The sequence below is a fragment of the Mesocricetus auratus genome, unplaced genomic scaffold (assembly GCF_017639785.1).
Source record: "Mesocricetus auratus isolate SY011 unplaced genomic scaffold, BCM_Maur_2.0 Super-Scaffold_100001, whole genome shotgun sequence".
NCBI classification, from domain to species: domain Eukaryota; kingdom Metazoa; phylum Chordata; class Mammalia; order Rodentia; family Cricetidae; genus Mesocricetus; species Mesocricetus auratus.
Genome location: NW_024429187.1, coordinates 17,487,646 through 17,776,003, shown reverse-complemented (window position 1 = coordinate 17,776,003; position 288,358 = coordinate 17,487,646). Strand labels below are relative to the sequence as shown.

Sequence of the window (288,358 nt, the reverse complement as noted above, 5' to 3'; positions counted from 1 at the left end):
TATGCTCAAGTATATTCCTGTTATCCCTGATCTCTCCAAGACTTTTATCATAGAGGGGTGTTGGATTTTGTCAAAGAATTTTTCATCACTGAGTGAGATGCTCATGTGCTTTTTTTCTCTGCAGTTTGTTTATATAATGAATTACATTGATAGATTTTCATATGTTGAACCATCCCTGCATCCTTGGGATGAAGCCTACTTGATCATGGTGGATGTGTTCTTGGATTTAATTTACTAGTATTTTATTGAGTATTTTTGCATCAACGTTCATGAGGGAAATTGGTCTGTAATTCTTTTTCTTAGTTGTATCTTTGTGTGGCTTGGGTACCAAGGTAATTGTAGCCTCATAAAAAGAGTTTGGCAATGAACTTCCTGCTTCTATTGTGTGGGTCACTTTGAGGAGTATTGGAATTAGGTCCTCTTAGAATTCCTGGTAGAATTCTGCACTGAAGATATCTGGGCCTGGGTTTTTGTTGGTTGGGAGACTTTTGATAACTGCTTCTATTTCATTAGGGATCATAGGACTGTTTAGATTGCTTATCTGTTCTTGATTTAGTTTTGGCAAGTGATATCTATCCAGAAAATTGTCAATTTCCTTTAAATTTTTTAATTTTGTGGAGTACAGGTTTTCAAAATATGACCTGATGATTCTCTGGATTTCCTCAGCGTCTGTTGTTATGTCCCCCTTTTCCTTTCTGACTTTGTTAATTAGCATGCTCTCTCTCTTCCTTTTGGTTAGTTTGGATAAGAGTTTGTCTATCTTGTTGACTTTCTCAAAGGACCAACTCTTTGTTACATTGAATCTTTGTATCGTTTCCCTAGTTTCTACTTTATTGATTTCAGCCCTCAGTTTAATTATTCCTTGGCATCTGCTCCTCTGGGGTGAGTTTGCTTGCTTTTGTTCTAGAGCTTTCGGTTGTGCTGTTAATTCTCTAGTGTGACTATTCTCCAGTTTCATGTGGGCACTTAGTGCTATGAACTTTTCTCTCAGTACTTCTTTCAAAGTGTCTCATAAGTTTGGGTATGTTGTATCTTCCTTCTCATTGAATCCCAGGAAGTCTTTAATTTCTTTTTTTTTATTTCTTCCTTCACAATGGTGCAATTGTGCATTGTTCAATTTCAATGAGTCTGTAGGGTTTCTGAGATTTGTGTGGTTGTTGAATTCTAATTTTAAAGCATGGTGGTCTGATAAGATACAGAGGATTATTACATTTTTTTTGTATCTGTGGAGGTTTGCTATGTTTCCAATAATGTGGTCAATTTTAGAGAAGGTTCCATGTGAAGCTGAGAAGAAGGTATATTATTTTGTATTTGGATGGAATGTTATATAGATGTCTGTTAATCCCAGTTGGGTCATAACTTCTGTCAGTTCTTTCCTTTGTTAAGTTTCTGTCTGGAGGTCCTGTCTAGTGGTGAGAGAGGAGTGTTGAAGACTCCTACTAGAAGTGTGGGAGATTTTATGTGTGATTTGAGCTTTAGTAATATTTCTTTTATGAATGTGGGTGCCTTTGTATTTGGGGCATAGATATTCAGAATTGAGACTTCATCTTGATGGACTTTTCCTGTGATGAATATGAAATGTACATCTGTTTTGATTGATTTTAGTTTGAAGTCTAATTTGTTGGATATTACGATTGCTACACCAGCTTATTTCTTGGGTCGGTTTGATAGGAAAATCTTTTCCCAACCCTTTACTCTGAGGTAACATCTGTCTTTGATGTTGAGATGTGTTTCTTGTATGCAGCAGAAGGGTGGGTTCTGTCTTCATATCCATTCTGTTGGCCTGTGTCTTTTTATAGGCAGGTTGAGACCACTGACATTGAAGGCTATTAATGACCATTGATTGTTGATTTGTGTTTGTTTCTGATTTATTGGTGGTATTATTGTGTGTGTATGCCCCCTTTTTCTTTTGGAGTTTGGTGAAGTGGGATTATCTATTGCCTATGTTTTTGTGAGTGTTGTTATCTTCGTTGGATTGAAGTTTCCCTTCTAGCATTTTCTGTAGGGCTGGATTTGTGGATACATATTGTTAAATATAGTTTTGTCATGGATTATCTTGTTTTCTCCCTCTATGGTAATTGAAAGCTTTTCTGGGTACAGTAGTCTGGGCTAGCATCCTTGTTCCCTTAGCATTTGTAGGACACCTATCCAGGACCTTCTGGCTTTCATAGTTTCCATTGAGAAGTCGGGTATAATTAGGATAGATCTGCCTTTATATGTTATTTGGCTTTTTGCCTTAGCTGCTCTTAATATTTTCTCTTTATTCTGTTGGTTTGATGTTTTGATTATTATGTGGCAAGGTGACTTCTTTTTCTTGTTCAGTCTATTCGGTGTTCTGTAAGTTTCTTGTATTTTCATAGGCATATCCTTCTTTAAGTTAGGGAAGTTTTCCTCTGTGATTTTGTTGAATATGTTTTCTGTACCGTTGAGCTGTATTTCTTCATTTTCTTCTATACCTATTATTCTCAGCTTTGGCCTCTTCATGGTGTCTCATATTTCCTGTATATTTTGTGTTAGGGATTTGTTGGACTTGGGATTTTGTTTGGTCGATGACTGTATATCCTCTAATGAGTCTTCAACACCTGAGATTCTCTCTTCCATCTCTTGTAATCTATTGGTTATATTTATGTCTGTAGTTCTTGATCATTTACCCAGATTTTCTATTTCCAGCATCCGCGCATTCTGTGTTTTCTTTATTGTTTCAATTTCTGTTTTCAAGGCTAGGACTGTTTGAGTTGTTTCCTTCACTTGCTTGTTTTTTTCTTGACTCTCTTTAGATTCATTAAGAGATTTGCTTATTTCTTTAATTTTTTAGTTTGTTTTTTTCTTCTATTTCCTTAAAGGATTTTCTTGTTTCTTCTTTGAGGGTCTCTATCATCTTCATAAAATACTTTTAAGGTCTGTCTCTTCTGCTTTGTCTGTGTTGTGCTTTTCAGGTCTTGTTGGCGTGGGGTCTCTAGATTCCGATGGAGTCATATTGGTCTTTCTATTGCCGAGTGTATTCTTATACTGTCATCTTCCCATCCCTTCTTCAAGTGGGCACAGGTGGGGTCTCTCTGTCTCCAATGGTTTCCCTGTGATATGGGCTAAGGCTTCAGTGTCTGCAACTCTAGATGGTCTGGTTTCTCCTGCTATTCTCCACACTCATTCAGAGCTCGGTGGGTGGAGGGAGAAACAAGAGTGGGGTATGGCAGAAATCTCCTTCCTGAAGCCTGAAGCTGGGCACATTGAAGCCAGGCATGTGGGGTCTGGCAGGACTCAAGTCCTACTTGACTGGGAGGATCCACTCGATGCCAGGAGCAGGTACAGGGAGATCGAGGGAGGGGGTGTTGGGCGGGGTGGGATCCACAGGAGGACCCAAGCTCACCTGAAGCCAGGTGCATTGGTGTGGGGAGAGCTGAGGGTGGGGTCTCCTTTATGTGTTCTTTTTTGACATTGAAAACTACAGCATTATGCAAAGGCTTTACCACACTGATTACATTCATAAGGTTTCTCTACAGTGTAGGTTCTTTTATGTAGTTGGAGACTACTGTTGACATGTCCTTTCATGTAATTGCAAGTGACTGGGGCATGTAAAGGCTTTACCACATGGTTTACATTCCTAGGGTGTAATGTGAGGTTTTCTCTGGCCCAGCTAGGTCCCCCTGCTCTTCTCTGCCCCCAAAGAAACATGCAGACACTATATTTAGTTATAATCTGTTGGCTGGCAACTGGGCCTTCTTATCCTTAAACCATCCTCGTAGCCTTATCTTACCAGAGAAAAGGTCTGGGCCTCTTACTCCCTTGGGGTCTACATTGCATTTGCTCAGCATCTCCACAAAGAAGAGAGAGATTTCCTGCTTGTATCTGCTTATATACTGATTCTACTCTGCTATATCACTTCCTGCCTGGATCATATGGAACATTTCCCAGAATCCTCTTTAACTCCTAGTCCCACCTATCTTGCTTCTCTATTGGACAACAATGCTTTATTCATCAACCAATAAGACAAACACATACACAGAACATTCCTCATCACTAGGGGTTCCTTCCAGTATGGGTTATTTTATGCCTTTGAAGAGTACTGTGATGAGTAAAGACTTTACCGCACTGATTACATTCATAGGGTTTCTCTCCAGTATGGGTTATTTTATGCCTTTGAAGAGTACCATGGCGAGCAAAAGCTTTACCACACCGATCACAATCATAGGGTTTCTCTCCAGTATGGGTTATTTTATGCCTTCGAAGAGTATCATGGCGAGCAAAGGCTTTTCCACACTGATCACATTCATAGGGTTTCTCTCCAGTATGTGTCTCTTCATGCATTTGCAGATTACTACGCTGCCCAAAGGTTTTACCACACTGTTTACATTCATAGGGTTTCTCTCCAGTATGGGTAATTTTATGCCTTCGAAGAGCACTGTGATGAGCAAAGGCTTTACCACACTGATTACATTTATAGGGTTTCTCTCCAGTATGGATTATTCTATGCCTTTGAAGAACACTGTGATAAGCAAAGGCTTTACCACACTGATCACATTCATAGGGTTCCTCTCCAGCATGTGTCCTTTCATGCATTTGCAGACAACTATGACATGCAAAGGCTTTACCACACCGATTACATTCATAGGGTTTCTCTCCAGCATCTGTTGTTTCACGCATTTGCAGATAACCAGGATGTGTAAAGGCTTTACCACACTGATTACATTCATAGGGTTTCTCTCCAGTATGTGTCCTTTCATGCATTTGCAGATGACTGCGTTGTCCAAAGGCTTTACCACACTGATTACATTCATAGGGTTTCTCTCCAGTATGGGTTATTTCATGTCTTCGAAGAGTACTGTGATGAGCAAAAGCTTTACCACACTGATTACAATCATAGGGTTTCTCCCCAGTATGGGTTATTTTATGCCTTTGAAGAGTACTGTGACGAGCAAAGACTTTACCACACAGATTACATTCATAGGATTTTTCTCCAGTATGGGTTATTTTATGCCTTCGAAGAGTACTGTGATGAGCAAAGACTTTACCACACATATTACATTCATAGGTTTTCTCTCCAGTATGTGTCCTTTCATGTCTTTGCAGGTGTCCACATCGTGCAAAGGCTTTACCACACTGATTACATTCATAGGGTTTCTCTCCAGTATGAGTTGTTTCATGCCTTTGAAGATGGGTGTCATGTGTAAAGGCTTTCACACATTGAGTATTCACTGAAGGTTTCTCTGCAGTTTGACTTTTTTCATTCCTGCAAGGATGATTGGCACATGTAAAAGCTTTACCATATTCAATGCATTGTTGAATGTTTATATCTATATGAATTAATTTCATAGTTTGGTCCAATTGTAAAGAAGAATCAGATCTTATAGTTCTATCACTGTGTTTACATTCATGTTGTTCCCCTTCATTTAGGGTTGTTTTGCATCTTTGATGATACCTGTGGTGGCAAGGTACTTTACTACATGCTCACATTTACAGAATCTTTTTTCTATATGAGATTTTTCACATATTTAAAGAGAACTGGAAAAACTCAGAGCTTTACCAACCTTATTGTATTCATAAGTTTTCCTATGATATGTGAGTCATACTACATCTGCTAAATGAACTAGGACAAACAGAAGTGTTCACGCAGTTCTAGTAACTCATAGGGCTTTCTGCAGTATGACTTTGTTGATGTATTAATAATGAAGCTAGAAAACCAATTACTTCTACACTTGAATCAAGTTAAACAAGTATACTCAATGTGGGGACTGACACATATCTTCTAATTGTTCTGAGGGAGACATGTTATATTTTTCCATATCCTATGCTCATATGGTTTGCATTCACAGTGACATATGATATACATAGTAAGGGAAGATAACAAATAAACATTTTCTACTCTGAATTCACATTGTGACTTTCTGTTCTTCATAGACTTGTTGTATAGGGATTAAGGTTTCTCCACAACTGCCCCTTGACTTTTATTTCTAACTACCCCTACACTAAGCTTAGTGCACTCACAACATGGATATTAGTTATACTAGCTTATGGACTATTTGCTTATTAGAAGGTTTTGAAGATTTATTTATCACCTCTTCAATGCATATACCTTTTGTAATATGAGTGGTATGAAATATATGGATTGAAAGTTCTACAGCATAGTTCGTATGCTACTATGATTCAAATTATATCAGTTAAGGCATTGTTTCCTTGTCTTCTTTCTTAAAAGAATGCTATGCAAATGCAATTCACCTACCTGAAATTGAGGTATATTGTTTTGTGAGAATTTAACAATCATCAATGCACTTTAAGTTGTGCTTATTTATACTGTTGCTTTTGTTTAAAACTTTCAGGACACATTACAATTACATCAGAGACACACTTGTGTCATCTTGCACATGAAAATTACCTTGCATTTCTTCTAGAACTTTGATAATATTCTTCAACATGATGGTTCTCCCAATTGTATCCTACAATATAGTATCAGAAATGGATGTTATATTATTGAGATTGTGCAAAATTTAAGTTATTATCTTCAGTGAACCTTAGAACCATGCCTAATTTATTCACCTCATTTTTCTTCTTTCTCAATAATATTACAGAAGAGCATCAATAACTAAGGAATAGATGCCACTTATTTTAAAATGTGAAGGATAATTCAGTCTTACCTATAGCAGTGAGATTCCTGTAGGTCTCTAGCATCACATCTTTATAGAGTTTCTTCTGAGAGGGATCCAGTAAAGTCCACTCTTCCCAAGTGAAGTCGATACACACATCATCATAGGTCACTGCATTCTAAAATATCCCATACATGTGTACAACAGAAAACATGATACTGACAACATTGTAAATGTATAATTCACTTCTTTGACAGTATAGTCATATAATTCTGGTGCTCGCCACACTTATTTGATGACATAGACATTATAATGCAATCACCAAATCAATTTAGAAGGAAACTGTATAGGAGGTTCATCTCTGTCATTTCCGTACCCTTTTGATCGAATATCACCTTGGAAGAGATTAACTACCAAAAAGAAAAATAAGACGGACAAACTGCGTGTATTGGCTCACACCTTTAACCCCAGGACTCAGAAAGCAGAGGCAGCTGTATTTACTACTGAGTAAAATGTCAGACTAGTCTATGCAAGCAGGTCCAGGACAACCAGAAGAATATATTGAGACCCTGTTTTCTATGCAAAAAATTGGTCAAACAAATAAAAAAGGATAGAAAGCACTCAGAGGTTATATATTGAAATTCCTACAAAGAATTATATATTCATTCCAGTTCTATATTCATTTTTCAGAAACCTGAAGTGCCCTAATTTAAATTGTAACATCAGCAACAGAGAAACTGCAGGCCTTAGAACAACTGGTACAGGAGCAGTTGTTCTTGGAATTCTCCTGTATTTGTTATTAAAAAGAAATCTGGAAAATGGAGAGTGGTAACACATCTAAGACCTGTTAATAAGGTGATTCAGCCAATGAGCTTTCTACAGCCTGGAACTCCTTTGCATTCTTTATTACCTAAATGATAGCTTCATATAGTTATTGATTTCAAAGATTGTTTTTTCACTATACCTTTACAAGAAAAAGACAGAAAAATTTGACCTCATGGTGCCAATTTATAATAATTCTAAGCAAGTTAAGAGATATAATTGGAAGATTCTCCCATAGGGAATGTTAAATAGCCTCACCCTGTGCCAATATTTTGTGCATCGGCCATTGGAAATGATACATAAGCAATTTCCTCAATCTATAGTTTACCATCAGATGGATGACATTGTACTATCTCATTCAAATGTAGGTGTTCTCGAAAGAATGTTTGAAGAAGTTTTAAAAAGTTTGCCTGTGGGGATTACAAATTTCTCCTGAAAAAAAAAATACAAAGAGGAGCTTCTATCAATTACTTAGGATATAAAATAGTTCCACAAAAAATTAGACTGCAAAAGCTGCAAATTAGGAGAAATCAATTGCTGACTCTTAATGACTGTCAAAGATGGCTAGGAGACATTTCCTATCTTTGGCCCATTATTGGGGTACACTGTGATGAACTGGGTTATTTTCTCAAAGCCTTAGACAATGAAAAGGACTTAAATAGTCCCAGGAAATCACAAGCGGAAACTGAGAGAGAATTGGCTTTGGTGTATAAGAAACTACAGGATGTACATGTGAGTCCAAAGCTTGATTACACTTTGGTTATGTTAGCTTCTAAGCATTTTCCTACAGTAATATTAATGCAGAGGGAAGATATTATCTTAGAATGGATCTTTTATCACATAAACAGAGTAAAAAATTTAAAACTTATGTGGAAAAGGTCTCTGAGTTGATTCTAAAAGGAAAATTATGACCTCATCAATTAGCAGGCACAGACACAGCAGAAATGGTAATATCTTTTACTAATGATGAAACTGACAAATTATGGGCAGAAAGTGAACCTTGGCAAAGAGCTTGCAGTATTTTTTGGGGAGAGATTAACCAAAAGCAAGATGATTAAATTTATAAAGCAAACTAACTGGATCTTTCCTCACATTGTATGGGGAACATCAATATCTGGAGCCTCTACATTCTACACTAATAATCGGAAAACTTAAATAAAGTGGCTCAAGCCCTTATGATTCTGTCCAAAAGTTAGAATTATGTGCCATTCTCATGATATTAATGGATTTTACAGAACTTCTCAACATAGTTACTGATTTGTAATATGCAGAAAGAGTTGTTTTGCATATTGTAACTGCTGAATTTATATCAGATGATACAGAGTTTACTGTATTATTTATTCTTATTTATTCAGTTACAAGACATAATCAGGAATACACACACACACACACACACACACACACACACACACAACCTGATCCCATATGGATCTGTCAGGCCATCTAGCACAAGGCAATGATGAGAAATTGATCAAGTATTGATAGGAAATGTGCTGGAGGCCTCAGAATTTTATTTTAAAAATATCATTTCAGTAGCAAATGTTTGAGAAATGATTTTTCCATCACTTGGAAACAAACCAAGGAAATTATAAGGAAATGTCCTACTTGTTCATTGTATAACCAAATTCAACTACCTTCAGGAAGTAACCCAAAGTGTACTTAAGGGAATGAAATATGGATGTGTCCCAATTTGGAAAATTTGGAAAATTAAAATATATACACCACACCATTGATACCTATTCAGTTTTTAATGGGCTACAAGTTTGAATTCAGGAAAGGCTGATTCTGTAGTCATATATTCATTAGAAGTTATGGCCATCATGGGAATACCTGTAAAAATTAACATGGACAATGCCCACCATATGTAAAATGGAACAGGATTTTTGCTTATTACAATATAAAGTATGTTATAGGTATACCACACAATCCTATAGGGCAAGTGGTTATAGGTAGATTAAATTGAACTCTAAAGAATATTCCAAATAAACAGAAAGGGGTAATAAAGAACCCCCAGAAACAGAATACATAATGTTTTATTAACTTTGAATTTTCTAAATACTAAAGAGAAAGGAATGCTAGCTGTAGAGAGACATTGGATAATAGAAAAAAACTATGGAATTAAATTAGCCTATGTACTTTAAAGATGTGTTGACCTCAGAATGGAGACCAGGATGTGTTACATTAGGGAAGGTGCTTTGCTTGTGTTTTCACAGGTGAAGAAAAGCTATGCATACCATCACCATGGATGAAGATTAGATTTGAAAAAGAGATATCCCTTATTAAAAGAGGTGATTGTTCATCAAACAGCATGGCCGCTCAATCTAAACTAACTTTAAAAATAACAAATGCTTTTCATTTATGTCAGACATAACTTGCCATTAGGGAGACTCCACAAATTTAGGGTAGGACAAGGGTTTTGCTTTTCTTCTTTCAGAAGAATGAAGGCATCAAGGCAAGGAATCTGAGGACCACTGTGGGAACACCAGACCTTGAGCAGAGACCCACTTCCCCTTCTGCCTGGGAGTAGGCAGCTGTAAGAACATGTTTACTAAAAACAATACAATGCCTGGGGGCATTAAGTTCCTGGAAAAGGCCTGCCCGCAGAAACCACCCTGAGCTCGACCTTGTCCAAAGACTAACTGCCTCTTCTGCCACGCCCAGATCAGTTTCTGGGGGGAGAGCAGAACCAGCCAGGGGAGAAGAGAGAGCAGAAGCTTCTCTGGTGGGAGCCTTTCTTAGGAAGTTTTCTTGAACCTTTTTGGAGCCTGCTTAAAGTTTTCTTTACATCGTTGAACGAGTCTCTGTGTTGTCAATCCCCGACACCCTCCGCACGTTCTCGGACACAGGCCGCGCAGCAGACGCGACAATTGGAGGTCCTACCGAGATCATGAAAGCGAGGTACGTGGACTGGGTCGTCCCTTTTGCCAGCCAGGGACAGATGGAGGAAAATAGGAAAAGAAACAATGGGAAATAGTCCCTGGAAGTTTAAATTACAGTATCCCGTAAAAAAGTTGCTTGAAGAACAGGGGACTACAACCATGGCAGGCTTTTTAAAATGGATTGAACGAGGGAGCCCATGGTTCATTACTGGGGAAGGCTTAAATGTCCCAGATTGGGAGGATGTTTGCTATGATATTCAGAGAGCCGGGTGTTGGCGGCATACGCCTTTAATCCCAACACTCAGGAGGCAGAGATAGGAAGGAATGAGGCCATCCTGGTCTATAGAGCAAGTTCCAGGACAGCCTCCAAAAGGATAGAGAGAAACCCAGTCTCAAAAAAAAAAAAAAGAAATGAAAAAGAAAAAGGGTAAAATAAGAAATATAAAAAATCTCCAGTCTTTCGCCTGATCCACTGAGGTCAGGAAAGTAAAGGGGAACTGAGAGATCTAAAAGGCTAGCCAGTAAGGCTATGTGGATGTGTTAAAAAGGGGTACCAAGATAGGGGTACCGGAGTAAATCTCCAGGCCTTCGCCTGACAAAGGTCAGGAAAGTAAGGGGACCCTGAGAGATGGCCCTCAGTTGGAGGGGGGGGATTGGATTAAATCTCTAGGCCTTAGCCTGACACTAAGGGGAACCCAGAGATTGCCCTCAATTGGAGGGTGGATTGTGTAAATCTTAAGGCTTTTTGCATGAGGGAATATCCTGGGTCGAAGAGTGGATTGAAAATGGGTGAATAGCCGGGCGTTGGCAGCACGCGCCTTTAATCCCAGTACTCGGGAGACACAGGCAGGCAGATCTCTTGAGTTCAAGGCCAGCCTGGTTTACAGAGCAAGTTCCAAGACATCCTCCAAATAATACAGAAAAAAAATTGGTAACAAGCTGGGCAATGGTGGCACACGCCTTTAATCCCAGCACTTGGGGAGGCAGAGGCAGGCGTATCTCTGTGAGTTCGAGGCCAGGCTGGACTGACAGCCTCAAACAATACAGAGAAACCCTGACTTAAAAAAAAATGGGAAAAAAATTTGTAACAGTAAAAAGGTACTGGTATTAAGTAAAGAAAAAGAAAAAGACAAAGGTATATAGAATGGAAAATTTTGTTTACCTTTAAGTTCTATTTTGTGAGTCATCTCTAAAAACTTATGGCCAAAAGCTTGGCCTCTCCACCTCACATCTACAGAGTTACAAGGAGTAGGTACAGCTGTACCCCATGACTGTAGCTCAAATGGAGGAATGATAGAGAACATACAGGACTTTTTAACCTCTTAGTTCAAGGATTGGCTGGAGTTGTTCTTTTACATAGATTTCAATTAAGGAAGCTTCATTGCAACAGACTAATCATGACCTAGGGAAAAAGGATGACTGAAAGATGCATGTATGTTCTGAATGTATGGTGTGGCCACACCGGTATGTATGAAATGTGATTGTGAATGCGTGAGTGTGAACTGCTTATATGATTAAAAGGATACTTAAATCCCTTCAAAAATAGTTAAAAAGCTACCTAGATTGCTTTAAATATAGCCAAAAGGAACATCCAGCCAGTCTGTTAATGTTTTAACAGAAAAATTTAAGATGCAAATGAGGCCTTGTCAGCTAGTGAGAGCTCTACAGGTTAGATTGGGAAAGACTGCTCACAGACTTCAAATAATTTTCAAAAGTTATTTGGACACAGTATAGTTTACAATCTTTGAGTGATTTTCAGAAGTTTTTGGGAAATATTTAATGGATGTGTCCTTTTTAATGGGCATCTACAAGTAATCTAAGTAGTAATCCCAATTTACCTAGATAGTCAACCAAGGAGGGTAGACAAATCCTTCTACTGTTATGGTCCAGCTTCAACAGTTCAAAAAAATTTTTTTAGAAAATAAAAAAGGGGGAATAATGTCCCCAGTCCCCATATGACTCATCAAATAATACACTCCTCATTTAAAAATTTTATAATGTGAATGCCAGTGAGCTTCAGACAGATTCTGGCATGATGGAACTTGAGCAACCATTGCTCAGGTCAAATGGAGACACCCATGCACTAAACAGTGGAGAAGACCCTAATTTGGGGTCGAGGGCATGTTTGTGTTTTCTTGTAGGAAAAGAATAAAAGCTTCGGCATGGAGCAGAGAAAAACTGGACCTGAGACCATGGGAGCCTACCTAAGCCAGTTTGAGTGAGATCTCCTAAATCAGTGTTCCTGACCCTTGCTGTCATCGAATCTAGAGCCCAAGAAAGAAAGAAAACAGTCGGTTCGAGATTTCCAGTTTCTCAACAGACCTGCTGCATCAACCTTCCGGACCCATGAGTTTTCATCGTGAAGCCAATAGAGAAAAAAGGACCCATTTAAAACATTTGGACATTCGTATGGACTGTGATGAGGGGCAAAAGCCTCTTTTCAGTAATTGAACAGGACATGGTCACTTGAAATATCAGACTTGATGGTTCCTGTTTCTGGAATCACGACTAGGCCAGTGTATTTTTCTAGAGAGATGCAACTTGTCCTAATGCGACAAAAAGGAGACTTTGACTCAAGTCGCATAATCAGCTGACGTTGAATCAACAAACTGCATCACCACAGGAACAAATTGGTGCTCTGTGGATAGTGCAACAAGCCTATTGTTCATATTTTTCATAATGCTACATGTGTAACATCAATGATTGTACCTAATGTATCTGTGCAAGTGCACTTTCTAAATGCTTTCCTGAGCAGATCTTGGAACAATTGTAAACTTCATCAAATTGTAAATGTAAATCACATGCGGGTTACCCTTGTAACAGAATGTAAATCACGTGTGGGTTACCCTTGTAACAGACAAAGGCTGGTAGAATGTTATGGCCCAGATCTGGTGATGGGTACAGTGATGGAGAGGCGCTATGTCAATGGGGGTCCTGGAAATGGTGGCAGTGGCGGTAGGCATTCTGGCTTTATGCCGGGCTCAAACGTGCCTTGTTCCAGAGGCAAGAGATCCGTAACCAAGTATTGCTTAGCCTAGCCCATGGCAATCCCGATAGCCATGAAGGTTGGTTACAGATGATTTAAAGTTGGGGTGCTCTGATGACGGGCCACCTGTGGGGAAGACCCCTCCCGCCTAAGACAGGGGTTCAAGGTCCCCCAAGGACGGGAAAGGGAGGGTGACCCTACTTGACCTAAGCCAGGAGTGCCTCATTTAAAAATAAAAAGGGGTGAATTGTGGGAACACCAGACCTTGAGCAGAGACCCACTTCCCCTTCTGCCTGGGAGTAGGCAGCTGTAAGAACATGTTTACTAAAAACAATACAATGCCTGGGGGCATTAAGTTCCTGGAAAAGGCCTGCCCGCAGAAACCACCCTGAGCTCGACCTTGTCCAAAGACTAACTGCCTCTTCTGCCACGCCCAGATCAGTTTCTGGGGGGGAGAGCAGAACCAGCCAGGGGAGAAGAGAGCAGAAGCTTCTCTGGTGGGAGCCTTTCTTAGGAAGTTTTCTTGAACCTTTTTGGAGCCTGCTTAAAGTTTTCTTTACATCGTTGAACGAGTCTCTGTGTTGTCAATCCCCGACACCCTCCACACGTTCTCGGACACAGGCCGCGCAGCAGACGCGACAGACCACTGCATAAGTGAGACATCAGAAGGAAAAGGACAAGTCATCCAGAAAAAAAAACATTCCAAGAAAATGAGTAAATTGGTCTATTAGTATATCATATTTCCAACAGGATAAAATTTCATAAAATTTCCCAAATGTTTCTTTCTTCTCTTCCCTACAGACATATAGTGCAAATGGTCTTTCTGTAGTCCCAGTTCAATTAAAAATTAAAGCTGGCTTTGGAGTTGGGAACATGGCTTTCTCCTTCTCTAAACCCAAGCATGCTTGTTAAAGCAAAATCCAAAATCTCTGTCTCATATAAGAAGAACCACCTGATATAGGACAGAAGAAAAGTAAAAATTAAGGGACTATTGTACTGCCACTAATCTCATACTCCTTTGGTTTTAACTGTTTAAAAGATTTTCTTGCAGCATAAATATTATCTCTAAATTTATTATATATATATGTATATATATATAAGTTCTCATGATATTAATGGCCATATAGAGTAATAATTGAAGGAAAAGGCTTCAGTTAGCTTCCTGTGCATGACTTCAGGTTTGAGTTTCTATTGGGTAATTAGGAATTAAGTTTTTGTACTCTGGATGTATATAACAAAAATTGATCCTTTAACTTCTTTGAGATCTGCTGCATATGACATTTAAAATGTTTAAGATTTTGCAGTGAACCAAGACTGTCTAACAGTGACCTTTGATTTCTCCAAAAGGATGATGGGGCCCCACAATGACAATCCCACCAGGACTATGATAATATGACTAAGCTGGAAAAAAAATCACCTAAAAATTGGCCTTGGACTACAAACTGCTCAGGACAATTTAGAGGTGGCTAGATGAGATGATCGAGCTTCACAGACTACTATAGCCAGGACTTGAGAAAAGTCCTGTACTTTCCCATTATGCAAAGAGTGATACAAATGATACAGCCACCTCTCCCAGGACTTGAAAATTAACCCAAATTTTTCTTTTCAGGATTCCCTTAAGATGACATCATCCCAAAAAAGCAGGAAGTAAATTTAGGAATATGATGCCCACATTCCCAAGAGGTGGGGTGGGTGGTTTTTGGTCATTCAGTGGGTTATGGATACTTGTCATTGTCTAGGGAGGTTGGTTAAAAGTTGTTATTGGTAATGGTCAGGATAAAGCTGAAAAAGGGGGATTAGATTCTGGTTCTTGTTTTGAAAAAAAAAGTTGTGTGTCTGTGTCTGTGTGTGTGTGTGTGTGTGTGTGAGAGAGAGAGAGAGAGAGAGAGAGAGAGAAAGAGAGAGAGATCTAAAGGTAGGTTACTGAATCTATTTTGAAAAGAAATAAGGGAGATACAGAAATAGGATAGAAAGGTGGATTATTAAATCTCATTTCAAACCAATAAAAGCAACTACTAGCTTTAAATATTTTATATTGACCTGGATTTTTTTCTGTAATGATACAAAGTAGATATTATTTTTGTTAGAACATACTGTACATACATTATTAATCTTGCTTAAGGTATGGTACCTATGCAATTCATTTAACAATGTAATGCAAATTTTAGCAATTGAAAGTTATTAACAACTATTTAGGATAATAGGGAAATGCAGGTTAGCAACTAGTCACCTACTACAACCAAACTTATCACATTAGGTATGTTTTCAGGGTCAGACAGAGATAAATTTTAGATAGGTCATCTTCAGAAATCTATAGAGTATAGCAGGTAATATGTTTTAATAACATAGGTTCTCCTTTTTCTTATGATAATGTGACATGTCTGCTCCTGGCAGCACCAATCTACATTGGTGAAGATGATGGGCATTGAAGAAACTCCACATGGAGTTTAATTTATTTGTGGCAAAAGTAAGCCACTGGGTAAGAAAGTGTCTTTGTCTCCACTGCTGACAGTATGCTGTCCAAATTGGACAAGCAGGACACAAAGGACTGCTAGACTTTGACAAGACAAGGCAGGACAGCCCTTGCAAACATCCTGCTTCAGAGAAAAGTCTGTCAGACATGCTAGGCCAAAGATGATTCCACAACATTGTAGAGGAACCTTGGGTGACTGTTCAGGCTGCCAGTTGTTTCTATTATTTCTCACTTTTTTTTTTTTTTTGGAAGTCACTTGCTTGTACTTCCTGTTTGCTCAAGTAACATTTCCTTGTCCAATCTCTGATGGAATTGAAGACTATATTTATAGTTAGAGTTTTCCTTGTTACCAGATTCAGAAAAAAAACCCCACTAAAGTCCTGTGAAGCGTACAAAACTGAGAGACATCAAAGGGTAATTTGGGGTTGGTAATTCACATTAGCATAGAAAGTGAATTAACTACATTTTGAACTTACCAAGATAGGAGAGATATGGAGTATTTTCTCTGAATTTGTCAATCGCTATGGACTAGACATTATTGATGTATTTATTCCCTGTATATATTGCGTATTGTTATTGTAGTTATTTCTACAGTCTTTTTCTGATATTAATTATAACATTCTTTTTTTTTTACTTTTAGACAAAAAGGGGGGAATATTTTGTTTGTTCTCTAACAAATATAGTTTGCTTGAAGGCCGAGGGTGGAGCTAGCCACTAGTTAACCAGAGAGGTCTGGAGTTCTCTACAGACAGAGAAGAAGTGATATGGTTGGTCAGAGGAAGGAAACGATGAGGTGGGAGGAGCTCAGTTTCCTTTTGACTGGGAAGTTGGGAAGGTAAAGTGTGGCTGTGGCTTGCTCCTTTGTCTCTTTGATATTTGACTCTGGGCTTTTATTATTAAAACCTATTAGAAATCATACTACACAGGTCCTCTGCATACCTGCTATGGTTGCTTACTTTGGAGTGTTTGTTGACCTCCCAACTGTAGAAATCATGATATCTCTCACTCTTTTGTCTATCCTTGGGACCCTTTTCCTCCTATTGGGCTACCTTGTTCATCCTTCATATGAGTGTTTGTGCCTAGTCATAATTACACCTTGTTATGCTGTGTTTTGTTGATATCCCTGGGATGCCTATTCTTCCTGAAGGGGAACAGAGTAGCAATGGATCTGGGAGAATGGGAATTAGTGGGTACTGGAAGGAATGGAAGAATGGGAGGCTGAAGTTGGGTTATACTGTATGAAAGAAGAATAAATACAAAGAAAAACATTAAAATGTATTTAGTCTAATGATCCTCATAACATATAACAGTCCAAACAGTGCAAATGTCCAATGTCTCTTCTGATACTCAAGACAATCTCTTGACTGTCACTTCTTGTAAAATCAAGAAAAAAATTAAGCATTTCCAACACAGGATATATTCCCATTCAGAAAAAGAAGAATATGGCTATGTTCCAGCCCCTAACTAAGGCAGACCTCCCCTGCTCATATGCATGTCACTCCAGCCAGAAGAACAGGTAGGCAGGCCAGCAGCCCATGAAACTTATATACTCCTACATTCCCACAGGCACATTCCCCCCCAACCCTACAGCTACCACCCCCAAAGCCATGTCCCAATCCCCAAATCAGATGACTATTCCCAATCCTTCTTCCTTCACCAGTGTGTTGCAGCTTCCAACTTGGGTGGAGACCCCTTGATCAAACAAAGGACACAACTTTGACAGAAGTAATATAGGCCACCTGCCTACAGACTTCCCCCCACTCTCTTGGTGCCCCTCCCCCTCTCATTTTTTCAATCCCAAACCTGGGGAGATACTCCCTGCTGGAACAAAGGCAACATCTACTGCAAGATTTCCAGGCCCACAGATCAGAAAACCAGAGAGCAAAAAGAAGCCAAGTAACAGAACATCCATCCAAAAAAGGCAAACTGAGAAATCAGCACCTAGATCCACAATCACTTCAAACCCAGATAACTGGATACCAACATAAGAACACAATCAACAATGCATCACTACCATATTCCAGCTAATCTACTACTGCAGAAAGCCCTGAATATTCCAACACACTTGAAGCACAATTAATTTAAGACCAACTTTATAAAGAAATGATAGAGGTCCTTAAAGAGTAAGTGAATGAATTCCTTCAAGAAGTGAGGGAAAGGATGAATGAAATATTGGAGAAAATTAGTAAACCTCTTAAAGAAAGCAAACAGTTGATGGAAATGAATGAATCTGTTCAAGACCTAAAAATGGAAATAGAAGCAATGTAAAAGAATGCAAGCTGAAGGAATTCTGGAAGTGAAAATCTAGGTAATTGAACAGGATATAGAGAGGTAAGCTTCACCAAAAGAATATAAGAAATGGAAAGAGAATTTCAGGCTTTGAAGGTATGATAGAAGAAATGGATATATGAATCAGAAAATGTTAAATTTAAAATTTCCTGAAGCATAAGCATAACATCCAAGAAATCTGGAACACTACAAAATTACCAAATCTAAGAATAATAGAATAATAAGAATAGGAGAAGAATTTCAGCTCAAGAGCCCAGAAAATATTTTTTAAAAAACCATAGTCAAAAGTTTTCCTAACTTAAAGGACACAGAACACAGTGTACATTATCAACTAAGCAGGGCTCATAGGGGCCCAGAGACTGAAATAGCAATCATGGAGCCTACAGGGGTCTGCACCTGATTTTATGCATATGGTTGTGTAGTTTGGTGGTTTTTGTTGTTGTTGTTGTTGTTTGTGAATCCTAAGAGTGGGAGCGAGGCTGCCTCTGACTCTTCTGGCTGCTCTTAGAACTCTCTTCTTCCTACTAGGTTGCCATGTCCAGCCTTGATAATTTGGGTTGTGCCTAGTCTTATTGCAATTTGTTCTTCAGAGATCTGTTGCAATCTGGGATGTCTGCTCTATTCTGAAGGGAACTGGAGGAGAAGCAGATCTGGTAGAGAGGAGCAGTGGAGAGGATTGGGAGGAGTGGAGGGAGGAGAGACTACAGTTGGGATATATTGTATGTATGGAGAGAAGAATAAAATTTTTTAAATGAAAGAAAGGAATGTGAATGTAGGGAAGGAAGATTGGACCAACACAAGACTAAAATTTGGTAGGGCAAATAACAAATCCTGTAGCTCTGTCTCAAGCAGGTGGTACGTCATTCTCAAAAGGCTTAAACAGCTCTATCCCTGAAAATTTTCATTCATGTCTCTCCTTGGCTACTTCCACTCCCTGTATGCGGCACTCCATGGCAGATGTCTCATAGCTTAGGTATCTCAACATCCTATCATCTCAAATACAACACTGGCTTCATCTTCATAGCTCCATGCAATGAACTCTCACAGTATCCTCACTGGGCTTTTGATTCTGCCAAACACATACGGCTGCAACAGTGCTTAACTGAAACCACAGAGGAAGAATCTATGATCTATAAATTTTACATTTTTCTTGCTTCCAGAACCAGTACAACATTGGTTAGCCCCAAAATTTGGCTTCTAAGTTGTCATGGATGCTACCACACTTAGACCAGAGTTGCTTCATGCAGATTAAGAATCAAGTTGCCTATTCCTCCCATAAATTGAAGGCTTAGATGGATTCAGTCTTACCCTTAGGGTATCTTCCTAGATTTTAAATGCCAAGAAGGGTTTTCTATTTAATGGTGCTGACATTCTTGAAATGTCCTGCCTCTGCTTCACCTCAGGACTGACATTTGAAACTACCTCATGCTGTTTTCCTCTACAAAACTGATTCTTCATTTCTGCACCACTTTTTTCTTTTCCACTGTGGACCTGAATGAGTCATCAGTAACAAACACCCAACAGAATCAATACTTTGTCAAAAAAATTCAGTCAATTACTTTTTATTCTGTCCTGCTCAATTTTTCAGGGAATGGAGAAAATAAGAATGATTGAGGAACCAAACAGTATACAAATGACCTCTAGCTAAACTTTTCAAGGAGTCTATTTCCCACTTAAACCCTGTGGCCTCAAGCTTCACTTACTGCATTTCTTACAACACTCCTGTATTCCTAGTCCCACAAGAACAGTCAATTAAGCTCTGTGAGTAGCTTTCTGTGACTTTTGCCATTTAAAATTCTAATATATTCCATATTCCTCCGAAAGACACATTCTCACATTCTACCCAGCAACAAAATCTCTTTTTGTTGTTCCACGTTGTGATGTAACTCACTTGTTTTTTGGTGTGATTAAATTCTGTAATCAAAAGCATCTCAGTTTATCTGGCTGATATTGCCAGATCACCACCCATACTTGTGGGAACTCAGGATAGAATCTCAAGCAAGAAACTGAAGGCAAAACCCACAAGGAAACTTTGTTTACTGGCTTTCTCTCTTGCTTAGTCACAGCCTTGTGCTCAGCTAGCTCTCTCATCCACCTCAGGCCCACTTTCTTGCGGGTATTGCAACCACAGTGGAAGAGTCTTTCCACATCAATCATCAATCAAGACAATTACTCACAAACATAGTAACTAGCGATTCTGATCTGGGAAAGCCTCAGTTGATGTTCCCTCAGATGATTCTAGCCTACATTATATTGTCAGCTGAAGCTAATAAAAACAGAGACAATAATATAGGAGAAAAATTTTAAATCAGAAAAAGAATACATTAACCATATCAATCACTTATGCAGAAAAAACCTGAAACATGAAGCTAGCATGGAAAACACAGATATATCAATAAATGAGGATAAGCAAGCCTGTAAGATCAAAATGAGAAAATTAAAACTGTCTCTCCACAGACTCTTCCCAACAACAACAACAACAACAAAGTAAGGTAACTTATAACAAACTAAATTTTCTGGAAAAAAAATGGGGAAGATCAATCATTTTCAAGATAAACAATACATTTAAATGACAATAAAAAGAACAACATAGATGGCACCATTGACCTAACAAGACAAAAAGATATACCTACAAATATATATATCATGGTCCCTTAAACAAGAATGGCAAAATATTAGTGAAAATTGAGCCTTTGGAAATCACTGCCCAGAACTCATTCTATGCACTCCAGTTCTGTCCTTTGCCGATTATAGAAAATGGAGTGGTCGAAGAGAGCTGTTCTGCCAAAGCTGGAGAGATTCACGTGAGGCTTTCTGATGCTTAACTTTGTAGACTATAGTTTTGACTACTAAAAGGATCTCATTCTCTTATGGTAAAGAAATGGATGTCTGTTAGAGGATCACTTAGGCACCATTTTGTTTCCTGTGAATGATGAGTGCCTTAAGTCTGCATCAGACTGAGGAAATGAAAACTTTCCCAGACCAAATGCTACATAGCAGATTTTTAAAGAAACAGTGCATGGCTTGTATTATACACCTAGAGAAAATTGGTTTGCTCTAATTACTTTAGGAGTCACAAGAACTTTTGAAAACAAGTTTATTCCCACATTTTGTATATGTTTGTGTGTAAGAGAGAATACCTTTCATGAGTATACAGGTAACATAAGAGAAAAGAGGGTGTCAGATCCCCTGGACCTGGAACAGCAGGTGGTTATGTGTGGTGATATATTTTTTATGATTTATTAAAGCTTGCCTGAAGATTCAGGCAAGCCAATCACAAGCTATAGAGGTGAGACAGTGATGATACACACCTTCAGTCCCAACAGCCATATTAGATAGCCATAGAGCCAGGCAGTGGTAGCACACACCTTTAATCCGAGGACTCAGAAGACAAGCAGACAGATCTCTGTTAGTATAAGGCCACCCTGAGCTAATGAAATTGATCCAGCCCTAAAGAGAAACAGCTCATACAAAGGTGAGATCTCTCAGAAATTGAGAAGTATAAAAGGAAGAAACAAAGCATCTCATGAAAGATCTATTCTCCAGACATGATGAGGCTCTTTCAGCCTGAGGAAGAAGTAAGAGCTGGTGGCAGCTGCTTTGTTTCTCTGATCTTCAGGTTGAAGTTTAAACCCTAATATCAATCTCTGGGTTGTAATTTTCATGTTACAGCTAGCTCCTATCTCTGACTCCAGACAAGATTTATTATCAGAATACAATAAAAAATCACACATTTCCCCCTTTGTGTCTGAATAAAAAGGTGATGTTTTAACTAACAGTAAAATTATATACAATAGGTATAATAACTATATACAAATATATACAGGTATAAATGAATTATACAACAATGTCAAGTTCATATCTACTTGGTAAATTTAGAGAAAATATTTTATTATCTATCCTATCTTGGTGAGTCCAAGGTGATGTACCTAAATTATTTTCTACCCTAACACACACTCCAAACACCCAACCCAGCTGCCAGTCACCTAGAGTCAATCCATACTTGAAACTCCCCTCACAACCCAATTTTCTGTTCTTCTAAGAGGCTCAGAGGCATCTCCAGCATAATGCTCAGTCATAGGCCAGGACTCAGATTACCCCTATCACTGGAACTGGTTGCAGAATCCTCAATCACCAGACTTGGGCTTGCTGCAACCTCCACCCCCTCCTCACCTCCACTCCACCTGGCTCTAGGGCCAATGTGGGGGGGGGGTTCTCTGCTCAGGAGTCTGTGGGGGGAGAGTAGTGAGTCAAGCAATGGTTTCACACCTCTACCTGCTGTGGTCTCTCCCTCCTCTACTGCTGTAAAGTTCTCCTAGCCCTCAAGTGTATTTTCCCTAGTTTTATTTTTTTTTTTTCTGTTGACCCCAAACTCTGGTAAAATTAAGGGAAATGTAATTATGGTGCTTTGGGTCTGTTTACCCTTAAACCCTCTCTGTAATTTTTCTAAGATGCTTTTGCATTTAGTTAAGCAGGCTTTGGAAGACTTCTAAATGAATGTTTCATTGCATTCTTTTTGAAAAGGCTCTGCTCCCTCCAAACCCACATGACTAGCTTTCTTGCCAAGAATAAACAAGTTTTATCTCTACAAACTCCTACAAAACTAGGAATCTAGGCTCTAGGGGCCACAAGCCCTTGCCACACCAGAATCATGTACCCAGGTATCCCTATTCCTGTGCATTCATATAGAGTTCACTGGTCCCTCCGGGAAACAGCTATGGCAGTCTTGCTCTGTCCCCAGCAAACCCAAAGCAGGGGAGCAGCAACTGACACTTCCTATCTCTACATTTCCTTCACCCAAAAGGGCCAAAATTTTCTCTTCAAGCTGCCTTACCACTTCCTGTCTCCTATCTGTCTTTAGGCCTCCAAGGCTCTATGGTCAGTTAGTGGCTGGCCCCACCTTCTGACTCCAGGCAAGGTTTATTCATCAGAATACAATAAAAATATTACACATTTCCCCTCCTTTTCTCTAAATAAAAAGAAAAGGTTTTAACTAACATAGTAAAACTATATACAGGAAGTACAATAACTATAAACAGAGATATATAGGCAATAATTACATTAACAATGTCTAGTCCATTAGCATTTGATAAATTCCAAGAAAATACTCCATTATCTATCCTATATTGATAAGTCTAAAGTGTTGTACCTAATTCACATTCTATCCTTGTATTAGCAACCCAAAACTATCTTATTTATGTCTCTCAACCTTATACATTTCACAGTTCTTTTGTTAGTATCTTTTCTGAATTTAGTAACTAGGAAAATCATAACTAAAACTACATAGTCTATCAGAGAGCTGAGAAGGAAATAATATTACCTGAGTAAACAGGAAGTGCAGAGCAAACAACTCCAAAACTAAGAAATGACAGAAACATTTGGCTCCTTCTATAATTTAAGGGTTTGGCTGCATGGAGTCTTATACTTGGGACAACATTCCTAGGTTTCCAACGCAGAGCAAGGACCTTCCCTTTAATGGTGCTTAAATCCTTGAAAATCCCTGTCTCTTTTCACCACTGGACTGTCATCTGAAACTTTCTGATGCGGTTTTTCTCAAGAAAACAGACTTTTCCTTTCTTTCTACTTGTTTCTTTTTCACTGTAGAGCTGAATGAGTAATAACCATTGACCATAAGCAATATTTTGTCTAAAGAACCAGGCCATTACTTTTTAATTCTGCCTTACCCCCTTTTTTTTTTTTTTTTTTTTTTTTTTTTTTTGGTTTTTCGAGACAGGTTTTCTCTGTGGCTTTGAAGGCTGGAACCAGCTCTTATAGACCAGGCTGGTCTCAAACTGACAGCAGTCTGCATGCTTCTGCCTCCCGAGTGCTGGGATTAAAGGCACGTGCCACCACCTTCCAGCTGCTACCCACTTTCTTAGGACATGGAGAGAATAAGAAAAATCTGAGGCCAAAATATCACACAAATGAACTCTAGCTAAATTTTTCATAAAATCTTCTGAGCATCTGTGCTTACTTACCAGGCCAAGATCACCTGATAGGACCACAAGGAACAAAACCAGGCTTAGGCTGGAGAGGTTACAGAAAGAAGAGGCTGTGACTGTCTTATTGAGAGCAATCAGACTTTTTATATCTTTATCAGAAACAGAAGACATGTTCATTTCCAGGACCAATAATGTTGTAGTTGCCAAGATACAAAGAAGTTTCCAAGCTATACAGGGTACACAAGATTAATGTCTAAGACCAATTGTCCTGTTAAGTTTCCATGCTTCCTTGACTATAAGGGATCATATAGAGAAAGCTGCCAGAATGTTTCACTGCTTGAGGGAATGTAATAGTCTGTCAGGAACTAGAAGGCACATTGTGCCCCAGGAGCATGGACTTCAACCTGAAAAACCTATGATACATGTCTCCCTAGGCATGTAGGCCAGGCAAACTCCATGGTTCCCATCAGAGCCTATTGCCCACTAAAATCTTATAACCTTAACATCCAATGTCTGTCATTACTCTTAACATTCTTCTCTTTGAGGTCCTTCTAGAACAGCCGATTAAGCTCTGTGAACAACTTTCTATGACTTCTGCCATCTATGTTCTGATATCTTCAACATTTTTTCAAAAGTCAACATTCCCCAGTCATTTGCGGCAACAAAACTCCTTTTGTTCCCTGGAACTAAACTTCACTGAATCACACCATTATGGCTGGTGGTAACTGGAATGTAAAAGCAATCTAATCATGTGTTGCTGAAAGTTGATACACATCCTCATCTTTCTACCACCCTCTAAACTATTTGTAACATTTATAAGACAAACTTGAAAGTGGAATGGTGTAGGGAGAGATCTTACATACCTGTGACCTTTGGGTGTGGTCACAGGTATGTAGAACACACAGGGGATGAAAGAGCTGGGGGGAAGGAGACATTCTATTTTGGGTTCTGGTCAAGTCTCAGAAAGCAGCAAGCGGACCTTTGGTTCCCAACTTTCTTGGTTTCTCATGTAAGTGACTTCTCCCTCAATAAACTATCATAGGACATCCCTACTTTTTGTAGCTTAATATTTCCATGATAGAATGCAATATTCAGAACTTCTAGAAACCAGGCTGTCAGTTTTCCAATCTGTCTTCCCATTGAGCACCAAAAGTAGTGCCCGTGTGTGCACACTGGACAGTAATGTTACAAACATATCCTACCATGCCTGGGCTGCAGAGTCTCCCCCTCCCCAGGAAACCCACACACAGGGAGGTTCAGAGAGCATGGAACACTGCCCAGGACACTATATGGATGAACCACACCACAGTCTGGCTCATGGTCCATACAAATATCAGCAGAAATGACAACTCAGCAGACCTGCTCTGCACCCCCCACACTCACTATGGCATGACTTGTAGTCTTCCTTTCAACTTGCTACAGCAGAGGCAGAGGATAATTCTGGGAAGAACCTGCAAGCTACTTGTCACCAGTACTCCAGATTGTTAACCCTCCCCAGGGTCCCTCATTGGCTAGGGCCATCCAGATGGCCTCAGAATATTAGCAGCTTCCCTTCTGGGTGATCAGAGATGAAATGACTCAGACAGCACAGCCTCCCAGCTCTGCCCTTCCCGCCCAGCAGCAAGGCCTTAGCCTAGACAGTTTGCATTTTAGTAGACATTCTTCACTCTCCTAGAGTACTATCTGTTCCTCATCCAAAGAACAGGGACCTTTGTGTGCACACTCCATCACACACTCAATGTCCAGTGCAGCCAACCCATTACCTCACAGCTGGGAAATCCTAAAGATACAGGTCACATTCGCACAGTGACTACTGTTTAAAAAAACAAAAAACAGGCCACGAATTAGAAAACAATGAGGGCTCATTGTAGGGCTTGGATGCAGGAAAGAAAATGTAGATATGATGTAGCTATAATCTCAAAAAGTATTCAAAATTTGAAACAGTGCTCCAGAGACTAGGGATTTGTATTAGAGCACATCAGAGATTTCTCACACCTTTTCTCTAAGGATGAACATCTTAAACCAAAAAAAGAACAGTTCTGTTATGCAGGGCCACACCACTTTACCCAGATTTCTATTTTGGTTGAACTACTATAACTATAGCAATTTGGATTCAGGATAAGGTCAGACCTTTACCCAGATTCTTTATTGCCTGGGTCTGTGAACCCCAAGAAATGGGCAGTCAGGACATTTATGGATCATCTAAAATTAGTTACATAATCCCACATTGTTAATCTCAACTCTTGCCCTCCTTCTCCCTTTCTGCACTGTGACTTCACCAGTTTGATAGTTGGTCAATGAACTCAATTCTTGCCCAGGTCCCTCTTCACTTACAAGTTTCCAATGAAACCCAGAGAAATTGGAGGTTGTCACTCCTTAACCGATCTATTTTTCCTTTTCACTGACCAGTCAAGGCCCAGACTGGAAAGAGTTGGAGAACTGTCTTCACAACAATGGGCAGTAAAGGCAGTGTTAGGTGTTCAAGGCTATTCTCAATTACATGGCATGAGGCAAGCCTGAGCTACAGTAGACATTTCTCTACACAGAAATCAATAATCAACCTCATTTGAGAGGAAAGGAATGAAACTACTAATGTCCTAGAAACATTTGAGAAGAGAAGCAGAGATAAGGGCAGCAATGTACTTAAAGAAAATATTTTAAAATAATACCAATGAATGATTTTTTAAAAAGATAAAAATGTATTTTAAAATAAATATTGACTTTGAAAAAGTGTAGGTTGTTCCCTAGTAGCAGGAATGTCATTTAATAAGAGACAGGTTGACCCTGACCATATGCATATGTTGGATGCTGGGCTCTGTAAACTGACAGAGTTACAGTCAATGGCCTATTTCTCTGAGCTGACATAACTGTGTCAAGCAGGATAGAATATACCTGTATAGGAGAGTTGCCCAATTGCAAATTCAATATTCATTGGCTCAAGATAAACTTCCAAACTGTATACCCACACAATCTGGTCTGTTATCATTCATGTGATAACAGCATTTAAAATGCTGGAAAATTACAAAAATTACAAAATCATTCCCCCCTACCACAATCAGGTCCTTTTTCATAATGGTAACTCCAGCAGCTGATTACCTACCCTGTTTCCCCTGCAGTATACACAATAAACTATTCCTCCTATTTTGGTCCAAAGGCAGAAGCCATGCTCCACATGCTCCACATTTTCCTATGACTGCATTGGATAGTCTACTACATGACTCAGATGGACAATTTTAAATCTCTGAAGTGGTATAGTCATTTAATTTTTGAAGGCCTAATATAGAAGACAGCAAGGACATTTACCTGGAGATCAACAGACTGGAATCAAAGCCACCCCAGTCAACATAAGATAGCTTGTCTCAGAAACATTTTTTCAAAGAGGATAGAAATGCAGCTGTTCACACTTGAGAGATTAATAAAGAATAATCTCTTTAATGATAGTATGTATTCATCTCTGGCAAATGCTCAAAGAGGACTCAACTTAGAGTTTGCATTTCACAAATGCCATCATCCTTAAGTGTCTTTTAGGTTCACGTCCCAGGTTACACTTTGAACAAATTAGAGACTTAGGCAGATAGGAGAGTTACACAGCAAAGATATTCCCAGAATAAATTCTTAAGTAAACCAGTGAATTGAAAGAGCAGGTCATTCTTCACTGACAGGCAGTGCTGAGGTGAAGGTGGTGGGGGATAAGAAAGATAGGACAAACAGAAGGTAGAAAAGATAAATCTGGAATGGGGAGGTCTTGCACAAGCTATGTCCCATATCAAGTAAGCTTCTTTTTTAAATTTTTATATTTTACTTGTTTTGTTTTGTTTGTTTTATTTAAATTAGAAACAACCTTGCTTCACATGTCAATCCCAGCCAAGACAGCTTCCCATGCCAAGTAAGTTTCTTAAGAAAAATAGCATCTTAGTCAGAAGGTGGTGGCATACACCTTTAATCTCAGGGTACGGGAGTCAGAGGCAGGCAGATCTCTGTGAGTTCAAGGCCAACCTGGTCTACAGAGGGAGTTCCAGGACAGCCAGGGCTGCTACACAGAGAAACCCTGTCTCAAAAAACAAACAAAAAAAAAAAGAAAGAAAGAAAAAGAAACATAGTATCTTATATACTACTTCAAGGGATAAATGGGGAAAAAATGGGGAACTTCTATGAATCGAAAAGAAACTATCATGCAATGGGACAAACTCAGGGAATAGGCTAATTGAACAATGTTGCACAAGGGTAACACAGGCTATCTCAAGATCATTATGGACTAAACACACAGAGGCCTTGGGACTGGTAACCACAGCTCCATATGGTGGGAAAGGTTAAGTTCTCAAGATCTGAAGCAGCCCTCCACTAAGGCTCTGACCCAGAGCATTACTATTGTTCTCCTGGTTTTAGACAAGGCTTTCTGTTTTGCTGTCAATTTACCAGGCACTTAGGGAAATCTCCCAAGTCCTGAGACCCAGACTGTAACTAGTTCTCCCAAGAATGCTCCTCCTCCATGCCTGAGGGCTTAAATGAAAGCCTTGAATGATTAGGTCAGCCCTTAACACAACAGTGTTTAACTTTTCAAATAGTGGTCACCTGATGTCATATTGCCCATCTGGCAGAACTATGCTTTTCTTAAGAAGAAAACTGGAACTTTATTGCTCACCAGACCCTAAATTGGTTGTGATCCTGCAATGTCTGCCTCCTTGAGCAGCTTGTTAGATGCCTTTTCTTTGATATAGGTTTGGGCCTACAGGCTGGTTATAAATTAGGGGTGGCTCCTTTGTAATGGTTTGGAGCCAAATGTCTGGACAGTCCTGGTGTACAATTGTCTATCCTAATCTCTAACAGGTCTCGTTAGCATCTACTTGTCTTTTGGATATCTTAGAGGCAGTTCTCCCTCACCTAAATTCTGCTTTGTGAGATTCACTATCTCCTAAGCATTGATAAATCCTTTATATCACATCATGGCATAGTGCTGGAGTGCTACACAACATATGAGATGCTTTTTACAACCTCCTCAAAATTAACTATAAATGGATCTTTACACAAAAAGGTAAAATGCAAAGTTCTGACCATCTAGAAAGATATTAGGGAAACTAGACCTCTCTGAGTTTAGCGACCTGGTTTTCATGTTGAAATTGACTAGAAAGATGTTTCTACACACAGCTCCCTGCTCCCAGTGCTCTGAGCAGATTCAGCCCACAGAGAAAATTATTCAGAGGTCTGCCCTTGGTTCCAGGGAGTTTCAAAGACCACATAGGACCTCACAGGACAGAAAATCTGGCTGCAGGTTTCCAACCAGATCTTTGTATAACCCACTGCACCAACTCCTGCACTTCACCACTTTCTCCTCCCCATCTGGGAACAGCAGCTGCTCTCAGTGCTCTGAGCAGATTCAGCCCACAGAGCAAAGTTATTCTGAGGCCTGCCGCTGGGTGCAGGGAACTGGATGGTGCAGGACATCACAAGCTGTCACAGGACAGGGAATCTGGCTGCTGGTTCCCACCCAGATCTGGGGAGGACCCACGACACCAGCCCCAGCTCCTTACCTTCTGTTCCTCCCCATCTGGAGACATCAGCCCCTTGTTCACCATATCGTGGTTTCCCAGGTTGCCCAAGCTCTTTGTTCAGTTTCCAGCAGCACAGCACACAAAACCGCTGGCTCCAGCTCCACTACAAAGCCGGTCCTGAAGCCCCCCTGGCAGGAAGGACCCTGCACCACTTCTGACTGGCAGGTCGTCTGGAGGCCCTGATTGGCTAGTCAGGCTTAAGTGACAAGATCACTCCTTTAGGGTTATAGGGTGCTTAAAGACACAGAACAATGTTTCCTGGCCATGCATTTCCCCAGACACAGACCTTTTCCGGATCTGCAGAGATATGCATTTCAATATCACTTGCCCCTGGATCCAATAGCTGACCCTGCTGTCTTTCTGCACTCCATAGGCACCTCCCCTTCTTTCTCCTGGACACAATGTAGCTAGCTAGCTTGCACAGTCCACTATACTATGTGGGGTGGAGTGATTGCTGTCACATGGGTGGATGGATGACCAGAATATTAAAAATTAAAGACAGCTTTTAGGCCACAAAAGATATTTGTTCTGTGACCTCATGGTGAGGTCAGGTAAACTGCATGTAATTTTTAACCTTGTAGCCACAGGGACTTCAGACAACCATGAGAGAAAAGAAGGAACCAGATCACAAACAAGATGACAGGTCTCACAAGACGGCTGGGTGATGGTTTAGACTTTTGATTCCTGAAATTCTTTTCTTTTCAAGGTAAACAAATAGCTTAAGTAGTTATTTGTTTGCAAGTAAGCTTGTTAACACTGTTATGCCCAAGTCACAAAGACCCCCAGAGACCACCCCAGGAGACAGATTCATGAAACTGCAAATGCAAGGCTTTATTATTCAATCCTACCAGTAGGGACTCTATCCAGCAGTTTCCAGAGGGAGTGGCCACCCAGTTCATTGCAGGAGTTTTAAAGACAAAAATCACAGGATTATATAAGTAGGTAGGGAGAGGCATGGGTTGAATCCTGATTGGTTGACTCTTGGGGAACAATTAGGGGAATTTCTCAGTCATAGTTTTGGCAAGGCAACTAGTCTGTCAATGCTTTTGATGGGTTGGCTCTAGGTGGGAGCATACAGTGGTTTCTATGACTTTGTCTATTGGTTTGTTCTCATTGGTTGGTAATAGGAGGGAACATCTGTGGTTTCTGTGGCTTTGTCAGTCTCTTGGAGGTGGTCTGTTGTATATAACTTCCAGGGACCAAGATCCTGGATTTTCTTTGTGTCTAAACATAGTTTTCAAGAAATATCTATGTCTCCGGACTATGTCTCCTGGGGACTAAGGAATGTTGTCTTGTAGTTTCTTTGTGTTTACTTTTGGCCTGTTTCTTGCAGGTGGCCTGTTGCTCACATCACAGTCTTCAAGAACTAAGTTTCTTGAGGTTAGGGGAAAGGGTGGACTGGTTTTGTTCTGAAGGCTTGAAGCCTTTTTGAGTTTAGTTTACCCCTTTCAAACACTATATAATGAACATGTACAAAGAATTATGACATGGGTTTTTGGTTATATTTAAGTCAGAGACTTTCATTAATAAGGAATCTTCCAATGTGAATATCCCAGAAATGTCCATAAGCCATAGGGTCTCCACAGCTTGTGTATGGTTATCACCTTACCTGGGAAGGCATAGGCAAACATTTTAATTAAAACTCAGGAGTTTTACAATAGTAAGATAAACGAGGCCTTATGTAAAATGTGATGCTGAAAAGTCACAGTAAAAATAAATGTGCACATAATTCCCATATCCTCAAAACAGAAGCTGCTTTCTGCTCACAGCCTGGGGACCAAGGCAAAGAACAGTCAATATGCAACTCCAAGCAGGGAGTGCCAAATCCAAGCTCTAACAGTTGAACACTGTAAGGAGCATGTAAATAGACAGGCAGAAGCCTGGCTGGAAGGAAATTAGGAAAGTGAATGTATGCCTGACTACTAGAGATAAGAATGAATCAAAGTGTGTGTGTGTGTGTGTGTGTGTGTGTGTGTGTGTGTGTGTGTGTGTGTGTGTGTGTGTATGAGCTTGAGGCATGGATTTCTTTAAGTGCTCTTTCTGTGGGGTTAGCGGATCTGGTAAGAAGAGCAAGGAATTTCTCCCATGGTTCTTTGTATTTGTAATTGTTCCCCCAATAAACACCTATTTATCATTTATATTGGGTCTAATAATATCATTACATACTCATCTTCATGAAAGTGTGCATGTGTAGTAGAGTGTGATAAGCTAGGTGTTTAAGGACCAACTCAGGACCGAGAAGCAGAGCATGAAGGACATGCCCTGGAACTCTCCTCTGCCTGAGAAGCCAGTTCACTAAGCTGAGAACCACTGGATCCAGTAACAGACATCGAAAACTAGAAACCTTGGTGTACTCACTGCCTGAATCCAAAGAAATCTCGAGATGTCACAAGCTGTGACCCTGTGCCGGACAGGTACCCCAGTTGTGAGCCTAGTGGATATGGTCCCTAGTACTTTACTTCTGCTTGTGTGAATTGCTCTGATATAAGTGTGAAGTAAAATATATACTGAAAACCAACTTACTGAGTCTGTCATCATTCCTCACAGTTTAAACCCCAGTAAGTGCTCATGACAGTCCCCAAAACAAGGCCACTCTGTAATTAGTGGGGCAGTGGGTCCACTCCTAGCATAGCAGATGGACCCAATCATGGGTAGGTAGATCCTCAAACTCAGTATCACAGCAGTCATTCACAGACCAACACGCTAACCCAATCACAGCTCCTGTGCTAGCACTTAGGAGGCAGTCAGATCATTAAGAGGTCAGTGGACCTGCACATTACTGACTAGGAAGTGCACACACAGTGTCTATGAACAGTAGTTGTCCACTCTATGTCAGGGTGTCATCAGACTGGCCCATTACAGTTCAGAAGGTCCCTGATCCTAACCCTAACCCTGACCCTGACTCTGACATTGATCCTGAACCTAACCCTAAGTCTAACCCTAACCCTAGTTGTTCAAAGTCAAAATCACATTTGTGTTACTTTGCCTTTTTGACATCATTTCTCCTCTTCAAGAGTTACATCTTAGAAGAGGTCACTGCAGAGGAAGGGATCAGGGCACTCTAATCCTAACCCTAAACCTAGCCCTAACCCTTACCCTCTCATAATTCTAACTCTAACTGCTTAACCAGCTAACTCTAACCCCAAACCCTAACCCTGCCAGAAATCATATTTTAAAGTTAATTAAACTCTTCCAGCATAAATAGACTTTGATAAAAATATCTTCCAACAGTTTTGTTAATAAGACAAACAACATTTGTAATTTTTTAAGAGTGGACCTGGGTTGCATCCCATTCTTTTTTTTTTTTTTTTTTTGGTGTTTCGAGACAGGGTTTCTCCGTGGCTTTGGAGGCTGTCCTGGAACTCACTTTGTAGACCTGGCTGGCCTCGAACTCACAGAGATCCGCCTGCCTCTGCCTCCCAAGTGCTGAGATTAAAGGCGTGCGCCACCAACACCCGGCGCATCCCATTCTTATTCATGAGAAGAACTTCCTTTCCTTGCCCTGTTAAATTTAGAACTTGATCACATCAAAAGACTTCCAAGAACATTTAAAACACATTCTTGTTTTTTCTTATAGTCCTTTTGACATTAGAAAATACGATTGCTTAATAAATTAAGTATCTAATAATTGCAAAGTTCTTGGTTTGATCTCATGTACTACACCTACTGCTGTCATGATATTGGGGCTTCCTAATGCACTTGTCCTGCTATAGCAAAAATACTCAGCACTGCATCATTTATAAGCAATGACAATTTCTTCTCACGATTATGGAAGTTGGGAGTAGAAGAAAAACACTCTGAAGTATTTACTTTCTTGTAAGGACGTAGCTTTAGCTTCTGGGATGGCTCTTTATTGGCTGGTCTTTGTGATGAATATCACTGTGTCCACTGTGGCAGAAGACAGAAAGGTACAAAGGATAGAATGTTTTTCCCAAGAGTCTCATGAAGTAATCACCTCTGATACAGTTCCTTCTTAACAGAAGAATTTTAGATATGGCATAATATTGTAAACAGGGAAAGTGCAAATTTTAAAGTGAAAATTTTAACACTTTCAACTTTTAAAAATATTTTTTAATCTTTGTGAATTTATGTGTATGTGTGTACACTTATTTGTTAGTACATACACATGTGTGCAGGGGTCTGAGAGTGACAGAGGGCACTAGATCACCTAGAGCTGTTGGAATATCAGGTCACATCATCCCAGGAAGGGCCCAGGTTCTTCCCCATGTGTCCAGGCTGAGAGATCATCCCTCCACATGGTATGGGTTCCCAGAGTCCCTCGGTATGCCAGGAATAAATACTGCTACACTCTCCAAGTTCCCACAGATTGCCAAGGCCTCCTCCTCTCTGTCACCCAGGTTCGGTGGAAGGGTGTCTGGATCAGTCCCATGCTGACCCCTCAGTCATCAGTCTGGGGTCCATGTGTTCCCCCCTTGTTTAGGTCAGCTGCCTCTGTGGGTTTCACCAAGCCCAATCTTGATTCCTTTGGTCATCACTCTTCTTTGCAACTGGGCTCCAGGAGTTCAATTCAGTTCACAGCTGTGGGTGTCTGCCTCTGCCCTCCGTCAGCCACTGGATGAGAGTTAAGGTAGTCATCATTCTCATTATCATGGGAGGGCATTTAAGGTAGCCTTAATGCCAGTTGGTGTCATTCTTGTAGATCTGTGATGATCTCACTAGTGCCAGATCTCTCCTCCAACTTATAATGAATTCCTCTTTTATGGTATCTCCCATCCTTTTCTCCTCTATTCTTACCCTGGCTCAACCTTCCTGCTCTCCCATGTCCTCCTCTCCCCTCCTCTTTTCTCCCTCTCTTTCTCCCATCTCCTTCTACCCTTCCCTTCTCCCCCCCCAATCCAATTAGGAGATCACATCCCCTAACCCTTCTCCGGGTTACCATGCATATCTCTCTTAGGGTCCTCCCTGCACCCCAGACTCTCTGGCGGTGGGATTGTGGGCTGGGAATGAGTACATACCATGCTTGTCTTTTTGTGACTGGGTTACCTCACTCAGGATGGTTTCTTCCAGTGCTATCCATTTGCCTGTGAATTTCAAGATTCCATTTTTTTTCCTGCTAAGTAGTACTCCATTGTGTAAATGTACCACATTTTCTGTTTCTACTCTTCAGTTGAGGGGCATCTAGGCTCTTTCCAGGTTCTGGCTATTACAACTAATGCTGCTATGAACATAGTTGAGTAGATGTCCTTATTGTATGAGGGTACATCTTTTGGGTATATGCCTAAGAGTGGAATTGATGGATCTTGTGGTAAACTGATTTCCATTTTTCTGGGGAATCTCCACACTGATCTCCAAAGTGGCTGCACAAGTTGACATTCCGACCAGCAGTGGAGGAGTATACCCCTTTTTCCACATCCTCTCCAGCATAAATTGTCATTAGTGTTTTTGATTTTAGCCATTCTGACTGGAGTGAGACGGTATCTCAGAGTTGTTTTGCTTTGCATTTCCCTAATAGCTAAAGATATTGAGCACTTTCTCAAGTGTCTCTTGGCCATTTTGGACTCCTCTATTGAGAATTCTCTGCTTAGTTCTATACCCCCATTTTTTAATTGGACCCTTTGGTGTTCTGGAGACTTGTTTCTTGAGTTCTTTATAAAGTTTAGAGATCAGTCCTCTGCTAGATGTGGGGCTTGTGAATATCTTTTCCCATTCTGTGGACTGTTGTTTTGACTTGTTGATTGTGTCCTTTGCCCTGCAGAAGCTCCTCAGTTTCAGGAGGTCCGATTTATTAATTGTTGATCTCAGTGTATATGCTACTGCTGTTATGTTCAGGAAGCTGTCTCCTGTACCAGTTCGTTCAAGGGTACTTCCCACTTTCTCCTCTAAGAGATTCAGTGTGACTGGATTGATGTTGATCCATTTGGACATAAGTTTTGTGCATGGTGATAGATATGGATCTATCTGTTGTGTTTTACATGCCAGCATCCAGTCACTTCAGCACCATTTGTTGAAGATGCTTTCTTTTTTCCATTGTATAGTTTTAGCTTCTTTGTCAAAGATCCGGTGTTCAAAGGTGTGTAGGTTGATACCAGGGTCTTCAATTCGATTCCATTGGTCTACCTGTCTGCTTTTGTACCAATACCAAGCTGTTTTCAGGACTATAGCTCTATAATAGAGCTTGAAGTCAGGGATGGTGATGCCTCCGGAGGTACCTTTATTGTACAGGGTTGCCTTGGCTATCCTGGGCCTTTTGTTTTTCATATAAGGTTGAGGATTGTCCTTTTGAGGTCGGTGAAAAGTTGTGCTGGTATTTTGATAGGTATTGCATTGAATCTGTAGATTGATTTTGGTAAGATTGCCATTTTTACTATGTTGATCCTACCTATGCAAGAGCATGGGAGATCTTCCCATTTTCTGGTATCTTCTTTAATTTCTTTCTTTAAAGATTCAAAGTTCTTGTTATACAGGTCTTTCACCTGTTTGGTTAGAGTTACCCTAAGATATTTTATGGTGTTTGTGGCTATTGTAAAAGGTGATGCTTCTCTGATTTCTTTCTCATCCCCTTTATTGTCTATATATTGAAGGGCCATTGATTTTTTTGAGTTAATATTGTATCCTGCCACTTTGCTGAAGGTGTTTATCAGCTGTAGGAGTTTCCTGGTAGAATTCTTTGGGTTGCTTATGTAGACTATCATATTGTCTGCAAATAGTGAAAGTCTGACTTCCTGCTTTCCAATTCATATCCCCTTGATCTCCTTTTGTTGTCTTATTGCTCTAGCTAGAACTTCAAGTACAATGTTGAAGAGATACTGAGTGGACAGCATTTTCTTGTTCCTGATTTTAGAGGAATCAACTTAGTTTCTCTCCATTTAGTTTGATGCTGGCTGTTGGTTTGCTGTATATAGCTTTTATTATGTTTAGGTACTTTCCTGTTATCCCTGATCTCTCCAAGACCTTTATCATGAAGGGGTGTTGGATTTTGTCAAAGGCTTTTTCAGCATCTAGTGTGATGATCATGTGGTTTTTCTTTTTCAGATTGTTTATATGGTGGATTACATTGATGGATTTTCGTATGTTGAACCATCCCTGCATCCCTGGGATGAAGCCTACTTAATCATGATATATGATTTTTCTGATGTGTTCTTGGATTCGATTTGCCAATTTTTATTGAGTATTTTTGCATCAATGTTCATGAGGGAGATTGGTCTGTAATTCCCTGTCTTGCTTGTGTCTTTGTGTGGCTTGGCTACTAATGTAATTGTAGCCTCATAAAAAGAATTTGGCAGTGATCCTTCTGCTTCTATTGTGTGGAACAATTTGAAGAGTATTGGTATTAGCTCTTCCTTGAATTTTTGGTAGCATTCCGCACTGAAACCATCTGGCCCTGGACTTTACTTGGTTGGAAGACTTTTTATGACTGCTTCTATTTCTTTAGGGGATATAGATCTGATTAAATCATTTATCTCTTCTTGATTTAATTTTGGTAAGTGATATCTATCCAGAAAATCATCCATTTCCTTTAGATTTTCCAATTTAGTGGAGTATAGATTTTCAAAGTATGACCTTGGATTTCCCCAGTGTCTGTTGTTATGTGCCCTTTTTCATTTCTGATTTTGTTAATTAGCATGTTCTCTCTCTGTGTTTTAGTTAGGTTTGATAAAGGTTTGTCTATCTTGTAGATTTTCTCAAAGAACCAAGTCTTTGTTTCATTGATTCTTTGCATTGTTTTCTTTGTTTCTACTTTATTGATTTCAGCTCTCAATTTGATTATTTCCTGGCATGTACTCCTCCTGGGTGAGTTTGCTTCTTTTTGTTCTAGAGCTTTCAGGTATTCTGTTAATTCTCTAATGTTGGCAATTCTCCAGTTTCTTCATGTGGGCACTTAGTGCTATGAATTTTCCTCTTAGAACTGCTTTCAAAGTATCCCAAAGGTTTGGGTATGTTGTGCCTTCATTTTCATTGAATTCTAGGAAGTCTTTTATTTCTTTCTTTATTTCTTCCTTTACTCAGGGATGATGCAATTGAGCATTGTTCAATTTCCATGAGTTTGTGAGGTTTCTGCAATTTGTGTTAATGCTGAATTCTAATTTTAAGCCATGGTGTTCCTACAGAATACAGGGGGTTATTCAGTTTTTTTTTGTATCTGTTGAGGTTTGCTTTACTGACAAGTATGTGGTGCTGAGGAGAAGGTATATTCTTTTTTGATTGGGTGGAATGTTCTATAGATGTCTGTTAAACCCAATTGGTTCATAACTTCTGTTAGTTCCATTGTTTCTTTGTTAAGTTTCTCTCTGGTGGACCTGTCCTGTGGTGTGAGTGGGGTGTTGAAGTCTACCACTATAAGTGTGTGGGATTTAATGCGTGATTTGAGTTGTAGTAATGTTTCTTTTATGAGCATGGTTTCCTTTATATTTGGGGCATATATGTTCAGAATTGAGACTTCTTCCTGATGGATTTTTCCTATGATGAATATGAAATGACCTTCTTCATCTCTTTTGATTAATTTTAGTTTAAAGTCTATTTTGTTAGATATTAGGATAGCTACACCCGCTTGCTTCTTACATCCATTTGGTTGGAAAGTCTTTTCCCAACCCTTAACCTTGAGGTAGTGTCTGTCTATGAAATTGAGGTGTGTTTCTTGTATGTAGCAGAAGGATGGATTCTGTCTTCGTATCCATTCTGTTAGCCTGTGTCTTTTTATAGGTGAATTAAGACCATTGATATTCAGGGATATTAATGACCATTGATTGTTGATTCTTGTTTGCTTTGGATCCGTTTTTGGTAGTGGTTTTATGTGTGAGTTTTTCTCCTATTTCTGATTTCTGGTAAAGTTAGACTATCTATTGCTCTTGTTATTTTGAGTGTAGTTAACTTCCTTGGGTTGGAGTTTTCCTTCAAGAAGTTTCTGGAGGGCTGGATTTGTGGATACATATTGCATAAATCTAGTTTTGTCATGTAATATCTTGTTTTCTCCATCTATATTGATTAAGAGTTTTGCTAGGAATAGTTGTCTGTGCTGGAATCTGTGGTCTCTTAGTGTTTGTAGAACATCTATCCAGGACCTTCTGGCTTTCATAGTTTCCATGGAGAAGTCAGGTATAATTCTGATAGGTTTGTCTTTATATGTTACTTGTCCTTTTTCCTTTGCTTCTTTTAATATTCATTCTTTATTCTGTATGTTTGGTGTTTTAATTATTACGTGGCGAGGGGACTTTTTTTTTTGGTCCAGTCTATTTGGTGTTCAGTAAAGCTTCTTGTAGTTTCATAGACATCTCCTTCTTCAGGTTGGGAAAATTTTCTTCTATTATTTTGTTGAATATGTTTTCTGTACCATTGAGCTGGGCTTCTTTGCCTTCTTCTATACCTATTATTCTTATAATTTGTTTTTTTCACAGTCTCCCATATTTCCTGGATATTTTGTGTTAAGGATTTGTTGGATTTAAGACTTTCTTTTGTCAATGAATCTATTTCCTCTAGTTTATCTTCAGTGCACAAGATTCTGTCTTCCATCTCTTGTATTCTGTTAGTTATGCTTGCATCTGTAGTTCCTGATTGTTTTTTCAGCCTTTTGATTTCCACATTACCTCAGTTTGTGTTTTTCTTATTGTCTTCATTTTGGTTTTCAGGTCTTGAACTGTTCGAATTGTTTCCTTCATCTGTTTGATTGTTTTTTCTTGGCTTTCCTTTCTTTCTTTAAGAGATTTGTTCATTTCTTGCATTTTTGGTTTGTGTTTTCTTCCATTTCTTTAAGGGATTTTCTAATATCCTCTTTGAGGGCCTCTATCACTTTCAGGAGATTGTTTTGAAGGTCATTCTTTTCTGTTTCATCTGTGTTGATATATTCAGGTCTAGCTGGTATAGGGTTTCTAGATTCTGGTAGTGTCATACTGGTTCCTCTGTTGTTGGCTGCGTTTTTATATTGCCTTCTTTCCATCCTTTCTTTCAGTGGGAGCTTGCGGGGTCTCTTCCTCTCCTTGTGGGTTTGGGTCTAAGGATCCGTTCTAGTGTGTTCAAGCAGGTCCAATACTTCAATGGGTGTGGGTGGGTCTGGGACACTCTCAAGCACAGGGCAGAGACCACAGGGGACTAAAGACTTAAGCTCCAGGAAATGACCAGAAGACACAGGTGTAGGCAGACTCAGGGTGATCCTTCTGGGAGGGGCAGGTACTCTCTAGGTGCAGAAAATGCCTAAGGAGATGGAGCCAGGGATGTAGGGGTTGGGGCTCAGAGCAGGGCCCCCACTCACCTTAAGCACTGGGAAAGGACTGCTGTATTAGTTTTTTAATTGGTATTTTAATTTTATATATTCAGGAAAGAAATATGTAATTGAATATTGTTAATTATACCATAATGTGTTTAGAACAGTATGCAGCACTCAGTTTCATGTCAGTAACCATCTAAGAAGTTTTGTTCAGTGCAATAAACATATGTTTTAGCAGTGTTGGCTGTATTTTCCCACTTGGATTATTTCAGTGAGTCATTGTCAACAGTTCCCTTTAAATTCAAATAAATAAATTCTTTAAAAAAGTTGAATGGACACCTGGGGAAATGTTAGATATAAGGACATTCAAGGAAGCAATAGTCTCATATAGCATGCATTCACCTTTTGTGAAGCAGATATTAAACTCATAGCCATTTTGTAATAGAATTATCACTAGAGACTGGAGAGACTTGTTTACAGTGGTCTTGGAGCCTGGTCCTCAATTATCTCATAGAAAGATGAAGTTGAGACCATTGAAAAATGGTGTAAGGTTGAAGGTACGGAAATTTCCCAAGACTAACTTCTTGGATAGAAAAATTATGCTAATGTACAAAGGCAATCTCTATATGTTGACCATGTCCTGGTTTTATGCTGCATAGTAGCTTTGAATGCTTGCAATAGGATTGTAGAGGTAGGAAAGAAAATTGAGTAATTTGCAAATGTTATACAGGATCCAAAGGATACCTTCATGGATTTTCTTATCAAAGATTAACTTCAGCAGTAAGTAGAATGATACCAAAATCAGGAGCTAGACAAATAATAATTGAATCTCTGACTTTTGAAAGTGCCAATGAAAAATGCAAAAAAGGATAATAAATAAGGCCTCTAAAGGCAAGATCAGCACCCTTGAAGGAATGGGTCTGAGTGAGATATAAATAACACAACTAATATTGAATCTCATGACCATGATGATACTTGGGTAGGAGAGGGGATTTCAAGAGGTTTGAGAAACAATAGAAATGTCCAGTGCTTCAATTGTGACAAACAAGGTCACTTAAAAGGAACTGTAGCCAGGGCATTCCCAGAAACAATGCTTTTTCTAAGCAAAATTCAAAAAGAATGTTGCATCCTTCTGGATTATGCAGAAGGTGTAGCAAAGGCAAGCATAGGACTAATGAATGTAGGTCAACAAGGGACAGTAACCTTTTGCCATTGGGAAACACATTGACTGGCCTCTTACAAGCCCCCATGCCAAATTTGGTTCAGTCAGTTCCTGTAACCTTGGAGGAAACTCTTTCTCAGAGCAATTAAAGAACCTAATGCCTATGAAAAGAAACCATAATGCTCTGGAGAAGGAACAACTATAGAAGAGAGAATAAAAAATTCAGGAGAAACCTTAAAGCAAATATTTTGGCAAACTTCTATAAATAAACAAAGACCAAAATAAAAATAGGAACAAATGACATTATCATTGAAGGCCTTGTAGACACAGGTCTGGATGTCACAATAATTGCACCAGAATCATGGTATCTAAACTGGCCTCTTCAGGCACAATGGAAAAAGAAAGTAAGGTGGTGTGTTAGTTCTTTTTCTGCTTTCCCTCACTTTGTCAGCACATACATTCTTTCATTTGCAGTGAAGCCTACTTCTTTGGGATTCCAGTGTATATAAAAAAACAGCTGAAACACCCAGTCTCATGGGACTGAGCAACTACTAGATTCTTGGTCTTTTCACTCACAGCTAGCCATTTTTGAACTGCAGCCTGTAAGTCATTCCAATAAATTCGCATAGATAGATAGATAGATAAATTTCTATACTATTAGGTCTTGATTTTTGATTGATACTCTAACTACACATCTGAAACACTTTTAGCAAACACCTCAGTACCACCTTACATACATTTGCAGACAATAGCCTTTCTTATTGTACAAAGCTAAAGAATACGGGAGACAGTGAAGCACAGGGTGAAGCAAAGGGTTGGGTGTTGTTTCTGATGAAAAATTTATAAAACAGTATGAACCATTAGATCCTTGGCAAGATTTGGTTGTTTTGATCAAGTTGATAGGTACTCGCTACTCAGTGGAAAGCAACTTATTTATTAATTTAATCTTGTAGGCATTTGCTCTTTGAATCTACTGAAATTCAAAAATTAAGTAAATTGATGCTTAAAAAGGAAACACCATCAACACAGTTCCAATCAGCAAGGAAGGAGAAAGAAATCTGTCTCCAGTTCTCAAGCCATCACTTAGAATTGTCTTTAAAGAACTGAATGATGGGGATGGAGAAATGACTCGGTGGTTAAGAGCACTAGTTGCTCTTTCAGAGGGCTTGGGTTCAATTCTCAGCACCCACATGGTGGCTCACAACTGTCTGTAGCTCTAGTTCTAGGGGACCTGACATCCTCACACAGACATACATGCAGACAAAACACTAATGAACATAAAACAAGAATAAAAAATGTAAAGTACTGAATGAAACTTAGCATCACTTTCTAAATGGAGGTATCTTATTCTAGTATCATCCTGACTTAAAAACTTTCTCAGAGATATGTATGTGTATGCTTCAGTCACTAAATCTGAAGGTATAAAATTGGAATGTTAAAGCTTTGAAAGTATGGGTTAATAATGAAGTTAGACTTTACAAAACAATATGCAAAAGAAAGTTATGGGAGTCTTTTGTGAGTGAATTTAAATGAAATTTACTTCACACATCATTTTACTTTGGAAATATAAAGGAACTTAGAGATCTTCAACACACAATCTCTACTATGCTCTCTCTCACACACAAAGCTTGTTATTTAATGGGTATTCACTGACATTTGCTTTTGTTTTGTGTTTGAAATATTTGCTGTTTCTGAGATTTTTTTGAGTGTGCATTCTTTCTTTCTCTTTCTTTTTTCTTTTTTCCCTCTTTGGGGACCTACCACTCAGCTCCCAAATAAATTACACAGAGAATTATTCTTAATTATGAATGTCCAGCCTTTACTTGGCTTGTTACTAGCCAACTTTTCTAACTTAAATTATCCCGGTTCTCTTTAACCACATTTTGCCTCTGGGCTTTTTACCTTTCTTTATTCTATATATCTTTCTTTCCTTCTTACTCTATAGTTGTTTGGGTGACTGGATGTCTGGCTGCTGGCATCTTTCTTTCTTCCTTTTCTCATTCCTCTCCTTTTTAAAGATTTCTCCTCCTCTTTATTCTCTTTGCCCACCAGCCCCATCTATTTCTCTCTCCTGCCTAGCTATTGGCCATTTTGCTTTTTATTAGACCAATCAGGTATTTAAGGCAGACAAAGCAACACAGATTTTCAGATTTAAACAAATGCAACATAAAAGAATGCAACACATCTTTGTATCATAGCATAAACACAAAGTAACATATCTTCTAATATTCCACAGCATAAATTGGTCCAAAATGTACTACAGACAAGACCTGTGGTTTATGTGAAATTTACAGTGACTGGGCTAGGCCTATGTTAAGATACATGTTATTGTGTGAGTTGTAAATCACAGTCTCGGGAAGAGCTATCTCTAACTGAATACTGATTGATAAACCATAATTGAACTTAAAAAAGATAATTTAATGGCATGCTGCCTTTTGCTGTTGAGTCAAATGAATCTTGCAAACTGTTGATATGTGTTCTAAGTGGAATTTTAATGGCTTGCAGCAACGGGTAGTAAGTTTTACAGAAGTGCTGATTTGAGGGCCTAGGATCAGCAGATGGAATGGTACTGGCTCCCAGACTGTGTGCTAATTCAACCTGTGAGGGGCTCCAGATTGTCTCTGCAGTTGTTTAATTAAAATAACTTAAAGTATCTGGTATGTTCTTGCTAATAAGTGTAGCACTTGATGCGATAACTAATATTGTATCTTTTAATAAAATGTAAGCACTCATGAGTGAAACCTTTTCCCATGACTTACATATCAAGGATTAGTTTGGGAGTTCATATTTAATTAACCATGACTCCTTCATCTATTGCCTATGTTTTGTAATCGAAGTGTAATTTACATCAGTTTGAAAAAATATTAAGTAGACAAATGAGAAATATATTTACAATTATAGTATGCTTGCTTACTATAATTACTGCTTAATTCTTTTTTTTTTGATTCCTTATTTTTCTGAGCTTATGACAAAAATAAAACAAGGCCAGGTAAACACCCCTGACTTTTTATATTGAATATGTCAAATTTACTTTCTGAAATTCTTTTCTGAGATACATTTTACTCATGTCAATTTCTCAATGTTCTGGTTAGTATATCATTGTGTATTTAATAAAAAAGAATTCAATAGTTTTTTAAAAAATATTGTTTATTTAAATTAAAATGATCTTGTTTTACATACCAATCCAGTTTCCTCTCCCTTGCATCCTCCCATTTCCCCCACCATCTCCCCATCCCACCCTCCATCCACTCCTCAGAGAGGGTGAGGCCTCCTATGGGAGATCATCAAAGTCTCTCACATCATTTGGGGCAGGACTGAGGTTCTTCCCCTTGTATCTAGGATGAGAGAGTATTACTCCCTAGGGAATGGGCTCCAAATGCCACTTCATGCACTAGGGATAAATACTGGTCCCATCGCCAGTGACCCCATAGACTGCCCAAGGTCCCCAACTGACACTCACATTCAGGAGGCCTAGTTCAGTCTTAAACAGGTTCCCCAGCTGTCAGTCTGGAGCCCATGAGCTCCCACTTACTCGGGTCAGATGTTTCTGTGGGTTTCCCCAGCATGGTCTTGATCCCTTTGCTCATCATTCCTCCCTCTCTACAACTGAACTTTAGGAGTTTGGCTCAGTGCTTAGCTGTGAATCTCTGTTTCTGCTTCCATCAGCTACTGGAGGAAGGCTCTATGATGGCATTTAAGGTAGTCATCAATCTCTTTATAGGGGAAGGGCATTTAAGGTAGCCTCTCCACTATTGCTTACATTCTTAGTTGGGTCATTCTTGTAGACCCCTAATGTCAGGTTTCTCATTAACCCCACAATTGCTCCCTCTATCTAGGTATCTCTTTCCTTGCTCTCTTTCTTTGTCCTTCCCACAACTCAACCTTCCTGATCCTTCATGTTCTTTTCTCCTCTCTCCTTCTCCCCTCCTCTTTCTACTCCCTCCCTACTCTTCCCCCTATGATCTCATTTTCCTCAGGAGATCTAGTCACTGTCCTCTTCTCCAGGGGTCCATGTATGTCTCTCTTAGGGCCCTCCTTGTTCCCTAGCTTCTCTGGGGTTGTGGATTGTAGGTTGGTTATCCTTTGCTCTATGTCTAATATCCACTTATGAGAGAGTACAAAAAGAATTCAATAGTTTTTTTAACAGTGTTGCAGGAGATTCTTGTCCTGCCAGGTCCCGCCATTCTTCTCAGCCCCAAATAAACACACAGATGCTATATTAATTATGAAGCTGTTGGCCAATGGCTAAGGTTTCTTATTGGCTACCTCTGTCTTACTTATTAACCCATTTATATCAATATATGTATTTCCATGAGGCTGTGGCTTACCAGGTAATGCCTTGGCACGTTGTTACTCCTTCAGCAGCATGGAAACTCTGTGGTGGGTTCTCTCTGCCTACCTTTCCCAGAATTCTTCTTGTCTCCTAGTCTCACCTGTCCTCCTGCCTCATTGGCCAAACAGTGTTTTATTCATCAACCAATAAGAGAAACATATGTACAAAAGGACATCCCCCATCATAGCAGGCCAACTTTTAAAAAGCATAAAAAATACTCAGATTAAATTTCTCCCCTTGAGGATTCTGGAGTTAGAATCTAAGGTAAACACTAATCAGTGCTCCTTTTTTACATTAGGTATTGGGTTCAGCATTCCCAAGATAATGGGGGGACATTTGTTCGGTTTCCAATGTGAATAATTTGGGGAAGGGGAATTTTTTGACATAGGGTCTCACAGGATACCTTGGTCTGGTTTGTAGCTAGTGGTGATTCTCATGCATCAGGTTGATAAGCACTAAGATCTAAGGTGTGAACCATCAAAATGGACAAGTATGATGTTTGTCTATTTGTTTTGCTTTGAGTCAGGTTCTTGCTATGTAAACTAACCTGAACTGAAACTCAAAATCCCCCTGTCTCCATATTCAATGTATTAGGATTATTGGTGTGGAACACTGCCCAGCTGAAATCTGGCTCCTTTGTCAACCTCTGATGGATTTCAAAGCCCTCAGCCTTGAGCTGGGAAGATTTCTCAGAGGATAAAATCACTTGCTAAAGAAATAACCTCAGTTAAATCTTCTGTAACAATGTGCTTGAAATGAGAGAATCAACTCCAGCAAGTTGTGTTCTGACCTTCACATGTGCTTGTTTTATCCTTATATCCATAAGCACAGATATATAGACACACATACAAATCGAACATGCACACACACAGGGGGGTGAGTAGGAGTACTAAATAAGAATTTAACAAATCTAAACAACACCAGTAAATCCTGCCAACATTTAGACCTGATCTTACATATCAGAAACACAAGAAAGGTGCAGGAGACTCTGCATGCACTTTCATTTCAGATATCCCTAAGCCTGGGAAAAGAGCTGCATTGGTGAATGGTGAGATATAAAGGGAGAGGAGACAAGTGGAAGAGACAAGCTGTAGGAAGTCAAGCAGGCCTCCTAGGGCTGAAGTCCTAGTCAAGGTAAGGTGTAGCCTCAGCTATTTTCCCCCACATATGCCCCAGGAAATACTTTGAACATCAGTATATCAGAAGAACCCAAGTAGACTGGACATCTAGGATCCTGTTGCTTGCTAAGAGGCTGGGAGCCTCTGGATTTATGAAGTGGTGTGTCCATTTAATTAACACAGAAGCAAGGAATTTAATGGAGGTCACATTTTTGAGATTTAGTCAGGAAACAGTAGTGAGGCATGGACAGGACATTTCCTTGGAAACCTAACTGTCCTCCCACCACTGGCTCCTTCTACAAGAGATCTTTGCTCTCAGCACCATTCAACAAATGCACTCCCTTCAAGGGGACACTGGACAGGAGCTGACTGCTCTCCTGTTCCTACCTAAGCTAACATTGCCTCAGCACATTCCTTCCAAACCTGAGGAATCTAGATTTCCATGATGCTAAAAGTCCATCCTCTGACTATCAATTAAGAACCATAACACAATCTGAAGTCAGTGCTGGGCTCACAAAGAATTTTGACTTTCTCCTGGTTTCACCTTCTCTCTTCCTTCATTGCTTTGTCTTTAGCTCCATAGTGATCTTCTCCCCAGCACTATATTTGATCTTTTAGAAGTCCATGGATTGAGTCACAGCTGTGGCCTTCTCCAGGCCTTATCACTTCTAATAAAACAGACCACATTTTCTGAAAGAACTCTAAGACGTATAAAAACTGCCTCATGTCCTAACCCTCCTCTTATCCACAGATTTTACTACGAAGGATTCAACTATTTATGGTTCAAAAGGAAAAAAGTGTATGCACATATACAGAGTTATGATGTAAAGATGTAAAATCATATGATTTTAATTTTTAATGATGAACTACCCACATATATTTTACCCTTTTTGTTTCCTTGTATTTGTTTTGTGATAATCTAGAGGTGCTATATATTTACCAGTAATCTGAGGTATTTAGACAGTCAAGTCAGAAAATCACAAATTTGAGGCATGCCTGGATAATAGAGTAGTTTATCTTGTTTCAAAACAGCAAACTCTGCTATGGCTCTATTCTTTCCCATCTTGGTCTGGGGTGTGCTGGTAAACTGCTTCTCTCTTATAGTATCTAAGTTTGAGTTTCCACTGACTCTATTGGACATACTGAGATAATTACTTATATATGACTTATCTGAAAACAATTTTCCCAATCTAAAGAAAGTGATGCCTATTAAAGAACAAGAGGCATGCAGAACACCAAATACGACCAGAGAAGAAACCACACATGACACATAAATAATCAAAACTCTAAATGTGCAGAGGAAAGAAAATACTAAAAGCTGCAAAGAAAAGAGACCATGCTAAATATAAAGGCTGACCCATTTGACTAATACCTGACTTTTCAATGGATACTCTAAAATACAGATGTACCTGGGTGGACAGTCTACAAGTTGTCACAGACCACAGATGCCAGTGTAGACTACTACACCCAGCAATTAAAGGGAGATTTAAAGATAAAAAAGGAGATGTTTATTCTGTGGCTTCATGCTGAGGTCAGATGAACTGAAGCCACTTTTTACCTGGTTGTCACTGTTATGCCCAAGTCGGGAAGATACCCAAAGACCTCCAGGGAGACAGACTCACCGATGCAAAGGCACAAGGTTTATTGGGGGAAGGAGGTAGAAGAGGAGGAGGAGGAGGAGGAGGAGGAGGAGAAATTGGAGGAGGAGGGGGAGGAGGAAGAAGAAGAGGGAGGGAGGGAGGCAGGGAGGGAGGGAAGAATCTTGTTGTGGAAGCTGTAGTGTGTCCCATATTGATACACACAGTTTACCCTAAAGGTAAACCCATTCATCTTTACTTGCAAGTGTTCATTTCTACAACTCTTTGGTCTGGCTCAAGGCCTCTGGTTTCTGCTACACCACTAATAATGGGGTCTCACTGGGGCTCTTCTTGGCTATCCTCTTGTCCTGTGTCTTGAAGATCCTGCAGTTCTGGATCTTTAGGTTCATCCCCTTCATATGCTCCAGCAGTTCATAGATTAGGTGGATGTTGGGGTGGGCTGATAGCTGATTTGATCAGTTTGCTAGCTTTCCCTCATCATCACTTCCTGGATGAGCTCCCCAGTACTACCTCAGCTAGTGCAACCAATGTAGCCTACAGCAAGGAGCAGGCCCAGTTCTTCTGTTCTTGGACCCTCAGATCTTGGTCTCCTTCACTCATATTGTCAGGGCTAACTCTACTGTTTTTCCCAGACAAGGTGCAGGGTCCTCTTTCCTGATTGCTGTAGGGGGTATAAGAGGGTGTTAGCATGTCACGTCTGCAGCGTGGCCTGTGTCCGAGAACGTGCGGAGGGTGTTGGGGATTGACAACACAGAGACTCGTTCAATGATATAAAGAGAACTTTAAGCAGGCTCCAAAAAGGTTCAAGAAAAACTTCCTAAGAAAAGCTCCCACCAGAGAAACTTCTGCTCTCTCCTCTCCCCTGGCTGGTTCTGCTCTGACACCAGAGGTGGATGTGTGTGGGTTTTTGAAGGTGCGGTTAGTCTTTGGACAAGGTCGAGGTCAGGGCGGTTTCCGTGGGAAGGCCTTTCCCAGGAACTTATTGTATCGTTTTTAGTAAACATGTTTTTACTAAACATTGTCTTACAGCTGCCTACTCCCAGGCAGAAGGGGAAGTGGCCAGGAACTTATTGTATCGTTTTTAGTAAACATGTTTTTACTAAACATTGTCTTACAGCTGCCTACTCCCAGGCAGAAGGGGAAGTGGGTCTCTGCTCAAGGTCTGGTGTTCCCACAATTCACCCCTTTTTATTTTCAAATGAGGCACTCCTGGCTTAGGTCAAGTAGGGTCACCCTCCCTTTCCCGTCTTTGGGGGACCTTGAACCCCTGTTTTAGGTGGGAGGGGTCTTCCCCACAGGTTGCCCGTCATCGGAGATACCCCAACCTTAAATCATCTGTAACCAACCTTCATGGCTATCGGGATTGCCATGGGCTAGGCTAAGCAATACTTGGTTACGGATCTCTTGCCTCTGGAACAAGGCACGTTTGAGCCCGGCATAAAGCCAGAATGCCTACCGCCACTGCCACCATTTCCAGGACCCCCATTGACATAGCACCTCTCCATCACCGTACCCATCACCAGATCTGGGCCATAACATTCTACCAGCCTTCGTCTGTTACAAGGGTAACCTGCATGTGATTTACATTTACAATTTGATAAAGTTTACAATCGTTCCAAGATCTGCTCAGGAAAGCATTTAGAAAGTGCACTTGCACAGATACATTAGGTACAATCATTGATGTTACACATGTAGCATTACGAAAAATATGAACAATAGTTGTCGCATTAGGACAAGTTGCATTTCTCCAGAAAAATACACTGGCCTAGTCGTGATTCCAGAAACAGGAACCATCAAGTCTGATATTTCAAGTGACCATGTCCTGTTCAAATACTGAAAAGAGGCTTTTGCCACTCATAGTCCATATCAATGTCCAAATATTTTAAATGGGTCCTTTTTTCCCCTAAAGGGAAGACTGGCAAAATGAATTCTGTTGTTTCAAGGTGTGTCAAGGGCAGACAGTTAGTCTTTCCAGTTCTCTGTTGGCTTCGGGATGAAAACTCACGGGTCCGGAAGGTTAATGCAGCAGGTCTGTTGAGAAACTGGAAATCTCGAACCGACTGTTTTCTTTCTTTCTTGGGCTCTAGATTCGATGACATCAAGGGTCAGGAACACTGATTTAGGACATCTCACTCAAACTGGCTTAGGTAGGCTCCCATGGTCTCAGGTCCAGTTTTTCTCTGCTCCATGCATCTCACTAATTGGTCTGACAGCTGCTGAAGCTTTATTCTTTTCCTACAAGAAAACACAAACATGCCCTCGACCCCAAATTAGGGTCTTCTCCACTGTCTAGTGCATGGATGTCTCCATTTGACCTGAGCAATGGTTGCTCAAGTTCCATCATGCCAGAATCTGTCTGAAGCTCACTGGCATTCACATTATAAAATTTTTAAATGAGGAGTGTATTATTTGATGAGTCATGTGGGGACTGGGGGCATTATTCCCCCTTTTTTATTTCTAAAAAAATTTTTTTGAACTGTTGAAGCTGGACCATAACAGTAGAAGGATTTGTCTACCCTCCTTGGTTAACTATCTATGTAAATTGGGATTACTACTTAGATTATTTGTAGATGCCCATTAAAAAGGACATATCCATTAAATATTTCCCAAAAACTTCTGAAAATCACTCAAAGATTGTAAACTATACTGTTTACAGTATAGTTGAAAATTATTTGAAGTCTGTGAGTAGTCTTTTCCAATCTAACCTGTAGAGCTCTCACTAGCTGACAAGGCCTCATTTGCATCTTAAATTTTTCTGTTAAAACATTAACAGACTGGCTGGATGTTCCTTTTGGCTATATATAAAGCAATCTAGGTAGCTTCTGAACTATTTTTGAAGGGATTTAAGTATCCTTTTAATCATATTAGCAGTTCACACTCACACATTCACAATCACATTTCATACATACCGGTGTGGCCACACCATACATTCAGAACATACATGCATCTTTCAGTCATCCTTTTTCCCTAGGTCATGATTAGTCTGTTGCAATGAAGCTTCCTTAATTGAAATCTATGTAAAAGAACAACTCCAGCCAATCCTTGAACTAAAAAGGTTAAAAAGTCCTGTATGTTCTTTATCATTCCTCCATTTGAGCTACAGTCATGGGGTACAGCCGTACCTACTCCTTGTAACTCTGTAGATGCAAGGTAGAGAGGCCAGGCTTTTGGCCAAAAGTTTTTAGAGATGACTCACAAAATAGAACTTAAATGTAAACAAAATTTTCCATTCCATATACCTTTGTCTTTGTCTTTTTCTTTAATTAATACCAGTACCAATTTTTTTTTGAGTCAGGGTTTCTCTGTATTGTTTGGAGGCTGTCCTGGGACTTGCATAAAGGTGTGTTGGGATTAAAAGCGTATGCCGCTGGGAATCTCTTGGATTCCCCTACTTCCTGACCCTGGTATCAGGCTTAGGAGGGGGAAACTCAGAAGGTCTAGTTTCTGACTTTTTAATCTCATTGGCGGCAGCCGCTCCCAATGTATTATTGGTGTTATAAAAATTGATGAACAGGGAGCTGGAATGACTAACTGGCATTAACATGGGGGGGAATCCTCACCAACGCCCATATTTCCCTTACCTGAGTGTTCAGCAATGGTTGGATCTTTATCATGGTGAGCATTCCTAGTATCCGGAGTAGTATTGGGGTCGACATGCCTGATGCACAGTTCGGGGACCCAAATGGGCTTCTCACTTCCTGGAGGGAAAACACAAACAGCCCCTCGGACCCTAGCTAGTAGGGGAGTGGGTGGCTGCCATTTTCCTGTAATCAAATCCTTCCATCTGACCCATCCCAAGGACTGGGAGGGTTTGTTCCAATGTCTCTCCATAGCAGACAAATTATTATGGTCTACAGTCAAAAAATTTAAAATGTAAAGTATGGTGGATAACTGAATATTGGGGGAGGTAACATACTCCCCCTTTTTTATTTTCTTAAAATACTGTTTGAGAGTGGCATGGGTGCGCTCCACAATAGCCTGTCCCGTGGGGTTGTGAGGAATACCAAAAGAATGGACAATGTGATGTTCCCTGCAAAAGGCAGCAAAGCGATTGCTGGCATAGGCAGGGCCATTGTCCGTTTTTAGGGCATCTGGAACACCCATGTAGGCAAAGGCCTGCAGGCAATGAGAAATAACATCTTTAATCTTCTCTCCTGAGTGGAGAGAGGCAAAAATCAGTTTAGAATACGTATCCACCGAGACATGCATGTATTTTAATTTCCTGCCTGTGGCAGGTGAGTGACATCCATTTGCCAGAGATGGTTGGCCCTGAGGCCCCGGGGATTTACCCCCTCATTGGGAGAATTATGATAAGGGGCACAATCAGGGCACTGAGAGGTAATCTGTGTAGCTATGGATAAGGGGCACCCAGTGTGAAATTTAATGGAGCGGGCATTTAGATGATACCTCTCATGGAGCTGGTGGGCCAGCTGCTCCTGAGTAAATAAGACCCTAGGGCGGGTCAAGGAGTCAGCAATTTGATTGCCCTGGGCAAGGGGTCCTGGAAGGTTAGTATGTGCACGAATAAATCCCACATAAGCAGGGTGGATGCGCTGCCAAATAAGATGTTGGAGCTGAACTAATAAGGAACGAACCTGGGAGGTTGGAAGAACTTATGGAGAAGTTTCTAAAGGTCTAACAATGTTGGCAACATAAACACTATCAGTATATAAATTAAAGGGCTCTCCCTCAAACATTTGGAAAGCCATCAAGCAAGCAAACAACTCGGCGGCTTGTGCTGACATCTGTCCTGTGGGTACCCTCTTCTGCACCTGAGAAGAAACCACCACCGCGAAACTCTTGGAGGAGCCGTCTGTAAAGACTGAGCGAGCTCCAACTAGAGGGTTCTCCTTTAAAATCTTGGGAAAGATCACAGGGTGTTGTTTGAAAAAAGACATCAAGGGGCTGTTGGGATATTGGTTATCAAACTGTGCGCCTGTAGATGTAATAAACAGGGTCCACCCATCATGGAAGATCTGTAGATGTTCCACCTCCTCCTTACCATAAGGAAGGATAATTTTATCAGGACTCTTTCCAAAGGTTTGAATGCTAAACTTGTGTGCCTTCCACAACAATTGTAAAATGAGATCATAGTAAGGGGTCACTACCTTCTTAGGGAGGCTGACAAATGTACCCAATAAATAGGACCAGTCTGCCAAAACACGGCAGTGGGCGAAAAGCTAGATGAAAGTACAACCAGAACAAGGGGCTGCCCATAATCTATACGCCAAAGGTGGGCTTGCTCTATACTTCTTAACAACAATTGTAGGGCTTCCCTGGCCTCTGGGGTAATCTGTCTAGGGGAAGTTGGAGCAGGATCTCCAGGAAGAATATCATAAAGCGCTTTAAGAGCCCCTGTTTTAATAGAAAGAGAAGGGCGAAACCATTGCACCTCTCCCAAGAATCTCTGCCAATCATGAAGTGTTTTTAAATTTGAACAATCAATTTGGAGTCTTTGTGGCCGGAGGCCAGTTTCTTGAATTTGATGACCCAAATAAGTATAAGGGGGTCTCTTTTGGATCTTTTCAGGAGCCAAAATAAATCCGGGGGCCTCCAGAAGCTCCTGTAGCTCTGCAAAGGCTATGTAACATTGTCTTTCTTCGGCCGCAGCCAAAAGAATATCATCCATGTAGTGGATAATGTAAAGATCAGGGAACTTACGTCTGAGGGGATCTAAACAGGCAGCTACATAAATCTGGCATATAGTTGGACTATTAGCCATCCCTTGGGGGAGCACTACCCATTGGAAGCGAAGGGCAGGCTCCCTAAAGTTAATCGCAGGAAGGCTAAATGCAAACCGAGGACTATCTTGAGAATGCAAGGGAATAGAAAAGAAGCAGTCCTTTAAATCAATGACAATCAAATGCCAGTCTCTAGGAATGGCCACAGGCACGGGCAAGCCAGGCTGCAGAGCCCCCATAGGCTGCATGGTCGCATTCACGGCCCTCAAGTCTTGTAGTAACCTCCATTTCCCTGAAGATTTTTTTATTACAAATATAGGGGTATTCCAAGGGGACGTGGAAGGAACCAAATGACCTGCCTCCAATTGTTCTTGAACTAGCTGGTGAGCCGCCCTTAGTTTCTCCGCTGGTAAGGGCCACTGTTCCACCCATACCGGATCGTCTGATAGCCATGTGATGGGTATGGGGGCTGGCGGCGCAACAGTGACCCTCATCAAAAATGGCCAAAACCCTTCCTATCCCCTGGGGCCCTGGTCTCCAAAGGGAGGGATGCCACAGGGCAAACCTCTCCCTGTTCTAGTTTACCTAGTTCCCTCCCCGGGCTCCAGCCCCTCCCTTGCATCATCTGGGGGCCCCTGCTTTTGGACTTGGGTGCCTGAGTGGTGAGGACCACTCCCATTTCTTGCATGAGGTCCCGTCCCCAGAGGTTAATAGGGAGGCCAGGCAAAACATATGGCTGGAAAAGCCCTGTGTGGCCTTCAGAGTCTTGCCACTTTAAGATTCTGAGGCTTTTTGGGGCACAGCCTGTCCTATTCCCTGGAGGGTCACTGTCCCTTCCTCTTTCGGCCAGGCGGGGGCCAGAATTTATCTGAGAGGACAGAGAAATCTGCCCCAGAATCTAAGACGCCCCTAAAGGACTTGCCTTCTATCTTTAATGTAAGCTGGGGGCGGTTCTCCATAGTGGCTACCCAAAATGCTGCCGGGCCGGTACTTCCATAACCTTGGTTGCCCCTTTTCTCTTTAATTTTTCTAGCCTCACAAGGAGCTGTAGGGAGAAGGAGTAACTGAGCAATCCGTTCTCCTGCAGGGATGGCAACAACCCCTCTGCCCACTGATGTCATTATTTTAATCTCCCCCTCACTATCCTGGTCTATAACACCGGGGTGTACCTGGATGCCTCGAAGAATAGTACTGGACCGTCCCAAAAGTAGTCCGACCGTGCCTGGGGGCAATGGCCCATGCAGCCCAGTAGGGAGGGCCTGGATCCCCATTTCTGGTGTTAGGATTGCCTGGGCAGAGGGAGCGAGGTCCAATCCTGCACTCCCCGAGGTGGCTCTAAGGAGGTCTGAGATATGAAGGGGTTGCTCTGGGGAGAAAATGAGTCCTGCCACTGCCCAGAGCAGGGGTCATTGCCCCGTACACATTGGTTTTGGGGCCCTGGGGCGGGGCCCTCCTCCCGTTTCCCTGATTATTATTAGCAGAAAGGAAATTTCCCTCCCTGTCAGTTTTAGAGTAGCAGTTATTGGCCCAATGATATCCCCTTCGACAACGGGGCATAAACCAGGTCTCTTGAGACCCGTAGTACTATTTTGAGGGCACTCTCTACGGAAGTGTCCCTCCCTACCGCAGCTAAAACATGTTTTTCTCCCTCCCAGAGTAGGTCTTTCTTTCCCCACTTGGGGCCGAATAGCAGCAGCTAACACTTGGCCCTGGATGAAGTTCCCATCAATGTCCCTACAGATCCGGATATAGTCATTTAGACTTTTATCGCGATAGGGGCGAAGGGCTTCCTTACAATATTTATTTGCATTTTCAAATGCCATCTGCTTTATGACTGGCATCGCAGGCCCAATGCCCCCAAATATTCTTTCTGCTACCTGACTGAGACGGTCTACGAAGTCTTGAAAAGGTTCAGAAGGTCCTTGAAGGATTTTGGACAGATGATCCCCTCCTTCCTTGGAAGGCAATGCTTTCCAAGCCCCTTGGGCCGCTGCTGCCACTTGGGCATAGACTGCGATGTCATATTGCATTTGTTGCTGAATGGTGGCGTATTGACCACTCCCGGTAAGCATCTCCACATTTCTCTGGGGCTGTCCGGCCTGTGCATTCCTTTGGGCTGTCTGGCTGCATCTTTCCTGAAACTCACCTCTCCAAATCAAATAATCTCCCCCCAACAGAGCTGCTCTGCAAAGCTGCTGCCAATCGCCAGGTGTCAAATTAAGAGACGCAAAAGATTCCATTAAGGAAAGTGTAAAGGGAGCCTGTGCTCCATAATTTAAAGTTGCCTCTTTAAGTTGTTTTATATCCTTAAAATTTAAAGGGTTATGACGCCTAATGACCTGTCCAGAATTGTTCGGATCTGGAACTTCCATTACTGGGGCCACCACCGGGCAGCATTGGACCCCTCCCCTGGGTCTTCCCTCCAGGTCCGAGAAGGACTGGGTTATCTCATAGGAGGAGTCCCTTTTTTCAGAGTATGGGGAAGGGTTTCTCTCCCTGTCCTGTCTTTCCTTAATTAGAATCTTTTTAGTTCTTTTTAAGGGCCGCGATCTCAGCAAGTAACCGTTCCTTTTCAGACTGTGACGAGTCTGAGTCTGAGCTACTTCCATTTTCTAGGTCTGATAGAGAAGGATATAACCGATTCTGACCGGAGTCCTTCTTTTTGGGTCACGCCCGGAGATGTCTACCCGTTTTTTTTTGTTGTTACTAAGAGACTCCTCCTCATCCTCACTAACAATGGAGCCTCTAGTTTCAATCACGGTCTCTTCATCATCACTCTCTGCCCCTGAACTCAAGGAGGCTTGAGTCTCAGTCTCTTGTAACTCTAAAAAAGCCTCTTTTGTGTCCTGAACTACCTGGCGGTGACGAACCTTATCTGTCAAAAGTGCTCCCCTCACTAATCTCCATAAGAAGAATGTCGTAGGGGGCAAGGACTCAGATCCCTCTTTTCGTAAAAGTCTATGAAGATCATGGCGAACCTCCTCCCAATCTGGAATATTTAAGCTTCCCCCAGTAATGAACCATGGACTGGCTCGTTCGATCGATTTTAGAAAGCCTTCTAGGGTTTTAGACTTGACTGCAGTCCCATGTTCTTTAAGTAACTTTTTTAGTTGATACTGCAATGATTCTAGCTTCCCGGAACTATTCCCCATAGTTTCTTAACCCCATCCACTTACCTCGCTTTCACGATCTCGGTGGGACCTCCAATTGTCACGTCTGCAGCGTGGCCTGTGTCCGAGAACGTGCGGAGGGTGTCGGGGATTGACAACACAGAGACTCGTTCAACGATATAAAGAGAACTTTAAACAGGCTCCAAAAAGGTTCAAGAAAAACTTCCTAAGAAAAGCTCCCACCAGAGAAACTTCTGCTCTCTCCTCTCCCCTGGCTGGTTCTGCTCTGACACCAGAGGTGGATGTGTGTGGGTTTTTGAAGGTGCGGTTAGTCTTTGGACAAGGTCGAGGTCAGGGCGGTTTCCGTGGGAAGGCCTTTCCCAGGAACTTATTGTATCGTTTTTAGTAAACATGTTTTTACTAAACATTGTCTTACAGCTGCCTACTCCCAGGCAGAAGGGGAAGTGGGTCTCTGCTCAAGGTCTGGTGTTCCCACATTAGCACTCCTGCTCTCATGTCCTCAGGACTGGCTCACCTGCAACCCCTACAACAGCTCTAGTGTGCTGCCTTAGGTGGGGTGCAGGGCCTGCTCTCCTATGTGCTGTAGCTACTGTTCTCTAACTCTCACGACCCCGGGGGGCAGCTCTCTTACCTGTCACAGGTAGCAAGGTGCAGAGGTGGGAGGGAATCTTTCCCTCCCCCAGCCACCACACAGGCAGATGGGCTATGGAGGATGTCAATTCTGTTGCTCTTACCCTCAGGGATGACTCAACTGTGTCCCCAACCATCGTGTCAACGCTAGGGTGCTGCCCAGGTGGGTCCTGCTCTTCTGTGTGCTGCAGCTAGTGGTACATGTCTATAGTGAGGAGTGGGCCATTTTCCTGAGTATGAGTGCAGGAAAGAATTCTCTATCCCCTGATGGGTAGGGCCAGCCTGCCTGCTGTAGTATCCATCGAGGGGTGAAACAAGCCATCCCAGGGTCGGTGAAGGGTGGGGCCAGCCCAGCACAGCATGGTTCCAGTGACCCCGTGATAACATGGGGCATATATGTCACCACAGACCCCAACTGCCGCAGGACCATGGACCCAGACATGACCCTTGGCAGCAGCTCAGGGCCTGATGTCATTATGGCTTGGTGGCAGCACAGGTACTCAGATTAGCATACCCCTGGTGGCAGCATGGCTCCCGGTGTACCAACGTGGTTCCAGGTGGCTGGCTAGACCCTGGACATCTCTAGAGCCCTTGGTGACCACAGGAGCAGTAGACTCCACCTGGCCTCGACAGGGCTGTACACCCAGACATGGTTCTAAGCAGTGGTATGTAGTTGGATGTCTCCATGGCTCCAGGTGGCAGCACCAGCCACTCCCACCCCGATCAGCATCGACCCAGGTGCAGCACAGTCCTCAGATACTGACATGGTCCAAAGTGGACGGCCAGATCCTGGTCATCCACATGACCCTTGGTGACAACAGGATATGGAGACAGCAACTCAAATCCTAGCTATTGTAGGGCCATGGATCCAGATATAGCCCTCTGTATTAGCCCTGGCCTGGAAGACACCATGGCCAGGAACTGGCAGTCTGTCTGGGCCTGAATTAGTGGTAGACACAGATAGCACTCCACCCTCCCAGACTTTTGGGTCTTTGTGATTTTTTAATGGAGGCATTAGGAGCTGTAAATCTCCCTTGTACTGTTTTCAATGTGTCCTAGAGGTTTAGTTATGTTGTGTTTTCATTTTAATTTCGTTCCAGGAATTTTTAAAATTTCTTACCTGATATCTTTTTTGGCCCATTCATTATTCAGAAATGAATTGTTTAGTTTCAGTGAGTTTTTGTAAATAGACATTTGATTGCCGTCAATCTTAAGTTTTACTGCATTGTGTTCAGATAGGATACAAGGAGGGATTTCCATCTTTTTTTGAATTTCTAAAAATTTGGTTTGTGTCCCAGCATGTGGTCTATTTAAGAATAACTTTCCCGAGGATCTAGTCTCCAGAGTGAGTTCCAGGACAGGCTCCAAAGCTACACAGAGAAACCCTGTCTCAACACCCACCCACTAAAAAAGAATAACTTTCATGCCCTGCTGAGGAGAATGTGTTCTTTGTTGTTTGAGTAGAATATTCTGTCAATATCTGCCACATCAGCTTGATGTATGATGTCAATTAATTGTGATTTCTATTTTTTGTTCAGATGACCTGTCTATTATAAAAAGTGGTATATGAAAATTACCTACTATTAATGGATTGATGTTAATCTATGTCTTTAAATCCAGTGATAGATTTTTTTTATTAAATTGGGCACCTCAGTGTTTGATACGTACATGTTAGGATAGCAATGTCCTCTTGGTTAGCTGTTCACTTGATTGGGATGAAATGTCTCTTATCTTTTCTGATTACTTTTAGTTTGATGTCTATCTTGTCAAATATAAGTATAATGACTCCTGCTTCATTCATGGTTCATTTGAATACTTTAGTCCATTCTCTTACTTTAAGACAGTGCCTATATTTAAAACTAAAATGTGTGTGTGTGTGTGTGTGTGTGTGTGTGTGTGTTTTAGAAAACTGATTAAGGGATTTCTGTCTCTTGATCCATTCAGTGAGCCTTTTAGTTAGAGAATTGAGGCTACAGATACCTAAATTTACTATGAAAATTTATGTGTCAATTGTGCATATCATGTTGTTGATTTTGGGTGGTGTTGTTTGTGTTCTCATGGTATTTTGTGTTTTAATAATTGTGGCTTCTCATTTCTTTCAATAGCCTCTCTTCTAAGCTCATTTCCCTGTAAGCCTGAAATAATGTTTCCTGTATTTTCTTTAGGCTTGTTGGAGATATCTATCTATCTATCTATCTATCTATCTATCTATCATCTATCTATCTATCGTCTATCTATACACACAGACAGACAGACAGACAGACAGACAGACGGAGAGTTTCTTTCTGCTTCAATCATGGCACATAAATGCCTTGAATATATTAGTCTAGGTTGGTCTCATGTTTTGGTGTTCTGTGGGTTTCTTGTTTTTGTATGAGTATGTCTTTCCTTAGTTTGGGGAAGTTTTATCCTATGATCTTATTGAAGATTTTATATACATCAAACCGAGTTATATGAATACTTATTCTCTTCAAGGAAACTTTATACACTATCTCCACATTGAATACCATGCGAAGTATTCTCCAATATTTGTGATACAGTTACAGTGACTTTTCCTAGGGGGGTCTGTCAATAAATGTCTGTTTACTTAGATAATCATGAACATACAAAAGTAAAGATTCCTAACCCTAACCCCTAGCCCCGACCCCCTAAACCAAACTTTAGCCCTATAACCCTAATCCCTAAACCTAACCCTAACCCCTAATCTTTCACTTTCATTTCAATTCACTTTCATTTCAATTAGAAGTTGATGGGCATACTTTTAATAGATGGTATTTTTCCATAACTTATAAAGCAAAGCAATAAAAGATATTCACCTATTACAGAGCCAGGCTTCAAGTTAGACCCCTTTCCATTGTATCCTTTGCTCTTTAACAGATACACATTTCTCTATGTTTGTTTCAAAAGTGAGAAAAAGTTTACATCTTTTAAATTTTGTGCCCTTCTTTGCCATACATGAGATCACAGCACACTCAGTGTAAATACTTTTTTCTTCCCCTTAAAACTTTATGGTATAAACTCCTCATCAATCTTCAGCTAATAGTTTAAGTCAATTTTCTGTGACAATACTAATAACCAGAAAAAAATGAAGAAGTCACAATACAAAAATTTCAACAGTTATTAAAATGTGTACTGACTCTGAAGATTGCTATTATCTTTCAGAATTTCGATAGTTTCAGCATACTATGGTACATGTATCAGAATTTATAAACTATTGATTTGAAATGTTACACCTGTATGGAAAATGAAGTATTATAAGATGGGATCTTAAACTTTTTTGCTGTAAGCAGGCTGGGACTCAGGGACTTTACATGACAGACCAAGAGGTTGATGGGCTATTACATTTTCTCTAGAATATTTTCTTCAACTGCAGAAATTGAAAAGCAGTGTTGCATTTCAAAGTCACTATTTCAGCATGCTCTGGACACTGTCATACAGAAGTCTGGGTTCATTAGGTCTTCTTGCTTGCCTTAATGACCTGCTGTCATTGCCCTGAAATTCTTTATCTTTGAACAAGAAATTCCACATTTTCTTTTCATACTTGCTTTCCCATATTATATTGACAGTCCTATTGTGGAATGTGAGGCAGACTTCTGTGTGGATGTTTATAGTCACTCCCAACTGACTTTTGTACTCACAGAGGTGAGATTATAGAAGTGTCCTTCTTGTATGCCCTACAAACATGGGTATTAAAGAAAATTACTTTTGTTGCAACTTTTATTACAACAATCTTCTATCATGGTTGATTTATTTTATTTTTATATTGTCCACTACAATTCAGTTCTATTAAATATCATGTTAATTTTGATACTTAAACTTCTGCCAGTGAGATTTAGCTTTTTCAGCGGTTATATTGTGAATTAAATATCTGAGGTTCTAATAGCCATTCAAGTATGATTGGTCCATAAATTATTTAAGAGGCAATTCTATCAGAGAAATTCATGTACACATGAAAGAAAAGTATAATATGATGTTTGAGATCTAGTATTTTTTTGTTTTTTGTTTTTTTGAAACAGGGTTTCTCTGTATTGTTTTGGAGCCTGTCCTGGAACTCTCTCAGTAGACCAGGCTTGGTCTCGAACTCACAGAGATCCATCTGCCTCTGCCTCTCGAGTGCTGGGATTAAAGGCGTGCACCACCACCACCCGGCTCGAGATCTAGCATTTTGACTCACCAGGAATGTATGATAACAATAACTACTCATTAAATTCTTAGTGTCTGGCAATTATAACTGTGGGACATGAGTATCTATTAAGTCCTGTAAGACAAGATGGAAAGTATAGAGGCAAAGAACTCATTTCTCAGATGATAAACACTGTAATTCCTACAGTGCATGTGTAGCACCAAATATTAAGAAACGTGTGTCCAAGTTCCAGTACATTGTGAAATTTCCTAAGCATTTGGGATTCCAGGGATACTCCATATTACAAGCTGTCTGTAAAATGCAGAAGTGAAAAAAATGACTTCTTTTCTTTTGTCTTCTTGAGGCAAGGTCTTCCTGGCCTACACTCATGAACTCAAGTGATCTTCCTGCTCCTCCTGCCTCCAACCCTCCAAATAACTGTGACAGGGATGTGTCAATGTACCTGGATTAAAAGAGACTTTCTTGATGTTTATGGAGGCTGGTCCAATTATTTAAACTTTAGGAATGTGACAAACTATTGGTGTTACTACATAAGAAAAGGCTAAGTATCAAATATACTTGTAGGTCCAACCTCCTAAAACAAAAGCAAAAACAGTAATTTTTAGAAGAGGGAGAGATTTTTTTAAAGACATCTGTTTCTAATGTTTTCTGTTCCAAATGTGAAGAGGCAACCTCAGCCAGGCCCATAAATTGATCAGTTATATGAAGAATTTTATTTTTTACTCATTAGTACCTCACATAGACCCATGCTTGCCTGTTTTCCCCCTGTACCCTGTAAAATGAAGCAGAATCAAAACAGATGATTCCCAGAGCAGCTAGTTTACTATCACTTATAGTGTACCCAGTAAAAGTGACCTCCCTCAAGTTTGATAACTGAGCTATTTCCTATGTAAAAGAAAAAAGGATTACCTCCAAAAATGAAGCTTCATTATCCTTTCATTAAAACAGTGCTTCCTGAATCAATACATTTCCACTTGAATTCAGCCAAGTGCATCTTCCTGCCAAGATACACTTTAAGGAAATATTATGAGTAGGAAAGGGGGAAAATAAAGTTGATACACATCACATAACAGGAGTATGCAGAAACCATTCCATTTTATGTTTAAATAAGGTCATATAGTGGGTAAAAATATATATCATATAGAAGTTCCTATACTTTTTATTTGTTATAAGTATAAATGAGAATTGCATACAGAAAAATTTTAAACTAATAAAAATTTAGCATTGATGAAATGAACAAAAGACAATCAGTTTATTTACTGTAAAAGTTTTGCATTACAATATGGTCAAGATAACAATTATTAGTATCTGGTTATTTCCTTAGCAATGGAGTGCCTTCCACAACTACTGAGTGCATGATCAGATCACAGAAACAAGCATATGCCATATGGAGTCTCCTTTGTGAATTCACTTGGGATTATCTACAGTAAAAAAGTAAAAAGAACATCAAACAATAAGTTCATAAGAACATTCTAAACTCAACACAAATGCATGTTGTTTAATAATGTCTCTGATTTTTGGATTTTTAAATAGCAGAAAGGCATTTCTTAAATTAGTCTTTTAGTCATGTTTTCACATGGTATTATTATTACTAGATAGAAACACTGCATGTCATTGAAGCCCCAAAGGCATAATAATAATGGTAGGAATAACTGAAACATTACAAGAATAATCATACAGTGTAGAAATTAGGTTTGACCACACGCAACACAAACTTTAACATGGGAAGGAAACACAACATCAGAATCATGTCTTCATATGTGAATAGCCATGCAAATAAAAACACTGAATATAATACAAAATGTCATAAAATATTTTCAAAAAATGCCAGGCGTTGGTGGCTCATGGCTTTAATCTCAGTGCTCAGGAGGCAGAGGCAGGCGGATCTCTGTGAGTTTGAGGCCAGCCTACTCTACAGAGCAAGTTCCAGGACAACCTCCAAAGCAATACAGAGAAACCCTGTTTCAAAAAACCAAATTTCTTTTCAAAAAATTGTTTTGATTGACTCTAACAGTCAAACCATTGAGCTTAAAAGTTCTGTGCCAGTAACATTAAAAAGTATGCCCTCTAATTTGTTACACAATAATAGCTAGGAACCCAATGATTCCTTCTGTAGACTGAGATCTGTTTGCCTCTGCTTCCCAAGTACTTGGACTAAAGGTGTGTACCACCACTCCCCCAATAATTCCTTCTGTTTCTCCATTACAGATAAATATTGGTCAACACTGGTGTCATTGCCTTCTGATACTTAAAATTACTTTTCATTTTACATACCAACCCCAGTCCCCCCTCCCTCTTAAATTGGATTTTTAAATAAAAAGCATACATTTACTCCAAGAAGTATCAAATTTGCTTCTCAGTGGTCTCACAGTTATGAGCAGTGACTGATAATGAAAGGTAGTTAAACATAAATTCCCAGCAAGCATTGTAAAGCAATTAAACTCCAATCTCAGAAATCATCTGGTTCATCAAGTCATTAAAGCTTCAGTTCATATGTGGCAGATTATTAAACAACTCCAGCTGAGGGTATAAAAATACACTTAAGGGATAAAGCCATGCATTTCAGTATGGAAAAGAGACCCAATGCATGTAACAGCCTCCTTGCATTCCTAATGAAGAGATCACAATAGGAGTAAAGTTTCTATGTAGAATCCATGTTATGGATATGGGAAAGCTTATATGATGTGTAATATTTCATGCAAACATACTCTTGCCTACAATAACAGAGGTTAATTGCTTGTGCCTTCTCATAAACAGATTGTCAGTTCTGAAAAGGTTCAAAATCAAAGAGCATATTTTAATACAAATTATCTCTTTAATTAAAACCTTGAGTAACAAGATGAAAGAGGTGTCTCAGTTGAAGCTGTTCAGGTATTTAAATAAAAGAATAAGGCTACAATATATCAGGGACTTTGGTAGCTAAATGGCATTTACATAAAGATGAATTTAATTTCAGACAACTCATCTTGGGTTATTATTACAGAAAATGGAAATGACCACTTAGGAGCTAGGACACTGATTTTGAAGTACGTACTTATTTCTCAGCATTGGCACTGGCCATACTGACCAGCATGACTTCAGTTCGGCAGCTTTTTGCTTTATTTGAAAACATAAATTTTGCAGCTTTCATGCAAGCTATTATTTTAAATCAATCTGATTTATTAAAAAACAAAAGTTTTAAACATTGTGGACTTTACAAATGTACTTATATGTACAGTATCAGTTCATTTGTGACATCCTTGGATTGAATGAACAGGATTCTATGTGGGGAAATCCATCACTTTTTTTTTTTAGGGTTTGTTTGTTTTGCAGTACAGTAGATGCTACCCATGGTCTCACACAGGTCCAGCAAGCTCCCCATTGCTGAGTCACACCCTGTGATTGCCCACTGATTTCTTCATAAGAAAGATTACATCTTTTGATTGACTAATACAATAAAAGTTGACATTTATCACAGTAGAAAATATATTTGATTTATTCATACCATTATTTGTAATCTGTGCTTGGTTAATGGAGAGGATTTTATTCAATATAGTGTATAAGGGAATATCCACATTCTTAGCTAGTTTAATAGACCAATTGTTCATGCGTATTAATAGAGAAGGACTTATCGGTATTAGAACACGTTCTACATCATAGATAAAGCAAATGTTAAAGATAGAAAATCTTTATAAGTAAATAAAATTTAAGAAGTAGTTGCCTCCTCTAAGAGACAGCATACCTTCTACTTATGAAGCTTTTTTAAGGATATTTGCTTTTTAGACTCTGACACTGAAGTTCTCTAAAGTGAAATTGCTATAATCCAGACAACTTTGAAGAACTCCTTTTATAAAAGAACAAATACCTTAGAAAATCAAGGTTGTTATCCTAGTTCAAAAGTAAAAATATTTCATGACCAATCAGTAAAAATAAATATATTTTAGATTTTAAAACAAAAAAATCATAGAATTGTGGGCTCCTAGAATAACATATTATTGCAAATTGGCTATACTTACAAGACCACCATTTTAAAACACAAATCCTTATAATCCAATGATTAATTTTCCACTATTAAAAATCTCTTTCCTACAGGTAATACTAACCCTTTAAATTTAGTCTTATGGGATATGTAGCTGCGCTCTGTCATTTGTTAAGTTCTGTCATTTGTTGGACCGCATTATTGTACCTCCTCTCCTTTAAGCATATATAAAGTATATCTTCCAAATAAGTCTTTTCTTCATTCCTTAATAGATTTATATTTTCTAGAAGTTTTCAAAATTCCTTTTACCTCCTCCTCTTTTTCATACAGAATTAGATATGCAAAAGGTTCATGTATCCAAATGTTTTTTATGTTCCTAAACACTTAGGTCAAATACAATTTATTGCTTCTTTTTATTTTACTATTATGTGTTAATGAAAATCCCAAGTGGGAAACCATTTCTGCACTAATTCTTCTATTTAGTTTTGTATTGTAATTGTGCTTACATTAAAAAAATGTGGAAACCAGTAAGATGGTTCAGCAGATAAAGATGCCTTGCACTAGGCCTGATAATCTGAATTCAATCCTTGGGACCCAAATAGTTGTGGGAGAGAAGCAACTCCTGCAGGTTTTCCTCCAACTTTCCCACACATGCTGTGGACATGCATGTGTGTAAGTGCATGCATGTGCACATACACACACATACACACAGTAAAACGTAATGAAAAATTTTACAATAGTTGGTTATTTTGCTAACTAATCTTGAACATAACCTCTCACCTTTGTTCAAAATGTTTACAACAATTAGCATTTGTAGTGTTTCTATAGTTTGTATTTTAATATCGAATGCACCTTCAATTATTCTTACTGAGATTCATAGTTTTTGTTTCATTAGTTTTTACTTTTTCTGTTTCTTTTTACATCCCAATATTATCTTTACAGGTATTCATTTTTATCAGCACTATGCATTTATTCATTGAACATGTCTGTAAGTAAATAAATATCAATATGGCTCAGTTTAAACTATACTAAAAGATGTGTTACAACATAAATAAAACTCTTACTGCTTAGAGATTACCACCTACTTTTGTGCTGAAAATGAGAAATTCATTTCAAAGTTCATATATCTTCTGGGCAAAGTTCTTTTAACATTAATATTTCATAGAATTAATATCTCAAAACAAACATAAACTCAATGCAGTTATGTCAACAGTGGCTACACAGAGAAGAGATCCATTGTTGAGTTCCCAATCCAAAGACACAAACTCATTCTGGGGTATTTATTTAAAAGGCATGTTATCCCTTAGGTCAAAGTCAGCTTAGCAACTATGACACATCTTCGGTTTCAACTCATGCTTCAGAAAAGGTAAAAAGAAAAAAAAAAACAGAGGAAATTGTCTTTAATTAAACTCTAATGAAAATCCATACTGTCTCACTAATATTAGCACAAGGCATATTTAACAACAATAAATGAGGAGAATGTACAGGAACAACAAAGCAATACAGGCAGGAGCAACTATGTAGAGATTCTGATTGATTAGAACTCCAATCAGGGTCTGTTTTGTGTGTTAATGTACTTTACTTGCATCCCTAAATTTTGGCAACTATTTCAACTTTTACTCCAAGTTGCATAAGAAATGACACAAAAACATAATTCAGATAAGGAACACAAAATTTCTGGGTTGCTTTGGTAACCATGACTGCTACTCAACAGGAACATAACATAAAAACAAAGTTCCTGCAATGTGCTTTGTGACTGACTGATGACCTTTGATGGAGTGCTTCATAAATGTGCCACCCCTTCCGCTCCACAAGCTAGGCAGCTCCGAAATCTGTTGTTGTCTTCCTACAGTGCTAGTCATCTTTTTTGCTAACAGTGAGGGCCAGTTTTGTTTGGAAGAGAAGTTAAAGATACTGTTACATGAAAAAGTAAAACCTTTATGGTTTTATGTAAGTTAAGGCTACCTGACAAGGACAAGGAGTCAGGGTTAGGCGCAATTATGTGGGCAGCACTTGAAAACTGAGGAATCAAAGTTAGACCTTACAGCTCAAATAGCTGTTGTCCTTGTTTTCTCAATAATGCAAAACCTAATTTTTTCTATGAAATTCTATTGCCTTAAATAAAGTCATAAAAATTACCTAACAGAATCCGTAAATTAAATAAGAATATGTCTTATCTCAATATAATATGACTGTAGGCACCTGAGTGTTTGTTAAAAATAGACAATGAGCTAAGGTTTATTATTTCTTTTTTGGCAAGAAAGATTCATTGTGAAAGAAACAAACAACAAAAGCATACACTTTCTGCATAAATTAACAAGCCAAGGCTACCTTACAACTATATATGTGTATATTTTTGCATTTATTGTGATCCCTTTTAGTGGGAAACACATAGTAAGACCCTAAATTTGGAAAAAGTTTAAAAAAATTTGTGGTCATTAAATAAACACACCATTCATTTCCTTCAAGTAATTTGCCCTTCTTTAATACGACCACATATACACACATACACACACTCACACAGGAGCAGCACCAATATATCTACTCAATTGCAATTTTGAAAAATTAAATATACCATCAAAACTTGATTAAGTCAATGAATCATATCTTTGCCTCTTTCTTAGATATACTTAATAAATGTCCAGTGAAGAACTCTAGTTTAAAAAACTAGCAATTAATGAGTTACTAATTAGAAAATAACTGCATAAAGAGTATCCATGTAGCAGCAAAACAGTTATTGTTAACATTCTGATGCACCTCATTTGTAATTTTCTGCAAGAAGAAGGACCATAATCTTGCCAGTTCCAAATTTTAAACTAAATTAAACTGAGCAAACTATGATTACTTAAAATAAATGAATTCCGCTTACAGAAATTATCTTTATAAACACAAACCATATAGCAAAGAAAATAAACAATAAATATTAATGAAAATATTGGAATAAACTCCTATGGCTGACTTTGAAGTATAGGGAAAGATGATTTTATAACATATTTATTTTACATTGTCTTGGATCTCTTTTATGCTGTGGAGGTAAAGCCAGATATCTGAGATACATGTTTCATTTAAATTTCAAGTGAACAGTTGCCATTTGATTGCAGGTGATCTGGGACTCAGAGAAGCCATAAATTGATCACACCAGATTCAATACATCATTTTATTCTTCTGAACTCTCTCCTCTTCAAAAATGATGGACTGTAATACATATGTACATCTACTCTCCAAGAAGACAACACCTGCTAGATCTCAAGCAGTGTCCTCAGTGTGGCTAGAAAACCTTCAGCCCAGACAGTCATCCATGAGAGATGAAGACTAGGGGTAAGGAGGCTTGGTGAGACAATGGAGAGGAGCACACTGTGAGCTGGAATGTGGCTGCTCCTCAGGGAGGGCAATGTTCGGACTGAAAATGAGAAAGAAGGCAGTTAGTGAAAAACACACTGGTAAACAGTCATATACACTGTGATGGTCAGACAAATTATTGCACTATACATTGTAAACACATAAACAGAAATTTTGTGAAGAAAAAATTTTAAATTCAAAGCATGCCAAGAAAAACTCGGGTTTTAAAGCAAAGCATGAAAAAAAGAAAAGTAAAGAGAAACTTAACTTTAGGAATTGATAAACTAAGTTGTCCTCCAAGCCAAGTATTCAGTCTTTGCAGTCTCCAACTACTAGATCTCTGGGTTGGTAGTACAGTGTTATTGGGTGAGTCCCTCTCAAACTTATTATGGGTACAAGTCACCCAAAGATCTTGGTAAAGAAGGTTTTGAGTTAGTAGGGCCTGTAACTGACTCTAGAGTCTGCATTTGCAACATGCTCTCTGTGGTTCAGATGGCCGTAGCCAATGGACTAAGACATTAACATTTATAAGTATCTAGAGTTTACTAAGGAGACTCAGAAAGATCCATTTGCTTGTGAAGCCTAGTTTGCTCTTAGGGTTCCTCCACTTTGTTTTGGTAGTGTGAAAAAAAACTGATGACTTTTATGCCATTTTACATTTGTTAAGTAAATGATGTGGTCTTCTAACAGGCCACCTCAGAGAATCTCCAGTTGTAATGAACCGGGTCTCAGACTCGTCAATGTCTTGATAAATAATCTCAAAGAATAAAGTAGCAAAACCATTAGGTTTCCAAGGGTAAAACTACAATATATGTTTGAGTTGATATCCTTTAAAATGTAATTATTAACAGGGAAAGGGCACCATGGGAATTTTAAAATTGGAAAACATGTTCTAGTTCCCATTTTTATGAATTTAGTATCATAACTCGTTTCCATTGGAAGTGTTTGTCATAACTATTCAAAGTTTATTATTTATTTATTTTAAAAACAATATTATCAATGGATTAATTAAAAATTGGATTAAACAAATACTTTTGAAGCTTTGGCATTGAAACTGTCAATCAGATGTATCTATTGAACATTCATATAAAGTCATAATTAGGAAATATTTAGTGAGAAGTTACTTCCTTCCTGAGCTCTTTGAACCACTGTAAATTTAGTTTAAAGGAAACTGATGTCCTATAATGATTAGGATGACCAAAAATAAGAATTATTTTTCTTATTTTTTTCTTTTTGGTGATTCTTGATAAGAAACACAAGACTTCATACAGTTTAGGCAAGCAGTCTGTGACTAAGCCACAGCTCTAACTCATGTGTATAAAATGTAACAAATGCAAAATGGTAGAATAAGGACCAAGAAGGTAGTGTAGGGTTTAATCAGTTAAAGGAAAAAAATCAGTGCTGGGCAAGGTTATCCTTAACTTCCCAATAGTCAATGGTTAAGGAAATAACAGATAACAACAAATCAGAGAGGCTTTCTCAGACTTTGTAGTCTTTTGTAAGTTAGAAATAATTTCTTTCTATGGAAATAAACATAAAGTACAACATAAGATATAGCAAGTAGTATTATGGTAATCATATTCTTCCTAGAATGTTTTTCCATGGCTAAGGATAGCATAGCCCAAGTAGGGGTTATAGTTCAGTTGGCCCAATAATTTGATGTGTTATTCATGATGATTTAAAATTATTTTCATTATTTCAAATTCCTTATAAAGTGAAAGTTAGAATGTTTTACACCATAGTATTGCATAAAATGTAGTAACATCATATATAATACACACAAAATTATATATATATATATAACATATTCTTGACTGACAGGTTAATAAATTATTTTAACATAAGCATTTGACACATTATCACTTAGGGAATAACATGAATTCAGTTTCCATTTTGACTGCTAAATGTCTTTAGAAGACCACTTCTTATCCACCCTTTACCATAAATACCCTTTCACTGGAAGAACAAGGTAACAGAAAGCCTAAAAATTCATTACTAAGATTTTTAAGGTATTAAGTTGGACATATCTTCAGGAAGTTTGACATATCTTCAAAAAGGTTATTATTTTTCTTTGTCTTTTTCCAGGTAAGTATAACTTAATAAACATGATAAATATTACATGTTTTATATATTTAAATATTACGCCCAAGGCTATGACATTATTTCCCATTGCAGCATTACATATAAAATTTTTAATAACTTAGAATAGAATCATCCTGAAAATAGTATAAAAATTGAATTATATTTATTGAAAAATGACATACTGTGCTCTTACCTTATATTTAAATATTATTTTGTGATGTTTTCTATTTTCATGACTTGTATAGATTGTGGATGAGACTCCAAATAAAAACTTTAATTAATACCAAAACCCAAAGTATATAGCTGTTGGGCATGGTGGCATAAACCTGGAATTAAAGTTTTTTGGGAGGCTGGGGCAGGAGGATCACTTGAAGCCCAGGAGTTCATGGAACTCATGATAAGCCTAGACAGCATAGCAAGACTGTCTTAAAACTAAACAACAAAACTATATATAGGAAAGTTCTACATTTTCAGTGTAAGAACATTATTAAGAAATCATATACCTTAAAAGTTATGTGAGTAGTACATGTGTACAACCCTGAATTTGACTCCCACAACAAAAAAGTTACAGTTATATAAATATATACATATAAACTGGAGGTAAATTTAAAAAAACTTTAAAAACAAAGAGGACACTTGATTTGAAATCACTCAACATTCCTAGAAATTTTTTCATGTTTCACCGAATATCCACTTTTCAGTTCAAGGCAATTGAGTCAGCACAGGTAATTTAAACAATCTTTCTTTGTTCTGCCAACTGCAGGTAAAGTGTCTGGCTCCTTATCTGAGGTGCAGCTATGCTTCATGTTGGACAGGGATGAGTGTTAAACCACTTGGCTCAGTTGTTCTGTCTGCCTAACCCTGATTTCTTCATTTAGAAGAGTATAATTGCTGCTTAGCCTATAGGGGAATCACAATGACTAACACACATGAAGAACTTACCCTTGTCTGGCACCCAGTATGAGTTCTAATGTTGGTTGTGTATTGCCTCTCTTACCTAGAAGGAGTTAGAGGGTAGTGCAGTACTGACTCAGATCCTCCTATAGCAGAAGCCACTCTGAAGAGGAGCCCTTCCAATTCTCTATACATTAATCATTTCTCTGTGTGTACTATAGTAAGAGAAGAAACTAGGAATCCCTGCAAATATCACTAAAGTGCTTTTATTTCAATAAATAACCACCAAGGAGACAGGAAGAACCAAAATTCTTTAACCTCAGAAGAGAAGAAATATATTTGCATTCCTGTTTCATGGAAATTCTTAAAGCCGTGGCATTCTAGTCACAAAATAAGCAAGATTTTCATCAGGGATGATAGCACACAGAAGTGTGAATTCTAATAGCAGACTGAGCAGACATGCCAGACCCTTCATAACATAATTCCCCCAATGTCTGTTTTCCCCCATATCTCATAAGAAAGAATATAGCCAGCAGAAACAGCTTTCCACGATTACATACATATGTAGGCATGTAAGAGGTAGGATGACAATCCAAAGCTCATCCACTCATTTATAGAGCATCTGTACTGTGTTGGCACTACCCTGGAGCCCCAAATGAAGGAGGCTGATTTGTAGAGTCTAGAGTATATGTTCAGACCCCAATTTCCCAATCACTACACTATAGAATCCTTCTCAGATCAACTTGAACATTCATGCTAATATGAATATTAGTAACTGAAGTTACTTATGTCATTGAAATTACCCATAAGTGGCTATTATTATAAATTCCATCAATACATTAGTAAAGAACTGTTCTGAAGAGCTGGAGAGACGGTTCAGTTATTCTTGTAGAGGACCTGGGTTCAATTCCTGACACTCACATAGTGTTCACAGCCATCTGTAACTCTGCTTCCAGGAAATTTAATGCCCTCTTCAAACATCTCCAAGCACCAAGCATGCATGCGGTGCACATACATACATACATGCAGCAAAACATTCACATATAAAATAAATAAATCTAAAAAATAGAGAACATTTCTGAGATAAATGTATGATCAGTCTTCCAAGACTGGAAACTACTTAACAATGTTCTTCGGGGGCTGGCAATGCAGCTCAGTCATAGAGCCCTTAGCATAGCATATGTGAGATCCTAGGTTCAACCCACAATACCGGGGGCAGTGTTCCACTTACATAGTCAATAGACCACATCACACACTAGCTTTGGTTGTATAGATTCTGTATCATTGGCTATTCAACTACCCTATGGTATGGCCACATTTGTCTGCTGACAGTTACTCATCTCAGACACATATATGGACCTATGTTTGGGCTGATCCTTGCTTGATACAAGCCTACTTCTGGTAGGAGAACAAGAAATGCATTATGTATATTAATAAGCTGACTCTAAAACCCATATCCAGCCTCCAAAAGCTTAGTCTCAGCAGAAGCCAGATAAGTAAGAATGAAGGATACTATGGAGATGAGGAGGTTCTGAAAAGATGCTGCTAGGTTGTGGGGAGTCACTCAGGATAGAGGTAACTCACAACTATTTTGGAATACTTTAAACTGGAATATGAATAGTCAGTAAACTCTTAATTTCAGTGTCTAGGGAATCTACAAACATACCTTTAAAAAACTTCATTTCAGATTTGAATTTTTGTCTACCCCTTTCCCTCCTTTTCCCCCTTTTCTTTGCTGTAGTGGCATCTTGCCTTGCCGGTGAACTTATTGTAGTGGCCTCACCCTTTGGGCATGGTTTCAGGTGTAGACATGACCCTTTTAAGGTAGAGGAGCTGCGGGCGCATGCTTTCTTAGGTTGTGGAGAACACTGGAAGAGCAGAGACTGAATCTTCTGGAGCAGGGCAACTTCGGCGGTCATTTACTCTTATCTGTGTAAGTTCTTCCCTAATAAAACACCTATTTATCATTTATCTTGGGTCTGGTGAACTCATTTAAAACCCTACCCTCACTTTCTTTTATAGATTTTGGAAACAGTGTTATTCTTTATCATAAGCTAGCATTGAACTCAATATATAACTCATGCTGGTCTCAAATTCAGCTTCTTACCACAGCCTACAAAGTGTTGGGGTTACAGATATGTACAATATATCACAAATAGCATTCTATATCTTTCCAATTCAGTTTTAACAATGGGACTAAGTAGACAGAAAATGAAAACTCTTATAAAATGTCCTAGAATGGAATTAGACATTTTCATATCTAATTGCATATATTTTTGTTGTTTGTCCAAGATGAATATTTGAGGTACAAAAAATAAAAGTGGGTCAAATAGCTTAACAATTACAGGTTTGAGACTGGAGGCAATGAAACACTGGAATAACCCAAGTATTTGTTCGCAAGGGAGAAATGAAGCAGCCTTTATTCTACCAGCTAGTGGTTGGTATCATAGCACTAACTCCTGTGCATGCTCATAGGGAATAGGGACTTCAAGTAACAAGGGTATAGTAATGTAACCAATTCATGATAAAACATGCAATAACATATAAAGATGCATAGGTAGTTATAGTCTTGGGAAGGGGAGCTGACATGCAGCTGGTGGGAGAAGGAAGGACCTGTGAATTTACCTGACAGCTGGGTAGTCTTGCCTCCCAGCTAGTTGTGAGCACTGTGGCGGTACGGAGGCAGCAGGCTGCTGACAATCTACAAGAAACTAATAAATTAGACATGTATACAAAGAGATGACATAAAGGTGTTAGCAACAGTAATTAAATCAGCTGCCTGAGATTTAGTGAGGAATGTGCACTCAAAAACATCTAGATTAAGTGTGGGGTTTTTTGTGTGTCTGTGTTTTCCTTGACTAATGCCAATAGAAAAGAAAGAATTTTTCTTAACTAAATACAATATTAGAAAAACTAATTTATAAAGTACATTATGTCCTTTGTTGCTTGGTGTTTTGATGCCTCTAAAGTCAAAGAGTCTATTAATATAAAAATCTTCAACTTCTGAACTTGAACATGATGCTGACTACTTGGTTAGCATATAGATCTGCTGTTCTAAAATGGAATACATTCATGTAACAGATTTTATTGTCAGGGTATATAGTAATGTTGTCAAATCACAGATATTTTGAGAAAGTCAAATAATACTTTATTAATAAGATATTGAACAAGAAAATAATTTTTACAGTTTTCTGAAACTTGATTTTATGTGTTAAAAATAATTGTTAGTAGAAATCTTAGATGGTTTATTATATAAGAAAAATTTAGGAACTTGGACTGATGAAGGAAGCCAACCTTATTAATGGAACTCACTTTGTTTTTTTATTACTTTAAAACCACATATCATAACTCAGATTAACTTCATAAGTTGTCATTATGTTATTCATAACCCCAAGAAAATAGGTATCTAAACCATCAAAAAGCAGTCTGCTCTCAGGCACTGGGTTCACAATATTAGAAATATGCAAAAGACTAGTTGGAAATGCATATATAATATTTTTGCAAAAAATCTGAAAAAAGCAAAAATGGGAGTTCGACTTCAAAATTATTCTTGAAGCATTTTCTTTGGTGAACAGTTTAGACATGTAGAAAATATTAAGCCAACTCACCTCAAATTCTGGATTTACAAGGATAAGTTAAGACTATTGGAATTTGTGTTTAAAAGTTCATATTTAAGTTATTACTATTCTAAAACCACTACAGATGTATAACCATCTGGTAAGTCTAGAATATTAAAATTCATAAAAATGGTTTTACATAAGACATTAGAAACACACAAACTTTCTAATGCAATGTAGAAAGCAACACAAGCTTTATATGAGTTCTCTATAGCGTAACTATTAAAGGGACTCTTTTTCACAGTGATCTTTGTTTCAGCTTAACTATTTCTTATTAATAGGGATGAGGAAATCTGAATCTGTGTTAACTGGTATTTATACTGTCATGGTTTAACTTTCTACCCCCGTTTTCTCAGAACTTGAGGAGCCCCCCCCTTTTCGTTGTTTTACCCCTTTTCAGTTTGACTGGCTCCAATGATTCTCTTTTATAAAAATTCAAGTCTTTAGATATTAATTTATTTTCTATTTAAAACCTCCATCTGCTCCTTTTGTCTCTTCCAAAAACTTTTCTGTGTTACAATTTGAGCAAATTTAGAGAGCTAACTGAATTTAATTGAACCACCAGATATGCAATTTTAAGTTAACTAGGTAAATGCCGCCCTCCATTAAGTAAGTACAATGGATGTAAAAATGACCTGGATATGTATTCTGTAATTTTTATGCTTTATATTGTCAGCAAGGGATAAATGAAACACTTCTAAAGCAAAGCCTTAGCTTCTGTTGAATAGCAATCCTTAGAATCAACTGGAGCATCAAAATTCTTACTTTTCAGATCTCCTATATATCAGAAATAATTGATCTGCAATGCAGTCATGGCTTATCATGCATTGAAAATACCCTTTCTGATAGTATTCAGAAACGGATGATCAAGACCACAATGCATTCCCTTAATAAGCTGCCTGATTTGGTAGCTCTATACATTCATAGTGAACATCATGTTCTCTTTCTTTTTAAAAGATGTATGTATTTTTATTATATGTGCATGAGTGTTAGTCTACAAGTATGCTAATGTAAAATGTGCGTGCTTGGTGACAACAGAGGTCAGAAGAGGATGTCAGATAATCTGGAACTTTAGTTACAGGCAGTTGTAAACCATACGGGTACAACTGAATCTATGTCCTTTCCAAGAGCAGCAAATTAAAAAAACCACTGAACCATCTCTCAAGTCCTATATTCTCTTTCAAAAAGAAATCATTTTGCTGGGCATGGTGCTATGTCTTTAATCCCAGCACTTAAGAGGCAGAGGAAGGCAGATCTCTGAGTTTAAGGTCAGCCTGTTCTACATATTGAGTTCCAGGCCATCCAAGGCTATATAATGAGATTTTGTCTAAAATATAATAAGAAACTAAAAATAAGGATAGACCTCACCTCTGGTTATTGTTAATATTTTATATTTTAACTAAGTGCTACTCTTAAGAGCAAAAACAGTAGATTCCAAATGTACAAACATAATGCATTGATGGGAATAAAACCTTAAAGGCTACATTTCTGATTCAACTGTCTCTAAAATCTCCCCTGAGTTCCCTGGGTCCACACACCTCTAGTTATGCCCACTTAGAGTCAAACCGAAACACAGTATTTTAGCATACACTCTGCAAAGCAAATCAGGTATGCTGGGAGATAGAAAAGGTACCTCGTAGGCTTTAGTTCCTGATTTTTCCAGCTCTGACTATGATCTTGTAGCCCAGAGAGACTCTTTTACTACTTTTAAAGCATGAAAGATGACAATTATGTGGTTTGCAGAGCAACCACAGCTGATGTTGTCATCTATTAACCAAGATAGTCTCAATTATTAAATCCTCAAATTTACTACCTTTATGTTGGAGACTGTTGGACAATAGGGACAAAAACACAAAGAAGATAATATCTCTGCTAGGTTGAGGAAAAACACATATAGTGAGCACTTACAGTAACATGGCATGGAGATGGTGAGGGCGAGGGAGATGCTGCAGCATCTGGAACTCATCCATTGCTCACCGTGTGTCAGGCACTGTGCTCTCTGGCTACTCTTACATGTCTATCAGCTACCTCCAGTGAGTATTAGGGTTATATAGTAAAAGAATACCATCATACAGTTGAGACACTGATTTGAAGAAACAAATACATCAAAAACACAAAGCAAGATGCAGCATCCAAGAACAGGAATAATGTTTTGTGTTGTTGCTATTCTTGGTTTGGTTTGCTTGTTGTTTGTTTTTATTTGTTTGTTTTGGTGGCTGCAAACATATTTCCCTGGCAGAGAAGAAGTTTTGCTCAACAAAGTTTTCTTCAACCTTCTATCAGTTTTAACATCTTTGATATAGTTTAGAAAATTCATCAATATCCTAAAAGCCAGTGCCTTAGGGAGTTCAAAAGCCCAGTGAAGGCTGCATGGGATAGGTGAGTGTGCTCTGAGTGGAACAAATTGAAAAACTAGGTTTTGGCTCATCCCTCAGAATACATGAGAGCAGTGGGTGTGATATGGGATTATATGAGTAAAATCTGAGCTGTAGAGTACACAATCTGCCAGAATGAGGCTCTAAGAGAAGTTTCCTTGGTTATCAGATAGTCTGTGAAAAGTACAGAGCTATTCTCAATGGTACAGTCTCCTATAGCATAGTTTGTTGTAGCCTGCTCAAAGTGGAAGATCTAATGCACCCCTGGATCCTAATGAAAATGTATCTTCAATATATATCTCCTTCCTTCAGCATCATGAGCCACATCCAGTGCTGCTCAGTTTTCTATGAAAACTGTTTATGTCCTCAATACCCAATAATTCAAGCTCTTCCTATGAGATATGGTGGCAACTTCTCTTACTTTCCTCTCATGTACCTCCCTCACCCTACTCCAGAGGACATGGTCTAGTTTAGAAACATCTTTCTAAGCCTGAAGTATTTGAAAATTAAATCATATGTAGTCAGGTATGGCAAGAGAAAAACAGGACACAGGCCTGTCTCATCTTAAATATCAAAATTCTACAAAAATAACAAAATTTGTATGACATTTAAAGCAACCACATTCCACTGCTATTTCATGCCAATCTTTTTTATAAACGGTGCTAACAAGTCATGTTTCTTCTATTCCATGCCTATGGATATATGTTTAGAATTCCAATGAAATACGGATATATGTTATGAATAAAAGTAAGTATACATATAAAATTTTAATCCCAATGAAATAGTTTATATAATTTATTTGTAGTTTGAGATTTGAACCCAGGGCCCTGTATATGCAAGGCATGCTTTCTACCACTGAGTTATAACTCCAGCTCCTACTTTTTAATGTTTTATGTTTATCCCTAATACAACTCACCTTTTCCTACTCAAAGCATATTTTGTGTTCTACCCTGTCATTTAATATATTAGTTCCTCTTCTATTTTTATGCATCAAGTAAGAATTGTGGTAATTTAACTTTGATATCTTCATTTCATATTGGCAACAATAGGGCTAGGTAGAGACAGATTTCATATTTTTTTCTTTGCATTTTGAGACAAGTTTCTCTGTAGCTTTGGAGGCTGTCCTGGAATTCACTCAGTAGACCAGGCCTCGAACTCACAGAGATCTGCCTGTCTCTGCCTCCCAAGTGCTGGGATTAAAGGTGTGTGCCACCATTGCCTGGATAGATTTCATAAACTTTGATGAATGATTTTTGACACTTTTCAACCAATTATGAACACAAAAACTATTGTATGACTAATTCTCTACTTGCTTTATTTTTTTAGAACAGCTGGTTGTTTGTCAAGATTCGGACACACCACTTACCCTGGTTTTATGCATGAGAATGAAGAAGCTTAGTCTAGCAGAAGTCATTCTTAATGAGCTAGCCTTTAGCGGTCACTTTTGAAACTAAGCAGATGAACCCATCCATGTCCCAAAATTTGCCAAAGACCAGGATCAAGTTTGTGGATTGAATTTAGAAAAACTTGTTTCCTCTGCATGAAAACTGTATTTCCACATTCTCTCTGACACATTTAGGTGCCTATCCTATTATTTTCACATTCTCTATCTCCCTGGCACCTCTTTATTTATGATGTATATGCTCATGACTTTTTAGTGTCTTTCCTTCAGCAATGAAATTTAGAAAGAAAAAAGATAGGCATCCTTCTTTTCACTATTCTTCTCACTCCTTTCACTGCTCTCATTCATTCCACTGCTCTGTGGCCCAACTGACTTCAACTCATGATTCATCTGTCTCAGCATTCTGAAAGATGGAATTACAGATACTGCCTCTACATCTGGCTTCTCTTTTCATGTTTTGAAAATAGCAGTTCATATTCTCAAAAATAGGAATGATAGAAAAATAGGTAAGAGAAATGGACATCCATGATTCAAAGAGCATACAATGCCATTTAGTAAGACACTTGGTTATTATCTTTGTTAAACTGGTATAATATTTTAAAGACTTTAGTAACTTTAGTAAGTACATCTGAACAATTCATATCATAGAATGACATAGCTGTAATTTTCAAATAAATACAACTTTGTATCAAAATAATATGAACTTTCAGCAAATAGTCAATATTCAGTAATAGAGAACTAAATTATAGTATAAAAACAAGAATATCTATGAGAGCTACTTGATAAAAAGTTGATAGAGTTAGGAATTATTTTGATATTCCACAGTCAATAATCAAATTATAGAGACAGCCTCTTTTTGTTTTCTTTTTCTGCAAACATGGACCTGACAGAAAAGAAACAAACACACAGAATGAAAGTAGAAAAAAAGAAAGATGAGACATACTGATGAGTTGTAATGTTTAGAAAGTGCTCTATAAACACAAACATGTACTAAATACCTTGCATACAAGGATATCTTATCCTCATAAAAAGTCAATCAAATAGTTTTTATTTCTTTTCATTTAATTTTTGAAACAGAGTACCATGATGGTCTTAAGCTGGTATTTTCCTGCTTCAGCCTCCCAACTAATAGGATTACAAGTATGTACCACCACACTCAGATAGATATAATTTTATTTAGAATAAGAAAGTGAGGCATGGGAAAGTAGAGGAGTTTATGCCTGGTCACTTTCTGTGTGACTTTTTATAAAGAACAAAAGATTGTTTTTTTCTTTTTTGTTTTCGTTTTTTGTTTTGTTTTGGTTTGTTGTTGTTTTGTGTTCAGAAAACTGAGTATCAAAAAATTAAGTGATTTTCTTAGGGTCTGTCTCAACATTTCTATTGCTGTGATAAAAGACCATGGCCAAATGCAAATTTGGGGAGGAAAGTGTTTATTTCACTTTACAGCATGTAACCCATCATCCAAGGCTGTCAGGGCAGAAACCTGTGGCTTACTGACTTGCTCTCCATGGCTTTCTTATTCAGCCCATTTTCTAATATACCCCAAAACCACCTACCCAGGAGTGGTATCACACACCATGAGATGAGCTTTCCCATTACTAATTAAGAAAATGTCACAAAGGTTTGCCCACAGGCCAATCTGTTGGGATCATTTTCTCAATTAAGCCTCCATCTTCCCAAATGACTCTAGTCTATGTCAAGTTGACATAAAACTAGTCAGCACAGAGCCCAAGTAAGTGACAGAGTTACTTAAGCCCAAGTTTCTGATTGACTAAATAAGTTCTTTCAGTGTAATGCCCATGGAGCCTGCTATGGAATGAATTGTGTTCTCCTGAATTTAAAGCCTTAACCCAGCACCTCCACATAAGGTCATAATTGGAGATGAGATCTTCAAAGGGGTCATTCAGTTAAAATGATGCTATTGAGTTTTGCCCTACTTCCTAGCTGATGTGTATCCTGTGCTGGGTAGAGATCAGATAGACTCAAGAATATAACTCAGATGAAGGACCAGATGAAAATGCAGTAGATTCCTGTAGGCACCTTGACCTAGAATTTGAGTATTTTCTATGGAAAATTAAATTTAAACACCAAATTAAATTAGGTATTTAAGTTAGTTGCCCGGCCTGTGTAACCACAACCCCTCCCCCCCAAACTAAAACAGAGCCTTTAATATGTGTTCTAACGTAAATGCAATGGTAACACCCACTTTCTGTCTTGAGTACTTCTTCAGTTCAATAAAACCCCAAACAGCACGTGTGTGCGTGTGTGCGTGTTAAATGCAAAATCTACCAAACCAGCATTAATGGGGACAACTGAACTGAGGAAAAGTTGTAAAATGTGGGTAATTAAATTTTTAATTACAAATCTGAGTAATAATTACATTATTAAAAATGAATTTCTATATACTATGCATGGAGATAAGAAAGCTGAATCATTATAGCCACTGCTACAAACGCAGAAGTTTGCTGTTTGTGGATAGTAGCACAAAAGCAATCTCCATGGACTCAGTACAGATACTCTTCTGGACACATTCAAGTCCTCAGGGATGGTCATGCAGATCTACCATGACAGGCGATGAGCATTCTACAAGGTATTTCCTGCTTTGATCAAGTGAAGCATCTACCACCATTTCCTGGCAGTCTCTTTATAGTGCCTCCTCTCTCTTATGCTGCTCGAGTCTCATTTTCAGCCTGGTATTCAGAGTCTATCAGAAAGAACTAAACATTTGTTGTGGTATGGATGACAATATATCCCATAATCTTACATATTTAAACTCTTCATCCCCCATTGTGGTGCTGATTGGGGAATTATGGAAGTTTTTTGGAAGTATGTTGCTGTGGGCAGGCTTTGAAACTTTATATCTTAACCTTACTTCCTGTTGCCTGTTTCTGATTCCTGTGTTCTATTGAAAAATGATCAGCAAACTTTCTGATCCAGTCACCTCCTGCCATGCCGTTCTTATTATGATGGACACTCCCTCTGGAATTGTAAACTTAAATAAACTCTTCTATATGTTGCTTATGGTCATGGAATTGCATCACAGCAACTAATACAGTATACATTTATCTCTGGTGGGCCAAGGGTTAAACCTAGTTCTCGAACATGCTAACCCTGGACTCTACCATGGAGCCACACACTTAAAGAGACATTGTGTTTGGCTCCATGCTCTGTGGACCAGTAGCTAAGTGGCAAAAGAAGTAATTTAACTATTCTGAGCACCAAATTTTAAGCCTTATTTACTCGATAAGTAGAGACATTAAACAATAATCTTGCATGATTTCCATGAAGATCAGATAACAGAATGTTTGTGAAAACATGCAACCCACAGCCCATTGATTAGACAACAGGACTGAGATTTGCCATTTCAAGAAAGAAGGAAAGGGACTAACCATAGTGAAGCAAGAAAGGTTAAAATAAACAATATAACAAATCTATTTTCAAAAGCCTTTGTCCTATCTATGTTCATCTGAAATGCTTCTTCTCTCTCAGACTGTTCAGAGCCACCCAGTTTGTGACAGCATTCCCAGCATCCAAGAAGGAAATGTCTGACTTCTTTAAGCTCCATCAATACTCACCTCCATCAGTCTTTGTTGGCAACTTTCCTTGCAGAATGTCTAATCCCCTTCCAACCAGAGGACACTGCCTTGGGTTACTTATTTCCCACAGCAGTTTACAGAGGGAATTTTTCAATGTGATGCAAAACATTTGCTAATGTACTGACTCCACTTCCCTTAAAGAATCTGTGAATTTTTTTCCTTATGAGTACTTTGTAAATATTTGACAGATTTACTTGAGGAAGAGTTTGTGAACCAAGCATTCTTGCCATCTAAATGTGTTTCTAGCAAAAGGAATAAGAAAGTGGAAATACTAACTAATAGAGATTTTAAAATTAATGTAGTATTATTAATTTTTCTTTTGATAATTGGAAATTTTAAATAAGAAAAATAATTTTAAAGTATCATTTAAGATGTATCAATAACAACACTAAATTATTCCTCACTAAATCTACAAAGTTATTCATAGTGTATTCATGAACTAACAGAAAGAAGCAACAAGTACACTCCTTAAGTAGTCTTATGGACTCCCAATACATCAACTGAAATAACAGGCAAACATGAAAAAACTTGAGATGGAAATATTATAGAAGGAAAAATAAGATGACATGATAGAAACACATAAATACTAATTGTAGTCAGTAAAATAGTTTCAAAAATACAGTAATGAATTAATGGTACATCAACACTAATAAAAACAGGTAGCTGTGACCAACATCTGATGTTTTATAATCAAACACATAGAGTTGGCTATCTCACCCCTTTTTTGCCAATTGTATCACATGTCCTAGAAACACTTCAGTTTCTCTGAAAGTAGTCACTGATAAAAATGATAGCAAAATTTCCAACTTCTCTGGGGTATAATCTGCTAATTTAGAGCACCAGACATTCAGTGTTCAACATGGCAAACTCCATTATATCTTTATATTCTTGATAGTCCAAAAGTTATTGTGCATTATAATTCTTCAAAGAACAAAACTATAGAACTGTTGAAATATCCAAAAATTCTCATATAATTCAGGCAAAAATAACGAACTTTTTAAAAAGCAACTGGTTCTGCCTTCCCTAAATGACAATGGCATACAAGTGTATTACACTCTGACAAGTATTAAAATTGCTTGCTAAGTATAGAAGAAAGTTTTCTGTTTACAGATTAGACAAAACTTTCATGAGACTTGCCATATGATATGATGTCATAGGGCTAGTCCATAAAACAATATCTATAGAAAAATCCATTTTATGCAAATCTTACAAAAGAGAAATAAATAAATCATCTCCACCTTTTTGCTTCTGAACAATTTAGGAATAAATCATGAGCATGACAGCAATGGATGATAGAGGGAGAGAGAGTAATTATTTACAGTGGCACCAAGAGGTAAAAGTACAGTGTGTTGCCAGATTCTCATACCAATTAAGGACCTTCTCAAACATGACCCTTTGTTTAGAAATAACTTTCTAAAGAGAAATGCAAGCTAGCACAGTTAACTCAAGATAATAAGGCAGGTAATCATTGGTAAGCAAAGTTAATTGTCATGTATCAAATCCAGATCATCATTTCATGTCCCAATTCATCATTAATGACACAGAGAGAAATATGTTAAACAAATTATACCCAGGAATTTACTAAAAATTATAGTTATAAAGATAGATCTCACATGAGAAAAATTCATGAGATACCACTCAATGAAATGTGTTTGATTTTCTTATTTAATGATTGCCTTCACTTTTAAATCATTGCAGAAAAATCACACTGGAGAACATTCTGAGAAGTTAGGATATCCTCTTCAGCAATTCATTGTATCTCAAAATTAAAGACTTTCCCAGTATCAGCTGTTTCTTGGTTTGGTTTGTTGTGATGTTCTTTAGTTCTGTTTTTCTTATAATAAAAAAGGAGTTCTTATAATGGGTAATACACATAATCAGACAAACAATAATCCAAACTAAAGAAAATGTTTACAAATGTCCTAAGACTTAAGCTAAACCAAAATTTATAGAACAGCAGTATGCTTACAAAATATTTTACACTTACATATTTTTAAAAGGATTTACAATGATAAGCTTTTTGGTGTAAAAGTATTGATTTGTGGAAATTTAAGTCAGGCAAGGGTAGTCAGGAATAAATCTATTAAGGGAAATAGAATTCACCTACATGTTTATAACCAACTTACCTCTTTTTGCTTTTGATGTCAAGTAGTGCATAAAAAGAGAAAAAAATTATGTTTAACTGATTCTAATGTCAATGTGTATGGCTTATTCCATAAATATCTACCCAGAGTAAAGGACTATAATGTTTTTCAAAGAATCCTATGAATGGAGATAAAAAACAGACTGCTCAAACAGTCAAAAACAGGTATATAAGACGAACTAAACAGTGTACTCATTGGATACCTATACCAAAGCCCTGGGTAACACAGGACTACAAGAACATGGTACCTGCTCCTATTCTATAGCTCTAGTTTCAATCCTCAAGACCAACCTGGCCAGAAACTGAGTGTATTAGTAGTAAGACATAATCTTAAATGAGACTTTAAACTGGGGATCAGTTTAAAATTTAAAAACTGAAAAATGGTGAGCAATAGAGGCAAACAAGTCCTTAGAATGGGAAAAGCCTCTTTCAACTAAAAAAGCTAACAAAATCCCTTCAATTTTATATTCACTAAAAATGAATTCAGTTAAAATGGCAGTCCTTTTCTAGGTCACTATCCTACAAAATATATTTTGTACATATTTTCCATACATATTTAAATGAAAATTTGTAATTACTGTTTAAGAGCAACAGAGAATCTAGCCCATTTAAAAAGATATTTGCTAAGTGATGTGATTACATGAGAACAACTCTAGAGGCAGCCCATGGGAAGCTGATTTATGGACTGGATTACTGAAGTGACATAAATAACATAGATTCAAAATGAATAGGAAAATTTCTGGACTCCAGGAACAACTAAAGCCAAGACAAACTTGACATTTATGAGTACTTTTCACAAGATCATTACATTAGAAATCTGTATCACTGACATTATTTTTAGCTAAAAGGTGATTACTAAAGGACAATGACTTGACTATATCCCATCTTTATGACTTTGTGCATTTGTATGTTGGAGGGTACAGTTTCTCTCACTGGATCTGAAGTTTATGGATTTGGCTAGGCAGCTGAACAATTAGTGCCAGGAGTTGAGCTACCTGTCTCTACCCCTCTCCCATTCTGAGGCTAAAATTAAAGGTATATATGCACATACCCTGTTCCAGGGGTCAAAATTCAGATCCTCATGCTTGCATGACAGATACTTTCCCAACTGAGCAATTTCCCAAAACCAAAGGAATAAAATCTATCAGTTGAGGTGTACTTTCACTTTTCATCTTATACCTTTTAGTCATAACATATTAGACTACAAAAATCTAAACAAGATCAATAGATGATTAAAGATATAGCATATGGAAGAGAAACATACTATGCCAGAGGAATCCCACAGGGTTGCAGGAATGCTACAAAGTCCTACAATGATTATTAACTATAGTACACTATAAATCTTTTCTAGTTGATTAGGTATACAAGTTGAAATCCTAGGTCACCTTAAGTAGTCTAGCTAAAATGTTATATAGCCATATTTTCACTATATCATTGAAAATTAAAGAATATAAAGTCGCCAGAGTAGGCCTTCCATGGGCATTACAACTATACACAATTTGTACCATGTTCATACAAGAGCTCAGACTGTTCCTGTAGCCCCCACCAAACTCATTCTGAACTCAGAAGGGACTGTAAATCTAGAATTAGTATATAGAAAGGTCTATTACTCACTATAATGGTTCAGAAGACTTTGGGTACCTGCTGTGTTGATGAACACTAAAAAGCATTAATGAACTAGATTGTAAGCCTTTTCATACTATTTAAAATATAGTTACATTTTAAAATAAATGTCTTGAGAAAAATAAAAATCTAACACACTGTAAGTATTCCTAATGAACTCAGGAGAACTGTTCTTTTTGACTATGTATCCAGCTCAAAATAAGCTAGTTTTTTGAAACGGTGACTTGCTATAACCCAGGCTTCATTCTAACATACTATGTAGTCAAGGTTAGCCTTGAACTTGAATCCTCCCACCTTTTACCTTGGCATATATCTTAAACTTTCAAAAAAAGTTTGTTTTATATACTAGGAAATGGATGTTTTCCTTTTTCTGTTAAAATAAAGATTTCTGTTAAAACCTTTTCTTGGAATCTATGCTATAAAGTACTAAAATACTGAAGTATTTTACATATATTTTTATAAACATGATGTAGCTTAATTGGTAGATAGCTTGTCTAATATATACAAAGTCTTGAATTTGATCCCCAGCACAGCATAAATGAGGCCTGGTGGCGTACAGCTGTAATTCCATAACTAAAGAGTTAGAGGCAGGAGGATCAGAAGTTCGAGATCATTCTTATTGTCTTTTATAGCAATTTTGGGGCCAACCTGGGCTATGTAAAGAGAGGAGAGGGGAGAGAAATTAAGAAAAGAAAAATATAGTTTTTTATAATGATCCCCAGATCCAATAGTGGAGAAAATAACATAAATTTACATAATGACAGCCTCAACACTGGTAGAGGATCTCTTTTATGTATATGGGCCTAAATGGACAAAAGAAACAGACTGGCTTCCTTTGGTACCAACTATGGCTTTATCTTAATATGTTGTCTCAGACAGAGAAGGACTCTTTGCAAGGTACATGTTGGGTATAAAATCTCAGTTAAAGTCATACGCCTAAAGATTTGTTTCAATAAATAGTGTTACAACATGACATAAGAACAAAGAGCAGACCACAAATGACAAGTACCATCAAACTAAATTGAATAGTATAATATTAATATAATAGCATGGAAGATAGTTATAGACATTTTCCTATGAAATATAGTAGGGAATGGTACAGTTGGTCATCAGAACTCTTCTTTGCTTGCAGGCATTTGGAATGAAAACTATACCAGGGCAAGTCATTGTAGTATCAACGCCCTCACCCCACCCCAGCCCAAAAGATACCAAAAAAACTAAAGGTAAGCAATTAACTGCAGTTTAGAGCAAAGACTGTTCTCTGACTTGAAGTTGATGAGCACAAACAGGAAAAAGGCAGTCGTATAAAATGTTTAATAGTTTCAAACTGTATTTGGACTAGTTTATTATTATTAGATGGAGGTGGTGACTTCAGTAAATTTAAAAAAGAATCTGTGACCTGGAACAAACTCTAGAAGAGTCTCTTTGGTGCTTTGTGTCTCCTGGTTGATAGTTTTTTTTGGTGAACCAGGAAGTGGAGATGACAAGAGTTATTGCCTGAGCTTTCCTGAGCCTTATATATGTCACAGGATATATATTCTTCTAGATAGTGCCCCTCCAGACACAGTCTCATTCTAGGTGCCTTGTTTTTCAGCACCATGTGGGTAGATTTTGGTGAATATAAGTATATCCTAATCACTTATTTGCTCTCTAAAATAAAGCAATTAAGAATATTAAAAATGTGTTTTCTTTCATTTTTAGTAGATAAATTTTACTTTTTTCTTTAAATAAGGAAAGTTAAAATTTCATGGTTTATTAAAGTTCTAATACAATTTAAAATTATATGGTAATATTAAATAGCATAGACCCTTGATGTGGAGTTAATTATCACATTGGTATCTTAGTAATTAAGGAATTACATCTTTCTGTCATAGTCTATTTCACTTATAAAGCTCATGTTCTGAATATGGAATACTTAAGAAAATGCAAGTTCTGGACAGGGATATCTGACACAAGTAGTAGTATACCAAAATAAAATAAAATAAAATATCAAGAGCGATAGAACTGTGGCCATCAGATGTTCCATGATTGCCTTATTTGTTCACTGGATACACTTCATGATAAAAAATTGTTTACTCGGTATTATCCTTAACTTTTTTTTCATTCTAGGAAAAAGGAACACACTATGAACTCACCTTGAAAGAACTTGGTATGCTTCCAGGCTATCTCTAGTGACATTTAAAAATGACAAGATGTATTTTGAACATTTTCAAGTTGTTTCCTGACTAAAATAAGAAATACAGCCTTCCCGCAATTTGATTATTATAACAATTTTTAAAAAGCTATTTTAGTATTATAAAAATCGTCAAATAGCACATCTTTTTAGCATTTACATAAACATCAGGAATTAAGTTCCTATAATGCCCATGAGATTTGGTATCAAAAAGTAGAAAAGAATGTGCAAACATTTAACATACATAGCAGAGCAACACTAAAAACTAGAGAAAAACTCAATATGCAGCAGCAAATAACTAACCCAATAGTTCAATTGTAAAGAAAATTATATACTGCCTTAATTCTTATTTTAAAAATTAGATATTAAGTCAGGCAGTGGTGATGCACACCTTTAATCCCAGCACTCAGAGGCAGAGGCAGGTAGATCTCTGTGAGTTTAAGGCCAGCCTGGTTTCCAAAGTGAATTCCAGAACAGCTAAAGCGGTTAGAGAAACTATGTCTTGAAAACACACACACACACACACACACACACACACACACACACACACACACACACACCAGATAGATATTCATTATCAAATGCTACAATTAGCTGAGCTTGGTGTTTCTGGCACTCTGGAGGCACAGGTAGGTGTTTATGGGTTTGAAGCTAGCCTGGTATACATAGTAAGTTCTAAGCAAGTCAAGAAAATGCATTGAAAAACAAAAGTTATATTTACAGACTAGGAGTTCTATTAATCAAAACTACTGGAAATAAAGTCTCAAACTGTACACAATGCTACTAGAAAGTTGGCACACGACTGGTTCAAACCAAGATATGTTGTAAGCACATAGTAGTCACTAAATTTGAAAGACTGAGAAACAAAAACAGTGGAATCTCCTATTAAGATACTACTATGAATATGGAAAATAAAAATACTGTTAAAGTTAAGATTACTTTTTATTTTTTCTAATGTGCCTACTAAAGAATTTAAAAGTATATGTGGTGCTAATATTGGTAGCTCTAATCTAAAGGTTGCACAGTCTGACAGTTATAATTTTTGTCATTTGGGAAGAAATATCCAGCATTACACAGGGAAATATTTAAAGCTTTCTTCAAGATTTTTCCCTTTGATATTTTTCTATAGTTAAGAATAAACAAAAAAGATGAGTTGATATGAAAGAGGGAGATATAATATAAAAACAGCATGAATAACCACGTTTATGGTTGTACCAATGCTGTTAATAATATAAATATGTTTATATATGTATATGTATATATATACCCATTTGCCTATGTATAGAATGCTTCTAGAAAGACACAAAAGTTGGGTGGGTACATTTAGAGGACTACTTCCCATATAAAGAAATAAAATTGGAAAATTGCCAAATAGCTATTAATTAATCATCTATAGTATGCCACATCTGAAATATACTGTATTATATACAAGGAGAACGATATGTATAGCTAACAAACAGTAATAAACTGATTATCTTGAGATACTGTACACAATTAATACCCATATTATTCAACACAGTGAGTACCTACTGCGCGACCCAGGGTACATGTGTGATCCTGAGTTTCAGGTACTTCAGGTAGTCTCAGTACCTGTGCAATCCTGAGATTCAAAGACCAAAGAGATAAGGACACACAAGGAGTAAAGAAGGGAAATCAGGCTGTTATGGGCATAAATGACAAAGCTGATGGTTCTCACCAGTGATGATATCAGAAAAAGACGTCATAATGTTTCTTCTTAAGTATATGATGGCAAACTGATACAAATGATACACCTAGCTTATACCCTTTATAAGAAAATAAAGGGATAGAAATCTTAGAATTCAAAATATTCTTAATTTATTGTGTATGTGTGTGGTATTCATATATGTGTGTGTGTGTGGTATCCATATATGTGCGGGGGTACAATGCCCTTCCCCACAGCACTAAGGATGCAGATGTGCATTACGATGCCTGCTTTTTACATGTGCTCTGGGGAAACCCAACTCAGGTCCTCATTCTTGCACTGTTAAGCACTTTGCCCAGCGAATCATTTTCCCAGCCCCAAAGTTTGAAAATATTCTTATGAAGTGAATTGTGGGCTAAATCTGAGGATATTTGATATTCATCTAAATATGGAAAATGCATAAATACCTAGAAAAACAAATTACTGTATTTGTCAGTATTCAGTTAGTTGTCTGCCATTAGAATGAGAAATAGATAGTATTTCTATTTCTGTCAGATAGTAATCTTACTTAATATTTTATATTACAATTCAAGGTCATTCTATACTAAAAGAATTCCTGCAGAAGCAAAATTTCCAAAGAAATACTTAAAGAGACATTTGAAAGTATTATACTCTACTACAATGAAATTTCTCATCATTAGCCCTCAAATTGGAAGACAATATCATATGCACCATTCATGATTCACTACAATTTGAAATCTGAATTGATTTTTAATTGTGTACTATGTAGTAGAAAATGGAAAGTAATTTATGGAGATAAAATCTGAAGCCTTGAGAATTTTAGGGAAGTTTTCTACAACTGTGCTATACCATGAGTGATCTAGTATTTTGAATTAACTTTTGTGTTGGTAGATGCCAAACCATAGACATGTGATGTCTAAGCCATCACCTACAGGAAGAACTGTGCAAGCTAAAGGAAAACACAACCTAAAAGATTACAACTTTGCCGAGGGCATAGTTCAATTATAGAGTATACATTTAACGTGCACTAGTTGACTGGGCCCAGAGTTCTCTCCTCCAGAAAGAAGATGGGGAACAGACCACAAATTTAAATAGAATATTGTTCAAAGAAATGCAGGACAGTGATATGAGAAGAGGAATACACATAAATAGAAAATAATAATACACACAAATAGGAAAGGCTCTATAAAAAATGTGCAGAGAAGAACAAATTCCTGAGACTGTTAGTGGAGGAATAAGAAGTGCATACAGCCTGTTTTTATTGCCTCTGCCCCTTCATCCTTCTTATTCTGCACGTGGAAAGACCTTGGTGAACATTACTTAAATCTATATCCCTCGGCAAAGTTGTAATCTTTTAGGTTGTGTTTTCCTTTAGCTTGCACCCCACATTTGAGAGAGAGGACTTATTTCTAAAACATATCAAGAACTCAAGGAAATAGCAATAAATCAAATAACCTAAGGAATCTCAAACAGCCAAGTCACACTTAAAGAAATGTTCAGTATCCTTAGCCATCAGGGAAATGCAAATCAAAATGACTCTAAGATTCCTTCTTACACCTGACAGAATGGTTAAGATGCACAATGTATCAAAAGCACAAGTGGTGAGGATGTGGAATAAGGGGAACACTCTTCTATTGCTGGTGGGAGTACAAACTTGTGCAGCCACTTTGGAAATCTATAAGGCTGTTTCTCAGAAAATAGGGAATCAACCTACCTCAACACTCAGCTATACCACTCCTGGGCATATACCCAAAGGATACTCTACCATACCACCAGGACCCAACTTTATTAATAGCAGCTTTATTCACAGTAGCCAGAAAACTGGAAACAACCTAGATGTCCATCAACTGAAGAATGTATAAAGAAAGTGCGGTACATTTAAACAACGGAGTATTACTCAGTTGTTAAAAACAATAACATCATGAAATTTGCCAGCAAATATATGGAACTAGAAAAGATCATCCTCAGTGAGGTAACCCAGGCCCAGAAAAATACACATGGTATGTACTTTACTATGGGTGGATGTTAGCTGTAAAGTATAGGATAATCATGCTACAATTCAAAGACCCAAAGAAGCCAAGTAACAAGGAGGGCTCAATGGGCGACACATGGATCCCACTGTGAAGGATAAATAGAATAGACATCACAGGTGGATGGGAGGGGTCTGGATGCAGGGGTGGGCATGGGAACAGGAGGGATCTGTTGAGGGGAGAATGGAGGGAGAGAGTACTGGGAAAGACAATTGGAACCTGGGGAATCTCTGGGATGAGCTAGAAACCTAGGGCAATGGAAACTCCTCAGAATCTATGAGGATGACCCTAGGTAAGACTTCTAGCAATGAAGGATATGGAGTCTCCTGTAACCAGGCAAGACTTCCATCGGAGGGAATGAGACCCCCAGCCCAGTCACATAATCTTTAACCTACAATTTACCCTGCCTACAAGATGTATTATGGTAAAGGTGGCACATAAATTAAGGGAGTGGCCAACCAATGTCTGGTCCACCTTGAGACCATTTCTGACACTGTCTGGGGGGCTAGGACCCAGAGACTGGACAGTCCAGAGACCTAGGATAGAATCAAACATGAATGGCAAAAAAAAGTCAATGAGATGATTTCTAGTGATATTCTGTTATATGAAGATCAGTGCCTAGTCCAATTGTCATCAGAGAGGCTTCACCCTGGAACTGATGGAAACATAAAGAGACCCACAGCCAAATATTAGGCATACTTCAGGGAATCCTATGGAAGAGAGGAGGAAGAATTGTGGAAGCCAGAGGGGCCAAGGACACTACAAGAAAACCCACAGAACCAACTAGCTTGGGCTCATAGGGGATCACAGAGACTGAACTGTCAACCAGAGAGTTTGCATGGGTCTGAACTAGGCCCTCTGCATATGTTGTAGTTGTACATCTTGGTTTCCTTATGGGACTTCTAACAGTGTGGAACAGGGACTGTCTCTGACTGTTACCTGCTTTTGGGTCCTTTCCCCTACTGGATTGCCTTGTTAGGAGAGAAGGTGCCTCATCTAAAAGCACCCTGATATGCCATGACTGGTTGCTATACATGGGAGACCTACCATTTTCTGAATAGAAAAGGGGAAGAGTGAATTGGGGGTGGGGGAAGAGGAGAGGTTAGAAGAGGGACTTGGGGAAGAGGAAGAAGGAAGGGGAAACTGTGATGGGCTGGAAAAATTAATAATAAAAAATAAGGTGGGATTGTATGCTGACAATCTCATAAAATGAACCTACTTAAGTGTGTTTTTATTTATTTATTATAGAAGGCAAAAACATTTCATGTTCTCTATCTTAAATATTTAAGTGAGATCTATCAATCAATCCCTCCACCTAAGGATAAAAAAGATTAATTTCATTTTTATTGACATAATTACATCAAGAATCCACAATGGAAAAATAAATGTCCTTATCTGTTTATTACAATAAAATGTTATATATGTATTTTACAAAATGATTATCAAAAAATTCTAAAATAGGCAACTAACCCTTACAAATAATATATATTGTTATCTGTCAGAAATTTTTAGAGTAGTCAATAACTTATGCTACAACTATGATTAAAAGCTAAATAAATATGTCTCAAACAATATTTCACATTAATAAAATTTATATTGTCAATAAAGTAGATATTTTTAGAAACTATGCTTGGTGTGTACAATTAGTCAATTTCTATAGTAGTTCCATTACTAGAATCCTTTAGAAAATATTTATTTGATAAGAATTTATTAAGGCTTAAACTGGCTGATTTAGGGGATAGGTAGATGGCTAACCTAACCTAGGACTAAGTTTTGATCCCCTGCATCCACATGGCAGCTCACAAATATCTGTAACTCTATTAACAGGGAATCTGACCCTCTCTTCTAGCTCCAAGCCTATATTAGATATGCATGTAGTTAGTACACAGATACATATGCAGGTGAAACACTCATACATATAAATAAGAAATTATTAATAAATAAGCTGGTTGGTGAAATTATCCCTCTAGTTATAACACTTTGCTTTCTTTGCTCTATTATTATTTTCACTACAAATAAATGCCTAGATATACAAAGTTGATCAACATTCTAGGTTTTCATGGAAGCAACTTTTAGATCCGTAGATTCTGAATTCCATAGTATTTATAGTTTTGATCTTGTATATAGTACTCATATCTAATGATTTTTTCTAGTTTTTCAAATTAAAGAATTTAAGACAATGTAATGGTACTCTCACCCAAGTATGCTAATTACCTTAAAGATAAAGATATTATAGAGTATGTAAAGAATTAGAAATATTTAGAATGTGTGAAAAGTTTTGTAGGAAAGATATTATAATAATACAACTATTCTAAAACAGACCAAAAACCATAAAGATAGCTAACTTTTAACCCATCATCTTCTGAGCCCAAGAACAAAAAGATGAGAAGTTGAAAATATGAAGCTATGCCAAGTAGCTTCCTACTTATATACAAAATAATGGATAAGAATGGAAAGAATGGTTTATGTGATGATAGCATATGAAATAAAAATAAAATACAAAGGAATGGAGAGATGGCTCAGCAGTTAGGAGTTCATACTGCTCTTTTAGAGTACCTAAGTTCAGTTCCCAGCACCCTTGTTGAAAGGTTCACAACCATCAGAAACTACAGCTCCAGGGGATCCAATGCCCTCTTCTGACCTCCAAGGGCACCTACACCCATGTGCACACATACATATACACATAATTTTAAAATAATAACAATAAATCTTCAAAGATACAATAATCTTAAAAGTAAAACTAGCAACATGAAAAAGTTTATGATATGATATTAATAGCTTCTATAATGTAATGATAATGATATACATACATATTCATGGACATAAGGACCAAACAGCCATACAATAATGAAAATAGTTACTGATAATATTCATTAACATTTAATCTTATTAATGTTACCTTATATTTAAATACAAAAGAGTTACTTATTAATTATACCAGTTATTTTCTAAGAAGGCTGTACAACTAAATTCTTTCAAAAAGCTAGAAATATTTAATGAGTTTTACCTACATTAGGTACCCTGATAAGTCATCACCTCTTTGGTGGCTCACAGAATACTTCAGGTGCTTTCTTTCTTTTTTTTTTTTTTTAGGTACTTTCTTAAAGGGTATAAAACAGTAGGAAGTTGGTTATGAAAGCAAAAATACCCAGGAGATTAATTACTTATGTGTGTGTATATATACATGAGAATAGGTATGTGCTTGTTCATAGGTGTGTATATATGTACATATGTGTGTATAGATATATATTTGTGCATAGGTATGTATATGTGTTTATGCATGAGTGCACAAATTCTAGCTATTATGCCATTTTAAATTATTAGTATTACTGACTTCCTCAAAAATTCTCAGAACAGTAAACATGTACTGTACATTGTAAGATTACATTTTTTAAAATGTTGTATTACATTTATTTATTTTATTTTTATGTATGATTTGCCTTCTTATATGTATGTGAACTATATGTATGCCTGGTGACCATGAAAGTCAGAAGAGGATGTCTGATCCCATGAATGTGGAGTTACAGATGGTTATAAACCACCAACTATGTGGGTACTGGGAAACGAACCCAGGTTCTCTGCAAGACCAACAAGTGCTCTTGCCCACTAAGCCATGTCTGCAGCATCCTCTAACATATATTTTAATCTCAATCTGTATGCTGATAGTACAAGTCAAATAAAGTTCCCAAAAAGGAATTAAGATCAATTTGAAGTTTAAAATTTTAAAAAAGTAAAATTTGGCAAAGGTAGCACTCTCAGAGGCTAAGTGGAGGAAAGAAGATACAGAAACAAGTACAGAAAGCTGAGTACTATCAGTAGGCAGTGCTAAAAGTGTAGAACCTACTCCATTTAACAGCACAGCTGAGTCATGAATACCGACCTAACTAGAGCTGCCACACACCCAAAAATCTTTCAAAAGGCCAAAAATACAGATGATAATGTGGAATTCCTGTTCTTGTAACTGCTAACAATATTTTAGCTCATTTTAATTTTATATTCCCTGCAATAGAGAGTTAATGGCTGCCCTTGTGCTTACTTTGTTCCATGGACTTATTTTCTACCTTTGAACCATGCAGGGACTTCACAAGCGATAGTCTGTATTTACTGGATGAGGCATAAACCACATTTTTATTTAGACCTTTTCATAGGGGGCAGAAAGGTACAAAACAATGAAGTTAAAGTAAACTGTGGAACACTGGTAATCATCAACCAAGTGTCACTATAAGGACTTGATACGAAAACCTGAATGATCCTAAGGAGTAGAACTGTCAAGGATTTAGAAATTCTGAGTCACTACAAAAGGAAATTACCCTTAAAAGCTTGTTACAAATATGGCTCCTTTTGCTGAAATTACATTGACAATGTTAAGAAAAAAACAAAAACTAATCAAGATGGGACAGCCATGAACTACAGAACTGTAGACAGGATGCACATATGTCCTGTGTTGTACCTGCTGCTCACTTCTCTTTGCCTATCCCATTCCTGCAATCCTCTTCTTTCCCTAGGCTAATAGAAAGAAATTCCTGGAGAATCCTAAGATAATGCCTGGTATCTAGCTGTGGAAAGAGAAAGCAGGAAGCTAACTGTAAATGAGCTTTCACTTCAGTGATGAAAGTCCCATGTTATCACAGTTCAACTTGCAAGGTGGGCTAAGTAAGGAGAGCTGTGTACTTAACTGTCATTTGCATCACATGCACCCAAGGAAAAAGTGTTTACCTGGTGGAGCCACGGTTAACCTTTTTTCCTTGCTGAGCCGATGCCCTTGGATGAGTTCACTCATGGAAGGGGAACCCTTCAGAAGAAATGATTCTGTGGAGGTGGGATCAGGGGGAACTCTTAATAAATTCTGTAGGTAGGAAGCCCCTGAAGTCCTGGGACGGCTCTGATCACAAAGGGAAGGTGAAAATTGTCTTGCAGGAGATCCAAGAAAAATACATATAGGAAACAAAAAAGTTTTACTTTAATTACCTTTCAACACCTCACCAGTGACAACATTATTCATATTGGCATTTAATTATCTTTTAAATATGAAAGCCAAATTTTTTTGTAATTTTTTAGTTTCCATATCAGGATACAACTCTTTGTGAAAACTACTCTGAATACTGGAATAGAAATTTATTATAGTTAGACAGTTTGAACTACAAATAGAAAATATATGTTATTATTTTTGATTCTTAAACAAAAGCTCCTCAAACAAAAAAACTTTAACTATATTAACTTAAAACAGGGCAAGTAACTCAACAACCAGAATTTGGTAAAATGTTACAAAAGTACATCACTACAATCCTTTAAAGTGGTTTCTCAGCAATATTATCATGACTAATAAAAAAGTCACAAAAATGTGCTTTTAAGAAAGGATTATACATATTCTATTCCATCTTATAAAATATAGCAATGACCTTTCAATTAGTCGTCAGTTTTAGTCTTATGGACAAGTTTTTCTCTTAGAGAACCAACTCATATCTTTGCCCCATGATAGAAACAAATGGCATCATTTCCAGAAACATGACATTTAAAATTATAGCCCATGTTCACAGAGCTTCACTTTTAATATTCACCTTTATCTACCCATTTTTAGGTTGGAGGCTAGGGAAAGACATATTTATGTACACAAACAGCAGCAAAAACATTAACAGACACTTGAAAATCAGGTTATGATTAATCAGTATGTGTGGGTGGGGTCGCAGAAAGACCAGCATTAGCAAGGCCCATTAGTAGCTTTCACTTTTTTCTTTTCTTTCCCTTTCTCCATCTTACACAACAAAAGTACATAAATTTTTGCAGTACTAAAACCTGTCACTGTACCACACTATGACAATAGCTGCATGCATACCTTTTCCTCTGAGTGCCACTGCTGACCCGAATGGTGGGTGTCTGTGGGCCCTGACTATGCAGGAGGTAAGTGTCTATGGTAGGCACAGCGGCTGGCGCCTCCCCACTTACTTTAGGGCTGCCGATCTTGCTCTTTCCAAGTTTGCCTTTGCTGCGTCGGGACTGCTCATGGTCAAACTCTAAGTCCTCCAGCCGCTGTGTCAGGGCGAGCTTTTGCTGGATAGCCATTCGCAATAAAGTATTTAGAGTCTTCTTCTCATCTTCTGCAGCTGCTAACTGTCTCTGCATCTCGTCCAACTGTGTGACATATTCATCACATCTGGAACCCAAGCAAAAAAGAGTGAGGAAGCAATCCTGGTGAAGCTAAACTGAAACTTAATTAGAAAGGTATTCCATTGATGTCCACTGTAGTATCAAAACTTTTATTATGCAATACTGTTAGAATGATTATATACCAATATTATATTTATATTATTATATTTAAGAGTACAATTTAAGCTTCATTAGATGCATCTACATATAAGGGAAACAAAGTAATATATAGGGCTTTATTCCCCCATAGATAATGGGAACTAATATAGTAAATTTAATTGCAATTTAGAGCACTAAACTTCCTATCAATAAAATAGGAATAGTAATATGTTGCAGGATATTTGTTTATATTGTGTGAAAACGCAGGGGGGCAGGAGGAGGGATGGGGAGAATTGTGGTTGGACTATAAAATGAAATTAAAATAAATAAATTTTTAAAAGATTACTAACAAACCAGGAACTATGGTTAAAATGCATTAGATCCAGGAGGTAACCTTTAATATCAAGACTATGGAGCTATGTAGATCATGAGAAAAATCGGGGTTTAATGAAAAACAAAAGGAATTCCAGGACCTTGGGTTAATTTTTTGGTAACTTGAAAATATTTTAAAAATATAACCTAAGGCAATTACCATACCTGAAAGAAACAAATGTCTGTGAAATGGACATCAAGAGGGTAATAATAAAATATGAGCCAAATTGAGCATTTGAATATCCCTTTAAATTTTTAAAATTTCTTTCTCAAAGAGGTAATATGTGTTCTCTTAATTCTGAATGTTATCCTGATTTCTTTCATCAAGAAGTTGACCTTGTCTCCCTTTCCATTCTTTGTCCTGCCCCCACAGTTACCAGAAATACACATATTCTAATACTGTTGTCCTTTTATTATTATTATTATTTCTGTCTTTTACACCATGTCTGTCCAAACCAAACTGCAATTCCACCACTATTAGCAGCGGTCAGGCCTCAAGAGCAGCAACCTGAGGGAATTCTGTTCCCTCAGGCACCAACTCTTTCACAGCTAAAACAGGAACTTATCTAAATCTCTGTCCTTCCAAAGAACTCAAGATTCAAAGGTTGAGGTGGAATTTTGCTCCTCAAAGAGGCTGACTAGCAAGTAGCTCCCCTACTCTTGCTGATTTTCTCTAGAAGCTCTTGAACTTATAACCCTTTTCCACCTGGCTCCTCCCTATCACCTTCTGTCAGCTAGTTGCTGACCTAGCCTCCTGACCACACACAGGTGAATTTTATTTAACCAAGCACATATTTGCATCACTAAACAAATGTTCCACAGCATAAACAAAAGTAACACATCTTAAAATAATATTCTACAACAACAACAACAAAAAAAAACATTGAATTTTGTGAGAAATCCAGAAGCCAATTCCTGCCAGAGCCTCTGCAGCCCCGGTCAAAGATTTCTTTGCTGTCTCCATGAAATTCAGTCACATGTAACCTTGAGTTCTATAAACACATGTCTAATCTTAAATATGTCAGTGTGGTATCTCATAATTTTCTTCATGAAAACCAAATGCATTCATTCATGAGTATTGACAGTGTTCTTCTCAAGTGAAATACTCAATTTTAGGTAGAAAAAAGTTACCTTGTTGCAAACATTGCTCTTAGGGATGAGAAGGTTGCAGCATCTTCTTTCAAAGCCTTCAGTTCATTCCTCAGTTTTGTCATTGTTTCAGTCACCATTGCCTTTTCATTTTCATATTTGTTCTTCAGATTAGCTAGAGCCACTTCAGCTGTCTGAAGCATAAAATCACAGTGCTTACCAATTCACACCAGAAAAACCTGCCCCGCACATTTCTTTATGCCAAATCTACTCTTTGCTCTTATAAATGGAAATAGAAATGGATTAGTTTGGATTTTTGCAAAAGCACACACCACACACACACACACACACACACACTCACACTGAACACAGATATTTTTCTTTAATGTCAAATCATGTCATAATTCTATAATGTTAAAGTGTCCTTAAAGCCTGCTATGAGTCAGTCAGTATTAGAAGCCAAGGTGATGATAGTAGTTCAGTAAATATTACATGCTGGTTGTTGAAGGTGTATGATTTTCAGAAGTCTTAAACTTGAAGGATGTTAACAAGAAGTTATTTTAAAAACCCACTGATTCCAAATGAAATAATGTGAGAAATCAAATACTTTGTGTCACTGTGTTCTGTGGTTCTAAAACAGAATAAAAGGTGTAAGCCACTGTAACTTATGACATAAATAAATAAAGAACTCTATGTTCAAGTCAAAGAAGTGACAAAATATCAAGCATTTCCTAAATTTTTAAATAAAACTTCCTCAAAACAATGAATTATCATCAAATTATTTGTGTATCCCTCTGTGTGTGACAGAGAGTGTGTATAAAATATTGAATGAATTAAAACAGTCTGTATTTGGAGTTGGGAGAATCTCTGAAGTTCTTTGAATGAACAGTGTTTTAAATCAACAGCTAGCCTACCACAGGAGGAGATAAAAACCACATCAGCTGAATCAATGGGTGCCTCTGGCAAATGTTTAAAAACTGCCTGTTTGATGCACAGCACAAGACAGGCACACTGAAACCAAGCAGGAAGCACTCTAGCTTTGTAAACTTTAAACTATAGCCTTTCAGTACAAAAATATCTAATACTAATAAAAATTACTAATGGTATTTCCAGAACACTATAATGTCTTTTAAAAATTTTTTTAAATTAGAAACAATCTTATTTTACATATCAATCCCAGTTTCCTCTCCCTCCCACCCTCCCATTCTACCCACTGGCACCCCCATCTGATCCCCCATCCACTCCCCGAGGAGGGTTAGGCCTTCCATGAGGGATTATCAAAATCTGTCAAGTCATTTGGGACAGGGCCTAGGCCCTCCCCTGTGTATCTAGGCCGAGAGAGTATCCCTCCATGGGAAATGGGCTCCCCGAAGTCCGTTTGTGCACTAGGTATGCATCCTGGTTCCACTGCCAGAGGCCCCATAGACTGCTCAGTCCTCCTAGCTGATACCCACATTCAGGGGGCCTGGTTTGGTCCTATGTTGGATCCCCAGCTGTCAGACTGAGGTCCATGAGTTGCCAATTGCTGGGGAAACAGAACCTTCATCCAGCGACTGATGAAAGCAGAGGCAGATACCCACAAACACTGAACTGAACTAGAATCCAGTGTCAGAAAGAGAGAACTGATGGGCAAAAGAGTTAAGAGTGGGCTGGTTTAACCCACAGAAACAGTTGACCTGAACAAGGGGGAGCTCTTGGACCCCAGATTAATGACTGTGTGGAAAGAATGGGACTGACCCAGACCCCCTGAATGTGGGTTTCAGTGAGGAGGCCTAGGTAATCCATGGGGCTTTGGGTAGTATTTATCCCTGGCGTACAAATAGACTTTGAGTGTCCATGCCACAATATGGGAGGCTCTCTCAGCCGAGACTCTTGGGGGAAGGCCTAGGCCCTGCCCTGGATGAAATGACAGTTACTGGAGTTCCACCATGGAGTGCCTCACCCTCCTTGGGGATCAGAGTGGAGATTGAGTGGGGGACTGGGGGACCTGGTGGGGAAGTCGGGGGAGGAGGGAAGGGAGAGGGAGCTGGGATAACATGTGAAACAAGATTGTTTCTAACCTAAATAAAAAAATACTTTAAAAATTTTATTCATCTTTAGACTGAACAAAGTTTTTAAAAATATTAAACATCTAAAAACCATTAGGTTTATTAACATCTTTATTCACCACACTCCCCAAACACTCCAGGATTTACTTTCAAAAAAGAAAAAAGAGAGCAAGAGACAACAAAAATCCTACTAACCCTTATTTTCAACTACAGAGACCTTTGCAAGCATTTCTTAAATATAACATCCTGTCTCTACACTTTTGTCCATCTTTACATATGGTTCTTTTGTTTGAAATCATTTCTTCTTCCCATGGGAGAATAACTTCTTATCCCTTAAGGACAATTTCAATTATATTTGCTCTGGAAAGTTTTTGTTAATTCCTATATGAGATGTTAGTTGTTCCACGGCAATATCCCCATGACTTGAATATAAAATATGCAACATTACACTATGTATCTGTGGGTCCCAAAGTTTGTGAAAGATACAGACCATGTATTTGTTGTTGAATATTCACATCTGACACAAGTAAGTACATAGCTGGTACTTTATAACAACTATTTTATTCTATCAGAAGACATCATGCTTATGGAGGAAAATTCCAAATTATAAAACAAGATTCATAGAGAAAAATAATATTTATATACTCCCCTTTTTCTCTTAAACCACAGAATTTTCACATTAGCCTTAATAATTAACATTCTACAATGTCTATGTCTAACTGATATTATCTATTGATACTTGAAACTATTAATGGCACATAAGTACTATAATAATCTACAGCAATTGTTCAACATTATTTAAATGAGTACCAAATACATATCAAGAAATGTTTTCACATAATTTACCATGCCATTACAAGTCAAGGCTCTAATATAGTACACTGTGAAAATATAAACTCAGCTAGGAATGCTCTGTTCTCTTTTTAATTCTTATGGCTTTGTATATAACAATCTAAAATACTTTATATAGTCTGTCTTGTAAGAACTTAAAGGCATGTATTAAATTCACAATAGATTACTAGTAACTTATTTTTGTGTCCTATTTTGTACCCCACATGAATGCTTATTCACAAGTTAAGCCTTACCTTTTCAATTATGCATCTTAACTTTTAAAAAACTATATTTCTATGTTGCTGATATTTAACCTTCAGAAAGTGATTAGGAAAGCTATCTGAATGTCTAGGCTGAGAATACTCCAAAAAATTATGCCCTTGAAGGAAGTTATATGAGTCAGGCTTAACATATAAGTTACTCATGACTATTCTATGGTATAGGGTTTTTGAAACACAGCAGTTACATCAATAATCTTTTTACTAATTTCAAAGTGAAGTCAGATTTCTCTTAATTTCTTCATGCACCTAAAAACATTTTCTACTTCTGTAAAGTGATGATGCTAAATAAAGTCTTATTTTGAGGGGGAAGACCAAACTATCCAGTTTCTGCTGCCATTGGAGTCTTGGACCCACCTGCATCCACCAGGAGAGGTGAGTGCTGGGCCTTCTCCTGCCCACATCCCACCTCCTTGGAGTCCCCCGACCCAGGCACATAGTCCAGTCCACTGAATCCCCCAGAGACCTGGGGGCAGAACAAGCCATCTAGATCCTGCTGCCATCAGAGCCCTGGACCTGTACCCACCTTCACCCACTGGAAGAAGAGATGAAAAGACAACAGTATAAGAACACACTCAACAACAGTAAGACCACTATGACACCACCAGAGTCTAGGGATTCTACACCAGCAAGATCTGAACATCCCAACACAGATGAAGCAGAAGAAAATGGCCTTAAAAACAACTCTATGAAGATAATAGAGGCCCTGAAAGAGGATGAGAAAATTCCTTAAAGAAATGGAAGAAAAAATGCAAGAAATGGGGGAAAAGACAAACAAAAAAATGCAAGAAATAAACAAGCCCCTTAAAGACAGCAAAGAAAGCAAAGAAAAAATCAAACAGACGAAGGGAACAATTCAAACAGTTCAAGACTTGAAAGTTGAAATAAATACAATAGAGCAAACATTGACGAAATGCTGGAAATAGAAAATCTGGGTAAACGATCAGGAACTACAGATGCAAGCATAACCAACAGAATACAAGAGATGGAGGAAAGAATCTTAGGTATTGAAGATACACTAGAGGAAATAGATTCATCAACCAAAGAAATCTTAAGTCCAACAAATCCCTAATAGTCAGAACCTGGAAGCAACCCAGATGCCCCTCAACCAAAGAATGGATAAAGAAAATGTGGTACTACTCAGTGGGGAAAAAATAAATCTTGAAATTTGCAGGCAAATGGATGGAACTAGAAGAAACCATCATGAGTGAGGCAATCCAGTCACAGAAAGACAAGATTGGTATGTACTCACTTATATATGGATAGTAGACATACAGCATAGGATTGCCCTAAGAGAGACATACAAGGTCTCCTGGAGAAGGAGAAAGGGTCAAGAACTCCTGAGAAAATTGGGAGGGAGGGTGGTGTTAGGAGGAAGAGGAGGGGAGAAGGGGATGGGGAAGGAAAACATGAGGGATCAGAAAGATTGAGTAGGGGGAGAATACAGGAGAGCAAGAAAAGAGATACCTTAATAGAGGGAGCCATTATAGGTTTAAAGAAAAATCTGGCACTAGGAAAATGTCCAGGGATCCACAAGGATGACCCTAACTTAGAATCTAAGCAATAGTGGAGAGGCTACTTTAAATGTCCTTCCCCTATAATGAGATTGATGACTACCTTAAATGTCATCATAGAGCCTTCATCCAGTAGCTCTGCACTGAGCTGAACTCCTGGAATACAGTTGTAGAGAGGGAGGAATGAACAAAGGGGTCAAGACCATGCTGGGGAAACCCATAGAAACAGTTATCCTGAGTAAGTGGGAACTCATGGACCTCAGTCTGACAGCTGGGGTACCAGCACAGGACTGAACCAGGCCCTCTGAACATGGGTGTCAGCTAGAAGGAGTGGGCAGTCTATGGGGCCTCTGGCAGTGGAACCAGTATTTATCCCTAGTACGAGAATGCTTTGGGAACCCATTCCCTATGGAGGGATACTCTCTTAGCCTAGATACATGGGTGAGGGCCTAGGTCCTGCCCCAAAGGATTTGACAGACTTTGATGATCCCCTATGGGAGGCCTCACCCTCCCTGGGGAGTGGATGGGGGGTGGGATGGGGGATTGGTGGGGGGCATGTGAGGATAGGAGGGAAATGGAAATGGGATTGGTATGTAAAACAAGATAGTTTTTTAATTTAAATAAGAATTTATTTAAAAAATAAAGTCCTATTTTTCCCTTAAGTTTATATAAAGTTTGTTTATATTGTGAACAGTATTCCTGCCTGTGGTATAGATATCCTTTTTGTATCTGTGGATTCATTGAAACAGATGAAGAATATAAAGTAGATGACACAACGGTGTTGTTTTACTCAGATTTAAGTAAAAGAAGAAGATACTCTGAAAAGGAAATAAATCTCCATTCTCTAAATAGCATGTACCCCCATAATCTAATATTCACTAGCATTGTCTGTGTTTGCAAAATAGGATTTCATATGTTGCTGCTGCTTTTCATCAACACCAATATTTATTCAGCACTCCTCTCAAATATGTATCTTTTGAGGCTATCATTTCAGATAAATAGTATTATTTTCCAGTCTATATATCAGGACACCCAGGTAAAACTCAATAACAGAAAACAAATCAGTCATTAAAGAATTTGTCTGGTAGGTTCATGTTGAAACACCCTACTTATTCCAGAGGGATATGATCTATATTTAGGGAAAATTCCCTAATGCTTCATTTCTCACACAACTAAACAATTAACTATACAAAAAGTTCAAATATGTGATCAGCAATTCAGCTAGGCTTTAGGATTTAGTGGTGTTTCTCTCTCTCTCTCTCTCTCTCTCTCTCTCTCTCTCTCTCTCTCTTTCTCATTCTCCCTCCCTATCTTCCTTCTTCTATCCCTCCATTCCCCACTCATAGTTCCAAACTATTTCGTTTGTTGGAAGAAGTCTGCTTCTGCTATTCATATCCCCACAGCTGTATGGTCCTTCATCCTGATGCCACTACTTGATCATTTGGTTACTAAGTCTTATTTGTTAAAGCCTGAAATGAAAGACAAGACACCAGATTTCTATCTTGTGATAGCCCTAGAAATTGAGTTGAATCTCCATATCTAAAGTTGGGTTTAGCTTTGCCTGTCAGACCATTTTCATCATGTCTGTGCTCACCTCCCATTTTCAACCTCCCTGTCTCCTTAGTTGACATAAGCTGCTAGGCAAGCCTCTCCTATGGCCCTCCATGGGCCGTTTCCATACTTACTGGCCACCAGGCTTCTGCTTATCACAGCCTGTGTTTCTGGGCTTTATCTGCAGCTGGGTCTCTGTTACTGCTTTGCCTTCCTCACCACCTGCACTGCCTAGCTGTGCACAACTGCTCTTCTATCCCACCCACTTCAAACAGTTGTTTTGTTTTATGTTATTTTATTTATATATTTATTTTCTGAGGGAGAGATTCAACAAAATTAAGGGAATAAATTGGTTAAGAAAACTTTTATTAGTATGTTTTCATCATCAAAAGTGTATTACCTGCTTATTGGCTTTCAATACTGCCCTCAGTGTGGCAATCTGCTCCCGTTTGGTGCTTAGCAAGGACTTCAGCTTGAGAATCTCTTCCATTAAGGCTTCTTTGTCCTTATCAATCATGGGAGCCAACTCTCGGGCTGCTGCTCTTTGACGAGATAGCTGTAAAGATCTGTCCACTGCTTTCTGCAGATGTTTGATTTGGTCCCTGATTATGGCATTGAGGTTGTAGATATTCATTGGCTCTTTGCGGATATCACTTGTATCCAAAACTGGAGATGATGGTGGGGCAGTAATAACAGGAGAGATTGTAGGAGTCTTAGTTGGACTTGGCTCTTTAATAGTCTCTGTGTTTTCTTTTGAAACTGGTTCAGATGATGGCCTTGATTCTACTGGGGATGACGTACCCCTCCTGGATAATCTTGGAGACAAAAGCCCCCTGGGATCATCAGGCCCCTTGAGGCTGCCACTCCGGGTAACTCTGCTTTGCCTATAGTAGTCCAACATGACCCTGTTGGGAGTTTCATTATTACATAGACATACATGGTGGTAAAGCTGTGCTAGTTCCTCACTAAATGTCACCAACTCATCCTGAGCTGTATTGAGGGTGTTGTGGTTTTCATTGGCTATGCCAGTCATTTTTTGCAACTCCTTCTCCATGTGGGCCATCTTTTCACCACTCTCTTTAGATGTCTTCTCAAGGTTTGTTACTTGCTCATCATACATTTGGATCTTACTCTCATATTTTGTCTTTTCTTCTGTATAATTTTCCACAGATTTATTATATTTCTCTTTTAAGGCCTTAATTTCTGCTTTCAAATCAATAACCTCAGTGACAGCCACTCTATATTTGCACTCAAGGATCTCTAAGCCATTGATATCCACCTCATAGTCGTGGGCCTCCTCTGCTGAGTTCCTGCCCTTCTCACACTCTAGCTCAGTCTTGAGCTCCTTGCCATTCTGCAGACCCCTCATGGCATTGACATGCTCTGTGAGTCGGTGCACTCGCTCATGCTGCTCGGTCAGTGCCCCCTTGGTGTGTTCTAGCTGGGTTTGTGACTCTTGGAGGTTGGCCAGAAGAATGGCTTTTTCTCGTTCTACCTGCAGTGGTAGAAGACAATGTCTGAGTAACTTCAACGCAAAGCCAATAATGAACTCAATGCAGTTGGGCAGATATGTATACATTTGTAAATGCCCACAGAAGAGCCAATGCTCCCAATATTTCAAATTAAATTCAAATGTTTCCTTATTGGAGATTCTGGTAATCAATATAAAAAGACCTAATTCATAATATAAAATTTGATGTATGTCAAGCCATTTGAATTTTTCAGAAAGGAAACTGAAAAATCTTCTAAATATTCTATTGTTGGCATTATGATCTCAGTTTAAAAAATGAATTTGGAGAACTCTATGTTCTTTTTTCTTTGAAAATGAAAAAAATTCCCTCTAAAATTGAAAAATTATCTAAATAAAATGAAGCTTTTCCCAAATAGCCTTTCCTTCTGGAAAAGCCTATTCATAAAACTTAATCAAAATAATATGTACTGGATATGTCTCAAGTTTATTTAGGGATAAAATGTCTTGATAAATGAGGTAACGTATTTAGAACAATTTTGGTTCTGCTCTGTATTTAATATAATATTTTCTAAAATCTACCATTGCTTCATTATAGCAACTACAGGAAACATTCAACAGAGCATGGGCTTTCTCCTATGTGTTCTGTGTAGTTCTAAATCAATTCAATAAGGAATAATGCCCAAGTTTTACTACCCTTGTGGGGTAGTTTTATTTCTATTGAAAATAGATACTTCTCTCATACAATACATCCTAATCACAGTTTCCCCTCCACTTCTCTCAGTTCCCTCCCCACACTTCCCCTCTCCCCCAGATCCATGTGAAACTTTTTCAAAACAGAAATGTTTTCTATCAACCTAGTTGTATTGATAGAAAGCAAGCAATAATATATAGAAAAGTGCCAGGCAGTGGTTGCACACGCCTTTAATCCCAGCACTCGGGAGGCAGAGGCAAGTGGATCTCTGTGAGTTCGAGACCAAGCCTGGTCTACCAAGCGAGTTCCAGGACAGGCCCCAAAACAATACAGAGAAACCCTGTCTCGAAAAAAACAAAACAACAACAACAACAACAACAAAAAGATATAGAAAAGTATTACTCACTCAGAACTGGATATTGTGATCATGTTAAAATCTACATGAAGCTATTTTCTCTCCAATCTTGATTCAAATTAAATATTGCAAAAACAAATTTTCTTTTAGCAGCCACAAACAATGAGCCAGTAAAAAATACTGGCTATGTTAACTCTTGATTTATTAGAAGCAAATTTCCTAACAAAGTAACTTCATTGACTCTCTATCCTCCTAGTTATTTATGATATTTTTCAATCACTAGTTCCGTTCCAGAAAAATTCATTTTTCTATAAAAATAAGTCATTTACAGAGTGTTAGCAACCTTTAACTACTAATTATGCATGAAGAACTATGGGAGGATGAGAACGACTGAAGATCAAGTCTCAAATTTAACACCTAATAAGTTTATTAAACAAGATTTCTGGCTCTGTAGACCTACTATAGCCCAGCAATATATAGTGTGAATAACCCTTGAAGCAAAGGTGATGCTGCTATTGACCAGATAGCATTTCCATTGGCATTTTATTAAGGTGTGTTAGGAAGGCAAAGTTCTCAATTAAGAAAAACATAGCAAGGTCAGATAACACTAAAAACACAGACTCTTTCACGGGACATTTGCTTGGAAGATTTTAAAATTTTAAGGACTGGATCATGTTGGAACACTTCGTTTTCATATTTATACTTGTTTTGTGTTTATAACCATGTGGAATCTTGGCTACTTTCTATTTAAGAAGGCCTTTGTGGTTTTAAAGCTAAAAATGTTCTTGGGGAATGTAACCATTAACCTAAAAGCTATATTTTCTGTCATTTTACTTGCATATAGTACTTTTGAATTTTTTTATCATTCAGAAATATATGAATGATTTTTCTTTTCATAGACCACACTATAATCTAATTTGTAAATTAAAGAATCTTTTCTTATGGTGCTGCAGATTGAATCCAGGATCTGCAGATTGCTAAGCAAGTTCTCTATTATTGAGCTACCCCCAACTCATTTCTCAAGTGATGTGATTGAGAAACTTCTTTTCAACATCCCTTCTGTCATGTCTTTCTAAAATACCATGCTTCCAAATTTTCAAGCTGAAGAATCAATATGTGAAAAAAATTAGTAAGAAAAATCTGAGAATCAGAAGTCCCACAGCACACAGCAAACCATCAACATGAAATTCATTCTTGTAGATTTAAATGAAGCTCTTACCTGCATGAGTTGCTGCTTCAATTTCTGAATTTCTGAAATGTTTAGCTCACTGAATAAGTCAGACACGGGGTGCAGGGATTCTCCTTTCCTTGACGCAGGAGCACGATAGTCTCCGTTCAGTTTCCCAAGAGGCCCATGGATATGTCCATTCATCTTGTCATCATTGTTTGGCTCACTCCCATCTTCAGCAAACTTGAGCCCGTCTACCGAGATGCTGATGTGGTTATCACTAAGGTTGATGTACTGGGACAGCTCCTTCCTCAGGTTGTTTTTTTGCTCTCTTTCATTTTTCAATGTCTCAAGGGCTTCTTCCAGCTGATGTTCAGCAATTTCTTTCAGTCGGATGGCATCTTCCAGTTGGCTGTTCAATAGCACTGTTTCTTCTTCAAATCGCTTAATTTCATGCTTTAAGCCTTCATATTCAACCTAAATTAGATAGGTTAAAGAAGATTAATAAAATTAAATTTTTGGCCTTATAAACACTCCCACTAAACATTCTAATAGACTTAAATCATTTAAGTAACAGCTACAAAATAAATAATAAAAATTACATATTACATTCTTATGGTAGCACACAATAGTTACACAGATACACATACATATATGTATATATGCATACATATGACTATATTTTAAAGAATAAAATAAATAATTTAACACCTAGCAGAGATGAAAAGGTATCTACTATACTAGGACATTTTTTAGAATCTAGTGGTCAAAAGGATTCATTATTTATTAAGATCAATTGTTTTACTAATAAACACAATAAAATATTTTGGTAATATTTTTCAAATTTTTGAATATGTAGCACCCAATAAAAACTTTTTTCCACCACTGTTTTATTTCATTAATAAAAATGAAGTTTTAGTATGCAGACAAACACTTATTTGGTCACAAATAAGACCAAAATATCAATAAAATATTTTGAGGATAAAGTAAAAAATTAACACCAAATAATGAATATCTATACTGTTAGTAATGCAATATTCTTTTGAATTATAATAAAGAGCCTGCTCAAACAATCTTTAGTCATAGAAACCATAAATGACAGTCTCTCTGAGCTGGTATGCCTTCCTGGAGAGTCTTCCATGGAACCATACCACCCTTTAAAAAGCATGTTATCTGTGGCGCACATGGTGCTATATATCTTTAATCCCAGAACTCTGGAGGCAGAGGTAAGCAGATCTCTGTGATTTTGAGGCCAGCATAGACTACATAGTAAGTTTCCAGGCCAGTCAGGGTTACATATTGAGATCCCATTTCAATAAAAAAAATCTTTAAGAACCTTTTTATTCTCCTGGGTATCTCTTAGTATATCAATGCTCCTCCACAATGTTTAAAACCAAATTCTACACTTCAATAAGCATTTGCTTAATAAGTAACTACTCTAAAAAACTACAACATACTCTAAAAAACTAGAACAAGGCTGGGCATTGGTGGTGCAAACCTTTAATCCCAGCACTTGGGAGACAGAGGCAGGTGGATCTCTGTGAGTTCCAGGACAGCCTGGTCTACAGAGCAAGTTCCAGGACAGCCTCCAAAGCAATACAGAGAAACTCTGTCTCAAAAAAAACTAGAACAAGTAATAAATATTATCCTACTAAATACTAATATAAACTGTATATTTAGTTTTATTTGTATTTTTATTGTTTAAATTGAAACAGGGATTGCAGACTATTATCACTTTCATATATATTTTATTTCTCCTCCATTTTCATAATCCTAATGCAATTGTTTATTTTGAAAATGTTGAGGTACCAGTTTAGTTGGGATGTAGATTTGGGTTAAATAAACAAGACCTAATTGAAAATGCCGTAGATAGAACTTTAACCTGTGTAGCAGAATGAGAATAGATAGCTAAGGCAAGCTTGGAATCTCAGCTTTGTGAGATACTCTGTGAACCAAGCTTCTCTCTTGCTACATAACCTGCTACTACTGTTTGCACAATTGAGGAGGGCTCTGTCATCTTGATTGTGTCCCCAGAAGAACAAAGGAAAGGATACATCCTCTCCCCTTAAGAACATCTCAATTTTTCCCATATTTCTTTTCCTCATACACATATAACATCTTGCTGTAAGGGGAGTGAAAATTGTAATCTCTAGTAAGATCCGACTTGTACAGTTGAAAATTGTTAATACAATGGAAGAAAGCAACAATAGCATTCAGTGTTATAGAAGGTCACTAGACCAATGGTACATGGAACACATTATAGAAGATTCATGAATAAAAGCTGTTCCTAAGGTTATTAGTTACGTATGGGAATGAGGAAAGTATTAATTCTTTATAGAATGTTCACCACCCTACAGCTTGTAATAAACTCTGTAAGGCACATGAATAAAAGATGTTTTTTAAATAAATTTTATTTAAATTAGAAACAATCTTATTTTACATATCAATCCCAGTTCCCTCTCCCTCCCATCCTCCCATGCCCCCACGACCCCCACATCCCATTCTCCATCCACTCCCCAGGGAGGGTGAGGCCTTCCATGAGGGATCATCAAAATCTGTCAAGTCATTTGGGATAGTCATCACCCTCCCCCCAGTGTGTCTAGGCTGAGAGAGTATCCTTCCTTGGAAAATGGGCTCCTGAAGTCCGTTCGTGAACTAGGTATGCATCCTGGTTCCACTGCCAGAGGCCTCATAGACTGCCCAGTCCTCCTAGCTGACACCCATATTCAGGGGGCCTGGTTTGGTCCTATGTTGTTTCCCCAGATGTCAGACTGGGGTTCATGAGTTCCCACTTGCTCAGGTCAACTGTTTCTGTGGGTTTTCCCAGCGTGATCTTGACCCCTTTGCTCTACATTCCTCCCTCTCTGAAACTGGATTCCAGGAGTTTGGCTCAGTGTTTAGCTGTGGATCTCTGCTTCTGCTTCCATCAGCTAATGAGTGAAGGCTCATGTTTGTCTTTCTGTGACTGTGTTACCTCACTTAGTATGGTTTCTTCTAATTCCATCCATTTGCCTGCAAATTTCAAGAGTCCATTGTTTTTTTTTTTTTCTTCTGAGTAGTACTCTATTGTGTAAATGTACCACATTTTTTGTATCCATTCTTTGGTTGAGGGGCAGCTAGGTTGATTCCAGGTTCTGGCTATTACAAATAATGCTGCTATGAACATAGTTGAACAAATGTCCTTGTTGTACAAATGTGCATCCTTTAGGTATATGCCTAAGAGTGGAATTGCTGGATCTAAATTAAAGAAGATACCAGAAAATGGAAAGATCGCCCATGGTCTTGGATAGGTAGGCTCAACATAGTAAAAATGGCAATCTTATCAAAAGCAATCTACAGATTCAGTGCAATCCCCATCAAAATCCCAGTACAATTCTTCAAAGATCTTGAAATGACAATACTTAACTTTATGTGGAAAAACAAAAAACCCAGGATAGCCAAAACAACTCTTTAACCCCAATACTTGGGAATCACATGCTTTAATCCCAGAACTAGGGAGGTAATGACAGGAGTGATTTGACTAGGTGGAGAAAGGAATATAAGGAGGAGGAGACAGAAACTGAGAGCTTTTGCCTCTGAGGATTTGTGGAGACAGGATTGCTATTTCAGCTTGGTAGAGGTAAGATTTACTGACTTGGCTGCTTTGCTTATCTGATCTTCAGCTTGAAGCTTGAACTCCAATATCTGTCTCTGGGTCTTTTATTTGCCAAATTCTTCCACATAGGGGATATCTAGAGTCTGGGTAGGGTCCAGGCACTCCCCTAAGAGTCCAGGCTGAGAGAGCATCCCTCTTTGTGCTATAGGCACACGAAGACTGTTTGTATACCAGGGATAGACACTGATCCACAGCTCAGGGCCCCATAGGTTGCCCAGGCCTTCTCGCTGACACTCACATTTGGGGGGGTCCAGATCAGTCCCATGCTGGCCTCCCCACTGTCGGTCTGGGGTCCAAGAGCTCTCCCCTGTTCAGATCAGCTGTCTCTGCTGGTTTTGCCAGCCCATTCTTTGCCAATTTGCTCATCACTCCTCTCTCTCTGTCACTGGGTGCCTTGGGTTCAGTTCAGTGATTGTGTGTTTGCCTCTGCTTCCATCAGTCACAGGATGAAGGCTCCCGGATGGTTATAGACATCAAGTTCATTATCAGGAATGGGCTTTCGAGGTGGTCTCTCCACTATTGCTTAGCTTGCCAATTGGTGTTATCCCTTTAGATCACTCGAGGTCGCTCTGGTGCCTGATCTGTATTCGATCCTATGATTCCCTCTTCCCCCTATTCTACCCCCACCCCCTCAACTTCCTGTTCCCCCATGACCAACTCTCTTCCTCTTCACCCCCCCCGATGGGTTGGATCAACCCCTCCCCACAACATTCCTATTTGACATCTTGTTCCTGCAACACTCCAAAACTGGAGGCAGGGAGAAAGGGCAAGGGGTAGAGGCCATGATCAGAAATCAATTTTCAGGCTTTCTCAATCTGTGAATTTACTTTCCCATTTTAGTTTTTCTATCCCCTCTTACCCTTAACCCTTATTTCTATAAAAGTCAACAACATTTTAGACCTAGATACCAACCTGATAACAGGGGAAAGAAGAAACGTGCATTGTTGGTTATTTCCAAATTTGCTAAAGTGAAAAGTAATACCCTATAGATTCCCATGTCTCTACAGCTTAATATAGTGTTTGGTATACAACTGATGAACCTGATCAAGTGATTATAATAAAATTAAACCTTGTTTTAGAGCAAGCCCTTCTGAAAGAATTTGAACTTTCAGTTCACCTTTGCTGAATTACTTTGCACAAATAATTGATTCATAAGTGAATTATCATATTACAGATTCATGAATACAACTAGCAATAACTGTGAAGACTCAAAATGTAAACTAGTTAGGAAAACTAAACCATCTATTGTGGTTTGAATGTAAAATATTCCCAATAGGCTCATAAGCTTGAACACTTAGTTACCAGCTGGTGGTGCTATTTGGTAAGGTTATGGAACCTTTGGAAGATGGAGGTCTCACTGGAAAAAGTGAGTTATGAAAGACAGACCTTCTTTATAACCTGACTAGTTTCATTTTCCTTCCTCTATGCCTTCTCGATCTGCAACAATGCCTTTCCTAATATGAGGGGTTGTTACATCCAAGCACTAAAAGACAAAATGAACCTTTTCTCCATTAAGTTGTGCTTTTTTTCAGAGTATTTTAGTCACAGAGATAAGAAAGTAGCTAAGACAAAAATTGGTACTGAGAAATAAAATCATTGTTATGACAAACCTGACCATGAGGTTCTTGAGCATTGGGAACTAGCTTATGGGGATAATGTGAAAGAATTTGGAACTTTGGGCTAGAAAAGATCTTGCATGGTGAAAAAAACAAAGTTTGATGGGTTGTTCCAATGCCCATGCGATTTCCACCTCCTGGAAAGCAATTACCTAGGGAATTTCCCTAGATTCAGCACACAGAATCTGATAACAACTGTGATATGGGGGAACCAGGCTCCAACACAAGGTGTCTGCTAGAATCATGTGGGACTGGTTTTACAGGCATGAGAGTTGTAATACTGAAAGGATCATGAAGTCTTCTTCCACAGTTTCAAAGACTTTTGAGACCAAGCAGCTTGTGGCATGGATAAAGTTCCTGAAAGAATACCCTAAGAAACCATTGAGTGTGGTGATATATTATTTGTTATTTGTTAAAGTTTGCCTGAGAATTCAGAAAGCAAAGTCAGCCACAAACCACAGAAGTCAGGCACACACTTTCAATCCGAAGACTCGGTATTAAGAGGTAGACAGATCTCTCTGCTAGTTCAAGGCCACACTGACTACATGAAATTGATTCAGTGCTAAGAGAAACAGCTCACACAAAGATGATCTCAGCACTTGGTATCCACACCTTTAATCCCAGCACTAGAGAGGGAGCAGGATCTTCAGTATGTTCAGTCTCAGGATTCTCTCCAGCCATACTGAGGAGAGGCAACAGTCTGAGGTCTGGGAGAGACTGTGGATCAGCCCTTTCAGCCTGAGGTAAAGGTAAGAGCTACTGGCCAGCTGCTTTGCTTTTCTGATCTTCATCTTGAAGCTTGAACCCCATATCAGTCTCTGGGTCTTTTTATTTTTCATTCTACAATTGAGTGAAGCTATGAAGGTGAACGCTAAATTGTAGTGGAGACCCAAAATATTGGAGACACCAGATCATGAGACCTCTGCCAAGGAAAGCTGTAGGTATGGTATGAAGCCCACTTAAACACAGAGGTTATATATACTGCAGGAGGCAGAGCTAGAAGAATAGGGCTCAGCCACTTTCATCACAAGCTCCAGATGGCAAATATGATTATGTAGGATTTAGACTAAATATTTTTGCACCAAGTAACGGATGAGCCTAGAGAGGCTAGAGGCAGAACGTTGTGGTTTCAATGCAAAATACCCCTGTAGGCTCACATGTTTGAATACATGACTGTTACCTAGTGGTGGTGTTTGAAAAGGCTGTGGAAATTTTAGGAGGTAGAGTCATGCTGGTGGAAGTTGATAAGTGGGGGTAGGCCTAACTTATAGCCTGGATCATTACCTGATCACTTTCTGCTTCCCAGGGGCAAATATAATATGACCATCTAAGTTCTTGTTCCTGTTGCCATGTCTTTCCTGCTTGCTACCATGAAATAAATGGTAAGAAAACAAAGAACAAGAGGGAAAGAAAGGGAGGAGAGGAGAGATGAAAAGAGATAGGGGAAAGGGACAGAAAAGGGTAGATAGGAAAGAAAGAGAAGAGAGAGGAAAGAGGATGGAAAGAAGAAATTGGGTAAAGGAAGGGCAATTTAGAATGGAGAAGGGAAAGAAAGGAAAGGGAATGGAGAGGAATGGAGGGGAGAGGATAGGAGGGGAGAGAGCTAAAGAAGGAAATGGGAGGGAAGGGAAGGAAAGAAGACAAGTTTTTTATAGGAAGATCTTAGGGATGCTATATAAAATAAGTTAGTACACCCAGAAACAACAGGAAGTTAAAGTTATTATAATTTATTATATTTGACTTACTACTAAAACAAATTATCACAGAGCTAAAACAAACTTTCTTCTTACTTAATTTAACTGCACTGTAAACTATACTACTTACATTTTTTTCTTATATATTTTAGCTGACATAGGAAGATCGAGAAATTCCAGGGTACAAATTAAAGAAGTATAAAAAAATCTGACAAGTTCTTTCTTAAGAGATCAAGTAAAAAAAAAAAAAAAAAAGAAAGAAAGAAAGAAAGAAAAGAAAAAAGCCGGGCGTTGGTGGTGCATGCCTTTAATCCCAGCACTCGGGAGGCAGAGGCAGGCGGATCTCTGTGAGTTCGAGACCAAGCCTGGTCTACTGAAGGAATTCCAGGATAGGCTCCAAAACAATACAGAGAAACCCTGTCTCAAAAACCAAAAACAAAAACAAAAAAGAGATAAAGTATAGGACTCATCCAGAGAACCTGGTGTCAATGCCAGCATCCGTGTCAGGTGTCTCACAAGTGCCTCTAACTCAGGCTCCAGGGGAATTTGAGGCCTGTGGCCCCTGCAAGCACCTGCACTCCTGTATGTGCTCTTACACGTGCATAAAATAGTAAAATTAAACATTTTGGAAAAAAAGAAAGGGAACAGTGAATCTCATTTATTAGAAAACATAGATACATCTGTGGTATAACTTTTTAAGAATATTTTCTTAAGCCCTACCTGGTTCTGTTTTAATGTGGACACTAGCTTCTGCAATGTAATATTTTCTTCTTCCAGTTCTGTATAGTCCTGAAGGAGTCTGGTCTCCCGGAATTTATATTCTCGTATTTCATCTTTCATTCGTATTCTCTGTAGTTCCACCATCTCATTGTTCTGAAACAACAATATAAACAATCAGTATAAAACTTCCCTAGTCTGGTTTTAGAAAATGTAGGGAAAAAAACTAGTTGTTAAACAACAGAAAAGATTTCCTGGATTTAAATTGGCACTGCCTTTTTAAATGACAATTTAATGATATCTATCGAAATTTCTAAAATACAAATACCTTACCCAGAAATATGACATTTAAAAATCATTCTTAAATATATTTTCAAAGAAATAAGTAAAAAGCTAAGCAAGTTCATACTTATTCACACACAGAGTGGAAAATAGACTAAATTTTTGCTATTTGAAGTCGCATTGAAATAAACTATTTTACTCTTTGAATTATAAAATTATCTAAAATGATGAGAAATAAAATCAGAGGGAACATTAATGTGCTAAAATGGAAATATAGCTACAATGTATTATCAAATATAAAAATAAGCTGTAGACTAGTTTGCACAGTAGGATCTCATATGTGTTAAAATTAAAAGTGGGCTAGAGAGAAGGCTCACTGCACTTGTTATTCCTGCAGAGAACCTGGAATGGATTCCAGGAACACTCACGGCAGCTTACAACCACCTATAATTCCAGTTCAACATATCCATGTCTTCTTACATCTACACAGGCACCAGGCATGCACTCAGTGTACTTACAATACATACAGAGAAAATACTCACATAAAATAACAAATTAATATTTTAAAGTACAGATTTCAGCCGGGCGTTGGTGGTGCACGACTTTAATCCCAGCACTAGGGAGTCAGAGGCAGGTGGATTTCTGTGAGTTCGAGGCCAGCCTGGTCTACAGAGTGAGTTCCAGGACAGCCTCCAAAACAATACAGAGAAACCCTGTCTCGAAAAACCAAAAAATAAAAAATAAAAAATAAAGTACAGATTTCTATTTAAATAAATAAATAAGGGGGACCTGGTATTGTAAAGCACATCTGGGTTTCCAGAACTTGGAGTGTAGAGGAAGGAGGATCAGGGGCTCATGGACAGCTTAGGCTATACAAGACCAAAACAATAAAATTAAAGAATGCATGCATGTGTACATGTTCACACAAACAAACTTCACTTTCATGTTATAAATATATTTGTGAAAATTCTCCCCAAAATGTCAATAGTGATTATTTATCAGGGTAGGGTTAGGCAAATCATCATGATAGGTAGAGGACCTATTACTTTAATTTTATAACATATAGGTAACTACAAAGCAGGTCCTCTATAAAATTATCCACCTTAAAAACCTGTATTGATGACTTCCACTCCATGTATATTTATACTTTATTCCCTTTCCATCTCTGTAGAGAAAATACACTAACTGCTCACCCATGCTAATTTATGGCTGATATGACATCACTCATAAGTATGAATATAGATGGTGAGTGGGGGAGAAACACATCTTTATGTTCACAGTTTGAGACATAAACAGGAGTCCTCAGATAAAAAGAGGTCTAGGAAATGTTATGTTAAAATACAGCATCTTTTTTTTTCTCCTAGGCCTTCTCAAAACTTTTAAAATGTCAATGTACATTGAGCTGGTTAGAGCAAAATACAATATGTACCACTTCCTAAATGTATTTGACCATAGGATCGTTACATTTTTCAAGGAATAGTTTAAACAATTTATAGACCAAATCATTGAAAATGAGAATATCACATAGGCAGAGAAGCATGACTCCTAGCTAGTGGGCCCCTAAACAGAGGGGGGCTGATAAGAACACACAGTTTCCTCCTACAACCCAGGAGTCAGAGGCAGTCAGATTATTATCACATTCCACAGGTCAATATTAACTAGTTCCACAAATGACACACATCACATTTCACAGGTAACATATTAACCAGGCCCACTCCTCCATGAAATTCTCCATCTGAACATTTTTCTATAAGTATACTCTGGACTTTCCAAGCACCTGTCTCCCAGCCCAAATCACAGGGCAAATAATCTTTCAAACAAACTTAGTAATGCAAAGGAACCTTTTCTTATCCCCTTGTGGTGTAGCACCTTCCTGCCCATCCTCTAAGTAACCCTAATAGAAAAAAAAAAAAAAACCTTGTTTCCTGGGGAGTGGAGTGTTGTTGGTGAGGCACTGAGGCTTAACTACAGACCTCTGCCATGATGTTGGTGTTGTGAAGGAGAATTCCTGGAAAGAAGTTGGCTAGTTAAAACTGCACTGATGTTGAGAGTTTCAAATGTTGCAGGTTCAGAGATTTAACTACCTCATCTTGGGCTATATTTAAGACCATCAGTAGTCATTCCTTGTCCACCTGTAGAGTGGTAGAACTAATATCCTGTGACTAATAAATTAAAAAGAAGAAAATAGCCAGGCGTTGGTGGCGCACGCCTTTAATCCCAGCACTCGGGAGGCAGAGGCAGGCGGATCTCTGTGAGTTCGAGGTCAGCCTGGTCTACAAAGCGAGTTCCAGGACAGCCTCCAAGACAATACAGAGAAACCTTGTCTCGAAAAACCAAAAAAAAAAAAAAAAAAAAAAAAAAAAGAAGAAGAAGAAAATAAAAACCTTCTTAAATCTATTAACTTATCAGACCACTACCTTCCACCAACCCAAAAGCTAAGATTGTCTGTCACCAGACATCACCTGAGGCCTATACAAAAGCTTCCTCCATCTTGATGTAACCACCGCTCTGATATCCCCACCGTTTTTAAACATGTCTTGATTTATAACTTTCTTTGGTCTGTAAAAACTATAAAACCACTTCCACATTGGAAATTGGAATTTGTAATAACCTAAGTCTATATTCCTAGGCCATGGTCATTCACAATGGCTCCAGAATAAACTACCTCTTATTCCCTTTAAGTTGAGAGCTGTGTTTAGTACTTCAAAAGTGTCTGATGCCACAATGTGGGACTCTGACATTGATTTATTTTCCACCAGAGAAATGATCTGAATGAAAGCCAGTTACCTGCCTGGAAGCATTGAGTCCAGGCTTCTTGGTGTTACTTCCTCAAGGTGGGTTGTGAGTTCTTTTATGGCTCTTAGGCCTCTTGTTTTGGTCAATAGTCTACTTGTTTATTCTGAGTTAGTAAATTAGAGATCCTAACAGGATATATACTTTTAAAGTCTACTTTCAAAGTTCTTGGTTTAAAAGTGTTTAGTTCATTTGCACTGAAAGCATTTTGATCTAGAAACTTTGGTTTGGTTTGGTTTGTTTGCTTCTTTCAGATCTCTAAAGACATTTTGGGTTTTGTTCAAAATTGGAACTTTAAAGGCTGTTTGTTTTCTGTTTTGTTTGTCTTGGTTTTCTTTGTCTTTGAAATATTTTTATTATCTTTTGGGATTTGTCTCCTGACACTCCTACTCAATGTAAAATTTGGGGTAACCTTTTGAGGTGATATATTATTTATGATTTAATAAAGCTTGCCTGAGGGTTCAGAAAGCAAAGCTATCCACACTAGTTACTATAGAAGCTAGGCAGTGGAAGTACACACTTTTCATCCCAAGACTCAGGATTAAGAGGCAGATGGATCTCTCTGAGTTCAAAGCTACCCAGGGCTACACGAGATTGAATCTGTCTAAACGATTAACAGAGCTCCTTTTAATTTCAGGACTCATGAGAGATATTAAAGACAAGAACAGGGTCTCAGAGATGGCATTCATTCTCCAGCCACATTGAGGATAGGGCAGCATTGAGTCTTCAGCCACGTTGAAGAGAGGAGCAGTCTGGGATTGCAGTCTGAGGATTGGTGGAGCCAGGATCACCATTTTGGTCTGAGGTACAGAAAGAGCTAGTGGCTGGCTGCTTTGCTTTTCTGAACTTCAGATTGAAGCTTGAACCCCAATATCAGTCTCTGAATCTTTTCTTTATTGTGCTACAACCTTTATCTGTGTTACCAGGTCATGGCCACTCAAAATGGCTCTCACCTTGGGCTTTATATCCCAGTCACCCAGAATTCAGGTGACATAATCATGAGGCTCAAGAATTCAAGCTATTTAGCCAGTTTAAGGCCAGTCCAAGCTAACATGAGACTCCATCTCCAAAAACAACAATGCCACTGTATATTTGCCAAGTAAGTAACTACAAAAATTATAAAGCTTAATAGATGTCAGGTACCTTATTTGAACCTTATATGGCCCCCAATAGCTCCTGTCTTGAGCGCTTTGGGAAGTGATTGAAGAAGTTAGTTCACTTGGGTAAGTCCTTTAGGAGATACTGGATTCTAGCCCCACTTCCTCTATTTTTCTTAGCCTCCCAGCTATCAAGTATTGAATTTTTTGTTTTGCCATAGATCCCTGATATTAGGCTAAACAGGGCTTGGTAAAGTGGTAATTTTTTTTTTAAAAAAACAGTTTCATGTACTCAGAATAGCCTCAAACTCACTATATGGTAAAGATAACATTCAGTGTCTTATCTCCTTCTTCTACTTCCTAAACTGTGGGATCACCATGGCCAACTTTCTTTATATAGATTTTCCTTTTCTTTTTTTTAAAGACAGGATCTCACTATGTAGCCCAGGCTGGCCTCAAACTTGTCATTCTGCCTCAGCATCCCAAGAGCTAGGATTGTACTCATGAACATGGAAAATTTTCCCTCTTACTAATAGGAACAAAGTGGTTTATTTAGAAAAGCAATATAGCTTTCTATAGGTCTTCTTTTAAAAGTCTTTGTTCTGATACATTAACTCTACTTCCACAGTGATATCTTGAATAAAATTCTAAATATATCTAATAAATGTGCATAAATAGCATTGAAATAGTAACATAATAATTGTTAGCTCTGTGATAGTTACTGTTCCAAGTGCTTCACATGGAGTTATTTACTCAATATTCAACAACAATACCATGAATTATGTGCTGTCATTAGTCCCATATACTGAGGCTCAAGAGGATAAAACATCTTGAGGTTATTCGGCTAATATGTGATGATTAATGTTAATATGGAGATGAACATACTTGTAAAATTTGCACTAAGCTTCTCATTTAAATTATTTGTAAAGTTTTAAATAGGAAACTTACAAACAAGTTGTACTTAATATATTATTTTTATTTAATATGAAATGGTATTTTTCTAGATTCAATAAAACTTCCTTGTGGGAACACCAGACCTTGAGCAGAGACCCACTTCCCCTTCTGCCTGGGAGTAGGCAGCTGTAAGACAATGTTTACTAAAAACATGTTTACTAAAAACAATACAATGCCCGGGGGCAATAAGTCCCTGGGAAAGGCCTGCCCACAGAAACCACCCTCGACCTTGTCCAAAGACTAACCGCCTCTTCTGCCACGCCCAGATCAGTTTTTGGTGTCAGAGCGGAACCAGCCAGGGGAGAGGAGAGAGCAGAAGCTTCTCTGGTGGGAGCCTTTCTTAGGAAGTTTTCTTGAACCTTTTTGGGGCCTGCTTAAAGTTTTCTTTACATCGTTGAACAAGTCTCTGTGTTGTCAATCCCCGACACCCTCCGCACGTTCTCGGACACAGGCCGCGCAGCAGACGTGATACTTCCTGATATTTTAGTTTAAGATAAATTATGGGTACCCTAGGCCAAGAATAGAACATATAAGATTGGCTTTAGCTTGCACCTTGGTAGAGGATATTCAACAAAACTCAAGTCTAACAGTAATTAAAGCAGAACACCAACAGTCTACTTTTAATGCACAAACTCCTTGTTGAATTTAACTTCTATAAGGATTGTCATCCCTGAGACTAGGTACTCTATAACAGAAGGGAATGTATTCTTTACAGTTCTAGAAGCTATAAAATCCAAGTACATGACATAAACATTTGGTGAGGGTCTGAGAATGCACCGTCATATGGTAGGCGGAAGGTATGACATGCAAGTTTTGGTGTCTCTTACTAATATAATGCAACTTAATCCATATGGGGGCCTCTACCCTCAAGATCTCATCTAGCCATAATTATTTCCCAAAAACCCTACCTCCAACAGTATTCAACATACAAACATGAGGATTAAATTTCCAAGATATGAGCCTTGGGAGAATCCATTCAAACCACAGTAAAAATCCTGAACTCTACTCATTTTGGACTGGAATACAATAAAGAATTGTATTGATCAATTGGTTGTTAATAGAAAACTGATCAACTTCAAGGCCATCTAAGATGTGCATTAGCATAAACAAAACGAATCAAAGCAAGGCTTAGTGATAGATACCTATAATAACAGCAATTAAAAGACCAAAGCATGAGTATTGTAAGTTCCAGGACAAGCTGGCCTATGTATTAAGTTCAAAGTCTGTTTAGGTTGAATACTGAGGCCCTGTCACCAAATAACTTATATTCAGCTGGGGAAGTAAATGGTTTATGTCTGGTATTTCCTAGAGATCCTCCCATTATGCTGTGACTTTAGAGTAGCCAAGCCATGTGTTTTCTGCTCTGAATCAGGCACCTACACTGGAAGGAGCAGCCCATGAGGACAGAAGTGCCTTCTAGTATTAAAATTATTGATGTACATAGTTATGCTCTTCCCACAAACCATATTGCAGTATTTAATTTTGTTACAACTAGGAAAACTTAGAATAGCCAAAGGGTACTTAAAGAGAGATTTCAAAACATTTCATTGAAAGTACTACCAATGAAAGATTGATTCAAATATGATGCAACTGTATTTTATCCTATGAGCAGTGTAATAAAGAAAGACATTGCCTTACATATGATGTCTCAGCATTTTCACAGAGTAGAAAGATAAATGAAAAGGTCACTGAAAGATAATTCTAGAAGGAGACAAGCAGTAAATTAAAGTACAGCAGTGTTCCATTTCTCTTTGCCACAGAGAGACTGGAAAGTTGTGGTTACATATGACTCTCTGCACGTACACATCAAAAGCATTTGCCAACTCAATGGTATTTCTCTCAATCTGAAGCTTAATAGTGGATTTGCCCATCACAATAAGAGAGTAATAACTCTGTCTGACCTTGGAGTGACTCATTGCCCTTCTATGCTGACTGGTCCAGGCAGAAAATTGGGTAAATGACAATGAGATGGACATCACCAGCTCTACTTTCATTCTGTCAGTTTTAAGCATATCTTTGCTCTTGTCTAATAGATATTATAGACTGAGATATGAAAAATAATTGGCTAGTAACCAAAGTTATATATTTATTACCTTTTATTCTTTCTATTTCACTTTGTTATTTGGATCTAACATGCAGTTATAATGGAAGAGATAGTGGTGACATAACCCTGTGGTAGGCTAAATGACAGCCCCCAAATGTACAGGCCTCAATCCCTAGAACCTGTGACTGCTGCCTTACATGGTGAGACAAATGGTGAGACAATGGAATTAAGTTCAGGAATTAAAATGGAATGCTACTCTGGATAAGTTGGACAAACCCTAAGTGCAAATCACATTGCCATATTAAAAAGAAGGCAGACACAAAGAGGAGAGGAAGTGAGACACTGAAACCAGATGCCATGCTACTGTAGGCTTAGAAAGATGTAAGGGACCAAGTACCAATGAGTGCAAAGAAGGCTGCTCTGGTATCTGAAAAAGAGCATGTGCATGTTCCTATCACCTCCAGAGGTGGGTTTACTGGTGATAGCTTGACTTTCACCAAGTAACTCATAGACTTCTGTACTCCCCAACTATAAGGAAATTGTTTGTGGTTTAAATTAATGCAGTCATACAAAATTAATACATTTTTCAAGCATGGGGTGCAAAAAATTGTCCTTGAAGTGAAAAAAAATCTTACAAGCTGGGCAGTAGTAGCTTTAATCCCAGCACTTGGGAGGCAGAGGCAAGTGGGTCTCATGAGTTCAAGGCCAGCCTGGTCTACAGAGCTCCTGGACAACCAGGGCTACAAACAGAGAAGCCCTGTCTTGGGAAAAAAAAAGAATCTTACATATTGCAATGATTTATCATCTTCTCAAGCTATATCTCAGTGTTTAATTTTGTGACAATTAGGAAAAGTTATAAAAAAAAGAGCCTCAAGAAAGATATATTACAAAAAAAGAAAAAAGAAATAGTTGTAAAACATTTCAATGACAAGCATAGTTTTATTACTTGCAATGCCCAGTTTCATTATCATGAATTTCTAGGGACAAGAGATGAATTGCTATTCTGATAAGCTTTTTTATAGTCTACATTCTAACTACTGAAACAGTTATCCAGAAAAAGTTCTCTGGCTTCCACTTTGTACATGTAGGAAATCTCCACCTCATTTTAAACAGACACTCTCTTGTGTCTACATTGAAACAAGAACATTGTGCCTAGAAATACTGCCAATCTATTAATATGCATGCCTCAAAACAGTTGTAGAGTTATATATACAGTATATCAAAAGAGAGGAAATATATTTGGCATGTATTTCTATACTCTGATACTCTCGTTTATATTTTTGAAGTGTTTGTGTACTATGGAAGTCTCAAAAGGAAGCTTAGCTACAATTCTGCTTTTAGTAAAACTAAAACTGTATCAGAAAACTTAAGTTTTCCTCCAAAAAAAAACTGTGGTTAAAAATATACAACTCCCTATTGTCTTTCAGTAATAACCTCAAAACTCCTAAAGATACATAGACATATACATTATTATATTATATATTATATATTTTGCATATTGAGACAGGATCTCACAATGTAACCCTGGCTGTCCTGAAACTTTTTATATAGATCAGCCTGGCCTCCAACTCACACATATCTACCTCTCTCTGCCTACCAAATGCTGGGATTAGAGGTATGTATCATCAGGGATGCCACTTAAGATATTTTTGAATAAAGATCAATTGATATTTTGAGAATTATTTTAAAGTTGTTTCAGTGTTTCTCAATGTCAAATATAGTAAACCAACTTTTAAAATAGGGGAAAACATGCTTAACAATCCTTATATAGAAAAACCAAATGTATATGCTTCTAATAATGCATGCATTTTATGGTCAATTGATAATCACTGACTCTTTGAGCACTGAAATTACAGTAGGTATCATGATGAACCCACAAATGTATGTAACTCACGCCTCACTCAACTCTCTCTTGAGTACAGTTTCCTCTGCAATCTGCTGAGGCGCTATTATATTCCCATAGTGCCCTTTGCTTCATGGCTGTTCATAGACATTCTTCTTAATAACCTTGGGTTTTATATCTCAGTCACCAGATCATATAGCTCATATCTATTCTGTCACTATTACCTACAAAATACCAACTGTTTCTCTAAGACCTTTAGCTTATCACTCTTTGTCATCATCTCCAGTCAATCATTAGAACCTCCAAAACTGTAAGACAAAATAAATTTTCTTTCTTTTTCTGGGGAAGAGGGGTTCAAGACAGGGCTTCTTTGTGTAACAGCCCTCGATATCCTATAATTCACTCTGTAGTCCAGGGTGGACTTGAACTCACAGAGATCTTCCTGCCTCTGCCTCCCAAGTGCTGGGATTAAAGACGTATGCCACCACCATCCAGTGAACTTTCTCTCTTTATAAAATGATTACTGAAGGCATTTCAAGTCCTGCAATCTTTCTTGATACGTTTTCTCCTAACATAGCCACTAGCTTCCCTATTCATACTTCAGTGATCTACTTTTCTAGGTCACTATCTCCAAATCCCTCATTTTTTCTCTCAGTCCTGAACTGACTTCCCATTCTGAGGAACCCGAGGTAAAATGAAGATTCACACACTTTCTTACTCATATCTACCCAAGGCATAGGATTGATATATACACAATCTTCTTTGCAGGCATAACCATGGATGAAAGCCCACTTTTGTTCTAGTTTCAATCCCTTTCTTGTACATCCAAGGAAATCAATTGCCCATGTATTCTTCCCTTTTCCTCTTATCTCATTCAAATTTCCTTCTCTGCTATATCACAACCATCAGCATCCACAGATGGTGCTGTGTTCTTCTGTAGAATAAGAACAAACTCACATGTGAACCCATTTCATCCCCCTCATGTCTTGGATGCTCTTCAGAAACTAACTCCATGAAAATAACACCTCAATTTTATTTCATTATCCTCTCCTGTATTGTCCCTTAAATCAACTCTTGCCAGGGTTTTATTATTGTTTTGTACCATCCTATATTAATCCTCCCATTATGGTAACCAATAATAACATGTTGCTAAATGCAATGGTTAATTCATTTTCTTCATCTTTCATCCCATTAGTATCACTTGCACTGTTAATCACACTCTTCCTAAAAACCACTTTCTTCATTTGGCTCCAAGGAGCTAGTCTCCTTTTGTTTTCTTTATATTCCACTATTATTAAATTTTTTGGTTTTTCGAGACAGAGTTTCTCTGTATTATTTTGGGGATGTCCTGGAACTCGCTCTGTAGACCAGGCTGGCCTGGAGCTCACAGAGATCCACCTGCCTCTGCCTCCCGAGTGCTGGATTAAAGGCGTGTGCCACCAACGCCCAGCTTCCACTATTATTTTTAGTTTATTTCTCTGGTTCCCCTTCTCTTATCCAATCTCTCAATATAAAGTATACTTCTGTTTTCTATGTACACTTTTGTGCTAAATGAGATCATCAATACCTTTAAAAAACAACCATTATCCAATAATGCCAAATTTATTTCTCTACCACAGGCTCCTTTCCCTGATTCTAGCCTCTTATCTTACTACCCACTCGGTGTCTATATTTGGAGATCTAGTGGCAATTTAAATTTAATGCTTTTAAATTGAATTTCTTATGGAATACAACTTTGCCACAATTGACGCTTATCCTATTTTCAAAGTTGTCAAACTAAAGATACTGAATTACAGATATTTTATTTTTTCCTATCTCTCAGTGGTGATGTAGATTAGTGGTAGAATACTTGTTTAGTCACTGAACTGAACTCCTGGAATCCAGTGAGAGAGAGGGAGGACTGATGAGCAAAGGGGTCAAGACTGGGCTTGTTTAACCCACAGAAACAACTGACCTGAACAAGGGGTAGCTCATGGACCCCAAAACTGATGGCTGGGAGACCAGCATGGAACTGATCCAGACTCCCTGAATGTGGGTGTCAGTGAGGAGGCCTAAGCAATCTATGAGGTCTTGGGTAGTAGATCAATATTTATCCCTGGCATACAAATGTAATTTGGGTGCCCATCCCACAGTGAGGGATGCTCTCTCAGCCTGGACTCTTGGGGGAGGGCCTAGGCCCTACCCTGAATGAAATGACAGGATATCCCCCATGGAGGGCCTTACCCTCCCTGGGGAGCAGAGTGGGAATTAGGTGGAGGGCTGAGGGGGCTGGTGGGGCTGGTGGGGGCAAGTCTGGGAGGAAGGGAGGGAGAGGGAGCTGGGATTGACATGTGAATCTAAAAAAATCTAAAAAAAATACTTATTTAGCATGTGCAGGGCCTTAGGTTCAATCCCAGTACCACACACACACACATACACACACACTAAGGAGGGGGGAGAAAGGGAAGAATAAAAGTTATGTAGCTCCAACTTCAATATATAGACACTTTCACTACTTCACTTGTCATCCTGATCTTAACCACCATCTTCTCACTTCTGGATAAGTTATTTATACCTTTAAACTCGAGGATTCACCACAACAAATTTATGTCACTCCTTTGCTCAGTGCATCCCAGTGACTCCCCAGCTAATGCAAACACCTGTGACTCCAGCTCCATAGCATACAACACTCTCTTCTAGACTCTACAGGTACCTGCACATACATAATTCACATAACTCATGCAGACATACACACAATTTAATAAAATAAACCTTTGAAAATGTTCTTAAACCTGATACCAAAAGCATTTTTCCTCTCTCTATCTCTGTCTCTGTGTCTCTGTCATCTCTCTGTGTCTCTCCCTTCCTTTCCTCCTCTTCCTCTGAAGTGAATCTAAGGTACTGTACATGCTAAACAAGTGTTGTACCACTGAGCTATACCCCCATACCTCATAGTAAATTGTATTTTATACATTAGACTTCATCACAATGAGAAGTATTTTACTTCGTGCTGTAGTTTAGATATGGTTTGTTTCTCAAGGACATGTGTTGGGAGATTGGCCCTCCATGTGACAGTTTCAAGAAGTGAGACAGTTAAGAGGTAGGCATACTGAGAGGTCCTTAGGTTAGCTGGAGGTATGCCCTCAGAAGGGATTGTGGGACCAAAACACCTCTGGCTTCTTGTTTGATGATGTGACCACACTCTCTTGTGTTATCACCACAGGGTCCTTACCAGAAATGAGCTGACATGCCCTTGAATCTCCAGAACTGTATACTAAATAATTTTCTTTTCTTTACAAAATAACCTAAGGTGTTTCATCATAGTATTGAAAAACACAGTATCTCATGCTGCCAAATAATTTTTATTTAATTTTTATACTCATGCATATTTTGCCTGTGTGAATTATGTATAAGTATCACTTATATGCCTGGTGTCACAGAGACCAGAAGAGAGCACTGGAACTGAAGTTACAGATGCTTGCTAATTACCGTGTGGGTGCTAGGAATCAAAGCCAGGTCCTCTAGAAGGGCAGCTGAGCTATCAAACTCTAAGCCATCTCCCCAGCCACCCAAGAGATTTTTTTAAGTAAATGAAAAGACAAGTTGCATAGTGGGTGAAAATATTTGCAAGTCATATATCTGATAAAGATTATATCCAAAATACATAAATCAGTTTCAATATTAAAGAAAAAATCAAACAAACCAGGTTAAAATATTGAACAGACACTAAGTATTATACATGAAAGGAAAATAAGCACAACAAAAATATTCAATATTATATTATCCACTAGAAAAATTAAAACGAAAATCACAAACACTATTATATCACTACCTATTAGAATACTTAGAATGAAAAAATACTGACAATACCAAATACTGGAAAGGATACAGGGTAACAGAATCTCTTATAAATCTATAATAGTAATATAAAATGGAATCACCATTACTCTGATGATATCTTACTTTCCTAAGAGAAATAAAACCATGTACTGACTTCTTTTCTTTTCCTACTGCTGTGACAAAATACCCTTATAAAAGGGACATAAGGGAAGAAAAGTTCATTTTTACTTATAGTTCAAGGGTACAATCCATCAATGTGTCAGCAGCTTGAAGCAGCTAGTCACATCACACCCACAATCAGGAAGCAGAGATGAATCCTTGTGTTCAGCTCATTTTCTTCTTTTTATACAGCAGACTTCCCATCTAAAAAACGATGCTACCCTTATGGATGAGCCTTCTCATCTCAATGAACTCAGTCAAGATAATCTGCTATATGTGTGCTCATATGCCCAATCAACTATAGAGATCAAGCTGACAATTAAGATTAGATATCATACATGTTCACAGAAAAATATAAATGTACATGAATATGTACAGTAGCTCTATTCATAGCCACCAAAATCTGGAGGAACAAAAAGCTCTCAAATAGGATAATCAGTTAAACAAACTGCAATATGTCAATATAATAGAATAATGCCATTATTAAAAGGAACAAACTTGATGTTGATATATACAACTACTTAGATGAATCTCAAAGGCATTATGATAAGAAAAAGGATTCAATCTCAAAATGTACAAACTAAATGATTCCACTTTTGTGACCTTCTTGAAAAGAAAAAAAATGTAGTCTGTGGTGATATCTTGTTTGTACAAATAAAATGTGTCTGAAGATCAAAGGGTAGAACTTGCCACTAGCTAACAGACAAGGAGTGAGATGGCTGGGCAAGGACAGGAGGTGAGATGGCTAGACAGAAAAAGGAATACAGGCAGGAAGAAACAGGAACTCACTCTCTTGTCAGTTGGGAAGTTAGCAAGGTAAGGTGTGGCTGTGGCTTTCTCCCTCACCCCTTGATCTTTCAGCTTTTACCCCTATATCTGACTCCAGGCTCTTATTAAGACCTATTAGAACTTGCATTACAACAGTCAAAGAGGACAGATTATTTGTTTTTTAAGGTATCTGCCTAGCTTACTACAGGCATTAGAGATACTGAATGAACAAACAAATGAAAAATTGAAACCAAAGAATTAAACTGAGTTGAACATATAAGGAGAATTCATAGGTCCAATGGTTTGTATTTTTAAGGATCTCCAACAAAGGTAAATATAGTCTGTGTAAACTTCTTTTTTTAACACATTGTAAACAGATGTCACCAATCAATTCGAAAAAGAATGGCCAGGGTGCTGACCTAAGACCACATCATGTAGGTGAGTTCCAATGGCTCTAGATATACTCATTCTGAGAAGGAGATGGCAAGACAATTTTGTCCAAGAATTAAAGCTCCTGGGAATAGGCTAAACCTGCCTAGACAAAGAGGAAACTAAATAAGTTATTCTCTTTAGACTCAGAAGCTAGAAATACAGCTGGTAAAACACAGGGAATCCATTGATCATTTAATCACAGAGTAACAATTAGAGTGGCCAAACACTAGCAAGGGAGCCTTGGGAGGGAGGCAAGATATATAAAATGAGAACTACTTTCAGAACTTTTTTGTACCAGGCATTTAAACAGGGCTTATTTGTTAATATTATCATCTCCATGCTGAAAATAAGGAAGCTTACTCAATACTGTGACCCATGTGTCTAGACTTGGTCTATAGCTTGGCACTTTGGGAGGCAGCCAAAACTTTAAGAAGTAGGGTACTGTGAGATGTTTCCAGTTTGGGAGACCTGTCCTTGAATTACAGTGGTGTCCCAGCCTCTTCCTCTTTTGTTCTTTTTTTAAATAAAGATTCTAGTTTGTTCTGTCATACATTCTCTGCCATAATGTGCTGTCTTACCCAAAAGCAGCAGGATCACTTGATCATGGACTGAAATCCCCAAAACTGTGAGCTAAAATAAATCTTTTATCTTTATAAATTGACTATGTCAAGTATTTATTAAAACAATGAAAAGCTGACTAACAAAGGAAACAAATGTAACTTGTCCAGATTACATTGTTGGTAAGCAGCACAGCAGATATTTGAGTCCAGGGATGGTCAACTTTGAAAACATGTTATTTTAATTTAATTTTATATGATTCAATAAAATTATTTCTAAAATAATCTGTTTTGTCAAGCACTGTTCTGAAGCTGTAAATAGCAAAATAAGTAACAAATAAAACATACTCTTTTACTTGAAAAGAATTTGTTAATTTATTATATATTCTTCAGAATGCTATAAGTATCTGATAAAGATGCGTCCTTTGGGGATGTCAAAGAATTACTGTCTTGGAGAGAGTCATTACCAAATAATCACTAAGATGCCTTCTAAACCTATGGATCTATGGGTATAGACTCCCTGCATTGGAACAGATGTAGATATAATAGATTTTTGGCAGCTGACTCACTGATATATTATGAAACGTAATTATATATTCTAGAGAAGGGGAAATGAAATTTTAATGTGGCAGCATTTTAAATTCAACTCTGTCATATCCTATTAAAATTATAATAATGTCACAACAAGTTACAAATTTAGTTATTATTGTAGGCATTTTGGATGGATTGGATGGGGCAGGTATTCTGGCACTCGGGAGTCACAGAATACAAAGTGTTACACAGCTCAGATGGAAAGGTATCCTGAAGCTCGGGAGCCAAGGACTACCACAGGCTGCAGTAAGCATAGCAGCTTACAGCCCTGCTTCAGGGAAAGGCGTCCCTAGTGTTTTGGCTCTGCTACAGCAGGAGAGGGTCTTCTAGCTGGGGATGTTTGCTCCAGCAGTTTTGCTCTGGCAGGAGAGGGTTTCCCAGACGAAGTTGCTAAGTTCAGCTCTGCTCCTGAGAGAGGGGAGAGCGGAGTGTAACAACTCCGCTCTGCCAGGGGAAGGTTTCCCCAGCAGAAATGTTACAGCCTTGCTGGCTCTGCTCTGCTGCAAAAGAAGGTCTTCACCCAAAGCTCATCCAAAGGGTTTACTGGGAGGGAAGAATCTAGGAGAGTAGATGCCCTCCTCTGTCAGAGTGACAGAGAAGGAACAGCCACAAGTAGAACAGACACAGGGTTTATATAAGGATTGATATGTACATGTGAGAACGGATGCCCTCAGAGAGGGTTGGATTTGGAGTTGGAGACATTTGCAAGCCGCCTGAAATGGGTGCTGGGGATCAAACGTGGGTCATCTCCAAGGCTGATGTGTGCTCTTGACCATGAAGTTATTTCTCCAGCTCGAGAGACAACCTTCTTGCTGTGTTGTTTAGAAGGAAGGGAAGGTGCTTTAATATGGATAAGGAGATTAAAAAGTCTCATCAAGTTCCCTTTATCCCATTTTTGAGCTCTTTTTACTCAAAACTTCATCTCTTCAAGGACCCTCCTCTTAATACAAGGATTAAGTTTTAACATGAATTTGAGGGAGACATTCAGATCATAACAGCCATGGTATTGTAATGGTTCATCTTGAATGTCAACTTATAAGAATTCTGAGTATCTTAGGAGAAAAAAAAATCATGATGTTACAGAGAAGGCATTTCCACAGAAATTAAACTAAAGTGGAAAGACCACCCTGAGTGTGGGTAACAGGATTCACAAGTCAATAACACCAGACCCCCTCCTTCCTTACTATAGATACAATGTGGCCAGGCACATGCTCATGATGGACTGAACCTTCAAGCTCTGAGCCAAAATAAAGCCTCCCTTCCTTAAATTGACTTTGACAAGTATTTTGCTACAGCAACAAGACAAGTAACTAATACAGGAAATTAGTACAAAGTAGTGGGGCTGTTGTTGTGCTAAATCAGACCATGTGGTCAGAAGTGGAAATGGTTTGTGAAAGAAATGTGGGAGAGTTTGAAGAGGTAGCCTAGAGAAGCTGCGACACTCATGCAGAGGTCAGAGGACAACTTTTTAGCCAGTTCTCTCCTATCTTCACATGGTCCCAGAGACTGAACTTAGGTTGTCAGGCCTGTGCAGTAAGCACTTTTACACACTGAGACATCTTACCAGCCCTGCAGTTTCATTATCTAATCTTATAGTTTAAGCAATGTAGAGTTGGGGTTAATTTAGTATGCAACAACATAAACAAATGTTAAATATCAATAAAAATTAAAACTTATTTAAAATGTAAAAGGAATCTCAGGTCATTTTTTACAGTTAAGCATAAGACAAAGGCTTCTTAAAGACCAAAGCAGAAATGGAAACATACTGTTGATTCCTTCTGTCTACTTTAAATCACAACCAAAAGGATTTCAAGATGACAAACTGAAGATATATATCTAATATTTTTCTTATTCTCTTGACTTTTTATTTATTTGTAATGTTTTATTTGGGTTTGTGTTTGAGGCAAAGTCTTGCAACATAGCCCAGGCTAGACACAGCTATCATGGAGGCACACCATCACATCTGGCTAGCTAATACTTTTTAATGTAAGAATACAGACCACTATAATGATAATAGCTTCAACAATATTTTATGAAGGATGCACAAAGCTACTAATGATAACAGCACTTGTTTATTATGGACCAGGAGTATAGCAATATAACTTTTTAAAAAAATCTTACACATACCATGAATATAATACTAAAACTAGTAGAAGAGTTGAGACCAGAATACTGTTTTCCTAATACTTAATTCAACAATTTTCCCACTATGCTACCCTAGAATTATCATATATAAATGAGATTTTCAGCACACATGCATGTATATATAAAGTCACATCTCACATACAACACCTAAGTATATATACATCTTTGCCAGTACCAGCAATACTATGGAAATAAGATTAATCATTTTATTGAATAAATATGATAATATTAATTAAATTGTTACATTCACACAGCATCTGTCAAACTAAGGACTTGCCAAACTTTGCTTATCATTATCTATGATGGTTAATTTTGATTGTTAACCTAATTGGATTAAAAACACCTAGTGGAATTTCTCTGTGGTGGAATTTTTAAAGACAACCAGATCCTGAACGATGAATTGGCTTGTTTACCTCCTTCAGTTCCTGTACAACAGCTATGAGCCTCTCATTTTCTGCCTGGACATTTGTGACCACAGCCCGGCTCTGCTTCAGTTCATTCTGCATCTCCAAGATCTTGTTTAGATAGTAAGCTTCCTTGGATGCAGACTCCTGTAGAAGTGTTTCCTCCCGAGTCTCTCCATCCTCAGCCACTTTACGGTGGATAGAGAAGGACTGTCCAAATGCCTGCAAAGAATTTGGAAAGAGAAAGAGTACACAATGAAAAACACCTAAAAATTGTTTAACAAACTTAAGCAGATGTTTTATTTGGTTTTATGTACAAGAAAAACTACTCTGAAATACTAGTAGATGCAAAAAATAAAAAAATAAATATACACACACAAACGTGCAACTGTCTGTTACTTCTAGTGCTTGAAGTAACTAATACCCTGTCTGGGGAATGCTGGGGATTGAACTCAGGCCCTAATTTGCACTAAGTACATGTTAAAGCACTGTTACAACTCCAAACTCTTCATGTGAAGCCATAAGGGTAAAGAAAAAGTTTAAATATTTTGTAAAAATATACTAGTCAAAGAAAACTTAAAAACATTGCTAGGTGCTTTATGTTACATTCTTCAGACACATTCTACAACACAGTTTTAATGAAACCACCAAATATTATATTGTTGATTTTATTCTAGAAAACATCCACAAATATTTTCCAAGAAAGAAAATATAATTGCATCAGTTCTTTAGCACACTGGCAATAATACCAGGCCAATTATAACTAATATCCTTAAGAGAAAAGAAAATACACCAATCAGCTTTCAAATTTCCCAGTACCACAAGAAGACATTTAATGTCATCTCTTATAATAAATGTTTGCTTATTTTGTACAAATTCAGTTACAGAAATAATAAATCAAGTTAACAGAGAATAGCAGAATTGTATGGAAAGAATGAGAATGAAATCTGATAGAAGAGGTAGGGAAAGTGATACTTAGTTTTGAGTGTGTTTTTTCATGTCACTCTGACACTTAAAATCAAAATAATATTTCATATTCACCCCAAATAAATATCACTAAAAATAAATGCACATTGAATACAAACAAGAACAAATGAATTAATCAGTTCAACCACTGAGAAAGGGGTGGGAAATAAAAGACCAACCTGAATAATTTTGAAAACAGAATTTTTACTAAGTAGCATTCAATACATTAGAATTCTAACATAAAATGTGGTAGAAATGAATTATTTTATGAAAACACCAGGAAATAACTATTACAGGGGGAAAAAATCATCCACATAGCCTAATCTTCATGAACAAAAGTATAGCAAGAAACAGGGTATTTGCACAATCTTTTGCTGTGGTTAGGGTTTTGTTTTTTTGTTTGTTTGCTTTTCTTTTAAGACACACCAAGTGGGCCTTGAACTCACAATGATCTGTTTGGGTCTGCCTCCCAAGTGCCGGCTACTTGCACAATCTTAAAGAATCTTCTATTCAAGTATTCACTCCCTGGGAAATAAACAGTGAAGAAACCTGGGAGATACCACCATATCTAAGTAACCAAATTAGCTTACAAAAACTCAGCAGCAATGAGACACAGGTACCATGTGTCACAGCCTTACTTCAGTAGCATTCTTGTCAATAGTATAGAAGTCAGCTCTTGTAAGACTAGAAGAACATTTCTAAAAGTTATCCAGAATCCTAAGTATGAAGTTTATGAAAAAAATAAAGGTTTCTGCCGGGCGGTGGTGGCGCACGCCTTTAATCCCAGCACTCGGGAGGCAGAGGCAGGCGGATCTCTGTGAGTTCGAGGCCAGGCTAGAACAACAGCCTCCAAAACAATACAGAAAACCCTGTCTCGTAAAAAAAATAAATAAATAAAGGTTTCTAAGATTAGGTAAGATCAAGAAGACATGTCAGTTGAGTGCTGTGTGGAATCCTGGGCTGGTCCCTAAAACTATGGGGGAAATGGAATCATAGGATACCACTATTGGATACATGAAAATCAGTGTAGTACTTTAACAGGTTTCTCTGTATTTTAAAAAAGAAACTAATAAACAAGTGAATACAGTCTCTTCACTAAAAGGAGTTGACAGATCTGATAAAGTCCTAGCATACAGTTACTAAAGATGTGAGCATAAACACCCAAGAGATACTATATTCAATAAGAGGCCTGGCATGACTTTCTAACATTTTAAATTTAAAAAATACAGTATAGTGCTTCTGGATCATGCAAAGATGGGGCTACAATCAGTCTGTGAAACTCAGTTCCATAAATATGGTCTGAGAGTATATATCAGTCACTCTAAGGGGCATCTGAAAATGTTTCAAAACAAAGTATGTTTTAGCAATTTTAAAGATTTATTATTATTATTATTATTACATGTGTGTGTGAGTGTGTGTGTGTGTGTGTGTGTGTGTGTGTGTGTGTGTGTGTGGTGTGTGCCATGTGTGTAAGTGCCTACAGACACAATGAGAAGGTGTCACAACCACTGGAGCTGGAGTTATAGGCAAATGTGAGCTGCTCAACTTTGGTGCTGTAAACTGAATTTGGGTGCTCTAGAAGAACAGCCCTGAAATCTGTGTCATAGCAAATGTTTTTAGAACCCCATCATTCCAGAGGCAGAGACAGGTGGATCTCTGTGAGTTCAAGACCTGCCTGGTCTACAGAGTGAGTTCCAGAGCAGCCTCCAAAGCCACAGAGAAACACTGTCTCGAAAAAAAAAAAAAAAGAATATACTAGCTCTTATTATGTGTAGCTACAATTATACAATATTACTCATAATGTGTAACACTGCAGTGAATCAAATTTCTCTACTTTTCAGTATAAGCCCGACTAGATTAAGTACTTTTCCCCCTTTTACTTATATAACCATCACCACCACCACCAACAACAACAACAAAACCCACAAAAAACAAAAAACAAAAAAGGAGGCAGATGATACATGTCATTTTTCTGTCATCCCCAATGTGTCATTACAGACAATTAGGAATTAGAAAATAGGATTGTTGTCTCCTTCATTCTCTCTCTCTCTCTCTCTCTCTCTCTCTCTCTCTCTCTCTCTCTCTCTCTTTCTCTCTCTGTTTCTTGGGACAGAATGTCACTATGTAGCTCTGGATGTCCTAGAACTTACTATGTAGACCAGGCTGGCCTTAAACACACAGAGGTCCACCTGTCTCTGCCTCTGGAATGATGGGGTGAAAGGCTGTGCCACCATTCCTAGCTTCCTTCCTTCACTCTTAAAAACAAATATATTCTTAGAACTTTAATTTTAATGGCTACTAGTAGCTACTGTCTTAGACCATACAGGGACAAAGAAGAACACAGATGTGACAGAGGAAGAGTGGTTTAGTCAACATAGAGAAGGAATAAAGCAAAGAAGTGAACTAGAACTATCTCTCCCCAGAGGAATAAACCTAAATTTACGTCTAAACAGTGATATGTCATTAAGGTCACCAATGGCTGTTCTTCAAGGCCTCCCCATCAGTACTTCTATATCTGAATGTTCTATCAAGTATACAGACAGGAGTCAACATGCAGGACAGAAAGGCTGGCAAGCAGTCCTGTCCCTGAAGCCCATCCTCCCAAATGAGCTAGATTACCTTCTTTGAACACAAAAGAAAATTACTTTACCAGTTATATTTCTGTTGCCTTGGCAACCAAAATGTTCAGTATTAATTGTGAAACAGCAATCATTAAATCACCTTATTTTTGGCATTAACTATCACCTATTTTTCTCTGTAGCATTTTAAAGTTTTATTCCAGTTTATTGATTTCTTTTTCCCTTTTTAATGAAAATAGATTCTTTTTTCATACAGTATATCCTGATTACAGTTCCCCTCCCTCTACTCATCCTATTTCCTCCCTATTTCTCCTCCCCTAACCCAAACAAATCCATTCCCTTTCACTAGAAAAGAATAAGCTTTGACGAGATAACAACTGAACATAACAATATAAACATAATAAAACAAAAGTCATCATATACAAGTTGGGCAAGGCAAACCAACAAAGGAAAAGAACCTAAGAAAAGGCACAAGAGTCTGAGACCCACTTGTTCACACACACTCAGAAATCCCATAAAAACACTAATCTGGAAGCCATAACATACACAAAGGACCTGGTGCAGACTTGTATAGACCCTGTGCATGCCACCTCAGTCTCTGTGAGTTCATATGAGCTTTGCTCGAATTGGTTTAGAGGGCTTTGTTCTGCTGGTGCCTGCCATCCTCTCCTATCGCCTCTTCAGTGAGGTTCTCAGAGCCCTGAAGGGAGGGATTTGATGAAGACATCCTATTTAGGACTGAGTATTTCAAGCTCTCTCTCTCTCTCTCTCTCTCTCTCTCTCTCTCTCTCTCTCTCTCTCTCTCTCTCTCACTCTGTGTGTGTGTGTGTGCGCGTGTGCACGTGCGCACACATGTGCGCGCATGTGCTCTCTGTATTTATTCCCATATGTTGGAGTAGCAAATAAGGCACTGATCTTTGAGTATAGCAGAATATCCTTAGGAGTCATTTCATCACTACCTTCTTTTGAAATATCAGTAGTATTTGGTTTTACCCTAGATCTCTGGGATACCTAGTCTCTGGTTCTTGGTCACTCAAGCAGGTATGGGTTCCATTATGTGGAGTGGGCTTTAAGTCAAATCAGATATTGGTTAGTTACTCACACAAGCTTTGTGCCACCATTGAACTAGCATATCTTGCAGGGGGGACAGCACTGTAGATCAAAGGTTTTGTGTCTGGGTTGATGTATAGGTTCCTCTTGTGGTAGCCTGAAAAGTAGCTTCCCATACCACTACCATACCAAAGGCACTAGAACATAGGGGTAAAGGTTCTATGTAGGCACCAGCTCGCCCTCTCCATGTTCAGAGAGTTAAGTGGGTGTTGCCTTTAGGAATAGGGCCTTCGTGTCAGTTTGTGGAAAGCAACCTATTGTCTTGTCAACAGCCTGAGTTGTTTGGGGATTCCCATGGGACCCTTTTGGCCAACAACTCAATTAGATATAACCCAATCATGATACTGAATGCTTCATTGGATGACAAGAGATGGCAAGCTGGGACTCAGTCTCCTTCATTGTTTGGAGACTTCATTAAGATCACCTTCATAAATTTTGGGAAGTTTCCACTGCACAATTTTCCATACCACCCCTCAATTCTAGCTGTCTCTTCCCTGTAAACCCTCATCCTCCCTACCTGATCCCCCTGTACCAGTCCCTACCCCCAGCCCCAGTTGACCCATAAAATCTATTCTTTTTAACTCTCACAGGGAGATCCATGTGTCCTGTCCTGTTCTATCCTCCCACCATATCCCTACCACCACCCACCACCAACCAACCCACCAATACCCTCCAGCTAAAGCCCTCTTTGTTTCTTAGCTTTTCTGGGTCTGTGGATTACAATATGATTATCTTTTGCACCCTCCATCCTTGTGCACTGCCCCCCAAAAAACACCATGTCCAATTCATGTTGCCCATATACTCATTAGAGCATGGTCAAGCTCACTTTAAGTGAGGCTTAATGGACCATCCTAGTAGAAACATGGAAGACAGTGGTGCTGAGGGTGATCTGAACTGTGGGAGCCTGGCTGAAGATGTTTCAAAGGAGAAGGATGCTAGGATGTGGCCTAGAGACTGTTCTTAGGATATTTTGGTGAAGAATGTGGCTGCTTTCTGCCCTTGTCCAAAAAAATCTGCCTGAGGCTTAATTGAAGAGTTTTAGATTAATTGAGCTGGCAGAGGAAATATCAAAACAGCCTGATATTGACACTATTAAGTGATTTTTTTAGTGCTCACTCTTAGAAGATTTATAATGAAAAGGAGTAAGTTGAGCAAAGACAAATACAAAATGTGCAGTTCAAAGCAAAAGAGGGCACCAGGAAATGGAATTAAAGCTAAATTCTGTGTTCAAGGAGATAAACAGATTAAAGAAAATTCTGATATTAAATGGAATAAAGGGAGTGGTGACTTCAGGGGTAAGATCCCACAAGCTAAACTTCCAACTTGGGAAAGGAACTAAAGAAAAAATTAAAGCCTAGTGCGGTGGTATACCCCCTTAATCCTAGCACTCCAAAGGCAGGGGCAGGTAGATATCTGAGTTTGAGGCTAGCCTGGTCTACAGGGTGAGTTTCAGCATATCCAAGCTTTGATAATGAAAGAAATCATCTAAAACAGAAGGCTGGTGAGAATGTAATTGGACAAGAGGCTATGTTCCAGCCCCAGTAAGCAGCAGAACTTAGCGGCTTCAATCATATAGTTCTGACTTTAGTGTCAAGGACAGAAGAAAGGGATTGTGGAATCCTCCTCTACAGCTAAGCAAATCTTCGGGAGCCAGGCAAGTGTCAGGGGTGTCTAGAGAGGCCATTCCATGAAGCTACGATAGTAAAGCTTGGATTGTGTTAGAGACCCCAAGGTGTTGGAGATGCCAGAGTCAAGGGATATCTGCTCAGGAAAGCTATTAACAGAGAGTGGAACCAGCCAGATGGAGAGAAAGAAATGTGCAGCAGTCAACAAAGCTGAAAGGAGTTGGATATCTGAAGACAGTTTTGACATCAGATAAAGAAATGCAGAGTTTAGAATTTGTCCAGCTGGTTTTGGCCCAGCATTTCCTCACTATGTTCCATTTCCTACATTTTGGGATGGTAATGTATATCCTATGTCATTGTACATTAGAAGTATATGACCTGCTTTTTCATTTTGATTTTATAGGGTATTATGGTAAAGAGATTACATGAGTCTCAGAAGAGACTTCAGACTTTAAAACATGGTTGAGATTGTGATAGACCATGGAGACTTTTAAAGTTGTACTAAATGCATTTTACATTGTGATAAGGCTATAGGCCTATGGGATCCAGAGAGTGGAATGTGGTAGTTTGAAAGAAAATGTTCCCAAATGCCCACAGAGAGTGGTACTATTAGAATATGTGGCCTTGATGGAGCAGGTGTGGCTTTGTTGAAGGAAGTGTGTCACTAGTGGGTAGGCTTTGAGGTCTTAGAAGATCAAGCCATGCCCGGTGCAGCTATCATTTCCTGCTGCCTGCAGATTCAGATGTAGAACTCTCAGCTACCTCTCTGTGTGCATGCCACCATGCTTCACACCATTATGATAATGGACTAAACTCCTGAAGTGTAAGCCAGCACAATTAAATGTTTTCCTTTGTAAGAGTTGCCATGGTCATGGTGTCTAATCACAGCAATAAAAATCCTAAGATAATAAGCTATTGGGGGGGGCTTGTCCAATAATATCTTAGTTATTAAATGCCGATTAAAAACATATTTCTCCTTAGATCATTGTTTATTTCCTGATGCCACAAGTATAAAAGCGATACTACATATTCCTTTTCCCAATTAAAAATCAAATGTTTACCCCCCAGTTAATTTTTCCCTAGTTTTCCTGCTCTTTCTTTCTGCCATCCTTCTTGCTAATAGATATTCATTCAATGCCTATGCACCAGAGCACAAAATTGCTGGCTTAATTGACTGTATGAAGAAATCTAGAGGTTTATTTATATGCAAATTTCGTATCAAAGCAAGCCTGTCTCTTTGGAGAACAATTCATACCATTCAGCTCAGAAAAATAGACTGGAATCAACTGAGGCTATTCCATCACTACAGTCTGCCTAGATAGAAGACTGTCCCAGAAGAAATTATTCTAGCTTAAGTTTCAGAAAATGAAAGCCTTGTGTTGGAAGAAAGAACCATAGAAAAGAGATTTTTGATATGTTTTGTTTTGTTTCTGAAAAATAGCTATGTCATACTACTCTGGGGGTGGGGGTAGTGGCTTTTGTGAAAGCAAAAAGGAAATGAGGGAATTTTTTTATCTTGCCTTATTAGCAGGAATTAGTATTGATGTTGAATTATCAAGGCAAAGTTTATTTTCTTAAAATTCACTTTTGACAAAAATGAGGAACAGATAAAGAGATTTTTTGTCAAATAAGAAATAGAGGGCTACAGAGATATCTCAGTGGGTAAATGCTTTCCACACATGCATTAGAACTTGAATTCAATCCACAGTACCTGTGTAAAAAAACTCAGGCAGGACAGCACACATCTGCATTTCCAGTAATGGGGAGGCAGAAATGGAAGAATTCCTGGGGTTAGTTGGATAGCCAATCTGTCTAAATCTGTAAGATCCAGGCTCACTGAGAGACTCTTCCTCAAAAATAGAGATTAACTAAGGAAGACACCCATTGTCAACCTCAGACCTCAGCATGTACACTCATGTACACACAATACACCTGTACACAAACACATGTACACATCACACACACACACACACACACACACACACATCCATTTGAAAATGAAGAAGGGGAGATGGAGTAGGAGGAAGAAGGAGTTGGAGGAAAAAGAAAAGAAACATTCTTGACTTTATTGTCTCCTTTGTTCTGTATTTGGGCACTTGCATTCTTATCAGCTAATAATATGCATTAGCTATGTTTTAAGTGTATCTTCTTATTCTCATATAATACGATCTTTTACTTGAAATTTTAATATGCTGCCTTGGCCCAAAATAATGACTTATAATAAATATATCATTATTTTTAATTTACTATTTAAGGTTCAGTTACCTACTAATGAACAAAGTAGCTCAGACGAAAGTCAGGTGGCAGAATCTATCCATCAACTACACATATTGTCTATTGGAGACCTATGACAAGAAACTAGAAAAGGAACTCAGTAAATGAGTAAGGTAGTCAAGTGTCGGACACATGTCTCTAACCCTGATACTCAGGAGACTGAGGCAAGTTCCAAGCTAGCCTAGGCTTCATAGTAAGAATCTCTATGAAGAACAAAAGCTAGTCAAACAAAATATGTACATGAAACTTTTTCTCAGTGCATAGGAAAAGTAGAAACAAGCAAACAAAAACCACCTAGTTTAAGCAATATACAAAATGGGCTTGTTACTAAATTACAGTTAGCCCTCTAGTTCTGTAAGTCATGGTGAATAGAACTTTGAGTTTCTGACACATTATCCTCCCACTGATAATTCAGTAATGTTGATGTTCTTTGGAATAACAATCTCCAAAGCTATTGCCCCACTCTTTTCTTCTAGGAGTGAACAGAGGTTAGTGGGTAAAAGGCAGAGAAGTTGTGTAAAATGAGTTAATTCATTTGAGGTAGCCTCTACTTTCTCCCAATGTAGAACACAGACATGACTGGAGCACAGAAGCATTTATAGCCATATTTTTTTGTCATGTAAGCTAGCACTACAGATGGAAGGGAAAAAAATCTGAAAACTTGTGATCACGGAGTTGCCACAGAAAACTATCTTGAATTTGTGTGTGTGTGATTTGTGTGTGTGTGATTTGTGTGTGTGTGTAAGAGAGAGATATTTTAATGTATATTGTTTAGTCAGATTTAGACAAGACGAACTAAGTCTATAATTTATACTGAGATGTGCCATTCCTGTCCTATCACTGATCTGTATGTTGTCACCAAAAAAAAGTTTGACATAAAAGTGTCCTATCTAGGTCCTGTTAGGCATCTAGATTTCAGAGGCTTAATCCTATTTCTTGTAGAATAGAAACATTAACCTTAAAGCTATACCTAATTGATTGTCAAGGGAAATGTCTTCCATTCTTTGAATTTAGCACATCTGTTAAAGAACCTAAATTCCTTTATTCTATTTGTTTGTTTTGTTTTTTGAAACAGGGTTTCTGTGTGTAATAGCCCTGGTTGTCCTTGAACTCACTCTGAAGACCAGGCTAGCCTTGAACTCACAGAGATACACTTGCTTCTGCTGGGATTAAAGATATGTGCCACAACCCTGGGTTCCATTGTTCTTTCTTTTCTTTCTTCTTCTTTCTTTCTTTTTATTATTCTTTGTGTCTTTCACATCATGCCTCCCCATCCCACCCATCCCTCCCACAATAAAACAAAATAAAATTTAAGAGAGAAAAGGAAAAAAAAGTCTTTGTTCCTTCTTAATCTAAATATTTATGGCTATAATTATTAGTCAAAACTATGCCCCGACCCTCACCATGAAAGAATTCCATATCCCCACTGCATTAATGCCAACCCTGGCTATGCAATATATGAAATTATACTCTGGTAAAATTACATATCCCCAGACACCCCTCTGACTTAGATTATAAAATGTGGGAGACATGATATATGCCACTGTCAACAGAAGCTTTAAGAGCCATTTCACATTTCCACTGTGTACTCTTTCCTTCTGCTAAAGACCAGCCAGGCCTTAGACAAGGATTGCTGCTTCATCATATCTCAGAATGATGACATGTTATGGTTTCCTACAATCAGTGGACATCATGAGAGTCCTTGAAATTTAGGAACTGTTTGGGGCTTGGGAGATGACTTAGTGAGTGAGTTAAGTGATTAGTGCAAAACCTGAAAACCTAAATTTGATCTCCAACATCCATGTGAAAGTTAAGGGTAGTGGTGCAGGTCTGAAGCAAAAGCAGTGTGAGACAGAGACAGGAGGATCCCCAGAGTTCATTGGCCAACCAGCTTGGCAGCAATAGTAATCTTCAGGTTCAGTAAAAAGATCCTACCACACAATATAATATGGATAGCATTTGAGGTAGTCATTACAGCTTCAACCTCTAACCTCCATAGGTGTGTGCATGAGCATGTACTTCAGTACATAATATGAGAGCCTGGTGTGGTTGTTCACACTTGCAATCCAACACCCAGTAGATTGTGACAGACTAATATGACTTTGAGCCCAGGCTGGATCACATAGCCAGACAAAAAAATTATAAACAGCAACAAAACCATACCAGACACTGTAGCTCTAAGAAGCATATAGATCAAGAAAGGGTTGGGGGGCAGCATGATAGCTCAGTGGGTAAAGGTGGTAGCCACTGAGCCTGACAACTTAGATTTAATCCTCAGAACCCACATAACCAAATAACTAAATGTAATTTTTAAAATTAAAAGTAAGTAACTTTTTTAAAGGTAGAGGAAAACTGCATGCAAACTATTTCTGTTTTTGGTTGTGAGCCTAGCCTTTAATGGCTGAGCCATCTCTCCAACCCAACAAACTATTTCTAAAAGCACATAACTGTGTAAAGGTACCTGCCACCAAGCCTGATCACCTGAGTTCAATCCCTGTGCCTACAAGGTAAAGAGAGAGAACTGATTCCTCCAAGTTGTCCTCTGACCTCCACACACGTTGTTGTTGAAGAGAACCCTAATGAATAGACTAGAATGTCTGGTTTGGTGGGTACCTAGGACTGAAGTTAGACTGATCCAAGGGCTCACCTTAAGCCATCTAAAGAGATAGACAAAACAATTACTTACTTGATGAGATACTTTTCTTCTTCTTCTCAGAATCCCCACCCTGTTAGAGCAACAGCTTGCATGGCTACAGGGGACTTCTTATTTCCTTACTTAGAAAATCATAACTTTTCTTTTTCTTTATTTTAGCTCTTCTCTAGTGTACTTTTCTCTACACTTTGGGCTTTCCCTTCAACATTTTGAGCTTTATTTTCTCTCTAAAGCCTCCCTCCTTGGCGTGTGGCTGCTTGTGTGCCACAGGTCTGACTTCCATTCCAACTTGTGCACTTTTTTCTTCTCTCCTTTCTTCTCCTCCTCTGAGCAGCTGCTAAAATTGTATGGCCCTGAAGTTTCTCTTTTAAACTCTAGTAAAATTGTCCTTGAGTTTGAATTTGAGTCCCCTATCAAATTGTTTTATTAATGAGACTAAGAACCCAAAAAGGAGATTCTAATTTTCCCTCTATCATTGACACGAGTACACACGCACACACCACACACACACACACACACACACACACACACACACACACACACTCCTAAATACAAAAGTACAACCTGCTCAGCCCATACAGTGTTACTTGTAGGTATGTTTTCAGAGCTGACCATTTGATACCAGATAACCAAATGATATGCTCTTCCCCACAGAGGACTATGTATCCCACTGTAGCATTCCTTGACTGCCTATAGTTTTTTGTAATAGGGTTGGAACACTCTGGCCTTTCCCCTGTCTACATTAGCAAGTCTGTTGTAGTTGTCCATGTTCACCATGATGATCAGTGTCATTCATGGGCATCATAATAGGGTGGCACTGCTGGTTGCTTTCTGCCTTTGGAAAATTGCATGATGCCTTCTGGTACCACGAAATCTAGTCCTCAAGGAAGGGGATTTCAAATCAGTTCCAACTCAGAGGTCTCTGCGTTGGAATCTCTGTGTCTGAAGTGTATTGAGTCTTGGAGAAAGTATTGTCAGTCCAGATGGGATATTTTTATTTAAACTACATGTGTATATTTATACAAAGACTTAGGTATATCATAGGAACTTTGAGTTAGCTAGTTAATAGTATGATTCCTTATGACTTTTTCAGCAAGTCTTACTGTTGTTTTACCCTCCTTCTTCTATATTTATCTTCCTTCCCCTGCCTAATTAGAGCCTTCCATTTTTCCCATTTCCTCCATCTGATCACTTGTCCTCTCTCTATGTTCCCCCACTCCATACCTTGGTCTCTTTTTACTTTTCTGATTTCTACAGTTACTCCAAGATATGCACTCACATCTGAAGATTTTGGGCTAGGGGCCTTAGGTAAGAAAGAATATGTGACATTTGTCTTTCTGAGTCTGGGTTACCTCTCACAATATACTCTTTCCTAGCTCCATTCATTTACCTAAAAAGTTCATGGTTTCATTTTTCTTTATATCTGAATAATATTCCATAGTGTATATGTAACATCTTTTCATTGTTCACTCTTCAGTTGAAGGATATTTAAGTTGTTTCCATTTTCTAGTTATTGTCAATAAAACATGACTGAACAAGTATCTGTGAAGTAGGATGCCAAGTCCTTTGGACATAAACCAAGAGAGGTATAGGTGATTCAAAAGGTAAATTTATTTTTTAGCTTTTTGATAATGCTCCAGAGTGGCTGGGTTGTTATGGGAACAATAAAGATTTTATTTATGTGTGTGTGTGTGTGTGTGTGTGTGTGTGTGTATGTTTCACACCACCTGACCAAGTCTTCACAACCCAAGAGATATAGCCTGACCTCTGTCTTTCTCCTTTTAAGAAAGCAAACCTGAAGACAAGAAGCCATGCCCTAAGGCCAGTAACCCAACAACACTGGGCCAGCTTGGAATTCCAGGAAGAGGGAATGAGGGTTCTCTTTTCTCTAGACCCCCTGCAGCATCTGTTGGCCATTCTTTTGTTGATCTTTGTTACTCTGACTGGGGTAAAATGAAATCTTAAAGTTGTTTTGATTTGCATTTCACCAATTGTTAGAGATGGACAATTTCTGAGGCATTTCTTAGCCTTTATTTTCCTTTTTCTTTTTCGAACCCTCTATTCAGGTCTCAAGCCCATTTGTTTTCTTCATTTAAAGGTGGTTTTTGTTTGATTGTTTTGTTATTGTCATTTAACCCGTTGGGGTTTTTTTTGTTCTTTGTATATTCTGTATATTCTCTGTCAGATTTATAGCTGACAAAGATTATCTCGAATTATTGAGCTTCCTCTTCACTCCTGACTGTTTCTTTAGCTGTGCAGATGTTGTGGGTAAATGGACTCCTATTCAGAAAGTCTTTCCTATACCTATATCATGTAGGGTATCGTCTATATTTTATTATATATTTTATTACAGTTGTTTCAGTGTTGGGGTTTCTCAATGTGTCTGTTTTAATCTCCCACCACTCCTAGTTGGGTTTCCAGTATATAGTCACATGGGCCACAAGCATGTAGCTAACAAAAACTTGTCTTTGTTTAGAGCTTTCCGTTAAAATAATTTTATGGTTTAAATACAGAATGTTCCCAATTGACTGATGTGTTTGAAAACTTGGTTTCTAGTCACTGGAATTGTTTTGGAAAGTTATGGAATTTTTAGCAGGTGGGATCTAACTAGTGCAAGTGTATCTCTGAGGGAACAAGCTTTCTCGGGTATTGTCCAGCCCATGTTCTTGCCTGATTCTGCTGAAATTTAACAAGCAGTGGCTTCAAGCTCTGGTCACCACCAAAAATACACCACCATGCCTTCTTTCACTTGAAACTGCATCTCTTCAAACTGCAGCTAGAATAAATAACCCTTTCCTTCCTTAAGTTGTTTCCCTTGGGTATTTTGTCACATCTATGAAAAAAGTAACTATTACAAACATTAAACACTTTTCACAAGTTGAAATGGTGCCTAAACTTTATATATAGCAATGAAAATCAAAAATTGAAAGAGAATTTTCCCTAATTCACCTATTTCTGAAATTTCACACAAAAAAGTCCTAGCTTCTTCACCTTGCTCCTCTGGAAGGTCTCAGTTCCTTTGCTATTGTGAAATAAATTGTCACTAGGTCTTTAGAAAGGATGGAAGGTAATCACCTTCCATATGGCATCTTAGTTATCATCAATTCTTCACTGTTTAAAGTCATACAGTAGCAAGAAATCAGTGTGCCATGAACTAAAATTAATACATGTTTTCTCCTTGCAGAACACTGTAGTAAAGTTCACCACAGACACACATTTCACAGCATACCAAAATGTCAGCTTTCTCCAGCAGTCATGCAACAGCATCAATACTATGATTTTTAAACTAATATCAAAATGCTGTAGGACATATAGAAACAGAAAAATACAATTAACAAGCATGAAACATTAATGTAGAAGAATTGTTACCAAGTTTGAGTTCAGCTTGGGCCATAGAGCAAAACCTTGTATCATTAGTTAACTAATTTCCAATTCACTAGGCAAATTAAATTAAAAGAATAAATAATGACCAAAAGTTATGGTTAATTATAAAAATGCCTTTAATTCTGTAGTTCCAGCTTTTTTATTTCCACAAAGCAATTTCCAAGACTTTTATGCATCTACATACTACAAGTCTCCTATGTCAGTAAAATTTTTTGGTACCAGACAGTGAGGACTTCTTGCAAAGAGTCTCAGCCTTACAAAAGAATCATCTGCTCAGAATATAAACTTATTTACACATAATAACATAGACCTAGAGTTCCACCTACTCAAAAATTGAGGCAGGAAAATTCCTTGAGCCCAAGAGTGTAGCCAAGAATGAGCATCATAGTAAGATCTATAAAATTTTAATCTTACAAAAGGATTCATATCAAGTGTGACCCATACACACACACACACACACACACACACACACACACACACACACACAATCAAAAGGACACATCCAGCATTTACCACTACTTTCCTTTTTGATATTTGACATAAATTCAGTTTTCACATTGGTAAATAATTAAAATCATCTGCAATGTGAGTAGGTAAATAGAATGCATCTTGGATCAATTACATCACACATTAAAGTCAGCAGATTACTTCCCTGTGATCAGATGTACAGAGACTCCTCATTCTTGTTTTTCTACTGGATTTATGAGGTGCACATCAATATGGAGAAAATTAACTGCACTAAAATCACATAGATATCAGTTTTTTCTGTAGAATAAGTAAATTCTACTTAAAAACAATAGTTGCTAAGAAAATCTAATTATATTTTAAAAGCTAGGGATGAAAAATTATATTTTGACAGAATTTGTAGCTTAGTTAAATTTTACAATGTACTGAAAATGTAATCTTTCATATATACTCTTATGATAATCAGCTGCCTTGTTGCATTAATACACATGAAAATAAATGCATTTTGATAACTTTCAATGGTTATATATGTTAATAAGACAAAAATAAATATTAAAATTAAGTTATTTATATTTTGTCAAAATTAGTATACAACATGATGTTAAACATGACAAATTAGTACAAAGTAAAATTTTATTTGAAGTATATTGCTTCCTGTAATCAAAATCATATGCATCAAACCTTAAATATTTAATAGAACATGTTACCCTACACAAATGGAAAATTTTAGTTTAGCATTCTATAATAATAAAATTGTTAATTTTTGCATAAAAATAGGAGAGGAGCTAGAGACTAGAGAGATGACTCAGCAGTTGAGGACATTTGCTCTTACAGAGGACTCAGGTTTGATTCCTGTCAGTGGCCATGTCAGAGGAGTTGCAGTCAGCAATGGAGCTCATGGATCCCAGTTCACCAAATAGCATGGCTACAGCAAATGAGCAAAGCCCCAGGAGGATAGTCTCTAGAGCACCTTGCTTCTGCTGTGCTCCCTTCTGCTTGCTACTTCCATGCTCCTGCTGCATTGAGCATAGTGAGAGTACTATATGAAAGGATTCCATTGTATCTAATATAGTGTAGCTGCTTCTCGGGAAAAGCCCACCCCTCGCTGGGCAATTTACTTGAAGATCATAATGAAGATGACTCTTATAAGAGCGATAATGATTAATTCAATCTGTGATTTTGTTGGACTTTCTGAGTTAGCCTAAAAGACACAGGTGGTTAAAACAGTTAGTGAAGATTAGGGAAATGGTATAGATTATTCTGCCAATTACTCCAATAAGAGATACAAATAAGGCAAAATTAGGCTAGAAGTCACCTTCCCCTTTGTGAGCTCTGAGATTTACAAAGGATTGAAAACAAGAACAAGGAAGTTTCATACATTATAGACCCACAAATTTTGCCTGTGGAAAAACGAGCTAATGATTAAAGAAAGCCATTCTGTCTCTACACCCAAGGGATTGAGTTCCTTTGTCAAGTAGCTTACAGAATTAATCACAGGTTTCAGTATGCACCTCGAAAAAAACAAAATTGTGAAAGGAAATTAAATGGCCCTATTGTGTGTAAAGAAAAAGTGATGTTAGCTAGACCACTTGAGTAAAGTTGTAGGAATCTACTACACTGAAACCCCAAACAGTGGCCTGCCAGTACAAAAATAACTGGCTAAAATATACTTAGCTTGCTTAAAACTTTGTTAATCAATCATAAAAGAATCATTGCTTTGCGGTGAAAATATTAAGGTGGGAAAATTAGTACAAAGGAAAATATTTAATTACTTGTGGCTCCTAATTAAAACATTTAATGTTTGATCATAATGTAGTGTCTTCTGTGTAAAGATTTTAATTTGTTTTTTGGGAAATATGTAACTTGTGGTTGTGAGGTAATCTTTTCTTGCATAGAAATTTTTATCTTAGGAGGTATAAAAGGGATAAGAGAAAAATAAGAAGAATGAGAAGAAAACAACAGGGTAAGATGCACCATGATTTTTCCCGCCAGCCTGGTCCCTGAGCCTCATCAGTCCCAAATGAACACACAGGACACTATATTAATTGTGAAGCTGTTGGCCATTTGCTGTGGTTTCTTAACGGCTAGCTCTGAGTTAATTATTAACCCATAATTACTAATACATATTTTTATAAGGTCTTACCTTACCAAGGACGAAGCCTCATGTGTCCTCTCTTCCCGGGATCACATGGCAACTCCCTACTCTTGACTACATTTCCCAGAATCCTCCTCCACTCCTAGTCCCACCTATCTTGCCTCCCTATTGGCCAATAGTGCTTCATTCATTAACCAATAAGACAGACATATTTACAGAATGACATCTCCCATCAGTAAGAGAACAGAACAGAGTAGAACAAGCAGCAGAAAGAGAATAATAAAATGAAGAATCAAAATTTTCCCCTCAGATAAAGTTTCTATGTATGTATGTCTGCCCAGTAGTTCATTGACTCCATGCCTCCTCTCCAGTTTCTCTGACCTGCTGAAAGCTGGTTCTCTTGGCAGATTCCCAACACCCACAGGGTGGCTCACAACTATCCATAGCTCCAGTTCCAGGGAATCCAATACCATGAGCATCAGATAAGCACATTGTGCACAGGCATACATGCAAGTAAAACATCACACACATAAAACAAAATAAACAAATCTAAAAATTTTTAAGTAGAATGCTTTTTAAATACTTCTTTAGTATCTTTGTACATTTCTTAAAATGATAAAAGTATTCCTAAGTTCATTTCTGGTTGTACTGTAAAAAATAGTAGTCTAACTTATGGGTAAAATATGTTGAAAATATCTTTATTTTTACTCTCTCCTCTAAAGCTATAGAAAAACTGAGAAAGAAAACTTTAATGCCAATAAGAGACTATAGAGACCAATTGCAACAAACATTTAAAAGTCAGGACAGAGTGTAGCCTGAGAAAGTAAAGTTCCTTACTTAATTATACCACTGCAAAATAGAATGAAATAATATTATAAATTCATTAGCAATTAATGTTTGTTTTTGTTATTGATAAAATACTTTCAAATGGGTAATCTTTGAATGATGGACAACACCTAAAGGAAAAGGGCAGGCTCTATTTCAGACTCTTACAGGGAGCCGTATACTTCCAGAACTAGGATCACTTGCCTAGAAAATCCTCTGTAGAAGACATGAAGACACCCAAGGAAGAGCATTCTTAGAAATCTAACAAAGTAGAAACATGAAGAAAAGGCATAACTGTAAGTAGGTTGTATAGCTGGTACCTATTGTAGGCATCTGTCACCCTTTAGCTATAAGGCTGTATGCAGCTAAGATTTCTCAGAGATCTAAGAGAGGAAGACATCCATCATGAGCATGGCAGAAAAGCAGAATCAAGGAAAACACCTTGTATATTTGACTTCAAGGTCCAGACAGGAAATCCACTCAGTTCCTGGAGGGGGCAATAAATCTGGACACCAAAGTTTTATACACAGAAGTCTGCAGCTACACTTAACAGAACTTGCCACCTCATAAAAGGCATAAATGAATAAATGAAACTCAAATCTGGGTTTAGGCAGTAATTAAGTAAAGCTGTGCTGCTTTACCTAGTGTAAGAAGAAGTTCTCCACTTTGAAAGCTCCTCAGAACCAGGTGTGGAAGCATATACCTGTTACCTCAGCACTTGGGAAGCTGAGGTAGGAAGATAAAGAGTTGAGAGCATAGTGAGACTGTCTCAAAAATAAAAGTAAAATAAATACTCTCAACCATATTGCAGAGATATTAATTACTAAATACTAGGCATATGGCTATGGTGGTTCCCTGCAGGCTTTACAGAAGGCAGGGAAAACATCCACAAAGGGACAAGAATGAAACTCAGCTCAGGCCAATTTTATGGGAACCATCTCTGGACCAGAATTTCTAGAGCCTGGCCCAGATCGTTTTACTTCAGCCATATTAAAGCACAGCACAATTTTTTTTGGGGGGGGGAGTGTTTCTGAAAATAATTAACAATTTAAGACATGTTTACATTGAAATTCTTTACAAGGTACATCTAGCTTCCTTCACAAAGATGGCTACTGTTGACTCAGAGATAGTGCCCAAGATTTTGGGTCTAGGGAGACTGAGGTAAACATAAAGCCTGTGGATATCAGGATTTGCCTGGCCCTAAGACAACATTAAAGTCACTTAGTCTATTGTAAAGTACAAGTGACATCACTCATAAGGATTTATGGTCTGGAAACAATGCTCAAGATTTAGGTGGAAATGGTCTGAGATAAGTAAAAGCAAATGTTGGGAGATATGGGCAGTGCCTGTCTCACCAGACAGCAGAGGATTACCAAGTTGTAAAACTATACCAGGAAGAACAAGGGCTATGCACCTCATTTCGTTAAAGAAATAAGCTGTGTGTTTAACTTTGCTGGCTTCTGCAGTGTTTACTTATGTGCACAAGGCGTTTTTGCTTTCTACAGATAGATTTACACAGAAAACTGCTAAGCAAAGTCTTTTCATTGCAGGGAACAAGCCTTCTAAAGAGAGTATATTCTTACAGACTTACATTTCAATGACCTTTATAAAATTATGGAAATCACTGTGTCCTTTTTGTTAATATTTTACATCTCCCAAATATGTCCTACTTTATATAGAAAAAAAGCCAGGTGTGATGGTGCAGACCTTTAATCCTAGCACTCAGGAGCCAAAGCAGGTGGATCTTTGTGAGTTCAATGTCAGGCATGGTCTACATATCAAGTCCCAGACCAGCCAGGGCTACACAGTGAAACTCTGTCTAAGAGAGAGGTGGGGGGACAGAGGAAAAAAGAAAAGAATCTACCCTCTGTTAAAACAGAGAGTGAGAGGGAGATATCTAACACTAGAGAAGTTTAAAAGCCATATAGAAATCTACTATAAAATAACTTATTTGGAGTTACCTTATAGACTACAATGCTTCTCCAAATCATAGATTTCCAGATAAAAACCCCAGTGCTGAATGTTGGATATCTCCCCCTCAAGTAGTTTGGGGAAGACCCCCAAAACAATATAGACTATTCCTTCCCCCCAAAAAACTTTTAAGGCCCTATTGGTGAAAACACCACATACTTTGGTCACAGGACATGTAGAAATCAAGTTGGTATTGACCAAAAAAAAAAACTTTCCTTTGCTGGCTAGCTTTCATAGTACCAGAAAATGCTATGCAAGCTACTGGGTGAGAAAAATCATCAAATTCTTACCCAGTTGTGAACTCTGTGAGATACAATAACAACCAGAGTGGCAAGATTCGAGCAAGAGTGGCATAAACATTTTGGCTTATCCCAAACATCTAGGTTTAAGGCCCACTCCACAGAAGAAAACACACCTGGTACTGTAAATCTGCCCAAGAACCCTGACTGGTGTGCTCATAGGCCCCATGGGTAAGCAAAGTGCTATTATTTTACTAAATGGACATAATATCAAACTATCACTTAAATTTATAAGAGAAGTTTATTTGTATAGTGGAGAGTGGTTACTGCAGAAACTCACACTAGACTAAGTAAATAATTGTCTACGGCATGTTCAGCCACAAATGGTACATCTATAAACAACACACACACACACACACACACACACACACACACACACACACACACACACACCCCCTAAGGCTTAGGGATCATCAAGGAAGAGGGAACAGAAAGATCATAAGAGCCAGAGGTTCTGAAGGACTAGAATGAAACAGTATCTCTAAACATGACAGAACCACCACAAGTACAAGAAAAAGCATGGAAGGAATAGGTGCTCACAAGTCCCAATCCCTAGTTAAGGAACTATTAATAGTTGATAGCTCCTAGCAGAGGGAGAGTCAGTTTTCTTGAAGGGTATGACTTCTAGTCAACCATGCTCCAGTGGATGGCCCAGCAGTCATGAATACATGGGCAACACAAATCAAACTTGGTGAGTATGTTTTTAAAGGACACAAAGCTGGGGGAGGAAGTAGGAGGTAGGTCCAGAAGAAATTAGGGGGAGGACTGGCTGGGAAATATGATTAAAATGTATTATATACAAATATGAGATTTTCAAAAAACAATTTTTTTCAAAACTGATCAAACTTGGAAGGAGGGGGATAAGTAAGAGCAAATAAAATATATATGAAAATGTAAAAAAAAATGGGGGGGGGTGAGTGTAACAGATCCTCAGATCATAGTAGGCCCCAGGCTTTAGCACAACTGACACCCTGATGGAAATACCATTCAAGACATAAAACACAGCACATAGTACCACACCTGCCAAAATAAAAACAAAGACCTAATCCATCAAAGTTCATAGTTCTGGTGAAGTCTCTAAATGTACTAACCTTGCCTTTTAGTTTCTGCAGTTTCACTTCTGACTAACTCTTCTTATTAACTGAAGTATATCAACCCTACCTTTTAAGAATCAGTGCTACACTGGGATCCCAAACACCCAGTTTAGTTGCCGGCCAGCTAATAAAAAACTTTCTATTGCCTTAAACCCATGTCCAAGCAGTGTATATCCCATAAAAGGAAGTACTACACACATGGTGGTACATGCCTGCAATCCTAGCAGAAGGTGGAAGGGTGGAACAGGAGGATCACAAGTTCTAGGCCAGCCTGGGCCTCATAGTGAGACTCAGTCTCATTAAAGAAGAAAACAGAATGCTGTTTGAATCACTAAACAGCTTATTGGGATGGGGAGGCAGGAGACAGGAGAAGGGAAGGGAGGGGGAATTTTATTTAAAAATTTTTAAATAAAAAGAAAAGAAACAGCTTATTCTCCTCAATGAAATGTGAATCCCCTTCCACGAATATAGTAGCAGAAGGTACTGGGCTGAGTAACCCTTTTAGAAGATTTCTGGCCTGCAATAGTAATGGAAGAACCCCCTTCATCATCCCTGGAAGAGCAGCTATTTTTATTTAACTGTCCATCCAGCTACCAGGTTCCTGTCTAAATTTGAAAACGGGCTCAGAACCAGCAAGCAGCATCCTGCCAGAGTTATTGCTTCATTTTGTATTGTGTTGTTTTTTATTTTTTTGTTTTGTTGTTGATGGTGGTGATGGTTTTCTGAGACAGGGTCTCCCTGACTGGCCTTGTAACTTGTTGGTAAACCAGGCTGGACTTGAACTCAAAGAGATCCACCTACCTCTGCTTCCTGAGTGCTGGGATTAAATGCAGAGCACCTAACTCTGCTGTCATAAGAGTCCTACATCTTTACTACAAGATGTCCTATCTGATAGATGAACCAAAGTTCTCTCCCTGGATCAAACAAAGGAAACTAATCTCATCAAGTCAAAGCTTAAATCAAGCATGTAAATTAGAAACTAATGTTCTGATCTAATAAATAAGTTGGCCCTCTTCAACATTGTTCGGCCCTCCTAGGTTTTAAGCACTTTCCTTGAAACTAGCTTAGACCCTAGCAACAATTGTGGTCATGTCTGCTTAGCTGCCACCAAGGAAGAACTGGTCTAGTAAGGAGACTCTGACTAGGGCTTTCTCTTTTTGTACACTCATGCCCTATTTCCTTAATGTTCTATATCTCTCATCCATGCCATGTGTAATGTGATCTCTGGATATTATGAATCAGTACTATTCTGTGTTCTAAAAGTGGCACATAGAATCTGAAGAAGGAACTGCTATCCTTAGTTATTCTTCCATCTAATTAAAAAGATAACCAAAGCTCATAAAATTATAGCTATCCCAAGAAAAATAGTTTATTTGAAGGAATGTAACTATGTTGCTTTATACTGGTAGAAATAATTTCTTCTCTTTCCTCCCTTATGGTCATAAAACAAAAATAAAACAGCCTATAATCATAAAATCATATTAATATAAAAAATCCACTTTGAAGTATAAAGACTTGCTATCTAATTTTCAGCTAAACACATCCTAATTATGTATATCATTACCTTTAACAGCTGCAAATACTTCCATTAAACTCATCTTTATGCTGTTTCCAAATATTTCATCATTATAAATTTTTCAATAACTTTTTATGCAAATATCTATATAATTTTTGTTATATATGTTTCTTTACTCTTGCGTCTTTTTTTTTTCAATCTTAACTCTTCTGTATCTCCATAGCCAGTCCCAAGCCACCAAACCGAAAAATAATGTTTCAAATGGTCATCTTAGAGATGGGGATATACCTCAATGGTACAGCTTTTATCCAACTACATGTAATAAACGCAGTATAATAAAATGTTAGAAAAAATGTATTTTTCTTATACTAATAACAAGTAGAAAGAAAATGTCTTCAATTCCATTGTCATAAAAACACAAAATGTTTAGGAAATATGTATCTTTTATGTGAAAAAAACATAAAATTCATATTAAAAAACAAAACAAGAGGCTGGAGAGATGACTCAGAGGTTAAGAGCACTGAATGCTCTTCCAGAGGTCCTGAGTTCAATTCCCAGCAATCACATGGTGGCCTCACAAGCAAATGTAATGAGATCTGGAGCCCTCTTCTGGCAGAACACTGTATACACAATAAATAAACAAATCTTTAAAGAAAAAAAAAAAAACCTAAGAGCCAGCATGCCTTAATCTGACAGAAGAAGGTAGACAGATCTCTGTGAGTTCAAGGCCATCCTGATCTATACAGTGAGTTTCAGACTAGCCAGGTCTTTAAAAAAAAAAAGGAATATATGGAGAGTTAGATTCCATACTTTTGAATCAGAATATTTTATTCCATTTAAACTTTCAATAACAAATGATTCATAATTTCACACATTAAAAACAAAAATTGGAGGGGGGATCTAGAGAGTTAGCTCAATGGTTAAGAGCATTTGTTTCTCTTGCAAAAAACTTGTGTTCAATTCCCAGCACCCACATGGTGCCTCATAGCCCCCTATAACTCTAGTCCCAAGGTATCTGACACCCTCCTCTGACCTCAGCAGGCACCAGGCATACATGCAATGCGCATACATACATGCAAGCAACACACTCATAGAATAATAAGTGAAAAATTAAAAACAAAAATTGAAAATATTACAGTCAATGCTTTGAAACATAATACTGTGCTGTGAAAAAGTCAGCACAGCAGAATAGAAAGTCTAGGAAAAGATATGAATATAGACAGACATGGTAAATCATCAGATTTTTAAAGGTTAGGATACTTTCATGATATAGTTGGTTATCCAACCAAAAGAAAATAAAGAATAATTTACAGTAAATTTAACTAGAAAATATAATTCAAGAGCTAACATTTAGTTTAGCTTAATTCCTGTTATAAAACAGAAGTAGACTGAAAAACAAAAATTAAATATATTTGACTATATAAGCATCACATATTTTATATAAAAATTTAGAAGTACAGAAGGCAAAGTTATTTTCATGACAGACAAAGGATAGCAGTCTCTTGTGAGATAATTTATGAAATAAATAATTCCTGAAGAATTCTCATTCATTTATCCAATCAATACTTATTGCAAGTAAATGTAAAGCTACACAAGTTCTCAGGAAATTTTAGGTAACTATATCTGGTAACTATATACATTTAAATAATTTTTCTGAGAGGAAAACTACAGTGAAGTCCATAACAGACAAAGAACTTCTATGAAGGCATAGGGGAAACAATGAACAACCAAAAGAAAAAATGTGATGATGCACTTTCTTTTACACCATAAACAAGATTAAACTATGTTCAGAATGTGAAGGCTCTGTGGGGATAAGTAGACTGGACTTCTGTTTTCATATGAAAATATTCTCTGGAAGTCTTGCTTAAGAGACCATTTGTAGAATAAATAATCCCTAAAGAATTCACATTCATTTATCTAGTCAATATTTATTGCAAGTCAGTATGTAAAACTATGCAAGTTCTTAGGAAGATTTAGATAAATTCACCTGATAACTATATACATTTGAATTTTTTTCCAAGAGGAAAATTACAGTGTAGTCCAAGTCTGACACTCCCTAAAAAGAGAAAGAAAAACAAGTCTGTGGTAAAGCTGTGCTATCTTTGGATATATTATCATCTGTCTTTGAGCTACTATATTTGTGGGAAAACAAGCAAAATTCTGGAAAAGTCAAGCCTTATGTGAGCATAACTAGCAGGGATTTTTTTTCTTTATTCTGTCTTCCCTGTCTTAGTTCATGTTTTTATTGCTGTGAGGAGACACCATGATCATGGCAACTCTTATAAAAGAAACATTTGATTGAGGTGACTCACTTATAGTTTCAGAGGGTTAGTCAATTATCATCATGGTGGGGAGCATGATGGCACGCAGGCAGATGTGGTGCTGGAGCCGAGAGTGCTTACATCTTGACTCAGAGGCAACAGGAAGTCAACTGACTCACTGGACAGTCTCCTGAGTATATGAAACCTCAAAGCCCACCTCCACAGTGGCACACTTCCTCCATATAGGTGTGGCCCAGATTAAAGGTATGTCCTCCAGACTCAAAGTCTGGATTAAAGGCATGTGTCATCCAGCCTCCTCCAAGACCATACTTCCTGCAACAAGGCCACCCCTCATAATAGTACTACTCCCTGAGCTTATGGAGGCCAAATTCTCACATTCCCTAAGAGACCATGTATGAGGTTACTCAAGAAAATTGAAACTATAGCTATCAGTTGAGAGCTAAGCAGACAAAAGATTAGCTCCACCTCAGCAGTACAAACAGAGATGGTCTACCAGGTTGTCTAGGAAAAGTTTTAAGGAATCCAAGTAGACCTTTATTTGTAACTAGGAGTCAGATAACAGTCAACTAAAGCTTAATCCATCCAGAGCAGGACCCCTGAGAACTGCACAGGTTGAACTCAAGAATTTCATATTGTTATTTTTTTTTTACTTTTAGAAACACTCTTACTTACATATCCATCCCCCCATTCCCTTACCCTCTCACTCTCCCATGCTTCCTACCGACCCCCTACCCACTCCCCAGGGATAATGAGATCTTCCATGGGGGATCATCAAAGTCCATCACATCACATACTGTTATTATTTGTAACATATGTTGTCAACATGGGAATGGTTTAACAACCTGGCAATACCTACTCAAAGATGAGAAACTGAAGAGAAAATGAATTGGCCTAAGGCACAGTATGGATATAAATCAATGTAATTTATGTTGAGAATATAAGTACCTCAAGAGCAACGATGTCTTCTAGCCTATTTATAAGTAAATCCTGGTCCTGAAGTAAGCACAGAGTAAGCACAAAATAAGAAAAATGAATGGGTCCTATCCAGAGTCTTCTTCAAACACCACCAATCATTAACCAAAGCCTTGGAGAATGAATAGGTCAGATTTCCCAGCAAGAATAAGAGGAATTTTTACACCTTTAGAAGAAGAAGTGGTATAAGAAAGGATGGAATAAAATAAAACTAGTCACTCCCTCTCACAAATCCAATTGTTATAACTTCAGTTAACTAGGATACCTCACTAGCCATATGTTTCCTCCTTTTTGGATAACTGATCATTCTAAACTTACTACATATATGGAGATAAAATCCAGCCAGCAATGTGTACTTTAGTTAACAGTCCTGAGTAGTAACTGAGAAATAACATAAAGAAGGGAAAGGGGAAAGAAAACAATGTCTTTCTGTCTAGTGCTCAATTTCAGAAGTATTAATATTATAAAATTTAAAATAAAAACACTTAAGTCACAAATTTAAAACTGTTCATATTGCTATCCCAGTCAGAGGAAAACTTTGTGTAAGGCTTATTGTGCACTCCCATGATGGTAGCACCATAAAAGAAGAAAGTACTGAAGACTGTGTACGTAACCCTGAAGTGACAAAGAAAAGCATCAAAATATTGCTCTTCATGGAAATGATGTATAAATCACTGCTTAAGATGCGAGTCTATAATACGATTACAGTTACAAGACAACAGCAATGGCATAGTCCAGTTCCTACCACATGCTCACCATGGTACAGCTCTATCTCTGAGACCCAACTCGACAAGGCTGCATCTACCTAAAACACTGCTGACCATACTCACCCAAGAAGACAACAGCACATTATATATGTGCTACTAAAGCTTCTACCTGAGAGGCATATGTTGATTTTGCTCACATTTCAGAGGCCCAAACAAGTAGCCATACCTGACTTCAACAGAATTGCAGTGTATTCAAGTACCCCCTACCCAGGGATGACACTAAATTTTGGGCATCAGTAAGCAGAAATCTTTATCTTGTTTTTTTCTTTTGCATTAAAGGGAAATTTCCTATCATTTAACTATTTTAGGAATAAATATTGATATTGATAGAAAGGTGAGAGATATTATATCCCAAGCTAGCCTGAATTACTTAAACCTCCCAAAATCTAGGATTATAGGTATGTACCACCATCTAGGTAATTATATTTTATAACTTAACTCTCTTGGCTCCCGTTTGTCTGAAAAACTATTGAATTTTCTAGGTCAGAACTTCTTGATATTGTTGACGTGGGGACCACCTGTAGGTAGGTATAGCATCAAACCTGGACTCCACCCCTGAAGGCAAGTTGTGACAAACAAAAGTGTCTCCAGATATTAACAACTATTTTTCTGGTTAATAATCTCTGAACTAGCTCTGGAAACCCACAGGCCACTCTGTCCAGGGAAGCAGGTAGCCTATCTGCAGTTCTTTACCTCTCCCTCCATCCTCCAAATCCAATCCCACAGTCTCACCCCCAACTTGGTAGCAGACCTTCTGCTGTGTCCTCTCCTCATCTCTGACCCCATTCCCAGGGGACTAAACAAACCCTAGTGGAATACTCTGCTTTCCTCTCTCCCGTGGATCCCTTAAATCCCCCATCCCAGCCAATCTCTATTCCTAAATATCAGTTCCCACTACCCAGACACATTTTACCTGGAGCCCCCAGTGGCCACAATTAGCAGGACCCCAGAAGAATGTCCTACCAGGCAATACACAGCCACCACACTTTCCTAAGAACTAGAAAAGAAACAGAAACCAAGGAATAAAATACTTGCCCAACAAAGACAAGACCAGATATTAGCACCTAGAATTACAATTTTCCCAATCCCAGATGCCTATGTAAAAATACAATCACTAACAACCAGGACAATATCTCTAGAATAAAGCCCAGCAACCCTTCTACATCAAGCCTTGAGTATTTCAACACAGCTGAAGCACAAGAAAAAGAGTTTAAAAGAGCCTTTTGGATATGATAGAGATCCTTAGAGAGGAAAGTATAGAGAGCTTTTAAAATCTATAAAAAAACAGTGGAAGGAAATGAATAAAATTATTCAAGACCTGAAACTGGAAATAGAATCAATAAAGAAAACACAAACTGGGGGAATTCTGGAGATAAAAAAAAATAGGAATTGGAACAGGAATCACAGAGGCAAGCTTCACCAACAAAATACAAGAAATGGAAGAGAGACTATCAAGCACTGAAGACATGATAGAGGAAATGGATACATTTGCCAAAAAAAAATGCTAAACATAAAAAACTCCTGGCACAAAACATGCAGGAAATCTTGGGCACTATGAAAAGACCAAATCTAAGAATAACAGGAATATAGGAAGGAGAAGAAACCCAAGTCAAAGGCACAGAAATATTTTCAATAAAATCATAGAAAATTCCCATAATCTAAAGAAGATACCTATCAAAGTACAAGAAGCATACAGAATACCAAACAGACTAACCCATAAAAAATGTCCTCTCAGTACATAATAATGAAAGCAGTAAAGTACAGAACAAAGAAAGAATATCAAAAGCTGCAAGAGACAGAGACCAAATGACATACAAAGACAAACTATTAGAATTACACCTCACTTCACAATGGAAACTCTAAAAACCCTAAGAACCTAGACAGATGTGCTTCAGACTCTAAGAGACCACAGATGCCAGCCCAGACTACTATATCCAGCAAAACTTTCAATTATCATAGATGGAAAAAAATAAGACATCCCATGATAAAACCAAATTTAAGCAGTATCTCTCTATAAATCCAGTCCTATAGAAGATACTAGACCTAAAGATGTTAACTACACCAAAGGAAATACAGGGAATAATTAATCCCAGACCAGAAAAACCAAAGCATGCAAATACATACAGAGAGAGAGAGAGAGAGAGAGAGAGAGAGAGAGAGAGAGAGAGAGAGACAGAGAGAGAGAGACAGAGAGGGGGGGGAGAGAGGGAGAGAGGAAAAAGACAGACAGACAGACAGACAGACAGACAGAGACAGAGAGACAGAAATATCTCTCAACACCAATGGTCTCTATTCCCCAATAAAAAGACACAGACTAACAGAATGGGTGCAAAAATAAGATCCATCCTTCTACTGCATTTAAGAAACACACCTTACAGGGCGTTGGTGAAGCACTCAGGAGGCAGAGGTAGGCGGATCTCTGTGAGTTCGAGGCCAGCCTGGTCTACAGAGCAAGTTCCAGGACAGCCTCCAAAACAATACAGAGAAACCCTGTCTTGAAAAACCAAAAAAAAAGAAAAGAAAAGAAAAGAAAAGAAAGAAACACACCTTAACATCAAGGATAGATATCTCCTCAGCATAAAATAATGGAAAAAGATATTTCAAGCAAATGAACCTAAGAAGCAAGCTGATGTAGCCATTTTAACAACTAAAAATAATAGACTTCAAACCAAAACTAATCAGAAAAGATAGGGATTGGTCCTCCATACTCAAAGGGAAAGTTCATCAAAAGAACACTGAAATTCATAACATCTACTCATTACACACGAAGGTACCCAAGTTTGTAAAAGAAACACTACAGCTTAAATCACACATTGACTCTCACACAGTAGAAGGAAGACTTTATCATTCCATTCTAATCAATAGACAGGTCACCCAGACAAAACTTAACACAGAAATACTGGAGCTAACTGACATTATAAATCAAATGGACCTAACCCACACTTACAGGATATTTCATTCAAACACAAAAGAATATAATTTCTTCTCAGCACCTCTTGGAACTTTCTCCAAAATTGATCACAAAGTTAGACACAAAGCAAGTCTCAACAGATACAAGAAAATTGAAATAACTCCCTATGGGACCACCACGAATTAAAGTTGGATATCAACAATAAGAGAAAGAACAGAAAACTCTCAAACTCATGGAAACTGAACAACTCTCTATTGGATGAAAAGTGGGTCAAGACACAAATTAAAGACTATCTATAATTGAATGAAAAGGAATATGCAACATACCCAAATTTATGGGACACAATGAAGGTGTTTCTAAGGGGCAAGTTCATAGCATTAAGTGCCTACATAAAAAATAAAAATAAATAAATAGAGAGATGTCATACTATTAACAAAACACCTGAAAGCTCTAGAACAAAAAGAAGAAATAACACTCAAAAGGAGTAGATGGCAAGAAATTATCAAACTCAGTGCTGAAATCTATGAAAATACAAAGAATCAATGAAATGAAGAGTTGAACACAAACCTTTATCCAAATTAAATAAAAGACAAAGAGACAAGATCTAAATTAGCAAAATTAGAAACAAAAAAGGGACATAACAACAGACACTGAGCAAATCCAGAGAATAAGGATATACTTATTGCTCCAACAAATTGGAAAATCTAAAGGAAATGAATAATTTTCTTGATACATACCATTTACCAAAGTTAAATCATAATCAGATAAGCAATTTAAACAGATATGTATCCCTTAATGAAATAGACAGTCATTAAAGTCTCCCAACCAAAAAAAAGTTCAGGGACAGGTAGTTTTAGCAAAAAATTCTACCAGACTTTCAAAGAAGAGTTAATGCCAATACTCAAATTATTCCACAAAATAGTGAAGGAACATCGCCCAATTCATTTAATGATGTCACAATTACCCTGATACCCAAAACACATAAAAGCCCAACAAATAGAATTACAGACCAATTTCCCACACAAACATAGATGTAAAAATACTCAATAAAATATTTGCAAACTCAATGCAAGAACACATCAAAAAGACTATCATGATCAAGCAAGTTTCATCTCAGAAGCGGGGCATAATCCACCATATAAACAAACTAAAAGACAATGGACACATGATCATCTCATTAGAAGCATAAAAGACCTTTGACAAAAATGCAACACTTGTAACACAAAAACTAAAGACCCAAAGACAAATATTGGGATTCAGGCTTCAAGCTGAAGATCAGAGAAGCAAAGCAGCCACTAGTAGTTCTTACCTCTACCCAGCTGAAATGGCAATCCTGTCCCCACAAATCCTCAGAGGCAAATGGCTCTCAATTCCTGTCTCCTCCTCATTTTAATGCTTTCTCTGCCCAGCCATAAAGGTGTGTGATCCCAGGTGCTAAAATCAACTTTGTATAAGCTGTTTCTTTTAGGACTGGATCAAATTTGTGTAGTCAGTGTGGCCTTGAAGTAACACAGATCTACCTCTTAACTCTGAATCCTGGGATTAAAAGTATGTACCACCACTGCCTAGCTTCTATAGCTAACTATTATGACTGCTTTGCTATTTTGATCCCCATTGGCTTTAATAAATCATAAACAATATATCACCATAAACACTCTTTTATAATAAAAGTCTGGAGAGATAAGGGATTCAAGGGACATACTTAAACATAATAAAGGCAGTTTACAGGAAGCCCATGGCCAATATCAATTTAAATAGAGAGGAACTCAAAGTAACTCCACTAAAATCAGGAACAAGACAAGGTTTTCCACTCTCTCCATACCTATTCAATGTAGTACTTAAATCTTAACAAGAGCAATAAGACAACTGAATAAGATCAAGGGGTTACAAATTGGAAAGGAAGAAGTTAAAGTATCTTTATTTGTAGATGATATGGAATACATAAGTGAACTGGAAAATTTCACCAGGAAACTCCCCACAGCTGATAAACATTTTTAGCAAAGTGATGGATACAAGATTAACTAACAGGGCTGGAGAGATGGTTTAGAACTTGCTGCTTTTCCAGAGGACCTGGGTTCAATTCCCAGCACCCACATTACAGCTCACAGCTGATTGTAACTCCTGTTTCAGGGAATCTGATTCCCATATACAGACATACTTTCAGACAAAACACCAATGTATATAAAATAAAAATAAATTATTTTTTAAAATATTAACTCACAAAAATCAGTAGCCTATACACAAATGATAAATGGTCTGAGAAAGAAATCATAATAGCCTCAAATAGTATAAAATATCTTGGGGTAACTCTAACCAAACAAGTGAAATATCTGTATGATGAAACTTTGAGTCATTGAAGAAAGAAATTGAAGAAGACAGACACCAGAAGAATGAAAGGTCTCCCATGCTCATGGATCATTAGGATTAATATAGTGAAAATTCATCCTACCAAAAGCAATCTACAAATTCAATGTAATACCCATCAGAATTCCAACACAATTCTTCACAGACATTAAAAGAACAATTTTAAGCTTCATATTGAAACACAAAAAAACCAAGGATAGCAAAAACAATCCTATATTACAAAAGAACTGCAGGAGGTACCACTATTCTAGACCTCAAATTATACCACAGAGCTATAGTAATAAAAACAGCATGGCATTGACACAAAAATGGACATGTTGATCAATGAAATCAACCAGATATAATGCTGTACAATAATCTTTCTGTATTATTATATGTATGAATATATGTCATTATAGTAGGTTTAATTAACAAGCTGACTGGCCAATAGCTGAACAGGATAAAGTTAGGCAGGAAAGCCAAACTGAGAATGATGGGAAGAAGAAAGGCAGAGACAGGAGTTAAAAACCAAATGCAGAGGGAGCAGGAGATGAACTTGCCATGCTAACAAAGGTACCATCACATGGCAGATCATAAATAAGGAATATGGGTTAACCTAAAATGTAAGAGCTAGTTAGTAAGAAGCCTGAGCTATTAGCCCAAGAACTTATAATTTATAATAACCCTGTGTGTTTATTGGGAGCATGTAGTCAGGACAGAAAAACTCTGCCTACAACATAAATCTACACACCTATGGATACCTGGTTTTTGATAAAGAAGCCAGAAATATATACTGGATAAAAGACAGCATCTTCAACAAATGGTGCTAGTAAAACTGGATGGCTGAAGGAAGAGGGATGGAAATAGATCCATATTTATCACTCTGCCCAAAATTCAACTCCATATAGATAAAGGACCTCAGCATAAAACTAGGTACACAGAACCTGATAGAAGAGAAAGTGGGGGATATCCTTGAATTTACCGACACAAGAAAAGACTTTCTGAATAGAGCACCATTAGCACAGGCACTAAGATCAGCAATTAATAAATGGGGCCTCATAAAACTGAGAAGCTTCTACACAGCAAAGAACACCTTCATTCAGACAAAGCAGCAGCCTAAAGAATGGGAAAAGATGTATACCAACTACACATCCTATAGAGAGCTAATATCCAAAATGAAGAACTCAAGAAACTAGATATCAATAAAACAAATAATCCAATTAAAAATAAAAAGCAATTCTCAATAGAGGAAATTCAAATGGCTGAGGAACGCTTAAAGAAATGTTCAACATCCTTAGCCATCAGGGAAGCACAAATCAAAAATACTTTGATGTTTCATCTTAGACCCATCAGAATGGCTAAGATCAATAAAACAAGTGATAGCTCATGCTAGCGAGGATGTGGAACAAGGGGAACACTCCTTGTTTGCTGTTAGAAGTGAAAACTTATACAGCCACTATGAAAATCAGGACATCTATTTCCCAGGAAAATAGGAATAGATCTGCATCAAGATCCAATTATACCACTCTTTGGCATGTACCCAAAGGACGCTTCATCCTACCATAGAGACACTTGCTCAACCATGTTCATTGCTGCTCTCTTCATAACAGCCACAGACTGGAAACAACCTAGATGTCCCTCAACAGAAGAATGGATAAAAAAGTGGTACATTTACACAATAGAGTATTATATTACTCATCCATTAAAAAATAACATCATGAAATTTGCAGGCAAATGAATGGAACTTAAAAATTATTCTGAGTGAAGTATCTCAAACCCAGAAAGACAAATATGGTATGTGTTTGCTTATATGGATAAGTTAAGTCAATGATAACCAAGCTACCACAGACCATATTACCACAGAGGGTAGGTACAAAGTAAGGGACTAAAGGGTACAGATAAATCTTGTTAGGAAAGGGGAATAGAATAGATATTTATGGATGGATGGATGGATGGATGGATGGATGGATGGATGGATGGATGGGTGGGTGGGTGAATGGATGAGGCTGGAACAGGAGGATCAAGTGGGGAAGAGGAAAGAGGTGTGAGGGAGGGAATATGGAAAGAGGCAACTAAAGTTAAGGACCACATGAAGGGTAGTATGGAAACCTAATCAGTAGAAGTGTCCAAAAAAATATATATATATATGAAGGTGATCTAAATGAAATTGCCACAAAATGGGGGAGGCAGAGTCCTAATTGGGTCTCTCTTGCCACCAAACAAAGCTTCAAGTATCAGAACTGGGTTACATCTAACTGGGTTGGTCAGAGTCCTGTGGGAATCTCCAAACAACCCAGGCTGTGGCTGATCTCCACAAACTGATAGCAAGGTCCCATTGCTGAAGAGAGCACCTAAACATCTCAGTGAACATACAGAAGTCAAGCTGGTACCTACAGAGAGCCCTCACCCCTACATTCTAGCCTCTTTAGGGCAGGAAGGTACTCAGCACACTGCTAAAAGCACATAAACAAAAACCTTTTATCCGCAATGCTGCCCCCCCTACAGAATATGCTAGTGCAACAGGTGCAAAGCTTGTGGGAGTAACTAAGCAATATCTGATTTGACTTAAGGCTCTCTCCACAAAATGGAACCCATATCCAACACTACTCAGGTAACCAAGAATCAGAGATCTAGGATAAAATCAAATGCTACTGACTTTGCTGCAGTGACAAAATGACTCCAAAATGATTCATAGATCAGTGCCTTATTCAATCACCATCAGAGAAGCTTCCTCCTACAACAGCTGGGAACAAAAACAGAAACCCACAGCCTGACACTTTGCTGAAAGAGAGACAGAGACACAGAGACAATGGTAGACAGAGAGAGACAGAGAAACAGAGAGAGACCTTGGGACACTCAATCCTAAATGGGATGTCTCCATCAAATCTCTCCCTTCAGGGCTCTGAGAACCCCACCAAAGAGGAGGCAGAAAGAGTTTAAGAACCAGAGAGGATGGTGAACACCAGGAGAACAAGGCCTTCTAAATCAACATAAGCAAAGCTCATATGGGCTCACAGAGACTGACAGCATGCACAGGGCCTGCATGATTCTACACTAGGTCCTCTATGTATATAGTGTGGCTTCCAGATTAATGTTTTCATGGGTTTCCTGAGAGATTAGACAAGTGGGTCTCTGATTCTTGCACTTTCTCTTGGACTCTTTTTCTTCTGTTTGTTTGTCTTGTCTAACTCAGATGTGATAGTTTTTGTTTTATCTTATTATATTTTAACTTGTTATACTAAAAATAAATGAAAAGCAGAAAAAGGAGAAAGAGTCACTGGTTTGGATGATCTCTATTGTCACATCAAAATTTAAATTCCAGCGATCCCTGCTCAAATTGATAAGACTCTATGCAGAACTTTACTCACACATTATTAAGACAGCCCAAGTGAGTAATAACTCTATAATTCACAAAATGGTCCTTTGTAAATAAGACTTCATCTCCTATTAATACAAATCCATGTGTTGCATAAAAATTCTGTAACCTCTAAAGAACACGAAAATGAGCAAATGATATTCCTATAGAAAGTAAAGAATCAAATCTCTTTCTGTAAGAAATATTTAAGCTCTGTCCCAAGAAGATTTTATTCGTAAGTGGTTTAGACATTTTTATTTACTAAATTTATATCCTGCACTATTCCAGAAGCATTTGCAGCAGCTTAAAAAGAGGCATATATAATGAAATGGAAAAGAAATAACAGAATAAGAGAAACAAAAACAGGAAAGCTTCCAATATTAAAAATTAAAACTATTTTTTGTGATGAACATATTAACAATTGGCTCCTGTGACCTAAAATTCATTTTGCTTCTTGGATTTTCCTCCTGAAGTCAGATTGTTTCCTAGAGTGTTAATGGATTCATTTTGTCTTTGGTGGTCCTTAAAGAACCATTTGTCTTTCTCTTTAATTATTGACAATGTTAGTAAAAGGATTTTCTGAATCCAGGCTGAAAAATTCCCCTTTAATCTTCATCACTAAAGAAAGGACAGAGGGACAGGTTCTATTTGATTTTTTTCTAATCATTCCAATTTTGTCTCTATAACAAATACCATAATTTTGGGGGGAGGAGGGTCTCTCCAGGCAGGGTTTCTCTGTGGCTTTGGAGGCTGTCCTGGAACTAGCTCTTGTAAACCAGGCTGGTCTCAAATTCACAGAGATCCGCCTGCCTCTGCCTCCCTAGTTCTGGGATTAAAGGCATGCACCACCACCACCCAGCCAACAAATACCACTATTAAGTGAGTGTAACATGTAGTCTTCCCGCCAGCTGCCTGGGTCCCGTTGAAGATATTGAACATTTCTTTAAGTGTTTCTCAGCCATTTGAGAATTCTCTGTTTAGATCTGCAACCCAGTTTTTTAATTAGATTATTTGTTTCACAGGTTATTTATATGTTTTGGATATTATCTCCCTATCAGATGTGGAGTTGGTAAAAATCTTTTCCTGTAGGCTGCCAAAGGGTAACCACACTACAATCCACAGAATCAAAGAAGTTAAATAACAAGGAGGGCTCTAGGGGAAACACATGGATCTCCCTAGGAAGAAGAAATAGATTTTGTGGGTGATCTGGAGATTGGTGGGGATGGGAACAGAAGGCATCAATTGGGAGAGAGTACAGGAAACAACTGGAATAGGCATTTAGGGGGCAATGAGGAAACTTAGTACAGTGGAAATCTCCTGAAACCTATGAGGGTGATCCTAGCAAGATTCCTAGTAATGAAGGCTATGGAGCCTGAACCAGTCATCTTCTGTAGCTAGGCAAGGCTCCCAGTAGTGGGACTGTGACAGCAACCCAGGGGCAATACTGGCTCAGAGCTTATGGAAGTGGCCGATCAATGACTATTCTAACTTGAGACCCAAGCCACAAGAGGGAACCCATGCCCAACACTGCTTGGATGGCTCAGAGACCTAGGGTACAACCAAGCATTGCTGACCAATAAATAAATAAATATGACAACGAAATGATTCCTAAAGATATTCTCCTATGCTCATAAATAGGCCTATAGCCCTAGCACATCTGACAGACTTTTCTGTGAAGCAGGATATTCTGAAGGACTGTCAATGATGGATGCCCCAACGTTGCAAAGGAACCTTGGTGACTGGCCAGGCAGCCAGCCGTTTTTGTCATTTCTCACATTTTTTGAAAGTCACTTGCTTCTACTTCCTGTTTACTCAGTTAATAACAATTATTTCTTGGGTCTCTGAGGGAGTTGAAAACTAAATAGTTGCAGACACCCACAGCTAAACACTGAACTGAACTCCTGAATCCAGTAACAGAAAGGGAGAACTGATGAGCAAAGGGGTTAAGACCGGGCTGGTTTAACCCACAGAAACAGTTGACCTGAACAAGGGGGAGCTCTTGGGCTCCAGATTGATGGCTGTATGGAAAGCATGGGACTGATCCAGACCCCCTGAATATAGGTGTCATTGAGGAGACCTAGGTAATCTATGGGGCTTTGGGTAGTATTTATCTCTGACATACAAATAGCCTTTGGCTGCCCATCCCACAGTGAGGGAGGCTCTCTCAACCTGGACTCGTGGGGGAAGGCCTAGGCCCTACCCTGGATGAAATGACAGACTCTGGAGATCCTCCATGGAGGGCCTCACCCTCCCTGGGGATCGGAGTAGAGATTGGATGGAGGACTGGGGGATCAGGGAGGGCAGGGGAGAAGGGGAGGGAGAGGGAGCTGGGATTGACATGTGAAACAAGCTTGTTTCTAACTTAAATTTAAAAAAAAGGAAGGAAAGAAAAAACTAAATAGTTATAGTTTTCACTGTTTACCAGACTCAGAAAAAAAACTCATTAAAGATATTTAAAGTGTAAAAGGTTGAGAGGCACTAAAAGATAATTTGATAATGCAAATTAAAATAGAAAGTATATTAGGTATGAGACTTTGGACTCACCAAGACAGGATAGATAATGGAGTATTTTCTCTGAATTTGTCAAATGCAAATGGACTAGACATTGCTGATGTAATTATTGCCAATATATATTGTATATACACTTACTGTACTTATTGCATATAGTTTTTATGATAGTTGTAGCCTTCTTTTTATGTTAGACAAAAAAGGGGAAATGTGGTGATAAATTATTTATGATTTATTAAAGCTTGCCTGAGGATTGAGAACACAAAGCTAGCTACAAGCCATAGAGCCAGGCAGTGGTGGCACACACTTTTAATCCCAGGACTCAGAAGACAGGCAGATGGATCTCTCTGAGTTCAAGGTCACCCTGGTCTATACAGAAATAAAGAATAACAAAGCTCACACCTTTGATTGAAACACATGGGATCACATGCCTATAGTCCCAGCACTAGGGAAGTATAAAAGGAAGAAGCAAAGGTCTCATGTGGAGATTTAGTTTCCAGATAGGGACAGCATTTGTCTCTGAGGATTCGTGGAGAGCACTGGATTCTGAGGATTTGTGGAGCTAGCAGAATCACCCTTTCAGTCTGAGGTAGACACAAGAGCTAGTGGCTGGCTGGCTGCTTTGCTTATCTGACCCTCAGCTTGAACTCCAATATTTATCTCTGGATTTTTATTTGTGTGTGTGTGTGTGTGTGTGTGTGTGTGTGTGTGTTATAGAAATTAACAAATTAACTATAAATATTAGATTTACTACTACATTTACATCTCCAGTTTCTCTTAAATTTCTGACAGCTTTCATTGTCACCTTATTCCATGAGCAGAAGAAACTATTCAAATTTTCTATAATTCATTCTTTACTGAATTGTTAGTACAGTATATTGACTTTCTTCCTCAAACTAAAGTAACTTAGTATCAGAAGTTTAAGACATCAAATAAATGTACATTAAGACCAGTAATGATGACAATGCAAAATATCAAGAAGATCTCTGACCAATTATCAGCCAACGGTTACGGTAAGCACAACTCTAAAGGAAAACAATACAGTCATTATGTCAGTGTTGAAAATAATTAATCATACTGACATACCATTGGAGCCTGTGTCTCTGGTTGAAACATATTGATTTCACTAATGTTCTTTCTAGTGTCAACTCCCTTTTATTTGTTATTACATTATGTCATATTCTGGCTAGGTGGGGTTACTGCTCAGCATTACAATATGTAAAGATTTGGAAAGGGGGTTTTCAGATTTAAATCTTTTACATGGGGTGAAAGATACACTAAAGATGGTAACTACGTGAGTCTGATCACATAAATGACTCTTAAATTGCATTTTCTAGATAAGGTAATTGTATTAGTTTTTTCTGATATTACAGCTGCCACATGGAAAATAGGGGTACTACATACCATTAACCTACCCCATAAAAATACTTTCTAAAGGTGATATCAAAGGGAGATAGTTCAGTGGGTAAGTGTGTTTGATATGTGAACAATAGGACCAGAGTTCAAATTCTCAGCACCCACATATTAGCAGGGTATGGCCACACATATTTATAATATAGCATTGGGTGGGGAGAGAGGGGGAGGGTATTAAAGACAGGAAGATCCCAAGAGCTCTTTGGCCAGTCAGACAGCCTAGCCAAATCAGTGAGCTTCTGAGTCAGTAAGAGATCCTGTCTCAAAAAAAATTTACATACTAAACCATTCATGTTACATATTTATATGTTGGTTCTTACTAGGTAGATTGACTAGGAAAATAGAAAATAGGATCCTCAAAATAAGTTTAAAGTTGTTTTTAAAAAACAAAAACAGGGTCTCACTATGTAGTCCTGGCTGGCCTTGAACTTGCTATGTAGACCAAGCTGATCTTGAATTCATAGACATCCACTAGCTCTGCCTCCTAAATTCTGGGATTAAAGATGTGTACCACTATGCCTAGTGTTAAAGGAATCTTTTTGAAATGTTAATTTATCCCTTCCCTAATTCTTAATTTCATCTACCTGAACAATATTGACAAGTAAGAATGTGTATATATACACATGGTTATGGCAATTACTTTAAGTTGATTTACTCTATATACAGCAATATTCTTTTCTATAAAGTATAAAAAAGAATTTTGAAGTTCTTGAAAACATTCTATCTTTTTAAAATTTTTTTAGTCATTTTACATACCAACCACAGTTCTCCTTCCCTCCCCTCCCCCATCCACTCCTCAGAAAGGGTAAGGCCTCCCATGGTGAGTCAACAAAACCTGTCCCCATCAAGTTGAGGCAGGACCAAGCCCCTCCCCCATGCATCAAGGCTGAGCTAGGCATCCTACTATAGGAAACATTCCAAAAAGCTATGTCATACACCAGGATAGATCCTGGTCCCACTGCTAGGGTCCCACAAACAAACCAAGCCACACAACTGTCACCCACATGGACCTAGTTCAGTCCCATGCAGGCTGCCCAGCTGTTGGTCCAGAGTCCATAAACTCCCACAAGCTTGGGTCAGGGGTCTCTGTGGGTTTCCTGTCATGATCTTGATCGCCTCCCCCACTTATGCATATAATCCCTCCTCCCTCTCTTCAACTGAACTCCAGAAGCATGGCCCAGTGCTTGATGTGGGTCTCTGCATCTGCTTCCATCAGTTATTGGATGAAGGTTCTATGATGACAATAGAGTGGTCATCAGTGATTGATTACAGGGGAAGGCCAGTTCAGGCTCCCTCTCCACTATTGCTAGTTTTAGCTGGGGTCATCCTTGTGGATTCCTGGGAATTTTCTTAGCACCAGGTTTCTCCCTAACCTCATAATGGCTCCCTCACTCCTGGGCATATACCCAAAGGATGCTCAAGCATACCACAAGGACACTTGTTCAACTATGTTCATAGAAGCTTTATTTATAATAGCCAGAACCTGAAACAACCTAGATGCCCCTCAACTGAAAAATGAAAACAGAAAAATATTTACACAGTGGAGTATTACTCAGCTGTAAAAAAAAAAAAAAAACAAAAAACAATAACATCATGAAATTTGCAGGCAAATGGATGGAACTAGAAAAAAAAATGATCCTGAGTGAGGTAACCCAGGGCCAGGGGCCAGAAAGACAAACACAGTATGTACTCACTCATAAGTGGATACAAGATGTAAAGCAAAGGATAAGCAGGCTAAAATCCACAGCTCAGAGAAGCAAGGATGACACTAAGAGGGAGGCATGGATAACCCTAGGAAGGGAAAATAGATGAGACCTCCTGGGTAAACTGGGGGTGGGGGATGAGAACATGAGAAAACATTTCATCTTATCTATACGTGATATAGTCACCCCATTCTCCTATTGACATTCAGACTCCATTTTCTCTTTGTCCCATAGATAACGGTGTTTAAATATCATCTCATACTGTGCTTGGATTATGTATAACAACTTTCCCAGAGTACATATATATTTTTTAAGTTTTAAGAAGGCCAGATGACATTCAGTGTGATCAGCAATATACCAAAGTGCCACTTTCTCCTGCATTTTTGTTAGAACTGAAGATAACATTGTAAATCTAACTGACAAAAAAAAATACTATGTCATATTCTGATGTAAAATTGAATAAATTCTTCTCAATATGAATGCTTTAAAATTAGCTGTAGAATAATGGAGGTAAACATCAGACATCATCCTTTGACTTCCACATATATACCCACAGGTACACACATGTACTCATACATGTGCACATACCATAGGACACATATGCACACACATGAGGTCAAATATGTGTAAGAGTATGTCATAGCTTTGCTTCAAACAAAACGAACTTAGGGACGAAGTACAATTGTAATTTCATCTAATTTGCTTTTCTCTATTTTTAAGGAAGGAAAGGAAAACACAGAGGAATATATTCATATGTTTAATACTTGAAATTTAAAGATACAATATTTCAAAATAAACCAGAAACAATCTCTACCTACTTTTATATAATAAACCCCAAATGTTGTATGAATGAATGAATACTAATTGCAAAAGCAGTTATCAAAACGATTTAAGATTTTTTTAAACCTGATTACCAGGATTAAAAATAATCTGAATTCGATAGTTCTTATTATGTAAATTTGATACTGAAAAACTCACATCTTCTACCTGATTTCTTGGATTATATACAAAGGCTCAATATTTTAAAAGATATATATCTACTAACATACATGCTAAGTACACAATTGAGTAGACTCAATGAATGTTATCATCATCACCATTTTAAGGGTAAAAATATGAGGCTCAGAAAATTTATTATTTGCTGAGGGTGATACAACTAAGAACTGGGGAGCCTGAACTCAAACCTCAGGGCATCAGGTATAAGCATCCTAAAGAACAATTGTAAGCATAGCAAACAGTTCTGTGCATTCTCCTAAAAGGGGGCATTCTTTCTTTCCTCTTCAGGAAGGGAGATAACAAAAAAAAAAGCCAGGCATTGGTGGCACATGCCTTTAATCCCAGCACTTGGGAGGCAGAGGCAGGCAGATCTCTGTGAGTTCGAGGTCAGCTTGGTGTACAGAGTGAGCTCCAGGACAACCTCCAAAGTAATACAGAGAAACCCTGTCTTGAAAAACCAAAAAAAAAAAAAAAAAAAAAAAAAAAAAACAAGGTGGGTAGAAGGTTCAGGCAAAGGTGAGATTCAAACCAGAGCCCCAGGCATGGTAAGAGTAAACATGAAAACTTTTGCATGAGACATAGATGCCAAAGACTATTTCAGATTCCAAGGTTGGTGAACCAGTTTCCTCCAATACTGCTGGCTTATAGCATTCACACAGCTTTCACAGCACTGACAGATGAAGTTAAGTAGGACTTGGAGAACACAGTTATTGCACTATAATGTACAATGATGACTGAAAGGGCTATTGGGGTGTAAGCATGATTGTATTTATCTTAAATAACTTTATAGCATTATGCTTTTTATAATTTTTCTTTCTTTCCTTCCTAGCAGCCTACTAGTTATCATTTTTTGCTGTCAGTATGACTGATAGCAAATTCTGCCTCTTTACTGTCCCTGACAGGCTTCTCAAAAAACACATACTAAGGTCTATGCATCCTGGCAGCTAGTCAATAAACTAGCAGTTGGTAAGCCAAATTTGTATGATAGTATATGAATAAACAACAAACTATTGGTCCCATTCTTTAATTCGTTTACTTAATACACATTTCTTAAGCATTTTTAATCAGCAGTGCAAAAAAATATACAAGGCTACAGGAAATCAAAACAAAGACTGCTGCACCTGCTTTAGATGTGGGGGGGAGGCCACCAAAGGATGTAGCACAGACTCTAACAGCATTGTCAGCATTGTATATCACTGGAAAGGCAAATAGAGATAAAAGGATCATCCCTAAGAGTAGCAGAGTGGTGCTCCCCCACCATAAAAAGTGCAATAATTTTCCTATATAAAGGTAGAGGAATCAAGCTGGCCACCTTCTGAGGTCAGAGAACAAACTAATATTGTTGAGTGCTTACTACATAGCAGAAGTGTTCCTCAGTTCCTGCTTGAGTTCCTGCCCTGACTTCCCTCAATGATGGACTATGATCTGAATGTGTAAGCCAAATAAACCCTTTTGATCAGTGTTTATCACAACAGAAACCAAACTAACACACACACACACACTAAAATGACAACAAGTTGCTTTCACTTGCTCCTACCACAATTTCATCCCTTCAAGAAAAGGTGAACTTCTTAGCATCCATATATAGGGAACTGGCTATTCTTTCACATTTCATCTATATATAAACAGTACTATGAAAACACATGTAGGGTTAGGCTGTGAGCTTAATGGTATAGCATGTTTCTCAAATGCATAATGACCTATGTTTAATTCCCTATAATATCCCCAAAACACGTAAGTATTAAAAATAAAATACAAATTGATACACAAAAGCTGGGATCAAGTACCTATTTCTGGAAGTAAAACCCTCTATTCAGAATAGTTATAATAGGTGGTGGCACATGCCTTTACTCCCAGCACAAGAGAGGCAGAGGCAGGCGGATCTCTGAGTTGGAGGCTAGCCTGGTCTACAAAGTAAGTTTCAGGACAACCAGGGCTATACAGAGAAACCCTGTCTCAAAAAAAAATAGCTATAATAGGTAAAAGTAGTTTCTAATGACTGTCATGTACTAAATCAATTTCTAGTATATTCAAAATATATGCCAAAAACAATCACCTGATTTAGTCTAAATCAATGTTTCTCAATCTTCCTAATGCTACAACATTTTAATACAGTTCCTCATGTTGTGGTGACCCCTAAGCATAAAATTATTTCATTGCTACTTCATAACTATAATTTTGATACTGTTCCAAATTATGATATAAATATCTGATGTGCAGCATATCTGATATGTGACCCCCCAAAGCAATAGTGGCCAAAAGGCTAAGAACCACTGATCTAAAGCATATGAGAACCAGATCCTTGGTTTAAGAAGATAATAATTGTAAATAACAAATATGTCAGTAATTACATTCCAAGAAACACTCAAGATATTTTATATTCACTAAATTAGCATATCTGTGTTTCTCTGTTTTTGGAGATATGTATGCATACAAACATGTAAATCTCTATACACATAGTTATACAGTTATATGGATAAAATTTGATTTATACTAATCCAGGGATAATAAATCTCAGTACTATTTACACTTTAAATTTTGTCCTGTATATTTTGGGACATTATGTAACATCCATGGTCTCTACACACTATATGCTAATAGTCCCCCAGCTGTGATAGCCAAACTTACTTCTATATATTGCCAAATGTCTTCTTCAGGAATAGAGAGGCTAGGGCAAATTATTCCTAGTTAAAAAAAAAAACTAACAAATGCTAATTCTTAGTGACACACTTCCTCCAACAATACCACACCTACTCCAACAAGGAAGCCACACCTCCCAATGTTGGCAGTTCCTATGAGCCTATGGGGCCATTTTTGTTCAAACTACCACATTCCATTCCCTGGTCCCCATAAGTTTATAACTATATCATAATGAAAATACATTTAGCCCTGATGGGAGATGCCATTCTGTAAATCTGTCTCTTATTGGTTGTTGAATAAAGCACTGTTGGCCAATAGGAAAGCAAGATAGGTAGGACTAGGAGTCGAACATTATTCTGGGAAGGAGAAACACAGGGAGTCATCATGTAGCTGCCACAGGGGTAAGAAGTCCAGACCCTTTTCTCCGGTAAGAGAAATACTTAGATTAACAATTATGGAGTAAATACTTAAGTCAGAGCTTGCCAGTAAGAAACAAGCAAGGCCAACAGCTTCATAATACAGTGTCTTGTGTTATTTGGGGACTACAACATGGCAGAGCCCAGATGACTGGTGGGGAAAAACCAAAGTGGCTGGCAAGGAAAAGGCTTCACTCAACATAATGGTGTCAGCATGTGGGATTGAATTTCCACATAGAATGACAAAAGCTTTAAAGGATTTAGAAACAAAAGAATGGAGAAAAGCATGGGTTCTTTGTAGCAGCATTTTTCTCAGGTGGGCTCTGTTTTGCTAGAGACAAGCAGAGACTCACAAGGCTCACTTAAGGGAGTCTTCCTGACTCAACATAAGAAAAAAAAAAGGCTCTGCTAACAACTAAAAGGTGTGTATGTACAACTGGCAGTGGCAGTGACCACATCTCCAAGCTGGCAGCTTTTGCTGGATGTCAACATAGACTGAGACAATGAGCTAGAGTCAAGCTTATGCCCACCATCTTAACTGTAATGCCCTATAAAGGCAAAAGCAAAAGCAAATCACATACTTCTAACATATAATGGCAAAGGATATACATTACCATTCCAGAAATGAGGACAGGGAGCACAGGAAGGAAATGCTGGATCATAGCAAGACCTAAAACCAGATGGGCAAACTCTAAACTCTGTATCTCCATGTCTGGTGTCAAAGCCCTCTTCACGTCTCAAACCCCTTTCTTCTCTGTTGACTGCAACACACTTCTTTCTCTTGGGCTGGTTCTACTCCCTGTTAGCAGCTCTCCTTGGATGGTACTCCACGACTCGAGCATCTCCAGCGTCTTGGGTTCTCCAAGGTGATCCAGGCTTCAACTTCACAGCTTCATAAAATGGCCTCTCTAGACCTCCATGCAGGACACCCCTGACACACACCTGGCCTCAGTAGTTTTTCTTAGTTGTAGAGGAAGATTTAATAACCACCTTCTTCTATTCTTGACTCTAAAACCAAAACCATGTAGACAAAACTGCCAAGTTCTGCTGTTGGATGGGCTGGAATATGCTCCCCTTGTTCAATTACATCTTCACCAGATTTCCATTTTAGATGGTTTTTTTCACTGCCTAAGTTTGGCTGTCCTGGAACTTGCTCTGTAGACCTTGTACTTAGAGATCCCCTGCCTCTGCTTTCTGAGCGCTGAATTAAAGGTATATACCACCATACCTAGCCCTAAACTTTTCTTACTTTCACAAATTGGAAGCTTAAATGGGTGGGGTCTTCCTCTGAGGTCATCATTTCCTTCATTCCACTTAGCATCAGGCTTTTCTTTAATCTGTTTACATTTCCTAGTAACCCTTTTCTCCTTAAATTGACATTTTATTCCTTGCTCAGCTTGTTCCTTTTCATTATAAACCTGCATAAGTGTAATCCCTAATAACCACAAAACAGGGTCAATAGTAGGCTGTTCTGAGATTTCCTTTGCTAACACAATTAATCCAAAAGTCTTCAATTAGCCTCAGGCAGACTTTTTGAATGAGGACAAAACACAGCCACATTCTTTGTCAAAATATCACAATAAAGAGCTCTAGGCCACATACTAATATTCTTCTCCTCTGAAACCTCTAGCACCAGGCCCCCACAATTCAAACCACTCTCAGTACCACGGTCTTCCATGATCCTATTAGTATGGCACATTAAGGCCCACTTAAAGCAGCTACTTTTCTAAATCAAAGTCTATATTCCAGTAACAACAACAACAACAACAACAAAAAACATGATCAGGCCTATCATAGAAAATTATTCCACTCTTGGTATCAATTTCTATATTAGTTAGGGTTTCTGTTATTATGAAGAGATGCCATGACAATGGCAACTGTTATGTTATAAAGGAAAATACATACTGTAGATCAGGCTGGCCTCAAATTTACAGAGATCTTCCTGCCTCTGCCTTCCGAGTGCTGGGATTAAAGGGGTGGGATTGGCTTACAGTTTCAGAAGTTTAGTCCATTTTCATCATGGTGGGAGGCATGGCTATGTGTAGGCAGACATTTTGCTACAAAGGAGCTGAGAGTTCTATGTCTGCATGCACAGGCAGTAGGAAGAGACTAAGACACTAGCCAGGCTTGAGCACCTGAGACCTTAAAACCCATCCTCAAGTGGCAAGCTTACTCCAGCAAGGCCATACCTCCCCATAGTGCCAGTCCCTATGAGCCTATGGGACCATTGTCATGCAAATACTAAAAGACCTAAGTTCGATCTCTGAGATACACATAGTAGAAGAAAATCAACTTCCACAAGGTGTCCTCTGACCTCCAAAAGCTCACTGTCATACAATGTGTGTGCGCACAAACACCCACCCATACCTCCTCAGCCCCACAGTGTGTGTGTATGTGTGTATGTGTGTGTGTACACGAATACATATAATATATATATATGCAGATTAGATTTTAAAGAAAAGATAAAAGTATTTGTTGACTAAGATTGTGGATCTTGCCTTTACCCCAATGTTGACTGTAAACAAATATAGCTTATTACAATTTTATCAACATAGGGATAGTAGTTATGCCACAAGATAACTGTAAAGATTAAATTATGTGCATCATAGTACAAAGTTATCTGGGAGTCAGAGAATTAGGTCATCTACAAAAATGTTTCTTGGTCTGGAGATAAAGATCAGTGATGGAGTATGTATCTAGCGTACATGGTGCCTTGAGTTTGATAACTAGAACTAGAAACAAAACATGCATTGGGAAGATGACTCACTGGGTAAAAGCACTGGTTACACTAGTAGGAGGACTTGAATTTAACCCCCCATAATTCACATAGAAGCCAGAAGCATTGTCTCTGCAATTTCAGTGTTCTTACCAAGAGATAAAACACAGACAGGAGAATTCCCCGAAGTTCTTGGGCCAACTAGTCTTCCATACATAGTGGGAAAACAACAAAGAAAGATTGCTTCAAACAAGTTGGAAGTCAAGGTTCAATCTCCAAGGTTGTCCTCAGACTTCTACACTCACACTGTAGCACTCACGTGCCCACATTCACACACAACGTGCACACATACACAAAAAAAATTTTCTCAGAGTATAAATGTTAAAATTGTTTCTAGTATCATTATTCAATATAAAAATACTATATTTTTTCAATATTATCTTTTTTGAACAATTGTTTTCATAATTAAAATTTAAGGATTTTCTGAGCTTTGTTAATATTTTAATACTGTTTGAAAGGGCATAATCTTAAGATAAATATAATTATGTATATCTTAATAAACAGTACCTTACATTAAAAAGCACAATATCACATACCACATAGCAATAAGCAAAATGTCTCTTCATATGCATCTATACATGTGTATATTCTTAAAATTATATAAAATTTTAATTACAATTCACAGCATCCTATGTGAAGGTCAAATGACAACTGGGGGAAGTTGGCTTTCTCATTCCACCATGTAGATCCTGAGAATTGAACTTAGGCTATTAGGCTTCAGGCAAGGGTCTTTTACTTTCTGAGACAGTTCAGGCTCCCTATATATATAATATATATGTGTATATATATATATATTACAGAACTTTCCCTGACCAGAATTCTTTTTTTAACTACAAGTAATTCTCAAATAATCTGTGAAGAATATAGATTCTTCACTACCCAAGGACTATGTCACAAGCAGTTCCCTTGGCTGATCTGAACATGAGTGTTCTGCAACGTATAGATGTGCTTATGTTAGGTAGTACCAGCAAACACTCAGAGATGTCATTACATTTCAAAATGTAAAGTTGACAGGCAGTTAATGGCTTTTTAGAAAAAAAAAGTAAGAACACAGAGCTCAGAAGACATGAACCAACAAGAAACTGAAATGAGGGCTGGAGAGATAGCTCAGCCTTTAAAGGCTAGGCTCACAACCAAAAATAAAAGAAACTGAAATGAAACCAAAATAAAATAAAAAGAGCCAGGAGATGATGGTACATGCTTTTAATTCCAACACTAGAGAGGCAGAGGTAGGCAGATCTCTGTGAGTTCCAGGCCAGCCTAGTCTACAGAGCAAGCTCCAGGACAGCCAGGGCTGTTACACAGAGGAACCTTGTCTTTATAAATCAAACCAAAAAAAAAAAAAAATGAAGAAGAAGAAGAAGGAAGGAAGGAAGGAAGGAAGGAAGGAAGGAAGGAAGGGAGGAAAGAAACAGAAATGATCTTGGTGTCTAGTCTAAATTTCACCAAAAGGTTGCACGTTATCTCCCAGAATTCCTTGTCGTAAGTCAGTATAAACTGGCTGTTTAAATTTCACCAAAGGTTGCACAATATCTCCCAGAATGCCTCATCTTAAGCCAGTATAAGCTTTACTAAATTTCAAGTCACACATCCTTGGATCTTAGCAACGTGATAGGTACGAACTTGAGCCCCAGCTTTGATTGCATTGCTGTGTCTTCTCATTAATTTATCCAAGAGGGAGAGCTGAGCCACACTGCAAAATGTAGAATACGGCATTTTGTTCTCCCCTGCCATTCAAAATGAGCTGCTTGGCTACTGCTTCAATACTACATCCAAACCCACTGGAGGGGTGATCATTTTTAAGCACACTTGTACTGAAAAAGGCCTGAGTCTACTATTGTCTTTTTCCAAGTGTTTGATAATCTGCGTCTGTCACAGATGAAAGGGGCTGCTATTTTATTTTTGGCCACTGGGCCAGACCTCAAGAAAACAGTTTTCTCTCAAAGAGCAACAGCATAACTTTTCAAGACCACTCTACGCTTTAAAAGTGTTTTTTGTCCACTTGAACTTATATATCACTATACTTTATCCTTCTGAAGCTTGTGCTTGTCTATAGGACTGCTAGATGTTTCTAGATGGGCTAGAATCACTAAGGAGTCACAGGTCTTGCTGGGCAGTACATATAAATGATGCTTTCGAATGTCTATGTCATAATAAAAGTGGAGAATTTTTCTTAATTTTTATGTCAGAAAATATACTTCACCAATTGAATAAATCATAATATATCAATAAAATGTTGCTCCCAGTACTATAAATTTTGTTCTAATGTAGCTGAGATGTTAAAATAAGACATTATTAAAGTTGGGAATAAAGCTCAGTTATACAGTGCTTACTTAGCAAGCTCAAGACCTTGGATTTGGCCCCAGGTTCTAGAAGAAGAAAAGTTAAAACAAGGTATTCCTGTTTATATTTCAGGGAATTTGAGAACCATGTGAATGTACCCACAAGGGAAACATACTAATGATCTGTGGTGCTACAGCAACAACAGTAAGCTCCTGGCATTTTAGAACTAGTCTTTCCCGACAGTTTAATTTTTTTAACATAAACATACTATAGATAGTCCTTTAACTTTGAGATATTCTTATATTAATGGAGAAGAGGGCTATGTTTCTGTCTTCAAAATCCCAAAACAATGAGTTCTCAAGCTAAATATCACGGTTTTTAAAATTATCTTAAGCCCTAAGTCTGTGAGGTTCAATTTTTAATCTCCATTGCTGGACAGCTGAAATTCTCCTTTTTGCATATCAATTAGATTCAGTCTCTCTACCTTATGGTGTCACTATTGCCAGATGGTTACTCCAGGGATGGATGCCTCTCAGTAACAGTTTGAAATGCCCCTGGGTAATGAAGAATGTAAATGACGGCTGTGCCTTGGAAACAATACAGAGAACACAGAGAAGCTGTCCTTGACTGATGAAATACAGCTGTGAACAAAGTGCACATTTGCTTTTAGGGCCTTATTTGTACTGTGGATTAATGAAAGATTAAAGTATGCTGATTAACTTACAAATGTGTCATTCAAGTTAGTGATTTTTCCCCTTTTTCCCTAACAAATTATACCTTTAAAAATGTAGTAGCATTTCAGAGACAGAAAAACAAAAGCACTGACTTCACAAATGCTCATTTTTCTGCCTCATTGCAGGAATAACGTAGGGTAGAATATATGAATAGGAAGAAAACTTGAAACTGGCCAAAATAGTATGGTTATGTTTATTTGAGATATCAGGCTATGCCATACTACATGAAGGTCATCCAAGTGTTTTCTACATTTTCATTTTGTTTTGTTTTGCTCTTTGAGACAGCATCTCACATTGATTAGACTGGCCTCAAACTCCCTATCCTGATCCTCCTTCCCCATCTCTCAAGTGCTAAAATTAAAGGTATATGTTATCATGCCCAGTTTTTCTTGTCCTCAATATACTGAAAATCTACTCATGAAAAAATATTTAATTCTTATACAATAGTACATAATTAATACCCTATATACATTTATAAAATGTCATAAAAATCACCATTATGCCTAATTAATGCTAGTCAAAGTATTTTAAATAATGCATAATCAAACATTAGAATATAGCTCAAACAATATTAATGATAAAAGTAAAGAAATTTGGAGCAGAAAGAACATAAGTCACACATGTTGAAAATGTTTGAGGAAGTGGTTCTTGGGGAATATTAAATACGACCTATTTTAATGAAACCAGCAAAATCACAAAAATGAGCATGAATGGCTGGGTATATGTTGGGAGCATAGAGGAAGGTCCTTGGGGCCACTTATCTCCAGAGAAATGATGGATGTTGAGCATACAAGATTGTCTTTCTAATGGGAAAGATGAGAAACCTGTTCTTCCATCCAGAAAACTGAGAATTGGAAGTGATTAACAGCCTAGTGATCTGGTTTTCTGTTGGGCCAGGCAATATTATTGTGAAATATTATTTTAAGGTGTGTTACATTTGTTTATGCTGTGGAACATTTGTTTTAATGATATAAATCTATGTTGCTTTTGTTTATGTTGCATTTGTTTAAATGTGAAGCTGTGATTCTTTGCCTGTCTAAAACACCTGATTGTCTAATAAAGAGTGAGGCAGGAGAAATGATAGGTGGGACTGGCAGACAGAGAGAATAAATAGGAGGAAAAATCTGAGAAGAGGAAGGAGCAATATAGAATAAGGAGAGGAGGACATCAGGGGCCAGCCACTCAGTCATACAATCAGTCACAAGTAAGAGGGAAAGAAAAATAGATATACTCAAGTAATAGAAAGGAAAAAGCCCAGAAGCACGAAGTAGACAGGAAAATTTAAGAAAAGCTGGCAAGAAACAAGTCAAGCTAAGACTGGGCATAAATAAGTAATAATAAGCCTCCCTGTGTGATTTATTTAGGAGCTGAGTGGCAGGTCCCCCAAAGAGCAAAGAGTCAAAAAAGCAAAGAGTAAAAGACAAGCACCACCACCATATCAAGTTCTTAAAACCAAGACTAGAGATGGCTAGTAACCTAAATAACCCTATAGCCAGAGGCTCACCCAAGCTCCCACAACCAGGACCAAAAGTGGCTAATAGACCAAATGACCTCTATGTTCTCTATATGACTGAGACTAGGGCAGACCCTTAGGCCCTTAAGCTAGTACAGGTAGCATATCTCTAGAATCCATTCTCTTGGGGAAAATGACATGTACCCTAAGTTGAGTTTCAATGTAACTATGTTTCCTTGTACAACTGAGATTTTATTAAACCAGGAAATGTTTCTCCAAATTGTAGAGGGTTTAAATACATTGGGAATATATGGCCTGGCATTAGACTCCCTGAAGTCTGATTCAGGTTGATGAAGTCAATCTACACAGGGTTTGCAATCTTCTCTCTTCATGTGGTTAGCTTCCCTGTATGACACCTTCAGGGAGCCCCTCAGGTATGATGAAATACACTTTTAATGCTGGCACTTAGTGGGCAGGAGAATCTCTGCGAGTTATGGGGTAAGCCTGGTCTACATAATGCATTATTAAGCCACCAGGGCTACATAGGGAGAATCTATCTTAAAAAGGTGTGTGGGGAGGGGAGTGGGTGTTAAGTAACATGAATGTGCCACATAAAGGAAACACTGGTGTCAGGACCCAAAGAAACTCAGAACAAATGACTATTGATGCCTACTTGCAAACCAAAGTGCACTTAGTACCTGTGGCTCCTCTCAGCCCTTTTCACCCCACCCCCAATACTAAACCTCTCCAGTCCAGGGGCTTCACTTCCCTGTTCCCAGCTTCTCCCTCCTATATAACCTTGCTGTTTTAGCTATGTGGTCTCTTGGTCTCCTGCCTCTGCTCTTGACCCTTGATCCTCTCTTTCACTCCCTCTGCTCTCTAGATCTCTTGCTCTTACCATGAGACCCCCTCCACCCAAACCCCCAACCCCACCACCCACCCTGCCCTAAAGACCCAGCTCAGTCTGCTAGCCATGTTCAGTCTCCCACTTTTTCTCCCTGCTCTGGACTCTTCCAGATGCCTCTGGCTGTACTTTTCCTCATATTTATCTACAATTAAAACCTCCTCATGTCCTCATTTCATTCAACTGCCTGTCTAGTGTTAAGGGCTCACACAAAGGAACACCAGTAGGAGTGGGGCAGGGTCTGCTCTTCAGGACAAGGTTTCTGGAGAACCAAGGCTTTAAATACTATTTAAATGACTTATTATGGTGGTTTGAATGAAAATGCCCCACACAGACTCAGATGGTTGAGTACTTGGTCCCAGTTGGTGGAGCTGTTTGAGCAGATTTATGAGGTATGGCTTTGTGAAGAAAGCACTGGAAATGGGTTCTAAGGTTTCAAAGTTTCAAGTTCTGTCTCTGCTTTGTGCTTATGGTTCAAGATTTGAGCCCTCACCTTCCTGTTCCTGTCATCAGGCCTTCACTCTACCATCATGAACTCTATAACCCTCTGGAACTGTAAGCCCAAACAAACTTTCTTCTATAAGTTGCGTTGGCCATGTGTTTCATTTCGTTTTGTTTTGTTTTGTTGTCACAGAAATTAAAAAGTAACTAACACATAGGTCTAATGGTGATAAAGTATGCTAGGAATAATACCAGAGCAGTGGTCCTTAACTAAAAGCACTCCTCTTAATTGCTAAGAACTCTTCTCCAATAGACCTTGCTTTTATACTTCAAGATTTCACACAGTTGTAGAGATTCCAATTTTAATGGAGCCTACAGCATTTATAATTCTGGTGTGAATGCTGACTGTAAAGCAATGGATCAAAGACTTAAAAAAAACTACAAAACTCTCTAAATAGATTACTGAAGAAGCTATTCTAGGGAGGACCTGTGACATAGTCATGACCATGGGAATAGAAAAAAAAAGAAAAGAAAAGGAAATGTGTCTGGAATCTCCACAAAGAAAAATACCTCTCCACTTGGTCAGAGACTCAGTAAAGGAAAAGTGTCAAAAAGAAGCTCATTGGATCAAGCTCAGGTAAACAAGGAAGACTGCTGACACTGCCAGTTTCATGGGAAGGTTCCTCATTACCAGATGTTAAGTTATTCAGTTGATGACTCTGGAAAAAGCTATGACATTGAGTAAAAATAAAAAACAGAGGTCAAGAGCCTCAACCCCAGGGTACAGCAGGGGGAATAAAGAGCAACCAGGAAACAGGAAGAATAGCAATCAGGAGAATAAAGAAAATAGAATTAGTGATCCCAAAGATGAATGGGCAATAATAATAACTTCTTAAAAAAGCATTAAGTGGGCCACTAGGTGGCTCAGAAGACAAAGGCATGTGCAGCTAAGCCTGGCAAACTGATCTCCATTCCTAAAACCCCCATGGTGAATAGAGAGAACAAACTCCCAAAAGTTATCCTCTAACTTTCACACTCACACTACGGTATGCACATGTGTGCATGCACACACAGAATATTGTTCCGTGAATTGGGGTACCCTCAGTTACTCTCATATCTGATACTAGGGATATCTGGGAGCCTAACCTTTAATTCATCTAATCTTCTAACAAATGCTGTGCAATTTATTGTGCTTGGGGTGTCATGCAAATATCTCCAAATTAATAAGAATGAAAAAGTAAGGACCTTGGACACACCTGTGTCATAATTCAATAGACTTAGTCTACAAGTATTGAATGAGCTGTATCCTGTGAGCAGCTGGGTACTCAGCCAGAGGCACTGAATAGCCAGAAAGGTTTTCAGGGTATACATGGTCCAAGTGCCTGTCTACTGATGGCATCTGTGGGCTCTGTCACCAGCATGTAGCTCTGTATGAGGGAACAGGAAACCTGCACTTAAGTCTGGGAGCATGCATAGTCTCCTGCTTTATACTGTCATATCAATCTCAATACTCTTTGATATCAATGAAGCCCTATATTCAAGAAATGTCTACTATCCCCTTTTCCAGCACCATTCATTTTGATGCTTACACAGAAGTCATAAAGCAAAGTAGTAGATCCTATATTTTTCCTTCTTTCTTTCTTTTTTGTTTCGTTTGTTTGTTTGTGTAGCCTTGGTTGTCCTGAAACTAGCTCTGTAGTCTCAACTGACCTCAAACTCACAGAGATCATCTGTCTCTACCTCTTGAGTGCTGGGACTAAAGGCATACACAATCACCGCCCAGCAGATCCTATACATTTTTTTCAATTGTTGGATAAAATACAAAGCTTTGCCAGAATTGCTGAGAAGTGTTATAAGTTTATATTACAGTTACAAGGAATATCTATAATGAAAATGACAATAAAATGCTCAGACAAAAGAATGAACAGGTTTGTCCTGTCTTGTAGGCCCTATGGGATTGCAGAGAAGGTTCAGAAGTTAAGAGTACTGGCTGCTCTTCCAGAGAACCTAGGTTCTATTTCTAGAACACACATAGTGACTCACAACCATCTGTAACTCCAGTTACAGGAAATCCAGTGACCTCTTCTAGCTTTTGTAGAAACTATACACACAAGTGGGATACAGATGTACATGTGGGCAAAACACTCATAACACATAAAATAAAATAAATAAATCCTAATTTGTTATCCTATACCAAATGGTCAGCCCTAAAAACAAATACATAGAAGTAACACTGACCATACTCAACAGCTTATATATTTATTCACACACATACACACACACATATATATACACACACCTATCTGTAATGATAATAATGAAAGAATAAAAGCCCATTTATTTGAAGTATAGTAGGGGAGGGAGAAGCATAGAAGTTGTTAGAGGGGTGAGAGGGAGGGGGAAGTGGTGTAACTATATTTTAACTTTAATATAAATAAATAATTAAATAAATAGATCTGAGATCTCTCACTGCAGTCAATTTCTCAGTTCAGCCTGCTCCTGCATCTTTACATGTACTTTTGTTTTCTCTCATTGCAATAAACCTGATTTCTTGTGGCTTCTGTGTCTGTAGCCTCTACCTTCATGAACAAGACTAGTGCCCTTATAAAGGAGGCTAGAAGAAAGCTGTCTATGACTTGTACCACGTGAACATATCAAAAGAAAGCAGCAGCATAGACTTTGAAAGCAAGAACTCATCAAGCACTGAATCTGGTTGTGCCTTGGCCTTCCACCATGCCAACTGCCACCTGGAAAGAACACAGAATTAGAGCAAACATGAGGTTTGTCTGACTGGAATGTAACTATTGAATATAAGTCTGAAGCTGTGAGTCTATACCCTTCCTCCTTGGAGAACTAGCCACCACAGGGGCCAAGCAGGGTGTCTATTCTTGCTCAGTGCTTGAATGAACACACTCTCCCTTTGTTAATTTTATTCTAACCCTAATCCTAAATTCATCAGAAATACATCATTGTCACAACTGTACTTAGTGCCCACATTTACTAAGTTATAGAAGAGTTATCTATGCTTTTAGAAAACTTAAGAAAAACTTTTAAATTATCAAGTTGAGCTGGAGAGATGACTTGGTGGTGGAGATTGTTTGTCACTTTCAAGGACAGCCCAGTTTTGATTCCCAAAACACACAGAGGCTCACACCTGTCTATAACTACAGTTTCAGGGGAACTGATGCCCTCCTATGTTCTCCATGGGTACCAGGAATGCATGTGGTACATATACACACATTCAGGCAAAGCACCCATAGACATAAAATAAGTTGTTTTAATTTAAAACTAGCCAGGTGTGGTGGCACTCTCCTTTAATTTCAGCACTTGGGAAGCAAAGGCAAAAGAATCTCTGTGAATTTGAGGTCAGTCTGGTATATGTAGCATGCTCCAGGATAGTCAGGACTAGAGGGACTCTGTCTCAAAAGTCTCAGACAACAACAGATTTAACTATCAAGAACCTGAAGAGTGTAGCCTCAAATCTGTTTAAAAAAATAAATAAATAGCCTGGGCTGAAGTAATAGCAAACATATACACATATACATGCACAAATACACACACAAACTGAGGGAACAGTAAGGTGAATACCAAAAATAAGGTACATGAAATGAATATTTTTCATCTTTATCCCTTGTCTTCTAGCATTTTCAATTGCATGCTAAGAACAACAATACAATTTTTTTCTCTAGTATGCAGCAAGGCAAATTTAAGGAGTCATTCTAACTTCAGATTTCAGGAGAATCAGATTATATCTCAAGGAGATATGAAGAACAGCTGATACATTTTCAGAGAGCGTCTCTTTTCCATTTCCTCCTTCTCCTCTTCTTCCTCCTCCTACTTCTCCTATTTTATTTCCTTTGAAATAGGATCTCATTCTGTAGTTTAGGCTATCCTTGCATTCACTATGTTGCCCAAGCTGACCTATTACTTTCAGAAATCCTCAGGACTGGAGAGATGGCTCAGAGGACCTGAGTTAAATTCCCAGCATCCACATGGTGGCTCACAACCATCTGAGATGACTTCTAGCATGCAGGCATACCTGCAGGCAGAACACTATATACATAATAAATAAATCGGAAGGAAGGAAGGAAGGAAGGAAGGAACAAAGGAACGAAGGAACAAACGAAGGAACGAAGGAAGGAACGAAGGAAGGAAGGAAAGAACAGACCTGCTTGCCTCAGATTCCCAGTGTAAACCACTACCTACCACTCAGAAAGAGTTTCTGTAGTGGAAAGGTGAGAAAATGGGAGGTGAGCTCCAAAGGTTGAGAAAGGTCATATGAAGGTGAAGATGTAATTATATCACTAGACCCAAGATAAATGATAAGTCAGTGTTTATTGGGGATAATTACACAGAAAAATACAAAGAACCACTGGAGCGTTTCCCTGCTCTTCCTATGGGATCCACTGACCCAACAGAAAGAGCATGCAAAGGAAAGCCAGGCCTGAAGCTCCTCTCTTTCCACTTCTGTCCACCTGAGACCACACCCAAAGGGGTGTGGCTGCTGTTTCAGGTCCACAAGAGTAGGCTTTTGTGGTGGGAAGGCAGTCTGAGTGAGCAGAGAAGACTAGGGGACAACTCTTCTAGAGGAAGTATAGCCTTCTACAGGATCATGTGAAATTGACCAGAAGCTCTTTTATGTCAAACTTTATTAGGATATATGTTTATAAATAAGCATGTTCTTGGTCAAAGATCTTCTTACTAACTCTTGGAATATTAAAGGAAGTGGAAAGTTTTCTCCCTTTGTTTTTACGAATTTAGCTGTTCATCACAACAGAATAGAGTTAGATCATCAAAAATCATTGTTGAGAGTTCCCCTAATTCTTTCCTGCTGCCCCTTTCAGTCTTTCCATTCAACTCATCTCCTTCCTCTTCCTGTTCTCCATTCCACTCTCCAGACTTACTCTTAGTTCTGCTGTAGAATGCCCTCAGGAGTTCCTCCTCCCATACTACCCCCATCCCATAGGGACTCTCAATGCAAGCCTCCAGTTCACTCCAACCCCAGTTCTTTCCCATCATCCCTTTCAGTCATTTCTTCTAACCGTTCTCTATCCCTTTGTGACATCCATTGACCCACAGAAACACTTTCTACCAGGGACCCCACAGCCACTACACTAGGTTAGAATCCAGAGTGGCCAAAACCAACCAAAGAACAAAACACACCCAGTAAAGATGAGGCCAGATATCTATGTCAAGAAACACTTCAAATGCCTTAATTCCAAATGCCAAGGTCCTAGCACAAAACCACAAATATTAACCACCAAGACTATATGTCTCCTCCAGAAGCCCGTAACCCCATTTGCAATAGGCTTGGAGAAAATCAATTTAGCTTAAGCACAAGGCAAGGACTTCAAAATAGCAATTATAAATATGTTCAAGAACATTAAAGAGGATATGAATAAATACCCTAACAAAGACCATGAAAAGTAGAATGAAATAAAAACAAGTCAAGACATGAGCATGCAATTTAACAAAGAAAAATAATCATTTTTTAAAAATCTAATGTCGGGTGTTGGTGGTGCATGCCTTTAATCCCAGCACTTGGGAGGCAGAGGCAGGTGGATCTCTGTGAGTTCAAGGCCCCTGGTCTACAAAGCGAGTTCTAGGACAGCCTCAAAAACAATACAAAGAAACCCTGTCTCGAAAAAAAATCCAAACTGAGATAAAACTGGAAATGAAAATTTCAGAATATCAAACAAAAGTCATTGTTCATCTCAGCAATCATAACAATTCCCCTCATGAGCCTCCATCACACGATGCACATGTTATGTGCACAACCGTGATCGCAGTAGCATCTCCATGAGAGACATAAGCCAATTCTCAGTCCTCACAGAACATCACCTACTCAAAGTTCAGATCATACTCAGAGCTTCTAGGGAAGAGCCTGACCTATGAAATTTGTTCTTCTTTCATAAACTTTGGGTCGAAAAGACTTTGGAAGATCTGAATCCTTCATGTAGAATTACACTTATATGAAGTCTTTTTCATATCTCTTTATTAACCGGTCAAACAAAGACTTCTTTTCTTCTTCTACCTCTTGTTCTCTTTTATTTTGTTCTGAGACAGGGTCTCACTATGTACCTGAGAGTAATTACAATCTCAGCTTTCTCCTTTCTCCACCTTGGTATATTATGCCTTTACTCCAGATACAGTGAGGAAGACCTGACTTTCTCAGAAGAAAATGACAGTCAAGGAAATAACCTACCTTTCAAATGGCCCAAACCAATTTGAATGATTTTTATAATCACATATCATTTGGCTTTAAATAGCATAGACATTCCTTTTGCTAAATCTTAATTACAAAGAAGGAAATTTAACTGTCGGGCAGCTAAGAAAATGGTAATACCCAAATGACCTTTTAGTGAAATAAGAGTTATAGATGTCAGGATCCAGAGTTTTCTACTGTGACACTTGTCAGTCTTTCAATACAGAATTTTTTAAAGGATTGTGTCCACACTAAAAAATGTAAACTGGAGTTCTCTTTTTTAAAAAGCCATACCTAGATTCTAGAGATGAACTGAATGATTAGAACTTTGTAATTTTGGTCAGTGGGAATATTACAGACCTACAGCAAAAATTATCTTGGGCTATCTTTAGTTCCCTTGATAGTCATTCAATACCAATTTCTGTAACTAACTGAGCTGGTTAGATTTTTGTTGTTGTTTCCTGTCAACTTAACACTATTAGGAAGTAGTGGAATCTTAAGAAGTATGGCCTAGTGAAGAGACATCAGGCCATTGGGTTCACACCATCAAAGAGAACAGTGAGACTCTAGTCTCTCTGCTTTTCTTCTTTGCTTCACTGAACAGTTCTGCTCTGCTACACACTCCATCCATGAAGTGTCCTTATAAACCCAAAGCAATGAAGATACTGGTCTTAGATAGAAATCCATAAAGCTATAATGCAAATTAAATCTTTTCTCCTCTTAAAGTTGATTATCTCAAATATTTGTTATGGTGATGGAAAGCAAACAAATACAATCACTTTGGAAACTAGGACAAGGTTGAGAACAAGCATACTTAATACCATAGTGATTATATTCATATAAAATCATGAGCATGTATGCCAACCAGACCATATGTATGAAATATTCATAGCACCACTATTCACAACTCTATAATGAAAACAATAGAAGTCTCCATCAACCAAGGAAAGGACCAATTTTGGTACAGACAATACATTATATAAAACAAAATGAAGTTACAATTATTATATAGGATAACAAGGTGATTCTGAGGTACCCATTACTTTTCTTTCCTTCTCATAGATGGTAGTTTTATTTTATGTGATGAATTGTGAATTCATTTTTCTGTACGGTTTTCTGCATGGATGGTATGTGAGATGTTTGTTAGAAACATTACACAGACATATAAGTCAAGATATTCTGGAAACAGGATAAGGAAGATAGAAAAAGAACAAATAAAACCATAATTAGGAAGTAGTGAGTACTATAAAGAAAAATAGAAAAGGACAAAGGAAAATGGTTTAAAAGAGAAAACTACTTGAAGCCTATACAATCATCATTTCCACAGGTTCATGAAGTGCTGCAATGGACACAGCAAAGCCAATGAAAACAGAATGTGCAATGAAATCTAAACTGTCCTACAAGTATAAAAGTCCTCAAAATAGCTCCAGTGACATCCAAAGTCCTAAAATATAAAGCTGCTAGCAGTAGAAAAAGTTAACAGTTGAAGAAAATAAGAAAGGCTGTCTATAGTACAATTCATTAAAGTTCCATGACAAAGTACTTACTTAAAAGACTGAAAAAATTTATCTAATGTGGTTAGACATTGGACATAAAATGAAGGCTATTATATAATGAGTACTTTTAAACAGAAAAAGAAAATCATGCCATAAACAGCAAAAATCATCTTAATGTGAACCATTAGTTAGCTGTTATTTTTACCAATAAAATTCTATGTGTATATATTTTTAATAAAGTGTTCTAGTCAGCACTTTTTTCCTATTTACTAGTCAGTGTTAATCATCATTCTAAGTTAATTCATTTTGCTTTGATTTTTTCTATATGTCAGTTACTATGACATACTAAAAATTTTCAAAATGGATTAGGCTTTATGCACTCACATTACAATAACTGTTTAATATGCTACTATAAACTGTGTGGAATTTCCATTCTATTGTTTATCAACTACAAAATGTAAAACACTGATGAAATGTATGGATGTGCTAAATTATAGTTAGCTCATACATTCAAAAGGCATGTGTTGATACTTATGTTGTTAGGCCCTAGGACAAGAAATAAAAATCAAGACAAAGATCCTGGCATTTGAAATTTACAAGAGTTAATAAAAGAGGGAAGAAAACCAATATATGCAGGATACAGAGGTAAGTACAATTCAGAAAGAATAATCAGAGCAGCTGCCTTTAAGTTGGATTTTTCATGGGTATTCAAAGTACAAGAATTCATTTTTGCCACATTCTCATACTTTATAGTAAAAAACACATTATTCAAAATCAGACATCAGAATAAAAATGAAAACTAAATTGTGAATAAAATAAATAATAAGTCTTAAATAATTTTATTCTCTTCATTTTAAGCTGGTATTTTATTTAGTGTGCATACAGCAATGGTTAAACTAGTCTGGTTTCCATTTTAAACCTCCACGACAAACTGGCAGATGGAGCACCTTATGTTCACAGGAAGAAAGCCAAGCTCAAAAAAGGTAACTACTCAGCCACAGGAAAGAGGGAAAGCCAAAAGAAAGGGTTCTGAAATGAAAGGTTAGTAGATAACTGGATCTGAAAGGCTTCTGGAAAATCATAAGATATCCAGTGTAACATTCTCCAGGATGTTTTCCTTTCTGGGTGAATACAACATGCATGTTCTGAGGATGGTTTCAGTTACCTGCAAAGACTGTTTGTAATCACAGATTTAAAAGCATCTTATTTCCTCTGGCATATATCAAGTTGTTGGTGCAGTTATTAATGTCTTAACTTCTGCTTCCCTGAATTCCCAAACTGCACACACTTAACTAACATGAACACTGTGAGAATGAGGAAATATGCATAACATGTTATTCACCCTAACCCTGGCCCTGAAACTAAAACCCAACATTCTGCTTTTTGTTTGTAGATAGTCTCATTCTTGTAAGTATATGCTCAATTACTTAGAAAACAAAAATCCTCTCATACTACAACACACTTTTCCAGTACCAAAGATGAACCAGGACCTTTCACTTACTAGGCATATTTAAAAGATATGACATGCTATGTCTTATCTATTTAATCAGAAAGATATTTTGAATTAAAAGATAATAGATTTCTATATTCTGTATACAGGTCAACAATACTGAAGACTACAAGTAAATTCCAGCATCTTTCTTAATTTATCTTTCTTTTTATCTTATGTGTATAAATGTTTTGCCTGTATGTGTGTCTGTGCACCACATGCATGCCTGGTGACCACAGAGGCCAGAAGATATGGATACCCTGAGACAACTGAGAGCTACTATGTGGGTACTGGGAATCGAACTGGGGTGCCCTGGAAGAACAGTCAATGCTCTTAACCACTGAGCCATCTCTCCAGTCCCTTAATTTACATTTCTAATCCTATGTTGTTTCTTATACATTCTAGAAGTAATAACAGACCTCAAAAGGTCAGATCTAAGAAGACAGTCTCATGCTGACTTTAGCACAAGGGCCACTTAAATAAGCACAAGATGTATTCTAAAATATTTCACTTTTATAGTTTCTCTGCTATGGGAAAAAATCCATCTTTGTCAGAGCAAAGGAAGTTGGTAAAACAAGTCATTCACTGGAAGTATACTTGTAAGTGTTAGCATTGTTTTGAATATGAGGAAAGGAAAATCTTTTATCTAAGATATTTTCATAATCTCAACAAAGAATTCCTCCACCAGTTATTTTCAAGGAAACACAATACTTCCTGGAAGAGGTCCAGAGGATCAGTCTGTTAAATCCAGACTCATGCAGGAAAATAATTACCCAGTCCACAATAACATGCCCTATAATACAAAGCTAGCAATACAAATCCAGGAGGAAGAGGCCCCCTTCAATATAGGGACTTCTGTGGCTGACTTAATTACAGCACAGAGAAGGAATCTACTACAATGGCAGTGCTCAAGGCTGCAGACATCCATCCTAGATATAGACAGATGGCTCTGCAGCTTCTCCTGCAGTGTGACACCTTCCAGAAAAGTCTGAAAATAGACACATCCCAAGAAGTTTTTTGGTACCAGTATTTTTATAAGCTCCATGGCATCACATTAAGTTATCCTTAATGTGAAAGCCAATCACCAAGTATTTACTGAGCTTTGACTGAGCAAGGGACAAGAGAAAAGTTTAAACTAGCTTGTTATCTAGGCTAGGAGCAGAAACTAAACTGATTTAAGGACTGTTACGGTGTCTTGAAATAAATAATAAACAAAACTACTGCCTTGAAAATGCTCAGAGACAGAAACAAACAAACAAAAAAGCAAACCCACATTTTTTTTTAAAAACTGGTACACTAACAAAGGTGACTGAATCTTTTTAAAGCAGTTTCTATAGCAATCACATTGACCACAGCACAAATAGACAATTAGGATCCCAAATTATAAAGTGACTATTAGGTAATATGGGAAATTCCATCTTGCAAAGCAATTTAAAGAAAACGAAGGCTGGATATTGGCTCAGAAGTTACAACTACTTGCTGTTCTTCCAGCAGACTGTAGTTCCAACACGGAACCAAATCCATGACAACTTGTTCACAAATCCTTGTAATTCTAGTTCCAGAAGCTCCAATATGTCTGACTTCCGTGTGCACCCTCACACATGTACACAGAAACACACATATACACATAATTTTGTTAGTTCCCACCCCCCCACCCCACCCAAAAAAAGCAGTGCCACTGACTATGTCCCAAAATAATAGCCTAGACTCAGCTCAGGATGAACTCTGACAGGGTAAACAAAAGTATTTTTGGCAGAGAGATAAAAGCCTACATGAAACATTCCTCAGAAACCCAGGTAAAACCATCACTTCTTATCTCTCCCTACAGTCAACTACTGCAAATGGGGAATTCAGTTCTCTTTTAGCACATACCTATACTACATGTCAAAGGCCCACATGAACCCCCAGGCTCCTTTGTTTCCTATTAATACACCTGTAATGTATATCAAAGCCACCAGCAATCCCCTCCCCTCTACCTTAAACTTCCATGTTGTTCCAGATTCCACTCCCTCCCTCCCTCCCACAGCTATACCACTCTCTTTAAAAAAAAAAAAAAAAAAAACAGAACGCCATCCCCCCAGCTTCTCTCTGCTCCCATGACCCACCCTGAAGGAATTATTGTTGCTGATGATATTTGTATTGTCCTCCTGGAAAAAGACTGGCAGATCTCTGTGAGTCTTGGCAAAAAAAAAAAGGGGGAATTGTGGCAATATATTACTTTTGATTTAATAAAGCTTGCCTGAGGGTTCAGGATGCAAAGCCAGCCACACTAGTTAGCTATAGAAGCTAGACAGCAGTGGTACACACCTTTAATTCCAGCACTCTGGAGGTGGAGGCAGGAGTGATATGGATGGGCAGAGAAAGGAATAAAAGGCAGGAGGAGACAGGAACTGAGAGCTTTTGCCTCTGAGGACTCATGGGGACAGGATTGCCACTTGAGCTGGGTAGAGGTAAGATCTACTGGCTTGGCTGCTTTGCTTCTCTGGTCTCCAGCTTAAAGCTTGAACTCCAATATCTGCCTCTGGGTCTTTTATTTTTGTGTTACACCTTTTTATCGTTCTTATTCAGTACATAAAATAACAGAATTTTCAAGATACAAGAAATAGCACTGAGAATGAAGTTTGAGAACTGAGAATGAAGTTTGTTCCACACTTTCATCTTCAATGACTCTCCTTTCCCCTTTTCCACTTTCCTTTTCCTTTATTTTTCTTTGCAAAAAAAATGGTAAAAGAACATCAGCATTAAAACTCAGTGTTGGATAAGCTGAGGACATAGCTCATCAATATAACGCTTTTCTAGCATATGTGAGGCCCTTGAATTCAATCCTCAGTACTACCAGAGAAGAAAAGAAGAGAAGGAGGAGAAAAAGGAGGAGGGGAGGGGTGAAGAGAATAAGAAAAAGAAACCTCAAAGGCCAGCAGATAAGTGACAGATTATGTCATCAGGAAAGAAGAACAGTCAGTAAGACAATGTGGATGAGGTAGGATGATGGATGTTCACAATGGAGATTCGCACATTGTCTAAAAGAAAACTCAGCTCCAGTTCTCTGATTTCATGCAGAAGTGATCACACAGCTTTGTGAAATCTTCCAATTGTTTGAAAGAGTCCCTAAATCAAGATTTTTAAATGATTCTATGTTAAAAATGAAACTCCCTAATTCAAATCATATGTTTCTCAATCACTGAGATGCACTCTGGCCCTTCGACATCAGTCTGCAGTCTATTATCTAAAACTTGCCAGAGTGGCCATTTATTACTGTGGTATTTCACTTGTGAAGTTTAACAGCCTATCATTGCAAAAGTAAGCCACAGAATTGATGCACGTGTTGTTACCAGAACTTTATCCTAAGTTATAAAGGAAAAAGACATACTTAGTGCTGAAAATAATTTAGACATCCTCCTTTCCAAAATCTGTTAAGTTTCTGACTCACTTCCTTCACTCTTTAACAAGTAGCATTTTAGCTTCTGTTTCAATGCTCGTGGCTGCCAACTCATTCTGCTCTTAAATCTCCATGGACAGTCCTTTTTCATATACAGGCTTCTATCCTTGTATCTGCAACCCGTTGGTCCCAGGATGAGGACACCAGAACATAATATTCCAGATGCAATAAGCCAACACTTATAAGACATTATAAACAGTGTTTCTGCTATTGAAAACAAATATCCCATCAAGTTCTCACCCAGACCAACATCTCCTTAGCCTCTGAATATTACCACATGATATAGCAAAGCAAGCAAGTCATTAAAAGCTCACACAGGAAAGAAAGTGTAAAGTGTTCTTTTATTGTTGTTGTTCTTTTGTTTTGTTTTGTTTTGTTTTTGAGACAAAACAAAACTCTCTACTCATCCCTTGCTGTCCTGGAACTCATTATGTTAAACCAGGCTGGCCTTGAACTCACTGAGATCCACCTAATTCTGCTGGGATTAAAGGCATGTACCACCACACCCAGTTTTAAAGTATTGTTTCTATTAGTCTCATGTTTTACTTTAACTCTACTTCCAGGATATATTTATATTCTAGTCTGCATGTTCCTAATCTAGAATATACACATTGCATCCTATAAGTAATAACCCTTTGTCTTAAAAAGAGATCCTGACATCCCCTTTAGTACCAGAATGGGGCTATTTTCAGAGAATGTTAAAAGAATATGCGTGCTTAGTTTGACTTTATAGAAAGAAAAAACGACAACATTTGGGCTTTGAAATATGAAGAAAAAATATTGCTTCACACTCAATGTGCTTCATGAAATGTAGTCAGTAAATTTAGTCAGAAAACACTACAACTATAGAATGATAATTTTTTATACTTATCCTTTCACAAGATCTCTCCCTACAAATTTGAAAACAGAAGTTTAGATGAACAATAGGCACAGTGGATAGCTCTAAAACACAGCAGGTCAGAAATTTAATGCTGGTAAATATTTGAGCTTATCTATCACCTGGATTTTATAGACAAAGTGATTAGATCCCAGGAGGAAAACGTACCAATCGTCATCTTTTCATTAAGACACCTGCTAATATTTGTTTTCTACTCTCTTCTCCCTATCTCATATGAGATGCTATACAAGATATGAAGGGCTTGTAAGATCCTAGTTGTCTACCTCAAAAACTAAACTATCAGAGAACAAATTAGGGGTAATGTACTAATGTCCAACTGCCTGAATCATCCTGGCTTCATACCAAGATCCAGAGTGAGCAGGATGTGGTCACACTGCAGGACTGGCTCCTCTAACTGTGGAAAATAGCCAGGCATTATGCTGATGCACATATTCCCATCACCAGCCAAAGAGACAAGGAAGCAAAATCACCAATAATTCACCTACAAAACCATCCATCTAGTCCCTTGATATCAACATACACGGGGTCATCAAACAAATGCCCTCAGTTTCATCCATACACAACTGCACGTCTTTCCTCTCTCGCTACCATCCAAACTATCAGGACAGAATTTGGACCACCTTATCAGTCTTCCCTAATTAGTACTATCTTCTTTACATTTGATTTCAAAAAAACAAAGAACAAAACAAAATCCTACAGATCGATTCATATGTTCAAAGACAATTAAACACAAGAGAATGTTTACCAAAGGAGCAATGACAATAAGAAGAAAATTTACTATGTTGTTAGCCTAGTGTACTTTTCTGTTGCTGTGATAAACACCACAGCCAAAAGCAATTTGGGGAAGAAATGGTTTATTTGGCTTACGGGTTACAGTTCATCAACCAAGGAAGCCAAGAAGGGAACCTGGAGACAGTAACTGAAACAGAGACCATGGAGGAATGCTGTTTACTAGCTTGTTCAGTTTCCTTTTCTATACAGCCCAGGGCCACCTGCACAGGAGTGACACCATCAACAGTGAGCTGGGACCTCCCACATCAATCATCAATCAAAAACAAAACAAAAAAAGGTCCCATCGATATGGCCACAAGGCAATCTGATAAGGCAATTCCTCAGTTGAGGTTCCCTCTTTCCAGGCTACCAGAATCAAGTTAACAAGAAAGAACCAACACTGTTGTATTTGGTTTTATCTAAACCAAAAGGTGTTGCCATATGCTCAAAAAGGAAAAAGTACATTAGGATTACTAATATACCTGGGGACAGGTCGGTGTTCCCAGCATACTGGATGTAGAGGGAAGGGGATAAAGTGTACAAGGCCAGTTTCACTCACATAGGTCCACCCCACCTTAGGCTACATGAGACTGTATCAAAAACAAAGCATTGATGAATTCCAAGAATCATCAGTGATGACCAGTTTTGTTGTTCCTACCCCTCATGGCCCTAGGAGGACAGGAAGGGGCAGTTTTCCAGTTAGGATGATGGTCTCACTGTGCCCAGTCAGATTTTGCACCCATATGTTTTATCATTTAAATTTCTTATAATTCAAAATGCATATAACTAATAAAATACTATTAAATTGTTTGTGTATTCCATATCCTAGATAGTAGATTTTAATTAAATGACAACCAAATACACAAATCATTCACTTTCATTCAATTGAGTGTTGAATATCTAAATTTGTTATGCAACTAACATCCACTCACCAAATAACATACAAATTAATAAAACTCAAGAAACGTGGTTGAAACTCAATCCTCTAAAATTGCTCTTCCCCACAGTACCTTTCTTTGTAAATGGAACCAACTTCCATTCATCCTAAGGATATTCTCCTCTATTCTCTTGCTTTAGTTAGCATTGTATTCCTCCTACCTCCTAAATAGTTCTTAGGTGTGTGCCAGGTCCAAAAGCAAACTGAAATTCCCCAAACTCCAAACAGTAGTCCAAAGATACAGAAGTGAGCTGAATTACAGGAGGATTTCTGGGTTAGATAAAAGCCAACATCCCTCATGATCTTGTGAAACCCATCCAGTCTACCAAAAGGAGACATTTTCCTTACTTCTGGCAAAAAAAAAAAAAAACCATATGGCTCTCCAATTAATGTACACCTGTGGCATCTATCACCATAATCAAGGCCCATGCTAAGCTCTAGGCTCTCTCAGTCCCTACTCACAAGTACTTATTTTACATTTCAGTGTCCCCACACCAGTCTCCTGACAGTTCCCTGCTCCCAGTTACTCACTTATAATCCAGCTGTTCTCACTATTCTGGACTCCTGTTCCTGCTAGTCTCCCTATGCTTTCTGTATTCTCTATGCCCTGCTCTTCTCCCTTCTCTCTCAGTCCTGGCCATGTCCAGTCTGCTTGCCACGTTCAACCTACTTCTTTTCCTCTCTTTGCTCTGGACTTTTCCAGATGGTTCTGCTGTCTTCTCTTTCATATCTACAATAAAACCCTCCCATATCACAGAGCATTCATGTCAGTTTATACAGTGAGTCCCTCTGCCACTGTCTGCCTCGTTGGACAGTTCCAATCCACCTTCTATAACTACTACCACAGCCTTCTAAATTGCATGTTTGGCTCTAGACAATACATTTTACCTCAAGAAAGTAGGTTTCTTTCTAAACTAGTTTGGTAGACTTCTAAAGGCCCTTAATCTAAGATCCAATTTGAGCAGTATCTGTCTTGCACACTACAAGGATTGTTAAAAGAATTAGAAACAAGATGTACAATGCACCCATCCTTACATAGAGCTTTATACAGATCAATGCTTTATTTTTCTATATTTTCCTATTTGTAAAAAATAGCAAGAAACCTCTAAATTACTGGGAAGATTAAATAAGATATAAACCGGCCATACTTAATATTTCATTACCTATCAATGGTTCCCCATCCCTATGACAAGATGTGGCTACTGCCTTTTCCCTAGTGTATCTCCTGCACATGACTTCGCATATCTTCTCCTTTAGCATAATGTACTGGTTTTGTTGTTATAGTTTTGTTTTGTTATGTTTTTGAATCAGGGCCTCTCTATATAGTCCTGGTTATCCTGAAACTCACTATGGAGGCCGGACTGACCTCCAATTCACAGAGATCCACCTGTCTCTGCCCCCCTCCCAAATGCTGACCCAATAATAAACTGTTTTGATAGTAACTATTCCTTCACACCCCATCTCCTTCAAAGTCACAACTTCATGTATGAGAAAGACCTTTATCACACATTCTAACACTGAAGTCTATTCTCAAACTTGAAATACAGCATGTACAAATAATTTAAGGTATGTTAGGGCAAAAAAATTATAATCAAGAAATTTTGAGGTGAAAGTATTCAAAACTATGATTGTATATATGGTTATAAAACATAGCATAATAAAATATAAAAACCTTGTTTAAATGAACTCTGAGAAATTAGCTCTTCCAGGGATGAAATCGTGAGTTGAAATAAAAAGAAGAGTTGCTGCATATTTGAGCAATTGTGTCAAAAAAGAGAAATGTAATTGAAAGTGGTTGTTTTTTAGGTTATTTGTAAGCAATTACAAGAATGTACATTATATTAGCAGAGTGTGTAATCTATTTGTGTGTGCGTATGTACCTGTGTGTTGCTTCCCTACATTACTGTCACACCAATACCTACAGAGTCCCGTTGCTAAACCAAAATGTATGAATGCCCCACTTGGACTTAACACTGTACTTTTCTGTTGACATTCCCATCCCAGGTACTTTTCAATGAACCATATTTGCTTAAAGATTCTAGAAATAAATCAAAGATGTTTTTAACACTTGATTTTATAAAGTCACAATGTATTTTATTATATTTATTATTCATTGTGTGGGGGTATACATATGTGCCACCTGTGTGTAGAGATCAGAGGACAACTTGCAGGAAATGATTGTCTGCATCTATCATGTGGGTCCTCAGGGTTGGTGAACATGCCTTTGTCCAAAGAGCCATCTTAACCAGTACAGCAATATTGCTTGCTATGTTTTCCTGATAATGAACATAAATTCCTTTTTAATAATTAGAGCACTCAAAAAATTTTAATTACATCATGTGTAGGGGGGTTGGTGAGCATGGGTGTGTGTGTGTGTGTGTGTGTGGAGGAGTGGGGGTGGGATGGGGTGTGTATTATGTGTGTATGTGTGTACTGTGTGTGTGTGTTTGTGTGTGTGTACTATGTGTGTGGGTGTGCATATGCACTGGGTGTGTGTGTACTGTGTGTGTGTGTACTGTGTGTTGGGGGTGTACTGTCTATATGTTGTGGTGTGTGTGGTGTGCGTGTGTGTATGTGTGTGTGTTTAGCGCTCATGTGGAGAGAAGAAGACAGCTTGCAAAAATGGGCTCTCTTCCTCCACCATGTAGGAGCAGAGTGAAGGAAAGATAATCAAACTCAGATTCAAACGAAACCCTTACCCTCTGAGCCATCTTGTTCCTTCCCTCGAAAATGTTTTTAAACAATGGCTTCCAGGTTTGGGAAATAGCTTAATTGGTAAAATACCTGCCATACAAGCCTTAGCACCTAAATTTGATGCTTTAAAGAGCCTGGCATGGTGATGAACACTTGTAACTTCAGCAATGGGGAGGCAAATACAGGTGGTTCCCTAATGTTCACTGACCAGCCAACCTGGCATATTTGGTGAGTTTCAGGCCAATGAGAGATAGTCTCAAAAAGGAATAATATTTGGATGTTCTCTGACACACACACACACACACAGCAGCTTCTATATGACATCATCATCAGAATGTCTTGGTTTGTACAATTATTTTTGTTTGTTTTGTTTTTGTATTTGTGTTTAAAACTGACTCAGTTTATTTAAGTCATACTCTCAACTAAAATAAAACATATTTAAAATATAAAAACAAGTCTTATTATCAAATAATAACAATTATTTTACTACCTTAAATTACACTTTTGTATAGCTATTATCCTGCTTAGTAAGAATCTTCATTGTTTTCTTTATGCTAAATATTAATCAAAATACATATGAAAATGAGTGTCATTTGATAAAAAGAAAAGTTCTTGATAATTTTATTACTTAATTATTTTTATTTTAACAAATACAATTGGTATTTGTATTATTGTGTGTTAAGAAACTTGTTTCATTATTCCTATAAAACACTTTCCCTTTTTTCTCTTTACTATCAAAGAGACTAATATGATGGTCACTTCCTACAGTCTTCAATTTTCTCAGTCTTTCTCTGACACTAAGCAATACTGACTTCCAAACACATGATAAAGGTGTAACTTCTAATACAAATTAATTTTTTAAAATATTTCTTCTTATACCTACTATGGGCTAAACTCTGTTTTAAAGACTTTATATTATATTAAATTAAATAAGCCAGGCACATAAGGACAAATATTTCATTATCTCATTCATATAAGGAATCAAAGAAGTAAATGGTAGTTATTAGAGATGTTGCTTGCTTAAATGGAGAGATATTGATGAAAAGATTCATTTTTACAGTTAGGCAGGAGGAATAAGTCTAAGAAATTCATTATGCAGCATGATGACTATAAGGCCAATATATCCACTTTTTAAAAATATAGAATGGATGTTGGATTATCATAAAAACAATAATTATGTGAAGTAATATATTAGCTCAATAAAGTCATAATGTATGTATAAACAAAGTACAATATTACACATGATAAATACAATATTATACATGGTAAATTTTATCTATCAACTTCAAATAAATAAATAAAAGTCAGATTCATCCCCTTAAGAATTCATTATCCACTAAAGACAAAAGACAACTGTATTAAGGTTTGCTGTGTTGAGTATGTACAACACAGAAATAACCTTAAAGTGTTTTTTAACTCAAGAAAAAATGTCTATTAGCAATTGTATTTTAAATCATCAAATAAGTCCACCTCTTTTATCAAGAAAGTGATGACTTAACATTTGTTTGCATTTCACCACCTTGGCAAAGCACAGCTGATAAATAAGACATCATGGAAACATCTCTGAGAATTACAATAATCATCTGTATCATTATTTCCCAAGGTTTAGCACTCCTACATTTGAACTTGTCAACCTAAGGCATAATTTAATTTAGAAAATATAAGTAAGCATAGATGCCATTAAAACCAAATATGAATATGGCAAGAAAAGCATGAACTAGAATTTATAGCCTGATATACAAAAATTATATTTCTATCTATGGTTTTTCAACCACTATCTATTTATATCTTTTTTTGGTATTTAAGCATCTGAATAAAAATAGTATAAGTGAAGGTATAAATCTGTATTGTTTGTGAATTATAAGATACAGGTTGATTAGAATATCATAATTCATGTATTTTATTTGTAACAACACAAAACAGAACCTTCTCTTTCCCTAAAATAAACTTAGATTATAAGAAAAGTACTTCTATTTATGTATTACAATAAGATTTAAAATGTTTGTATGCAACTAAAAATAAAGATTTGTCACACAGGTAAGCAGTGTATATGTGCATTAACATTTATACTTGATTACTTGCTACTCCCAGAACCTTAATGTATATAATCCTTATGGGTGCTTAGTTGGACATAAATACATATTCACTATTTTCTTTCAGTGCATTAGTATTTAAAAGAAGGAAAACATAAAAATAGAAATATGTTGTTCATAGAACATTGGTGACATTCTAATTTTGTACATGCAGTCATTTCGAACACAAGGACCATATTTGACAGGCTAGGCACAAATAACCATATATTTTTACATATACCCTTCTTTCACACCATTTGGAGGTGAGCTTAATTTTCCTCAGTCTCAGTATGCCTTCCATAAAACATAAGTATAGCCCAGTCTGGCTCAGAGGTGAAATTAAGGGCAGCAAAACCACCTAGCAAAGTTGTTTTGCTCCTACAACCCCATGATAAGAACTAAGGTCAACATCATACGGGGTTGGTGAGTCCTAATAACTATTCCTTATTTCACCAAGAAGCAGTTACTCAGCAAACAGCTGAGGTACCAAATTCTACCATCCTGAAATTGTGGATCCTCAGGCACAAAACTCCTCATCAGTGGGATGGATTATGCAATGGTCATTGATACCTGGGTTTGAAATAACAGCAGTTTGATTTATGCATTTCAACCCAGTTCAATGTCACCTGCCAGCGCTGATACTTGAAGACTCTTGTGACCCCACCCCCACCCCCACAGGATAAAGATATTCCCGTTCCAGCTTATGCATTCATTTCTTGGGCAATTTTTCTATTGGTGAAAACAATGAACTCTTTCAATATTCTCTTATCAACAAAGGACTCTAAGATGAAGTCCTTCTGGCCATATCCCTTCTGACTTCTCTCTCTACAATGATGCTTGGCGCTGAGAAATGCCAGACCGGGAGAGGGGAGTAGGAGACAGACAGCTCACCTCTTTGAGCTGCTCCAGCTCTTGTTTGAGGCCCTCATACTCGGCCTCCAGTTCGTCATACTGTTGCTTGAGGGTCAGTTTCTCCTCCAGCACCACCAGCCCGTACTCGGCAGCCTGGATCTTCTCGTGGGTCGTTTCTGTGAGCTCCTTGGTCAGCCTCTCTATTTCAATCTTATAGTGGTCTACCGTTTGCAGCACCTCTTCTGCGGCCATAGCGGGGTGGCGGAGATATTGCAAAACAGAGGGGTAAAGGAAAAGCAAATTGGGATGGAGGTAAAAATGGAAAGGGAAAGTGCCTGATGAATAGGCAGAGTGCCCTGAGGCCCGGCCGGCAGCGGCTGCTACACGGCCGGAAGCACTGAGGAGGGATACACCATGGAGACTGCAGAGTGATGACCGCAGCGAGGATCCTGCGGCCCCGGGCCGTCAGCAGCCAAGCTGCATCGTCAGGCGCAGCTCGGGCAGCAAGAGGCTCGGGCTCTGCGGCCTCAGAGGCGCGTGGCCGCCATGTCTCGGCCTCGTCACTGCGGTCCACCGCCCAGTGCCCCGCGGGAAGCTGAGCTCCACCTGCTCGCTGGGCCCTGCGGCAGCCAGTGCACACGGATGCGGACTCCAGCTGGCCGGCTCCCTCCCTGGCCGCGCAGGAGGCGGGGAGGTGGGGAAGGGGAGGAGCAACCCAAAGCCCCACTGCGCCTCGCCGCGCGCGGACCGCTGAGAGGTGAGGGAAGAGGAGCCCAGAACCAGCAGAGGAAGGATGGGAGGGCTGAGGACTGAGAAGAGGGAAACCTGCCGAGGAGCGGGTGAAGGCTGAGGAGAAGGACTGGCTTGAAGGGAAGTAAAGGCTGAGGAGATGAAGGAGGCGCGCGGGAGTGGGGGTGGGGGCCACAGCTGAGGAGAGGTACTAGGCTGAGGAAGGCTGGGCAGCTGAAGAGGGATGAGACAGTTGGGAAGGGTGGAGCCTGAGAGAGCAGAGCACTAAGAAGGCCTTCACCAGGCTGACTTTGCTGAGGTAGGAATTCGAAGTCCCTTGGAGTGCAGTGGGCCCAAAGAAACAGAACTTGTGCTCTCAGCTCTCAATACCTGAAGTGCTTTTCCGAAGATTGATAGATGTATTTTAGGAGCCCTTCCATCCTTTCTGGGGCTCTTTCTAATTTGGTCTAATCCACCTAACACTTCACCAAATAACTGTTCTGTCCCCCTCAGTACAAACATCACTAAGGATTGCTTACCTTGGTCTAGCTTCTGTGCACTTAGCTCATCACAGCAGCTTTGTCTACCACTGTAGCCTGCTGTCAAGTAACACTATTCCTGGGGAGATGTGAACCTGTCACCCCAGAGGCCAAAGTAAGTCTACCACCAAAGTCCAACTTGGTGAACCAATGGTTTTATTAGGATTATATTTACAGGAATTTTCGTGAGAAGTTATTTACAGGAGCAGAAATGATTCAAAAATAACTACATCACCAAAGCCCACCCCAGCAATGGTGACAGCTCATAGACAGCAGAAAGCCTGGACAACACTGAACAACTTGCAGAAAGCTCAATGGGTTAAACACTATCGCTTTCAGATAACTCAGGTGATCTGCATCTCTTCTAGGCAACTAAGCATGTCTGAACCATCCCTGAACCAGCTTTACTTATTATATATGCTTGGGGAGGGAGTGAATGTGAAATGATGCAGTCTTTGGGGTTTTCATATATGCATCCCAAACCCCCATATTCCCCCCCTTATCCTTGTTGCATCCCCCCACAAAAGAAAACAAAACAAAGTAAGCAAGCAAACAAAAGCATGAGAAAAAACGAATAAACCAAAACAGAACAAAAAAACACACCCAAAACAACAAAATCTCTGCTTCTCCTGCCTCTCCATCACATCTTCATCCATCCTGATGACATTGGAGGCTTCAGTGTGTCATATAGTATACCCCTTTGTCTCATCAGCTTGACTGGCAACTGTCCATTGCAATGAGACATTGGTCTGGTTCAAGGCCTCTGGGTTTTGGTGCACTATCTTCACTGGGTCTTCACCAGAGTTCTCCAGGGGTATCCCATGTCTTAGAGATTTTTGCAAGTATCATTCCGAAGGACAAGTCCCTTCACAAGCTCCAGCAGGCCTTAGTTGAGGTAAATGCTAAGGTAGGTCAACCCAGGACCCAGTTGTGAGCCTGGGTGTAAGCCAGGCAGGTCAGATTGAGCCCACTGGGAGTCAGCTCCCTTACATGCATGCCCTCAGGGTAGGTTCATCATTGCCTGGACCACAGCAACTCATAAAGAAAACATTGAATTGGAGTGGCTTGCTTACAGTTTCAGAGATTCAGTCCATTATCATCATGGTGAGACATGGCAGTGTTATGGTATCTTGTTTGTACTCTAACAAATAAGGCTTGCCCGAAGAGCAGAGGACAGAGCAGGCAGGAAGTGGTATGGCTGGACAGAGAGAGGAATGTAAGGTGGGAGGAGACAGGAACTCGGCCTCTTTTCAGTCTGAGGATTTCATAGAGGAACTCCAGTGGCTGGCTGCTTTGTCTCTCTGATCTTTCAGCACTTACCCCATATCTGACTCTGGGTTTTTATTATTAAGATCAATTAGAATTTGTGCTATATGGCAGCTTCAGGCAAACACAGTGCTGGAGAAGTAGCTGAAAGTCCTACATCTTGCAGGCAACAGGTAATGGTCTGTCTCAGTGAGTGTGGCTTAAGCATATATGAGATCTCAAAGCCACCTCCACAGTGACACACTTCCTCCAACAAGACCACATCTATCTAACAAGGCCATACTTCCTAACAGTGCCATTCCCTTTGGGGGCATTTTTTATCAAACCATTACAGAGACTGAGATCTAAGACATAAGATGGTGTGCCAGAACACTAGAGGCCTTGAACCAGACCAATGACTCATTGCAATAAACATTTGAAAGTAAAGCTAACTGAACAAAAATATATACTGTGTGACACACCATGGCTCCCAATGCCACCAGGATGATTAAAGAGGTGTTGGAGAGGCAGGAAAGATGGCAGAGCAAAGCTTTTTTGTTTTGTTTGTTTGTGTTGGTTTGGTTTGATTTTATTTGATTTTTTAATTCTTTTAGGGAGTTCTGCAGGGGTGAGAAGAGGATATGGAGAGAAAAGGATGCAGGTTGTAAAATTCCCAAAGATTCAATATATATAATTGAGCCCTTGAGAATAGGTGGAGGGTAAACTATTTACCAACTATTATTTATCTCATAGAATAAAAATGCCTGGAGAGAGCCCAGCAATGGTGCACATGCCTTTAATCCTGGCACTTTGATGCAGGCGGGTCTCTATGAGTTTGAAGCCAGCCTGGTCTACAGAGTGAGTTCCAGGACATCCAAGGCTACACAGATAAACCCTATCTCAAAACAAACAAGCAAACAACAAAGTCTGGAGAAAATTTTCTGCCTAGAATTCTCAACTGAAAATTCCAGTTGGACTACTTTAGCAGAACTTTTGAGCTTGAGTTCTACTGGATGTTAAAAGTGCCCAATTTCATGGTGCTTTGCTATCTGTTAGTTGTTATTCGTTCTTTTACTTGGAAGCCTCATTCAAGGGGGTGCTCTACCTAGAACATTCTCAATTGACAATTCCAGCTGGCTGTCTTCACTGGGCTTCCCCAATCCATTTCTTCAGGATATTATAAGCATCCAATTTGATGATGTTTTCTAGCTACAACTTGCTATTTGTTCTTTTCCTTTTGTTTTCCACATGCTTAATAAACTCAGTCAGTCAAAACTTAATAATGGCTATCACATCACTCTCAGAAAAAAACACTCAGGTATTTATCTCAACAACAAAAAGACTAATACATGACTGTCTGAAGTCAGCCATGTGAGGTAACTTTTTATATTTTAATATTATGAAATAAAGAGAAAAATTACTTTTGAGAAAATCAATCAGCCCTTAATCCACTATCTGGATGACTAGAAGTAGATAAGGCTGGGAGTTATAGCAAAGATAATCTACTTTGGGCACTTGAAAACACTTCTTTAATTGAGCTATACTTCACCTACCATAGAATTCACCTATTATTACAATGTGTAATTCAATGGTTTTTAATTATTCAAGCAACACTACAGTCAGTTTTAGAAAAATTTTATTTCAAAACTATCCCTGGAGACTCTGGGGACATAAATGGAAAGAATATAAGAGCCAGATGATGGGGAGGCATGGTATGTTATGCTGTATCTGATCATGCCATGACTGTTGCCTTCAGAACTCATTGTTGCTATGGTTACCTAGGCAAGACTCTCATAAAACCAAGCTGACAAGATCAATAATCTTTCCAACAGGTATCACTAAGAGGACTCAGTGAGTTACAAAAAGAAAAGGGAGATGAAGGTATGGAAGTGGGGGCAGAGGGAAGTGTTGGGGGGTGTGGTGCAGGGTGGGAATGGGGGAATTGGGTGTGGATATAATCAAGACACATATATACATATATGATGTTGTCAAGGAATAAATAAAAGATTTTTCTAAGGAAATTCTGTGCTATCACTCTCCTATCCCACTCCACAGCCCTCTCCACCCCTCCAGTTAAGGAATCAATAGACAAAATTTTGTCTATATATTTTTCCCTAATTTTGACTTTGTGTAAATGGAGTTGCTGTACAGCAGTATCCTCCTCATCTTAATAAGACCAACTGTGTCTGCTTGCAAATGACTGTCACAGATGGGCTTGTTGACTGTTGACATTCCTTCGTAGAAAGTGATGGGAAGGGTCACTGGATCCTCACTGTAGCATCCAGCTACTCCTCCCAACCAGTTCTGTGCAGTTTTGCCTAACTGCATGTGACCTAGGTGTCTTAGAGTGGGCCTAGAGTGGGAAGGGTACTCCATCTGTGCATCAATAAGAAGTCATTACCCATGCTGAGTGCAGGCCTGTCTACATAGAAGTTTCAGGTCAACCAGGGTTATATGGTGAGATCTTGTCTCAAACAAACGAACAAGAAAAAAGTATATGCTATAGCATTTATCAGTACTATTTTCCTTTTTGTGGTTCAATATAATCCATTGGGTAGGCATAATCCATTTTTATTTAGTCATCAGTCAATGGACAAAATAGACTATTATCAACAAGGCTGCACTAAACATCATGCACAATTTGCATCATGTAATGTTGTTGATGTTTTAAAATTATTTTTATGCATATAGGTGCTTTCACCTGCGTGTATGTCTGTGTACCATATACATGCAGTGCCTGTGGAAGACATCAGGGAGTGTCAGATCCTCTGGAATTGGAGTTACAGATGGCTATTAGCCATCATGCACATGCTGGAAATCAAACATGGGTCTTCTGGAAGAGTAACAAATGTTCCTAACCACAGAACCATCTCTCCATCCCCAAGCACAAGGTTTTGTGTGGACTTGTATTTTCATTTTTCTTCTGTATGCCTTGGAATACAATTACTGGTTCATGTGGTAATTGTAACATTTTTTAATAACTTCCAGATTATTTTCCTAAGTATCTGGACCACTTCAAATTCCCAGCACCAGTATATAAGAGGTTCAATTCCTTCCTATCCTAAGTAGTGTTTTGCCTCATATGAATTTACTCTTTTATTTTAGCTACCCAAACATAATGATTTCTTATAGTTTTAATATGCATTTTCCTGGTAAATAATAATGTTTACTGTCTTTTCATGTATTTGTTGAGCTCTAATATACCTTCTTTGGAGAAATGCCTGTCCAGATACTTAAACCATTATTGGAAGGAAGGGTACATCTTTACTATCAAGTATATGAGTTCTTTGTATAGTCTAGATGCATGTCCTTTATCAGATATTTGATTTGTAAAGGTTTTTTTTTTCCTATTCTGAAGGTAGCCTTTTCATAGTCATGATAGTATCCTTTGAAGCACAAATTTTTAAGTTTTGATGAAGGCTAGTTCATCTGTTTTGGTTTTGTTTTGTTTTTCATACTTTGGGTGCTATATTTAAAAATGTATTGCTTGTAATGTTTGTAAATAATGATTAGGCCTTCTAAGAGGTTTAATAGATTGACTTACTGTAATAGCTATTCTTGATTGTCAACTTGACTACATCTGTAATTAACAAAAACTCAAATGACTGGGCACACCTGTGAGGGATTTTTTTTCTTAATTAAATCATTTGAAGTGGGAAGACAAGCCCACTTCTAATCTGAATCTTTGAGGTGGGAAGATGCACCTTTAATCTGGGCCATTCCTTCAGCCGCCAGCCTATGTTAAGGACATAGAAGAAGAAAATTTTTTCTCTTTGCCTGTTTGCTCTCATTCTCAATATCTATTCCATCACTGGAATTAAAGCCTGCCTCTTCAGGATTCTTGTGTATCTGAAGACTGGCTGAGATGATGTCCGGCCTTGTGGACTGAACAAACTACTGTATTTTTGAACTTTCCATTAGTAAAAAGCCATTGTTGGACTAGCTGGACCATAACCTGCAAGCCATTCTAATGTGTTCCCTTTCTTTCTTTTTCTCAGAGAGAGAAAGAGAGTGAGATTCATTTTATAAGTTCTGTTGCTCTAGAAACCCTAACTAATACACCCTCTAAGAGATTTATCTGTAATTAAACATCCTAAGATGTTTCATAGTTCTAGCTCTTATGCTTAGGTCTCTAAACATTTTTTAATTTTTTTCATAGTGTGCTGTGGTAGTTTGGAGTATTTGGTCCCATAATGTCATAGGGAGTGGCACTATTAGGAGGTATGGCTTTGTTGTAGTAGGTATAGCCTTGGTAGAGGAAGTGTGTCACTGTGGGGGAAGTGTGTTACTGTGGGTGTGTCCTATGTTCAGGATACCAAGCAGTGAATCAATCAACTCCCTATTGCCTGTCTATCAAAATGTACCCTCAATTCCAGCACTACATCTGCCTGCACACTGCCATTCTCCCCACCATGATGATAACAGATTGAACCTCTGAAACTGTAAGCAAGCCACCCTTAACAATTAAATGTTTTACTTTTTAAGAGTTGCCATGGTCATAGTGTCTTTTCACAGCAATAAAAAACCTAAATTAATGCAGAAGTTGGTACCAGAGACTTGGGTATTGCTGTGATAGGCCTGAAGATGCTTTTGATTGGAGGAATGTGGATTTTAGAACTGTGGATTAGAAAAATAGTTGAATGTGTTGAGTCTGCTAAATGGGCCATACTAATATGAGCATGAAAGACAGTTGTGCGGAGCGTGATTTGATGAACTGTGGAGTGCTACCACAAGAGATTTCAGAGGAGAAGTATTTTAGTATGTTGCCTAGAGATCTTTCTTGTGATATTTTGATGAAGGAAGTAGCTAGTTTTTTTGTCCTTATCCAAAAAGTTTGCCTGAGACTGAAGTGAAGAATTTTGGATTTATTCCATTGGCCATGTTCCAACCCCAACAAGAAGCAGAACAGCTTTAGCCACGTGGTTCTGGCTTTAGAGTTAAGAATAGAAGAAACAGGTTATGGAAATTGCCTCCATGCCTAAGGAATGACACTGGTACCAAGCATGTGTCAGAAGTGTCGTTGAAGAGAGAGGCCATTGCTGTAAAGTTGGATGCCCTGTGAAACCTGGATTGCCTTGGAGAAACCAAGATGTTAGAGATGCCAAAGTTGTGGGATAACTGCCAAGAAAAGCTAACTTGGAGAAGAACCAGCCTAAGAGAAAGAAGTATGTTGCAGTTAACAAAGCTGAACAGAGTTTAGAGTTTGCCTAACTGATTTTAGGTCTTCCTTAGTCCAGTGTTTCCTTTCTATATAATGTATATCCTGTACCATTATATGTTGAGAGTATGTGATTTGCTTTTTCTTTTATAGGGCATTACAGTTAAGAGATCTCTGTGAGTCTCAGAAGAGACTTTGAACTTCAGACTTTTAAATAACTTTGAGACTGTTATAGACTATGAGATTTTTGAAGTTGGACTAAATGCATTTTGCATTATGATATAACATATAAGATATGATATAAATCTATGGGGGCCAAGCAGTGGAATGTAGTAGTTTGAATAAAAAATGGCCCCATAGGCTCATAGGAACTGCCAACACTAGGAGGTGCGGCCTCCTTGTTGGAGTAGGTGTGGTATTGTTGGAGGAAATGTGTCGCTGAGAATTAGCATTTGTCAGTTTTTTTTTAAACTAGGAATAATTTGCCCAAGCCTCCCTATTCCTGGAGAAGACACTTGGCAATATCTAGAGGTAAGTTTGTCACAGTTGGGAAATTATTAGCATATAGTGTGTAGAGTCCATGGATGTTACATAATGTCCCAAAATATACAGGACAAAATTTAAGGTGTAAATAGTACTGTGATTTATTATCCCTGGATTAGTATAAATCACATTTTATCCATGTAACTGTATGACTGTGTATAGACATTTACAGATATGCTGTTAGTAAGTATAAAATATATTGAATGTTTCTTGAAATGTAATTACTTACATCTTTGTTAATTACAATTATTATCTTCTTAAACCAAGGATCTGGTTCTCATAGGCTTTAGACCAGTGGTTCTCAGCCTATGGGTCACTACTGTTTTGGGGGGAGTCACTTACCAGATATCCTTCCCATCAGATATTTATATCACAATTCATAACAGTATCAAAATTATAGTGATGGAGTAGCAATGAAATAATTTTATGAGGAACTGTATTAAAATGTTACAGCATTAGAAAGGTTGAGAACCACTTCTTTAGACTAAATCAAGTAGGGGAAGGAAGAGAGGAACAAATAAAAAAATCTAAATAACATGTTTATATCATCAAATACTTCTTAAGTATTACTTGTAACAGTTGAATAATTGACCATTTCAAAGCTAAGCATACTGATATACACCTGTAATCCTGGCACTCAAGGAGCATCACAAGTTGAAGGCTAAGCCAGGATGAGCTACATAACTAGACTACAAAGTGAGACCCTGTCTCAAAAAGCAAACAATAGCAGTAACAACAACAGAAAAGAAATAGCAATATCTTTCTTGTAGAGCTAATAAGGATTAAAAGGCAAAATGCGTGTAATAACCTCAGACCTATGGCTTGGTTTCTGTTATGTACTTAAAATAAATTTTAAAGATTTAAGAATAAGTCATTGCAATCACTCTCCTATTGTTGGAGTCTGCCCTTGTATAAAACTAACTCCAAGTAGAATACTGGGTCAAAGAGCATGAGACTGTTGAAGGCTGTGGGCTAATTTCCATATCATTTGAAGTGGAAATGAGCTCTAGTTTAACCAGACCTTTTTTCAGGGTCAACTGCTCTTACTTTTAAAACTCCTTGCAAATCTAATATGTGAGCAAGTATTGCCTCGTTGTCACTGCTATGTACATTCTGTTGACAACCCATGAGATTGAGCCTCTTAACCAAAACCATTAACATTTATTTATTATTTCTATCTCCATATTTTATAAATTTGTCATTGAGGTCTTTTGTCTTCCTTGAACGTATTTAAATAATATGATGTCACCAATCATCTGCTGAGAGCTCTAAAGGTACAGGAGTGTGACAGGAGTAATTGTCATAGGGAGTATGAGGGGAAAGGACATCAGTAACACATAAACAGATGGCCAGGTCAGTGTGTGGGTCCTGCAGAGTGAGCAGCCATCTAATTATATGTAAATGGATGTATTTTCTAAATGTCAACTACACTGAATATAGAACATCTCCTTAATCTGGCACTCCTTTTCTCCTTCTAAAGCACATCAGTTCCAGACATGTTAATCCTTAATTAAAATAAAATTCTTTTTATTATAAAATACTTTTAAGAATATAAACACTTGGGGTTGGGGATTTAGCTCAGTGGTAGAGTGCTTTCCTAGCAAGCACAAGACCCTGGGTTTGGTCCTCAGCTCTGGGGAAAAAAAAGAATATGAACACTTATTCTGTTGTAAAGACTTTCACAAAAACAATTATGTTTTTAACCATGAAAACCAAACAAACACTATGACTACTTAACCAGTTTACATGATTATTTATAGAAAACCCAGTCAAAATAATCAGTTTATCTTAAGGTCATTTTTAAAATGCTTTTTCTCACTGCTGATAGAGAAGGCAAATGCTTTGGCTAGCTCAACTATTAGCTTTTTTATATATTTTAGCTTTTTTAAAAATTTAGTAATTATAAAGCACATGCCATAAAACTTCTTAAATTTCCCTTCTGATTTCCTCTCATAATACCCTGGGAACAGAAACTTATTTCTGAGAGGAGACAGTCCTCAAAGGTATTCTTGCCAGCCCATACTCACATGCTATACACAGAACTACACAAACTTCATATCATCTTATTAATGTGAAAATGGAGTTCTGGGGTAACTGAAGAGAATCTTTTACAAACTCCTGGTGTTTTATTTAATGAGCAAATTTAAAAGTTTGGTTTACTGTGCTTGTCTTCAACTTTCTTTTCTTTTCTCTCTTTCTTTCTTTTCTCTCTTTCTGTCTTTCTTTCTTCTTAACTACTTTTTTAAATACAGAATTTTGCTATACAGCCTATGCTGGTCTTGAACTTGAAATCCTCTACCCAGATATGGCCCAACTATTTTTGTTGTTGCTTTAGATAGCATAACTTGAATGGTACTCTGATCTAGACCCTGCTCTAAAATTTTTAAATATGTTAATTAATTTAACCCTTACAGCATTCCCAGAAGATCAAGAATGATACTACTACTACTAATAATAATAATAACAATAATAATAATAATAAATGTTTCATTCTACAGATGACAAAATGAAAGCAAAATGAGGTTATATACTTGCCGAATTAATCACAACTGAGCAGCTAAAATGATACTATACTCATTCATCTAATCTTTCCTATACCAAATACTACTCTATTTCTTTAATTTCATCTACTTTCTCTTCCATTCCCAAAGATTATCTACAAATTGCAAGTCTTCTCAAATGTCGCTGTGGACAAAACAGTACCTCATGTGGCTTTGGTATAATCACTTAACTGGGTTTTAGTTTTGCCTTATGTCTGAAAAGAATAATAGTAATAACCTATATAAGCTATAACCTATATAATCAAGGGAGCTGGTGGATATGCAAGATCTTTGTAGGGAAAACCTTTTTTACTTGCCACTCCTTAAACATTTTCCCAAAGGAAGACAGGTTAAACCAAGTGTGAAGGAGGGATGTATTCTAGCATAACTACAGAATACAATTAGTAACAATTTAGTGGCAAATGTTCCAAGTTCTGTGCAAAGAGCGGTCTATTCATTATCTCATTTAATGTTTATAATAAACCTATGGATTCATTCAAGTGGGCCCTCCCCTCCTGCAATGGAAAGGTTTATTAGCATGAGTCAAGAATAGGTTAGTTATGCTATAACAGGGGTGCAGGAACTACTTTTGCTGAAAATCACTGATTCCTCACTAGGACCCTAATATTACTAGTAACAAGATAAAAGCCTAGCATCTCTGCCTTTATTTTGTACCTCTCTTTGTTACTTTGAGTTAGCTGCTTACCTCTGAATGGGCACATTAATCATCTAAGGAATGTTATCTACAAACTAATGATACCTTAAATTGTCTCATTCCCCTTTAAGCCTGAAGGCACAAACAGAAGACTGACTAGGACATTTTATAGTCCATTAAAAAAAGTTTTGTTCTAAATACACAAAAGTAACTAAAGTTCTTCAGTCACCTTGGGCCCAAAGAATGGCAGAGCCTTGTTGTAACGTGAGCTTTCTTGGGCCCAACTAGGTCCCATTACCCTTCTCTGCCCCCAAAGAAACACGCAGACTCTATATAGTTATAAGCTATTGGCTGATGACTTGGGCTTCTTATTATTTTTGTTTTGCTTTGTTTTGGTTTTTGTGTGTTTTTATTGGGGTATATCATGGGTAGGAACTGTTACCTTAAGGTATGCCCCTCCCACTACACATGTCCATTCTAATCCTCCTGTGATGCTTTCTGGGACTTTTTCTTTTTCTTTGTATTCTTTGTGCAACTAGCAGCAGCTTCAGGTTCATCAGAAAATTTCCTTTTCTTCTTGGGGAGGGCTTCTTATTCTTAACCCATAACTACTAATCTATGTATTTTCTCATGGCCTTATCTTATAGAGAAAGGTCCAGGGACCTGTTACTCCTCTACTTGTCGACTGCTCAGTATGTCCACAGAGAAGAGAAGAGCAGAGAGGAAAAAAGGAAGAGAGTGATTTCCTGTTTGTCCCGGCTTATATTCTAATTCTGCCCAGCTACATGACTTACTGCCTGGCCAATCAGCCAATCAGTATTTTATTCATTAACCAATAAAAGAAACATATACACAGAAGAACATTCCCTATCACCTTGTAAGGTAGGTCACCCCCATCCCCACCCTATCCCACCCCCAGAAATAGGTATTTATCCACCATAGTCAGAGCTATGCTCTGGAGCAGAAGTAGTCATCTGAGAACTACCTTGACCTCTCAAATGCTAACTTCCTTGGACCATTTTGAAGAACCAGAATTTAGAAAATGGCCCAACCAGACCCAGGACTGCATAGTAATGCATACCTCTTACTCATTACCCCAATAAGCTTATGTCAACCTCCTGAAGATGAACTTTGAGTAATTAGGCCCCTTTTGATGTTCCTCTTTTCAATGAGTATATGTTTTAAATAAACCACCTCTCTGTCCTCATCATTATCTGTCTCTTTAATGAGTAAATTGGATGTTTGACCAGAAGTAGGTGGCTGGGACTACCAGAACCTGAGTTTTTGCCCTGAAATTTTAGTCATAATCACAATCAATAATCACACCAATCACAACCCAAAGAAGGAAGTGTTAATGGGTAGATAAACAAACTGCTCAGATTTTGAAGATACAACCCATGTTCCTGAAGTAGCTCTATTGGATCCCAAACCATGCCCAAAGAAGGTCAATAAAGACAGAGTGGGAACAATTTCCTTGGACCAGAGGCCACACTTCGAGAACATATAACCTGGGTCATAGCCACCATGTTAATTAAATTGGACTTTTTGCATTGCATTGGGAGACTTGGGAAGCTTTTTTAATTGTTTTAGAAAACTTCTGATTTATTCAGGACACAGGGAAAAAAAAGACCTCAATAAATATGCTAGAAACATATTCTGCCTCCAAAAAGGACCCCTAACTTACGTAACAACAAACTAACTGAAAGATTTCAGACTTGGATTCACAGGGTCATTGATGGGGATTGTCTTTGGGTACAAGAAATTAATTAGAAGAGTTAGTAACACTATGAGCAGCGTGGCAGGGGCTCAGAGGAGGGTTAAAGGCAACCCACAAGGCAGAATGGAGATCCTTTACTATGAGTCTTGGAGGAAGGGGAAGGTTTTAGCTACATTGTTGGTGAGTAGTCCACAGCATAGGCTCACAATCAGACTGTCTTTGATTCTTTGGTGGCTTGAGGAGTTAGTTCCATTAGTGAAGGAATGTACAACTCCAAGGTTAAGGAATGAATAAAGCTTAAGGCATAAGCAATGAAAAATTAAACAAGTTAGAGAAACATCATGGCTAATGATTTTGGGAGAGGGGCTGTTAAGATTTATTTTTGTTTTGTTTTATGTGTATGTCTGAATGTCTATGTGTCTATATGTGTACCATGTATGAACCTGGTGCCAAGAGAGACCATAATAGAAAACTGGATCCCCTAAAACTGGAGTTACAGATGGCAGTAATTCACCAAATGCCAGTAAGTTGCAAGAGTAACAAGTACTATTACACTCAACCATCTCTCCAGTTTCACTGATACATATTTTTTATGCTTCCAAATAGCACTCTTGAAACAAATACTTCAAACTGAAAACTAAAACAGAAGTGAAAACAATTGCTACAGAAAACAAGAGATAGTAAGGTCATGAGAGGTGAGCTTAGCAACCCTGAAAAAGATAGAATGAAGCTGAGCATTCAGGGGTCTGAAGATAATAATTACTAAGATGAGGATAGGGTACCAATAAAGACAAATCATATCACAATGTTTCCAACTAACGGGAAAGGAGGGGTTAATTGGTTGGTTGGATTTGTGTGTGTTTGTGTTTGTGTGTGTGTGTGTGTGTGTGTGTGTGTGTATGTGCACGCACGCATGCATTTGTTCATATAGATGTATGCCTTGCGCATGCAGATTAGTGTGGATGTGGAGGCACAAGATTGACATCAAGAACGTTTTCTAAATAGCTTTCAACCTTTATTTTTTTGTCTTACTGAACTTCTCTGATTCATTGAAACTGACTGGCCAGTGAGCTTCAGAAATCTGCCTTACTCCAGCCCAACAGTTACAGGAACACACTGCCATGTCTAGCTTTTTACATGGGTTCTAGGAATCCACACTCATATGCCTCTGTGCTTTTACAATAGGCAATTAACTGACTGAGCCATCTCCCCAGCTCCAACCAATTTTTAAAACCACTCTTCCACTTCAGGATCAGAAATTCTTTCACTCATTAACAAAGAAATCCCAGCCTCCTTTGATTCTTTACACAAATGTAACATATTCTGAGGGAATATGTTAGTCAGATTGGCTCCACATGTGGCTGAGGTAAGGTTGGTGGTTTCTTCATCAGTCTGACTGCATGAAAAGCACTCTCCTAGCTGGGCGTTGGTGGCGCACGCCTTTAATCCCAGCACTTGGGAGGCAGAGGCAGGCGGATCTCTGTGAGTTCGAGGCCAGCCTGGTCTACAAGAGCTAGTTCCAGGACAGCCTCCAAAGCCACAGAGAAACCCTGTCTCAAAAAACAAAAAAAAAAAAAAAAAAAAGAAAGAAAGAAAGAAAGAAAGAAAGAAAGAAAGAAAGAAAGAAAGAAAGAAAAGCACTCTCCTTAGCAGGAACTACTTGTTACACCCTTCAAATATGGCTGAGGACAGAGGTAGAAGAACACTTAGAGCCCCTTCCTTCTGCAAGGCTAAGGGTACATGCTAATAATTCCTAATGAGAACAGAGGAAGTGGGTGGAAGAAATTTGAGTCACAAAGGTCAATGTTAATACTGAGATTCGCCAGAGAAAAATTGGTTCCACAATTCTGAGCCAAATTTGAAGCAAGCTTTAATTAAATACTGACCAGGATGGACTTTGATCAGGACCACTCCCTGAAATTCTCAGCTGAGTGGCCCCAAGACAGGTGTTGCAGAGGCCCTTAAGGACAAACTCCATACATACAGTCATCAGAAGTTACCAGTGGACAGGTGGGGCTTACAGGTTAACTTTTGGGTCTTGTATCACTCTATCAAGCTGCACTTACCTTTGACTTTTCCTTAAAGAAAATGGTTTCTTAGCAACCTTTATTTAGATTGACAAGGGATGTTGAGTAAGAACTGTTATTAATCTCCCAAACAATGTCTATAGCTGTTACTTTGTAATACTGAGTGCATACTACCCTTTGTGGCATCATATCATGATGGACTCTATGGTGGAGCAGAAACACCTACCTCATGACCAACAAGAAGAAAGAAAAAGAAAGGACAAGAGATCCACTGTCTCCTTCAGGGGCACACCACTAATGAGCCAATACTTCCCTCTAGAGAAAGCATCATCTTACGATCTCAGACGGTACTGCATGCACATGGTACACAGACGTATGTACAGGGAAAACACACACAAATAAGCAAATGTTTTTAAAAATCCAAAATTTGTTGAAGATGCTTTCTTTTTTCTATTGTATAGTTTTAGCTTCTTTGTCAAAAATCAGGTGTTCGTAGGTGTGTGGGTTAATATCAGGGTTTTCAATTGATAGCATTGGTCTATCTGTCTATTTTTGTGCCAATACTAAGCTGTTTCCAGGATTATAGCTCTATAATAGAGCTTGAAATCAGGGATGGTGATGCCTACAGAAGTTCCTTTATTGTACAGGGTTGTTTTGGCTATCCTGGGTCTTTTTTTTTTCATATAAAGTTGATTATTGTTCTTTCAAGGTCTGTGAAGAATTGTGCCAGTATTTTTATGGGGATTGCATTGAATCCATAGATTGCTTTTGGCAAGATTGTCATTTTTACTTTGTTGATCCTATCTATCCAAGAGTATGGAAGATCTTTCCATTTTCTAGTATCTTCTTTAATTTCTTTCCTTAAAAACTCAAAGTTCTTGCTATACAGGTCTTTCACTTGTTTGGTTAGTGTTACCCAAATATATTTTGTTGTTTTTGACTATTGTAAAGGGTGATGTTTCTCTCTGATTTCTTTCTCGGCCCTTTTATCGTCCATATATAGTAGGGCTACTGATTGTTTTGAACTGGATGCTGGCATGTAGAAGACTACAGACAGATTCATATCTATGACCATGCACAAAGCTTAAGTCCAAATGGATCAAAGACCTCAACATAAATTCAGCCACACTGAACCTCTTAGAAGAGAAAGTGGGAAATACCCTTAAACAAACTGGTACAGGAGAAAGCTTCCTGAACATAAAACCAATATCACAGACATTGAGATTGACAATTAATAAATGGAACCTCCTGAAACTGAGAAGCTTCTGTAAGGCAAAGGACACAGTCAACAAGACAAAATGGCAGTCCACAGAAGGGGAAAAGATATTCACCAACCCCACATCTGACAGAGGGCTGAGCTCCAAAATTTACAAAGATTCAAGAAGCTAGTCTCCAAAACACCAAATAATCCAATTAAAAAGTGGGGTATAGAACTAAATAGAGGATTCTCAATAGAGGAGTCTAAAGTAGATGATAGACACTTAAGAAAGTGCTCAACATCCTTAGCCATCAGAGAAATGCAAATCAAAACAACTCTGAGATACCATATTACTCCTGTCAGAATGGCTAAAATCAAAACCGCCATGGACAGTTTATGCTGGAGGGGATGTGGAGAAAGGGGAACACTCCTACACTGCTGGTAGGAGTGCAAACTTGTACAGCCACTTTGGAAATCAGTATGGAGATTCCTCAGGAAAATTAGAATCAGTCTACCACAAGATCGCGCAATTCTACTCTTAGGCATATACACAAAAGATGCCCATTCACTCATACAACAGGGACATCTGTTCCACTATGTTCATAGCCGCATTATTTGTAATAGCCAGAACCTGGAAGCAACCTAGATGCCCCTCTACTGAAGAGTGGATAGATAAAATGTGGTGCATTACACAATGGAGTACTACTCAGCAGGGGAAAAAAAAAACAATGAAATCTTGAAATTTGCAAGCAAATGGATGGCACTAGAAGAAACCATCCTGAGTGAGGTAACCCAGTCACAAAAAGACAAACACAGAGCAGGAGATTGCCAGCCTACAATCCACACCTCCAGAGAAGCTGGGAAACACTGAGGACCCTAACCGAGACATACATGGTACCCTGGAGAAGGGGAAGGGGACAGGATCTCCTGAGCAGATTGGGAGCATGGGGTGAAGGGAGAGAAAGTTGGGAGAAGGAGAGGGGGAGAAGAGGAGAGGAGAGGAGGAAATGCGGGAGCAGGAAGTTTGAGTCAGAGGAAGAATAGAGGAGAGCAGGATGAGAGACACCATAATAGAGGGAGCCATTATAGGTTTGAGGAGAGATTTGGAACTAGTGAGATTTCCAGAGATCTACAAGGATGACATTGGCAATCTAAGGAATAGTGGAGAGGCTACCTTAAATGCCCTTCCCCTATAATGAGATTAAGAACTACCTTATATGCCATCCACAGCCTTCATCCAGTGACTGATGGAAGCAGAGGCAGACACCCACAACTAAACAGTGAACTGAACTCCTGGAACTCAGTTGCAGAGAGAGAGGAGTGATGGGCAAGGGGGTCAAGACCGAGCTGATGAAGCCTACAAAAGCAGCTGACCTGAACAAGGGGGAGCTCATGGAACCCAGACTGATGGCAGAGAGGCCAGCATGGTACTGATCCAGACCCCAGAATGTAGATGTCTGTGAGCAGGCCTTTGGTAGTGGATCAGTATTTATCCCTGGTGTACAAATGGACTTTGGGAGCCCATTCCACGTGAAGGGATGTGCTCTCGGCCAGAACACATTGGGGGAGGGCCTGGACCCTGCTCTGGATGATATGACAGTCTTTGGGGATCCCCATGGAGTGCCTCACCCTCCCTGGGGAGCGGAGGGGGGATGGAATGGGAGGTTGGGAGGGTGGGGGAGGAGGGGAGAGACAGGGAGCTGGGATTGACATATGGAGCAGGCTTGAATCTAATTTAAATAAAAAATTTTAATCCAAAACTGGTGCTGGAGAGATGGCTCAGAGGTTAAAAACACTGGCTGCTATTCCAGGGGTCCTGAGTTCAATTCCCAGGAACCATATGATGGCTCACAACCATCTGTAATGAGATCTGGTGCTTCTTCTGGCTTGCAGGGATTCAAATAGACAGAACACTGTATACATAGTAAATAAACAAATCCACCAAGGTATATCCCACGAGTTATATGGAGACCTCACAAAGGTAGGGGGAGTGTTTTGTTCTTGTCTTTACAGGAAAACCCATCTCCAAAAGCAAATAGACACTGAATGTGTAGATGCCTAAAGAAGAGAGGATAGCTATACAGAAAGAACCATCACACAAAGGAGAATCTGACGTATGGTAAAATATTTATATTAAACTCTTGTCTTCTGGTCCCCTGCTTCCCAGCACTATTGTAGTCCCTATTCACATAAAAATCAAACCTGGCTTTGAAGTAAAACTTTCTGTGCTGATATTAATGTTTAAGTCCTCCACGGCAAACAATTTCCTAACAGCAATCTTTGAACTCTCTGGAAAGAAAATGGAACCCCATTTCATCAATTCCACTTGATTCAACTTGATGCCTCTGAACTAAAAAACACCACCCTAAAACTGATTTGGATCTATAAGGCTCTAGACAACTCCAGACTAGCTAGCTGAAACAGTGCACCTTCTTACTACACCTTGGCCAGAGCTTCAGATAAAAACTTCAGCCAAGCATCTCCCACCACGCAGAGACTAGCTACAAATGTTACCGCTAGTCCTCTCGCATCCCATTTCAGCAGGAGTAATCCTAAAAAACAACACCCCCTTTCCCTACTGTTGACTTTAAGTGATAGTATTCACCTGCATAGGGTTGGTTTTAGTTGTTTAGGGTTGGGTATGGCAGGTGGTGCTCAGACTGGGGTATCTTTTTTAGATAAGTTTAAGGGTATGGATGGGAAAGGTATGGTTAAAATGAGATATAGATAGGTTAACTATAGATAACTTAAATTGTTAGATTATTGTATGTTGCCTGTTTAGGATTTTCTTTCTATTTATGATGTTTTGTACACAAATATAAAACTATCTTGATGTATATACATTTTGTATATTGATATTGCACTTTACAGTTCTACCACTAGTCAAGACATTTCAGTTCTATCTCTGTTGTTAAGAATTATGCATATGGCTGGGCAGTGGTGGCGCATGCCTTTAATCCCAGCACTCGGGAGGCAGAGGCAGGCGGATCACTGTGAGTTCGAGGCCGGACTAGACCGACAGCCTCCAAAATAATACAGAGAAACCCTGTCTCGTAAAAAACCAATATATATATATATATATATATATATATATATATATATATGTGTGTGTGTGTGTGTGTGTGTGTGTGTGTGTGTGTGTGTGTGTGCATGTGTATATGGTTACATTTTTTTAAGTTATTGCCCTAGTTAAATTATTTTGGGAAGCTTCCGTCATTGTACAACTATGTTTCTGAGAATTACAGACTATTACCACCCATGTCTTTTATCTACAAGATTAGGTCTTAAGTGTGTTTGTTCTTACTTTTCCTTCTCCTACAGTATACTTGATATTTGCTGTCTTTGTATGTAGTTTCATATCAAACCCAAATCTTTTTCGAAGGCTCCAAGGGGAATTGTAGTAAGACATCCACCCTGCCTGCGCCAGTAGCACTGACCACACTCAATGGGTGTGGTCACAGGTGTGGACATGACAGAGGATAGGACTGGGTCTGGGGTCCTGGTCCCCAGTGCTCTCTCTTGCTTCTGGTTGGGTCACAGAGGGCAAGGGTGAATCCTTGGAACTGGAACTTGAGGCAGTCACCAGCTTCTTGTGTAAGGGCATTCTCCCGGAATAAACTTCGCTTAACCTGTGTTGAGTCTAGTGAGTGAATCTTGATTCCCACGCAATAATCTGGTGCCCTCTTCTGGCCGGCAGGGATACATGCCGACAGAACACTATACATAGTAAATAAATAAATCTTTTTAAAAGATCCCAAATTACATAGTTGTTATAGAAAAGAAGAAAGGACGTGAAATGTATCAAAATTTAAATTCAGAGCTTCTTACTGTAAAAGGCCAGGTAGTAAGTACTACAGGTTTTCAAAACACACTATTTCACAAATACTCAATTCAGAGATTGTAGTATGGACAACTACTAAAACAAATGGAGCAGCTTGTTCCAAAAAACTGTATGTATGGACACTGAAATTTGAATCTTATAATTTCACTTAATATAAAATATTAGCTTTGTTTTGTTTTTAAAGTTTTTCAAAACAGGGTTTCTCTATGTATCCCCAGCTCTCCTGGAATTCATTCTGAAGACTAGGATGCCCTAAAACTAAGCTGTGTGCCACCAAAATGTGAGTTTTCTTTTGGTCTTTATGTCAACCATTTAAAATGTAAATTTTAAAAGTTTAAAGACTTTTGATTCATTTGCTATATTGAAACAGGCATCAGGCCAGATTTGACCAATTGATAAAGAGTTTGTTGGCCCTCATTCTAAATTAGCTCTGACTATGACTATCATTTGAGAAAACATTTTCTTTTTTTTTTGTTTGTTTGTTTGTTTTCCCGAGACAGGGTTTCTCTGTTTAGCTTTGCAGACCAGGCTAGCCTCAAACTCACATAGATCTGCCTGCCTCTGCTTCTTGAGTGCTGGTACTAAAGGCATGCACCACCACTGTCCGGCTGAAAAAATATTCTTATTATTCAGTCTTCTATGACTTATTTCTTCTCATTGTTTTCCCACTTTGGGTTTGTTTGTTTGTTTTATTTTTTAAGATAGGCTCTTACTATGTAGCCTTGAACTTGTAAGTGTCCTGCCTCCCTGTCCAGAGGGTTGGGATTACATAGAGGTACGCTACCACACTCTGCCTACTTATGTCATTTTTAATGTTAATTACTACATATTAACCACAATGAAATAAGACCTTCTAGGACTGGGGATCTGGTTCAGTGGTATGGCACTTTCCTAGCATTCCCCAATACCACTCAAGGATAATAAATATAAACTGTGCTGCATTGTAAGTAAAATAAAAAATATCAGTTGGTGAATATTTCACAGCACATGAGGATTCAAGGTTAATTCATTTATTTATTCTGGCAATAGGAGATAAGAAAATAGTTCTAGAGGTAAATTTTAGTCACTGCTGGGCATGGTAGCAAACACCTGTAATTCTGTCTATCAGGAGGCTGAAGCAGGCAGATCACAAGTTCCTTATAAGCCTGTGCAAGATAAGACCATGTCTCAATAGAACAAAATAAGAGATTAGGAATGCTGCTAAGTGGCACAGTACTTGCCTAGCAAGCTCAAAATCTCTGGTTTTGATCTCCAACAGTGTAAAACAAACAAACAAGAAAGATCCTGTCTCAATAATGATGGCTTAAAATCCTTAAGAAACATTTATCTGTCATATTCTGAAAGTAGTGAGGTCTGCAATACAAACAGAAATCTTTTTTTAAAAAAATGAACTGAATTGATCAACAAGTAACAAAAATCATGTTTGTTTATGACAATTCCTAAAAGCAATAGACTCACAATTTTATTTTATTCATTGTTATTATTTTTAATAGCATGCATTTTAAATTATGATTGGGTATGTGTAAGTGCAGTGCCACAGAGTCCAGAAGAGGGCGCTGGCTTCCCTTAGCACTGGAGTTACAGATGATTGTAAGCTACCCGTGATTTGTAATTTTAAAAGAGTCACCTAGTTAACCCAGTCACAAAAAGAGAAACATGGCATGTACTCTCTCATATATGGATTTTAGACATAGGTCTGGGGAGTGCCAGCCTACAATCAATCCCATGGCCAGAGAGTCTGGGAAACAGAACCTTCATTCAATGGCTTATGGAATCCAAGGCAGACTCCCACAGCTAAACACTGAGCTGAATTCAAGGAATGACAGAGCGGGAGGACTGATTAGCAAAGGGGTTAAGACTGGGCTGGTTTAACCCCCAGAAACAGCTGACCTGACAAGGGTTAGCTCTTGAATCCCAGACTGATGGCTGGGAATCCAGCATGGGACTGATCAAGACCCCCTGAATGTGGGTGTCAGTGAGGAGGCCTAGGTAATCTATTGAGCCTTGGGTAGTAGATCAGTATTTATCCCGGGTATACAAATGAACTTTGGGCACCCATCCAACAATGAGAGATGCACTCTTACCCTGGACTCTCGGAGGAGGGTCTAGGCCCTGCCCTGGATGAAATGACAAACTATGGACAACCCCATGGAGGGCCTCACCCTCTCTGGGGAAATGAGGAGGGGTTGATGGGAAGGCATGGGAGAAGGGGAAGGAAAGGGAGAGGGACCTGGAATTGACATGTGAAGCAACCTTGTTTCTAATTTAAATTTACATTTAAAAATAAAAAATAATAATAATAGTTACCTAGTAACTAACCCTATAATCTTAGGCAATATGATTTTTTGTTGTTGAAAACAAATTTTAAGTTTAATATCTGTGTTAAATTGTGCTAAAATTATTACTGATATTTCTTCTTCCTTTAAATTTTCCTTAATTTGTCACATTCTGGTGCATGTTTAACTACATGTTGATTTGAGAGGATACAATTCTTGTTTTATAAGGTTATATTGACAAGAAAAGAAGGGGAAGGGCTAGAGAGATGGCTCATCAATTAAAGCACTGACTTCTCTACCAGAGGACCTGGGTTCAGTGTCCAGAACCCCATGGGAGCTCACAAGAACCTGTAACTCCAGCCCTAGGGGATCCAGTGCTTTCTTCTGGTCACCATAGGCACCAGGCACACAAGTAGTACACAATATATATGCAGGGAAATGCCTATAAACATACAATAGAATTCTTTGAAAAAGAGAGAAAAGCATGGGACTGAAGAGATGCTTTGGTGGGCAAGAGCTCTTACTGTGTAAGCATAAGAACCTGTCTTAGAATCCCTAGCATCGCGGGGCGGTGGTGGCGCATGCCTTTAATCCCAGCACTCGGAAGGCAGAGGCAGGCAGATCTCTGACCGACAGCCTCCAAAACAATACAGAGAAACCCTGTCTCGTAAAACCAAAAAAAAAAAAAAAAAAAAAAAAAAAAAAGAACCCCTAGCATCCCTCTAAGAAGCTGGTTGTAGCCGTGTGCCATTGTATCATCAACACCGTGACAGGTAGAGACAGGCAGATTACAGAGGCTTGCTACTGCCAGCCTAGCTCCTGATTCAGTGAGAGGCTTTGTCTCAAAAGAACAAGATGAATAGTGATGGAGCAGGACAACTGAGTAAGACACCTGGCATTCTCTTCTGGCCTCTGTGTAAGCACTTGCAGCATACACTTGTGAACATACCAGGAACATGTACATCTTCCTCTCCTCCCTTCCCTCCAATAAAGAGTATGTTTCAGAGTTCTGTAGAGTCCAGATAATGAAATGATCTGCAATGGTTATACTTTCCATTTCAAATAAGTGAGTATATAATAAGTATATAGCAATCGAAATAAAAGAACAAATAACAATAAACAGAATAGATAGAATCAGGAATGGATAACAAAACATAATTAAGCTGAAGGTATACAATATCCATCATAGTCAACTGGTATAGCTTGATGGAGATGGCAAACAAAGATAATATCATAAAATTTTGAGTTTACAAACACCCAGCAGATATGGACTAGGAAAGTTAAGGCTGTCAGTTGGAGTTTGCAATTGAGTCCCCACCCACCCACCCACCCTCCCCCTGTCCCCATGGCTGAACTTCCAGCTTTGTGATCCCACTGCCAGCATTCAGCATTTTATGTTTGGAATAAGACAAAGTACACTCAGCTGGAAATAGTTTCTCATCTAGCTCAAGGATACTATGGGTTTTGTTTTTAGTTTGAGAATTTCTTACAAAATATTTTTTACATATTTTTGCATATAGGTGTTTTCCTGCATGTCTGTCTGTGTACCGCATGCATCCCTGGTGCCAATGGAGATTAAGTGAGCGAGAATCCTCTGGGAGTGGAGTTACAGATGGTTGTGAACCACCATGTCCTCTGAAAGAGCTGCCAATGCTCTTAACTGCTGAGCCAACTCTCCAACACCAATGAATAATTTATTTTGATCATATTCACTACTCTTTTAACTCCTCCCAGATCCAGTCCCCTCTTCCTACCAACCCAATTTTGTGTCCTCTTCCCCCACCTCTGCCCCCATCCCATCAGTCTGGGCTTAAAAATGACTCTGTGGTTAAGAGCATTTTTTGATCTTAAAGAGGACCAGGTTCTGTTCTCAGCACCCACATGCTGGCTCACAGCCACCTGTAACTCCAATTCCAGGAAATCAGACATCCTCTCCTGACTTCCTCAGGCACCAGGCATGCACATGATACACACATATACATACAAGCAAAATATTCATACACACAAAGTGAAGGAAATATTTATAAAATCAAACCCAATTAGTGCTGCCCATTTACTCTTGAATATGTGCCCTTTCACTGGAGCATGGTGGACCTGATAGGAGCCACACATTTAAAAAAAAAACTTATTATCCCTCTCTCAGAAGCTGTGAGTTACCAATAAGTTTCTTATCTAGGGATGGGACTGCACACACACACCACCATGCTGGGATTTTGTCTGTCTTGAGCTTACACAGGTTTTGTGCATGCTGTCACAACTGCTGTCTGTAAGTTGTCCTCTGGCATCCACATGCTGTCTGTGGCACATGAATGACCATACACATACACACAATATTTTCTAGGCCTATTGTAATTTTCCCCCCAAAGTAATTCCAGGGGTAGACTGATACTAGCATGTATTCAGCTACAAAATTGTACCAGTGTTACAGGCTTGCATCTGAGTGAGTCTACACGGCAGGTTCTTGTGCCTCTTTACAATGAATTGTATGTAGGCACATGGATAATATCAGGAAAATAAATAGTTTACTAAGGGAAAGGTACAGAAGAGGATAGAGGTGGACCACATCTTACCAGTGGCTTGGCTCCAAAAGGACAAGAAGGGAGAGAAGGGAAAAGTGAAGACCATATTGACCTTTTATGGGTTATTAACATAGTACCTGCCTCTTCCAAGTTCCCATAAGAATTTTCAGAGCATGTTTTCTTGACTGAATGAAGCTCAAGTAGACTAAGGACTTCCAGTCTTTCCAATGTTGCCACTTTTTGTTTGTTCATTTCTGAAACCCCCTGCTCTATATTTTTGTATTCTCCTGCCTCACCATGAGGTATTACTGGTAGTCAGAGTCTAGGCTAGGTGTTTCCAGGTTCTTGGAATTTTATTCAAAATCGGAATAAAGGCCCCTCCAGATTCCAAAGAAGGAATGAAACTATTCAAAGCAAAGCAATAGTAAAAATCATAAATACACTGTCAAGATTGACATGAGGGAAGATACTCAAGGATCCCAATTTTTTTTTTTTGGCCAACAATTCTCTCTTACTTTTTTAGCTGAAAATTCATACAATATATTATGTTAATGGTTTCTCTCCAAGATCCTCTCCACATCCCCACCCATCCAACTCTATACCATCTTTCTCACATTAGAAAACAGGCAAAGAAAGGAAAAAATAAAAAAAGAAAGAAGGAGGGAGACAGGGAAGGAAGGAAGGAAGGAAGGAAGGAAGAGAAAGCATGAGAAATACACAGAAGCACACACCTAAACAAAAAAATGCATAAAAACACAGAATCAGAAACTATAATATACAAGCAAAAGATGAGAAAGATGAAAAATGACCCAAGTATTATGAAACAAAAAGTCTACAAAAACACCACTGAATTGGCTAAGATAGACATGGGGCCTACACTTAAGTGTGGTTTATATGCACAGTGGGACTCCATTAGAGAAAACTAGTTTTTCCTTTGCAAGTGGTTGTCAATTGGAGATAACTTCTTCTTGGTTAAGGATGGGCGATCCTGTCTCCTTCCCCCTCTTAGGGCTGAACTTCATCTGGATTGAACCTGTCCCGGCCTTATGTATGCTGTCACAGTTTTATTGAGTTCATATGTGTGTCAGTCTCCTGTGTCTGGAACACACTATATCCTTGATGTCATCAAACTCCTCTAGCTATTAAAAATCTTTCTGCTTTCTCTTCCACATAATTTCCTGACCCTTGAGGGGAAGAGTTTGAGGACGACAGCATATTTAGGACTGAGTGTTCAAAGTCTCTCACGCTCTGTACAATGTCTCTGTTAGTTCCCATCTACTGCAAGGGGAAGTTTCTCTGATGGTGACTGATCTAGACAGTGGTCTATGGCTATACAGATTGTCGATAAGAGACATTTGACGGCTGTATTTCTTTAGCAATACAATCGCATTTGGCTTTCCCCTAGGCCCACAGCCTATCTAACCTCTAATTCTTCGTCACCTGAGCAGTGCCAGGCATGGGTTCTGTCTTGCAGAGTGGGCCTTAAATCCAACCAGAGAGTAGTTGGTTACTCCTACAATGTTTGTGCCACTATTGTACCAGACTGTTATACAGGCAGATCACCATTGCAGATTTCAGGGTTTGCACCTAGATTGGTGGTTATCTTTATCCTTTGGTTGTGTGCAGGGTACCTGAGTACCATGAACCCTAGTCAGTGGAAATGAAGGTTCTAGTTAGTCACCAGTTCGATATCGCCATATTCAGTGAGATATGTAAGTGTTCTTTCTCTTCAGCAATAGGGTGTTACCATCAGTTTGTGGAGAACAACCAATAGGCTTGGCAGTAGCCTGAGTTGCTTGGGGGTTTCCACAAAGCCCCTTTGGCCATTGACTCAATTTTGGCACTGGAAGTTTCACTTGGTGATAAATGGTGTATAATTGGTGCATTGTCTGTCCCGTTATTTGGTGACTCCATTTTAGATTTCTTTACTATGTGCATACATTTGAAGAAGCTTCTTCAGTAGTAGGTTTCCATACGACCCATCAAATAACCCTGTTAGTCATCCCTCATAGTATCCCCTCCCTTACTCCCCTCTCCTCTCCTCTGTTTAATCCTCCTGTTCCAGTCCCCCACCTCCACTCCTACCCTGTCTCTCCCTAACTATATATTCTACTGCCCCTTCCTTGGGAGATCCTTCCTTCTTCCTTGGTCCCTTACTTTATCACTAACCTCTGTGGTGATACAGATCATAGCATGTCTATCAACAGCTAATAAGCTAACATCCACACATATGGGAAAACAAGTCACATCTGTCTTTTTTGGTTTGGGTTACCTCACTCAGGATGATTTTTTTTCTAGATCCATTCATTTACCTGCAAATTTCATGATTTCATTTTTAACAGCTTGATAATATTCCATTGTTTGAATGTATCACATTTACCACATTTTCTTTATCCATTCTTCTGCTGACAATCTCCTAGGCTGGTTCCAATTTCTGGCTATTATGAATATAGCATCAATGAACATGACCGAGCAAGTCTGTCTGTAGTAGGATGAAGCATCTTTTGGCATATGCCTAAGAGTAGAGTCTTAGTTAGGGTTTCTATTGCTGTGAAGAAACACCATGACCACAAAAACTAGAGTTCTACATCTTGATCTGCAGGCAGCAGAAACAACTGTGTGCCACACAAATGTAGACTGAGCATAGAAGACCTCAAACAAGTGAGGTCACACATTTCCTCCAACAAGGGCATACTTACTCCAACAAAGCCACACCTCCTAATAGTGCCACTCCCTGTGGGCTTTTTTTCTTTCAAACCACCCCAAGTGGTATAGCTTGATCTTGAGGTAGATCTATTTCCAGCTTCCTGAGGAATATCCACACTGATTTCCAGAGCAGTTGTACAAGTTTTCACTCCACCAGCAATGAATTGCGTTCCCCTTAACCCACATCCTCACCAACATGAACTGTCATTTGTTTTATTGATCTAGAAAGTTCTGACTGATGTAAGATGAAATCTCAAAGTAGTTTTGATTTTCAATTCCCTTATGACTAAAGGTGTTGAAATTTCATTTTTTTTTCTCAGCCATTTGTGTTTTATCTTTTGAGAACTTTCTGTTAAGTTCTGCACTTCGTTTGATTATTGGTTTTCTTGATGTGCAGGGTTTTTTTTAGTTGTTTGTATATTTTAGATATTAATTTCCTATCAGATGTGTAATTGGTAAAGATCTTTTCCCATTATGTAACCTGTGTCTTTGTCCTAATAATAATGTCCTTTGCTTTACAGAAGCTTTTTGAGTTTTTTGTGCTATCAATATCAATGTCTAGTTCAGATAGTTTTCTCCTGTGCCAATGAATTCAAGGTTATTCCCCACTTTCTCTTCTATTATATTCAGGGTATCTCACCTTATGTTGAAGTCCTTTATCCATTTCGAGTTGAGTTTTGTGCAGAGTTATAAATATGGATCTATTTGCATCCTTCTACATGCAGTCATTCACTTTAACCAGCACCAATTGTTGAAGATGCTGTCTTTTATCCAGTGTATATTTCTGGTTTCTTTGTCAAATATCAGGTATCCATAGGATATCGACTTCTATCTGAGTCTTCAGTCTCTTGCCATTGATCAGTGCTTCTGGTTTGTGGATTTTTGTTTTTGTTTTTATCAATAACATAATATTTTTATTACTATAGCTCTGTGGTACAATTTGAGCTTAAGGGTGGTGGTACCTCTAGGAAGTCTTTTTTTATTCCAGATTACTTTAGCTATCCTGAATTTTTTATATTTCCATATGAAGCTAAAAATTGTTCTTTCAATTTCTGTAAATAATTGTGTTGGAATTCTGATGGGCATTGCATTGAATCTAAATTGCTTTCACTAGGATTGTCATTTTCACTATGTTAATTCTACTGATCATGAGTATGGGAGATCTTTACACTTTATGATATGGTTTTCAATTTCTTTCTCCAAGGTCTGTTGTTTTTCATATATGTTGCACCATGGCCACACCTGAGCTACTGATTTCATCTCCATAGCTGCAGTTTTGCTGCTTAGGCCACAGGCTCGGGGAGGCTTTGCATCCTAGTGCCCACTTTAGACACCTCTTCTTAGAAAGACAATGTTGTTTTAACTAAGTCTCTATCCTTTTATTTTACCAGTAAGGACTTGGGAGCCAGATATTGAGATAAATGCCTGCTAAGCAGGGAGGCAGAGTAAGCAACCAGGTAACATTTCTCATCTGCTGTTGTCTCAGAAAGAGACTCTCCCCTACTCTGTCTGAAAACAAAACTTCTCCAACTGGATATTCCTTCCACTTGCTGTATCTCTCTTTCTCTGACATCCCAACTTCCCCTCACACTCTATGGTTACCTCCAGTTACTGGTGGCTTGCCCTGCCTCTCAACCTATGATTGATTTAATGAAATCTCAGGGTTCACAGTGTGACCAAATATCCCACACCAAATGTCTTAAAGTTTATATTAAACAAATCTTTCACTTGCATTGTTAGAGTTTTGTCAAGATTTTGTTTGTTTGTTTTTTGGCTATTGCCAAAAGTATTGTTCAGTGATTTTCTTGTTTGTCATTTGCATATATGAAGGCTACTGGTTCTTGTGTGTTATATCCTCTGTCCATCTCTAATTTTATTCGTCTTCTTTCTCCATCCTTTAGTTAATTTGCCTCAGGATTTGTCAATCTTATTGATCTTCTCAAAGAACCAACTCTTCATTTCATTGATTCTTTGTATTGTTTTTGTTTGTATTGATTTTAGCCCTGAGTTTGATTATTTCATGCCATCTTCTCCTTTTTAGTGTTATTTCTTTTTGTTCTAGAGTTTTCAGGTTGTTGATAATATATGATCTCTCCAATTTTTCATATAAGGCACTTAGTACTATGAACTTACCTCTTAGAACCGTCTTCATTGTGTCCCATAGATTTGGGTAGGTTATGTTTTTATTTTCATTCAATTCTAATTTCCTTATTAATTTCTATCTTGGCCCATTTTTAATCCATTAGCGAGTTGTTCCATTTCCATGAGTTTGTATATTTTCTGTTGTTGATGATACTAAGCATTAATCCATGGTGGTCAGATAGGATCCAGGATACTGTTTTCTTTTATCTGTTGAGACTTGCTTTGTAAAGGACCATGAGTTTCAATAAAAAGATGAATTTTGGTTGTTAAAGGAGGTAGTATGGGTAATTCTCTATTTTGATTAATGGATTAAATTACATAACTGTTTCCCATGTACATATTCTGTCCCATAACGCATCTTAGTTTAATCATATGCATGGCCAATTATACATAGACACAAAATGGTAAGTTGAGGATTTTCCATAAACCTTCAAACTAGGAACAGTTTGCCTTATTGAACATCCCTCCAAAAAGCAGTCTAGGAATGGTTGTCCCATTGTCCATAGTTCCTGGGTTAAGTTCTGTGTTCAAATAGAAACATGGCATTAGAAAGTGTTTGTTGAAAGGAGTAGCTAATTTCCTTTTTTTTAAAGTGAGTATATGTATGGGTCAGTGCAGGCTTGTGTTCCAGGTTCCTAATGGGTTGCTAGATGCGCTGTTTAGAGAGGCGTGTGACTACAACCAAAGCCAAGTGCAACCCAAGGTTGCTAAGGTATTCTCTATGCTTGCAAACCTGCCTCACAGGCATCAGCTGTCTCCCCACTCTTTTGTGACTGTTGGCCTTTTTCCTCATGCTGGCCATCTCACATATGCCAAGAAGCTGTTCCAGACATGACCCATATTCAAGATGATAATTAGAAATGACAACAGTTCTTTTCTCTGATGCCTGTGTTTTTCAGGAAAGAATTTCTTCTGGTAAGATCTACTCCCATCTCATTTACAAAAACCAAGTCACACATCTACTCTAAATGATTAGCCAAGATGAAAAAATTATAGGAACACTATAACTTTAAAATAACCATTATTTTTATGTAGGCAGAATTTTCCTCTCCTGACCACCTGCTCCCAAATACCACCCAGAGGCTTATGTTACTTATAAAAGCTAGACTGGTAGCTCAAGCTTGTTACTAGCCAACTCTTACTTAAATTAACCTGTATTTCTTATTTACTCTGCCATATGGTTCATGGCTTGTTGCCTCATTTTCTACCTTCTCCCTCAGTGACTAGCTGGCATCACTCCTGAGCAACCCCTTGTTCAGGTCAGCTGTTTCTGTGGGCTTCTCCAGCCCGGTCTTGACTCCTTTGCTCATCACTCCTCCTTCTCTGCAACTGGATTCCAGAGTTCAGCTCAGTGTTTAGCTGTGGGTATCTGCTTCTGCTTCCATCAGCTACTGGATGAAGACTCTAGGATGGCATATAAGGTAGTCATCAATCTCATTATCGGAAGACTTTTAAAGTAGCCTTTCAGACTATTGCTTAGATTGTTAGTTGGGGTCAACTATGTAGATCTCTGGACATTTCCCTATTGCCAGATTTCCTTTTAAACCTATAATGGCTATGAGAATAATACATGTTCACAGAGTACAGAGGATTATTCCACAACATCTCCCCCTTTTTTTCTCTAATTAAAAAGGAAGGTTTCTTAACATGGTAAAACTATATATAGCAAAACAGTTATTAAGTAAGAATTACAGTTACAATATCCAATCCATTTCTACTTGACAAAATTAGAGAAAACATTTTACTATTTATCTTATCTTTGTGATTTCAAAGTTTTGTACCTAATTTACCTCCTATCATAACTAAGGAAACTATAACAATCTAGTCTTCAACTCCCTCAAAAACCTGAGAAGGATGTGATATTACCTGAGTATACAGGAAGTGCAGAGCAAATAACTTCCAAAACTAAGAAATGACAGAAACAGCTGGCTGCCTGGATAGTCACTCAAGGTTCCTCTGTAACGTTGGCATCCATCTTCAGCCTTCAGCCTAGAAAGTCTGACTTTCCTGTGAAGCAGTGTGGAGATACAGAGCTGGCTTAGATGCAGGCTCTTCTTGAGTCAAATGAGGCTAAGTTTGAAGCATGAGACTTGGTATACCAAGAAAGCATACTTCCGCTGACATGTTTCAAATGATCTGCCGGAATTTGTTACTCAAGATGAGGAAGTGGCTCTCAGGGTCAATGAACTGTGCCGCACTGTTATGTAGATATAGGGAAGTGCTTGTTGTTACATACTTCTTTAAATATAGTAGAGACATTGTTTCACACGAGGAAACATCTCCGGAAGCCTTGTGTGGTTTTGTGGATTTGAAGATTGTGAGATAACTTACATAAACTTGTGTATAAAAGTTCTGCAAAAATAAAGTTTAACATGCAGTTACTTCTACTCTGCATTCCCTGTGTCCTGATTTCAGTGGGACCTTACCCAAGGACCCCAATGTACTAGAAATTTGAAATAATGTCCTACCTTGTAGCGATTTTCTTTTGTGTCCTATTTGTCCAATTTGGACAACATACTGTCAGCAGTTGAGGCAAAAAGCACTTTCTTGACCGGTGGCTAACTTTTGCCACAAAGAAAGTAAACTCCATATGGAGTTTCTTAGATGCCCATCATCTTCACTAAAGTATTGGTGCTGCTAGAAGAAGACATATTTTATTGTCATAAAAAAGAGTACCTTGGGCTGGAGAGATGGCTCAGCAGTTAAAAGCACTGACTGTTCTTCCAGAGGTCCTGAGTTCAATTCCTGGCAACCACATGGTGACTCACAACCACTTTGAATGAGATCTGGTGCCCTCTGCTGGCACACAGGCAGAAGACTGTATATGCAATAAATAAATAAATAAATATTTTTAAGTACCTTGTTAGTAAAACATTTTAAATGTAATATTCTGTATATCTCTGAAGTGTTTGAAGATAATTGTCTATCTAAAACACATGTCTTCTTGACCTTGAAAACATACCCAATATAGCAAATTTGATTGCAATAGGTGAATAACTACTAACCTACACATCCTTATTATCCTAAATATTTTATAGAAATAACTTTCAAGGACTAGAAATTCATATTATATTGTTAAATGAGCTGCATGGGTACAATACAGTAGAACAAGAGTAGAAACATATGTACAGTATGTTCCAACAAAATAACCTTAAATTTGTATCAATGTACAAAAATATCTTATGAGTAGAAGCACATATGCAGTATAACAAAAATAACCTCAAATTTGTATCGATATACAAAAATTCACACCGTATAAAATATTTAAGACTAGTAGTTTCTTTTTGTGGTTTAAAAGAAGATTCAATAATCTCTTTTATGCTATTATTTTCTATATCATCCCTTTTTCTTTTCAGAACAAGATCCCTGAATCTCCTGTATTCAGCATTTTTCCTGACCTTTACCAACAACAACTTGTAACCAATCCCCCTAGATGATAAATATACCTAACCCACTGAACAACAAAAAAACCACCTACCCCACCTCTTGGGAATGTGTTCTTAAAATTACTTCTGTTTTCTTGGTGTGACAACATCTTTATGGGACCCTGAAAAAATATTGGAGTAATTGTCAAGTTCTGGGAGAGCTACCTGTATCGTTTGTTGTCCAGTCTCCGAGTAATGGGAAAGTGTAGAGCTTGTCTCGAGTCCTGGCTAGAGTAATCTGTGAGGCTGGATCATCTCAGCTAAACACCTTGAAATTGTCCTAAGCAGTTTGCAGTACAAAGCTGATCTTTGGGTGGTGTTTGTCAGCTTAGTGGCATTACCACAATGCAGATAGGGTCATCATTATGGAGCCCAATCATCCTTTTAGAGACTTCAAAGATCACTGTTAGGCATGGTCATGGTTCACTGCAGAAAACTTAAACATTTTAAATGTCATAAGCAGCAGATTTCAAAGAGATTATAGAACCACAATTTGTTAAGTACATCCAGAGTACAAAACTTAATTCCTAGTTACTTGATAGAGACTCAAACCCAAAATAATGTACAGGAAGCTAGATGAAGACTTTTTATAGAACTTAGTTAGCATTATATATGACCATTAATATCATGACAAAAAGTTTAAAATATATTAATTTTTTAAATTTTGAGATAATATTTTTATATTAAAAAAAGTTTGAAGAGTGTAAATAAAACCAAAGAATTATGAGAATAATGACAATAGAATAGACCCTTAATGTCAGTTTTTCTTCTGTCCCATATCAGGTAGCTCTTCTGACATGGGACATAGATTTTGGATTTTACATTAACAAGCATGCTTGAGTTTAAAGAAGGAGAGAGCCATGCTCCAAGTCCAAAGCCAGCTTAAATTTTTAGTTGAACTGAGACTACAAAAAGAGTATTTGCTTTATATGTCTAAAAAGAATAGCAGAAACAAATATTTGGAAAGATTTACGAAATTTTATCCTGTTGGTAATGTGATATATCAATAGACCAATTTACTCTTTTTCTTGAGGCATCTTCTCTGGATGATTCATCCATTTTGCTTCAGATGTCTGTTTGTTCAGTGGTCTTCAGATCCCTTAGTTGGTTGCCTTTAATTCTCCAGAAAAGACAAAAACAAAACGCTGCCTGAACTGTGACTTTGGGGAATTTCTTTTTTTGGCAAGTTATATATGATCAAAACGAAAAGCAATTTTTAGTTTTATAAGTTAGTTTACATTGAATGGTCATGTTGTTTGATGAACTATCATGTTGCACCCTCCCCCATGGGGGTCTGTTGACCAGCTTGTGACTAGGAGCTTCTAGCAAAACACCCCTTGTCCCTCTCCTCTCAGTAAGGCCTGCAAGTTAGTTCCTGTTTTCTGTCCATCCTTATTGTCTAAATGCTAATTCCTGTTCTTAGCCTACCCTTTGCTGGAAGGCCCTGGGAATGTAGGCTTCTGACCTTGGTGGTTTTCCCCCATGCCTCCACTCTTGTTAAAATAAAGGCCGTTCTCCTTTCCAGAATGAACAGCTGTCTTTGTCTTCATTTACATCCTTAGCCCTTCACTCGGATCTTTGTGAAGTGTTGTAGTGCCGTAAAACTGCAAACACCAGCTCGCTACCTTATCATCTTTTCTAATCAAGAGGTCTTTCTTGTTTGAATCTAGTCTTTATCAATTTGATGACACGCATAGCTTTATTTCTCTTGTGGAAACAGAAGCAAAACCTCTTCCCCGACATAACACATATCCTGGCTTCCATTCTGAGGTCAGCACATCTTTAAAGTATGCAGGCTGATTTAATTCAGCAAGTTTTCTATTATTCAATGTCTCTCCACAGCTGTTGTTCCTTTCTCATTAACATTTAGAAAATGTAAAGTTAATAAAGAATTATGCAATCTGTTTCTGGAGGGGTCTTCATTATCCTTTCTGTTTATTTAAGCATATCTTTTAGAGTTCAATTTGATCCTTCCATAATTGCTTGCCCTGTAGCATTGTGTGGTATACCTGTAATATGCTTTATATTGTAGTAAGTAAAAAACTGTTTCATTTTACTAGAGACATATGCTAGAGTACTGTCTGACTTAATTTGTTAGGTATAGTTTCCCTCATTACAAAATTCAGAAAAGAAACTCACAAAAGAGGTTGAGAGATATAAAAAGATAGTTTGGGGTTGGCAATACAAGTTAGGATAGAAAGTGAATTAGGTACAACACTTGAACTCACCAAGATAGGATAGATAATGGAGTATTTTCTCTGAATTTTTCAAATGCAAATGGACCAGACAGTGTTAGTGTAAATCTTGCCTGTATTTGTATATAGTTATACTTATTGTATATAGTTTTACTATGTCAGCTAAAACCTTTGCCTTTTATTTATACAAAAAGGAGGAAATGTGTGATATTTTGATTATGTTCTGACAAAACTTGCTTGGAATCAGAGGGTGGAGCTACTCACTGGCTGACCAAAATTAACCATAGAGGCTTGGAGGAATAGAGACAGAGAGGAGACAGGAAGTAGTAAGGTGGGGCTGAGAGAATCTCAGCCTTTTGGGTGGAGGAATGGTAGAGGTAGGAAATGACTGGTGGCTGCTCCCTGCTTCTCTGATCTTTCAGGTTCTTACCCTGACACCTGACTCCTGATTTTTTATTGATGAAGATTGATTAGATTAGCATTTCAGTTTTATGGTTTAGAAAAGGAAAAGTAAGATATGATCCCATTTCAAAGGTGAAGATAAAGAAAATGAAACAATAATGGCTTGTATTTTTTCACTGTTCATATCAAAAGTCCTTATGCAATATTAAGCAAAGGAACTTTTCTCATGACTATACATAACCTTAAATATTGCCAGGCATTGGTGGCGCATGCCTTTAATCCCAGCACTCGGGAGGCAGAGGTAGGCGGATCTCTGTGAGTTCCAGGCCAGCCTGGTCTACAGAGCGAGTTCCAGGACAACCTCCAAAACAATACAGAGAGATCCTGTCTCGAAAAAACCAAATAATAAATAAATAAATAAAATGACCTTAAATATTACAGGTGTGTGTGTGTGTGTGTTAGAAGGGAGGTTGGATTGGTCTTGACTGGAATCAATAATTAAAGAATGCACTCTGATAGGCAAGCGCCTTGAAAAACATTATTCAATCTACATATCTGACAGAGGACAAGAATCAGCATATAAAAAATAACTTCACAATGTAATAGAAAAAAGATAATTCAGAGGGGCAGTATTGGCTCACACCTTTAGTCCCAGTGCTCAGGAGGCACAGGTAAGCAGATCTCTAAGTTTGAGACCAGTCTGGTCTACAGAGTGAGTTCCAGTCCAGCCAGGGCTACACTAAGAAACCCTGCCTTTAAAAAAAAAAACAAATAGCTGGTCAGTGTTGATGCACACCTTTGATCCCAGCACTTGGGACGCAGAGGTAAGTGGATCTTTGTGAGTTCAAGGCCATCCTGGTCTACAGAGGGAGTTCGAGGACAGCCAGGGCTGTTACATAGAGAAACACTGTCTTGGAAAGACCAGAAAAAAGAAAATAAAAAGATGTTTCAATTTTATAAATAAGTGAGAGATTTGAATACTTTCAGCAAAGATATGAGAGTAGTCAATGGGCACATGAAAAGATATTTCAAACCATTAACCACTAGAGAAATTCAAAGCAAACCATAATAAAATGTTACTGCCCACTAAACTAGGTTAAACTGAACACCATTTGGCACTAAAAGCACCACATCTAATGCAGGTCTGGGGCAGAAAATATAAAAAATGAAGTAGGAATATATTGTGTCAGAAAAGCAAAGATACTATTAAAGGTTAATAATGGGGACACATACAAAAGCAAAATAACTTTAAGACAGGCAGGAAGAAGCCCTTTTGGGATGAGATTATGTAAGTATCAAAAAGAATTATACTGCCAGGCATTGGGTGCATGCCTACAAATAAATGTTCATTGGTTTGTTTGTTTTTTGTTTGTCATTGCTTTTTGGTGAGGGTTGTTTTGCTTTGTTTTTTAGAATAGGAAGAAAAAAGTGAAGGTTTCAAATCACCGTGCTCTACTGTAAAAACTGATCATTTAAGAGAAAGAAATGAGAAGCTAGAGATATGACTTCATGTTTGCCTAGCATGCATGAAAGTCCTGGGTTTAATCTCCACTACTACTGCATTCTTTATTACTACATTAGTCAATAGTGGTGGAGAATACCTTTAATCCCTGCTTTTGGTAGATAAAGGCAGAAATATTTTTAGTTCAAAGACATCATCAAATCCTCAGCTACATGACAAGTTCCAGCCAGCCCAGGATACATGAGCCCCTGTGGAAAGGAAATATAACCGTACACTGGATAACAGTATTGTTGGCTGTTTACTGTGGGAAATTACTTACAAGAGAAACTGGTAACCCAGCTTAATCTCTGCAGCTTTCCGAGACCAGCTCAGAACCCCGAAAAGAGAGCTAGTCCCCTTTTTCCCAGCTCTTTATTCCTCACATCTTCTAAGTACCTGTGACCATGTCCAAATGGGCGTGGTCAGCATACAAGTACCTAGAATCTTTCCCTACACCCCTGTCGCAACAAAGTACTGTGGGATATTTCTTGAAAATCAAAGATCCCTAGTAGATAAAGGTTATTTCTCCTTGTGTCTCTCTCTGTCTGTGTGTGTGTCTCTCTCTCTCTCTTTGTGTGTGTATGTGTGTGTGTTGATAGTGTCTTACTATATAGTTCAGGCTAGTCTCAAATTCATAATCCTCATGTCTCAGCCTTCTGTATTCTAAAACTTCAGGCATGCACTTACCATGGCCAGCTTCTCTGAATTGAATTAATTACATCAAATCCCACTAGAAGTTGTAAATGTGAATCAATCAGTAGTTAACTAACATATATTGATAAAGGAATTGTAAATTTATTACTAAAATTGTTATTATTGGGGTTTTTTATGGTTTTTCAAGACAGGGTTTCTCTGTATTGTTTTGGAGACTGTTTTGGAACTCACACTGTAGACCAGGCTGGCCTTGGAACTCACAGAGATCTGCCTGCCTCTGCCTCCTGAGTGCTGGGATTAAAGGCATGTGCCACCATCACCCGGCTTATTATTGGGATTTTTTTAAGGCAGAATGTTGATATATAGCACAAACTCTCAGAAAGTCTGCCTTGGCTTTCTGAATACTGGGATTACAAAAAACATGACAGCATTGTCAAATTATTAAACAACTTTCCAAAGTATTTTTCAATCTATTTAATTACTATCTTATTTAAGAAGTGTAGTTATAATATGTTCTCTTCTTAAAATGACTGATTTGGCCAGGTGGTAGTGGCACATTGTTGGGGACTGCTAGAACCTTGAACAAAATGGAGTCTGTCAACCGTTTCTTGGCCTTCTGCCTACGTGACTGCGAGCACACATGCCCTTGAGACAAAGGAAAAGGCTAACCATTAAAGTTAAATTTACACAGGGCAGCCCACCCGCCTAGCCAGGGGGAAGTACCCTTACAGAGCAATTGTCTTTGTTAACAAGATTATAGTGCTCTGTTGTACACTTCCTACCCCTCCCTAATTCCTGCACCTGACTTACGCTGACAAGCATTTGTGGAATGCAACTAATGACTGATGGAAAATTACAGCTTTGTCTTTACCGTATTTGGTGTATATTTGAATTGAGACTTGATTGACATGCTTGTACCACCCCCTGAGGTCCTTCCTCTATAAATTCCAGCGCGCCCCAAAAAATAAAGGCTCTTGATCAGTGAACGTTGTCTTGAGCCTGATTCCATTAACCTCTTGAAGTTCACTTTCCAGATCGGATCTGCTCGTGAAGGCCCACTAAATTAGTAGCGACCCTCATCACCTCACCCCCGCGGGTCGGGGGTCCCTTCCCGGGGGTCGCAGCACATGCCTCTAATTCCAGAACTTGGGAGGCAGAAGCAAGAGAATCTTTGTGATTTCTAGGCCACCCTGGTCTACAGAGTGAGTTCCAGGACAGTCAGAACTATTACACAGAGAAATCCTGTCTCAGAAAGAAAGAAAGAAAGAAAGAAAGAAAGAAAGAAAGAAAGAAAGAAAGAAAGAAAGAAAGACAGAAAGACAGAAAGACAGAAAGACAGAAAGACAGAAAGACAGAAAGACAGAAAGACAGAAAGAAAGAAGGGAGGGAGGGAGGGAGGGAAGAAAATGATCGATATGTATGGAATCTTCATTTGGTTTCATAAGATTCTATAATGTAAAACTTACATGCCTCCCAAATGTCCACGTGGTAACATCTTGGTCCTCAACATAGTATTATTGAGAGGCAATAGAAACCTTGTGTACATTTATGCAAATGTATGCCAAGTATATGCCATGGCCTCAAAGGCCAGATCCTCTAGACCTGAAGCTACAGATAATTGTGAACTCTCTGGCATGGTGTTGGGAATCAACTTGGCTCCTTTTAGAAAAGCAAGAAGCAGTAGTCTCTGAGAAGGAGCTACTAGCAAAAATGTCCAACTGAATACTGTAGCCACTGCTGCCATCTTTTGACTGAACAGTAGAAAATCTAAAGAAAAAAGTAAGGGAATAAACAACACATACGTCAGGCTTAGGCTAGGAGATTTTACATATATTCAGTTTATTCTCAAGCAACCTTCCAAAGTGGGTGATCCACCATTTGAAAAAGAAGAAAAGTGAGCATTGTACACTTTCACTAATCAGATTTTGCTCATAAAGTGAGTAAATAATTGGGGAAATCACAAACTAGGAGATGATTCTTAACTAGCCTGAGCAATCATGAAGGTGCCACTTAGATTACCATGAGCCTGGTTTATACAAGGCCATGAAATAAAATTCTAGCCAATACTTGGTATGGTGGTATACACTGGAGATCCCAGAACTCAATGAGTAGAATCAGGAGGATATTTATTTCAAGTAGTATAAAGTAAGACCCTATCTTGTTGGGATTAAGCAAAAGGAACTTGCCCTAAGTACTGCCATCTTGTTTCTAGACTCCATTTTAACTTTGAAGTAAAGCAAAGTTCAAGTTCCCAGAACCTGGAGGAACTGGGACGTTCCACCAGGTTGGACAAACTTCCTCCTTGGCACTAAAAGTAGCCTACTATTCATCTTTAGTTCCCCAAGACATACTTGCTGTTTCCAACCACAAACAACAAATGTATTTGATTGGTTTCATTGTAGAACTTGTATCCTGTATTGGTTGGCACAGATGTTTGTGGTTTTCTTGCTTAAATGACCTCCTGAATACGTGTTTAGAGATGCAATCAGCTCCTATGTCTGTATTGTGATCCCTGACCAGTCAGTCTTGCTGCCAATTCAATAAAAATCTTGCTTTGAGTGAACTTGTGTGCCTGGATTATTTCCGATCTACTCAGACCCTACAACAGCCTCAAAAATCATTCATTCATTAATAATTGTGTTGTGGTGTGTGTGTGTGTGTGTGTGTGTGTGTGTGTGTGTGTGTGTGTGTGTGTTTCTATATAGGGGAATATTTATGTACAAGTATACGTGCACATGTGTGTATACACTTGTGGAGGGTAGAACACAGTCTCAGATACCATTCTTCAAGGCCATACACCTTTTTCTTTTCTTTCTTTTTTTTTTCTTCCATTTTTAAAGCAGGATCTCTTATTGGCCAGGAACTCATCAAGCAAGGTTAGGCTGTTTCCTTCAGAGAAACAACTGTCTTTCAAGATAATTCCAGCAGGGAATGTGCCAGCAAGGGAATCCAGAGTAGCGTGGGCATATCTTCCTGTGTTGGCAGAAGTTACTCATTAGCTACTTCTCAGGAAAGCATGTGACCTGGTGTCATATTGTGCAACAGAGGGCATAAGACCCCCTGGAGCTGGGGTAACAGACAGTTGTTAGCTGCCCAACATGGTTCTGGGAACTAAACATGGGTCTCTTGTATGATAGTTATTGCTGATTTTCTACTTGACTGTATCTGGAATAAACTACAATCCAGAAATGTTTGAGATCTTAAGGCAGGAAGTTTGGGAGCCCACAGATTTGACTCGGTTCCATCTTGACTTAAGATCAAGTTCAAATCTATTCTTGCTCCTCAAGGTTAAACTATAAGATGTTTGCCCTAAGGTGTGGTGACTGGATGTCTTCACCCTCAAGATCTAATAACAGGATGTTTAATTTAGGACGGGGTCACTAGATTTTTGTTTTGTTTTGTTTTTCGAGACAGGGTTTCTCTGTGGCTTTGGAGCCTGTCTTGGAACTCCCACTGTAGACAAGGCTGCTCTCAAACTCACAGAGATCCACCTGCCTCTGCCTCCAGAGTGCTGGGATTAAAGGCGTGTGCCACCACCACCTGGCTAGATGTTTTGAGTATGAAGAAGGTAATTACATGTGTTTGTTCCTTGTATCATGGTAAGGAAGTCTTTTGCCCTACCCTTTTTATTGGGGCATATAAGAACTATGAATATTAAACTTGGGGCTTTTTGCAGTATTTACTGAGAGCCTTCCTGACTCTATTCTTTTGTCTCTTTCTTTTCTCAATACTTACTCTCAGGAAAGCATGTTCTTGTACAAACAAGTCAAGGAAGACAACATGCCTTTAATTCAGATCCTGAGGTGGGAAAATACACCTTTAATCTGGGCCACACCTTCTGCTGGAAGCCTATATAAAGACAATGGAAGAAGGAAGCATTTGTTCTTCTTGTCCTGCTTGCCCTTGCCTTGCTAGAATGTCCACTGGAGCCTACTTCAGGATTGTAGCATATACAAAAGACCAACTGAGAAACCCATCTTTGGGGGATTGAGTAACTATTAGATTCTTGAACTTTCCATTCACAGCTAGTAATTGTTGAATTAGTTGGACTGCAGCCTGTAAATCATTTCAATAAATTCCCTTTACATATATATATATATGTTATACATATTATGCATTGCATTTTACATCTATATGTGTAATATATAGATGTTACATAAATTCTGTGACTCTTGAGTGCCCCGACCCACGGGACATTCAACATGGGGGCTGGAGGGTACCTAGGGGAAAGATGAGGGCAGGAGATATGAAGAATGGACGCCAAGACAGGATTCCGATCAAGGCAACATCTTTATTCATCACAAAGGGATTTATATAGGAGAAGTAAGGAGGGGAAGGGGAGAGGGTGTACTTGCAGCTTCAGGGGCAAGAGGTCAGTGGGAGAGGTGGTCTGCGGTTTTGCCTGGCTACCTAATCTACAGGGCAAGAGGTCAGGGGTAGGAACTCCTATGTTGCTTGGTAACCTGACAACAGGATCAGATCCTATCTATTACAATTTACTATTGCTCAGGCCTATCTCCTGAGGACCTTGTAGTTTTTCAATTCAGCTAATCTTTAACTGACAGGTAAACTTCAGGCCTGTTTCTTGGAATTTGCTTTATGTCAGAAGAGATGGCAGGGTGGTCTTAGTGTCATGTCTTCTCTATGAGTAAGTGATACAGCCTAGCTGACTGATGGTTGGAGGCCCCTGACACTTGAGAACCCTGACTAACACAGATTTTGGTACTGTAGTTCTATAGAAACAAAAGTATAAGGATAAATCTTTTAATTATCTGGAATAGGCTTTTCAATTCTCCAGCAACTTCAGCTACTGAAGTCTCTCTCCCTCTTGAAAGCCTATGGTATGAAATATATTACAAATTTAAAGAGATAAATATCTTTGATTATCTTGATTCATCAATTGTAAGTGGCAATAAATTTGGTGACCCTGTATATGAAACTTTTCACGTTTTGGGGGAAAATAATACCTCTGGTTAGTAGCTCTTAGCAACCTACTTTATCTCTTTATCTCTCAATAAACTGATAAAGGACAGTGTGGTAATTTGAATGTAATTGGTCCCCATAATCTCATAGGAAGTAGCACTATTAGGAGATGTGTCAGGCCCTATTTTGGAAATCTATTCCATCCTACCATGAGTTCAGAGAGCCTCAAGTCCTATGGTCTTTAAGATGTCAGATAAAGGCTGCTGGATGTCCTGGCCTCAGCAGTGAATGGCTCCTATCTATATAACAATAGACCTAGGCCCATGCTGGTATGAAGTGCCTGAAGGCCAGGTGTATATGCAGCTACAAAGAGTCTTTAGGATTAAGGGAAGTAATTGCTATCTGTCCTTAATAAATGATAATAGATGTCTTCTACCATTGTCCCCACCTTTGGATGGTTATTTAAGATGATGCATGAATAAACTGAGGATGGCACTGGGAGATAGCTCAGTGGTTAAGAGCACTGGCTGCTCTTCCAGAGGACCTGGGTTCAATTCCCAGCACCCATGTGGCAGCTCACAACTGTCTGTAATCCCAGTTCCAAGGGATCCAACACCCTCATATAGGCAACCAATGTACATAAAATAAAAATAATTTTTAAAAAAGAATAAACTGTGCGCATTCAGTATTGACTGACCCTGCCCTCCTGATATGATCTGATGTTTCTGTCTTTCCTTTAGTGTCTATAGCTAACCTTCCCTCATCCACACTCCCCCATTCAGGAAGTGGCCTGGAGCCGTTTGACTGATCCCAATTGCAGCACCAGTCTGGGGCTAATACAGATGGTCACCAATAGAGATGTGGCTTTGTTTAAGTGGGTATGGCCTTGTTGGAGGAAGTCACTGTGGGGACAGGTTTTGATGTTTTCTATGCCCAGTATACCAATCAACTTTCTGTTGCCTGCAAGATGTAGGACTCTTAGCTTCTTCACCAGCACCATGTCTGCCTGCGTGTGTCATTCTCCCCACCATGATAAAAATGGGCTGAATTTCTGAAACTGTAAGCAAGCAACTCCAATGAAATATTTTACTTTATGAGTTGCAAAGGTTTGGTGTCTGTTCACAACAATAGAAAACCTAACTAAGGCAGACAGAAATGAGTCTCATGGTAAAATTAACCAAATTCAGAATATGGTGAAGGACAACAATGAACTTTATGATAAAAATGACCAGCTTAGTTAAAACTGGCTGACAACATGTAGAAGAATGCAAATAGATTCATATCTATTACCATGCACAAAACTCAAGTCCAAATGGATCAAAGATCACAATATAAATCTTTCCACACTGAACCTCATAGAAGAGAAAGTGGGAAATACCCTTGAACACATAAGCATAGGAGGCTATATCCTAAATCGAACATCAGTAGTATAGACACTGAGATCAACAATTAATAAATGGGACCTCCAGAAACTGAGAAGCTTCTGTAAAGCAAAAAACATGGTCAATAAGACAAAATGGCTTCCTACAGAATGAGAAAAGATCTTTATCCATCCCACATCTAACAGAGGGCTGATCTCCAAAATATACAAAGTACTCAAGAAACTAGAAATAAAACTACTAAATAATCAAATTAGAATGGGTAGAAAAGAGAATATTAGAAGCACGTGTGGACCGTGTGGATCCAAAACTGGACTGTATTCTGGTTATTTTACCATCTAGAGAATTTTTCTAGAAGCCTTCGTTCACCAGTGTCTCTGTGTCATCAATCCCGACACCCTCCGCAGATTCTCGGTCACAGGCTGAGCAGAGGGTGCGGCAGGAAAATCCTGAACACACCACCGTTCACACTTTTAGGGAGATAATATCCTTATCTACTTCAAGGTCTTCCTTGTGCCTTGAAGGTTGTGACATACATAAGCCAGAGGTCTCTTTATAAGGCAATGAGATATTCTTGAAACATCTGTTCCTGTACTTACTCAGGACCAAGATAATCAAAACAAAGTAAATTTTAAAAGGTCAAAAAATTCAGTGGTCTTGAGGAGTTGGCCACATATCAGACTGCAAGCTTCTTCCCACTATATGCTCAGGTGATAACATGACATATACAGCAACAAAGTTAGATGAGCTGAAGTTACCTCTGCCCTACACAGGAACTCATATTGATGGGCAAAGAATAGTGTGGAAACATGATGAAAGAATGAGAAGTTAGGGCCTCCCTTTCTTAGAAAAGTTAGCACATGCTGTCATCTGACCAAGGAACAAAAGAATGCCAGGATTAGACATATAAACAAATTTTATAAATATATAAAATGTGAAAGTTGTATTATGCTAGAATTTGAATAATAACTGCAGTTGCTTTAGCCTAAGGAATTTTTTTTCTTGGGCACTGTGACCATTAAAAGCTAATACACTGTTTGTGACATGGCAATCTGCCAGGAATGGCTTGGAGATTTTATTTTGGTCTAGTGTCCTTGTAGCTATAAAAACTGCTAACCTAAGAACAGGTTGCCAAATGATTCTAGATTCTTAAAAATTGGATTAAAGGATTGATGAGTAAAAATGGTTATAAAAGATTACTGTTTATCAATGATATTAAACTTGAAGGAAATGTTTGTGAAAGATAATTCTGTTCTGTCATGGTTTATCAATGATGACTAAACTTATGACTCTATATGTGTAAGAGAAAATGTTAAACATATGTCCAAAAACAAAAATGATAGGACCTATATTTTGGAAAAACATGAATCTATCCCTGCTTACTGAATTCTGTATAAATAAAGCTGCTAGTCAGTCAGGCTGCAAGATTCTCCCAACCACCATGCCTGGCTCATTCTGTCCCTTACCTACTCTTTATATACATCCTCTTAGGACCTGTCCACTGCTGGGACTGGCTTCCAGAAGCTTTTGACCAAGGAAATCACTTCACAGCAAAAGAAATGTGACAGTGGGCCCACAATCATGGAGTCCACTGGTCTTATCATGTTTCCCACCATCCTGAAGCAGTTGGCCTGATAGAAAGATGGAATAATAGTCTTTTGAAGACACCATTACAGCACCAATTAGGTGGCAACAGTCTGGAAGACTAGGACAGGGTTCTCCAGAAGGCGCCCAAATATGGAATCATTTTTCCTATAGCCAGGATCCAGGGTCCAGGAATCAAGGGATAGAAAAGGCAATAGTTACACTCACCATATCACCCCCAGTAACCCAGTAGGGAAATTTTTGCTCCTTGTTCCTGCAACCCTAAGTTCTGCTGGTTCCAGAAGGGGAGTGTTCCTGTCAGGAGCCACAACAAGCATCCCATTGAACTGGAAGCTCAGATATCCCCCTGGTCACTTTAAATTTCTAGTGCCTTTAAAACAACAGACTAAGAAAAGAATAACAGTGTTAGGAGGTGTAATTGATCCAGATTACCATGGGGAAATTGAATTGCTTCTCCACAACAGAAGTAAGAAAGAGTATATCTCGAATACAGGAGATCCTTTTGGACATCTCTTGGTGCTACTGTGTTCTGTGATTAAAGAAAATGGGAAAATACAACTATCTAATCTAGGCAGGATGACAAAAGTCACAGACCCATCAGTAATGAAGACATGGGTCACTCCTCCAGGAAAAGAGCCAAGATTGCTTAGGTGCTTACACAGGGTAGAGGAAATACTGAATGGGTAGTAGAGGAAAGTAGTTATAAGTATCATCTAAGGCCACATGACTAGTTACAGAAAGGATTATAATTGACATGAGTATTTCTGTTGTATTTTGTTGAGAATGTATTTGTACAAATATTTGTGTTTACTTTCAATTTCCTTATCACATGTTATAACATCAATTAAGAGAATACTAAAGAAAACTGCCACCTATTCTAAATGTATAATGTGTTTGGGTTGTGCAGGGGGTACATATATCATGTTAAGAATAGTTATGACCCAGTTAAATATATAATTCATTTGCTATTGTACTGTTATGCCTGCATCATGAGTCCCTCCCCCCCAGAGACCACTAGGAGTTCAAGTTCATATGCAAAAGCAAAGATCCTTTATTGCAAATTCAACTTTGGGCTTTCCATGGATTCTGACACAGTGGTTGGATCAGGGAGAGCATTTGAGCTCAGCTATGGCAGGGTTTTAAGGAGTAAGAATGGGGGTTACGGGAATTTCAGATTCAGATGGGAGCTGAAGTCCTGATTGAGCAGGAGTGAAGTAACAGAAGTCAGTGATTGGCACTAGTCTTACTGCAAGGAAATTGACAACCTATATACAAGTTAGGTAATATTCTTAATGTTCTGGAGCATCTAGTACTTGTTTGTCTCAGTTCTGATTGGTCCCCCACAGGATAGTTTGTGGCTTTTCCTGGTTACTGTAAGGGTAAGACATAGTCCCAGTATTGCTAGCCTGCAGCCTGTCAAGTTAGGCCTCTTCAGTACCTGGGATAGTTATATTATGTTGGCATTATTATGGCCTGGTTATTGTTTTCATTTGGAAATTAAATGTGAAGTAAAGAGATATACTGGCAATGGATGTACTTGTGACAGCAATTGTTGGTTGTCAACTTGACTATATCTGGAATGAACTACAGTCCAAACATAGAAGGCACGCTTGTGATCTGGATCATGAGACTCGAAGACAGACGCTTTTTTTTTAAATCTTGTAGCTGGGAGATATACCTTTAATCTGGGCCACACCTTCTGCTGGAAGCCTACATAAAGACAACTGAAGAAGAAAAGATGCATTCTTCTTTGCCTGTTTGCCCTCGCCTTGCTAGGACATCCATTGGAGCTTACTTCTTTGGGATTGTAGCATACCCAGAAGACCAGCTGAGAAACACAGCCTTGTGGGACTAAGCAACTATTAAATTCTCAGACTTTCCATTCACAGTTAGCAATTGTTAAATTAGTGGACTGCAGCCTGTAAGTCATTTCAATAAATTCCATATATGCATTCTTTCTTTAGAACACCAGCTCCTAAATAATGACACAGAGACTTTTTATTTTTTATGAAAACTTGGGCTTATTTTAGGCTTATTCCCAACTACCTCTTTAAACTTAAATTAACCCATTTGTATTAATTTATATTGTCATGTGCTAATTACCTAGCTCAGTACCTTGTGTCTGACTGGTGAATCTCTACCTCTCTGATTCTTTCCCCAAGTTCCTCTCTCTACCCAGAATTTCTACCTTCCCCTCTTACCTAACTATTGACCATTCAGCTCTTTATTAAACCAATTAGAAGGTGCCTGGGCAGAGACATCTCCACAGTGTACAAAAAGATTATCCCACAACATTTTCCCCTTTTAATCTAAATAAAAAGGAAATATTTTAACTCTAGCACAGTAAAACTATATACAATAAGAACAGTTATCAGGGAGGGTGACGCTGCAGCCCGGAGCTCCTGGTGCCGGCGCGGTTCTCCTGCAGGTCCCACGCCTGAGCCGGCCAGCAGGCATGGCCACCCCATCCAAGAGGTTCTGCCCTTCTCCATCCACCAGCAATGAGGAGATCTCCATCGAGGGGAACATCGCTTCTGGGAAGTCAATGTTTATGAATATCCTGAGACAAGTCTGTGAGGATGAAAGACCCTAGAGTCTTTCTCTCAGGACCCTTGCCCAAAGACCACGAGGGAGCCGAAGTTCATTGCAAACGGCAAGAGGATTTTTATTAAGCCGGCGCATTGGGGTTCAGCAACCTTCGGGAAGGAGTAAACCCTGGGTTCAGCAACCTTCGGGAAGGAGTAAACCCCGAGCAGAAGTTTAGAGAGTTTTTAAAGCCTAAAACCACAAATAGAATGGGGAGGAGGCACAAGGGGGAGTTTGGCAGTTGGTGCCAGACCTTCATACAATCACATACTTGTGGCCTTGTGGCTGTCTGACTCATTATTTATCTTAGGCCATTGTGTCCTGACTGAACTATTGTGGTCTGTCTTTTCCTGGAACCTTGAGGTCTGGGGATTTCCCAAGTCCTTGATATTTTTAAGCCCTTGAGAACGGACCACCAAACTGAAAAGTGAAGTTGGGGAATCCCTACATTAAGATTTGTTTGAAGTGTTTGTTTTGTTTTTCTTGTTCCCTTTGGTGGTGGTGGACATTGACCCCAGGGTCTTATTCATGCTTGGGAAGCAATCTACAGTGAACTGTCCCGAGGCCTCGAAGCGTTGTTTTTGTCAAGTGCCTCTCCTTCCACCCACTTAATGTGGACGATAAAACCATGTTATCAACACCTCATTGATGTTTATTAATGTGTCCGTGGTGCATTTGTAGAGAAAGAGGTTCCACTCTATTCCCAACATGATGATATAATTACTTTATAAATCGTTTAATCTTTACCTGTTTGTTCATCTGTGGTGAGTAGTCCTTTTCTTTTCTTTTTTTTCTTAAACATAAATTTTGGAGAATAGAAGAAATCTTTCTGTATTTAAAAGGTAGCTAAGACTTTTATTACATAAGTATAAAGTTTCATTGAATTAGCTACTGCTTTTCTAGGACCACTACAATTTAAATTACTTTTTTTTTTTTTGAGTCAGGGTCTCTCTACAGTTCTGGCTGTCCTGGAATTCACTATGGAGACCAGACTGGCCTTGAATTCGTAGAGATCCACCCACCTCTGTCTCCCTCCCTGCTCCCAGGGCTGAGATTAAAAGCATGCAACACCAGTCTGGTTTTTTTGTTTGTTTGTTTGTTTGTTTTATCATTTGAGATACAAGTATAGTTTTTCCTCAGTTTCTTTTAATTTTCATATAAAATGTTGATAGAACATAATGACCAGTTTCCCATCGGCCCTGTGTTGGTAAGTAGTCTCTCTCTACCTTTATACATGGTGAGACATTTAGCTAGACCAAGCCAAGGTAGAATGTTTCAACTCTTCAGTTGGCTCGTGCCACCTCTCAACACCTGTTGTAGGATTTTCCTTTTCTATCTGAAGTTCTTAGGTAGTCTGTTAGCTTAAGATTCAAGTCACGCCGGGCATTGGTGGCACACGCCTTTAATCCCAACACTCGGGAGGCAGAGGCAGGCGGATCTCTGTGAGTTGAAGACCAGCCTGGACTACCAAGCGAGTTCCAGGACAGCCTCCAAAGCCACAGAGAAACCCTGTCTCGAAAAACCAAAAAAAAAAAAAAAAAGATTCAAGTCACACATTTCTGCTGTGAGAATGTCGTGATCACACTTTGCTTCACAGTTTGCTTTGTAGGATTTTCCTTAAATTTCTTGTACTCACAGAGAAATTATTCATAAAACAATTTAGCTATATATATATATAGTGTATCATAGACATGTTACAGTTTTTGTTGAACTAGGAAATAACTTCAACAAATTCCAGGAGGCTTAAAGCTCCTGTTAATAATGCACGTATCTCTCAACCACTTTCATATTCAGCTATAAAAGTCTGCTTGCATTCGAGCCGAGGCCTGTATACAATTAAAGGAGTAGTTTTTATTGATTTCCCCCCTTCCAGTAGTTTTTTTAAGTCAAGATGTGCATTTTTTACTAGGTAATCAGCTTTTCTACCTTATATTAGGAAAAATATATTGTTTCTTGAAATGAAGAATCATATTTATTTTGAAGCTATAGTTTTCTTTTCTAATGTTACCATTTTTTAATTGTTTAACTATTTTATGTGCATTGCTGTGACAGTATCAGATCCCCTGGAAATGGAGTTACAGACAGTTGTGAGCTGCCATGTGGGTGCTGAGAATTGAACCCAGGTCTTCTGGAAAAGCAGCCAATGCTCTTAACTGCTGAGCCATCTCTCCAGCCCCTAATGTTACCTTTTATGTTTGGTTTCTTACTCAAAGATGATAATTTAGTGGGTTAAGTGGTACAACAGCACTGATCTTTGAAAAAGGGACTCAATTTCAAATCTGTAATAACCAAAAATAGTCTTGTGATATATCTGACCTCTTTTATTTTTGTGTGATATAAATAAATTTGCCAACTTAAATGTTTATCAAAAAAAGAACATAATCAGGTAAGAATTATGTTCACTCTATTATATATCCTATCTTGGTGAGTCCAAAGTTTATACGTAAGGCACTTTCTATCATAACTTGTATTACCAGTCTAAAATAAGCTTTTAGATCTTAAAACATTCTTAGATAAACAGCATAAGCTTTTATGACACTTAATCTTTATAAACTTTACATCTTGTGAGTTTCTTTTTTGAATTTGGTAACAAAGAAAATAGTAAAGCTGTAACTATCTAGTCTTCAACCCCATCAGAGACCTGAGAAGAATAAAATATTAGCTAAGAAAACAGGAAGTACAGAGTAAGCAACTTCAAAAACTATAGAAATGACAGAGATAGCCACCTAGAAAATTATCCAAGGTTTCTCTACAATGTTGGAGCATCCATCTTTGGCCTACAGGCCTGGAATATCTGACAAACTTTTCTGTGAAGAAGGAATTTTGAAGGACTGTAATATTTTGTCTTGGCAAATTTCAGCTTGTCCAATTTGGGTTGCATACTATGGGGTAGAGTTGGGAGCAATCATTGTTATTTAGAACCTCTTGTAAATATTGTCAGTCTTTTTTAAGAATAGTCCGTCCCCTCCCCAGCTTCCTAATGAATAGAACCTGGGCTCACAGGAATAGCTGATAGCAATCTACCGTTAGGTTACTCAACCCTCCTCCTTGCAATTAGGTTATTTAGCACTAACACCTCTTAATTCCTGCTGCTCAGCCTCAATGGTGGTCTGCCAGCACCCCTCAGTACGTGGCCAAAAACATACCCCTGGGTATGTGACCAAGAACATTCTTCCTCCTGATTACTAGGCAACGACCCCTCCTCTATTGTCCTGCATCCCCCTGCCTCATTTCCCCTATTTAAGCCTGTACAGAACTCTCATTAAATGCAGCTAGATCGGTGATGTTGTCCTGCTGCCAATCTCTCTCATATTTCTTGTCTCATTCATTCCAGGTTCCCGTGGGCTCGAATCCTGTTGTGCCCTGCTGGACAGGGCAAGGCAGTTGAGACAAAGGCAGTTTCTTGCCCAAATGACTAGTTTTGCCACACTTAAAACAAACTCCATCTGGAGGTTCTTCAATGCCCATCATCTTCTCCGAAGTAAAAGCCTCATGTTATTAAAACACTTTAGATGCCATATTCTGTACATCTCTGAAGTGTTTGAAGACTGCCTATCTAAAATATATCTGTTTAATATTGAAAACATATCTACCATGACTACAAATTTGATTGTTATAGATGACTACCTACTAACCTGCATTTCTTAATTTTCCTAAACAGTTTGTAATAATAGCTTTCAAAGACTAGGACTTTCCATTATATCTTAAAATGAACTGTTTACATACAATACCTTAAATAAGGGTAGAAACATATATACAATGTGTTACAACAAAAATAACCTTAAATTAGTATTAATACACAAAAATCCATAATAATGTAAAACATTTGAGACCAATAATTGTTTTTTAGTTTAAAAGTAGATTCAATAATCTACCTTTTTATACTATTATTCCTATATATATTCCCCTTTTTAAAAAAAAAAACTAGACAGGAGAGATAAAATCATAAGAGACAGAAAGAGAAATCCCCTCATCTAACCTCCTTTGTTTAATTTCTTCCCTGACCATGACCAATAGCAACTTATAACTAATCCCCCTAAACAATGGCCAACATCTATAACCCACAGAATGACTAAAAGCATCCACTGTAGCATGTACTCTTCCCAGCCAGGGCCCTGCTGAGCTGTCTAAACCCCCAAATAACACACAGGACTCTATATTAATTATGAAGCTGTTGGTTGTTTGTTTGGTTTCTTACTGGCTAGCTCTGATTTAAGTATTTAACCCATAATTGTTAATCTACTGGATTTTGTTACTGGAGAAAAGGATCCAGACCTCTTACTCCTCTGGCGGCCTATATTGTGTCTGACTCTGCCTCTCTTTCCTAGAATCCTCCCTGACTTCTAGTCCCACCTATCTTGCTTCCCTGTTGGCCAAAAGTGCTTTATTCAACAACCAATAAGAGAGACAGATTTACAGAATGGCATCTCCCATCATCTCCTTTTTTCTGTCTAAATAAAAAGGTTTTAACTTTAACATAGTCAAATTTTATATAACATCAACAGTTATCAAGTAAGAACTATAGTTACAATATTGTGTCTATTAACATTTAGTAAGATTTAAAGTATTTTATCATCTATCCTATCTGTGAGAGTCTCAAGTCTTATATTAGCTTATCTTTTATCATAACTAAGGAAAACTATGATTATAACTATCTGTCTTTAACTCCATCAAAGACCCCAGAAGGATAATATATAAACACTAGAATTGACAGAGACAGCTTGCTACCTGGACAGTCACTCAAAGTTCTCCTGTAACGTTTGGGCATCCAACTTCAGCCCATAGGCCACAATGTGTCTGGAAGTCTTCTCAGCAAAGCAGGAAATTTCAAACTGTCCATCTGCATTGTCAGTCTGTCAGTCATTTTTCTGTGTCCTGCAAAAAGTCTGGCAGACTCTTCCATGAAGCTGGAACCCTTTAAGACTGTCCAAATTTAGTAGTGACATTTTTGTGGGTCCTGTATGTCTAGATTATAAAGCAACAGTCAAACAATCTAGGCAAGAGCAGTTTCTTGCCCAAATGGCTAATCTTGCCATGTTGAAAGCAAACTCCATAACGAGTCTCTTTGACGTCCATCTTCCTCTCAGACATAATTGGTGTGTTAGGAGCAGACATTTATCATTGTTAAGAAAAACCCTTAACCATTTTAAATGCCATTTTCTGAAGGTCTTTGAAAGGTTTGAAGACTATCTTAAATATATCTCTATATATCTAGAAAACCTAAGTTCTGAGTATTGTAAGTAACTATAATCTGTACTTAATTATACATTATATTCTAAAAGATCAGTATAAACACAATACTTAATCAAGAGGAGAAATATACATGTCACAAAATTGACCTTAAATTTGTATCAATAAATGAAAATCCATTCCAAGACAAAGTATTCATTTCTATATCATATTCCCTTTTTCCCTTTAGAAGGAGATTGGCTATGATCATTACCATTTATAACCAACCCTGTATAAATGAAAAAAAACATTTAAACAATATTTGGGAATTTGGGAATTGGTCATTCCAAGCTGCTTCCTGCTGGATGGGGGTGCTGTCCATACCATGGGGATCATGATAAAACACAGAAACCTGTATAAGTCCTTGTTTTTGTGGTCTGTATGGCTGTATCGTCCCAGCTGTTTCAGATGCTGGACTGCCTGGATATTGCTTCAGGGGGCCTTGTTTCATCAAACCACAGAATCCTGGAAGGAATCCACAGCTTTCCATTTTCTGTGGAAACATAAACAAAAACTCTTTTCCCTGAGACAGTGATACAAAGCAGAGGCCTACATGTATTCAGGATGAAGAATTCTGAATACAACTGATGTATTCAGCAACATCAGCACAATTTAAATTCTTGCCTTTTTTTATAAACATGAAAGGAAGTAGGAATTCTGGTGTTTTCTTCTGCGTCTTCATGGTTTTTTGTCTGTTTGTTGGGTGGTTGGATGGTTGGTTGAATCTCTAGAGTCTGAAGAAGGGTTTGTTTCTGTGGATCAAAAGTCATTGAGTACCACATGATGGCAGCAGTGTCCCACAACTAAGAGATCCTTTCCGAAAAAGAGTCCCTTTAACTATGACAGTATGCACAGAGGAATGCAGATCCTATACGTCCTGACTACTGAGTGATGTTGACCCTTATTGAGCCCTGGCTTCATGGAAAGCAACAACAAAAAAGATCCCTATCGGCACCAATCTTTGTTATCTGAAATCCTCTATTTTTTCCCATTTTTAATTTTTATTTCATTTTACATTCCAACCACAGTTCTCCCTCCCAAGGCCCTTCCCTCCTCCCACCCTCCCTCTGAAATCCTCTATTTTTAGCGATTATACATACTTATAAAGTACAGCATGGTATCTCTCTATAGGTTCACATTCTGTACAGGTCCATCAGAGTAATTCCTATTTTTACTTGCTTATCACTTCTTTATGCTTAAAGCCTTCTGCTATGGAATAACCTTTTGGTACACTGTGAAGAAGTGCCACTTGGATGGGTTTAATAAAAAGCTAAATGGTCAATAACTAGGCAGGACTGGGGCGGGGGCAGAAAGAGTGCTGGGGGAAAGGTAGAGTTGCCAGCTGACAAGAGAGAACAGACGTGAAAGAAAAGAGGTAAAATCATGAGTCACATGGAAACATGTAGACACAAAGAAACAGGTTAATTTAAGTTATAAGAGCTAGTTAGAAACAAGCCTAAGCTATCAGCCAAGCTTTCATAATTAATAAAAAGTCTCCATGTGGTTATTTAGGAGTTGTCTGGTGGGACAGAAAAATCTGTCTACAAGATTTTGTCTTCTAGTTTATTTTAACACACAATAAGTTATTGGAAAATACTGAAACAAACCTTATGAAAGTTCTTGTGGGGAATATGTGATAATTTTATGCTGGGAGTCTGGCAATCAGCAGTGTCTCATGCAATTTAGGTCTATTGTAATGTGTAACTAGTCATGGAAATAGCCCCAAGAAATTACCTTTCTTGAGATTTACATATCTGCAATATTTGAAGACCAGGTAACAAGTATTCATTGTGGATCACTTGTGTGATCTGAATGACTCTTGTTCTAAAAAAGCCTATACCCGTCTGGGAACATCCATTAGCTACCTATGTAAATCATCCTCAAATCTGCATTCCTACAAGAAAGACTTTGTAAGAAGGGCATGGTGGCACATGACTATAATCCCAACACCTGAGAGACTGAGGGCTTGCAGGTGGCCAATAGTGTGGAGGTCAGTGAAGAGGTAGTGAGCACTGGCTGCTCTTCCAGAGGACTCAGGTTAGATTCACAGCACCCATATTGTGGCTCACAACTATCTATAACTTGACTTACAGGGGCTCTGATGTCCTTTTCTGGTCTCTGTGGGCACCAGGCTTACACACAGTACACAGACAAGCATGCAACACTCATATCCATAAAATAATAAAATTTTGAAAGCAAAAAAAATTAGTGTGGCTGTCAGAAGACAACTTGCCAGAGTTGGTCTGTTAATCCTGAAAATCGAGAAAGACCAGTTTCACCATTTTGAGCCAAATTTGAAGCAAACTTTAATTATATACTGGACAGGATGATGAACTCTGGTCAGATCCACTCCTGAGTTCCCAGGAAGTTGCCACTAGTCATGTTTTGCAGAGGCTTGAAAGGGCAAAACCACAAGGTCACCGTATTTTCCATCAGGTCAAATCAGGGGCAAGCACACATCCTGAAGTATTTCCTGTCTACAACCAATCAAGCATGTCCCGTGCAAACAAACACATGGTTTGCTGATTCCCAAGAACCACAGCTCCCAGCATTCCAGGAATTTATCTGACCTTGGGCAAGTGAGGCTCAAAGGATCAACTTTGGCTCTTACAGGTTCTCTTCTTCTACTATGTGGGTTCAGGCCATTGGGCTTGTTTTGGCAGCAAGCATGTTTATGCACTAGACCACTTCACTGGCCCAGCTTTTCTGAATAAAATCACTTTCCTTGCTTCAACACTTTGTCTTTTGACCTAGTTGGCCTCTTATGGGGTAAGAAGCCAAATATCAGTCTGGTAAGGGGTGCCACATCACTGTGCTGTGGAATATTAGAACTTCTTACTTCCATTTCTGTTGAATAGACAACAGTCAGCCAATCCCCTCCCCACCTTTCCCAACCTTAAGAAATCACTATTTCACATTCACATTCACTTTTTAAAAACTTATATCTATAAAAACAAACACAAAACATTTGTCTTTCAGGGTCTGACTTCTTTTACTGTTATGGGATACCCTGAGAGGCCTGAATAAATGATATGGGGCCTTTCTTTGTTCTCCACTGGCCGGGCTGTCCCATACAGTGTAGTGGGGAGCAGCTTAACCTCCAATTTGCTTAAGCGTTTAAAGTCAAAAACTGCAATCGTGTGATGTACTCAGAAAGGCATCTGTAGTCATCTTCAGAAGGCAAGCAAGTGCTGTTTATAGAAGCAGAAAGATAGTAGTCAATCAGCAAGGCTGTTCTCATAACCTTGAGGTCAGGGACACACTGCATAGAAATTTATGGCTAGTCTATGTGACCAGAAAACAGTTTATCCAATGTAGTTTCAGCACTTAAAAGTTTTTTCTTAAGAATACTTTAATGAGATGGTGTAACTATAGTTTAGTAGCCTACTACATCATCAAGCCTAGTGTCCTCCAGTTCCATTTTGCTTCAAGTAACAGCATTTTATTGCTTCTTATGTCTGAATAACAATTCATTGTCTATCCATACCACATTTCTTTATCTGTTGGTAAGCACCTGGGTTGGTCACAAATTTTGGTTATTGTGAGTAGTGCTGTTAATAAATGTGTCTCTTTAATATGTTGATTAATATGTTTATTTCATTTCAATAGATCGATCCAGAGGTGGGGTAGCTGAGTCATATCACCTATTTTTAGTTGTTTGGGTAATCTCCATACTGTTCTTTGCAATGGCTATGATAATTTCTATTCACACCAACAAGGTATAAGAGTTTCATTTTATCAACATCCTCACCAGCGTGCTTTTGTTTTTGTCCTAATAACAGCCATTCTACCGGGTGAGATGGTGTGATTTGGTTTGGTGTTAAGAACTGAACCTAGATCCCTATACTTGCTAAGCATGTGTTCTACTATTGTGCCCAATGTGATTTTCATTTGTATTTCTTTGATGGTTAATAATGCTGAACATTTTCTCATATCTTTATTTCTTTTTTAAGGGGTATCTATTCAGATAATTTGTCCATTTAAAATTGAATTATTTATTTTGTTGTTGCTGAGTTTTTGAGTTCCAGACATATTCTAAATATTATTCTCTCTTAGATTAATAGTTTGTAAATATTTTCTCTCATTCTGAGTACTGTTGCTTCTGTCAATTATTTCCTTTGCTGTCCAAATACTTAATTTCATATAATGCTAGTTTTTCTGTTTTTGTCTTTGTTATTTGTGTCTTTGAGGTCTTATCCAAAAACATATTTCCTATACAGACATCCTGGACTGTTTCTCCTACAATTTCTACTAGGATCATAGTTTCATTTGTTACATATAGATTTTTTTATTTATTGCTTTGTGTTTTGAGACAAAGTCTCACTATGTAGCCTTGGCTGGCCTTGAACTCCTGGAGATGCACTGCTTCTGCATCTCAAGTGCAAAGTTCAAAGACATGTGCCCCCACACCTAGTCTCATACAAGTTTTTGGTCAACTTTGAGTTTATTCTTGTAGAGGAAGATATAGTTTCTTTCGTCTGCATATGTACATACAGTTTTCCTAGCATCATTTATTAAATGGCTATCCTTCATTCAACTTTATTTGTTGAGGATCAGTTGGCTGTAGTCTTATGAGTTTACTTCTGGAATTTCCACTCTGTCATATTATCTGTGTGCTTGTTTTCGTGCCAATACTGTAATAGGGCCCCAAACCTTAACACAACTGACTCCATGATGGAAGTATCATTCAAGCCATAAAACTCAATACATAGACAGTACCACCTGCCAAACTGAAACAAAGACCCAATTCATCATCATAGTATGGAAAAGTCTCTAACTGTACTAACCTTGTGCTTTTAACTTCTCTACAGTTCTGCTTCTGGCTAAATGTTCTTTAGCCATCCTGAGAAGTATGCCATCCTGAGAAAGGCTCAGTGCTACACTTAGATCCTGAACACCCTGTGTAGCCACCAGCTAGCTAAGCTAATAAAGACTTTCTATTGGCTTAAACCTGTGTCCAAGAAGCCTTCCCTAGTAGATCCCTCACAACAAATATTGTTTTGATTACTATGGCTCTCAAAATCAAGTATTGTGATAACCCCAAGTTTTTTCTTTCTGTTTTATTTTGTGTGTGTGTGTGTGTGTGTGTGTGTGTGTGTGTGTGTGAGTGTGTGTGTGTGTGTGTATCCATGCCACAGAACATATGTGGAGTTAATTCTCTCTTTCCACAATGAAAGCTTCAGGGCTCAAATTCAGGTTGTCAGTCTTGGAAGAAAGTGCCCTTACCCATTGAGATAACTCACCAGTCCTTTTTTTAAAAGATTTATTTTATTTTATTATTTATTGTGTGTGTATGTATGTATGTATATGTATGTGTATGTATGAATGATCACTCATGAACAATGAATGCCCATTAAGGCAGAAGAGAGCATTGGATACTCGAACAGGAGTTGTAGGCAGTTGTAAGTAATATGACTTGGATGCTGGGAATAGAATTATCCTCTGGAAGAGTAGTAAACACTTTTAACTGCTGAACCATCTCTACAACCCCTCCCCCACTCTTTTTCAAGCCTTTTGTGCTTCCATATAATTTTAGGGTTTTTTTTTTCTAGTTCTATGAAGCATTGTTGTTACTGTGATTAGGATTGTATGGATGCTATAAATCCTATTAGGTCTCTCTGCGTGTGTGTCTCTCTGTGTGTGTCTGTGTGTGTGTGTGTGTGTGTGTGTGTGTGTATGTGTGAGATCAATTCCTTTCTTCAGTGTATAATTTTCATTGTAGAGGTCTTTCAATGTCCTGGTTAAATTTATTCTTTGTGTTTAATTTTTTGTAACTATTACAAATGGATTTTATTAAAATTTCTCAGCAATAAAATTATTGATGCATTAAAAAGTATATCTAATCTAGTTGGGGATGTATTTCAGTTGGTATGAGTGTTTGCCTAGTATGTAGGAGGTGCTGAGTGTTGTGCCTGTAAGACCCCGAATTTATAGAAATAAAATATAAGCTTAAACAGGGAGGGCACCCCACTAGAGAACTTGGGAAGTGAACAAAGGACCCCATCCCAGGAACCGGCCATACCACAGAATGGAATGTATGGTTTAGAGACCTTAATTGCAGAAGGGCTGTAAATCACCACAGAATGGAATGTATGGTTTAGCAACCTTAATTGCAGAAGGGCTGTAAATCCACAAAAGGCCAATTATGGGCTGCTATCTGTGAAGAACTGACCAGGGCATCAAGAGATGGGCACACAAGACTAGTGGGAAACAAGGAGATAACACTATTTACTTAGGGAGAGATAATTAACTCATGCCAAGGTTTGAGGAATTTACAACATTGTAGGTCAGGAAGACATCTACTTCCCTGGGTCGGGAGTTACGTACCCCCTTCCCCCGTCACAAGATAGGGACCCCTCCCAAAAGCTTGTGGTTTTTGTCTTTAAAAGCTGATTGTAACTGAACCTCGGGGCCAATCGGTCTAAAAGCTGACCGAGAGACCCATCTGCAGATGCCTAATTAAAGCCTCTTGCGTGTTGCATCAATTGGCGCGTGGACTCTTGATTCTTAGGGTGACAAATCCAGCTTGGGGACCCCTCCTCAATTCGGGGTACCCCAACACTAGGTTTTAAAGACAAAAGTTACAGGATTACGTCAGTAGGTACAGGTTGGTTCCTGATTGGTTGACATTTGGGAACAATTAGAAGAATTTCTTAAAGTCATATTTTGGCATGAAATACCTGTGTACCAATTATTTTCATTGGTCAGTGCTGAGAGGGAACATTCTGTGGATTCTATGGCATTGTCTTGTTACTTGCGGGTAGCCTGTTGTACATAGATACCAATAGTTTTTAGAACTGTATCCTGGAGACTAGAGGGGAGGCTTTGGTCCCATCTGGAGTTTCTTTTGTGGCCAAACAGTTCCCAGTAACCATTTATCTAGGAGGCTAGGGGGTGGGTCTGGAGTTTCTTTGTGTTCAGTTTTGGCCCTAGGCTCTGGGAGGCCAGGGGATCTGGAGTTTCCTTATGTCAGAGGCCTACATGTCTTTTCTGTAGCCTGTCTTGGCTACTAAAGCAAGGGGCTGAGTGAAGGTCTGGTTCCTTTATTTCTAAATCATTAGAAGTGAAGCCTCTGAGTTTATTTTACCCCTTTCACTGAGTTCAGTCTCCGGCACTGCATAAACCAGCTATATACCTCTGTAATCCTAGCACTTAAGAGGATGGAGGCTGAAGGATCAGAAATTCATCTTCAGCTACAACATATGCTAGAGATCCTCTCAGGAAGAAAAACAAAAACAGAAAGAAGGGATGAGAGAAAAAGAAAACAAAACAATGATTTTTGATATGTGGGATTTTGTATCTTGCATTTTTACTGAATTTCTTCATCAATACTATAGTTCTTTTGATGGAATGTTTATATTTTTATATATGGAATCATATTTATAAACAAGAAAATTTGATTTCTTTCCTTTCTTCCTATTGCTGTGCCTTTATTTCTTTGTCCAAACTACTTGTTCTGGCTAAAACTTTCAGAACTGGGGCCACAGCTCCCAATACTGCCACTCCCTATGGGTTAAGTGACATGCCCACTGCACCATCTGTATCCTAGAATGTGTGGAGGGTGTCGGGACACAGAGATTAGTCGGTGGTGCAAAGAAAACTTTTAAGCAGGCCCCAAGAAGGCACAAGAAAACTTCCCAAGAAAGGCTTCCCTCAAGAAAAGCTTCCCCTTCCTTACTACCCATGGCTGGTTATATGGCCCTGACACCAGAGTCGGTGGGGGGGGGGGTCAGAAAGAGGCAGTTAGCCATTGGAAAGATCAAAGTCAGGGTGTTCCGGTGAGCAAGCCCTTATCGGGAACTTATTGCTCCGGTAAACATTTCTTAGGGCACCTGATTGTTTTCTGTAAACATGCTTTTAGTAAACATTGTCTTACAGCTGCCTGCTCCCAAGCTGATGGGGAAGTGGGCCTCTGGTCAAGTCTTTTGTTCCCACAGTCAAGCATGTACACACATGAATCCTTGGGAGCTATTCCTATTCAAATCACCACAGGCAGCCATGGACTTTAATCCAAAATTCTGGTGTTCTTATAAGAAGCAAGTAAGAGACATAGACAGGCATGTACAATAATAAAGCTGTAAGATGATAACGTGTCATAGCAGTGCTGTATCTAAACTAAGGAGAGCAAAGATGACAGTATCAGAAGAGGAGAGAGAAATATGGAGTAGATTCTGCCCTAGTACCTTCAGAAAGAGAGCAAGGCCCTAAATACACATGGTGACACACACCTGTAATCCCAGCACTGGGAAACAGGCAGGAGGATCAGGAGTTCTAAGATATCTTTGGTTACATAACAAGTTCAAGGTCAACCTAGACTACTTGATAGCCTGTCTCAAAAGAATACAATAAAACATGCTCTAACAAATCCTTAGACACAGGTCCAGAGTCAGCATGAAGTTTCTCTACTTTCTCAAACTGAGAACGTTAGGTTATATTGGTCACCAACTTCCAATGTACAAAAGCCTCTATTTGTTGCTGACTGCAGTTTTGGGTAATCAATTAACAATGATAAATTAGTTAACTAACAGAGATAAGACACTTTAGAGCTACTAAATTTATACTTTAGTATAGTGTTGATTCTTATCCTCAGAACAGCAGCTGAACCTGATTCTATCAATGCGTGCCTGTAAAGAGCAACCTTTTCCTTGAGAGAAGCCTTCCCGCCAGCCTGGTTCTAGAGCCGCATGAGTCCCAAATAAACACACAGAAGACTATATTAATTATGAAGCTGTTGGCCTTGCTTGTTTCTTACTGGCTAGCTCTGTCTTAAGTAATTATCCCATAATTGATAATCTATGTATTTCTCTTACCGGAGAACTTTCCGGGGTTCCTACCCCATGGCGTTACATCTTGACTCTCTGTGTTTCTCCTTCCCAGAGTCCTCCTGGACTCCTAGTCCCACCTATGTAGATTCCTATTGGCCCAACAATGCTTTATTGACATAATCACAGGACTTCCCACATCACCTGCCTCATCTGCTGACTGTGCCTCGCTACTGAGGCCACTGCCCAGAGACGCCTTTGCCGCCCACCACCACCACCTACCTCAGCTGCCTCCACACTGGGAGGTAAAATATTGTTTTAACTAAGTCTCTGTCTTTTCATTTTACTAATAAAGACTCAGGAGACAGATGCTGAGATAAAAAACTGCTACCCCAGTGAGGCAGAGAATGCATCCAATTGACCTTCCCCCTCTGCTGCTGTCTCAGAAAGAGGGCGCTCTCCTAAACAGTCTGAAACAAGACTCCTACATCTGGATCTCCCTCCCTTCTACTTCCTGTGCCTCTCTGTCTCCAACCTCTAGACTTCCACTCTCTAAGGTTACTTCCAGTCAACTGGTTGCTTGCTTGACCTATGGTTGATTTTATTTAAATAACATAATCTCAGGGTTCACAGTGAGATCAGTTATCACACAACAGTATAATATCATGCTTTAGATATCTGGGACGGTATGAAAGAAAATGGCCTCCATAGGCTCATAGGGAGTGGCACTATTATGAGGTATTGCCTTGTTGGAGTAGGTATAGTATTAGAAGAAGCATGTCCCAGTCACTTCCTGCTGTCTGTTGATTCAGATGTAGAACTCTCATCTACCACTCCAAGACCTTGTCTGCCTGCACGCTGCCATGCTTTCTGCCATCACAATAATGGACTAAAATTCTGAACTGTAAGGCAGCCCCAGTTAAATGTTTTCCTTTAAAAGATTTACCATGGACACGGTGTCTCTTTACAGCAATGGAAACCTTTACTAAGACAGTTTCTTTTAAGAAACTGGCTAATGGTGCTAGAAAGATAGCTCAGCAATTAAGAGTACTTGATGCTTTTTCAGAATACCTGAGTTTGGTTCCCGGAACCTGTGCCATGTGGTTCACAACCATATGTAACTTCAGCTCCAGGAATCTGATGCATCTAGCTAGCATCCTAGGATACCTGCACTCATGTGCACAAACCCACATGCACATATAACACACAAACACACACACACATACCTACATATAAGTAAAAATAAATCTTTAATGAAAAACTTAAAAAAGAATTGACTGAGTATATTGGCATGGTACAAATTTTACTTGTTGAGAATTAAAATGAAAAATGAAATAAGATGAAAATGAGTTCAATATAGCATTTTCATGAAGAACAAACAATTTTCAATCATAGATTCTTTATTTTAAGACAATTACATCTTTAAATTGTCTAACTTTTAAAAAGTCTTCCAAAGAGAATAAATGATAGTTTATTCTGAGGCAAAAATTAGTGACCATGGTCCAGGGTCTGAGATCCAAGTTACTCTGAATGAGATGTTCCACCCTGGAAGAGGCTATGTGAACCATATATTCACTTTAATTTATAGATATACACAAATGTCTTTAAAAGGACAACTTCTCTCACAAGGTGTCTTAAGCTTTTTATTGCTGTGAAGAGACACCATGACCATGGCAGCTCTTATAAAGAAAACATTTAATTTGGGTGGCTTGCCTACAGTTTCAGAGGTTCAGTTCATTAACATAATGGTAGGAAGCAGGGAAGCATGCAGGCAGATAAGAGGCTGATGGAGTAACTGAGAGTCCTACATCTTTCAGGCAACAGGAAGTTAACTGAGGCAATGTGCAGTATCCTGAGCATACTCAGGAAACCTCAAAGCCTAACCCCACAGTGACACACTTCCTCCAACAAGGCGATACCCACTTCAACAAAGCCACATCTCCTAATAGCATCACTGTCTATGAGATTATGGGGGTCAATTACATTCAAATTACCACATTCCACTCCCTAGCCCCCATAAGCTTATAGCAATATCATAATGCAAAATGCATTTAGTCCAGCCTCAAAAGTCTCCATAGTCTATCACAATCTCAACAATGTTTTAAAGTTCAAAGTCTCTTCTGAGACTCATGCAATCTCTTAACTGTAATCACCTGTAAAAGTAAAAATAAAAAAGCATATCACGTACTTCCACCATTTAACAGCACAGGATATACCTTACCATTCCAAAATGTAGGGAAGAGAGCATAGGGAAGACCCACAACCTTGAACCAAACCAAGACTGAAAACCAGCTGAAAAAACTCCAAACTCTGCATCTCCAAGTCTGATGTCAAAGCACTCTTCAGATCTCAAACTCCTTTCAGCTTTGCTGACTGCAACACACTTCATTCTTGTAAGCTGGTTCCACTTCCTGTTAGCAGCTTTCCTCGGCAAGTATCCCCATAACACTTGGATCTCCAACATCTTGGGTTCTCCAAGGCAATCCAGGTTTCAACTTCACAACTTCATGCAATGGCCTCTCTAATAGGCCTCCATTTAGGAATACCCCTGACACATGCCTGGCCTCAGCAGCTTTATTCCCTAACTCCTTTCTTCTATTCTTAACTCTAAATTTTCAGCCAAAGCTGCAAAATTCTGCTGCTTGCTGAGGCTGGGACATGGCCCCCTTGTCCAATTACATCTTCACCAATTTTCTGTCCTTTTCTACTTAAGCTTGGCTGTCCTGATACTGGATCTCTAGACCAGGCTAGCCTCAAAGTTAGAGATCTGCCAGCCTCTGCCTTCCCAGTGCTGGTATTAAAGGTCTGTCCCACCACACCAGGCTCTAAGTTTTTCTTTAGTACCTTTTTACAAGTTGAAAATTTAGTTGGGTAGGAACTTGCCCTGAGGTCACCATTACCTTTATTTCATTTCTTAATCTGTTTATCTCCTTGAAGGCAGAATTTAGCTTCATTTTACTTCCTGGTGCTCATTTTCTCCTCAAAACTTACATTTTGCAATTTAACCTGTGTAGAGAGCTGCGAAGTGCTGCACCCTTAAGATGGTGCTGGCTTCTGCCTTTTGCTAGCCCGACAGCAAGTGCTCTCTGTGATAAACAACTCCTTATTTGGTCAAGGCTGGATATCAGGCTTGCTTCCTCGTATGTGGACCTATCTGCTGTCGCCACATGGCTTACTGGGGTTGGCCGCCCAAGGGCCTTTTTATGCTGTGGGCGGGCACTCCCTGGGGTCAGAAGATTTGTTCAAGGTTCCTGAATAAACTGCTTGTGAGAAGGATTCCTGAGTCACGTCTTCCTTGCTGGTTGAGGTGGTCGTGACAAACCTGCTCAGATTACTATCATTGGAAATCTTCATTAGAGGTAGCACTAATGTTCACACAACTATGCTGTTTTGAGATTTCTTTTGCCAACAGAATTAATCCAAAACTCTTCACTTTAGCCTCGGACAGACTCTTCAGACAAGGGAAAGGCAGATACTTTCTTCACCAAAATATCACAAGAGTGTTCACTAGGTAACATACTAAAATTCTTCTCTGGCAGTTCAAATAACTCTTAGTACATCTGTCTTCCATGCTCCTACTAGTATGTATGGCCCATTAAGCAGTGCTTAAAGCATTCCACTGCTTTCCTAACACAAACTCCCGAAGTCCATATTCCTTCAAACAAAAGCATGGTCATGCCTATCACAGCAATACCCCAGTTCCTGGTACCAACTTCTGTCTTAGGGTTTTTATTGTTGTGAAGAGACAACATGACCATAGCAGCTCTTATAAAGGAAAACAATTAATTGGACTGGCTTGCTTATAGTTTCATAGGTTCAGTCCATGATCATCATGATGGGTAGTGCTGGAGTACTAGCTGAGAGTCCTATATCTTGCAGGCAACAGGAAATCAACTGAGACACTGGGGAGGTATCCTGAGCATAGAAAACCCTCAAAGCCTACCTTCATAGTGACACACTTCCTCTAACAAAACCATGTCCACTCCAACAAAGCCACACCTTCTAATAGTGCCACTCCCATTGAGATTATGAGAGCCAGATACATTCAAATTACCATACAATGTGATTCAATATGTACCCATTTTGCTCTGAATCCTGTGGAAAGGCCATACATATTAGTTACCTTTTCCATGACTATGATAAAATATTATGACCAAAAGCAAGTTATGGGAGAAAGGGTTTATTTTTGGCTTACAGTTCCAGAGAGGAAATGGTCTATCATGGCATGGAATGTATGTCAGGAAGATCATAAGGCTGTCATGGCAGTCAGACAACATAGTGATCACATTTCACTAATATAGATCCATACACAGAAAACAAGGGAAGTAGAGAACAGGAAGTGGGGCAGGCAAACCCCCATCTGCTACCCCAGTGATGTTCCTCTTCCAGCAAGGTTTCACCTCCTAGAGGTCCCATAACCTTTGCAAACAGTGCCAGAAGCATGTTCAAATACAGGAGCCTATAGGAGACATTTCAAACTACACCACATTTTGGGGGGCTTTTGTTGCTGTATATTTGTTTCTTTGGGGATATTGAGGTTTGAACCCAGGGCCTACCCCTGCCTAAGCATGAATTCTACCACTGAGCTCCTTCTATCCCTCTCTCACCAAGATTTGAAGCTTCTATATCATCAGTTCAATGACCATCATTAGGAACATCTGTAACTCCAGATTTAGGGGACCCAGCACCCTCTCTGACCTTCTCTGGCACCAGGCACTTACAGTCATGCAGGCAAAACACTCATACACATACAAACAAATATTTTCTTTTCTTTCTGAGACTAGGTTTCACTATATAGCTTTATGGCCTGAAACTCAATATGTAGACTATGTTGGCCTTGAACTCAAAGAGATCCATTTTCCTCTTCTGCCTCTGCCATTGTCTCCCAAGTGCTGAATTATAGACAAGCACTGAAAGAGTTAAATTTCTCACCTGGATCTGGCCTGACACCCATGTTTGCTAAAGGACTATTTGGATCTCCAGTAATGCAGGAGATAAAAACTTTTTTGCCTTAGGGATTGTAAAGTGGTTGTAAAGCCTGTCACAGTGGGGTTGCCACCTTAGAGCTGATAAAGCATGAGGTTGTAAAACCTGTCACAATGATGATTAACAAAGGATACCAAATGTGTCCTAATATTAAAATTGTAAATGTGTTGCCTGTTACAACTGACTAATCTCTTTTGTAAATGTGCAGTTCTGCTTTTGTGATTTTTGTGGACATTTTGTCAGTCCTGATTAGTTGACCTATTGTTGAACCCAACATCTGTGTATCTCTATACATTGTCTGTGTATCCAAATATCACAACTGCTCTTCTATTACAGCACAGAGTGAGTAGGCCCAGCACCATGATAAAGATTTTACATTGCAACAGTACTGCTTCTAGTACTTATTTGATCTAAAATTGGGGATACAAAAGCTGGGTAGTGGTGGCACATGCCTTTAATTCCAGCACTTGGGAGGCAGACGCAATGGGATTTCTGAGTTTGAGGTCAGCTTGGTCTACAGAGTGCCAGGACAGGCTCCAAAGCTACACAGAGAAACCCTGACTTGAAAACCCCTGGCTGTTTCTTGTTTTTCTTTTCTTGGTTCTCCAGGCCCATACCATACTGTCATTTTCATCTGACTTTGATAACTGGTCAGCAGGAAACAAAATGAAAGTAAGGTTAGACTATTGATTCAATGTTTTAAAGATAATTTATTTGCCCTTGCCTAAGACTTGTGAAACAAGCCTAAGTGATATGAGTTCCAAATTTTGTCAACTTTCCATAAGATCATCAGAGAAATCCGCTAAACCAAAGTTTAAGGAAGAATAGGAAGACATGGCAAGGAAATCTATGGGAAGGAAAACCATGGGAAGGAAACACGCCCCTTCATCCAAGGATCTGCTTTACCTTTCCTGTTGACAGGAAACCAATAAAGCAAAACTGCTTACTCAGAGTAAACAATACCCCCCTGTCTTAGTTAGGGTTTCTATTGCTGTGAAGAGACACCATGACCACGGCAACTCTTATTAAGGAAAACTTTTAATTGGGTAACTCTCTTATAGTTCAGAAGTTCAGTCCATTATCATCGTGGTGGGCATAAAGGTAGACATGGTGCTGGATAGCTAAGAGTTCTACATTTTGAGCAGGCAACAGGAAGTGAAGTAAGTGTCACGTTGAAAGAAGCTTGAGCAAGGGAGACCTCAAAGCCTACTCCCACAGAGACACACTTCCTCCAACAAGGTCACACCTACTCCAACAAAGCCACAACTCCTAATAGTGTCACTTCCTATGAGCTTATGGGGGCCAATTACATTCAAACTACCTCCCTTCCCATAAATAAACTTTACAACTTTGTTTTTAAAAGGAGATTATTTAATCTTTAATGTGAAACCACAACAGCAACAATATGCCTTGCAAGTTAATGGAACACCAAAGTAGGAAAAATATACCTTGCAAATCAATAGGACACCAAAACAGGAAAAATGTACCTTAAGGGTTCTGTTTGCAGTTAAGACAGTTAAGAATAAGTTCCTCTTTATCCTAGATTAAGTCCTTGAAGTTAAGGTTCCTATTTGTAATGAAAAAGAAGTCCCTGTTTGTCCTGTGCATATTAAGATTTCTATTTGAAGCTAAATAATAAGTTCCTGTTTGTCATCTGGTAAGTATTGCAGTCCACAAGAATTATGCAGTGATATTTCAGCTGATAAAGCAGGAGGTTGACCCACCAGAATGAATGTGTTCTGATGGCAATAAACCCAGTCATAGGAAGCTGGGCCCACCATCTGTTGTGTAATGGCTGTTCTTAAAGTAAATCCCTTTGTGGGGACACCAGACCTTGAGCAGAAACCCACTTCCCCTTCGGCCTGGGAGCAGGCATCTATGTAATGTTTACTGAAAACAATTCAGTGCTTTAAAGCTTGATAGGGCTCAGATAAGGGCTGGCTCACTGAAATACCATGCCTTTCACACCTCCTACGGCTAGATGCCTCTTCTTGTCCCTGCCCCCTGTTGTGTCTCCCCGATTCTGGGGCCGGAGATTAAACCACCAGCCAGGAGGGTGAGAAGTGGAAAGAATGGTATGTAAATGGATGGCAAAAGTCCTTAAAAAGGGAAGCTCTTTTTTCTTGGAGAGACTTCTCCTGAGATTTCTCCTGAGAGCTCTCCTAAGTGGACTGGGGTCTCCTCCTAAGCTGACTTGGGAAGCATAAAGTTTTCTTAAAGCAACCGACCGGTCTCTGTGTCATCTATCCCGACCACCTCGCTACATTCTCGGATGCAGGCCGCACAGCAGGTGTGACAATTGGAGGATCCCACCGAGATCGTGAAAGCGAGGTAAGTGAGCAGGTTCGTCTCTTTTTCTGGCCAGGGACAGATTGGGGGAAAAAAAAGGAAAAAAAGAAAAGAAACCATGGGGAATAGTTCTGGGAAGCTTGAATTACAGTATCAAGTTAAAAAGTTACTTGAAGGACATGGGACTACAGTAAAGCCTAAAACTTTGGAAGGCTTTTTAAAATGGATTAAACGTGCCAGTCCATGGTTCATTACTGGGGGAGACTTAAATGTCCCAGATTGGGAGGATGTTTGCTATGATATTCAGAGAGCCGGGTGTTGGTGGCATACGCCTTTAATCCCAACACTCCAGAGGCAGAGATAGGAAGGAATGAGGCCATCCTGGTCTATAGAGCAAGTTCCAGGACAGCCTCCAAAAGGATAGAGAGAAACCCAGTCTCAAAAAAAAAAAAGAAAAAAAAAAAAAAGGGTAAAATAAGAAATAAAATAAAAAAATCTCCAGTCTTTCGCCTGATCCACTGAGGTCAGGAAAGTAAAGGGGAACTGAGAGATCTAAAAGGCTAGCCAGTAAGGCTATGTGGATGTGTTAAAAAGGGGTACCAAGCTAGGGGTACCAGATTAAATGTTTAGGACCTTGCCTGACATAGGTCAGGAAAAAAGGAAACCTAAGAGATCACCCTCAGTTGAAGGGTGGATTGGATTAAATGTCTAGGCCCTCACCTAGCAAAGGTCAAAAAAGAAAGGGAACCTAAGATGAAAAGTTGCCCTCAGTTAGAGGGTGGTTTGGAGGATCATCCTCAATGGGAGGATAGATTAAAGATGGGTAAATTTAAAAAACTGGTAACAGTTAATAAATGTGGTATTAGTATTCAGTAAAGAAAAAGACAAAGGTATATAAAATAAAAATGTTTGGTTACATTTATATAGGGTAGGTTATTGAATTTTGTGAGTCATCTCTAAAAACTTTTGGCAAAAGCCTGGCCTTTCCACTTTGCATCTACAGAATTACAAGGAGTGGGTATGGCTGTAGCCCCTGAGTGTAGCTCAAAACTTCTCTAATGAAGAAATGATGAGGGACATACAGGACTTTTTCAACCTTTTGTTTTAATTCAAAGATTGACTGGAGTTGTTCTGTTAAAGAAGTTTCAGTTCAACAAACTAATCATAACCTAGGCAAGGAGAGATATGTATGCATGGTCTGTGTGTATGGACGTGGCCACATCAGTATGTATGAAGTGTGAAATGTAAATGCGTGAATGTTGACAAAAGCAACTGTTCTAATTGCCTTGGATATGATTAAAGGGATACTTAAATCCCTTCAAACAGTTAAAAACTACCTAAATCGATTTAGATATAGCCAAAAGAAACATCCAGTCAGTCGGTTAATATTTTAACAAAAAATTCAAGTTAAGCCCTCAGAGCCAGTCAGAGAGAGAGAGAGAGAGAGAGAGAGAGAGAGAGAGAGAGAGAGAGAGAGAGAGAGAGAGAGAGAGAGAGAGAGAGAGAGAGAAAGAGAGGTTTTTTCAGGGAACTGTCCTGCCGCTTTGGCAGGCCCCCACCCCCAAAGGTGTCTGTGTAGATGCAAATTAGGCCTTGTCAGCTCAGATGCAAATGAGGCCTTGTCAGCTAGTGAGAGCTACAGGTTAGAAGGAAAAAAAAAAGGACTATTTGGGACATAGTATAGTTTACAATCCTTAAATGATTCTCAAAGGTACTTAATGGTTATGTCCCTTTTAAAGGACATCTACTATACTTTAAATAGTGATCCCAATTCACCTAGATAGTTGACTAAGGAGGGTAGACAAATCCTTCTACTGTTATGGTCCAACTTCAACAGTTCAAACAAAATTTAAAAATAAAAGGGAGTAATGTCCCCAGTCTCCACATGATTCATTAAATAATCCACTCCTCATTTAAATATTTATAAAATATAAATGCCAGTGAGGAATCTGCTTCAGACAGATTCTAACATATTTAAATAACTATTACTCAGGCCAAATGGAAACATCCATACACTAGACAGTAGAGAAGACCCTAATTTGGGGTCGAGGGCATGTTTGTGTTTTCTTACAGGAAAAGAATAAAGCTTCAGTAGCAGTCACAACATCTGGTGAGATGCATGGAGCAGAAAAAACTGGACCTGAGACCGTGGGAGCCTGCTCAAGCCAGTTCGAGATCTCCTAAATCAGTGTTCCTGACCCTTGATGTCATCAAATCTACAGCCCGAGAAAGAAATAAAACAGTCAGTTCGAGATTTCCAGTGTCTCATCAGGCTTGCTACATCAACCTCCTGGACCCGTGAGTTTTCATCCCAAAGCCAACAAAACTGGAAGATTAGCAGCTAGCCTTTGATACACCTTAAAGCAACAGAATTCATTTTGCCAGCTTTTCCCTTTGGGGGAAAAAAGACCCATTTAAAACATTTGGACATTGGTATGGACTGTGATGAATGACAAAAGCCTCTTTTCAGTATTTGAACAGGACATGGTCACTTGAAATATCAGACTCGGTAGTTCCTGTTTTTGGAATCACAATGTGTTTTTCTGGAGAAATATGGTTTGTCCTGGTGCGACAAAAAGACTTTGACTGGGGTTGCATGTTCGGCTGATACTACTGACATTAAATCGACAGACTACATCACCACAGGAACAAATTGGTACTCTGTAAATAGTGCAACAAGCCTCTTGTTCATATTTTTTATAATGCTACGTGTAACATCAATGATTGTACCTAATGTATCTGTGCAAGTGCACTCTCTAATGCTTTCCTAAGTAGATCTTAAAATGATTGTAAACTTTATCACTGTTTTGACCTTCAAATTGTAACTATAAATCACCCTTGTAGCAAAGAAAGGCTGGTGGTAGAATGCTAAGGCCCAGATCGGGGGATGGGCAGGTGACAGAGAGGCGCTATGTCAGTGGGGGTCCTAGGAATGGTAACAGTGGCAGTAGGCATTCTGGCTTCATGCTGAGTTCAAAGTGCCTTAGCCCATGGCAATCCCGATAGCCATAAAGCCTTATTACAAATGATTTTAAGGGTGGGGCTACTTCAATGACGGGCAACTTGTGGGGAAGACCCACTCCCACCTAACAGGGGTTCAAGGTCCCCCAAAGACGGGCCAGGGAGGGTGACCCTACTTGACCTAAGACAGGAGTGCCTCATTTAAAAATAAAAAGGGGTGAATTGTGGGGACACCAGACCTTGAGCAGAAACCCACTTCCCCTTTGGCCTGGGAGCAGGCATCTATGTATTGTTTACTGAAAACAATTCAGTGCTTTAAAGCTTGATAGGGCTCAGATAGGGCTGGCTCACTGAAATACCATGCCTTCCACACCTCCTATGGCTAGATGCCTCTTCCTGCCCCCTGTGGTGTCTCCCCGATTCTGGGGCCGGAGATTAAACCACCAGCCAGGAGGGTGAGAAGTGGAAAGAATGGTATGTAAATGGATGGCAAAAGTCCTTAAAAAAGGGAAGCTCTTTTTTCTTGGAGAGACTTCTCCTGAGATTTCTCCTGAGAGCTCTCCTAAGTGGACTGGGGTCTCCTCCTAAGCTGACTTGGGAAGCATAAAGTTTTCTTAAAGCAACCGACCGGTCTCTGTGTCATCTATCCCGACCACCTCGCTACATTCTCGGATGCAGGCCGCACAGCAGGTGTGACATCCCTTGGGAAGCCATAAGCACTTTCTTTTGGTGTAAGGTTTAGCAGTGTGTAGATTATTGGGTACAATTTCCCATGTTCTGGTATATTGGGTCACTTCCCTCACTGTGGGACCTCCAGTGAGAAATTTAGTCGCACAGTCAATAACCTTGGTTCCCACAGTCTAATCTCCACTTCGTTCCCTGAGGTGGACTTAGAAGCCAGATCCCTGCAATTATCTTCTATTTGGCAGGACATTTGGTGGGGAGAGGAGTTCTTCATATGAATTGCATTCCAGACCTCCAGACCCCCGTGACAAGTCCCAGCTTGTTTAATTCTTAGTCTTTCCTGATAAGGAGATTGGGGGCCCTAAATTCTCCCATAGCTGACTTGGAAAAGTGCTAGCCTGAGTTCACCCCCTGCTCTAACCTAAAAAAAAAAAAGCTATTAATTCCCTACACCCATCCCTCTCTTCGGTTTATCAATGCAGGATTTTAACCTAGGAATGTAGTATCATGGACCACCCACCCTTCTCTCTTCTTAGAACTTAAAGCCTTCTAAATCAGCTTTTTTGCCTCTTAGTGATGCCCAGGCATCCTTTTAGCCACACCTGGGACAAGCTCTTAGCTGCATTTTGACCCTGAGAAATTCAAGCTCAGAGAATTGCCTTTGTTTGTGTGTGTTTGTGTGCTGGAAACTTTGTAGCACAAAGAAGAAAGGAGGATGAAGAAGAGAACAGAAAGAAAAAAGAAAAGAGGGAAGGAAGGAAGGAAGGAACAAAGAGAAAGAAAATAACTTGAACAGCATGTGTGTGAACTCTTTCTGTACATCTTACACTAGAAATTTTCTAAGTCCTTTTGATACATTAAGACAACCGACCTGGTCGGGCGGTGGTGGCGCACGCCTTTAATCCCAGCACTTGGGAGGCAGAGGCAGGCGGATCTCTGTGAGTTCAAGGCCAGCCTGGTCTACAAGAGCTAGTTCCAGGACAGCCTCCAAAGCCACAGAGAAACCCTGTCTCGAAAAAAAAAAAAAAAAAAAAAAGTCAACAGACATGAACCTTGGCAGGGTGTCAGTAGCGCTTGATCCTGCTGGTCTTCTGTAGTTAAGTCCTTGCAAGTTAAAGTTTCTATTTATAATTAAGAGTAAGTTCCTGTTTCTTAGATCTGAAGTACCACATGATGCATTTCCTTACCCTTGTCCTTCCCTTTCATTATATCTTTCTAACAATGTATAACAATCAACTTTTTCACACCTGTGAATGTCTTTTCTCTCCTATAAAAGGGACTTCAAGAGGCTAGCAGGGGCTGCTCTCTCAAATCCTGACTTAAGGTAAGATAGCCAGCCAGCCAGTCATGGGTACACCCCCAAATACAGCTTGCTTCAGTTGGACAATCATGGATTTGATCTTTTCTCTTCATGATTCTCAGACTTAATTTTCAAACTCATAAACTACAGTAAGCAAAGTAATTTGCAAAGCCACAGATGTAACAGGAAAAATAAAAGACCCAGACACTGATATTGGGGTTTAAGCTTCAAGCTGAAGATCAAAGAAGCACAGGAGCCAAGCCAGTAGATCTTACCTCTACCCAGCTGAAATGGCAATCTTGTCCCTGTGAATCCTTGGAGGCAAAAAAGACTCTGAATTCTTGTCTTCTCCTGCCTTTTATTCCTTTCTCTGCCCAGTCATATCACTTCTGTCTCCACCTCCCTAGTGCTGGGTTTAAAGGTATGTGATCCTAGGTGCTGAGATCACCTTTGTGTGAGCAGTTTCTTTTAGGACTGGATCAATTCATGTATTCAATATGGCCTTGAACTAACAGAGATCCGTCTACCCCTTAATACTGGGACCTGGGATTAATGGTGTGTGCCACAACTGCTCAGCTTCTATAAATAACTAGTATATCTGCTGGTATAAAGGTGTGTATTACCAAATTAACAAGACAGACAAACCTTTATCCAAACTTACCAAATGGCAGAATGTGTACATGCAAATTAACAAAATCAAAAATGAAAAGGGGGACATAACAACGGACACTGAGGAAATCCAGAGAATCATCAGATCATACTTTGAAAATCTGTACTCCATAAAATTAGAAAATTTAAAGGAAATGGACAATATCTTAGATAGATATCACTTACCAAAATTAAATCAAGAAGAGATAAACAATTTAAATAGGCCTATAACCACTAATGAAATAGAAGCAGTCATCAAAAGTCTCCCAACTATAAAAAGCCCAGGGACAGATGGCTTCAGTTCAGAATTCTACCAGAAATTCAAAGAACTAATATCAATTCTCCTCAAAGTATTCCACGTAATAGGAACAGAAGTGTCATTGCTAAACTCTTTTGAAATGGGGTCACTGACCATGACCTCTTCTCTGAGAGATTCAACACTTTGCTTCATAATCTTTTACATAATTACAAAACAATACTTTGATAGAATATCTTCCCAACAATATATGAACTTGTATGACTATGCATATGTAGATTAGGTTGCCTCTGACATTGCGGTATAGAAAGTATTGCTTTAGTACAGTTTTAAATTGAAATTTGAGGATTTTTAATAAGTTAGATGTTAGATAAGGATTACTCATGGAAATTTATTAACTTCATCAGGACCTAGGAGTCATAACCAACTACCTTTGAAGACCTTTTTGAACTTGCTCTTGAAAGTTTGCCATTAACTATAAGTGATTTTTCTGTACTTTGTTCTGTTTAAAGATTATGATATTATCTGTTCCATTTGTAATTGATCCTTTGAACCCACCAGGAAATGTAATACCTGATTGATTTTGTGCTTTCTTGTGCCAGATTATGATAATTATGCTTTTTGATCGATTCACTGGACACATCTTTTAGAATGTAATACCTGTTTCTCTTGTATAAAAACTCCTGTTTGAGAGCTACAAAATACACTCAGATTCAAACTGCCTCTGTGTTTGTTTCTGTTTGTCACCGCTGAATCCTTACCCACCTAGTCTTCGAAAACCCTCATCCCAGGGACCCCAATACCCAGCTGAGGTGGTCCGTGGAAAGTCCTACTATGCACAGACAATAAAAGGGCTGAAAAAGAAGTCAGAGAAACATCACTTTTTACAATTGCCACAAACAACATAGAATACTTTGGGGTAATGTGAACCAAACAAGTGAAAGACCTGTATCACAAGAATTTTGAGTCTTTAAAGAAAGAAATTGAAGATATCATAAAATAGAAAGATCTCCCATGCTCTTGGATAGGTAGGATCAACATAGTAAAAATGGCAATCTTGCCAAAATCAATCTACAGATTCAATGCAATCCCCATCAAAATCCCAGCACAATCCTTCACAGACCTTGAAAGACCATTCTCAACTTTATATGGAAAAACAAAAGACACAGGATAACCAAAAAAAAAAAAAAAAAAAAAAAACCCTGTTCAACAAAGCAACATCCGGAGGCATCACCATCCCTGACTTCTAGCTCTATTATAGAGCTATAGTTCTGAAAACAGTTTGGTATTGGCATAAAAACAGACAAGTAGACCAATGGAATTGAATTGAAAACCCTGATATTAGCACACATGTATGAACACCTGATTTTTGACAAAGGTGCTAAAATTACACAATGGAAAAAAGAAAGCATCTTCAACAAATGGTGCTGGCATAACGATGTTGGCATGTAGAAGACTGCAGATAGATCCATGTCTATTGCCATGCACAAAACTTAAGTCCAAATGGATCTGAAAAACCTCAATACACCCCCCCCTTTTTTGAGACTCAGAAGGTTACCTCAGTGGAAAATTCCCCAAGGTCCCCTAGACAGGGAACAAGGTCTGATTAAAAAGAACATCTGGTCCAGAGTGCTGATACAGGACACCGACAGGCTGTTAAGATAAGTTTAATTTTGACCTTGTGGTTTCTCCAGGAAGGATGAGTTATACCCGAGCTTCTTATAATACCCCTATTGCTTGCCCAGATCTGCACCTGCAGTGGCTCTGCTTTTTACAATACCCCTATTGCTTTGCTTGCCAAACTTATGTACATAAAAAGAAAACTGTCCTAAAGCCTGGCGCTCTCAGCTGGCTAAGGCTGCTGGAGTGCCCACAGACACCTGTGTAAACAATAAACCTCTTGCAGATTGCATCCAACTGTCTGGTTATTGAGCTCAGGACGTCACAGGGTATTCAGCCTGATTACTTCAGGTCTTTCTGATCAAAGACCTCAACATCAATTCAGCTACACTGAACTTCTTAAAAGACAACTCTGAGCTGGGCGTTGGTGGAACATGCCTTTAATCCCAGAACTCGGGAGGCAGAGGCAGTCGAATCTCTGTAAGTTCGAGACCAGCCTGGACTACCAAGGGAGTTCCAGGACAGCCTCCAAAGCCACAGAGAAACCCTGTCTCGAAAAACAAAAACAAAAAACAAAAAAAGACAACTCTGAGATACCATCTTACTCCTGTCAGAATGACTAAAATCAAAAACACCAACGACAGTTTATGCTGTAGGGGATGTGGAGAAAGAGGAACACTCCTCCACTGCTAGTGGGAGTGCCAACTTGTAGAGCCACTTTGGAAATCAGTATGGAGATTCCTCAGGAAAATGGAAAGCAGTCGACCACAAGATCCAGCAATTCCACTATTAGGCATATAGCCAAAAGATGTACACTCATACAACAAGGACATCTGTTTCACTGTGTTCACAGCAGCATTATTTGTAATAGCCAGAACCTGGGTGCAACCTAGATCCCCCTCTGCTAAAGAGTGGATAGAGATTTACACAATGGAGTACTG

General features: G+C 38.6%; 2 protein-coding genes across 9 annotated transcripts; both read right to left on the bottom strand.

Moving 5' to 3' along the window:
* Positions 1-3,951: 3,951 nt before the first annotated feature.
* LOC101839654 (zinc finger protein 431-like) lies at positions 3,952-29,854 on the bottom strand. The gene is made up of 4 exons (XM_021228914.2): positions 29,498-29,854; positions 6,630-6,756; positions 6,371-6,431; positions 3,952-5,227 (listed from the first exon to the last, which is right to left on the bottom strand). The coding sequence occupies exons 1-4, from the start codon at positions 29,540-29,542 to the stop codon at positions 4,018-4,020; spliced, it is 1,443 nt and encodes a 480-aa protein (XP_021084573.2). The 5' UTR covers positions 29,543-29,854; the 3' UTR covers positions 3,952-4,017.
* A 32,848-nt stretch (positions 29,855-62,702) lies between these two features.
* Bicd1 (BICD cargo adaptor 1) lies at positions 62,703-211,106 on the bottom strand. 8 transcript variants are annotated; one of them, XM_040743679.1, is made up of 11 exons: positions 210,217-211,106; positions 135,581-135,793; positions 117,687-117,839; positions 110,053-110,478; positions 106,717-107,811; positions 100,137-100,288; positions 98,224-98,541; positions 97,107-97,300; positions 84,864-84,872; positions 74,373-74,448; positions 62,703-68,832 (listed from the first exon to the last, which is right to left on the bottom strand). In XM_040743679.1, exons 1-11 carry the CDS (start codon positions 210,427-210,429, stop codon positions 68,745-68,747), a joined length of 2,937 nt encoding a protein of 978 aa, XP_040599613.1. In that variant the 5' UTR covers positions 210,430-211,106; the 3' UTR covers positions 62,703-68,744. The 8 variants fall into 8 exon arrangements, with proteins under 8 accessions (XP_040599613.1, XP_040599617.1, XP_040599614.1 ...); XM_040743683.1 differs by having other exon boundaries at positions 97,107-97,272; positions 98,334-98,541; positions 210,217-211,103; XM_040743680.1 differs by lacking the exon at positions 84,864-84,872.
* Between the last annotated feature and the right edge of the window lie 77,252 nt (positions 211,107-288,358).

What these genes read in the sequence shown, in the direction of transcription:
- Bicd1 (XM_040743679.1), bottom strand. Translation starts at nt 210,429, where the DNA reads ATGGCCGCAGAAGAGGTGCTGCAAACGGTAGACCACTATAAGATTGAA. An exon ending in TTGTACAGGAACTGAAGGAG is followed by an intron (nt 117,840 to 135,580) that starts GTAAACAAGCCA and finishes TTGTTGTTTCAG; the next exon opens with AACAATGAGATGGTGGAACT. An exon ending in AGAGCAATGTTTGCAACAAG is followed by an intron (nt 98,542 to 100,136) that starts GTAACTTTTTTC and finishes CTTGGGTTCCAG; the next exon opens with ATGTGATGAATATGTCACAC.
- LOC101839654 (XM_021228914.2), bottom strand. Translation starts at nt 29,542, where the DNA reads ATGGTGAACAAGGGGCTGATGTCTCCAGATGGGGAGGAACAGAAG. An exon ending in CAGGAATCTCACTGCTATAG is followed by an intron (nt 6,432 to 6,629) that starts GTAAGACTGAAT and finishes ACTATATTGTAG; the next exon opens with GATACAATTGGGAGAACCAT. An exon ending in AGTTCTAGAAGAAATGCAAG is followed by an intron (nt 5,228 to 6,370) that starts GTAATTTTCATG and finishes TCATCCTTGCAG; the next exon opens with GAATGAAAAAAGTCAAACTG.